The 266,904-nt window shown below is 45.9% G+C and overlaps 4 protein-coding genes across 7 annotated transcripts; 2 read left to right on the top strand and 2 right to left on the bottom strand.

Moving 5' to 3' along the window:
- The first annotated feature begins 7,498 nt into the window (after positions 1-7,498).
- LOC142764887 (uncharacterized) lies at positions 7,499-9,424 on the top strand. Its single transcript, XM_075865432.1, has 2 exons — positions 7,499-7,760; positions 9,163-9,424. The coding sequence occupies exons 1-2, from the start codon at positions 7,517-7,519 to the stop codon at positions 9,330-9,332; spliced, it is 414 nt and encodes a 137-aa protein (XP_075721547.1). The 5' UTR covers positions 7,499-7,516; the 3' UTR covers positions 9,333-9,424.
- Positions 9,425-102,935: 93,511 nt separating this feature from the next.
- On the bottom strand, positions 102,936-213,947 carry Cmtr1 (Cap methyltransferase 1). Of its 4 annotated transcripts, XM_037418877.2 has the most exons (27): positions 213,771-213,947; positions 210,861-210,932; positions 207,447-207,560; positions 196,061-196,150; positions 188,690-188,755; positions 188,236-188,340; positions 185,701-185,775; positions 184,261-184,292; positions 182,937-183,098; positions 181,840-181,932; positions 172,746-172,817; positions 170,794-170,888; positions 168,507-168,579; positions 167,029-167,221; positions 152,723-152,832; positions 147,232-147,328; positions 146,175-146,307; positions 144,628-144,813; positions 143,689-143,745; positions 142,954-143,011; positions 142,175-142,243; positions 141,648-141,797; positions 128,797-128,919; positions 121,580-121,671; positions 107,095-107,211; positions 103,992-104,122; positions 102,936-103,306 (listed from the first exon to the last, which is right to left on the bottom strand). In XM_037418877.2, the coding sequence occupies exons 1-27, from the start codon at positions 213,799-213,801 to the stop codon at positions 103,047-103,049; spliced, it is 2,856 nt and encodes a 951-aa protein (XP_037274774.2). In that variant the 5' UTR covers positions 213,802-213,947; the 3' UTR covers positions 102,936-103,046. The 4 variants fall into 4 exon arrangements, with proteins under 4 accessions (XP_037274774.2, XP_075722569.1, XP_075722568.1 ...); XM_075866454.1 differs by lacking the exon at positions 188,236-188,340; XM_075866453.1 differs by lacking the exon at positions 196,061-196,150.
- A 4,633-nt stretch (positions 213,948-218,580) lies between these two features.
- LOC142765989 (uncharacterized) lies at positions 218,581-225,189 on the bottom strand. The gene is made up of 7 exons (XM_075867796.1): positions 225,134-225,189; positions 224,504-224,591; positions 223,351-223,644; positions 221,463-221,496; positions 219,812-219,924; positions 219,460-219,570; positions 218,581-218,588 (listed from the first exon to the last, which is right to left on the bottom strand). The coding sequence occupies exons 3-7, from the start codon at positions 223,556-223,558 to the stop codon at positions 218,581-218,583; spliced, it is 474 nt and encodes a 157-aa protein (XP_075723911.1). The 5' UTR covers positions 223,559-223,644; positions 224,504-224,591; positions 225,134-225,189.
- A 5,096-nt stretch (positions 225,190-230,285) lies between these two features.
- On the top strand, positions 230,286-247,935 carry LOC142765988 (endothelin-converting enzyme 2-like). The gene is made up of 8 exons (XM_075867795.1): positions 230,286-230,616; positions 233,203-233,650; positions 234,543-234,882; positions 238,030-238,314; positions 240,840-241,001; positions 243,355-243,558; positions 244,716-245,027; positions 247,615-247,935. The coding sequence occupies exons 1-8, from the start codon at positions 230,286-230,288 to the stop codon at positions 247,933-247,935; spliced, it is 2,403 nt and encodes an 800-aa protein (XP_075723910.1).
- The last annotated feature ends 18,969 nt before the right edge of the window (positions 247,936-266,904 follow it).

Here is a 266,904-nt window from a genome sequence, read left to right as displayed (position 1 = left end):
ATAAACGAGCCGAAAAAGCATTTACACTCGACGTGCGGTCGAGCTTTGCGGGCAGTGGAGAATGTGAAGCGAGCGAGGAGTCTGTTGCGAGCAGGTGGAGGAGCAACATTACCTAGGTGTGTTGGGATGAGTCGGCAGCTGCGGCGGGTAAGAGAGAGAGAGAGATACGTCAACGTTTAGCTATGACTTGACTGTCTTGGCATCATTCTAAACTGTGTCGGGGAGGGGGACGCGGTGTGGCACACTGGCACGGAGACACGGATGTACAACGTTACACAAACTAGTCGAAGAGCTCCTTCGCATCCGAAAATCCCACCGTCTCCACGAAGTGAATGATATGATGAGTTGAGCGAAGCTGCAATGCTTAACGGTGACACCATGAAACATTCCCCACACAATACTCTAACATACACAATGTTTATTACTTATCCATCCACGTATACGCCATTTATTACATGAAAGATGTAATGGTTTACATATTTATGAATGGATGCATGAATAACTTTTTCATCGTCCTTCGGTGCATGCGTATAGCGCGCAGCAGGCCGCTTCCACGTCGGGACAAAGAGACCTTGTCTCTCCGCCACGTCGCGGTTTCGATGGACAGCCCACACATATTGATGAAATTATGAAAGAATTACATTACTTACTACAAATCTGTGGAATGATTTTTCCCTCTCAATATTGTTGTCGGTTAAGTACGTGAAAGGATGTCGCATGAGAGATTGTGGTTGAAAATTGAAGAAGGCAATATCGACATAGGTGATGGTGGTGGGACGCTTGTGGTCGTACGGGCTGCATCAGAGACCGTAACAGAAAGATCATGAGCGAGACTAGCCAGCAGTCGTCAACCGCTATGATGTCCACGTTGAAGACTCCGACGAGCACGAATAGATCGTCCTTGAATTCCCGCTCTGCTTCGGCTGCGTGAACCGTCGCCGCTGCCGCCGCCTCGGAGCGGTGCTGGTGCTGCTTTGCGATTGCTGCCGACGCTGGCGTCTTTCTTCTGTCTGGCAGGGTGTCACCGTGGGGTGTTGGTGGAGGGCCCGCATTGCAGCCGCGTTACGAGCCCTCGGTGCCGGTGCTTTCACTTCCGCGGGGTTCACAATGAGTAGCTGCGTGGAGATGTGCACTCACTGAGCTCCCAGCGATGAGAAAGGAGGCGTGCCAAGAGCGTTCGCACTCGCACTCGCCTCGAGAACAAGTGGACACGGCGTGCTGAAAAACTCTTCAGGCAAAAAGAGCTTCGCCCATAAAAATCGCTAGGTCTCCACGGCATACGCAGCACAGTCACAGCGAAGGCTGGAAGAGTTGCCTTTCTAAGGCCCGTTGCTGAACTTCATGGGGCAGCTATTACAAGTACATGTGCGAGTTACCCACCATGCCATAAGTTATCAAAACTTTCATGAAACAGGCCGGCGTCTACTGTGCCAATATTCGTCCATGTGCGCAGAAGCGTGGTAACCGCTATTCATCTGCGAGGTATGATGTGCACTTTGTGCTGTGGCTGACGACAGGAAGAATTATGGCTAAGCCTTTATCTAATGTGTTGGAAGCAAAAAACGACCTATCCGTTGTGCGCTTCACATTGCGTGGCACCTGGCTGTTAAATCAATCTACTGCGACGCAATACTATAGATATGTTAACACAATTTCTTGCCCGACAAGACACGTTGTGGACTGTTTTTGCGAATGAGTTTCAAGTACCAGCGCGGCTATCGGGTAGAATATCCGATTCAAATCCCGTCCTTCCCTAGAAGTGTTTTTTTTTTTTCTTTTTAACACAAAAGTGTTTTACGCTGGGGTCCACCGTGGCTCTGCTGACGTATTTCTGTCACGGATATGACGTTGTAAAATGCACACTAACAGATTGCGAAGAAAGAAACGAGACCGAAAAATTTCTGCCACGGGGCGTCGAAACATGCGACCTTTCGATCTGCAGTGCTGGGCGCTAACCATTATGCCACGAAACGTACGTTGTCAATCTTGCTAACGGCAAGCCACTCATATACACCATACACCGTTTGGTGGTCCTCGAGCTCCACAACATCAGCGTGCTTACGACATCAGTAGCGAGATGGCACAAAGGTTTCGCGCTTAAGGCGCTAGAAAGGTAGTCCCCTGAAGCTTTTCGATCGGCACTTCCTCCTCAAAGCACGGTCTCTCCTGGGCGGGCGCTTATCAGACTCGTCATTCCGGCGAGCATGATTGTCACTCGCTCGCTGCACCAGCCACGTTGACGAAAGTAGCACGCTGCTCACACACGAAGCAGCAAGAATTGCGGGTGTTCTTTGGGCCTTTCCTGTGTGTACTCGTTCGTCTGTTTTGTGCGTCTTTCCATTTGAATAGTACGCTTTAGGTGTAGAGCTGTGACAGATTTTAGTCTGCGCACCTCCTGTGTATGCCATTTTCGTGCTTGCTTTCTGCCTGGAGTGTGCGCTGCAAGTTTCGATCTGCGTGCCGTTCATCACGTAACTTCGCAATTTGTTGCTGTAGCATTCATTTCTTCGTCATTGTGGTGAAACAATGCACAATAAGCGCTCAACGACCTCTTTGCAGGCACGTTACATTTTCGTGTTATACCGATTTCTAGAAAGAGGCATAAACCACGTTTTTTTTCTTATTTCACGCGAAAGTGGTTACGGACACTGGTGACAGGGCACCGGTATCGGGCAGCTAAGGTGCCGAAATCGGCTCTTGTTGTAATCTCATAGCACCTTTCGCAATAACGTAGGGCGCAAACACCATCGCTGTTATCAGAACCATGGTCGTGAGCACAGAGTGACTGCTCACCAATGGCTAGCAAGGTGGGAGTTGAATAAAAAAAACGGCGCACCACCACTGGTGTCTATAGGGACCGAGGATAGCCGAAGTGCGAATGTGGCCTCGATGTGCATAAACCAGGCTATAGTATTCTGGGGCCACAACGGCGGCAGGTGAATCTACACCATGGCGATGCCTTCCATGCCAATCATCGGTCAACCGTTTGCAGTCTCGTCCATCACGCAGTGCTCGCCTTGCGGTACTCACGTCCGGGTCACCACATTTTATGGACGGAGGTTATGTCCTCTATAACCGTGTGTGTGGCGGCGAGCGACAAACCAAGCAACCCGTCCAGTGGACGGCAGGAGCAGAACTGAGCTTTATTTTGTTCTAACCGCGGAGCATGCCGCACGTGGGACAAAGCGCAGCGGCGTGCATATGCACCTGAGCGTGCATTAATAGGTGGCCAATGATGATGATGATGATGATGATGATGGCTGCTAGAGTGTCTCTCGCCCAGGTTGACGCCATGGACTCATGAGCTTGATAAGAGAGGTTAAGGGAACGGAACCTTAGCCGCTGCTAGAGGAGCTCATGCGTTATTGGTGATATTTTCAGTAATAGTGACCAACGTTCCTGGAATTTTCGCTTGTTATTTCGCGCGACAATGGTAACGGACACCTCCGACTACGAACAACTGCCCCACTGTTTCTGCCCTTGTGATCTCACAATAGCTGTCGCTGTAAAGTAGAAAGTGAGAAAGAGTGCGCGGAGGTTGGGTGGGACAATGCTTCTCTCGTTCGTCCCTCTTTCTCACTTCTTTTATTGTGTAAAGTGACCTTAGCTGTAAAGCCCGGTAATCAAGAAGCGCCACAAATTACGAAGGCAGGTGAGAACCACTGTTGTGCTGCTTGCTGAAACAAACGAACCACATTTAGTATCAGGATATACTCACAATATTTGTCAGGGGCCAGAAAAGCACCCGCTTAATCTCGGATCACTATAATGTTACACTGTTTCATGTCATATTTCATGTAATCCACGTCATTAGGTTAACTATGGCGAAGATTACGCTAAAGAGATGTTCTAAATTCATTTATGGAAATTATCCGGCTGTCACAGACCTTCTTTTATCGGTGACGCTCTTTAGTATCGAGCCATGTCCGCTGTCATCGCTCGATGACAATGGCACTTATGACGATTAGGAACAAGCACGTTTCCGACCACACATGCTTTTTCTGCCAGCACAGCACAGTACGTGCAAGGTAACCACTACACGTTATGACGACGACAATGAAGCACCAACTATGTGACCATGACATTCATCATTATACTGACAACTGAGGTACCTGCTACACATATTTAAAGCATTATGTGTACTTTGTGCTGTGGCTGATGACGATGAAGAATAAGCGCGTTCCAGACGATACACTCTCTTTTCTGCATGTTTGAGTGGGCAATTCACGGTGGATTCATGGTCAACCGTATAACTTCCTGGAGCTTGGGTCATTCATCAACGTTCACTCCGCGAATATTCTGTGACTTTTTTGGCCTTTCAGTAACGGGAACCACTTCGACGACCGAAGCGCAAGCCGGTGGTACTGCACCTCCCGTCACTGGGGGATGCGGCTAGGCGTCCGCATTCTTCAAGGAGGCTACTTGTGTGCTGGGCATCGTAGTGGCGCTGTGCTTCCTGCTCGTCGCGCTCGTCGCGCTCGTCTACCTTGACATGAGCCACAAAGCGGGCATGTGAACTTCGTATACGCTAATACACCCGCCGCCTGACCCATTGAAAATTGTGCAATAATATTGGCGAATAAATTTATGTATTACGAGCCAGTGCGTCTTCTAATGTGAACCAGACTCGCAATTCGATAGGGGAAGAGTCCCTTTATTTCAGCCACACATACATACATACATGCATACATACATACATACATACATACATACATACATACATACATACATACATACATACATACATACATACATACATACATACATACATACATACATACATTCATAGATACGTACATTCATAGATACGTACATACATACATACGTACATACATACATACATACATACATACATACCTACATACATACATACATACATACATACATACATTTATACATACACGCACGCACGCACACACACGCACGCACACACACACACACACACACACGTACGTACGTACGTACGCACGCACGTACATGCCTGGCTTGGTTCTTTGCTGTTTTCAACATCAGAAATGCGGCGGTTTGGGCTAGTTTGTATGACATCATGATTTTTATATTGCGGGATCAAAACGACGACGACAGGGACAAAAATAGACGAGCTCCATAGCGCCCTTTAATGTCGTTCTGACCTCGCACTATAACAATGATGATGTCCTAAACCACTTTATTACTCATATTAACGTTATTTCTTTCCCCGACATCAAACCTGCCTAAGGCCAGTTTACAACAGAGTTTCAAAGTACCGGCTCGGCTCTGTAGTATAATTATGAGCTGGAACCCAGAGGGCCCGGGCTCGAATTCCATTTCCTTTCTAAATGCAAAATGCAAAGCGTTTCTTAGCGAATATCGTTGACCTTGTCCGTATTTGTCTATCTATCTAGCCACCTACAACCTTTAGATCTTCTGGCCGTTTCGATAAGTGGGTCTATACCAAAATTGGTAAGGCATAACATGACTGTATGGCGAGCATAAGTGACTAGTCATAACATGAAAATTATGACGTGTATGTCTTCAATGTCATAATTAACATGTCATCGTCTTGATGCTCTTAAGTGGTTTCGTTAACGTGACATGTTGCAAAACTAGTATGCTATGACATGACTGCATGGTGGACACAAGGGACAAGCCCTATAACGTGGAAATCGTGACATGCATGTCATGTAAAACATGATTAAATGCTACGCTCATAGCACGCTCATGGCCGTTCGCTAGCTGACATATACCAAATTTGGTGTTACGTAACGTGAATATACGACAAAGTTAAGTTTAAAATGATAATCATGACATGTGTGTCATGTAAAACATGACTACATGCTGCGTCTATAGTGCGCTCGCGTCCGTTTCGCTAGCTCACATATACCAAATTTGGTGTTACATGGCGTGATTAGACGACAAAGGTGAATGACAAGTCCAAAAATGATTATCATGACCCACGTGTCTTGTAAAACGTGACTACACGCTACGCTCATAGCATGCTCGCGGCCGTTACGCTAGCTTCACGTGCACCAAATATGATATACGGGATGTGAATAGACGGGGAAGGTAAATGACAAGTCGACATATATTCATTATAAGCGTTATGTAAAACATGAGTACATTCTACTCTCAAGGTGCCCTCGTGGACGTTTCGCTAGCTTACATATTACAAATTTGGTATTACGTGACGTCAATAGACGATTAGAGTAAATGACAAGTTCAAACATGATGACCATGACATGCGTGTCATGTAAAACAAGACTGCATGCTACGCTCCTAGCACGCTTCCGATCATTTCGCTATAGCTTCACATATACTAAATTTCGTATTACCTGACGTGAATAGACGATGAACCCAAACGCCAGGCGCAAATATGATAATCATATGTAAGTGATGTACGGCATAACTTAAGTTCACCTTGTAACTCTGTGCTGACTTTAAAGTGACATATGAAACTTCCTCATTGGTGCTTCGCATATCATCGATTCCCACTGTGCACGTGGGTTCTGTGAATTTTTGTTTATTTTCTTATTTTGTGCGATATTGGTTATTGACACCGGTGGTGGTGATGGACAATTACGCTACACGTAACCCTTGTTATGATCTTATAGTAGCTATAGCTGTAAATTGGTATGCGGTCACTTGACCACCTTTTCGATGTTCCGGCGAAAAAAAAAAGTTTAGTTAAAAATGAATTATGTGCATTTGAGGTGCATCTTTCAAGAGCGTATCCACGTGGAATGCGAAGAGCAGCAGTGTTCACATTCAACTCCAGGCCGTCCAGAGGACCTACAACATCGCAACTGAACTTCGACTTCGGATCTTAACGTAGGTGAAGCCACCGACTTCATCTTGGGGGCTCTGATTCCCCTAAATATCTTGGGAGGGAGGAGGGGGGTCTGACTCTCCAGTCCCTCAGGACTCAAAGTCCTCGTCGTGTCCTTCAACCTTGAAACTGGGTACAACGACACATCTGTCCTCAAGGCCCTTATTGTCATTTTTTTTCATGTGACTTCACAAGTAAAACAATATATCATTTTCTGGACTAAATGTATATTGCCTGAATAACGGAGCAAAAAACATGAAAACTGAGACAATTTTTGTGAGAATGGTGGTGATGTTTCAGCAACAATATAATTTTAGCTTCTTTAACAATAGACATAGTTGTACTAAAATTGTTTTCCACCTATGTAAACGAACCCATTCTCAGAAGAATTGCTGTAAAGTAGACAAAACATTGTGGGTGGGTGGGGGGGGGGGGAAGTGGAGAGGTCGCTCGCCGAATTAATCAAGGTTCTCAGGATAAATATGGGCGGGCTCAATATATGCTCCAACCCTTTCTCTGTGATGTGGCAAGTTTTATTATAGTGTAAATTCTGCTTAAAGAGCAAAAGTAATTTCTGGATAACAATTTTTGACGAGTAATTTTTTCCGCTTTTACGAAAAACAATGCCAATGCACAATATCATCATTCTTGTGCCTCATTGCGCGTTCTGAACGTGCCACGTGGAGAAGAATACGCTCGAAAGCGGGCGCCATGTATCAAGGTAGGCCGGCCAGCCACATAGTGCCTACGCCTACTGAAAGAGGTTCTCTGGACCGCATCGACGGAGCTCACATTGAGACAAGGGAACCGGTGATGTCCAGCCACCTGGAGCCCTCCTCGTTGTTCCAAGACCATGGGCACGAAGACCTGGCTGAGCCGCTTCGTGATCCCGACGCTGGGCGCCGCTCACAGGCCTCGTCGGTGGCCAGCACGGCGGCAGCACCAGTGGTCCCAGGTGCGACCTATTGTTACTTCTAATTTACTATTAGAAAACTTGTGTCGAAATGGCACCCCCATTAAAAAGTTCTTAGTTCAGTGCTCCGCGACGTGAAAATTTCTCTTTAACACGACAGTGTTTTCTGCCGGGGTCTTTCTAGACTTCAGTGACGTATTTCCGTCACGTAAAGGACGTCGCAATTAACTCCTCCAACGCGTTCTGGCTACGTGTCCACCACATACAGCGTAATTATTTCGATGCCGTTAACAGTCCACCAGGTGGCGACCTTGGTCCAAGCCTCGGCCCCACTCTAGTATCGATCCATATCAAAATAGCTCTGGACACGCACCCGCCCCGCCCTGCGTTGACCGCTTACGGTCACCCCGAGAAAAAGTCGTGGCCGGGCTACAGCTGGACACGACGCGCGTTGTGTTTCTTAGTACGACCGTGGTGTTTGACAGCCCTTCAACATTCCGCGGGCTGACCGCACTTGCCATGGTGCAAGACATGTCAGCGACGCTTCTCTGGATTTCGCATCCCTTCCTCTGATTACGTTCCCACCGTTACCTACTGCAGCTATACAACAAATATTTGCTTAATTCTTGATCATAGACACTAGTCACCGAGATGGAGTTGTGCCACCAAGCACCGACGCTTGGTAGCTCATCTTCATCACGTGTGTCTATGCCTACTGTTGCTACAGCTACCAAACACCAACAGGCGTTGTGCAATCTTTCTTGGATCAGTGCACAGCGAACATTCAAATTCTTCGGAACAGATACGGTTTACGTTCGTGTTTAACTGATTCACTTATCGGAGGAGTAAAATGAACAAGAGAGTTTATTTTCATTGACTTCCATTGACGCCGCAGCAGGCTCACTGTATATGATGAACCCTAAGCTTTCCTTGGCTTCACTGTTTGTTGGCTTCATTACTCTTTCGATCAAATACGCCTTCGCCAGCAGGCATCTCAAGCCCTCGAACACTTTGTTATTGTCCCAGTACATGCATGACTGTCTTCTTACAATAACAAAAAGACCATTTGAGTATATGTGTTCATGAGCTCTACCGATTTCACTGTTCCCAGGCGTTTTTTCTCAACTTCTTGTGAAGCACGTCATGAAGTCACCTTGTGTTAAAACGAAATAAAAACCGTGTTTTGAAATCGGCGTTCTCCTATTAGTCACTCTGTAGATCAATATCGACACGTTTCTCGGATCTTGATGTCAAGTGCCCTTATTAATTGAGTTATACTTGAAATAAGGGAAGTTCCTTTTTTTCTAACGGTAACATTAGACATCATGGCGTGGCTAACGGTGGGCATAGTAGCAACGACAGATAATTTAGGTCAATAAAAATTTAGGCCGATTGACGTATAAGGGACACACGCATGATTTTCCCTTTCCCTCCTCACCAGCAGGCAATCCACCGACGACCGACGTTCGTGAAAGAGTTCCCGACGGAGGTGAATCCGGCTGGGCGTCCGCATTCTCCAAAGAAGCCATCTTTGTGCTTGGCATCGTGGTGGCACTGTGTTTTCTGCTCGTCGCCCTCATTTACCTCAACTTGAGCCACAGGGAGGGTTTGTGAACGTCGTCGCCAAGCACACCCCCGTGACGCCCTCAAGTGGCCTTTATTGGCATTTCGCACGTAGACCATTCGCCAGCGCATGTATACCTCTTCAAGACGTTCGGAGGTTTGCTAAATAAACTTTCAGATTGTTAATTTGTGCAGTTTGCACGCCTAATTGAGGCCGTAATTGATCGATCCAGAAGGTGTGTGTGTGTGTGTGTGTGTGTGTGTGTGTGTGTGTGTGTGTGTGTGTGCGTGCGTGCGTGCGTGTGTGTGTGTGTGTGTGTGTGTGTGTGTGTGTGTGAATGTGTGTGTGTGTGTGCGTGTGCGTGCGTGCGTGCGCGCGCGCGCGCATATTCTGCCTAGTTATCAAGCAATCTACCACAGAGCGACGCCAGGTATCAGAACTAATTTTCAATTGAACCCTATAATGTTCGGGCAAGCTCAATCGTAGTTGCAGGGCTGACTATCCAATTTTAGAAACATGCCATATTTACTCCTATGATACAGCCGAGCATCACGTCGGGTTATCGCCATTTGTATATTAGTGTCATGTGCTTAAGTCGATCTATGTAGAAGTGTCTAGGCCTACCATCCTCGCGAGCCCCAGTATTTTATATCAGCTGATCGCTTCAGGTGTTCAAATATTCATGTTCCTGGTTATATAACGTCTGCGATTGTTGAACATATGTTTCTGCGTGCAGCATTTGTAGGAATATTTAGCGTCACTTGATAATTTATCGATCAATAAACATAACACAACATGGTCACCTTCCTTCTGCAAGCTTGGCATAACGTTTATTCTCAAGGTACGCGCACTACCGAATATTTTTTTTAGTGTGATAGTGGTTACGGACACCGGTGGCGGTGACGGACGACTACGGCACACGAAATCCTCACTGTCACCTTTGTAAAGCAAGGCAACAGGACATTGTCGTCGCGTATTTTATTGCACCCTACAAATCTGCAGACCTTGAACCTTTCGACGACAATTACCTTTCAGAAATGCCAAGGTCTTCCAAAATGAGTGCTGCCAATCGAACGCTAGCGCTATCGGCTCCTGTAGTGACGTGGTCCACGTCGTTTCATGGCGAGCAGCTTCTTGTACGATAAGTAGGCGAGGGCAGCCAGTACCATCAGCAGTAACAACAGGGTCATCGCCAGGCAGAAAACCCAGTCGGTTGCGTTCGCGTTCGGGGCCACACCCCTGCGGCGTCGCCGACGCCCGACAGGCCGAGGTGGTCCGAAGTCTGCGCCCACGGCTTCTCCTAAGAGAGGGAGAGAGATGCAGTGTGGACGTCTCGTTATTTACCGTATGGTCACATCAAACTTCAGAAATCAACAAGAAACGATTCCTCTAGATCCCAAGCACTGTGGCAACTCATTTATTACAGAGTCGGTGAGTAGCTAGAGGCACATGCAAGATTTTGTTTTACATTGGGCCAAGTGTTGTTATGGGCATGTCGTCGGCTTGCAAGGCACATAGACTACACGTGCATGTATATTATTATTATTAATATTATTATTATTATTATTATTATTATTATTATTATTATTATTATTATTATTATTATTATTATTACAATCTGCACATTACACCAAGTACATCTGCGCCGTCTGGTCGGGCCTGTTAACTGGATAAAAATGGACAGCACACCATATTCTAAAACAGTGAAAAGTGTACAGCGTACAGTAGCAAGGTACAGTGTACAGTTTCCAGGTACAATGTATCCTACGTAAGAAGTGTCAAATAGCATATATTCATGGAACTGCTACAAATCCAGAAGGGCCAGAGCAAAAAAAAAAATCTATACTCGTAACCAATATGGCGTAAACCACGTTTGGAAAAGCTACCGGTATTTCGGTGCGAAATCAATGCGTTCACTCTTCTTGTTTCGACACTCTACTGCCGAGGAATAGAATCAAGGACACCTGCCCTCGCTTTTCAGCATTATGCCTTGGTGTATTTTGACATTAAAGAGGTGTCGTCATCTAAATTGTGGCTCGCGCGTTCTTTGTTTAAATTGTTTCATACTGCTAGCGTGATACCCATGCTGCAAGTTTTACGTATATACTCACCAAATAATTTATAATCGCCTTATCAGTAAGAAGGGTATTCTGTTTCGGTTTCTGGGTACATAGCTGGACAGCACGTCGCCGTGTAGGACGACCTTCACGTGGGCGTGCGGTGACGGACTCGGTGCTGCATGGTCTGCTGTCGCACACAAACGCGAGCAACTCACCAGATACTTTCGGAACGGTCCTATGAGGACAGACTGGCTTCGTTTCAATGATCAGTTGCAACGCTTTAGAAGTTAGCAAGAACCTTCGAATTAGATACGTAGGCACTGAGAAATAGTTCGATAACTTTACCACACGTAATATATTTCTTCTAAATGCGAAGCGTTTCTTGGCGAAGTTCGGTGACTTTGATCGTATCTATCTATCTATCTATCTATCTATCTATCTATCTATCTATCTATCTATCTATCTATCTATCTATCTATCTATCTATCTATCTATCTATCTATCTATCTATCTATCTATCTATCTATCTATCTATCTATCTATCTATCTATCTATCTATCTATCTATCTATCTATCTATCTATCTATCTATCTATCTATCTATCTATCTATCTATCTATCTATCTATCTATCTATCTATCTATCTATCGAACCGCCCACGACTTTAAGCTCTCCTGGCCGTTTCGATAACGGTATCAATACCAAACTTGGCATGGCATAACATGACTGTGTGAAAAACATATTTGACTAGTCATAACATGAATTCATGACATGTACTTTATGAATGTCATGATTCACATTTCATGGTCCTGCAGCTCTTGCGGTGGTTTCGTTCACATGGCAAGTTGCAAAACTGGTATGGTATGGCATGATTTCATGGCGAACTCAAGCGACACACGCTGACATAAAAATCATGGCACGTGTGTGTCATGTAACGGCATGACTACATGCCACACTCATGACGCGCTCACAGCCGTTTCGCTAGGATCACATATACCAAATTTGGTATCACATAACGTGAATGGATGACGGAGGTATGTGACTGGTGCAAACATGATAATGATGAGATGCGTGTCATGTTGAAACATGACTACATGCCACAGTCAAGGCGCCAATACATTTTGACGTGACGCGGTGCGCGTGCTCGGCGGCGTTCATTTCGTTGCGTCACGCCGGCGTTGCCACGCCAGGCGCCGGTCCTGCCATATCCTGCCAACGCGCCGCGCTGCGTTGGTTTGACGCAGGCGCGTTTCTGCGCATCCAGCGTCCCCCCGTCACGAAAAGAGGGAGACGCAGTGTTATCTGGGTAATGAATCGGTGCGAAATGCAGCATGTCGCATTTCGCGCCAGTTGCGCCTGGCGTCTGACTATATCGAGTGCTCGCGTCTTGCTCACGTAGCGTCGCTGTGCCTAGCGTGAGCGTGCGTCAATGCGATATTGGAGTATATTGGGCCCTTCATGATGCGCTCGCCGCCGTTTTGCTAGCTCCACTTATACCAAATTTGGTGTTACCTGACGTCAATGGATGACTATATATACGACTGGGCCAAACATGATAATCCTGACACGCGTGTCATGTAAAAACACGACAACAAACCACGCTAATAGTATGCTCGCGGCCATTTCGCTAGCTTCACATATGCTAAATTTAGTATCACGGGACGTGAACAGATGACGAAGGTAAACGACACATCCAAACATGATAATCCTGACAGGGAAGTTATGTACGGCATTATTTACCTCCACGCCTTAACGTTGTGCTGATTTTAAAGTGACATATCAACACTTCTCATTCGTGCTTCACATATCATCGATTCCCACTGTACGTAGGATCTGCCATTTTTTATTTAGACCACACTATAGACAGATTAAATGGACATGGGTCGGGCATGTAGCACGTAGGCAGCATACCCACTGGTCATTATGGGTAACTGACTGGATTTTCAGAGAAAGCAAACCCACAAAGGGCCGACAAAGTTAGGTTGGTCGATGAGATTCGCAGTTATAACGTGACCGCAGAAAGCACAAGACCGAGTCGATTGGCGGATCATGGAAGAGGTATTTGCCCTGCAGTGCGCGTAGTCGAGCTGATGATGATGATTTTGATATATAGACATGTCTTGTCTAGAAAATAAACAAATTCCGTTGTTTATATGGTTCTCAGCAGCTTGTGCTTAATCGCCGAGTGTGACTTTGTCTTCTTGTGGTCTTCGCGATCAGTTTTCGTAGCACGCAGCAGGAGCCCATCGCAGAGGCCACGTTTATACAACAATAAACTCCACGTGCGAGGGATGTGGACTTACAGGTTTTGCTGACAGGAGCTCACATATTTTTACACAGCTTTGCACTTGACAGCCAAGTTAGCCATACTTTGATGCAATCATTTGAACACGAGAAACTCACGACTAGCCCTACAGCTTCTGGATAGGGACTGTTACTTTTAATTTCTTCTAAACCTTGACAGGAAGAAAAGCAGTAGTAAGGGTGACATTTCTAATAATTTTTTGAACCGTCACATGGTACCTTGTGGCAAGTACCTTTGTCTCACGGCAGAAATCAATCGAAAAATTTCTAGTTCTCTCAGATTGAAAAATCGCTAAATTAATTCCCGTCCACAATTCAAGGATAAACAATAACTAAACATCTACATGCCTATCTCTCTAACATGTACTACAAGTGGTAAAATTGTCGAGCATATTTTAAAAAGTCTAACTCAATATGTCGAGGAAAATGAACTACTCTATCCTTCATTGCACGGCTTTAGAAACGTATCATAAGCTGTTACGCAGCTTATCGAATTTGTTTATCATCTTGCTAAGGGTTTCCACATCAGTCCCAATTTAATATATTCTTCCTCAATTTTTCTAAAGCATTCGATCGTGTATTGTACTGGAAACTAATCTACCGACTTGAACGTCAATTTGGTGGTGGACCTGTAACGAAATGGATTGCCCAATTATTGACTGGCCGCTACCTATTTGTCTAACTTGATGGACACACCGATGATGTGATTCCCGTACTATCCTGGGGTTCCCAAACATCCCGTGCTGCCACCCCATTTATTTTTACTCTTCATTAACGATACAGCAACCCGGTGGGAAGTTAAAATCAGAATGTTTGCAGATAACTGCGGGCTCTACCACGAGGCCGAACAGAATTCTCCCCAAATACAACTTGACAGAGCTCTTAACAGTGTATTTCAGTGCTGTCGCGATTGGGACATGACCATTAACGAAGAAGAGGCCTTCACATTTCAGTTACAAACAATACGCTCAAGATAACTTATGGTTCCGACAGAAATGCGCTGCGTTCTGTCAATGAATAGCGCGTATCGGGATATCAACATTAAGTCTCCTTTAAACTCGACTACGCAGGTTCAGCATATGTAGCAAGAAAAAAGCCATGAACAACATGTTCTTTCTAAAATGTGCCTTGAAAAATACGCCCTCCGAGATAAAGTTTCTGGCTTATGTTTCACTTGCGCAAATGTCCGATATTAGGGCGCGTTCACACTGAGTTTTCCGGCCACTTAAAGTGCGCCGAATCCGATCCGGCGGCGGCGAGATGCGCCGAAAGGTCGCTTTCCGCGCCAATCTCTCTCGGGACAATTTTTGCGGCGTCTGCAGTGCACGTAACTGAACATCGTAAACGGCTATTGAGCCAGCCCTGTGCCTACTTCAGGACCCTATTTCAAGAAAGAGGTGACTGACTGAGCTAGTCGCCGTCTCGCTGAGCAAGACGAACCCACAAACGCCGCGGACGTCGGCGGTTTTTTCTGCGCTTCTGGCATTACAAGATGGCGACTTGTTACCAAAGTAAGCACTACTACTTGTTCTTGTTTCCTGCGTAAGAGAATTATTGAAGTCTAGACCACCGGATAGTGTAGTGGCGTTTGCGAGCCGCAACAACGACCGGATGACAGCGCATCTGTCCCGCTTTCGCCCCGTAGTAGATGGCATATTCGGCGTCGTAGGGCGCTTGCCCCGCCGCGGTGGTCTAGTGGCTAAGGTACTCGGCCGCTGACCCGCAGTTCGCGGGTTCGATTCCCGGCTGCGGCGGCTGCATTTCCGATGGAGGCGGAAATGTTGTAGGCCCGTGTACTCAGATTTGGGTGCACGTTAAAGAACCCCAGGTGGTCAAAATTTCCGGAGCCCTCCACTACGGCGTCTCTCATAATCATATGGTGGTTTTGGGACGTTAAACCCCACAAATCAATCAATCAATCGTGGGGCGCGTCCAGCACGAATGACGCTGCGTATCGGTGGCGGCAGGGGCATTCCGGCCGCTGTAGAAAGTGGATACTTCAGTGTGAACTAGGGGTTAGAATATGCCAACATTGTGTGGTCACCTTACGTGTCTACCTGCGCATCAACATTTGAAACGTTGCAGCGTAAAGCAGTACGGTTCATCTGCAACCAACACCGGCGCACAGATTCATTTACTTAGTTACTGCAAAACACAGGGCTTGCTCCTCTATCCAGTACATCAAAGCTTCATCACTTAAAGTTTATCTACTTACTTTTGCACTAATCGTTTATATTTAGGACATCAGACTACATCAATATATGTCATTCTAGGAACACCCTAGAACAGCCGTAAAAAAATCTCATAACTTGATAAATTGTCCATTGTAACACTGAACTAAACGCTTCACATTTTCGCAATGGTTCCTAAATGAAGTAACTTTCTGCTTGTTTGATACTGTAACCTATCAACTGTAACGTTTTACGTAAGCTACGATGCTATAACCTATGTAAATATATCTGCAAGCGATATATATTTATGTGTTTCTATGTACATTAATATATATACTTGCTTATTTACGTCTAGGCACCTACGCACAAGTTCTACTGATGTATGTTGTTTCGTCATCACCTACAACTGCACTGTAACATTAGAGTGGCATCGCCTGCTTGTTTTTTTTTAAGTGGGCCCACCCCTGAAAAGCCCCTTCTTGGATTGACAGTATACTGTCAATACTAGAATAAAATACTAATTAATGAAGTGTTAATTACTAATTAATAAAATATGAAGTAAAAGGCACCCTCGAGCAGGATTGCATTGGGTTCATTTGAAAAGGTGCCAAAATGCAAGCTAAAGAAGTATCCGTGTCGTTTTTATATTATCACCAGAAATATGGCCCAATAGAAGTGGAGTGGTATTGTAAGCAGAGTTGCCACCATTGACGAATGAATGAAACTATTTTCAATAAATAAAACCAGAAGCCTAAAAGCACCAAGAAAAGAGCCATGGTGCCAACTGGAAATACTCGTCGACAAAGGGGTTTAAAAAATAGCCAATTTCGTGCAAAGTAGCCACAAACGGTAACCCTGCCCTCGATTGGAGCGCGTCAGCTGCAAATTTATGGCCTCCAAGGCAGTTGTATCTACAACGGTGTGTTTGTATCCGATGTTTTTTTGCGTGCGAAAAACCTTACATAACAGTGTAATGTTGAAGCCTTACCGGCGGCCACCGGCCCGGCCGGGAATTCCACCAGAGCGTCCGCAGAAGAAGTAAGAGACGGCTCCAGCACTGCTACACCGGTTGGAACCGCAGCGTTGAAGCCCTGATTTGCACCGACGTCCACAGCAGTGGCGGAGGCCTGTGAAGGCACCCGCGAAAGGTACCAAGCTGTACCGGCGGGGCATACGGACTGCCGATGGGCTGCACTGGTTCTGCTGGATACGCGGCCCCAATGGCAGCTGCCTGACCCAACTGTGGACGCTGTTCGACAAACTGCGGCTGCTGGGCGTACGGACTGCCAGGTGGGGGAACTGGCGGCCGCTGGCCAGGTAGGTTTCCAACAGTATTTGTTGGAAGAACTGTAGGAGGGGCTGGGGGAAAGCGCTGAAAGTACATGATTCTTCGACGGTGAACTCCACGAACCGTCTTTCGCTTGGCGGGCTTGTTCTTGTTTTTGTTACCCCACACTACAGGCTCATACCCACTGTGGGGTATTGACCAAAAATGATGTGGCTCCTTATTCTTGTTCACCCATTTCCCGTGGCACAAACCTACTGTGGTGGATTGGCAAAGAAATTAGTGGATTAGTGGTTTTATAAAGGATGATTATGATTCCCGTAATGATGGCACAACCCACCACAGAGGATTGTCCACGAGGCATGCGGCAGTAAAATTAGTGAAACAAAATGAATAAACACTAAAAAACAGAAAGAGACAGGAGGAAACTGGGGCGAGAATATGCGAAAGAGATACCTCAGCAGAAACAAAAATATTTGTGACAATTTCGGTGTTTTTATTGCAGTGCTACTTAAAGTTAAACATATACCCGTTGTTAGAGTTAAGGTCAGCGAATAGATGAAAGATTATGTTTTAGATGCAGTGATAGTATTACCATGGTGTTAAGTTTGATTATTTTAAATATATAAATACAGCATCATAAATGACCCTGTTGCAGTGACCTAGTGCCGATGCCCCCAGGGAGAGCAATGCTGATGTAAAAAGCTCAAAGCCTCTTTTTTTTTTTTTGAAAAGATGGTTTCAGAAATCTTTGCCTATATATAGGTTCTGATATTTTTGACACTGCATAAAGAAGGGTTCGATCGTTTCTGATTCTTCACAAGAGTTACGCTGGAGGGAAGAAACGAACCCACGCCTGTGCAAGTAAAAGTTTTATGACGTTATAGTTTGCATCGCAAATTTGTTAACGTTTATTCCAATTGTCTTGGCCTGCACCATGAGCTATTCCATGAATACCTAACGAGCTGGAAACTTGTGTCGTTCAGTACAGAAGATTTAGACTGTTCCTCGTGCAGACAAAGGTTCCTGAATCGCGCGAACGTTTTATTGCGGAATGGTTTTATAATATTTAGGGGAGGTTATTTCATAAACTAAGGTTTATAAAATAGTATGCAGTTTTAAAATAACTCTTCTTCTTTGTTCACTCCGATATTTCACTAGCAGCACGCGGTGCTTTTCTTGTTCTTTTCTTAGAAACATAGATCAAACCCACTTGAAGCGATTGGCCGGGTAATAGGTCAATTTTTCCAGTATTTTCTCTAGTGTATTATTCAAACTGTCAGTGGTGAGAATTCATTGTGATTTCGTGCAGTTATATGGTAAGCCTTGATAGGAGTAGTGCTTGAGGTTCGATTAATGTATTTCACTCTCAACCCAGATAGCCTTCCTAATAACGCATAGATATCTGATCGGTTGGTTGTTTCGGAAATGTATATTCAATTCACGACAGCACTCTCACACTGGTGCCTCGGTCGTGAATTTCGAGACAGTATAGTTCGTGAAAAAAGAAAGAAAATACTACAGAAATAATTGTTAGACATCATTACACAGAAAATATTACAGCGGTGATTGTGGTTTTCTCATTGAATGGTAATAAGAAGAATAGTTAAAACTCTGCTGTAAAACCTGCGGCAGAGTAAAAATTAAAATACTAACAATCATAAAAAATAAGTAGAGCATATATGAATTCAAGAATAACATTACAAAAAGCCTTAGAGTGCCTTGTTCATTTGCCTAAGAAGACTCGTAGGCGAAAACCCGAATGTCGCAGGATCGATGCGGACCGCGGCGGCCGCATTTCGCTGGAGGTGGAATGGTAGAGGCCCCTGCACTGGGCGACATGAGCGCACGTTAAACAACACCAGATGGTCGAAATTGCCGGAACCCTCCACTCTATGGCGTTCCTGATATTCATATCGTGGTTTGGGACGTTAAACCCCGAATACTTGAAGGCAAAATTCGTCTTCCTTTCCTTCTCAGTCGAAGCATTGATCCTCCCCTGCCTCCCAGCTACCTGCATCTCAGGTGGTTCTTCACTGACGATCGCAGGCACTGCGAGCTTTCTGGAACCCGCCTGGTTCTGCCCTGCTTCCGCGTGGGGCCCACCTGTGACAACGCGATGATGCCATGCAATGACGCCACCATGTGACATCTTGTTATGTGACCCAATCATGGTATCGTAATGACATCACATTTTCTCGCAAATGTAACTTTGAGAGACAGGAAGAGAGCAGAGTGGATCGGGGAACAAATGAGGGTTAAGTATATAGTAGTTGAAATCGAGATGAAATGGACATGGGCCGAGCACATAGCTCGTAATCGGGATAAACGCTGATCATCAAAGGTAACTGATTGTATTCCAAGAGAAGAGAGACGAGTGGTAGGGAGGCACAAATTTAGGTGGGCGGATGAGATTTACGAAGTTCGCAGGTATAACGTGGCAGCAGTAAGCGTAGGACCATGTTGATTGGCAGGACATGGGAGAGGCTTTTACCGTGCATTCGGAATAGTCAGGCGGATGATGATTCACGACAGTTTCACCCCGGTATTCAGAAATGCTCCTTGACTAGAACTTCACTGGCCACCGCATCAAGACGGAACGTTTGAAACGCGTTTGTGCTGCCTTGGCACAGCCTAAAGGCAGCGCGTCCGACACAGGTCTGTGCTGCATTGAAGGCGGTGACATATGAAATTCAAGCGAAAAATCATTTATGAATGCGGGGGTTAGTCCCGTTTAAGCTTTAAACAATATTGGCACTTTTTGTTGATTGCAATATGAAGCATTTGCAACACGCTTCCGAAAGCACGCTATGAAGCCCACAAGTTGTTTACAGGTTCAGAAATATAACCATGGAGATACCTCAAAACTAGTATCACTTCGAAGAAACGTTGAATATAAAATCAATATAAAGTTCAGGCAATATGCACTGGTCATACTGCTTTCTAGTCGCATCGATCCATCTTCTTCCAATCTCTAGAACATGTAGGTATGCACAATTTGCCCTCAAATCGGCTCCAAACAAGAGTGCCAGAACTGCAAGTTCGAAAGAGGGCACAGCCTTGATTGGAAGGGGGTATACACAGTCAAAGCTTCGTATAAGAAACTCCAGCGTCCCGACATTCCCGATAAAACGAAATATTTCATGCCCCACAACTTCATCTTCATAAAGCACCGCGTACTTTCGATTCCTCAGTAAAACAAAACTTGATATTAAGCGCTCTAGTTCAATAAGCTGTTTACGCGTTGCTTTTTTGACACTGGTTGTGCATCACACCATTCGAAACGAAACACTCATCCGTATAGCTTTTCAATGCTTATCTAGTGGTAATATATGGCTAAGCAATTCACGCTCTTGCCTTGCTCTTATGAGATCAGATTTATACTGCAACTACTTTGTTTTGGTGCCTTACAACACTTATCAACGTTGCGCGTACTTCGAACCGAGTGAAAGGCAAGAAATTCGGTACGTTTAACATGACAGCATCAGTGTCGCACTACTCCGAACAACTCAAGCTTTTGGGGACACGTCGTGACGACAGGACTGACATGACATTACCACTTATTCTATATAACTGGCCTTTTGAAGGTGCACTTTGCTTAACCCTGTAACGCCCAGGGACAGTCATGCGTTCAGAGAAAGTGCCAGAAAACGCTGACTGCGTTCACTCTTCTTAAACAGTTCATTTTAAAATAACACATGAATGATTTTTGTTTGTTGAGGCATAATTTGATTGGTACTAATTAGAAATATTTACAATCGTATAATATGTAAGTCACTGTACTTTTTTTATAACATGCCATATCTGCAATAGCTGCTTATCGTGACACCTGTAGTAGCTTTTAGTAGCGTCATTGAGGTATCATAATAAATGTATCAAATATGGCACAGTGGACATTATAGGGTATAGAATACTGAATGTAAATGTATTGAATCTTCAATATAATGAAGTAAAATGCCGATTTAATTCACATAGTAATGTATTGTATATAACTTCAGATATACAAAGTGTGAATAAAAATCGAGAGATAGGAATTTCGAGTTTCAACTTTCTTAACCTTCTCTTCGAGCGCTAATAGTTCAAAAGAATTAAAATGGCATAAATACATTCACATATTAAATGGACTAAGCCGAATAAAATACCTTTGTTTACCGAAATGTCCTTTTTCGTGCCCAGACGCAATATTTCATTTCTATAAAAGATCCGAAGCGATAGAAAGAATATAATCGTAACGACGCAATTTCACCACGCCTCGTCCGGTGGGAAGGTGGGCTTCGACATAGCTGTGGCCCTGGCCTTTTCCCAGCGAGCCATGTTGACCACGTAGCTGACGTACATCGTGACCATCAAGAATACGGCGACCACTACCATCACCAAGAATATCCAGGTCAAGTCCGGCGGCTCCTCCGCGGGTGTCATGGTATCCTCGACAGTAGGTGGCCTGTCCCATATCGTCAATCCTGCACTAATCGGCAGCGACTTCGTTGATTGCGGCGGCGCCGTCGGTCGGCCCCTCATGAGTCCCGGAGTCCAGCGATCAAGCTCGGAAGAGCTACCAGACTCGGAAATAAGACTCAGGTTTAACGTCGACGTCTCCGGCTTCTGAGGACGCGCGTAGCCGGAGCGCAGGAATCTCAGGACGCTACCAGTAGTGAAATCTGCGCCGAACACGCTGGCCATGAACGGCGTTCGCAGGACTCCGCCGAGAAGCCAGACTCCTGGACTGGTTCTAAGGTCCCGAATGACGGCGAGATCAATTCGGGATCGGCACCCGCAGGCGGCTTTGAAGTGGAATTGGGTTTTCGGGCTTCGTCCGCGTAGGCAACGCCACTTCCTCTGACAGCCTGCCGTTGGGATGCCGTGGGTCTCGCTCTGTGGCCGGGCCAATGATCGACGACCTTCACATCTCTCGGGACTTTGGCCGCGCGTGGTGTAGCCCTCGTACCTCGATAGGGGCGGCCGACGACGTCCTGAACCGGTTCTACCTTGACGGCGGCCTCACTCACGTCCTCGAAGGCGCCCACTAAAGGCTTGGGCACCAGAGACACCAGGAGCTCGTGCATCGGTTCGAGGATGGGAGCCGGGCGGGACGTGGTTTTTTGCAGATTCGCACGAGCGGTGTCCAGTGAACCAGGTACGTCTCGATCGAATTCGGAAACGATGAGATGCTTGTGCATGTTGGATACTGTGTGGTATCGGCAAATCCGGATTCACGGTTGTCGTTTCCTGGACGAATGACACAACTGGCATCACGGTATGGGCCTGAAATGATGATGATGATGATGGGGCCTCTACCATGGCTCATAATTACTCAACAGGGACTGGCCGAGAATTGTTCTTGCTCTTGCTCATTTTCTCTTGTGGCTCTTACCAACTGTGAAAATTCAATCAAGAATTGAGTGGTCTTATAAAATTTTATTGAATTTTAGAGTAATAGAGGTTACATAATAAAGATATTGCAAATTTCAAAATGAAATTTGGATGCTTACTCTAATGTACCAACTTTAAAGTCTTTTTATTAGCATAATAGATAATAAATTAAATCAACACACTAAAAAAAGTTTATAAGATAGAACTTATGCGTGTATTGACACAGACGGATATACTTTGTTAGCCTTTTGGTTTCGTTAAAGTAATTCTGCACAGCCACGCAAGCCTTCGCACTAGCAAACCGGGAAATACAGGCTCCAAAGGACCGAGTTACAGACACGGATATATTCATTCTAATGACTTTCTAACTTGGATCTTCGAGCTGTAGTAAACCACCTACATGTCAAAAAGAAATTATTTGCAGCTTGTAGCTCGCCACAGAAATTAAGCGCACATTGGAGAAAGAGCCTGACTAAACCTGTGTTGGTAGAAATTTGGTTCCAGCACCCGATAGCGCAGCCTCGTAATTGCCACTTCTAGTTTACGTGTTCTGCAAAATGATCAGTGCCATATATATTAAGGGATATGTTAAGGGGTATATTAAGTGCTGATTGATTGCTATGTGGGGTTTAACGTCCCAAAACAACCACGTGATTACGAGAGACGCCAAGGTGGAGAGCTACGGAAGTTTCGACCCTTTGGGGTTGTTCAACGTGAACGTAAATCTGAGCACATGGGCCTACAACGTTCCCGTGTTCATCGAAAATGCAGAGGGTCAACAGCCGACTACCTTAGCCACAAGACTACCACGGTGCGGCTATATCAAGTGCTGGTATTCTGTGGAATTTGTCGGTATACTGTAACTGCGAAGCTTTCTATGATGTTACATCTGTGAAGTCACGCAGCCGTCATATAAGTAAATGGCGGAAAACATGGTAAAATTGACCCACTTATTGATGACTTCAATAACGAATCGGCCATTTCGTTTAGGAGCAACTCTTTATGACCAGGTACCTATACTAATCAAACCTTTCTCAAATGTGGGGTTAATAATGCACGCAACGTCTTTATTATGAGTGAGTGAGCACCAACAAAAAGTGCAGCGCGAAGGGACAGCCAGAGCCCTGTTACAGCCGATGTATTTTTCTGTGTTTAACTTTCGCAAGGGGAGTACCACTGCCAGAAACTCTGCCACGAAAACAGGTATGAAATCCGGAAGCCGAAAGGAATACGCATAATTCACGTTCGGGCAAAATATACCCACACCTGACTTTCCATCACATTGTGTTGCGTCTGTATCAATAACAACAATTGTAGTATTGCGCAGGTGATATATTAAACCAGCTGGAGGGTCATTGGGGAGTAACTTTGCATTATTAGGAAAAATGTCAAATTGAATATCCAGATGGCGCTAGTTTTCGCTTGTCGGTGTTATCTCGCAGATAAGTACGTTAAGCGGGTTCATGTGAATGTTGCACAAATATAATTTGTGGTGTGTGAAGTCATGGCCATCTAACACCGAAAAATAATTCTGCAATGGATATAACTATACTGTCTCCGACTGCTGTAGTGGTGACTCGTAAATTCTTTAGAACATTTGAAAGGTTAAACAACGTAACCTCCACTAAAGAGAAGAAACTCTCGATTCTGGGTGTAAAACGCACTTAGAAACCTTTTCAGGAAGGTCAAGGCGTAATGCGTAGTGATTCTCTTCTTAAAAGAATTAGCCGCCGGATTTTGTAGGCCGGAGCGCCAGATAAAATAAAAGCAGGCGACAAAATTCTAAACACCGGACGAACGTACAGTCATGGCATGGTGATTCGGCCAGCGCTGCATTCGTGCGCGAGCAGCAACTGACCCACGCGCGTACACTTGAGGAGCATGTTATATAACCACATCACGAGTGACAGCAACGCACGCTGGCCCCAGTGTCGGGATTCCTGTTGGTTTCATCGTCGCTGCGGGAACTAGGCTGATATTCTGCACTAAACGTTGTGCGATTTCAACCTCTGAGGCTCCGTTGTTGATGATGAGGTTCTAGAAACCGTTTGACAGCCTACGTTGTTTGCTCTTTCCAAACGCCGTGGTACTGAGTGCGTTCACGTATATTCGATTAAGCGTACCAGGCTTACTCTTATTTTACGCTCATTCATGTGTCCACGAGATACTGTTATCCCTGCTGCTGCTACGTCGGAAGCACACACATATTTTTCGACGATCCAGCTAAGAGTATAGTGTTCCTAAGACAAAATAGAAATTAAAGCTATCTTTCAAGGAATTCAGATGAGTAGGTGCTGCAGGACGTTTACGCATATATATATATATATATATATATATATATATATATATATATATATATATATATATATATATATATATATATATATATATATATATATATATATTCTGCCACCATTGATGAACGAGCCGCTGTGGCTCATATTCGTTTTGGACTGCGAAGAAAAAGCGAACATTTTCGTTGTTCTGGTTCCGGTGAACTCCTGGCTATAAGTCTTGTTTTGCGCGTGACGCTACTGGTGGAGACGCTGGGTACGTGTACGTCGGTTGTGTCAGCCATCTTGGAGACGGCTAGATCTCCCAGAGCAAGAAGCAGCCGCCGCCTGCGTGAGTAACCCCCTGAATTTGGTCCCTTGGTATCGACAACCAGAAAGACGGCAACTCCGATGACAAGCTAGGCGGTCCAAACCAGCGATGCCCATGGTTCTCTTCTCGCACATGTTTTGCATGCGTCACAGACATAAACGCCATTCCATGGAGACCTCTTCGAGGATGTTGATGACTGGCTCGACCACTTTAATTGGGGGGCCAGTATCAACGATAGGGACGATGTTCGCAAGCTGCGCCTAGTTTATTTCTACTTAAAGGATTCTGCGAAGACGTGGTACGAGAACTACGAGGGCTCCTTTGCAACCTGGCAAGAATTTAGCCGACAGCTTCGTGACGCCTATTGCAACACCGAGAGGAAGGGGAGGGCTGAACAAGCCATATCCGGCAGAAACCAGCGTCCGAACGTACGAGTATCCATGTTTGTCGAGGACATGCTTCGGCTCTTCAAGCGGGCGGGTCCTGTCATGCCCGAGGAAAAGAGGGTGCGGCATTTGATGCGTGGAGTAAAAGAACAGCTTTTCGTTGGGCTCGTGCGCAATTCACCAACGACAGTCGCCCAGTACATCAGTGAGGCAACCATGATGGAACGTACACTGGAGCAGCGGTCGTCACAATACGAACGGCAGAACCTGGCCACAGCATCGGCTCTGACAGCGAGAGACATGCCCTTGCAGACTTCATTCGAAGTATCGCTTGGGACCAATTGCGACTGCTTCAGGCAGTGGGATCCTATCCACCTGTGTCGGCCCTCGCGGATGTAATCAGACAACACACCCGGCAGGCTGTCACATCCCTGGCCCCAATCGTACCACCGATTTCCGAGGCCCCAGTCCTAACATACGCAGCGGCATTGCGATCCCCTGCACCACCGGCTACAGACACTGCTATGCGGCCAAGGTACCAGGCTATGCAGCCATTCCACGACACTGCTTCGAGGCCGCCTCTCGGCTCAAGGTTTCCGAGCACACCCACGTATCGGCCACCTGCATCAAGACAAAGTGGTAGCAAGGCAAGCACGTGGCACACCTCGTATAACCATCCGCTCTGCTATCACTGCGGCGAAGCGGGTCACGTATACCAGAACTGTCAATACCGGCAACTGGGTCTTCGCGGCTTCCACCCTGATGCTCGATTCCCGCGCGACTTTGAGCGCCCCCGCGAAATCGAAGCCTATCTCACGGGCCAGCGAACACCTTCGACTGTTCAGCACCACCAGTCGAGATCACCATCGCCCCGCCGGTGCACTTCACCCAGTTTGCCCTCAATGTCTCCCACTTCTTTCAGGAGCCGGTCACCAAGTCCCAGCAGGGGAAGCTAGGAACGGCGACTTCTGGGGGTGAAGTCGCGGCCCGGCGAACTGTAAAAGACCCTCCTTCGACGACGTGACCGGACGAGGACCATTCCGGTTTTGCAGTGTTTTCCAACAACAGAAAGATTGTTTCCACCGAAATCGCCGTCTTCGTCGACAATCATGCTGTCAACGCCCTCATCGACACTGGTGCCGACTATTCTGTAATGAGTACTACACTGGCATCTGAACTGAGGAAGGTTACCACACCATGGGAAGGACTCCAGTTGCGCACGGCACGGCAGGTGGCCATCTGGTGAAGCCTGCAGGTATGTGCACGGCACGCATCCGAATAGGTACGTCGACATTTGCGGGCTCTTTTCTCGTATTGCGCGTGTGCTCTCCGCCATTCATTCTAGGAATAAACTTCCTTTTTGAATACGGCGCCGTCATCGACCTCCGTGAATTACCTGTGTCGTTCGAGGATCCTTTTTGCGCTGCAACTGACAGTACACAATTCCGGAAAAGAGCGCTCCGTGTTACCGATGATTCTCTGACTCTCCCACCTCGAAGTGGCCTCATTGTAAAAGTATAATTAAGACAGGACGTGTCTGACGCGGTAATTGCAGAGGTCAATTTGTCTCTCCTTATTTCACGACAAATATGTGTTGCCCGAGAAAACACTCAGCCTAGCAACAGGCATGTTCACCTGCTGGTCACGAACTTCAGCGACGAATATCGCTGGCTAGCAAGGTGGGAGTGGAATAAAAAAAACGGCGCACCACCACTGGTGTCTATAGGGACCGAGGATAGCCGAAGTGCGAATGTGGCCTCGATGTGCATAAACCAGGCTATAGTATTCTGGGGCCACAACGGCGGCAGGTGAATCTACACCATGGCGATGCCTTCCATGCCAATCATCGGTCAACCGTTTGCAGTCTCGTCCATCACGCAGTGCTCGCCTTGCGGTACTCACGTCCGGGTCACCACATTTTATGGACGGAGGTTATGTCCTCTATAACCATGTGTGTGGCGGCGAGCGACAAACCAAGCAACCCGTCCAGTGGACGGCAGGAGCAGAACTGAGCTTTATTTTGTTATAACCGCAGAGCATGCCGCACGTGGGACAAAGCGCAGCGGCGTGCATATGCACCTGAGCGTGCATTAATAGGTGGCCAATGATGATGATGATGATGATGGCTGCTAGAGTGTCTCTCGCCCAGGTTGACGCCATGGACTCATGAGCTTGATAAGAGAGGTTAAGGGAACGGAACCTTAGCCGCTGCTAGAGGAGCTCATGCGTTATTGGTGATATTTTCAGTAATAGTGACCAACGTTCCTGGAATTTTCGCTTGTTATTTCGCGCGACAATGGTAACGGACACCTCCGACTACGAACAACTGCCGCACTGTTTCTGCCCTTGTGATCTCACAATAGCTGTCGCTGTAAAGTAGAAAGTGAGAAAGAGTGCGCGGAGGTTGGGTGGGACAATGCTTCTCTCGTTCGTCCCTCTTTCTCACTTCTTTTATTGTGTAAAGTGACCTTAGCTGTAAAGCCCGGTAATCAAGAAGCGCCACAAATTACGAAGGCAGGTGAGAACCACTGTTGTGCTGCTTGCTGAAACAAACGAACCACATTTAGTATCAGGATATACTCACAATATTTGTCAGGGGCCAGAAAAGCACCCGCTTAATCTCGGATCACTATAATGTTACACTGTTTCATGTCATATTTCATGTAATCCACGTCATTAGGTTAACTATGGCGAAGATTACGCTAAAGAGATGTTCTAAATTCATTTATGGAAATTATCCGGCTGTCACAGACCTTCTTTTATCGGTGACGCTCTTTAGTATCGAGCCATGTCCGCTGTCATCGCTCGATGACAATGGCACTTATGACGATTAGGAACAAGCACGTTTCCGACCACACATGCTTTTTCTGCCAGCACAGCACAGTACGTGCAAGGTAACCACTACACGTTATGACGACGACAATGAAGCACCAACTATGTCACCATGACATTCATCATTATACTGACAACTGAGGTACCTGCTACACATATTTAAAGCATTATGTGTACTTTGTGCTGTGGCTGATGACGATGAAGAATAAGCGCGTTCCAGACGATACACTCTCTTTTCTGCATGTTTGAGTGGGCAATTCACGGTGGATTCATGGTCAACCGTATAACTTCCTGGAGCTTGGGTCATTCATCAACGTTCACTCTGCGAATATTCTGTGACTTTTTTTGCCTTTCAGTAACGGGAACCACTTCGACGACCGAAGTGCAAGCCGGTGGTACTGCACCTCCCGTCACTGGGGGATGCGGCTGGGCGTCCGCATTCTTCAAAGAGGCTACTTGTGTGCTGGGCATCGTAGTGGCGCTGTGCTTCCTGCTCGTCGCGCTCGTCGCGCTCGCCTACCTTAACATGAGCCACAAAGCGGGCATGTGAACTTCGTATACGCTAATACACCCGCCGCCTGACCCATTGAAAAATGTGCAATAATATTGGCGAATAAAATTATGTATCACGAGCCAGTGCGTCTTCTAATGTGAACCAGAGTCGCAATTCGATAGGGGAAGAGTCCCTTTATTTCAGCCACACATACATACATACATACATGCATGCATACATACATACATACATACATACATACATACATACATACATACATACATACATTCATACATACATACATACATACATACATACATACATACATACATACATACATACATACATACATACATACATACATACATACATACATACATACATACATACATACATACATACATAGATACATAGATACATACATAGATACATAGATACATACATAGATACATACATACATACATAGATACATACATACATACATACATACATACATACATACATACATACATTTATACATACACGCACGCACGCACGCACGCACACACACACACGCACACACACACACAGACACACGTACGTACATGCCTGGCTTGGTTCTTTGCTGTTTTAAACATCAGAAATGCGGCGGTTTGGGCTAGTTTGTATGACATCATAATTTTTATAGTGCGGGATCAAAACGACGACGACAGGGACAAAAATAGACGAGCTCCATAGCGCCCTTTAATGTCGTTCTGACCTCGCACTATAACAATGATGATGTCCTAAACCACTTTATTACTCATATTAACGTTATTTCTTTCCCCGACATCAAACCTGCCTAAGGCCAGTTTACAACAGAGTTTCAAAGTACCGGCTCGGCTCTGTAGTATAATTATGAGCTGGAACCCAGAGGGCCCGGGCTCGAATTCCATTTTCTTTCTAAATGCAAAATGCAAAGCGTTTCTTAGCGAATATCGTTGACCTTGTCCGTATTTGTCTATCTAGCCACCTACAACCTTTAGATCTTCTGGCCATTTCGATAAGCGGGTCTATACCAAAATTGGTAAGGCATAACATTACTGTATGGCGAGCATAAGTGACTAGTCATAACATGAAAATTATGACGTGTATGTCTTCAATGTCATAATTAACATGTCATCGTCTTGATGCTCATAAGTGGTTTCGTTAAGTGACATGTTGCAAAACTAGTATGCTATGACATGACTGCATGGTGGACACAAGGGACAAGCCCTATAACGTGGAAATCGTGACATGCATGTCATGTAAAGCATGATTAAATGCTACGCTCATAGCACGCTCATGGCCGTTCGCTAGCTGACATATACCAAATTTGGTGTTACGTAACGTGAATATACGACAAAGTTAAGAAGTTTAAAATGATAATCATGACATGTGTGTCATGTAAAACATGACTACATGCTGCATCTATAGTGCGCTCGCGTCCGTTTCGCTAGCTCACATATACCAAATTTGGTGTTACATGGCGTGAATAGACGACAAAGGTGAATGACAAGTCCAAAAATGATTATCATGACCCACGTGTCTTGTAAAACGTGACTACACGCTACGCTCATAGCATGCTCGCGGCCGTTACGCTAGCTTCACGTGCACCAAATATGATATACGGGATGTGAATAGACGGGGAAGGTAAATGACAAGTCGACATATATTCATTATAAGCGTTATGTAAAACATGAGTACATTCTACTCTCAAGGTGCCCTCGTGGACGTTTCGCTAGCTTACATATTACAAATTTGGTATTACGTGACGTCAATAGACGATTAGAGTAAATGACAAGTTCAAACATGATGACCATGACATGCGTGTCATGTAAAACAAGACTGCATGCTACGCTCCTAGCACGCTTCCGATCATTTCGCTATAGCTTCCCATATACTAAATTTCGTATTACCTGACGTGAATAGACGATGAACCCAAACGCCAGGCGCAAGTATGATAATCATATCTAAGTGATGTACGGCATAACTTAAGTTCACCTTGTAACTCTGTGCTGACTTTAAAGTGACATATCAAACGTCCTCATTGGTGCTTCGTATATCATCGATTCTCACTGTGCACGTGGGTTCTGTGAATTTTTGTTTATTTTCTTATTTTGTGCGATATTGGTTATTGACACCGGTGGTGGTGATGGACAATTACGCCACACGTAACCCTTGTTATGATCTTATAATAGCTATAGCTGTAAATTGTTATGCGGTCATTTGACCACCTTTTCGATGTTCCGGCGAAAAAAAAAAGTTTAGTTGGAATGAATTATGTGCATTTGAGGTGCATCTTTCAAGAGCGTATCCACGTGGAATGCGAAGAGCAGCAGTGTTCACATTCAACTCCAGGCCGTCCAGAGGACCTACAACATCGCAACTGAACTTCGACTTCGGATCTTAACGTAGGTGAAGCCACCGACTTCATCTTGGGGGCTCTGATTCCCCTAAATATCTTGGGAGGGAGGAGGGGGGTCTGACTCTCCAGTCCCTCAGGACTCAAAGTCCTCGTCGTGTCCTTCAACCTTGAAACTGGGTACAACGACACATCTGTTCTCAAGGCCCTTATTGTCATTTTTTTTTTCATGTGACTTCACAAGTAAAACAATATATCATTTTCTGGACTAAATGTATATTGCCTGAATAACGGAGCAAAAAACATGAAAATTGAGACAATTTTTGTGAGAATGGTGGTGATGTTTCAGCAACAATATAATTTTAGCTTCTTTAACAATAGACATAGTTGTACTAAAATTGTTTTCCACCTATGTACACGAACCCATTCTCAGAAGAGTTGCTGTAAAGTAGACAAAACATTGTGGGTGGGTGGGGGGGGGGGAAGTGGAGAGGTCGCTCGCCGAATTAATCAAGGTTCTCAGGATAAATATGGGCGGGCTCAATATATGCTCCAACCCTTTCTCTGTGATGTGGCAAGTTTTATTATAGTGTAAATTCTGCTTAAAGAGCAAAAGTAATTTCTGGATAACAATTTGTGACAAGTAATTTTTTCCGCTTTTACGAAAAACAATGCCAATGCACAATATCATCATTCTTGTGCCTCATTGCGCGTTCTGAACGTGCCACCTGGAGAAGAATACGCTCGAAAGCGGGCGCCATGTATCAAGGTAGGCCGGCCAGCCGCATAGTGCCTACGCCTACTGAAAGAGGTTCTCTGGACCGCATCGACGGAGCTCACATTGAGCCAAGGGAACCGGTGATGTCCAGCCACGTGGAGCCCTCCTCGTTGTTCCAAAACCATGGGCACGAAGACCTGGCCGAGCCACTTCGTGATCCCGACACTGGGCGCCGCTCACAGGCCTCGTCGGTGGCCAGCACGGCGGCAGCACCAGTGGCCCCAGGTGCGACCTATTATTACTTCTAATTTACTATTTGAAAACTTGTGTCGAAATGGCACCCCCATTAAAAAGTTCTTGGTTCAGTACTCCGCGACGTCAAAATTTCTCTTCTTTAACACGACAGTGTTTTCTGCCGGGGTCTTTCTAGACTTCAGTGACGTATTTCCGTCACGTAAAGGACGTCATGATTAACTCCTCCAACGCGTTCTGGCTACGTGCCCACCACATTCAGCGTAATTATATCGATGCCGTTAACAGTCCATCAGGCGGCGACCTTGGTCCAAGCCTCGGCCCAACTCTAGTATCGATCCATATCAAAATAGCTCTGGACACGCACCCGCCCCGCCCTGCGTTGACCGCTTACGGTCACCCCGAGAAAAAATCGTGGTCGGGCTAACAGCTCGACACGACGCGCGTTGCGTTTCTTAGTACGACCGTGGCGTTGACAACCCTTCAACATGCCTCGGGCTGACCGCACTTGCCATGGTGCAAGACATGTCAGCGACGCTTTTCTGGATTTTGCATTACTTCCTGTGATGACGTTCCCACCGTTAACTACTGCAGCTATCACAAATATTTGCTTAATTCTTGATCATAGACACTAGTCACCGAGGTGGAGTTGTGCCACCAAGCACCGACGCTTGGTAGCTCATCTTCATCACGTGTGTCTATGTCTACTGTTGCTCCAGCTACCAAACAGCAACAGGCATTGTGCAATCTTTCTTGGATCAGTGCACAGTGAACATTCAAATTCTTCAGAACAGACACGGTTTACGTTCGTGTTTAACTGATTCACTTATTGGAGGAGTAAAGTAAACAAGAGAGTTTATTTTCGTTGATTTCCATTGACGCCGCAACAGACTCACTGTGTATGATGAACCCTAAGCTTTCCTTGGCTTCACTATTTGTGGGCTTCATTACTCTTTCGATCAAATACGCCTTCGCCAGCAGGCATCTGAAGCCCTCGAACACTTTGTTATTGTCGCAGTATACGCATGACTGTCTTCTTACAATAACAAAAAAAACCATTTGAGTATATGTGTTCATGAGCTCTACTGATTTGGCTGTTCCCCGGCGTTTTTTCTCAACTTCTTGTGAAGCACGTCATGAAGTCACCTTGTGTTAAAACGAAATAAAAACCGTGTTTCGAAATCGGCGTTCTCCTATTAGTCACTCTGTAGATCAATATCGACACGTTTCTCGGATCTTGATGTCAAGTGCCCTTATTAATTGAGTTATACTTGAAATAAGGGAAGTTCCTTTTTTTCTAACGGTAACGTTAGACATCATGGCGTGGCTAACGATGGGCAAAGCAGCATAGACAGATAATTTAGGTCAATAAAAATTTAGGCCGATGGACGTATAAGGGACACACGCATGATTTTCTCTTTCCCTCCTCACCAGCAGGCAATCCACCGACCACCGACGCTCGGGAAAGAGTTCCCGACGGAGGTGAATCCGGCTGGGCGTCCGCATTCTCCAAGGAAGCCATCTTTGTGCTTGGCATCGTGGTGGCGCTGTGTTTCCTGCTCGTCGCCCTTATTTACCTTAACTTGAGCCACAGGGGGGGTTTCTGAACGTCGTCGCCAAGCACACCCCCGTGACGCCCTCAAGAGGCGTTTATTGGCATTTCGCACGTAGGCCATTCGCCAGCGCATGTATACCTTTTCAATACGTTAGGAGGTTTGCTAAATAAACTTTCAGATTGTTAATTTGTGCACTTTGCACGCTTAATTGAGGCCGTAATTGATAGACACCGAAGGGGTGTGTGCGTGCGTGCGTGCGTGTGTGTGTGTGTGTGTGCGCGTGTGCGTGCGTGTGTGTGTGTGTGTGTGTGCGTGTGTGTGTGTGTGTGTGCATATTCTGCTTAGTTATCAAGCATTCTACCACAGAGCGACGCCAGGTATCGGAACTACTTTTCAAATGGACCCTAAAGTTCGGGCAAGCTCAATTGTAGTTGCAGGGCTGACTATCCAATTTTAGAAACATGCCATATTTACTCCTATGATACAGCCGAGCATCACGTCGGGTTATCGCCATTTGTATAATAGTGTCATGTGCTTAAGTCGATCTATGTAGCAGCGTCCAGGCTACCATCCTCGCAAGCCCCAGTACTTTATATCAGCTGATCCCTTCTGGTGTTGCAAATATTCATGTTCCTGGTTATATAACATCTGCGACTGTTCCACATATGTTTCTGCGTGCAGCATTTGTAGGAATATTTAGCGTCACTTGGTAATGTATCGCTCAATAAACATATTACAACGTGGTCACCTTCCCTCTGCAACTTTGGCATTACGTTTATTCTCAAGGTACGCGCACTACCGAATATTTTTTTTAGTGTGATAGTGGTTACGGACACCGGTGGCGGTGATGGACGACTACGGCACACGAAATCCTCACTGTCACCTTTGTAAAGCAAGGCAACAGGACATTGTCGTCGCGTATTTTATTGCACCCTACAAATCTGCAGACCTTGAACCTTTCGACGACAATTACCTTTCAGAAATGCCAAGGTCTTCCAAAATGAGTGCTGCCAATCGAACGCTAGCGCTATCGGCTCCTGTAGTGACGTGGTCCACGTCGTTTCATGGCAAGCAGCTTCTTGTACGATAAGTAGGCGAGGGCAGCCAGTACCATCAGCAGTAACAACAGGGTCATCGCCAGGCAGAAAACCCAGTCGGTTGCGTTCGCGTTCGGGGCCACACCCCTGCGGCGTCGCCGACGCCCGACAGGCCGAGGTGGTCCGAAGTCTGCGCCCGCGGCTTCTCCTAAGAGAGGGAGAGAGATGCAGTGTGGACGTCTCGTTATTTAACGTATGGTCACATCAAACTTCAGAAATCAACAAGAAACGATTCCTCTAGATCCCAAGCACTGTGGCCATTCATTTATTACAGAGTCGGTGAGTAGCTAGAAGCACATGCAAGATATTGTTTTACTTTGGGCCAAGTGTTGTTATGGGCATGTCGTCGGCTTGCAAGGCACATAGACTACACGTGCATGTAAATTATTATTATTATTATTATTATTATTATTATTATTATTATTATTATTATTATTATTATTATTACAATCTGCACATTACACCAAGTACATCTGCGCCGTCTGGTCGGGCCTGTTAACTGGATAAAAATGGACAGCACACCATATTCTAAAACAGTGAAAAGTGTACAGCGTACAGTAGCAAGGTACAGTGTACAGTTTCCAGGTACAATGTATCCTACGTAAAAAGTGTCAAATAGCATATATTCATAGAACTGCTACAAATCCAGAAGGGCCAGAGCAAAAAAAAAATCTATACTCGTAACCAATATGGCGTAAACCACGTTTGGAAAAGCTACCGGTATTTCGGTGCGAAATTAATGCGTTCACCCTGCTTGTTTCGACACTCTACCGCCGAGGAATAGAATCAAGGACACCTGCCCTCGCTTTTCAGCATTATGCCTTGGTGTATTTTGACATTAAAGAGGTGTCGTCATCTAAATTGTGGCTCGCGCGTTCTTTGTTTAAATTGTTTCATACTGCTAGCGTGATACCCATGCTGCAAGTTTTACGTATATACTCACCAAATAATTTAAAATCGTTTTATCTATAAGAAGGGTATTCTGTTTCGGTTTCTGGGTACATAGCTGGACAGCACGTCGCCGTGTAGGACGACCTTCACGTGGGCGTGCGGTGACGGACTCGATGCTGCATGGTCTGCTGTCGCACACAAACGCGAGCAACTCGCCAGATACTTTCGGAACGGTCCTATGAGGACAGACTGGCTTCGTTTCAATGATCAGTTGCAACGCTTTAGAAGTTAGCAAGAACCTTCGCATTAGATACGTACGCACTGAGAAATAGTTCGATAACTTTACCACACGTAATATATTGTCACGAGGTTGTGATACACGCAGCACTTGAGAGGAAGCACGCAGGAGTCAGGGCGGTGTCAGGCGAACTGTTTATTGGGCGAACTTGTGCCCAGCAAAACAGGGCCAAACACAACTCACAGCAACAGCGGCGTGAACAGTCGTCGGCCGACGGAAAAAAAAAAGACCCCAGTGGCGCACTGCGCCGGCTTTTTATACACGCGTCGTAACGCGTTCCAAAGTGGCATACAAGATAAACGCGGCCTGCGTTGAGCTTAACAGAAAGTGATAGCGTCTTCCTTCGCAAACGAAAAGAACCGCACGTGTCAGTTTTTTATACACGCGTCGTAACGCGTTCCAGAGTGGCATACAAGATAAACGCGGCCTGCGTTGCGCTTAACAGAAAGTGATAGCGTCTTCCTTCGCAAACGAAAAGAACCGCACGTGTCAGTTTTTTATACACGCGTCGTAACGCGTTCCAGAGTGGCATACAAGATAAACGCGGCCTGCGTTGCGCTTAACAGAAAGTGATAGCGTCTTCCTTCGTAAAACACAACTCAGCTCCATATCAGTCTTCCCTCGGGACCGATCCGTGAGGCCAAGGAGATCCGCGTCCTTGGCCTCTTCATACACCACCAACGCAAGGCCGACACCACAATAGCCAAACTTCGCACGGTGGGAGACCAGGTGGGCCGTATGGTCCGCCGGGTCTCCAACAAGCGGGGCGGATTACGAAGCAGGGATGCAATGCGGCTTGCCCATGCTTTCGTAACGAGTAGAATACTCTACTCGACTCCCTACTTGCACCTACGCAAACACGAGGATGATCAACTCGAGGTCATCCACCGTAAAGTTATCAAGCGGGCTCTCGACCTCCCTATCACCACGTCCAACCAGAGACTTCTGGCCCTAGGCGTGGTGAATACCTACCGGGAACTTCGAGAAGCCCACCTCGTTAACCAATACACGCGCCTTGCACAGACCCATTCCGGTCGCCGCCTCTTGGACCGAATACACATCAAACACGATTACTATATTGAGGAAAGGGTGAGAGTGCCAGAACCTTGGAGACGTACCCTCCGGGTCCGACCCCTTCCCCGCAACATGTCCAAAGAAAACCACAGTGGTCGCCGCCAGGCGCGCGCGGAAGCGTTGCAGCGACACTTTGGTCAAGAGGAACACGTGTGCTACGTGGACGTTGCCGGCCCGCACCATGGGGGGTGGTATACTGCCGCAGTCATACACAACGCAAACACCGTAAACGGGCTCACTTTCAAAGCCTACAGCGCAACACACGCGGAGGAGGTTGCCATCGCTCTGGCTCTCACCTATCCCTCTTCTAAACATATCATCACCGACTCACGAGGGGCCTGTCGGAACTATCAGCTAGGGTGGGCTTCACCGCTTGCTCAGCGCATACTGGAACCTAGCTGCCGATACGTTAATCCAACTCCGCGAAATCTGGTTTGGGCACCCGGTCACCAAGGACTCAGGGGTAACGAACAGGCCGATCAGGCCGCCCGCGCACTCTCTTCCCGGGCTATCTCCCTGTCTTTGGAAGCCTACTCGCAATCAGACAATTCGGCCCTTTCATTCAAAGATATTACCAATTACTACAAGGAGGAGCACCGGCGCTATCCAGACCCTTGTAAGGGACTGCATCGCGCTGACGAGCGCCTCCTTTTAAAACTGTTTACCAATACTGTACTGTGCCCGGCGGTGCTAAAACATTTCAATTCATCCTTTGATGGCACGTGCCAGTTCTGTGGTGAGGTGGCTGACACCTTTCACATCGTCTGGGCGTGCCAGTCTAATCCATCTATCCCCCCCAACCCCAATCCCACGAGAGAGGACTGGGAGGCGGCCCTGCTCGGCTGTCAAGACCTGAAGGCCCAAGAGGCTCTGGTTCAACGTGCGCGGGCGGCGTTGCTTGCCAATGGAGCCCCGGAATAGGGGTTCCACCTAGTGCTGTGAGGGTAGGAGGCCATTAAGGCCCCAACCCAATCACCTCTCTGTAACCATTTAATGGTTATTAAATGTTTCACCACCACCACCACCACCTTCGTAAACCAAAAGAACCGCACGTGTCACTACCCCCCTCTGAAAAAGCATCGTCCCGATGCTAAAGACAGAACATAAGAGAGAGTACATGCATTAAATTACATTAACAATGCGTCACAGCTAATCAGCGCGCGTAATATGGTTTAAGTCGCACCACGTGTACGACTTCGGGTCGTGCACGGCGTCGTTGGGATGACGTTAAGCCATCGGGCACGACCTCATAGTCCAGTTCACCACGACGTCGGACTACCTTGTAGGGTCCAAAGCAGCGTCGCAGGAGCTTCTCAGACAATCCCCGTCGTCGTATCGGCGTCCAGACCCAGACAAGGTCACCTGGTTGGTATTCGGTGTGGTGTCGTCGAAGGTTGTAGTGGCACCTGTCGACCGTCTGTTGGCTCTTGATACGCAGGCGGGCTAGCTGTCGAGCTTCTTCAGCGCGATCCAGGTAGCTGGCGACGTCGAGGTCTTCTTCGTCGGTGCCGACCGGTAGCATGGCGTCAAGCGTCGTTGTTGGGCTCCGTCCGTAGACGAGCTTGTATGGAGCAAACTGCGTCGTTTCCTGCACGGCCGTGTTGTACGCGAAGGTTACATACGGGAGTATGGCGTCCCACGTCTTGTGCTCGACGTCCACGTACATGGCCAGCATGGCGGCGATGGTCTTATTTAGACGCTCGGTGAGGCCATTCGTCTGTGGGTGGTATGCGGTGGTTCGGCGGTGGCTTGTCTGACTGTACCTCAAGATCGCTTGCGTTAGGTCAGCCGTAAAGGCCGTACCTCTGTCGGTGATGAGGACCTCGGGGGCTCCGTGGCGGAGGACGATGTTCTCAATGAAGAACATGGCGACCTCGGCGGCAGTGCCCTTGGGCAAGGCCCTTGTTTCGGCATAGCGGGTGAGGTAGTCAGTCGCTACGACAATCCATTTGTTGCCAGAAGTTGACGTCGGGAACGGCCCCAGTAAGTCCATGCCGATTTGTTGGAATGGCCGTTGAGGTGGTTCGACGGGTTGCAGAAGTCCGGCTGGCCTAGTTGTCGGCGTCTTGCGTCGCTGACAGTCTCTGCATGTTTTTACGTAGTGGGCGACGTCGGCAGCGAGGCGAGGCCAATAGTACTTCTCTTGTATTCGTGACAGTGTGCGGGAAACACCAAGATGTCCGGCTGTCAGGTCGTCGTGTAATGCTTCCAGAACCTCTGGACGTAACGCTGAAGGTACCACGAGGAGGTGGTCGGCGCGGAGCGGCGAGAAGTTTTTCTTCAGGAGGACGTTGTTTCGCAGGAAAAACGAAGCCAGTCCTCGGCGGAATACTTTCGGCACGTCGGCGGTCTTGCCTTGCAGGTAGTCCATGAGGATCTTGAGCTCCGGGTCAGCTCGTTGGCGTTCCGCGTAGTCGTCGGTACTTATGGGTCCCAGGAAAGAGTCGTCGTCCTGGTCATCCTGGGGCGGCGGATCGACAGGGGCGCGAGACAAGCAGTCGGCGTCGGAGTGGTTTCGTTCGCTCTTGTAGACGACGGTGATGTCAAATTCTTGTAGTCTGAGACTCCACCGTGCGAGGCGCCCTGATGGATCCTTCAAGTTAGCTAGCCAACACAAGGCGTGGTGGTCACTCACGACTTTGAAAGGCCTGCCGTACAGGTAGGGGCGGAACTTTGATGTAGCCCAGATGATGGCAAGGCATTCCTTTTCTGTCGTGGAATAATTGGCTTCTGCCTTCGAAAGTGACCGGCTAGCGTAACTGATGACCCTTTCAAGTCCGTCGGTCCTCTGCACGATCACGGCGCCGAGCCCTGTGCTGCTTGCGTCCGTGTGAATTTCGGTGTCAGCTTCTTCGTCGAAGTGCGCCAGTATTGGCGGCGTTTGCAGGCGTCGCTTTAATTCTTGAAATGCCTCGACTTGCGGCGTTTCCCATTTGAAGTCGACGTCGGCCTTCGTGAGGTACGTCAGTGGCTCGGCGATCCGCGAAAAGTTCTTCACGAAGCGCCTGTAATAAGCGCCGAGGCCAAGAAATCAGCGTACTGCTTTCTTGTCGGTGGGTGCAGGAAAGTCGGCGATCGCAGCTGTTTTCTGTGGATCAGGGAGCACTCCCGACTTGCTGATAACCTGGCCAAGGAACAATAGTTCCTCGTAGGCGAAGCGGCACTTTTCTGGCTTCAGGGTAAGTCCCGAGGCTTTGATTACCCGAAGAACAGCTTCAAGGCGCCGGAGGTGCTCGTCGAAGTTGGAAGAAAATACGACTACGTCGTCCAAGTAGACGAGGCAAGTCTGCCACTTCAAGCCTGCGAGTACTGTGTCCATAACCCGTTGGAACGTCGCAGGCGCCGAGCAAAGACCAAAGGGCATGACCTTAAACTCGAATAGGCCGTCTGGTGTTATGAAGGCAGTCTTCTCTCGGTCTCTCTCGTCTACTTCGATTTGCCAGTAGCCGGTTTTGAGATCCATCGACGAAAAATACTTGGCGTTGTAGAGTCTGTCCAGAGCATCGTCTATCCGTGGGAGGGGATACACGTCTTTCTTCGTGATGTTGTTCAGGCGACGATAATCGACGCAAAAACGTAGGGTTCCGTCCTTCTTCACCAACACCACGGGTGATGCCCACGGACTCGTAGACGGCTGAATGATGTCGTCACGCAGCATTTCGTCGACTTGTTGCTTGATGGCCTCGCGTTCCCGTGCAGAAACTCGGTAGGGGCTCTGACGGAGCGGACGCGCATATTCGTCGGTTATGACGCGATGTTTCGCGAGAGGGGTCTGACGAAGCCTCGACGACGACGAGAAGCAGTCCTTGTATTGGTGGAGTAAGGCTTTGAGCTCCTTTTGTTGCTGCCTGGAAAGGCTTTGATTGACGTCGAAGGCGGGCGCGGACACTGCTGTCGACGTTGCGGCTCCCTGAGAATCAGCGAGGGCGAAGGCATTGCTCGCTTTCACAAATTCGCTTAGATGTGCTACCGTCGTGCCCCTATTTAAGTGCCTATATTCGTTGCTGAAGTTCGTCACCATTACCTTGGCTTCACCGTTATGAAGCTTGGCTATGCCTCTTGCGACGCACATCTGACGGTTTAGGAGCAGGTGCTGGTCGCCTTCGATGACACCTTGTAAGTTGGTAGACGCTTTGGTGCCGACGGAAATGATAACGCTCGACAGTGGCGGGATGGTTACCTGCTCTTCTGTCACATTCAAGGCATTGTGAGTGACGTTGCAGTCTGACGCCGTTGCATTATCCGTGGACAGCGTGATTGACCTGGATCTTAGGTCGATTACTGCGCCTTGCTGGTCCAGGAAATCCATGCCTAAAATGACGTCTCGCGAGCATTGCTGCAGGACCACAAAATTCACAGAATACGTCTGGCTGTGAATCGTGACTCTTGCCGTGCAGGTTCCAGTCGGTGTTATAAGGTGGCCCCCTGCTGTTCGGATATCCGGTCCTTCCCATGCAGTCTTTACCTTCTTGAGCTTAGCGGCGAAGAGACCACTGATGATAGAGTAGTCGGCGCCGGTATCGACTAGGGCGGTGACGCTGTGGCCGTCGATGATCACGTCGAAGTCGGTGGTTCGTCGTCTGGCGTTCCGGTTAGGTCGGGGCGTCGGATCACGGCTGCGTCGGCTTGGTCCGGTGCTGCTATGTCGCGTCGGCGGCGAGGCTTTGTCGTAAAGACTCTGCTCAGGCGGCGTACTGCGACTACGTCGGGAAAGTTTGTGCGTCGTGGTCGTCGTCATCGGCAGCGGCGGCGGCGGCGGAGGAGGATCTTCGGCATTGCGTCATGCAGCAACCGCACCTCCATCGGTTGCTGCCTTTAGTTTCCCGGGTAGGGGCTTGGGGATCGGCCCCGGTTAGGGCCGGTGTACTGGCGGCGATCCGGGGAGACGTAGCGGCCAGGCGAAGGTGAACGGGATGGTCGTCGTTGTTGCCACTGCGATCCGGCGATGTAGTCGGCGATGTCGCGAGGTCGCTCACCTGGGCGCGGACGCGGCGCGTTCACGTCGAAGCCACGCAGTCCCATCTCACGGTACTGGCAGTAGCGGTAGGTGTGCCCGGCTTCGCCGCAGTGGTAGCATAGTGGGCGGTGGTTCGGGGTGCGCCAAACGTCAGTTTTCCTCGGCGAGCGCTGGATTACTGGCGAGCGGGAAGGCGTCGGGGGTGGCGGCGGTGGCTGGCGACGAAACTGCGGAGACGTTGGGTCCTGGTGTTGGCGAGGAGCGGCGACAGGTCGTCGTGCAGTAGCGGCGTAGGTCATTGCCTCCGGTTGGGGCTGTGGCCGTTCAGGAACGCTCAGTGAGCGCTGTAGTTCCTCGCGGACTACCTCTTCGAGAGAGGCGACTTGGGGCTGAGACGATGGCAACATGCGGCGCAGTTCTTCACGAACAATAGCGCGTATGGTCTCCCGCAGGTCGTCGGGGCAGAGTCCTCGGACTTCTGCGACGTCTGGCGACATGCGCCGATCGTATTGGCTGGTCCGCATTTCAAGAGTCTTCTCGATGGTGGTAGCCTCGGAGAGGAACTCTTGTACCGTCTTTGGCGGGGTTCTGATCAGTCCGGCGAAGAGCTCCTGCTTCACTCCTCGCATAAGCAGGCGAACCTTCTTGTCCTCAGACATGTCGGCGTCGGCGTGGCGGAAAAGTCGCGTCATCTCCTCCGTGAAGATCGTTACGTTTTCGTTGGGGAGCTGGACTATGAGGTCGTGCCCGATGGCTTAACGTCATCCCAACGACGCCGTGCACGACCCGAAGTCGTACACGTGGTGCGACTTAAACCATATTACGCGCGCTGATTAGCTGTGACGCATTGTTAATGTAATTTAATGCATGTACTCTCTCTTATGTTCTGTCTTTAGCATCGGGACGATGCTTTTTCAGAGGGGGGTAGTGACACGTGCGAGAGGTACGGGGATCGATACCCCGCACCTCCACCAGATGTCACGAGGTTGTGATACACGCAGCACTTGAGAGGAAGCACGCAGAAGTCAGGGCGGTGTCAGGCGAACTGTTTATTGGGCGAACTTGTGCCCAGCAAAACAGGGCCAAACACAACTCACAGCAACAGCGGCGTGAACAGTCGTCGGCCGACGGAAAAAAAAAAAGACCCCAGTGGCGCACTGCGCCGGCTTTTTATACACGCGTTGTAACGCGTTCCAAAGTGGCATACAAGATAAACGCGGCCTGCGTTGAGCTTAACAGAAAGTGATAGCGTCTTCCTTCGCAAACGAAAAGAACCGCACGTGTCAGTTTTTTATACACGCGTCGTAACGCGTTCCAGAGTGGCATACAAGATAAACGCGGCCTGCGTTGCGCTTAACAGAAAGTGATAGCGTCTTCCTTCGTAAACCAAAAGAACCGCACGTGTCAATATTTCTTCTAAATGCGAAGCATTTCTTGGCGAAGTTCGGTGACTTTGATCGTATCTATCTATCTATCTATCTATCTATCTATCTATCTATCTATCTATCTATCTATCTATCTATCTATCTATCTATCTATCTATCTATCTATCTATCTATCTATCTATCTATCTATCTATCGAACCGCCCACGACTTTAAGCTCTCCTGGCCGTTTCAATAACGGTATCAATACCAAACTTGGCATGGCATAACATGACTGTGTGAAGAACATATTTGACTAGTCATAACATGAATTCATGACATGTACTTTATGAATGTCATGATTTACATTTCATGGTCCTGCAGCTCTTGCGGTGGTTTCGTTCACATGGCAAGTTGCAAAACTGGTATGGTATGGCATGATTTCATGGCGAACTCAAGCGACACACGCTGACATAAAAATCATGGCACGTGTGTGTCATGTAACGGCATGACTACATGCCACAGCCATGACGCGCTCGCAGCTGTTTCGCTAGGGTCATATATACCAAATTTGGTATCACATAACGTGAATGGATGACGGAGGTATGTGACTGGTGCAAACATGATAATGATGAGATGCGTGTCATGTTGAAACATGACTACATGCCACAGTCAAGGCGCCAATACAATTTGACGTGACGCGGTGCGCGTGCTCGGCGGCGTTCATTTCGTTGCGTCGCGCCGGCGTTGCCACGCCAGGCGCCGGTCCTGCCATATCCTGCCAACGCGCCGCGCTGCGTTGGTTTGACGCAGGCGCGTTTTTGCGCATCCAGCGTCCCTCCGTCACGAAAAGAGGGAGACGCAGTGTTATCTAGGTAATGCATCGGTGCGAAATGCAGCATGTCGCATTTCGCGCCGGTCGCGCCTGGCGTCCGACTATAGAGAGTGCTCGCGTCTTGCTCACGTAGCGTCGCTGTGCCTAGCGTGCGCGCGCGTCAATGCGATATTGGAGTACATTGGGCCCTTCATGATGCGCTCGCCGCCGTTTTGTTAGCTCCCCTTTTACCAAATTTGGTGTTATGTGACGTCAATGGATGACTATATATATATATATGACTGGGCCAAACATGATAATCCTGACACGCGTGTCATGTAAAAACACGACAACAAACCACGCTCATAGTGTGCTCGCGGTCATTTCGCTAGCTCCACGTATACTAAATTTAGTATCACGGGACGTGAATAGATGACGAAGGTAAACGACACATCCAAACATGATAATCCTGACAGGGAACTTATGTACGGCGTCATTTACCTCTACACCTTAACGTTGTGCTGATTTTAAAGTGACATATCAACACTTCTCATTCGTGCTTCACATATCATCGATTCCCACTGTACGTGAGATCTGCCATTTTTTATTTAGACCACACTATAGACAGATGAAATGGACATGGGTCGGGCATGTAGCACGTAGGCAGCATAAGCACTGGTCATTATGGGTAACTGACTGGATTTTCAGAGAAGGCAAACGCACGAAGGGCAGACAAAGTTAGGTTGGCCTATGAGATTCGCAGTTATAACGTGACAGCAGAAAGCACAAGACCGAGTCGATTGGCGGATCAAGGGAGAAGCATTTGCCCTGCAGTGCGCGTAGTCAAGCTGATGATGATGGTTTTGATAAATAGACATGTCTTGCCTCAAAAATAAACAAATTCCGTTGTTTATATGGTTCTCATCAGCTTGTGCTTAATCACCGAGCGTGACTTTGTCTTCTTGTGGTCTTCGCGATCAGTTTTCGTAGCACGCAGCCGGAGCCCATCGCAGAGGCCACGTTTATACAACAATAAACTCCACGTGCGAAGGATGCGGACTTAGAGGTTTTGCTGACAGAACCTCACATATTTTTCCGCAGCTTTGCACTTGACAGCCAAGTTAGCCATTCATTGATGCAATCATTTGAACACGAGAAACTCACGACTAGCCCTACAGCTTCTGGATAGGGACTGTTACTTTTAATTTCTTCTAAACCTTGACAGGAAGAAAAGCAGTAGTAAGGGTGACATTTCTAATAATTTTTTTGAAACGTCACGTAGTACCTTGTGGCAAGTACCTTTGTCTCACGGCAGAAATCAATCGAAAAATTTCTAGTTCTTTCAGATTGAAAAATTGCTAAATTAATTCCCGTCCACAATTTCAAGGATAAACAATACCTAAACATCTACATGCCTATCTCTCTAACATGTACTACAAGCGGTAAAATTGTCGAGCATATTTTAAAAAGTCTAACTCAATATGTCGAGGAAAATGAACTACTCTATCCTTCATAGCACGGCTTTAGAAACGGATAGTAAGCTGTTACGCAGCTTATCGAATTTGTTTATTATCTTGCTAAAGGTTTCCAAATCAGTCCCAATTCAATATATTCTTCCTCAATTTTTCTAAAGCATTCGATCGTGTATTGTACTGGAAACTAATCTACCGACTTGAACGTCAATTTGGTGGTGGACCTGTCACGAAATGGATTGCCCAATTATTGACTGACCGCTACCTATTTGTCTAACTTGATGGACACACGGATGATGTGATTCCCGTACTATCCTGGGGTTCCCAAAGATCCCGTGCTGGCACCCCATTTATTTTTACCTTTCATTATTGATACAGCAACCCGGTGGGAAGTTAAAATCACAATGTTTGCAGATAACTGCGGGCTCTACGACGAGGCCGAACAGAATTCTCCCCGAATACAACTTAACAGTGCTTTAACAGTGTATTTCAGCGCTGTCGCGATTGGGACATGACCATTAACGAAAAAGAAACCTTTACATTTCAGATACAAACAATGCGCTCAAAATAACTTATGGTTCCGACAGAATTGGACGGCGTTCTGACAATGAATAGCGCGTATCGGGGTATCAACATTAAGTCTCATTTAAACTCGACTACGCAGGTTCAGCATATGTAGCAAGAAAAAAAGCCATGAACAACATGTTATTTCTAAAATGCGCCTTTAAAAATACGCCCTCCGAGATAAAGTTTCTGGCTTATGTTTCACTTACGCAAATGTCCGATATTAGGGCGCGTTCACACTGAGCGTTCCGGTCGGTTAAAGTGCGCTGAATCCGATCCGGCGGCAGCGAGATGCGCCGAAAAATTCCTTTTCGCGCCAATCTCTCTCGGGCCAATTTTTGCGGCGTCTGCAGTGCACGTAACTGAACATCGTAAACGGAAATTTAGCCAGCCCTGTGCCTACTTCAGGTCCCTATTTCATGAAAAAGGTGACTGAGCTAGTTGCGGTCTCGCTGAGCAAGACGAACCCACCAACGCCGCGGACGTCGGCGGTTTTTTCTGCGCTTCACGCATTACAAGATGGCGACTTGTTAGCAAAGTAAGCACTACTGCTTGTTCTTGTTTCCTGCGTAAGAGAATTATCGAAGTCTAGACCACCGGATAGTGTAGTGGCGTTTGCGAGCCGCAACAACGACTGGGTAACAGCGCATCTGTCCCGCTTTCGCCCCGTAGTAGATGGCATATTCGGCGTCGTGGGGCGCGTGCCCCGCCGCGGTGGTCTAGTGGCTAAGGTACTCGGCTGCTGACCCGCAGTTCGCGGGTTCGATTCCCGGCTGCGGCGGCTGCATTTCCGATGGAGGCGGAAATGTTGTAGGCCCGTGTACTCAGATTTGGGTGCACGTTAAAGAACCCCAGGTGGCCAAAATTTCCGGAGCCCTCCACTACGGCGTCTCTCATAATCATATGGTGGTTTCGGGACGTTAAACCCGACAAATCAATCAATCAATCGTGGGGCGCGTCCAGCACGAATGACGCTGCGTATCGGCGGCGGCAGGGGCATTCCGGCCGCTGTAGAAAGTGGATACTTCAGTGTGAACTAGGGGTTAGAGTATGCCAACATTGTGTGGTCACCTTACGTGTCTACCTGCGCATCAACATTTGAAAGGTTGCAGCGTAAAGCAGTACGGTTCATCTGCAACCAACACCCGGCGCACAGATTCATTTCACTTAGTTACTGCAAAACACAGGGCTTGCTCCTCTATCCAGTACATCGAAGCTTCATCACTTAAAGTTTATCTACTTACTTTTGCACTATTCGTTTATAATTAGGACATCAGACTACATCAACATATGTCATTCTAGGATCACCCGACCCTAACACTCACTCACTTCCGATGAATTCATTTGCAACAACAACACTTTTCTATTCACTTTTTCCATTATCTGTGCGGGAGCGGAATGCTATAGACACTTCTACGGTGTTACAAACAGCCGTAAAAAATCTCATAACTTGATAAATTGTCCATTGTAACACTGAACTAAACGCTTCACATTGTCGCAATGGTTCCTAAATGAAGTAACTTTCTGCTTGTTTGATACTGTAACCTATCAACTGTAACGTTTTACGTAAGCTACGATGCTATAACCTATGTAAATATATCTGCAAGCGATATATATTTATGTGTTTCTATGTACATTAATATATATACTTGCTTATTTACGTCTAGGCACCTACGCACAAGTTCTACTGATGTATGTTGTTTCGTCTTCACCTACAACTGCACTGTAACATTAGAGTGGCATCGCCTGCTTGTTTTTTTTTAAGTGTGCCCACCCCTGAAAAGCCCCTTCTTGGGTTGACAGTATACTGTCAATACTAGAATAATATACTAATTAATAAAGTGTTAATTACTAATTAATAAAATAGGAAGTAAAAGGCACCCTCGAGCAGGATTGCATTGGGTTCATTTGAAAAGGTGCCAAAATGCAAGCTAAAGATAGCCAAAGTATCCGTGTCGTTTTTATATTATCACCAGAAATATGGCCCAATAGAAGTGGAGTGGTATTGTAAGCAGAGTTGCCACCATTGACGAATGAATGAAACTATTTTCAATAAATAAAACCAGAAGCCTAAAAGCAGAAAGAAAAGAGCCATGGTGCCAACTGGAAATACTCGTCAACAAAGGGGTTTAAAAAATACCCAATTTCGTGCAAAGTAGCCACAAACGGTAACCCTGCCCTCGATTGGAGCGCGTCGGCTGCAAATTTATGGCCTCCAAGGCAGTTGTATCTACAACGGTGTGTTTGTATCCGATGTTTCTTTGCGTGCGAAAAACCTTACATAACAGTGTAATGTTGAAGCCTTACCGGCGGCCACCGGCCCGGCCGGGAATTCCACCAGAGCGTCCGCAGAAGAAGTAAGAGACGGCTCCAGCACTGCTACACCGGTTGGAACCGCAGCGTTGAAGCCCTGATTTGCACCGACGTCCACAGCAGTGGCGGAGGCCTGTGAATGCACCCGCGGAAAGGTACTAGCGACAAGCTGTACCGGCGGGGCATACGGACTGCCGATGGGCTGCACTGGTTCTGCTGGATACGCGGCCCCAATGGCAGCTGCCTGACCCAACTGTGGACGCTGTTCGACAAACTGCGGCTGCTGGGCGTACGGACTGCCAGGTGGGGGAACTGGCGGCCGCTGGCCAGGTAGGTTTCCAACAGTACTTGTTGGAAGAACTGTAGGAGGGGCTGGGGGAAAGCGCTGAAAGTACATGATTCTTCGACGGTGAACTCCACGAACCGTCTTTCGCTTGGCGGGCTTGTTCTTGTTTTTGTTACCCTACACTACAGGCTTATACCCACTGTGGGGTATTGACCAAAAATTATGTGGCTCCTTATTCTTGTTCACCCATTGCCCGTGGCACAAACCCACTGTGGTGGATTGGCAAAGAAATTAGTGGATTAGTGGTTTTATAAAGGATGATTATGATTCCCGTAATGATGGCACAACCCACCACAGAGGATTGTCCACGAGGCATGCGGCAGTAAAATTAGTGAAACAAAATGAATAAACACTAAAAAACAGAAAGAGACAGGAGGAAACTGGGGCGAGAATATGCGAAAAAGATCATCTAAACAGAAACAAAAATATTTGTGACAATTTCGGTGTTATTAATGCAGTGCTACTTAAAGTTAAACATATACCCGTTGTTAGAGTTAAGGTCAGCAAACAGATGAAAGATTATATTTTAGATGCAGTGATAGTATTAACATGGCGTTAAGTTTGATTATTTTAAATATATAAATACAGCATCATAAATGACCCTGTTGCAGTGACCTAGTGCCGATGCCCCCAGGGAGAGCAATGCTGATGTAAAAAGCTCAAGGCCCGTTTTTTTTTTTTTTGAAAAGATGGTTTCAGAAATCTTTGCCTATATATAGGTTCTGATATTTTCGACACTGCATAAAGAAGGGTTTGATCGTTTCTGATTCTTCACAAGAGTTACGCTGGAGGGAAGAAACGAACCCACGCCTGTGCAAGTAAAAGTTTTATGACGTTATAGTTTGCATCGCAAATTTGTTAACGTTTATTCCAATTGTCTTGGCCTGCACCATGAGCTATTCCATGAATACCTAACGAGTTGGAAACTTGTGTCGTTCAGTACAGAAGATTTAGACTGTTCCTCGTGCAGACAAAGGTTCCTGAATCGCGCGAACGTTTTATTGCGGAATGGTTTTATAATATTTAGGGGAGGTTATTTCATAAACTAAGGTTTATAAAATAGTATGCAGTTTTAAAATAACTCTTCTTCTTTGTTCACTCCGATATTTCACTAGCAGCACGCGGTGTTTTTCTTGTTCTTTTCTTAGAAACATAGATCAAACCCACTTGAAGCGATTGGCCGGGTAATAGGTCAATTTTTCCAGTATTTTCTCTAGTGTATTATTCAAACTGTCAGTGGTGAGAATTCATTGTGATTTCGTGCAGTTATATGGTAAGCCTTGATAGGAGTAGTGCTTGAGGTTCGATTAATGTATTTCACTCTCAACCCAGATAGCCTTCCTAATAACGCATAGATATCTGATCGGTTGGTTGTTTCGGAAATGTATATTCAATTCACGACAGCACTCTCACACTGGTGCCTCGGTCGTGAATTTCGAGACAGTATAGTTCGTGAAAAAAGAAAGAAAATACTACAGAAATAATTTTTAGACATCATTACACAGAAAATATTACAGCGGTGATTGTGGTTTTCTCATTGAATGGTAATAAGAAGAATAGTTAAAACTCTGCTGTAAAACCTGCGGCAGAGTAAAAATTAAAATACTAACAATCATAAAAAATAAGTAGAGCATATATGAATTCAAGAATAACATTACAAAAAGCCTTAGAGTGCCTTGTTCATTTGTCTAAGAAGACTCGTAGGCGAAAACCCGAATGTCGCAGGTTCGATGCCGACCGCGGCGGCCGCATTTCGCTGGAGGTGGAATGGTAGAGGCCCCTGCACTGGGCGACATGAGCGCACGTTAAACAACACGAGATGGTCGAAATTTCCGGAACCCTCCACTCTATGGCGTTCCTGATATTCATATCGTGGTTTGGGACGTTAAACCCCGAATACTTGAAAGCAAAATTCGTCTTCCTTTCCTTCTCAGTCGAAGCATTGATCCTCCCCTGCCTCCCAGCTACCTGCATCTCACGTGGTTCTTCACTGACGATCGCAGGCACTGCGAGCTTTCTGGAACCCGCCTGGTTCTGCCCTGCTTCCGCGTGGGGCCCACCTGTGACAACGCGATGATGCCATGCAATGACGCCACCATGTGACATCTTGTTATGTGACCGAATCATGGTATCGTAATGACATCACATTTTCTCGCAAATGTAACTTTGAGAGACAGGAAGAGAGCAGAGTGGATCGGGGAACAAATGAGGGTTAAGTATATAGTAGTTGAAATCGAGATGAAATGGACATGGGCCGAGCACATAGCTCGTAATCGGGATAAACGCTGATCATCAAAGGTAACTGATTGGATTCCAAAAGAAGAGAGACGCGTGGTAGGGAGGCACAAATTTAGGTGGGCGGATGAGATTTACGAAGTTCGCAGGTATAACGTGGCAGCAGTAAGCGTTGGACCATGTTGATTGGCAGGACATGGGAGAAGCTTTTACCGTGCATTGGGAATAGTCAGGCGGATGATGATTCACGACAGTTTTACCCTGGTATTCAGAAATGCTCCTTGACCAGAACTTCACTGGCCACCACATCAAGACGGAACGTTTGAAACGCGTTTGTACTGCCTTGGCACAGCCTAAAGGCAGCGCGTCCGACACAGGTCTGTGCTGCATTGAAGGCGGTGACATATGAAATTCAAGCGAAAAATCATTTATGAATGCGGGGGTTAGTCCCGTTTAAGCTTTAAACATTATTGGCACTTTTTGTTGATTGCAATATGAAGCATTTGCAACACGCTTCCGAAAGCACGCTATGAAGCCCACAAGTTGTTTACAGGTTCAGAAATATAACCATGGAGATACCTCAAAACTAGTATCACTTCGAAGAAACCTTGAATATAAAATCAATATAAAGTTCAGGCAATATGCACTGGTCATACTGCTTTCTAGTCGCATCGATCCATCTTCGTCCAATCTCTAGAACATGTAGGTATGCACAATTTGCCCTCAAATCGGCTCCAAACAAGAGTGCCAGAACTGCAAGTTCGAAAGAGGGCACAGCCTTGATTGGAAGGGGGTATACACAGTCAAAGCTTCGTATAAGAAACTCCAGCGTCCAGACATTCCCGATAAAACGAAATATTTCTTGCCCCACAACTTCATCTTCATAAAGCACCGCGTACTTTCGATTCCTCAGTAAAACAAAACTTGATATTAAGCGCTGTAGTTCAATAAGCTGTTTACGCGTTGGTTTTTTGACATTGGTATGCATCACACCATTCGAAACGAAACACTCATCCGTATAGCTTTTCAATACTTATCTAGTGGTAATATATGGCTAAGCAGTTCACGCTCTTGCCTTGCTCTTATAAGATCAGATTTATACTGCAACGACTTTGTTTTGGTGCCTTACAACACTCATCAACGTTGCGCGTACATCGAACCGAGTGAAAGGCAAGAAAATCGGTTTGTTGAACACGACAGCATCGGTGTCGCACTACTCCGAACAACTCAAGCTTTTGGGGACACGTCGTGACGGCAGGACTGACATGACATTACCACTTATTCTATATAACTGACCTTTTGAAGGTGCACTTCGCTTAACCCTGTAACGCCCAGGGACAGTCATGAGTTCAGAGAAAGTGCAAGAAAACGCTGACTGCGTTCACTCTTCTTAAACAGTTCATTTTAAAATAACACATGAATGATTTTTGTTTGTTGAGGCATAATTTGATTGGTACTAATTAGAAATATTTACAATCGTATAATATGTAAGTCATTGTACTTTTTTCATAACATGCCATATCTGCAATAGCTGCTTATCGTGACACCTGTAGTAGCTTTTAGTAGCGTCATTGAGGCATCATAATAAATGTATCAAATATGGCACAGTGGACATTATAGGGTATAGAAGACTGAATGTAAATGTATTGAATCTTCAATATAATGAAGTAAAATGCCGATTTATTTCACATAGTAATGTATTGTATATAACTTCAGATATACAAAGTGTGAATAAAATCGAGAGAGAGGGATTTCAAGTTTCAACTTTCTTAACCTTCTCTTCGAGCGCTAATAGTTCAAAAGAATTAAAATGGCATAAACACATTCACATATTAAATGGACTAAGCCGAATAAAATACCTTTGCTTATCAAAATGTCCTTTTTCGTGCCCAGTTTCAATATTTCATTTCTAAAAAAGATCCGAAGCGATAGAAAGAATATAATCGTAACGACGCAATTTCACCACGCCTCGTCCGGTGGGAAGGTGGGCTTCGACATAGCTGTGGCCCTGGCCTTTTCCCAGCGAGCCATGTTGACCACGTAGCTGACGTACATCGTGACCATCAAGAATACGGCGACCACTACCATCACCAAGAATATCCAGGTCAAGTCCGGCGGCTCCTCCGCGGGTGTCATGGTATCCTCGACGGTAGGTGGCCTGTCCCATATCGTCAATCCTGCACTAATCGGCAGCGACTTCGTTGATTGCGGCGGCGCCGTCGGTCGGCCCCTCATGAGTCCCGGAGTCCAGCGATCAAGCTCGGAAGAGCTACCAGACTCGGAAATAAGACTTAGGTTTAACGTCGACGTCTCCGGCTTCTGAGGACGCGTGTAGCCGGAGCGCAGGAATCTCAGGACGCTACCAGTAGTGAAGTCTGCGCTGAACACGCTGGCCATGAACGGTGGTTCGCAGGACTCCGCCGAGAAGCCAGACTCCTGGACTGGTTCTAAGGTCCCGAATGACGGCGAGATCACTTCGGGATCGGCACCCGCAGGCGACTTTGAAGTGGAATTGGGTTTTCGGGCTTCGTCCGCGTAGGCAACGCCACTTCCTCTGACAGCCTGCCGTTGAGATGCCGTGGGTCTCGCTCTGTGGCCGGGCCAATGATCGACGACCTTCACATCTCTCGGGACTTTGGCCGCGCGTGGTGTAGCCCTCATACCTCGATAGGGGCGGCCGACGACGTCCTGAACCGGTTCTACCTTGACGGCGGCCTCACTCACGTCCTCGAAGGCGCCCACTAAAGGCTTGGGCACCAGAGACACCAGGAGCTCGTGCATCGGTTCGAGGATGGGAGCCGGGCGGGACGTGGTTTTTTGCAGATTCGCACGAGCGGTGTCCAGTGAACCAGGTACGTCTCGATCGAATTCGGAAACGATGAGATGCTTGTGCATGTTGGATACTGTGTGGTATCGGCAAATCCGGATTCACGGTTGTCGTTTCCTGGACGAATGGCACAACTGGCATCACGGTATGGGCCTGAAATGATGATGATGATGATGGGGCCTCTACCATGGCTCATAATTACTCAGCAGGGACTGGCCGAGAATTGTTCTTGCTCTTGCTCATTTTCTCTTGTGGCTCTTATCAACTGTGAAAATTCAATCAAGAATTGAGTGGTCTTATAAAATTTTATTGAATTTTAGAGTAATAGAGGTTACATAATAAAGATATTGCAAATTTCAAAATGAAATTTGGATGCTTACTCTAATGTACCAACTTTAAAGTCTTTTTATTAGCATAATAGATAATAAATTAAATCAACACCCTAAAAAAAGTTTATAAGATAGAACTTATGCGTGTATTGACACAGACGGATATACTTTGCTAGCCTTTTGGTTTCGTTAAAATAATTCTGCACAGCCACGCAAGCCTTCGCACTAGCAAACCCGGAAATACAGGCTCCAAAGGACCGAATTACAGACACGAATATATTCATTCTAATGACTTTCTAACTTGGATCTTCGAGCTGTAGTAAACCACCTACATGTCAAAAAGAAATTATTTGCAGCTTCTAGCTCGCCACAGAAATTAAGCGCACATTGGAGAAACAGCCTGACTAAACCTGTGTTGGTAGAAATTTAGTTCCAGCACCCGATAGCGCAGCCTCGTAATTGCCACTTCTAGTTTACGTGTTCTGCAAAATGATCAGTGCCATATATATTAAGGGATATGTTAAGGGGTATATTAAGTGCTGATTGATTGCTATGTGGGGTTTAACGTCCCGAAACAACCACGTGATTACGAGAGACGCCGAGGTGGAGAGCTACGGAAGTTTCGACCCTTTGGGGTTGTTCAACGTGAACGTAAATCTGAGCACATGGGCCTACAACGTTCCCGTGTTCATCGAAAATGCAGAGGGTCAACAGCCGACTACCTTAGCCACAAGACCACCACGTTGCGGCTATATCAAGTGCTGGTATTCTGTGGAATTTGTCGGTATACTGTAACTGCGAAGCTTTCTATGATGTTACGTCTGTGAAGTCACGCAGCCGTCACATAAGTAAATGGCGGCAAACATGGTAAAATTGACCCACTTATTGATGACTTCGATAACGAATCGGCCATTTCGTTTAGGAGCAACTCTTTATGACCAGGTACCTATACTAATCAAACCTTTCTCAAATGTGGGGTTAATAATGCACGCAACGTCTTTATTATGAGTGAGTGAGCACCAACAAAAAGTGCAGCGCGAAGGGACAGCCAGAGCCCTGTTACAGCCGATGTAATTTCTGTGTTTAACTTTCGCAAGGGGAGTACCACTGCCAGAAACTCAGCCACGAAAACAGGTATGAAATCCGGTAGCCGAAAGGAATACGCATAATTCACGTTCGGGCAAAATATACCCACACCTGACTTTCCATCACATTGTGTTGCGTCTGTATCAATAACAACAATTGTAGTATTGCGCAGGTGATGTATTAACCCAGCTGGAGGGTCATTGGGGAGTAACTTTGCATTATTAGGAAAAATGTCAAATTGAATATCCAGATGGCGCTAGTTATCGCTTGTCGGTGTTATCTCGCAGATAAGTACGTTAAGCGGGTTCATGTGAATGTTGCACAAATATAATTTGTGGTGTGTGAAGTCATGGCCATCTAACACCGAAAAATAATTCTGGAATGGATATAACTATGCTGTCTCCGACTGCTGTAGTGGTGACTCGTAAATTCTTTAGAACATTTGAAAGGTTAAACAACGTAACCTCCACTAAAGAGAAGAAACTCTCGATTCTGGGTATAAAACGCACTTAGAAACCTTTTCAGGAAGGTCAAGGCGTAATGCGTAGTGATTCTCTTCTTAAAAGAATTAGCCGCCGGATTTTGTAGGCCGGAGCGCCAGATAAAATAAAAGCAGGCGACAAAATTCTAAACACCGGACGAACGTACAGTCATGGCATGGTGATGCGGCCAGCGCTGCATTCGTGCGCGAGCAGCAACTGACCCACGCGCGTACACTTGAGGAGCATGTTATATAACCACATCACGAGTGACAGCAACGCAGGCTGGCCCCAGTGTCGGGATTCCTGTTGGTTTCATCGTCGCTGCGGGAACTAGGCTGATATTCTGCGCTAAACGTTGTGCGATTTCAACCTCTGAGGCTCCGTTGTTGATGATGAGGTTCTAGAAACCGTTTGACAGCCTACGTTGTTTGCTCTTTCCAAACGCCGCGGTACTGAGTGCGTTCACGTATATTCGATTAAGCGTACCAAGCTTACTCTTATTTTGCGCTCATTCATGTGTCCACGAGATACTGTTATCCCTGCTGCTGCTACGTCGGAAGCACACACATATTTTTCGACGAACCAGCTAAGAGTATAGTGTTCCTAAGACAAAATAGAAATTAAAGCTATCTTTCAAGGAATTCAGATGAGTAGGTGCTGCAGGACGTTTACGCATATATATATATATATATATATATATATATATATATATATATATATATATATATATATATATATATATATATATATATATACTGCCACCATTGATGAACGAGCCGCTGTGGCTCATACTCATTTTGGACTGCGAAGAAAAAGAGAACATTTTCGTTGTTCTGGTTCCGGTGAACTCCTGGCTATAAGTCTTGTTTTGCGCGTGACGCTACTGGTGGAGACGCTGGGTACGTGTACTTCGGTTGTGTCAGCCATCTTGGAGACGGCTAGATCTCCCAGAGCAAGAAGCAGCCGCTGCCTGCGTGAGTAACCCCCTGAATTTGGTCCCTTGGTATCGACAACCAGAAAGACGTCAACTCCGATGACAAGCTAGGCGGTCCAAACCAGCGATGCCCATGGTTCTCTTCTCGCACATGTTTTTCATGCGTCACAGACATAAACGCCATTCCATGGAGACCTCTTCGAGGATGTTGATGACTGGCTCGACCACTTTAATTGGGGGGCCAGTATCAACGATAGGGACGATGTTCGCAAGCTGCGCCTAGTTTATTTCTACTTAAAGGATTCTGTGAAGACGTGGTACGAGAACTACGAGGGCTCCTTTGCAACCTGGCAAGAATTTAGCCGACGGCTTCGTGACGCCTATTGCAACACCGAAAAGAAGGGGAGGGCTGAACAAGCCATATCCAGCAGAAACCAGCGTCCGAACGAACGAGTATCCATGTTTGTCGAGGACATGCTTCGGCTCTTCAAGCGGGCGGATCCTGTCATGCCCGAGGAAAAGAAGGTGCGGCATTTGATGCGTGGAGTAAAAGAACAGCTTTTCGTTGGGCTCGTGCGCAATTCACCAACGACAGTCGCCCAGTACATCAGTGAGGCAACCATGATGGAACGTACACTGGAGCAGCGGTCGTCACAATACGAACGGCAGATCCTGGCCACAGCATGCTCTATCGGCTCTGAAAGTGAGAGACATGCCCTTGCAGACTTCATTCGAAGTATCGCTTGGGACCAATTGCGACTGCTTCAGGCAGTGGGATCCCATCCACCTGTGTCGGCCCTCGCGGATGTAATCAGACAACACATCCGGCAGGCTGTCACATCCCTGGCCCCAATCGTACCACCGATTTCCGAGGCCCCAGTCCTAACATACGCAGCGACATTGCGATCCCCTGCACCACCGGCTACAGACACTGCTATGGGGCCAAGGTACCAGGCTATGCAGCCATTCCACGACACTGCTTCGAGGCCGCCTCTCGGCTCAAGGTTTCCGAGCACACCCACGTATCGGCCGCCTGCATCAAGACAAAGTGGTAGCAAGGCAAGCACGTGGCACACCTCGTATAACCATCCGCTCTGCTATCACTGCGGCGAAGCGGGTCACGTATACCAGAACTGTCAATACCGGCAACTGGGTCTTGGCGGCTTCCACCCTGATGCTTGATTCCCGCGCTACGATGAGCGCCCCCGCGAAATCGAAGCCTATCTCATGGGCCAGCGAACACCTTCGACTGCTCAGCACCACCAGTCGAGATCACCATCGCCTCGCCGGTGCACTTCACCCAGTTTGCCCTCAATGTCTCCCGCTTCTTTCAGGAGCCGGTCACCAAGTCCCAACAGGGGAAACTAGGAACGGCGACTTCTGGGGGTGAAGTCGCGGCCCGGCGAACTGTAAAAGACCCTCCTTCGACGACGTGACCGGACGAGGACCATTCCGGTTTTGCAGTGTTTTCCAACAACAGAAAGATTGTTTCCGCCGAAATCGCCGTCTTCGTCGACAATCATGCTGTCAACGCCCTCATCGACACTGGTGCCGACTATTCTGTAATGAGTACTACACTGGCATCTGATTTGAGGAAGGTTACCACACCATGGGAAGGACTCCAGTTGCGCACGGCACGGCAGGTGGCCATCTGGTGAAGCCTACAGGTATGTGCACGGCACGCATCCGAATAGGTACGTCGACATTTGCGAACTCTTTTCTCGTATTGCGCGTGTGCTCTCCGCCATTCATTCTAGGAATAAACTTCCTTTGTGAATACGGCGCCGTCATCGACCTCCGTGAATTACCTGTGTCGTTCGAGGATCCTTTTTGCGCTGCAACTGACAGTACACAATTCCGGAAAAGAGCGCTCCGTGTTACCGATGATTCTCTGACTCTCCCACCTCGAAGCGGCCTCATTGTCAAAGTATAATTTAGACAGGACGTGTCTGACGCGGTAATTGCAGAGGTCAATTTGTCTCTCCTTATTTCACGACAAATATGTGTTGCCCGAGAAAACACTCAGCCTAGCAACAGGCATGTTCACCTGCTGGTCACGAACTTCAGCGACGAATATCGCCACCTCACGAGACACACTTCCATTGCATATTGTGAAGATTTTGCCGATGCTGACGGTTCGTCCACGTTAGCTTCATTTTCATCGAATGACCACCCTGACAAGGCCTTCGCGAGCCCTCTCGACGTCAACGAGAGACTACCTTCGGCTCAACGAGAAAGCCTTTTGCGTATACTCGGCTCATTTTAAGACTGTTTTGCCAGTACGTCAAAAGGTAAACAGACACCACTTGCTCAGCATCGTATCATTACGGAACTCATCGTGAGACCCATCCGACAACATGCCTATAGGGTATCACAAAAAGAGCAAGACGCAATACATTACCAAGTCCAGCAGATGCTTCAGGACGACGTCATCCAGCCATCAACCAGTCCCTGGGCTTCGCCAGTTGTGCTAGTAAAGAAGAAGGACAGTACGTTGCGTTTTTGCGTTGATTACCGTAAACTGAACGAGGTCACCAAAAAAGACGTTAATCCTTTACCCCAGATATATGACTCGTCGGACCGTATACGCAACGCTAAATAATTTTTCTCGATGGATTTGCGCAACGGCTACTGGCAAATCGAGTGGATGAGCGCGACCGCGAAAAGACGGCGTTTATTACTCCCGACGGCCGGTACGAGATCAAAGTGTTGCCTTTTGGTCTATGCTCAGCGCCAGCGGAGATCCGGAGAGCAATCGACGCGATCGGACGCGTCTGCACCGAGCTCCGGAGTTTTCCGATGTTTCAGTAGGAAGACGTGCCATAGCTCAAGATTTCTTGTACGAATGGTTTCTGCAAATCATACCGGTCCCGAGGATACAACTTTCCGACAGATATTGGTCACAATTTTCAAGTAAGCTTTTCATCTTTTCACGCCACGCCGGCAAGATCCGCCACTGGACGCCTAAGCCTAGCGACGCTACACCGAACGCCGCTGTCGCGGCCGCTGGGACACTAGCCGACATGGAAATCGAGGTCGACGGCGTCGAAATCTCTCTCGAAGAATGGTCAGACGATTCCTGGACACCACCTCAAGGTTTCCGAGCCCAGGCGAAACGTCACCAGGCACTTAAGCAACAAGCCCAAATGAACGACGCGCAAGTAAGCAAAGCCCCCAAAACTCCACCAACCCCCCGGCCGCCGCCGGAACTGAAACGCCATCCCTTGCCAAGACTGCCGTCGCACACGTACCACATCGTGGGACGCCCCAAGACACCCATTGACCTCACGCGCACATCACCCGGAGACTTGCAGAGAGCACTGCTTAAAGCGGCATCTCTGTGTGACCTGGACCCAGCCAAGCGTGATCAACTACGCATACACCCAAGGAATAACACTTTCACCGTTAGTGTGGCAACCACCGACCGAGCAATCGCGTACCAACGCATCACATCAATCCTCCTCGGAGAAGACCGGCAGATTGAGCTACACATGTACGCCCCGCCACCAGACGACGCGATACGAGGCATTTCTTTCTACGCCCACACGTTCCCCACCGATGATGAGACGCTGAAGGACCTTCAAGACAGCAACCCTGACTACCAAATAGTAGGTGGCCGACGCATGGGAAAAACGAAGAATTTACTTATAACGCTGCTCGGGGACCACCTACCTAGATGGCTTCTACACCGTGGAGGTCTCATTCGAGTATACCCTTTCCATCCCAAAGTAGACGCATGCTTCAACTGCCGGAAGACCGGGCACCGCTCCGATGTGTGCCCTCAACCTAGGCGCCGACGCTGCCCGCGTTGCGGAGAAGACCACGAGCCACCGCCGCAAGGAACGCCACCAACATGCCAAGCACGCTGTATCGTCTGTCAAGGAGGACACATGACGAACAGCTCAAGATGCGAGTACCGCTTCGCCAAAAAGTCTGAACCACTTAACGCAGCACAAGCAGGAAAGACGCTACAAACCGAGTCACCAGCGACGCAGCAAACCTCAAATGACGATAGCCCGCCTGCCTTGGACGAGCGTAACTACCCCAGTTTCGGGACATCACAAACGCCGACGAAACGCGACAGCCGATCGAAGTCACGATCTCGCCAGGGTCAAGCAGCCTCCCACTCTAGGTCCAAATCAAGAACCCGATCATCAAGTCGCATCCCACATGCTGATATATCCAAAGCACCACCAAGCAACCCTAGTGTAGCATGGGCGCCAAGCGCAGCGTCTCCGCTGCCATCATCTCCCCCGCAGCCATCGAAACCGTGCGCCTCAACGCATGACCCGCTCGTCAAGGAACTTACGCAAACAATCAATGCGTTAAAATCCCAAATGGCGACGCAACAAGCTCAGATCGAAGTGCTCCTTGCGCAGAACCGCTCCCTAGAAAGTAAACTGGCAAAGGCCAGCCAGTCCGTGCATAATTCAACTCAACAGCCCCAACCACCCGCAGCAGCCAAACGCAAAGCAACGACTTCCACGGAAACGCTGCAATCCGAAGAGGACATGACGGCGCGAATTATTGAAATGGTCAACGCATCCGTTGCTGAAGCCCTCCGCACGACAGTCCAAACCACGGTCGTCAACGCCGTTCGTGCCGCCGTAACAGAAGCCTTCGCAACCGTAGACTCACGCCTAACGAACATAGAGACACGGTTCTCAAACATGGAAGCCACCGTAAACAACACCGTAGCCGGATTAGAAGCACTCAGAACTGCCACAGACACCAGTTTTGCAGTAATCAAGCAAAGCATGGCCAGAGCACCAGCTATCACACGCAACCGAGTGACCTCTCACTCTTCCACCCAGCACAGCGAACCCACGACGGCCTCAAGTAATGCTCCAGCTGCTGCATCATGGCCAGCACCCACTTGACTATATGGCAGTGGAACTGCAGGGGCTTTCGTAAAAAGAAAGCCCACCTGCAGCTACTCGTACAAGAAACACAACTGCCCAATTGCCAAACGCCTCCAGACGTCATCGCACTACAAGAAACAATGGCTTCTGTCTCACTCCCTGGTTACATCGCTTTCCAACAATTCACCGACTCGCACAACCAAGAAGCCCCAAGTACAGGCACGCTCGTCCACAAGAGCCTCACGGCGAAACAACACGACTTAGAATTCTCGGACATTCCACACACGGTCGTTGAAATTCTTCCGCGAAAACGCTCGCACCAATCAGTCTTCATCCTCAACGTATATTGCGCACCCCGGGCACGCGCCGACGACTTCAACCTGCTCTTCCAGAAAACCACATCGCTTTCTCGAGGCGCACAACTGCTTATACTGGGCGATTTCAACGCCAGGCACCCTGACTGGGGCTACCTGCAGGCGAACAAACGAGGCAAGAAGCTATGGCAACTCGGTCAGGACCTCCGGCTCACTCTACTAAATGACCTGCAGCAGTCACCAACCCGCATAGGAAACAGCGTGTGTAGGGACACGTCACCCGATCTCACATACTGCAAGAATATTGCGCAGGCCAGATGGGAGAACACCTGTCAACTCGCTGGTAGTGACCACTACATCATTGCCATCCAGGTACAGACGTCCGCTGGCAAGAGAGTACACAACGCCCTCGCTCAAATCACGGAGTGGCCAAAATTTAGAGACATCCGTGAAAGTGAAGCCCCAGAACGCATAACAAACCTCAAGGAATGGACAGCCTCCCTAAACGACCACGTGCGACGCACAACGCGCGAAAGTAAAGCAGCAGAGGAAACGCCTGCCACAGACTCTCGTCTTCTCCACATGTGGGACGCACACGCCAGCCTGCTGCGCAGATGGCAGAAGCAGCGCTACAATAAGAAATTGCGTCGCCGCATACAGGCCCTCTCTGAAGAAATTGAGCGACACAGTACCTACCTCGCCCGCCAACAATGGGGCCAGCTGTGCAGCGGACTCAACGGACAGCTAGGCAACAAGAAGACGTGGCACCTGTTACGCCACTTACTGGATCCCGACGACTCGAAAACAGCCGCACGGCACAGACTTAAGCGACTTGTCCACCAACACCCCGGATCAGATGAAGATCTACTAATTGAACTGGCGGACAAATACATCAACCAAGCCCATCAACCAGCGACACCGCTACCACCCTATGAAGGTAAACCAAATCCAACTCTTGATGCCGACATCACAGAAGCCGAAGTGTATGCAGCCATTCTAAAGCTTCGCACAACTTCGGCACCAGGTCCAGACGGCGTCTCGAACAAAACAATCCGCAACCTAGACGCAAGGTCAGTAACTGCCCTTACTGAATATTTCAATGACTGCTGGCATGCCGGAAATATACCAGAAGAATGGAAGCACGCGAAAATAGTGTTTATACCAAAGCCCGGAAAAAAGGCAGACTTATCAAATCTTCGCCCCATCTCGTTAACTTCATGCCTTGGCAAACTATTTGAGCACGTGGTCTTGGCTCGGCTAGAAACACTTGCAGAAGAGCAAGACCTTTTCCCTCCAACCATGCTCGGTTTTCGCGCCCACTTATCTACTCAAGACGCCCTCGTACAAATCTACCACGATTTGTTGAAAGACCCCGTACGTGCGGGCACGCGAGCAATGCTAGGCATAGACCTACGCAAGGCGTTCGATAATGTAACACATGAAGCGATAGCCCAGCACTTGGCTTCAACAAACCCTGGGGAACGTATTTACAACTACGTGTGCTCTTTCCTCCAAGGCCGTACTGTGGAACTTTCCCTGATTGACAGCAACGCCACGAAGAGACTTGCCCTATCCAACAAAGGCACGCCACAGGGAGCTGTTCTTTCACCTTTCCTCTTCAACCTTGTAATGAGCCAACTCCCACAGTTACTAGACTGCATACCCAATATCCGACACACCCTATACGCGGACGACGTGACGGTATGGACCACTACTGGCTCCGACGGACAGATCGAGGAGGCACTGCAACGTGCTGTGGACACAGTGGCCGGATACGTCGCGTGTGCAGGTCTCGAATGCTCAGTGGAGAAATCTGAACTCCTCCTTCTTCGTCCTCCTGACTACCGTAAGGTTAAACACCCGCCACTACCAACCATCACTCTCAGAATGGCCGGATCCGAAATACCGATAGTGCAGCACATGCGGGTACTCGGCCTTCACGTACAAGCCGGCAGGGGCAATACCGTCGCACTAGAGAGGCTTGCGGTCACCGTCACTCAGACTGCCCGTCTGTTAGGAAGAATCTCCGCGCGGAAACACGGCATGAAAGAAAAGGAACTTCTCCAGCTGTTAAACGCCTTCGTAACCACAAGAATAACTTATGCCTTACCGTACCTACGACTCCTCCAGGCTGAAAAAGAAAAAGTAGACAGACTTATTCGCACAGTCCACAAGATCGCTTTGGGCCTCTCCCGCACCACATCGACCATGCACCTCCTCAGCCTTGGAATTCACAATACAATAGATGAACTTATCGAGGCTCACCGAACTGCACAAATTGAACGATTGCGTGGTAGTAAAACCGGAAGATGGATACTTCAACGTATCGGAATTCCCTCGTCACCAAGCGGACAAGACTTGATCTCGCTACCGCCTCTCCTCAGACAGCGCTTCATTGTGCAGCCGCTGCCGAAAAACATGCTGGCCGGCATTCATGACGGTAGACGATCAGCCCGCGCCAGAAACCTTCACAATACCTATGGTACGAACACAAAAGTGGCTCACGTCGACGCGGCAAGCTACCCAACCCCCAAACAAGCCTTTGCAATCAACGTCTCGTCGAAACGTACCCCAGTCGATATAGAGCCTACCACGAGGTGCGCCGGCTCCATACGCACACAAGACCCAACCGAGGCCGAAGAAGCTGCCATAGCACTCGCCGCAATGGCCGGTTTTGAAACAATTATCAGTGACTCCAAATCTGCTATCATCCGATTTGCCCGGGGCACTGTTTCCCCAACCACGGCGCGCATCCTCCGTCCTCTGCCCCGAGCGGCACGCAACGCCTCAGGCGACACTACTGCCAGCAGCACCGACGATGACGATCCTCGTTTAATCCAACTCATCTGGGTCCCAGCGCACGCAGGAAACCCGGGCAACGAAGCCGCCCACAGACAAGCTCGAGGACTCGTATGCCGAGCGGTGGGCCAGACTTCGGACCACGATATCGAAGCAACTGAAGCACTCATCACCTTTCACGACATCACACAGTACTACAAGCTATCAAGGCAAACCAGACCACCCCCGCACCCGGAACTAAACAAAGCTCAACAAATCACTTGGCGGCGGCTTCAAACGAACTCATTCCCTTCCCCGTACATATACAGGCACATATACCCTGCCTTATTCACATCTACGTGCACCCTTTGCAAGACCCAGACCGCAACCTTGGATCACATCATCTGGGGATGCAGCAAGGACCCTCCCCCACCAAACCTCCTAGGACAGTCACCTTCAAGTGAGGCCTGGGAGAGAATCCTCACGACCACAAGCCTGGACACCCAGCTCCGGGCCATCAAACGCGCTGACGAGGTGGCGACCAGGCATGGCCTGACAGCCCTCGCCACTTAGGAAACCGTCAGCTGCCTTAATAAAGTTGTTTACTACTACTACTCAGCGCCAGCGACTTTCCAAAGAATGATGGATACGGTACTCACGGGGCTCAAACGGCAAGCATGTCTCTTATACCTTGATGACGTCATGGTCTTTGCAAACACGTTTGAACAACACGTCCAACGCCTTCAGGCTGTTCTTCAGGCAATCAGAACAGCGGGGCTTTCTTTCAAACCCGAGAAATGTCATTTTGCATAGGAAGAACTGAAGTTCCTTGGTCACATTGTGAGCCATGCCGGCATCCGCCCAGATCCGGAGAAAACCCGCACTGCTGCCGCCTTTCCCGTGCCCACAAATAAGCGCGACCTACGCCAATTTCCGGGGCTCTGTGCGTATACAGGTGCTTTGTCAAAAACTTTTCGAAGGTTTCTGAACTCCTCAACAAGCTTACAAAAGACGGTGTCTCGTTTGTTTGGGGTCCCGATCAGTGCCATGCATTCGACACCCTCCAAAACCTCGTCCAGGCTCCGCCTGTACTGGGTCATTTTGACAAAAGCGCCGACACGGAATTACACACTGACGCCAGCAACGTTGGACTAGGATCGGTATTAGTTCAGTGGCATAATGGCGTAGAGCGCGTGATCGCTTATGCGAGCAGAACGTTATCCCCAGCGGAGAAAAACTATTCTGCAACTGAAAAGGAATGCCTCACTGTTGTCTGGGCCATAACAATGTTCCGCGCATATTTGTACGGCCGCCCACTCAGGGTAGTTAGCGACCACCATTCCTTTATTGGCTCACAAATTTAAAAGATCCCTCAGGCCGTCTAGCACGATAGAGCCTTCGGCTACATGATTTCGATGTGACTATCGTCCACAAATCTGGACGGAAACGCACCGACCCCGACTGTCTCTCACGTGCACCGGTAGAAAATGCCAACACTGACCTTGAAGACGACGACACTTTTCTTTCTGTCGTATCAGTGACCCGCTTAGCTGAGCAACAGCGTCATGACTCGGAGCTCATCTCGCTTATTGACTACCTGGAAGGACGCGATTCTTACCCTCCTCGAAGCTTTGCACGCTCACTATCGTCATTTTGCTTCCACGATGGAGTGCTTTATAAAAAGAACTTTAATCCTACCAAGCTAAGTATCTGCTTGTTGCGCCAACTACGCTTCGTGGTGACATTTTACGCGCGTGTCATGATGAGCCATCGTCCGGACACCTCGGCTATACGCGCACGTTGCAACGGATTCAACGCTCCTACTACTGGCCACGACTCGCATAGACTGTGAAGCACTACGTTCGCTTATGTCGCGACTGTCAGCGACGTAAGATTCCACCTTTACGACCAGCGGGACTACTGCAACCAGTAGGCCCACCAAAGGCGCCCTTCCATCAGATTGGCATGGACTTGCTGGGGTCATTCCTCACGTCTTCGTCAGGAAACCGGTGGATTGTGGTCGCTACTGACTACTTAACACGCTAATGTGAAAACAAGGCACTTCCAAAAGCTACCGCAGCAGACGTCGCCCAATTTTTCGTTAACAGCATCGCCTTACGTCAGGGTGCGCCAGCTGTTGTCATAACTGATCGTGGGACAGGTTTCACCGCAGAGATGCTGCAGGAAGTCTTGCGATTAAGTGGCACAGAACATCGTAAAACAACGGCTTACCACCCGCAAGCAAACTAGCTGACTGAACGACTCAATAAGACAATTGCAGACGTGTTGTCAATGTATGTGGACATCAATCACAAGAACTGGGACGCCATACTTCCCTACGTAACTTTTGCGTATAACACTGTTGTTGAAGAAAGTAACGGTTTCACACCTTTTCGCTTTGTACACGGTCTCGAGGTCACGACAATGCTCGACGCCATGCTCCTGCCCGACAACTTGGGAATATACCACACAGATGCCGCCAAATTCGCGCAGTGCGCAGAAAAGGCCCGTCAACTTGCTCGTCACCGTATTGAACATCACCAAACCACAAACGCGCACCGCGACAATCTTCGCCACCGTGAAGTTAGTTTGAAGCCTGTTGATGAAGTCTGGGTGTAGACCCCTATCCGACAGCGTGGCCGTTCAGAAAAGCTTCTTCGCCGCTATTTCGCCCCCTACAAGGTCGTACGACGTGTCAGCGACGTCACTTACGAAGTTCTCCAAGAAGGCAGTTCGAGACGTTTTCGTTTCACCCCACAAACTGAAGTCATTCACGTTTCACGGCTAAAACCATACTTTTCGCGCTGTGAATCGCCAGTGAGTGACTGACTTTATGGGTAACTTCGCGTCTTTCTTTTTGTTTCGTGTTTTCCTTGCAATCTTTCCTATTTTTTTTATTTGTCATTTAACTCTAGACTCCAGAACCAACTACGTTGTTCCGTCTTACGCCATTAATTTTCTTGCATGGTAATTTTTGTCTCATTTTCTTTTTTTTTCCTTCATATACAGCATTGAGACGATGCTTCTTGGGAGAGGGGGTAATGCCACCATTGATGAACAAGCCACTGTGGCTCATACTCGTTTTGGGCTGGGAAGAAGAAGAGAACATTTCGTGGCTCTGGTTGGATGAACTCCTGACTGTAAGTCCTGTTTTACTCGTGACAATATATTACTGTGCAGGCCGTCATCGTTACCTTTTACATAAATTATATATTCAAGATTCGTGTGCAATCAGTTTTTGGTTGTATGCATTTGTAGCAAGCAAGCCATACCTTTGCCATTGTAGTTTGAATGTGGCTCACTTGTGGAGCCATAGAATAAAGCCGTGCCTTCAGTGGCTTAGTTGGCTGTATTCCTACACAGCACATAACGAATAAGTAAATATGTGTATGGAGAAAAAGTTTTTCGTTGGAACGTTTCGCTATCGGCATTGGTGTTTTCATTCCTTTTATGTCAGCGTATGTGTGTGTAGTACTTTAGTAATATTTACTGTAGTGTATTTAGCGTGTTTCGTGCAGAATTAGTCGAAATTGCATTCTTACCAGCACCGACGACTCTGAAACAAGACAACTTAATGCTCAGTATAACACGAACTTTTGTTGCTAATCTGAGAGTGCTGCACGTAGTGTATCTTCACGGCTGGTACTCATCACAGTAACTGAGAAAACAAGGTGTTGAATTGCGCTACTAAATTTAAGCACATGGGTTTAACTTCTGGTCAAAGGAGGGGGGCACATTACCATGCAGGTAAACAGTAGTGCCACCAATATACAGATCTCGCAATCGCCAAAGGGACATATCTTTAGTATGACGACTTTTATGGATCATGCGCTCGCTAAATTTATATAGCTGCTCAAGCTAACTTCAGCGACCTTTAAAGTGTTGTTTGTGTGGAAATTACTGACAACTGTAAACCTTGTGAACGAAAGTGCCTCTTAAGAGATTTTTTTACCAACTCTTAAATACTGAACGTAGATTTCGCATTGCGGTAACGGGGCTCCATGTGGTCGAAAGTATCTCATTTGCAGTTTTCTGCCCCATGTAGTGTGCTTTGTAATTATATCGTGACTATTTTATGGGAGACTCCTCAATTTGATGGAAGTTAGCAATGATGCGTGTGTCATTGCAGCTCTACACACTATGCTGCGCCAGGGCCCAGGAACACTATGCTCGGACCATGGAAAAACATCAAACTGATTTCCTGACACTTCTGAAGAATAATTGCCTTGGTGTTCTGGCAAGAAGTTATGTAGAATTGTTGAAAGAAACGGGGCTTGGCGAGGGTGGCAAGCATTTTACTATTACCACACGCCAGTTTTTTCGCACCGCACATTTTTAAGTTAATTGTGAAGGGTACTGGTATGCAAGCGTTGGCACTACTGCCACTGAGGGTGTTCTTCGCGACGAAACCGAAAGGTTACTGGCTGGGGAGACGGCGCTTATTTATAACTTCGGACTTCAGAAACATGAAGTTATACGCGTGTTTAGTGACAGGTCATGGCTGCAGCAAAAGAACGAGCAGTACAACACGCACAAACACTACAATTTTATGCTAGGGTTCGTGAACAGGACGTTTCGGGGAGGCACACGCCTGACTGTAAAGGCCAACGTAGGTCGATATTACTTTGCCGCTGCTTGTTGTTCGGTGGGCAGTTCTTCTCCGGTGCCTTCCTGCCGAAAGGTCTATTTATACTAAGTCCCGCTGTGTCCACCGTCATCACATGAGTCGTGTGGCAAAGGGGATCTTTAGCGGACACTAGGCAGTCTTTATATAGCCGTCGAAAGTCTTTTTTTTGCGTTTTCGTAGGGCGGTTTCTTCATATGCCACTGCGCTTCCATCCACTGTTTCTTGCCGGTTACTCCTGGTACCAAACGTGGCTCTTGCGGATGCAAGCGGAGCCACCTTAGATGCTTACTTCTATAGAGTTGTATCATCAGTGCCAGTGAGTATAGTGTCCATGCCGCGATGGATGTACGCGTAAGTTTTTGATATTCTTTAACTTTTGGGTATACACTTAAAACTTTCCTGTTACTATATCGTAGTTCCTGTCCCTGGGCTGTTCGCGTTCCATCCCTACGGTCACGCTTGGCCCCCCGTACAGTCTCCAAGCCTGGGCTTCAATTACGCTGACAGTGGGGGATATTGTGGATGGATCATCCATGGGCCTTGCGGCTAGAATTGGTTCGGACTGTGCGTAGACCGTTTTCAGCTTTTCTTTCACGAGTCCTTCTCATTTGCCTTACAGTTCCTGGTGGCCACACTTGTGTGCCGAACTCCAGGTGACTGCCATGCGTGCGTCCATACAAGTCACAAAGCTGGTAGTCAAGTGCTGTCGGAAAGTTCGTGTGACATCAGTAGATGCGTGTTAAACTTCATTGGCTGCTTAAAAACCTTTTTATAGGGAACCAAAACTGGAGTTTCCACGACCACCCTGGCGGTGAGCGCGCGCATTTCTCAGCTGCTCCCGCAGACGAGAGTGGTGGCTGGTAGAGTGACGGCGGTGCGTGCTCGCATCGCCGTGACAAAACCAAATGGCGCTGACGGCACTGCGGCGCATTCAAGTGCAATAATATATAAAAAGAGGGAGGACGTATAATGCAAAGCGAGGAAGTCGAAAGTGGAGGCGGCGTTGCATCCAAGCGGTCAGGCTAGCAAAATTCTGCTCCCGCTCTTCTGTCTAGTGCTGTCGGGCTTGTTTCTAAGCCGAATGGCACGTGTCTGCTATATTTATTCGATAGTGAAGACAGACTTTAGTGGAATACAGGGCCTTACAGTCGAGTTTAATCGGTGTCTACCCGGAAATAAAGTGAGCGTATTATGCAACATACGGCATATGCAAACTTTTTTTTATCTGGCCCACTGAGCGTTGAGTCGTGCACTTAAAGACAGTTTCCATGCGTCCATCTATCTGACCACCACCACTACCACCACCAAACTCCATATGATGCCACCGCTTGAAGTAAATAATACGATAGGCAGGTGGTCTTCAAAAAAAAAAAAAAAAACAGGTGCGTGTACACAAGGCTTGTGCGAGGCCACGTTCACCTACGCCTCTGAGCTCCTATCAAGTACTCTCGCGGTGAACACTCGATGCAGAGATGCGTCTGTTTAACTTAATTTGTGCAAAAGACGTTGTTATTGTTACGAACAAAGCAGCGGTCCACTCGAAGCTTAGCTTTCTGTAGTCAGCCGATGCGGTAAACGTTTTCTCACTGGCTGCCGTGGCTAAGTGACACTGGAATTCATGCCTTGCTAGAGAACTATAAAATGTCTTCGATTTTTACTTGTTTAGGTCGCCCAACACAGTTTCAGCTTTTGCGCTTGCCTGTGTCGGCATGAAATCGAGGTGTTTCTTCAACATCGATGACTTCTAGGCTTTCATATGCCAAACAAGATATCATTTAGAGGTACGCTGTAGTGTGCGAATCTATAATGTGACCGCCTGAGGTTCTCCAATGCGCACATATCTTGGCTCACGGGTGTCCTTTTTATATTTTACTCCCATCGAAGTGCGGCCGCCATGGTCACTAATCTATCCCGCGCCCTCAAGAATAGCAGCGTGACACCACACGACAATGCCACCATGGTGGTTTGTTTGATAAGTGTCCCCGTGCATACACAACACGGACAGGACGTACAAACGATGCCAAAAGAAATTGACGCAGCTACCACTTACGCTGCTTTTTTGTTTTGTTTTACTACAGATGTTGGCAGCGTGGTATCGTCGCAGCATGAATTTATTGATGGGGACATGTCAGCCAGCACTAGCATTAACCCAAAACTGAGCACGCAACCGCAAAATGAGGACGAGGAAGCTGCCATTACGGCACAGCACTGTCCCGTCGATACTATACACATAGACGCAGTCCGCCTTGCGGAGCTTTTCTCTACTTTTTAGTGCTCTTTAGGTGAGAGTAGCCTTTGAACAAAGTTATTCTTCTAAACCACAGTGCATTAATACTGGTGCAATGGCTTTTCGAGCTGTTTGGCCCAAAATGAAGCACGGCAGCGGCGCACCCGCGTGCTCTCAGAGCGCTACACTGCTGCTGGTCGTCTGGGCGCCAGCAGCTGAGTTGTGTCGCGACTCTCCAGCAGGTGCTCTTTTTCGGCGCGCCACCTATCCAGCGCTGCATGGTCTTCCATAAACCTGTTCTAGCAGAAGTGTTATCGAGAGCAGCACGAGTGGGAACACACTGGTATGGTAACACGAGTGCGTGGAAATCATCGATCCCGATATGCATCGGGATTCGGGGCGGCTACTGCCGGAAACTCACTGAAGGTGCTGCGCTTCCACTAACTGTCGGCACGCCCACCTCGTTATTGCAGAGATAGAAAAAACCAATTCCATATAGTCAGCCGCTCGCTTGTACAAGCAAAACATGGCAGTGGGCTACCTCTAGCTCTCCACAAAATGTCACGTTTAAGTATATTTTTGAGTGCGTGCGGGGGCGTGTAAGTGTATAGACAAAAAAAACGGGATACAGCAAAGTAACTTTCAAAAAGTCGCACTTCGCTGCGCATGAGTATGCACTCCACTGTCGGGCTCTCGCCTTGTTTCACACACCCCAAAAATGAACGTGTGGTTGGAGTGAAGATTCGCGAGTAAGCATCGCCATTCGCACCATTTTTTGACAGCGCTATTCGAATATGTCGGATTCGAGGCTATCCACCGCATGCTCTTGTGTTCCGTGTCGTAGTGTTCACGATATTACATTGCGAATACCTCAGACTGCCAACTGGCTTTTGTCATTACAGGGTCCTTCCTCAACCTGCGCAACATATTTCCTTCACTTGCACCAAGAGAGCCGACATATCAACTTGCATATTCCTTCTGGTACTGAACGGGTCTTCCTGGGTGACATCCTCTCAACATTGCCTCGCGAAGAGACTCTCGTACTTGGAGCAATACTGCGAATCACATTTAAAACGTGCTTTAGCAGATTGTAATGTTATGTGCACTGATGCAACGATTTAGGGCACATACTGCAAACAAGGAATGAGAATAGAAAACAGAATGCAAGGAGTCCTCTCCCATTGTCTCTCTCGTTCCTGCTCTGTTTGCACCACAAACTTTTAGGCTTGCGCAAACATTCAAGCGCTTAGAATAATCGTACATCCCGTATTCGAATTTCCTTAGATTTGAATTGATATTGTTGTAAATTTCAATATATTTGAGATAAACCAAGTGCCATCTGTGTATTAGTCTCAATGCAATGGAAGAAAATGAAAAAAAAACATTATTTCAGTCCTGCAGGACGCGCTTAGCGCGTAGCGGGCGTCTTTCCCGTAGGGACCGACAGAGAGTACCTGGCGGCCGCTTCGTGGGCCTGCTGAACGGCCCATTTGTGGTCTGCGGGAAGTGAGCTCCTGGGGACCTCTCCCACTTGTTTGAGGCAGAGTCGGGAGGAGTTGTTCTGCACTCCCAGAGCATGTGTGCGGGTGTCGCAGTGTATCCACACGATGGGCATGTGTCGCTGGGGTATGCATCAGGATGATAAACGTGAAGCGTGACAAGGTTTGGGTACGTGTGTGTCTGTAATAGGCGTAGGGTTAATGCCTGTGGTCTGTCAAGGTTCGGATGTGGGGGTAGAAAAATGCGGTGTTCAAGGTAAAAGTGCTTTGTTATGTCATTGAACATAATGGGTGCATCTCGGTTGGTCTCGAACTCGGCAAGATCCATGGGGTTGCCCTGTGGTGGTGTGGTCGGTAAGTGCGCGCGCTGCATCACGGGCGATCTCGTTGAAGTTGGGTATGGCACCCTGCACCTGGCCGAGATGGGCGGGGAACCAGACGACAGTGTGGTGTTTCAGGGCACTCTGGTCCGCTCTGCACAGGATACGTAACGCCTGGTTGGAGATGACTCCGCGTTCGAAGGCTTTTCAATCTCTGTCAATATTCTTACACTACGGCATGGGGGGGGGGGGGGAGGTGCTATATTGTGATTACATCTTTACAAAAAAAAAGGCCCGCGTGCCGCAAAGTCTCGCTTCACAATTAAAAGAACATAGTACCATGACTTCCATTCTTCCTTTGTGTTTTAAAGCTTCTTATGCAGGCTGATAAGCTCCGATTATAGTAAATTTTAAAATGTGACATACTGTGCAGGTTACCATTTGCATTCTCCCGAAATTAAATTTGTGCTGCCATTCAAGGTTGCTATTTCCTTCGAACCAAAAAGACATTTGCACAAGCCTTGTTTGAATATAAAAATGTTTTGCAGGTTACTTCGGTAACGACAAAGAGGCTTTTGTTTTTTGTTTTTCTTTTTGCATGTGATACCCACTATTCAAACTGGTTTCAACGAAAAAATTTACTATTCGCATAACTCTGTATACAAACCTTCCACTGGCCATGGCACCCAAATTTTCTTCACAATCCATGCTATGTGGGTTCACTTTTGTAGGTTCACAAACAAGCTGGCGAAATTTGTATTCTGTCGATATAAATGAAGATTTATAAACGCAAATGCAGAAGGGCAACATCGATGCACCCACGAGCTGTGATGTCTTTGCGAGCGTCTGCATTTTGGTCAGTTACGGTGAACTGTTTACAGTGAAAGCTGTGGCGAGATCACAACAAGAGTCGCTTGCGGCGCTGTAGCTGTCTGCCTTCACCGGTGCCCTTAACTGATATCGCAGGAAGTAAGCTAAATAAAAAACCCAACGCACAGCAGTTTTCGAACCCAGGTCCCCTGCCTGCCATTCCAGTATTCTGCCGCAGAGCCACACTGGTACTTGAAACTCAGTTGCAAACTGGCCTTAGGCAAACTTGATGCCAGGAAAATGGTCGTGTTAGCATGAGTAATAAAGCGTTTTAGCTCCCGCCGTGGTGGTCTAGTGGCTAAGGTACTCGCCTGCTGACCCGCAGGTCACGGGACCAAATCCCGGCTGCGGCGGCTGCATTTTCAACGAAGGTGAAAATGTTGTAGGCCTGTTGGCTCAGGTTTTGGGGCACGTTAAAGAACCCCCAGTGGTCGAAATTTCCGGAGCACTTCATTACGGTGTCTTTCATCATATGGTGGTTTTTGGACGTTACATCGCACATATAGATCAATAAAGCGTTTTAGGACAGCAAAGAAACAGCCAGGCGTCGAACGATGCTAATGCATAACGAGCGGGTCGTCGAAAGCTCCTACCTATTACAAAAGCTTGTTCTTGATCACATATTAACTGTGCCACATATCCACTTCAGGCATATGTGTTCTTCATCAGCCATTGAATAAAACATTTCAGCAAAGTTCATTGCGTATGTGCAGCGGATTTCACGTTTTTTTTTTAAAGTGATGAAGGATAGCGTAGTGAACCAGCCTACTACACAAAAATTGTCTATGGCGTAGTGGGTACACAGCCAGTGCGCTTGCAGCAGCTTCAGAGAGTTTAGAAAAAGCTCTCAAACGCCACCCCTCCAGTTCCACGCAGACCCGGCGGTTTTTTCAACAAGCTGTACATCCTATCGGTAAATTTTACTTTTCAGCTTGGCAGTAAAAGTAAACAATGCGCAGCTGCTCCAACTTTGTGGAAGGCGAAAGCTCCCGGCGCTTCATGCACCTAGCACTTGACTTCATCCATGATATGGCAAAGTGGCGGATGCTGGCGCTCATAGAGGTTAATGGCGGAACATCCAGGGTTTCTTTTGCACCAATACGTACTTTTACAACCATGGATATTCATATATGTACAAGCACAATAGATCCTCTACTTTAGTTTATTTTGCTGAAAACCACGAATTTGGTGCCGGTGTCATAGCCGCTTTCAGACAATGTGAAACTGGTTTTAAAGTTTCGTACAATCTTAGACTTGACTGAGCTGAAACGAACTGACTTTCACTGCGTTCGCAGCCAATCACATGGCAGCTACGGCGTTGTGCCAATCAGAGCTATACGACTAAAATCACCCACATGCATTTTGCTGGGATCCTAGTACCACCGTTCTCTACTTGACTTTACACACAAAAAAAAACTGCATATTATTTGTTTAATGAAGAAATTATTATTCCTCGGGGCCGATTTTTGAAATAAATATGTGCTGAAATCTCTGTAGACGTGGGCTTAGGTGCGCACTGCGAACTCCACTTCATCGAATAAAGAGCTCAGTCTAACGTGCGCGTCATCTTGCCTTGCTTTTGTAAAATAGAACCTTATATGTTCACTAGGGTTGAGAGCTTGGCCAGTTGGTGATATACACAGTAAAAAGTTTTACACCCAGAAGGGTGTAAATGAGCTTGTCCCATGGACGAAACCCTAAGGGTGTCAATTCAGCACCTTCCAAAAAGAATGCTTTTCCATGCACCATTAGAATAGGGTGTACATGTAAAAAAACTGTAGGGTGTTACAAAAACACCCTTAAAGAAGGGTGCCTTCAATTTCCTTCACTTTTTTAGCCCCTACTTAGGAGGGTGCGAGAAGGGTGCAGAAGGGTGTTGAGTGCCCATGGCCAGGGTGCCAGTATTCTTTTAGACTGCACTAATAGATATCAGCATGCACTAATTACACACTACTTGAAGAAAGTGGTCCTGATTATCAATGGTGCGCCACCTGTCGAGCTCCATTCATTGCGTGTGGGCAAAAATATAAAGACGTACAATTGTGTATGAACTTCTGCTGGATCTATATATACTTCACAGTATATGCATAATGCGCATTACAGAAAACTAAGTCTTTCTGCCCTTGCTTATTGCATTTTTTCAATGGGCAATCGAAACGTATAAACTTTTCTTCTGCCACACAACTTTGTCACAAGATGTCCAGCATGTTCACGTTTACGTACACTACACACGCAACACCTCAAATGTTTATTATATTTTTTCAGTTTCACTTTATTGACAATTCTTTGAAACATACAACCACACTGGTTTCAGTTTAGTATACTGCTTCCAGTACATAGAGACTACAAATAAAATACACGCTAATATATCCCTATACTTCTTTCAAGTATCTACAATCCCAGTGGTTTCCAGTTTAATACTCCTCCATGTACACAATCGGTTAATAGGAATGAAATACAGGCAAATATATAATTATCATTCCTTCAAATATATGCAATCATCATGATATCACTATATATGCCTTTATGTACACAATCGTTCCGAAGAAGTGATGCACACGAAAATATATACTGATAGTGTTTTCAAATGTATACAGTCACAGTGGTTTAGGCTTTGTATTCCGGGATATATAACAATTGATTATGAGGAATGATGTACATGCAAACATATATGGGTTTTCGCGCATATAAATTTAGCGAATACTTTAGAAACCAATACAACGATCAGAAACAGAATAAGCTAAAAACGAACACAAAACTGAGTCAGGACACACAAAAACAAAAGGGGTAATGCATAATTATGGCTAATGACACAGCTAGGTCATTTTATGCCAAATGTCCCAGCCATTTTGGCAACCATATCAAATGTATTCGAAAAACTTGTGCTGCATTGAAAAAAGTGAACTTCTGGAATATTTAGGAGAGGAAAAATAGATGGTCAGGTGGCTGCTTTCTGAACTTCCTTGAATGCTGTCTAGGTGTTGTATGTGAAAAATTTTATTTTAAAAGCACCGCTCCTTCTTTCTATACGAAACTCGGTCTACGTGTTACGTAACAAGAGTTTAATTTGGGCGAGTTGGTTCATCGTGGTTGTGTGCTAGTCACAGCGCGACAACTTCAGGAAAAGACAGAAAGGACAGGAAAGAACACCGACTGTCAACTGAATTTAATGAATGTGCTACGAGCGCTTTTATATGGAGTACAAGAACAGTGCTCATGCGCGACGAAACGTGTGACCACTACGAAATAATCTTAATTGAGAAAAGAATACTCCCTCTCGGAAAGGATAAGTGAACGTGAATGATGCACTGATGATTGGTCTTCCTGATAAAAAAATACTTCTACAAACGTTCAATTGGCATTAAGTAAACCTATCCTCGTGACGAATGGTGCAAGATTGACTATTCCTGTTGCTGTTTAGTAAACATTGGAGAGCTTGCAAGGGGTGGAAAACAACACGTTAATATCATAGCTGCTGGCTATTTTTTTAATTGTAAGACACGTTATGTGGTATAACATGCAAAGGTTTTGGTCATTGATTTTTGTTGTTCCTGTCTTCTTTAACTTTACTTTATGCAGGAGGGTTTCGCAAACGGGTGTGACGATTCTGTTGGGATATCCTGCATCTTTTAGTCTTTTAGTCTGGTTTTTAAGCCTGACCTCACCCTAGTGCTAACACGACTTCTGAAGGGTGGCCTGAATACATGTGGTGTCAATTCCTCTTTTTAATAATTTTGAATGCCCACTATCAAAAGGCAGAACATTCTTAGCACTCCTGGGCTGATAGCACCAGACAATACCCCAACAGCATCAACACACTCGTTTGCAAAACCCTCCTGCGGAATGTAAAGTTAAAGGAAACAGGACCAAAAGGAAAACAGAATGACCAATGACCTTTGCATGTTACTTGGTACAACGTACATAAGGTGTCTCACAATTTTAGGAAGAGAGCCAGCAGATATGACATTGTTGTTTTTCACCCCTTGCAAGCTTTCAAAAGTGCATGTACTTACAGCAACAGGAATAATCAATCTTTCACCATTCGTCACTAGAATAGGTTTACTGAATGTCAATCTAATGTGTGTGAGATACCGCTAACACATGGAAAAGTAAACATAGGACAAACTGGGCAATGCTTCAATGATCAAGCAAGACAGCATGCTTTAAATGTTAAGAAGGGCTATAGTAGTCTCATGGCCGAACACCGTAAAGAATGTATGCGCAGTCCTAGGTCTCATAAAACACGGTTTTTGGAAAAAAAGCAAGCAGAAAAAATGAGATATTTGAGAACTTTTCATCAAAAAGGCCAAGGATCAATGCATCAGTACACCTTCACTTATCTTTTCTGAAAGAGAGTATTCTTTTCTGGGTTAAAATTATTTTGTCATGGTCACACATGTGCTGTTGCAGATGAGCCCTGTTCTTGTGCTCAGTATAAAAACGCTCGTAGCACGTTCAATGAAATTCAGTTGAAAGCTCTTTCCTGTCCTTTTTGTGATAAGATTTTTATTATAGAAAGAATTTTATTTTCTTACAATATAGGTATAATGATGAGTTTTCATCGTATCACAACATGAAGTAAATTGCATCTCAATACGGACAAAAATCACGAATTTGTGAAATCGGTGATATTTTCTCGTGTATTTCAGAAGCTTGAGAGGTCTAAAGATAATTTTTTCTCAAAACATACTTTCTGTGGAGTAAGTATTCACTGCTCAGATATTCATACAAAGTGCAATATTGCAATAAAAATGCAAACATAACACATTTTGGCTTAATTCTTCGAAGCGAATGCGGCAAAAAAATTGCACTAATATTATTGAACTTCAAATACCTTACATAAGCACATTTACTTAACATGTGGATTGAATTTGCTTTAGAAAAAATAAGCGGTGGTTTTAAAATGAAATTTTCCACAAACAGCACACAGGCGGCATTATGCCAGGAAGTTCAGAAGCTAGCCACATGAACAAAACTTTTTTCTCGCTGAAATATTCTAGCAGTTCACTGTTTTCAATGCAGTAAGTCAGCAGATTTTTTTTTTTCAAATACACTTCAGATGGTCGCCAAAGTGGCTGGGACGTTTGGCATGGAATGGTCTATCTATATTTAAGCAAAATAACTTACACAAATAACAATACTTGTTCATCTACCATGACCACACTAGAAAAGGTTGTTCAGGCATTGTGACACTGAAATTTTCAGCGTCGTACTGCCTGAACAACTTGTTTTATAAACTTCACACTCACGCCGAGAAAAAGCCGCTCTATCACGGTGGTTGTTAAAGGCCTTGCGGCCGTAGACAATGTTGAACAAACAACTCATAAGTGCGGTCACTTCTTCTTCGTCATTACTGACACGGAAGATTTTTCGGTCATCCATGTGGAGGTTCAGGAACTACGCTTGCTCTAGGCTGTGGCCGGGGTAGACTATGCAGGGCGTCAGCGGCACCCTCTCGTCCTGTAATAAGAGCAAATATGACTTCTCATAAAATGATGTTCGTGCTGTTTCGGCAGCACCATATATGAAGAATGTGTAGTGTGTATCCTTTAAAATTGCGTGTAATTGACATTACACTGAACACGAAGCATACAACCCATACATTCCAATAATTTCGTATGATAAAGATAAGATAGTTTTCCACCATACAGCGAATTCCCGAATTGAGGTGAAGTGTAAGACTACAGCTTAAAATTGGCACTTACGAAAGCCTAAACTCACCTAAGAATCAAATTTCTTATAAGGTAGTGAGCTAGTGTGAAGAACAATTCTTAAAATACAACATTCAGAACATGTAGCATTATTCAAAATGCACAAAAAACTTACTTCTTCATGTACAAACAGTGAAGAAGTCTCTGCTTTCTCTTTTACATGAGAACAAATGATTTGGGTGTGGCACTAGCGAAGAGGTCTGCAAAAATGTAAAAGATTTACTGACTTTAATCACACCTTTAACATTTTGAGGAATTGTTACAATTCAGCAATCAGTGCGATTCTGACTGCCTCTATAAGGGCATCAAAAATGAACAATTTTCTCGTTCTTTCTACCCTCACAAGAAGCTCCGTCCATGGCATCTAATCCAACTTTGACGCTGTGCTTCCTATTTGCCTGCTTTCTAGATGTAGGGCTGCGAACATGTATTTTGTGCACCTAATCTAGCACAGAAATTGGTCATTTATAATTCAATCATCTTAATTCATTGTAACTGGATAAAAGATGTGATAGCTCGTCCTGTTTTTTAAGAGTTGCGGGCCTGCAATAGGCACTGCCTAGCACGTGTGAAAGAATTTTTTTTTTATTTCTTCAAAGCTTGCTATCAGAAAAAGCGTCTGGCATATTTCGACAACCAAGCCCATCCTCTGATGACAATCAAGGGCACGCTATTAGCGATAATTGATCACGGGTTTTACAAACGTAACCCGTGCCTAAATACTCAAACACAATCAAGCAAGTAGGATCGCTCGAACGACACCAGCGCGTGCGGACGCCGTCTATGTTGCAGCAGCCATGGCTTATGCTAGAGCTACCGCACATCGCTCCCACAGTCACGTATACTCTCTCGATTCTGTTATAACGCCGAACGTTATCACAGATGAAAGCAAAGCACGAAAACAGCAAACCGAAACGAGGGAAAACAACGCACGGCGATGGCCACAACAACGCGCCCTTGGAAGTCTACTAGATCTTTCTCTGTTGCTGGTGACGCGTGTCCTAAATATTTTAAAAGACCGACGCGCACGTGCAGGGAGCATCGCGGCATATCAGCACCTCAAGCTATACCGTCTTTAAGCAAAAAAAAAAAGCCATTTCGTACAGTGCGCCTCTGTACATAATTTTTTTCTTTCTTTTTTTTTTACGCTTACGCCTACAGAAGCACGTTGCACATTTAAGTATTATTAGAAACTTTATTACGATGTAGCCTAAAGCGCATCTTGGAACAATATCAATCACTTTGAGCAGTGTAGAGACTATGTGCGATCAGCAACTAATCGCGCCCTTGTTAAGTGATTACATCACTCACTGTATGAGTGATACAGGCACGTACACAACATCTCGCATAGCAGTGTGAACTCGTTAAGTCACACATTTAATTGGACATCTGCAACAGGCCCGCGAACGCATGCTGTTGTAAATGGCTGGCAGCCTACTTCGGCAGAGCTGCTGCAGGCGCCCAGCTAGCGCTGTATAATTACCACCTACGAAAACAGTACACTCACCGTTAACAGGCCCACGTTGTCCGTGCCCGACGCTTCATGAATATTCCTTAATCCGAGCGTCACTTCGAACACGGTGTCATGCGTGACCACCATTGAAGATGCTGTTCGTTAGAACTCACACTGCGACCAAGGCCCCAGACCAACGCAACGCATTTGAAAGACGGATGAGACAGAGAGAGCAACGTTGAGAGAAAGAAGGAGGAGGCTCTACCGTCGGCGCCGCAGCTGTCGACGCAGGTGTTCTGTGACGCAACTATTCGCTTATCTACACCGCCCTTCCGGGGGCAAGGCTGGCCCGGGTGAGCGGGGTGAGCGGGAAGCCCGCCAAGAGGGCGCCGAAAGGCAAACGCTATGGCGCATACGGCGGGCGGCGGTTCGACACGGAAGGCAATCGAATTGCGCTTCAAGAATGACTCCTTGTAAATGGCAACTCTCATTCCACCCAGCGGCACAGCGGCGCAGGTTATTTACCAGCCTCGGGTTCTTTGAGTATTTTCACGGAATGCGACTGCAGTGGGCGAAAAATAGTGAAGCAAAGCTTGCGGAATCTAAAGTACACCCTGGAATGGCCAGAAACAATAATTATTTCGTCCTCGGTGGCATTAACGGTAGAGCATCGCTACACCTTTTTTCAGAAAAATTTCTTTTCGCATTGTCCATGTCTGGCGATTCCGCGTATGGTGCCGCAAACACTGCATGCGTGGTCGAAGCTGGAACAAATTATTCCATAGTTGCGGATGTTTAGAAGGCTTGTCACGCACAACGTAACGTGCCGAGGTTGTTTTAACAAACTTTTTGCTGACCACATAATCAGCACATAATTCCTTAGGGTTGCCCAATGAGCTAGCTAAGCAACTGTAGCAAAGGCCGGGCACGTTCTTGTTAAATGTTGTTAATATAAACGATGGTTGTGCATAAGTGCAGTGACAGCTTTCCGTGTGAATTGGTCATAACTTACGTTTTCAAGCGTAGAAACGCCTCAGCGTACCTAATCAGCTACCACAGCAGGTTCGTAAGCAACGATGACGTACGAGAATGTGCAGCTGTTTTCCATGTACTGAATAGTCCGTGTACAGCGCGTTGACCACCGCCATTTCTTAAGCCACCTCCCATATAGACTCCCAGTCTGAACAGGTGTGGGACCTTAAAGACTAAGAAGCAGTGCCCCCCCCCCGCACACACACACACATGAAATTCGAGGGCGCACGGGCTGATACACACGCATGCTTATTCACAGGCGCACACACATACACGTATACACACATACGGCCACACACACGCGCGACCGTAAACGCAAGCATGCATGGGCGTACACGTGTGCACAGGCACGCTTGACAGAAGCACGGACTCGCACATACACGCGCACGTACACACGCATGGGTGTACACACAATCGCGCTTACACGCGAACACATGCGCAGTCTCACCCTCACACACCCATACTCGGGCGAACATTATGTTCCTGTATATAATCCATAGCAAACATGTAGCTTATAACCAACGCTAAGGAAAGCTTGCGTAACATGGATTGCAGTTAATTGCCATTATATATGAAATGCGATTTGCTTCTGCTGGCATTCTGCTGTATTCGTAGAGCACCTTCACACATTCTAAGTCATTTAGGCCGTCATTTACTGCACGGTCCACATATTCGTGCAGCAGCTACGCTGCTTGGCCGCCATTCCGAATGTAGCGGGTTCGATGCCGGCTGTGGCAGTAGAATTAAGATGCAGGAGGTGAAAAGGTAGAAAGAAGCCTGTGCACTGTGCGATATCAGCGCTCATTAAAGAACACCAAATAGTCAAAATCTCTGGAGCTTTCCACTACGACGACCCTCATAATCATATCAAGGTTTTCGAGACGTAAAATCCGAAATATTTTAATTATGTGTTCTTCTTTTCCTGCATATTCCATCTGATGAATCGTCACCTACACCCTTCTCAGGCACAAAAGCACCCTTAGAACCTAACTTAGGGTGCTATCGAGGCAAGCACCAAAACAAAGGGGTATTTTTTTTTCAATCGACCATTTATGGGTGTTAAAGGGTGTTGCAAAGGGTGCTTTCTTTTAAAAGCACCTTTTTTACACTATTTTGAGTATAATTTTTTTTTACTGTGTACCATTTTAATCTACGGTGTCGTAGAGCAAATTCAAAGGGAACACAGAGGACAAGAAAACGCGTCACTTGCTACGTTCGCAACGAATTTTATTTCAAAAGCAGCACTTCATATATATGTTTTATGTGGTAAACTTTATTTGTTGAATATTTGCACTCGGTAATGACGAGACACGTCGATGCAGCTTTGCAAAGTGTCCACAACACCAAGACTGCAAAGCTGGAAAGCACTGACAATGGCACAACCAGTGATCCGTGAACGCTCACTGAACCAGCCGTTATTGCTGCTAGCTTCGGTAGCATCGCAAACTTGCCAGGTGAGCCCACGATAAGGTAGCTAGGCACGTTCATCGTATTGCCATGCACCGTAGTTTCCTAGTAATGCCAAGCATGAATTTGCATATACTTAACACGTTATCCCATGCTTCCAGTCCTCGTTTAGTGAAGTCGCTTCTATTCATTTTCGGTTTACTAATGTACAAAGGGCACCATTTGATTCCGCTTTAAGAGACGCATTATGGACTGTTTATGAATGCACGAAATTTACGTAACAAAAAGTTTCCTAAGTCCAAACCTAATGCAAGTGGAGTCAAAATTATCGTTTTTACAGCAATTATTTGTAATTGCAATGTAAATAAATATATTTACTGTACATTCAGTAACTATATTTTTGTAGACTGAAATAAACAACCGCCCAAGTTACATAGAATAGGTTGGTGGCAGAGCGCATTTTTATATAGGTAAAAAAAATTGACTCCTGTGAAACAGGCGTATCAAAGCTTTTGTTAGTCTTGTATATGCAGCAAAATATCTTACACATAAATGCTATATAGGAACTTTAGGCTCCAGAAATGCTTGCTTCATGGTTCGCTGAAAGTTTTGGTAGTTTCCCTGCGAACAGTGCCCAGAAAAGTAGTCTCGAAATGAGGAAGATGTGCAGAAAAGGGTTAGGGGCAGCATAAAAACACCTTGAGTACACTGTGTATATTGGTAAAATAAGTGCGTGAAGTCTCGCCAGCTTTAACTTGCGGCTCTGCAACTGGTGCATGCAATAGACGATCCCGGAGCTTCATGTATTTCGTCCAGCCATTGCTCCTCTGAAGACGTTCCCAGTAGACCATCCCTCGGGAGACAGTGTTTCTGCCTGACGAAGCCAGGCAGAAAGGCTGTCCGTCAACCACTGCCATACGTCAACCACTGCCATCTGTCAACCAGTGCCATTTTTCTCTATGGCACCCTGCGTGAGTAAATACACATTGAGTAATTATATATGCAAGGAATGTAAAGAAACAGATGCTCAAGTTTGTTTATTCGTGAAAAGTACACACACAGGTTAATAGAGCGAACAAGCAAGATGTTGCTAAAACTCGTAAGCAGTGACTAAAAAGAATAGAGCGAGACAATGCCTACTTTATTTAAAAAAGTGCAAGACCAGCAGCTAGCACCCCAAAATGAAATATTTTATTATTATTTCACAAAGACGATGGACGAAAAGACACACGCAGGGCGCCTCCCTCTTTTTGTCTAAATTTTATTTTGTCGTCTTCACTGCACCTATTATTTCGAACCATTCTCGGTGCTGCTTTCCTACCGCGAAGTATGAACAACCTACCCATTGACGTGCGCGGGGCTCCCCTTCAGGGGCCGAATGATCACTCTCACATTGGTAATAAATTTCGAAAGCATGTGCGTTTTTCAGAAGAAATATGTCTATGTGCTTGCATATATGGGCCCACTGTCCCATGTATATCTACCTGGTATGCCCTTCAGATAATGCGAGTGAGTCTGGTGTAAAAGTCCTTGATCAGATCGGCACGTATCAATATTAATTCCTAAATGGTTTCGTTGGGCAACGGTACACGGTTGCGTGTGCTTTCCTACCAAAAAAGGCTCCATTGAGTCGGCTGCCGTAACTGATCGCAGAGTGACAGCCCACGAAATGGCGGGAAAAATATTGAAACTGACCTTTCAGACTTGAGATTCAGAAAAATGCCTGTCAAGATCGCATATCTGATGAATTCTTTATATATCGGCTAGATTCAACGACGCTCCTGCCTTTCAACATGCCGGTGTTCGACACCTCATTGCATTAACGGCACCTCACTTTCGGAGAGCCCTTGTAACGCACGTAATCGCATCGACAGTGGCTCATCGGCGCCCAGGAGACTAATTTGAAGCATTTTACTGTGTTCTGATCAGATCTAATCAATTCATCATTTATTTTACGGACTGTTTTTCTACACCTGCACAAACTAGTTTAGTACATTGGTCTGCTCCAGCTAGTATACTGCTGTGTACATGTGATCAAGTCACGTGCTAATACATGCTTTTTTCCCCTGCAGATCAGATCCCAAAGACTGCATGTGCTAGCAACTATCATTGCACTTAGTGCTTCATGGGTTCATCTTCTCATTGAAATAGATTCAACTGGCATTTTAACCGCCGAACTACATATGTCATCCAAGTTGCGCCCACTGGTGCACCTGGAGACATGCTTACAGGATATGGACTCTGACGCATAACTGTATTTAAACTGTTGAATTGTTTAAGTTGAGAGCCTCCAAAGGCTAAAAAAATAGTTACTGTTGCTGAAGACATTTTGCTTTCAGTAGTCTCCGCTGTGAAATTGCTTTATGCGTACCTTACCAAATAAATTAACAGACAACTAAGGAAAGGAAAGCACATAGGCGAACTTATTTGCCATACCGCAGGGTGATAATTTCAAAATAAAGGAATAAAAGTGAACGAAGAAGCACCCTTTCCATCTTCGGAATCTGACCCCAAAGCTTTGAAAGTACACGTCTAACGCTGTACCAATCGAACTTAGATGAGTGTCCCCGCCGACTTGGGTGTCTGTGCACGTAATCTCTGGATGGATTGATGGATTGATATGACTGTACCCTTTAGATCGGGCAGTGGCTCACGCCACTAAGCCGTAATACTTAGTGAACCAAAAACTAGATTTATCTTTTTTTCCCTTTAAATAGGGAAGTTGAGGTCTGGTACTTTGCAGTGAAGGGTTTAGTTTTCACTCATAACTTGACTTTAGCCACCAATCAATCCTTCTAGTTAATTTTACCCGCTTAAAGTCTATTTTGCTCTCCCTGTCCCTAAACCCCAGTGCTTTAAAAAACTCTGCGCCATCATCCTGAACTATAGGGTGAAGCCCTTTACAGAACATTATCAAGTGTTCGGCAGTTTCTTCTTCCTCTCCACACGCACTGCATACTGTGTCTACACTTCGGCCCGATAAGTCTTGATTCGCAGTACACCCGTCCTGGCCTCAAATAGTAGAGAACTACCCCAAGTATTATCAAGGTCCTTTCCTTGGCAATTTCCTGCCTAAAAGTTCGATAGATCTCAAGTGCGGACTTCTTGATCATGCCCAATTTTCACTTGTCAGTCTCCGTTTCCTTCACTTTCTTCTTAACCGATAGTTCTTTTTGGTTTGGCCACCTGCTGTTTTCTAAGTATTTACCAGTCAACGTCCTGGTTCACTTCCTCCATTTTGTATCGACATTCTTCATGTACAAGTAGCTGAAAACCTTCCTAGCCCAACGCTCCTCCCTCATTTCTCTCAATCGCTTCTCAAATTTTATCTTGCTGCTAGCTTCCCTGCCCTCAAATGATGTCCATCCCATATCGCCTTGTACTCCCTGATTTGGTGTATTCCCGTGAGCTCCTAAAGCAAGCCTACCTATTCCACGTTGCTTAATTTCTAATCTTGCTTGAACTTCTGATCTCATCCACAAGACCGCATTGCCGAACGTCGGCCCAGGAACCATGACCTCTTTCCATATTCCTCTCACAACATCATACCTATTGTAATTCCACAGTGCCCTATTTTTCATCACTGCTGCATTCCTGTCACCTTTAGTCGTCACGTATATTTCGTGTTCCCTCAGGTACTCGGTCCCATTGCTTATTCATACGCCCAGATATTTGTATTTATCTATTATCTCTAGCGTGACCTCCTGTATCCTAAGCTCACTACCTTTGTTGTCATTGAAAATCATGACTGCTGATTTTTTTTACTGAATCTGAAATTTAAACTATCTCCCTCATTACCTCAGATGCCCATCAATCTCTGCAAATATTCCATTAGCACTATATCATCTGCGTACATCAATGCTGGTAGTGTCTGTTCAATGAGTTTTCCTTGTTTGACGAGAGGTTGAAGCCAAGTACACTTCCCTCTAATTTGGCCTCTAATTCTTGTAGCTATATCATGAATAACAAGGGTGTCAGAGGACACCCCTGCCTAAGCTCTGGTTTTACCTCTGTGGGCTTGGATGCTTGTTTTTTTTTCACTTTATAACAACCTTGTTATCTTTATAGATATCCTTTAAAAGAGTAGTGACTCCATCTTCCACACCTAGTGTGTCTGGTATTCCCCACAAATCCTCTTGGATCACGCTACCGTACGCTCCCTTTATATCCAAAAATGCTAGCCACAGGGGTCTGGGTTTATTTCTGCTATTTCGATGCACTGCGTCAGTGAGAACGGATTGCCTTCCAACCTCCTGTGTTTCCGAAACCCATTCTTCAGTTCCCCCAGTGCCCCCTCATCCTCTATGCCTGCAGTCTTTCCTTTTTAATCTGCATCGCCAGCCTGTGGACCACTGATGTCACTGGACGGTAGTTGTTTATGTCAGCTTCGTCCCCCTTTTCTTTATAGATCATACTCATCCTTCTAAGTTTACATCCATCATCGATTACCATTTTGTTCACTGGTTCTCTCAAAGTCTCCTTGAGTTCGGACCCTATGTCTTTAATAGCACAATTGAAATGTCACCTGGGCCTGTTGATGTACTACTAGGGGCCCTCTTCTCAGCCCTTTCTCACTCTCCTTGTGCAATTGAAACCATTGCGTTTCTTTATTCATCCTTGACGGCGGTACATAGGTCACTTCTTTGTTGAAATTTTTCTGTCACCCTTGTTTTTATATATCCAATAGCTTCGTCCCCTTCTAGCCTAGCATCTTGAGCTGTAGTTATAGACCTCTACTCTAGGCTCGTCTCATTTCTTAGGGAGTTTAGATGGTTCCAAAATTTCGCAGCTGGCTTTCTATCCTTTTTATATACTTCTTTCAGTCACTGAACCCCCTTTTTTCTAATGTTTAATTTATCAGAAGGGATGCTTCCCTTCTACAGCATAGAAAGATGTCCCATTTTCTTTCAACATCATCTGTCAGTTCACCCCACTGCTTAGTATGCCTGCGTTCCCTAGAGGCTTCCTGACGTTTTGCTATGGCTCTCTTAACTTTCTCATCCCACCAACTCTTGGGTTTGTGTCTTATTTTCGGGGGTGACTTGTCACGTGCCTTAGCAAGCTCTAGCTGAAACAGTCTAATTAAATTTGTGTATGTCCACACTTTTTTTTTACTTTCTCAATTTTTTTAGTAGCTATTTCTATTTGCCTTTCTGAATAAAAATTTTCCTGTAGTTGCTCATCTTGTCTCCTTCCCACTTTCACTGCTTTTCCAAAACTTACCTTTATACGTTTCTGATCACTACCGTGACTTCTGGAGTCGCATTCATCTATGTGCATTCCCCTGAGCCTATCATACATTCTATGTGACATCAGTGCGTAATCTATCGTCGACTGCAGCCTTTCTCCCTCCCATGTTATTTCCCCTTCACGCTTCTCGGTACTGTTGCAAATGATCAAATCATGCCTTTTACACATATCCATGATCAATTTGCCTGTTGGGTCGGTATAACCATCTGTATCTTCCATGTGCGCATTCATATCTCCAAGTATAATAATCTCGCACACTCCTCCTAATTTCTCAATGTCTTTTGATATACACTCCACCATTGCCTGGTTTTCCTCTCTGGCCTTTGCTCCCGTCCACAAGTACACGAAACCAAGGAGTGTCATTTGCCCTGCCACTTTCTCTTTTAGCCATAAATGTTCCTTGCACTTCTGCTTAGCCCTTTGCCTGTCTGTACTTTTATGAATGAATGCCCCAATATCACCCTCTTCCTGCAGCCTTCTGTTCTATTACAATATTCCCACGCGTAGTCCGAATTGTTAGGAGGTTGTTCCATATTTCTAAGATGTGTTGCTACAAAGCCGTACACCATCGGCCTCTCCTCCCTTAGCTGTTTTTCTATCTCTTCTCAGTTCAGGCTGTTCCTGCCACCCTGCATGCTAATATCCCCTACGCCTGAATTGTCTCGGCCCTCGTTGCTACATCTATTTGTGCCCCGGACTCTATACCTGTCTTATATATTAGTGCTACTTTGGAATCGTATCTGTCCATACTACCTGTCAAAGAGCCTCCCTAGTAGTTTTCCTCGTTACAAGCTATCCTGCATTCCGAAGGGCCCACGTGCCCCCCCCCCCCCCAAAAAAAAACTACTGCACGTCCTGCAATTCGCCAACCCCCCTCATGACCTATCCGCCCATCGAAGTGAATTTATTTTGTCTCGTTTAAAACCACCCCACCTATGCACCTCTCTGTTCATTTCCACCAGCTGAAAGCCTTTGTCTCGACTAATCCGCCATATCTCTTGGTTTGCGTTGACAACCGCTCTTTGCAGGTGGCCATCACTCACCGGTACCTCCGGTATCGTGCATATCACTACCTCAGTACCTGAGGAAAAGTGGTGTGCATGTCATCGACCCTTTCGCCAGTGTGGTCACTAGTCCTGCCGTATCTTCATTTAAGACATCGTTTAAACCACCTGAAATTATAACGGGTTTCCTCCATCAGCTGTAGTTTTGAGTTTTGCGCTCGCTTGCCTCATGACTGCTTCCAGCTTGCGTCCTCGGAACATCCCTACTGCAACCCTCTTGTCACCTCTTACCCTCTTTTTGATTGTTTCTCCGCATCGATTTAAATTCGAGTCCCCGGCGATTATCAGGTGCTATGACTTTTCAGCTGGAGCATCCTGCGCCTGAGGGTTACTTGCACCTGTAACGCCGGCTGCTGTGTCACCTGCCAGCCCCACCTCTACTTCGCTGAAGCTGGGTCTTGCGACCATTGAACCAGCTGAACCTGTTTTTTCCAAACTTGTTTGCTCTTTCTTCTCCGCTGTTCTGGTTGCCGAAGCCCTACTGTTCTCTCCGTGGGCAGCTCCTTTGTTCACCTTCACTAGTGCCTCCTCGGCGGACTTCAGCCTTTCTCCTATAGCCCTCGTTTTTTCTTGCTCTGTCGCCAACGCAGTCTCCAGCTCGGTGATTCTCATCAGCAGTTCACTCTGGGCAACCATCATTTTCTCCATCTTTTCCTCTACCTCACATTGCCTACACTTGGCGTCAGCCTCCTTTCCATTCGGTTCTGTACTTGGGTCCATTTTCAAACCCACCCCTCATCCATGGCCTCCCTTCGATCTAGAAGTGATAGCCAGCGCCACTTGTGGGCAAGGTCACGTGTGTTGGATATTTTCACCTGATGGCACGCGACTTAGGCTTGAGACAGTTGATTACTAATAAAACCTCTTGTTCTAACCTAGGCCGATAACTCTACCACATGGTGAGCTTCCCGCTTCGAATGAACAAAAGGGGAGTTGTTTTCATAGGCTCAATTCTTTGTTTGACGCAACCAAATGAATTGATCAATCAGCCTAAGAAGAGCATACAAGACATTTTAGTCTTCATCTTTATTTGTAACAATCAATTGGAAAGGAGTAGCGGTCATCAAGTAATGGTGACAACTCCTTCGTTTATTTTCTATTTCAATAAGAAAAAGATGCCAATCAGAGTATGCAAAATGTCCCTTTCTGTTCATGGTATTCGAACCTCACATCACGTCCGATGCTCTACCACTTGCAGATTAAAAGGCACTTTCTTCATTCATTCCTGGACAGCTGGCAGGCTAGGCAAGCAGAAACTCATTGTCTGAAATATTGTGTTACCCGTGATCTGGCTTTACCATGCGCACATTGTACAACACACAAACAAGAATTCTTAGCGTCTTTACAGCTTCTTTACAGCTTCTTGTGGATTGTCTGTACAAACCTGTGGTCATGCCATCCCTTCATCCACAACGAGTTGTCTTCGGGTCCTACCTCTTGATTGCCTTCTGGGGAATGTGCCATGCAGCACAGCCCATCGATGTGGCCTGCCCGTCTGCCTTCACTTCGTTAAGGGACCCCCTTCTGTGTTGCTACTCATCACTGCGCTGTGAATAATGTCGGATGAAGAGTGGGCGACAGACTGTATCACACCTTGCCCCTGCGAGACATGCCAGAAATCTCCGGATCCACCCTGGGGCCCGTGAAATGCCGTGAAATATCCTCACGTCAGTGTACGTCAGTGTTATCGTACGGTACTGTTCCAAAGATAACCTCAAGCTTGCAGATCATGTCGCATCTATAAATGTTACGCTGGGCGGCCGCTATACAGTGTAACTAGTGTTTTTAGTGGTAGTCATAATGTTGGACCCACATTGTTAAGTTGTACAAGCGTAACGTTTGGTGCATCTTTTTGCCACGCTTGTATTTTGCCACCACTTACACCTGCAGTGAAATTGGTCAAAGTATTTGCATGTTTTCTTACCTATGATAGATGCATCATTTCACATTGTGCTATGTAGTGGCATATTGATGCTCTTTTGCTTTAAACTGCATGGAAAGCAGGGCAACTTGGCTAAATCCATCTAAGCAATTTTGTTACCGGGAGGCTTCCGGAAGTTTGCTTGCCAAAAGTCGGTTTAAGCTCAATATTTTTTTTTCTATGTACCCCCTTGTGTGCATATGTCTGTTTGTTCACCTGTTATTCAAAGTACTAATTATACATGTTTAGTGGGTGAGCTTACAACTTAACATGCAGATGCCAATTCACCATTTTTTACATCTCTACCGTGATATGAGGTCTGGTATCCACCAATGACTGCTTGTAAAGCAGTAAAGAAAACATGTTTTTGGAGGGCGTACCTGAACACTAAGATGTTGCGGACCATGTTCAATGTCACGCAGCTCTTTTATACCTGCCGAAATTATCAAACTGAGCACCCTAATTATAAGAGCCATGTTCATGTTGGTTCAGATATACGTAAGAATACAACGTTAATGGTGTGTACAGTAGTTGAGAAGCAGTTAAGGGGCTGGAAGTGATGCTTCGTGGGCTGAAATGCCCCAGAATATTTTTATGCCGTTGTCGAACGCCCCGGAAAAACCCTTGCAAAGGTAAGCTTCGCCTCTCAATCATACTGGATGTTACCAATCAGGGGTGCCGCCATCGAAGAAGTAGCTGCCCCCTAATTTCACTGCCTGCCTCCCCTTGCCCCCCACCCCCCCAAAAAAAATCACAGCATATCCACGGAGGAAATGATGATTTGTGGGGCGAAGCACCACTAAACCATGAACCATCCGCCAATATCACTCACTACATCATCAAAGACGTGACAAACACTGTATTTATTTATACAAGAATTTATTTGTAGGTGGTAGCTATACGCCGCTTTCTTTCCCCTTTCATTATGGGGCATAGGGGGATATATGCAAGGACGAAGTAGTGGGCAGTTGCAAACGTGTAACTATAGGCGGTCACGTACAAACAAGGGATGGACACAGTCAGACTATCTATGGTTCATTATCGAGCACCTGGATATAAGTACATGACCATCTTGGATTTCATATTGGCTACTTCTCAACAGTACTTGCTTTATAGTCGGTGAATTGATGGATAGGTGATGGGGCGTAGTGGGATGTTTTCAAGGTTGAAGCAGTGAGCAGTAAAGGTGGCACTATAGATGGTCACGTACATACATATATGTACGCACATACGTACGTACATACATACGTACGTACATACGTCGATACATACATACGTGCATACATATAAGGGATGGTACACCTTTAGGAGCTTCACCCCTAAAATGCTCAAAACACAGAATAAGTTCCCCAACCTCCTGTCTCCACTCCCTCCCCCCTCTCCCGAATTCACTGGCGCAAATGTTGATCTTATCCTCCAAGAGTTGTCATCTTTTTGCGTTGAATTTTTGTGCACAATGCGTAACCGCAATGTTAATGATAACTGGATCTGTGTCAAAAACAAACTAGTCGAACTGAAGCATAAGCACATCCCCAAGGTCGAAATCGTTTCATCAGCTCAAAGCGCATGGTTCACGTCACACGTAAAAAGGGCAATAAATAAGAAGAAACGCTCGTACTCAAAAGCCAAGTCCTCTAACTCGGATGGTGATTGGGAACGCTATCGCGAAGCATAAAAAAACTGCAAATCTTTATTTCAACATTCCAAAGAAAAATTCTATAATAATGATATTGTCAGCATGTTAAAAAATAATACAAAAAATTCTGGAATATAATCAATACCAAACGGAACTCACAAGTGAGTATAGATATAGTCAAAGAAGGCGAATTACTTTCACCATCCGAGGTTGCGACCGAACTTAACTCTTTCTTTAGCTCTGTTTTCAGCGATGAAAGCCAACTACCACTTGAACTTCAACCAGCTTATGTTTTGACTTTTATGAGTGGCATTACCATCACACCGGAAGGAATCGAATGTGCCATTGATCGACTTTCGAATAATTCCGCCCCAGGACCCAATGGCATTTGTCCAAAACTGCTCAAAATTACTAAACCAATTATAGCTTGTATCTTAGCCGCCATTTTTCAACAGTCACTCGACACCGGTATCATACCGGATGACTGGAAAATCGCACGCGTCGTTCCCGTATTTAAATCCGGCGACCGATCAGAACTTTCAAATTATAGACCGATCTCCTTAACAAGCATACCATGCAAAATTCTAGAACATATCACATCATCAGCCGTTATGACGTATCTTACAAAGCACAACTTTTTTTATATTCATCAGCATGAATTTCTTCGAGGGCGTTCGTGTGAAACCCAATTATTTGAGCTTGTAACCAACCTACATCAGGCCGTTCATGACTCATCCCAAATTGATGCCATATTTATCGACTTTGCAAAAGCATTTGATAAAGTACTCCATAAACGCCTAATGATGAAACTTGCCCGGCTTAACATAAACAGCAGCGTACTCAATTGGATTGCAGCATTTTTAACCAAGCGCTATCAATACGTTTCCGTAAATGACCACCATTCCCCCTTAACCGAAGTCAAATCAGGAGTGCCTCAGGGCTCTGTACTGGGACCAATTTTATTCTTGGTTTACATTAATGACGTAGGCAATAACTTAAGTTCTAACGTTCGGTTATTCACCGACGATTGCGTAATTTACAGAAAAATTAACAGCTCTGAAGATTCTAATACTTTACAGACCGACCTGGATAATATTGTTAACTGGTGCGAGGATTGGCGAATGCAAATGAATGCTTTCAAAACAAAAGCTATGACATTTACTAGGTCTACTAACATGCACCTAAATTCGTATTCTATTAATAACACAGCTATCGAAAACGTTTCTACGCTAAAATATATGGTTGTTTATTTGTCGTCCAACCTTACGTGGAATGAACACATTGATGCTATAATTTCCAAGGCAAGTAAAACACTCGGTTTCATCAGACGAAATTTGTATTTAGCTAGTCAGTCAACTGAACTTTTAGCTTATACTTCATTAGTTCGATCCAAACTCGACTACGCGTCTATTATTTGGAACCCAAACCAGGCATACTTAACAAACAGACTGGAGGCCTTGCAAAATAAAGCAGCACGGCTTATTACTAAGAACTATTCCCGCACATCTAACATAACTGCCATTAAAGAATCTCTACAGCTGCCCTCCCTGGAAAAATGAAGAATACTAGCATTACTATGTCACTTCCACTGGCTCTATCATAGTGCGTCGTCATTTGCTGCATCGCATATCAAACCTGCCCATCGCATTTTTCCGCGTCTAGATCACCCTTTCAAAGTCCTCCCCTTGTTTGCCCGTACTAATCTTCTTCGTCCATCCCCGTTGTTCTTGGCCATCTTTCATTGGAATCGATTACCAGAAGATATTGCCACAATTCATAATCACGATTTGTTTGTAAGCCACTTGAAGCGATTTTTGTTATCAGAGCCATGAACCATGTAATATGCGCGCTTGCTTTGTATTTCTTTTCCATTTATTTTTGTTTGTTTGTTTGCTTTTCTACCATTTTCTGTTACATGCCCGCTCTTGACTGTGTTTGCTCTTGAATTGAAATGTACTCAACGCATTGTTCTCCCCCATCCCCCTATGTAATGCCCTTTGGGGCCTTTAGGGTATCCGAATAAAAAAAAAAACTCGCTTTAAGTGGGTTCTCCACCTACCCAATACAAAATATCCTCTTGTCGCCCCTTTAACCGTAATTTTTCCTTCACGGAACATCACATGACAAGAATTTTAGTGTAGGCCTGAGCAAATTAGCCCCCCACCTTCTTAAGTCTGTGAGGCCACCCGCGAGGAAACCGGAAAAAGAAGTTCCGTCTGCATGCAGTCGAGTGTAAACAAAAAAAAAAAAGAATGATGGTTCACTTTGTCGTACATATGTGATGTACTCTTGCAACTCACAAACTTCTGAAGTGTAAGTATTTACACTGAAATTCATTTGTGCTACTTTCAAGTGTCACTGTTAGCAAGGTGCAGTCTAGCACATATGCAGTTAATCTTTTCCATTGTCCGGGAGGCACAGGCGAATCTTTTTTTATAGCCTAGCGGTCTTACGCTCTAATCACACGTATAGGCGTTACAACGCTTCAGCCTGTGTGGCTTGTCAATTTGGCGTGGCGTCGAGTTTATGTATGAAAGGACAGGGTACACATGAGAAGTGTGCACGCCTTACACGCGCGGGAGCAGTAGAGTCGGCAATGGAGAGATAGAAACATGGGAGCGATAGCGAGATAGAAACAGAGAGATCCTGCACTTCCGAATACTCTAAGGAATGCAGCCGAGCCAGAACATCTAGAAATGGAGAGTGTGCCAAGAACGAGTAACACTAGAACACATGATAGGGGTGTGTAACTTCAGCCAAAATCGTCTGCCCCTGCTCCTTTCTCCGCCCCACCCCTAACATGCTCCCCCACCCTGTCCCGCCTCCTGGAAAGCGGTGGAAGATCTTGCTTTGCAGCTCCGCCCTTCAAGACCAGCTGCTGCTCGTTACGAGAAGCCAGGCGGCGAGAAACACATTTGCATTCCCGTTAAGAGACCACTTCCTTCCGGCGCATTCGCTGCAGAGCTCGGTAATCAAGATTTTCAATCCTTCATTTAAATCTATAGCAGCGTATTTAGGACATCACACGAGCTCGCTAGACACCCTATAGACGCCACCGTGCCAATGACGCTGTGTTGCGTGATAGGCTCCGGAAACCAAGTTCACGAAGCCGAGGCAACACGGTAAGAAAGCGTTCATGGTACTACTGAGTGCACCAAGAGTCGCTGCAAGGATTGCCACAAGGGGATCATCACGCATGGACAGCTTCGGTGTATGGCCATTTTCACGCTTGGAATGGGATATCGACTCTCTCCCTCTGCAAATCTCTCTTTCGAGTCATGAGCAAAGGTGCAGCACGGTTAAGCTATAGCACGTCTACTGCAATTAAAAACAGTTTCAGAAACCACGCTGCATCCTGGCTGGCCCACTGATGTCACCCGTACAGTAACACACGACGCACAAAGACGCCCTAGGAAGTATTATATGTAACATTATTATTATTAGTAGTATTATTATTACAATAACTTATTGATAATAGCATAACAGTTATTATATTAATTTTAATATTATTATTTCTATCACAGGTACAGCGGAGTTACCTGGCTTACTACGTTCGCGCTCTGTATATACCAGCGTATGGCTTAACGCTTAAGACGCTTGCTTTTTGAGCGGAGGAGCTCAGTTCGACTTTTTTTTATTAAACAATAAACAGTAAGTTTCATAGCTTTTATAGTTTATGTTCGTTATAGGCGACATAAACATGGCCAGACACATAATTTTAGTCGTTGATTGCTTTGGATGTTGACTCTCTACACATCATCGCTGCAGAGCCATACACCATTCCACAATTTTATTAGCGCAGCGAAAGAATGCGACAATGCGCTCAGTTCGTTTGATCATGTCCCATTGCTTAGGGTCTTCGGGGCAATGGTATTCAATGAGAGAAACATGAGGCAAGGGTTCCCCTGATGCGCTGGCTTCTCCGCAATAGATGGTCGAAAGAAGTGAAAAAAGTTGATGCTCATATCACCCCTGATAAGGCTCAACTTTCGTCTGACATGACAACTTCTCACGTTGGCGTACGGTACGTTTGTTCCCAGCTAAAGGTTCTTTTTGGAAGTTGGCTTCTCCGCAATGCGTGGTCAATACCAGCGAAAAAAGCTGAGGCCCTTAGCACCCCTGAAAAGGCTGAAATTTTGTGTGACGTCACACCTTGTCACTGTACGTTTGTTTCGAGCAACAGGTTGCTCTGAGAAGTTGGCTTCCCTGCAATGCATGGTCAAAACCAGCGAAAAGTTTGTAGGCCTTTATCGCCCTGGATAAGCTTCAACTTTTGTCTGGTGTCACACCTTGTCGCGTGGGCGTACTGTACGTTTGTTTCGAGCTAAAGGTTCCCCTGAGAAGTTGGCTTCCCTGCATTAGATGGTCGAAACTGGTAAAAACATTGAGGTTTTTATCATCCCCTGATAAGGCTCAACTTTTGTGTGACATGAAAACTTCTCACGTGGGCATACTGTACGTTTGTTCCCAGCTAAAGTGTGCCCTGAGAAGTTGGCTTTTCCGCATTGCATGGTCAAAACCTGCGAAAAGTTTTAAGGCCCTTATCACCCTTGATAAGCTTCAACTTTTTTCTGACATTACGCCTTGTCACGTAGGTGCACTGTACGTTTATTTGAGCTAAAGGTTCCCATATGAAGATGGCTTCCCCGCAATGCACGATCAAAAGCAGCTAAAATGTTGAGGCCCTTATCTCTCATGATAAAGCTCCACTTCATTCTGACGTCACACCCTGCCGTGATCGGCACCCACATGAGAAGACGTGACGTCAAACAAAAGCTGAGCCTTATCAGGGTGATGAGGGCCTCAACTTTTTTCGCTGGTTTTGACCTTGCTTCGCGGGGAAGCCAACTTCTCAAAATCTTTAGCTCAAAATAAACTTTCATTACGCCCACGTGCCAAGGCGTCACGTCAGACAACAGTTTAGTCTTATCAGGGGTGATAAGAGCCTCAACCTTATTCAATGGTTTTGACCATGAATTGCGGGGAAGCCGACTTCTCAAGGGTACCTTTAGTTTGAAACAAAGGTACAGTACGACCACGTAACAAGGCGTGACGTCAAAAATTGAGCGTTATCAGTAGTAATAAAAGCCTCAAATTTTTTCGCTGGTTTCACCGTAGATTGCGAGAAAGCCAACTTCTCAGGGGATACTTTAGCTTGGTACGCCCACGTGAGTTGTGACGTCAGACAAAAGTTGAGCCTTATCAGGGGTGATAAGAGCCTCAACTTTTTTTTGCTACTTTCGACCACCTATCGCGGGGAAGCCGCGATAGGTGGTCGACAAGACCCTATGCAATGGCACAAGGTCGGATGTTTGCTTGATTAAATTAAATGAACTGAGCGCATTTTCACTTTCTTTCGCTACGCTAATAAACTTGTGGAATGGTCTACAGTTCTGAAGCGATGATGTGTAGAGCGTCAACATGCAACGCAATCAACAACTAAAATTATGTGTCTGTTCGTGTTTATGTCGCCTAGAACGGATATAAGCAATAAAGAACTATTAAACTTACTGTTTATTGTTTAACAGAAAAATACTCTCATACAGTGTTGGGAGTCGAACCTAGCTCCTCCGCTCAAAAAGCAGCTGTCTTAAGCGTTAAGCTATATGCTGGTATATGCAGAGCGCAAACGCCAGTAAGCCAGGTAACTCCACTGTACCAGTGATAGAAATCATAATAATAATAATAATACAACTATTACAACAATTTTATTACTATTATCAATAAGTTATTATAACAGTAATACTGCTACTAATACTACCAATATTATTATTATAATACTTTATGCGGCATTTTTGTGCGTCGTGTGTTATGTACGGGTGACGTCAATGAACCGGCAGGGATGCAGCGTGGTTTCTGAAACTGTTTTTAATTGCAGTAGACGTGCTATAGCTTAACCGTGCTGCACTTTTGCTCATGACTCGAAAGAGAGATTTACAGAGGGAGAGAGTCAATATTCCATTCCAAGCGTGAAAATGGCCATACACCGAAGCTGTCCATGTGTGATGATCCCCTTGTGGCATTCCTTGGAGCAACTCTTGGTGCCCTCAGTAGTACCATGAACCCTTTCTTACCGTGTTGCCTCGGCTTCGTGAACTTGCATTTTGGAGCCTCCGCTTCACGCAACACAGCGTCGTCGGCACGGTGGCGTCTTTAGGGTGTCCAGCGAGCTCGTGTGATGTCCTGAATATGCTGCTATAGATTTAAATGAAGGATTAAAAAACTTTAATAATGAGCTCTCCAGCTATTGTGCTGGAAGGAAGTGGTCTCCTTTTAACAGGAATGCAAATGCGTTTCTCGCCGCCTGGCCCCTCGTAACGAGCAGCAGCTGGTCTTTAAGGGCAGAACTGCAAAGCAAGATCTTCCGCTTTCCAAGAGGCGGGACAGGGTGGGGGAGCATGTTAGGGGTGGGGCAAGAAAGGAGCAGGGGCAGGCGATTTTGGCTGAAGTTACATACCCCTATCACGTGTTCTAGTGTCCCTCGTTCTTGGCGCACTCTCCAATTCTAGATGTTCTGGCTCGGCTGCATTCTTTAATGTATTCGGAAGTGCAGGATCTCTCTGTTTCTATCTCGCTATTGCTCCCTTGTTTCTATCTCTCTATTGCCAACTCTCCTGCTCCGGCTTAAGCGCGTGTACAGCGTGCGCACTTCCCTTGTGAACCCTGTCCCTTCATATATAAACGCGATGCGACGCCAAATCGACAAGCTGACGTGTTGTAACGCCTTTGTGTGATTAGGGCTTAAGACCCCTAGGCTATAAAAAAGATTTGCTTGTGCCTCCCGGACAACAGAAGAGAATAACTGCAAATGTGCTAGACTGCACCTTGCTAACAGTGATACTTGAATGTAGCATAAATGAATTTCAGTGTAAATACACTTCTCAAGTTTGTGAGGTGCAAGAGTACAGCAGATATGTAAGACTTATATGTACACATGCATGCATTTTGACAAACGATGTTTTTCCATAGCTTCCACAGCATTCAATGCTATGTGTTTCATGCAGTACTACAGCTATCAAGATTGCTGCCTAATCCTGTCTTCTACTCACTGGGTATAGGTAGTAATGTCAGGTTTGGGACAGGAGTCATCTTGGTTTAAAGTGCAATGCAAACAATACGATGCTGCAACCGTGACAACTGGCGAGTTAGTGGATCGATCTGGCGTGATAACAACTTGAAAGCCTTAGTGAGTACGCAGAGGAAGTTGGGAGACATTTCGAAGTACTAGCAAGCCCAGCTAAACACCACGACAAACCAGTACGTTCGAAGACACTGACACGTGTGGGACGCTGAACATATCTATTCACTTCTTCACCCTTCTTTCTCCTACAGCAGACTCTACGAAACTCTCTTAAATGAAATTGCTGCTTAAATGAAACAACTATACGTAATATGTTTGGTTTCATACTTCAATATTACACCCCTGTTTATCTCTCAATAAACAAAACTCCTCTTGAAAGAAACACATTTTTCTGGTCCCTTCCGGTTTCATTTACAAGGAGTCTACTGTACTTCTCAAGGCCAAAGCCTTAGATGCCCCATGAAATGTGAATTTAGACCGTCGACGTTTGGCAGCATCAGCGTCTTGTGGCGTCAGGAATAAATAATGCAAAAAATTATTATGTGCTGACGTCACCACATGACGTCATGATGGTGTCACAGGTTGCCACAATTTGGGAAATCATTCTGGCGTCATTACATTACAGTGCAGTTTGGTCAGAAGTGGTCAGATCACTGATCTTGAAGGAACTGCAAAGTCGTCTTAGATGCACGATGTGTTCGAAAGGTGGCGAGGCAGGATCAATACATCTACCCAGAAGAAAAATAAGATTGCTTATGCCTTCGGGTCGTTTTAAGTGAATGTATAAGAGACCCTGTGAGTTTTCTCCATTTATTTTTTTATGCCCTTTTTCCTTTCGCCTCTCATGAGACACTTAATATCTCTATGTAAAATATGACACAGCTGAAGTATCTGTGACTACTCTTCTAATCTTTCTTTTCCTTAACAGTAAAAACTATTTCTTTTGTCAAGTGCCATGATACTTATTCTTTATCACCTCTGTAAATTGAGGCTGTGTGCTACACTGATGTTATCCAGTGCTATTGCACTTAGATAACGTAGTAACTATAGGACAGCAGACACAGACGCACGTGATCACAACACAGGCAAAGCAGTCAATGACGTACCGTATTTACACGATTGTAAGGCGACTCGAATGTAAGACGACCCCCCCAAAATCGCATCTCAAAAAAAAAAAAAAAAAAAAAAAGAACGCGCGCATTTTACACAAGGGAAATTTATTCACGTGGTTGCGGAGGATTATTCATCATCGCTGGAGTCCTCGCTGGTGCTGCTGCCGTCATAGCGTAGACACGGGCTTGCTGCGTGACCATTTCGCAGGTGACCAACAACGATCGATCGGGTAGGTCAGTCAAGTAGGCCGCAAGCTTCGCCTCTAGTTCCGAAAAGCGGCCAGACTTCGGCCCGCGAAAGCTACGGCGCTTGGAGTCGCACGAGAAAATTTCCTCGCGCTGAAGCCGCCACTTCCGCACCACACATTCACCGATTCCGAACTTCCGTCCTGCTGCACAGTTGTTGGTTTCCTCCGCATGAAGAATAGCAGCCCGCTTAAACGCTGCCGTAAACGAGCGCCGAGTGTTCTTCGAGCCTACGGCACTCATGTCAGACAGAAGTGACTCGAGAGAGCCGGTCGTGGACACAAGCGACAGGAGCACGCGGCGACGCGCCCGCTTAGAAAATTGTATCCTAAAGAGGAGCTCTCCCGTCAACTACCAATACCCCCCTACGGCGGCTCTTCCATCGATTACCGGTGCTCCCTCAAGAGCCGTGCGCTCGTCATAAAGGCACTCCTATTGCGTGCAGTAGATGCTAAAAAAAGAAAAGCTTTTGTATAAGCACGCGGAAAACTATGCGCTTTGGGTTGAGGGGGAAACTATTCGAGATGACAATACATGGTTCGATTTCGATTCTAAGGTACATGGTTCGATTTCGATTCTAAGACGGCCCCCAAACATTGGATTGTCAAATTTGAAAAAAAGGGTCGTCTTACCATCGTGTAAATACGGTACTATGCCTGCTGAACCACCCCTGCACTCTTCCCACAGTGCACCAGACCATTCCAATTTTTCTTAAGGTCCCCGAGAATTGATTTCCACACATTGCATACACACAAAAATGTACAAACAAAAAGAAAATAGAGGGGTGGATCACAACACATGCCACCCTTTCATTTATCAGTACTCGAGCTTCGAGCACACGGAGTCAATGTACATTCTCCAGGGGTGTCCATTCACTGGTTTCACTTTCCTAATCTCTTCCTGACAAAGTTGACGAGCGTCGTTCGATGAACCTTGCCGTCGTTGGGACACTCCTCGGACTGCATTCGGGTCGGCATTATCTGCACGTTGGAAGTCCACGACCAAAGCGTGGCAATCTGGAAGCAGTCCCTGAAGGTAGCAGCGCACCCGTACTTGGGCATCTCGAAGTCGCTCTTCCTCGTCATGGTGTTGTAGTAGTAGCGGCGCTGCGAACTCGTGCTGTACTCTTCATGCCAGGGCTCTGCAAAAAGTGACAAGAAGAAAGGAATACCGTAACTTCTTGCATTGATTTATTGATTGATTGATTGATATGTGGGGTTTAACGTCACAAAACCATTATATGATTATGAGAGACGCCGTAGTGGAGGGCTCCGGAAATTTAGACCACCTGGGGTTCTTTAACGTGCACCCAAATCTGAGCACACGGGCCTACAACAGTTCCGCCTCAACTTCTTGCATATAACCCATCCCTGCTTATCACCTGTGTTTTCAACTACAGGTCGGCAGGAAATGTGTAACTTACTTGAACTCACTCGTGAAATATACTTTGCCCTCAGGGCTCACCTGGACTCAGACTCGCCAAAATTTTCCTCAACCGGGCTCAAACTTGCCTAAATATTACGCACTTGGACTCTGACTCACAGCAAGATCAGAGTCTGGGTGAGTCCGTTAGTATATATAGTTAGCTTTTTCAACCATAGCGCCAATGCTTTTAAACAATTCGCTTATTCGGTGGTCTAATTGGCACCTGCAAGTGCTGCGGATGCTCTACAAGTGCTCCTGGATTTCGCCTGCCCTGAAATGCACTCACTGCCTCTCGCAATCCAACTCATGCTCAGAGAAAGAACAACAAGGTCCCTGCCAACACCACATCTCGGATCCAGACAGTGACTACTCCTGCGAGGGTGAAAGCGAACCTTCCTTACCTTTGGTGGTCCGGTAGAAGAGCACACCAGACGCTGAGAAGTGCCTCTCTTCCCGATCCCTTTGTTCCTGGGGCACTGTACAGCTCAGCCTCATGTTCCTGGAGGCCCCCTTTTCCTGCTTCCAAGAGATCCTGGTGCCCAGATCAAAGCGTATCAGCATGACCGAGGGTAAACCGTACAGAGAAATGACTATCAGATAGATACACGCTCTCCTATGCTGGCAACAAGGTTGCACATGTGTGAATAAAAGACATAAAAGACCAGTGTAGTCTGCATTTTTTTCCCGCAACAGGTGCAGTGCACCACCAAGCACCCAATGCACTGCTCGAAGCAAGTCGAGAACATCAAATAGTTGATAACGGATACTTATAAAAAACCACTGTAAAACACACAAAACAAGGAGACCAGAACAATGGGAAAAGATGTCTTTTTCTACTCCTTGCTTTCAGTGCTTTACACCATTTTATTTTTATCCGTACTGACTAAGCACCATTTAGCCTAGTTCAGTGCCTCATTAATATATAATTATTTGCAAATACGTAATCATAGATTCTGTAATAGTGAAGAATGACATTCAGGGACTACTATGCCATCAGTTCAGTACTAAAATATGTCACTAGTGGTGTAGACAGTGTCCCACATTTTCACGATTACTAAAGCCCTGTTGTAGATAATATTGACACTTTGGACATAATCAAGAACTTACCTGTCACTCCAACATAAGCTCTTGTTTGAGTATAACATCCCCTTATACTGACAGCAAGGTTGTCTATTCATTAGCAGAAGCGGCAAGACTTTCAGCATGACTACTTCTGAAAGCATGTCACTTAATTCATTGCCCTGAGTGGAGTTAGCAAGCATTATGTTAAACATCTCCATCGTGTGCTCAAACGTAGTGACAACAGCCTTCACGTATGTAAACATGAGTCCAACATGGCCCTGCATGCAAATTATATTTTCTTACAAAAAGAAATCCAACTGTTGTGCCTGCCGACAAAGCGAAATGTGTACAAAAAGTAAAGACATAATTTGTTTGGGACATTACAGTGGAACTTGGATCATGCGTCCCCCAGATACGCGACGACCTGTGTTGTACAACGGATCGGTTTGATACCGGCCAAATACCCATAAAAAAAATATATTAAATACCTTGGTTATACGGCACAGTTTTACACCGACCCCGCATCTTGCGTCGACATTGTGATTCCGTTCAAACTAAAAACCACCTTTATTCTCATTGAACGTTGACAAATGCAAAATATGAACTTGCGTTCCCCTTGATTTATGATAAAAAAAGTAAAGATAGAGACAGAATGTCTTCCTAAAATAGAAAATGTATTCTCTTAATAGTTCACGCACTTCTGCATATGCCTCGATTGTGTGTGCACGACATGTTGTCACCGAGAGAAGCTATGTCCAGAGTAGATTCAGCTGACCGAAGAGGTAATTTCCGAGATCGTGCGTTTTCATGTTTTTGATCTGTGGAAACCTTCCCTGGTCGACATACCGCCAATCTGCCTTGGCTTGTGGCACTCACTATCACACAAGCTTGAGCCCGCGAAAGGGCACGATGCAGCTATTTTCACAATGCAAAATAACTTTCACTTGACATCAATGTTCATTATATAACAGTGTGACATCACCATTTGTACTTCATCGGGCAATACCGCATTTACTCGCGTAATCCTCGCACTTGCAGAATTCTCGCAACCCCTACATCGCCCAACAAAAATGCGATTTCTTTTTTTCCTCGAGTAATTATGGCACCCTCAAAACTGCCGCAATAATGTCCTCTGCTCGTTCCAGCCACTGATGATGATAGCGTACGCTATCTGGCGTTACCTTTTAAGCATCAAGCATACTATTATTGCACGGAGATTCAATCCAATCTAAGCCAAGACGAAGTGGCAAGTGCGCGTTGCGGCGTGTTTTCTATGTTGTGTCGGTAATCTTGTCACGTTATGGGGCAATACTGAGGCTACACGGCTGCTTTCAAGTTGAAAGTGACAGATCATGCACTGAACAATGGCAACAGGGCCACCGGTAGGCCCTCCGGAGTCTACGAGCTTTGTGTTCACTACTGGTGACGGCAGCTGAAAGCCACCAAGACGCATTGGGCCTGCTGTGTGCCTAAAACTGGCATTGATGGTAAACTTTATTTCTTCAGAAGGAAACTGTGGACAATTCTGTTAAATAGCCATCAGCCCAATACTAACGCCCCACGCTTACCTTTTCAGGGCTCCTGTTGGGAGACGAACGCTACCGCTATGCCCGCGACGCCCACAAGCTTTGCATATGGTATTCTAATTCTCGACTACTTGCTTGCACTTTTTGTGTCTCAAATAAATCTTGCCTTGTGTTGATCCAGTGCTTTTATTGTTGAGGTAAGTTTCAATTGGTACTTCTTAAAGCTTGCTGTTAGTTGCTTGAGTGAGAATCCCGATTCGCAGCCACTTTGTTTTCTTTTTCGCTCCGTACGTTATCGTGGAAAGTTTTCCCCGCGTAATTCTGACACCCCCCAACTTTGCATCAGTTTTCCAACAAAAAAGTGTGAGGATTGTGCGAGTAAATATAATAAATCACAATGGCTCAATCGCGCATGAAGGCATTTCTACGCAATCTCTCATATGGTCCGTCGCCATTATGAGATGGTGATCATACTCTGTCTAAAACTCCTGGCAGGAAGCTGCAGGCAACGTGGTTTCGTTTTCGTTCTCACGTGCAGGCAGCTTTTCGACTCAATTGATCGGAAAACTTATGTTGGACTTGATTTTTAAAGCTGAGAATAAAATTTATCTCGCACCTACCTGAGCTAAGTAATGCTGCTATTGGCAAGAATAATTTAATCTGCCTTTTGTGGAGAAGCACACTGACATGTTGTGGGCTTATTAAGGCGGTCTGTACCCGTTTTTTAAGCAAAACCGAGTGCCGCTGCATGTATTTTTAGTTTCTTTGATTAAACTATGCCTGGATTATACGACGGTTCTGTCTGGTCCCCTCAAAGTCTTACAATCAAGTTTCCACTGTATAAACAATCTCTACTTGACAAATGGGCGAGTAACTTTTCTTTGGCCGAACTGACAAACATCAGCGGTGTCGTTACCTTTCAAACAGCGACTCCACTTCTGGAAGCTTGAAAACCTCTTTGGCTCGCAGAGGGGTCAAGTCGTTCCGACTTGGCTTTGATAAGGCCTTGACAAACTTTTGAACCCACTTCATCCTGGGAAATTCGGTCAGTTGAGGATCATTATTTGCATGACAGGAAACACAATTTCTAGTACATGTATCTTAGAAACTCCAAACGAAAAATTTTAATGCTAATTCGAACAGTGCTGCTGGTTTATTTCCCGATTGATATATGCTGTGGAAATAAAATTTGGGACAGAGAACAAGGATTCGGAATGTGCAGCACTTAAGGGGGGAGGCTACCTTCGAAGGGCAACTTTTTTGTTTGTTGAGATATCTTAATGAAATTTTCAGGGTACACTAATAGCAAAGCCATTTGAATAACCACAAAGTTTCATGCAGTTATGTTCACTGGTTCCCAAGTTACAGCCATTTATCAAGGTAGTCCACATGGGTCCCTTAGTCAGGGTCTGGAGAATTTGAAAAATGTGCTAGCACTGTGAAATTCACTATGATGATTCCTGGATAGGTGCTTTAGGGCAAGACAGAGCCCTTTTTTTAAATTTCCTTGCCAAAAAATGTTAGCAGAGCACTGAATTTAGTGTTCACAATTTGGCTCTCATCAATGAAGTTTTAGTTAATTATTACAAATTACAGACACAATAAATTGAAAAAGCGGGCTTGTCTTGCCCGGGGCAATTTATTAAGGTGCATAATAAAAAAAACCTGATAGAAATCAGACCAGCAGTTCCAGAGAGATCACCTGACTAAGCAGCCTCACTGGCCAAAAAAGTCATTCTGAGAAAATTGACTTCGAAAGTTTCAAACATTTATTATGGTCTAAAATGACCTTGCAGAGTAGCTAGATGTGTCCTTAGGCTCTCTTTTTCTTTGCCGCTTTTCCTGCTTCTCATTCATCTGTTTCTGAGCCTTTCTCAGACGCAGAGAGTCTTTCTCTGCAGCTCGTTGAATGGTTAGGTGGCCAGGTGTGAGTCCCACTGATGACGACAACTCTTGGGTGGCCCTGTAGCAGCGGGCATTATACCGCAAAACTGCGTCATGCAGTGCTGTCTCGACAGCAATCAATGATGCATGTTGCTCCTTGGACATCAAGGACCATAGGACAGAATGGAATGACTCCGATGCATTTTGCGTCTTTGCTCCCAGGCAGCGTTGCAGTAGAGAAGCCTGCGAAAGGGGCTGGTAGACTGGCAGCAGCGCTTCTGCAACGTAGCCCGGAAGATTGTATTTGTGCTTTGGAGGTGGCACGCCATTCCCCTTGCAGGCATTATGACGGCACCACGAGTCTGCACCTTCCAGGCACAAGTCATGGTAAGGATCTTCGTCATTTGAGGTGACGTGATAATATGACGCCATCACTGCACGCTGCATTGCAGCCACATTGTTTGAATTGTTCCGCAGTGCCCAGCCATAATAGTCTGTGAGTTTATCAATAAGGGCTTTTGTCAATCTGCCCTTCCCTCCCAGAGCCTGTTCGCTTTTCTGCACAAGATTACGTAGGGCTGTGCCCATCCTCTTCCGGACATGGTTCAAGCATTCTTCTTTCACAATAGGGACTAGCCCATAAACATTGTCTTGTTGAAGGGCAGAGAATGTGGCGCTGTCCCCATCAGATACAATGGTTGTATACCGGAGGTTATGCTTGGACAGTGAACGTGAGAACAGAGTTACAGCTGCTTCAACCTCCATCCTCCCAGACTTGGCATCAGTGTTTTTTTGGCACACATGGTGCTTCAACCAGCTTGCATAGCCCTCGTCTTCAGGCTTCGGTCCTACCTGGCAGCCGAGACACTGATTCGATAAAACTACAGCATCCAAGATGAGGCCTGTGTGATACTCGATGATTGCACCAACTCCAATGTGAGATGTATGTCCGCGCTTATGCCACGTGCCATCATAGTTCACTGTATTGTCCTTGCAGAAAGATGGGTCCATCTCCTTGTACACCTTTTTCACAGCAGAAGCCGATTCTTCATAAAATTTATCCAGGGTCTGTTGCTGTGGTTCTCTGAATTGCTTCAGGTGCCTCTGGAAAGTTCTGTGGTGCAGGCCATGGTGGGAAACATTCATAGTTGCCCAAAAGTCGTTGAGGGCTGTCTGTCCTTTCCCTATTTGTTTCATGGCCGTAATGGCTCTTATATTCACGTCGAAGGCCCTTGACTCGTTCTGACGAGCAGAGCTCCACGAACTTGAAACTATTCCACAATGTGGACATACCAGCTCAAGCTTCGTGGCAAGTCCAAGCTGGGTGCCTCCTTGAACTTTCATCCCGGTCGCGAGGCAGCGCGGGCACGGGGTCTTGGACAGCATGTCGCTAAGGGCATCCCCTTGCACGAGGAAATATCTCTCGCCTTCGGTCGTAGCGGTGGCAGCTTCGGGTTCAGGCATCATCGCTTAAAACTTCCTCTCGGTCGCTGGCATAGCGCCAAGCTTTCGTTGCACAGCAGCACGTTCTCTCTCCGCCGTCGCCAACTCCTCGCACGTCCGAAAACGTGTTTGGATGTGCACAGTCGACGACGCGGTCTCACTGTTCGGGGCCGGAATCAATGCGGTTGGCGAGCGCGACACACCAGGCGCACTTGAGCACGAAACACCAGCCTCACTCGTCACGACGGATCCTTGTGCCGATGGTGTAGAAGTCTCGTCGATAGAAGCATCGACGCAACTGTCGCCGCGCGTGGGCGTGCAGGTGAGCTTCGCCATGCGTACGAGCTTCAGCTGACGCTTTCTTGAACCGAACGCGTGCCGAGTCTTGAACTTCGAAATGCCCATCGTGACCGTCAGCGCAACAATCCGCGTCCCGTGAACACGGCGGAAGATCGTCTTGTGAGGACGGTAGTGATCGTCTCGTGAAGACGGTAGAAGATCGTCTCGTGAAGACGGTGAAAGATAGAGGAGCACGTGTGACGACCGATCGGAATGATAGCAAACGGGGCACACAAAGAACGCCGGCATTGCAAGCGCCGGTGCAGACGACGAGCCGGCGCATGCCGGAGAAGCAGCTACGTCATCGCGCGCAGCAGCCAATAGGAGCCGCGCGTTCCCCCATTCCCCCGAGAGGCGCGCGTTTTGTCCAATCGCGGCTTCGCATCCAGGCAGCGGGACATTCAAAAGCTTCCGCGAGCCCCCCAATCGTGAGCGACTCCCGCCTCGGAGCGCCACCGCCCCTGCCGCGGGTGGCGAAAAAAAAAAAAAGTGCAAGAATTCATGAGCAAAACAACATCAAGATGGCGGCGATCGGCCGAGTGGTTGGGAAATGGCGAGCGCGCGAAGTTGGGGTATTTTTGGCGCTCGCTCGCCGCTTGCCGGCTGCCGCGGCATGTTATAAAATTTATTTGACGTACTTTCGCGATGAATTAGACATTGATATTTACAGTAGAGGCAGTTTATGAGTCATACTGCCGGAGTATGTGGTTTTCAAAAAATTGACTTTTTCGCGATTTTTCGGTTTTTAAAGGGCGCGTCCCCCCTTAAGTGCGTGTGTGTCATCCTCCTCTGTGCTTCTAGAAGTGCTGAGAACTGGACTTGTTGGTTGTACATGCTTAGAAAACAGCATGAAAAAGACACAAAAAATATTGTTGAGTCAGTGACGTGTGCATTCTCTTTCTGAGTGTCCTGTCCTTCCCACCCTATTTTCTAAGCTGCCTTTCCAGTCTTGCCACACATTTCGATCATGAATCTTGATAAGACACAAAGCTAGCACTCGTACAAACTCTAAGAGATGCATATAATAGTAATACAAAACAATAAAAGTATTGTTTCCGTCAAGAACGATGCTTCGGTAAAAGGTTCAACAATGTACATAAGTCTGGGAGATCGGCCAGAATGCGCTGAAAATGTGGTACCGGCGTATCCCACGACATCTTTCACCACGAAACTTTGCGAACAAAGCATCTTGCTTGAAACAACGAATCAAACGTGGAATCAAAGTACAGATAATTTGCCTCAGATAACAAATACTACCTCATCACTCAAGTTCCTTGAAGAATGAAGAAGTAGTGCCCCCGCCCATGCAAACTCCCACGCATGTTTGATATTCTGAGAAGTTTTATGGTCATCTTCATATTTATTATTATTTAGTATCAATGGCGTTCTGCTGGCATTATGTCCAGGTTACCATGATGTTGCCTTTATAATTCCCCATAGAAAGCTCGTGATAACTAGAAACAAGAAAACAAGAACACAGGTAGTGCTGGCTTTCAACTACGTAGTACAGCCGAATCTCATTAATTCGAACACGCTTAATCCGAACTCACGATGAAATCCTGTCAAAGCTATGTGTATTCCGATGGGCGAAAATGCCCGGTAATTTGGTAATTCTAATGGTGCATAAAGGCAGCCAAGTTTACGTGTCACATTTCAACAACGCGCGCGAAGATAGCAAAAAAAAAAGAAAGCTGCCGTGGAGTGTTGCTTTTTGTCAAATGCCGATCTGCTTCTCTCCCCGTGGAGACTCTCCTCCTTTCTCGTCACATGCTGGCCGCGCTGCGGCTTTAGTGCAGAGGGAAGTAGCGGAGATGCGGTCGTCGTTTTCAGAGAGTGTCGGCGCTGGACATAGCCGCACGCATCTTCTCTGGCCAGAATAATACTGAAGCCGAAGTAGATATACTTTGCAAGCTTCGTGCGAAATGATTGACTCGCTGCAAGGCAAACGAGTGCAGATGCACATCACTTATTATTTCAATTATTGACGGATGTCCTGTGAATAAATGTACCGTAAGTACCCGTGTATAATACAAACACGAATATAATATGAGGCCAAATTTTAGAGGCGCAAAATGAAAAGAAAGTTTTGTACCCGCGCATAAGACGACGTAAGAAAGGTAACCGAAAACACATTTATTCAGCACACATTCGCAATATCAATCGCTGTCGTCTTCAACTGCCCTTTCCTCGGACATTTCCTTGTTGGGCAAATTGTCAAATAGGTGCTCGTCTTCTGTGCCATCGAGGGCATTAGAGATGCCGCACTTTTTAAAGGAACGACGCACAAGGTCCTCTGGGATGCTTGCCCAAGCGTCCACTATCTATTTGCATAGCGTGGCATTTGATCGGCGTTGCCGATTTGTCCCAGCTGCAAGTTCTGCGAGCGGCGCAATGTAATCACATGGCATTGAAATAATATAAGGAGCTCTTCAAAGGCTTCAGGAAGCTTCTGAGAAATGAAGGTTCGCCGGCGCAGGGAAAATCCGGCTCGGCACATGTAGATCCAGTGCTTGCTGGCTTTGAAGTCCGAGCTCAACATCCCCTTTTCTCTTGCCAGCTCCCTCGCTTTCATCTGCATCAGCTCCATGTTGACTGGCAAGTGCGCCGCCCGCTGTTGTCGAACAAACTCGACAGTGCGAGTTCAATCTCTGGGAAGGCCCCCTTCTATGAACTGCGAAAGCTTTAGCTTTTTCGCTTTCCGCTGCACGCGAAAAGCGCTTCTTTCTGTCGTCGCCATCCACGGACATTTCCCTCGGTGACTCCGAACTGTCTTCCGGCCGCACTGTTGCAGATTTCCTCGGCACCTGCGATGACCTTGCTTTTGAATGCAGCCGAGTACTGGTTTCGGTGCCCTGGCATGTTGCACCTTTGCGAAGTGAGACACAGAACACACACAGAACACCTATACACTAGCGAGGTTCACACGTCCGCCCATCCGCTGACCAAGCGCCCAAAAAACTCAACAACAGAGAAATAGCGCTCGCGCTCACTTTTGACACGCGAGGGCGCAAAGATAAAAAGCCAAGCCGTAGCCACTTGTAAACAAAACAAAGCCGTAGCCAAGCGGCAGTTACAAAACCTTAACTTCAAGCAAAATTTCGTTTTTCAAGCAAGTTTTCGTTCGGATCTGCATATAGTACGAAGCAGAAATTTGGAATGCTAATATTTGGAAAAAAAAAAAAAACTTAAGTTATACACGGCTATTTACGGTAACTCTTCTGAAACTTCTCCCTCGTTTGTAGGCTCAATGCACAAACGATATTGGATGGGGAACCCTCCGTTTACTTGGCTTTTATTAATCAACTTCTTTTAATTCAACAAATTTTCGGGCCCCCTCGAGTTCGCATTATCGAGATTCGTCTGTACTTTTATTCAATATAAATGCATGGTCAACGCATTCAAACAATGTGTTATCAAACACTGCAATTTCTTGTCTAATGGTGCATAAAGATAGCCAAGTTTAGGTGTCACATGTGCTTCAATAGTCTCTTGAGAGTAGGCCTGTGCGAATACGAAATATTAAGTTCGAAGCAAATAGTAGTTTGGTTTGAATATGATCAAATCAAATTTAAATAGTACATAACACACATAAAAAAATGAGAATATTTGTCACTATCCAACTAACTGGCAAACTATATTTTAAAAATTGAAACATAGCCAGTGAATATGCCGGTCTTCCTGGCTCAAAAGAAGTGACAGAAAAGTTTGAATAGTAGCAGAATGTGACTTTCGGTAGAATGCCAGTGACGATTTGCACAATATGTCACATTGTAAAGTTCACTATAGTTAGAGCATATAAGCCGGTCTAATGAGCTTTTAAAGTTACAAAATGATGAATCGATACGAGGGTAATGTGTTCATTTAACCTTAAAGTGGGGCTTTGCGGCAATGTGCATTTCTCCTGAGTAGAAGATATTAGCTTATTTCAGATAGGTGTCGTGGGCGCACTGCAGCTTTCCGCGTTTCTAGAGGCTTACACGTGTTGATTTACCAAATCGGACAATGAAACCAGCTCGGGCGATGCGCTTGGTCTGATATTTTCGCGGCTTAGCACCTCTCTACTGCAGTGAAACCACCTTCACAGGGGTGACATGCAGAGCAATATACATTTATCTGTTCATTCCGAATACTTCGAAATTTCAACAATTGAAATATAAATTGAAGAGAATTTGAATACTGTACTATTCGTTCGAATATTGCCACGTTCTATTTCCCAAGTTTTGTTATCATCCCAAAACACTACACAATTCTCAGCGCAAACCGCGCCTGCAGATTTCGAGAAGCTTCCGGACTGTAGTAGATCATTTCGATAAGATCACGCCTACTCTGCGAACTGTACAGATTATTCTGGAACCTACGCCACCGCCAGTGATAATGCTAGAACATTCGACGGCAAGAGTAAAAATGCCGACGCGCTTCGCCGCTTGTCAGTAGTCGATCGACGGCCGACACTCCGTTCGCCGCTATCAGTCCAAGATTGCTACTGTAATCGGACTTTTCGTTTACCGGGCACAGGTTCACCGAAATAAACAGTTAAATTCCAACGCAAAGTCTCCTGTCTTCAGCCACGTCACGACCGAGTGACATCTGGTGGAGATGCTGCTTCTTTGATGTTCCGGACGCCCCCTTCAAGCCGCGACCCCAGCCCAAGCAGCAAAGAAGACACGGACGCTAACCCTGAACAGCGAACAAGCCGCAGGCAGAGGGGACTACAACCAGAGTACAGGCCCCTTCCTGAAGCAGCCAGGCAGACCCGGATCTCGACATCAACTACTGCAACCATGACTTTCCGCGGTTCGCCACTGGAAGACCCGGAAAGCTGGATCGAAAGGTTCGACCGCGTCGCCGCCTTCAATGACTGGACAGACGATGACAATCTCCGGCAAGTGTATTTCGCCTTGGAAGATGCTGCTCGAACCTAGTTCGAGAATCAAGAGCAAAGCCTGACAACATGGGACGTCTTTCGCGCCAGGTTCCTCACTACTTTCGCAAGTGTGGTGCGCAAGGAGAAGGCCGCAGCTCTTCTCGAAACCCGCATGCAGATGCCAAACGAAAACGTGGTGCTATTCACGGAAGATATGATTAAACTTTTCCGCCACGCTGACTCCGACATGTCCGAGGAGAAGAAGGTCCGACTGCTCATGCGAGGAGTAAAGTAGGAACTCTTCGCCGGGCTGATCGGAAACCCGCCAAAGACGGTCGCCGAATTCATTAGAGAAGCATCTAGGATAGAGAAGACACTCGAAATGTGCATGCGGCAATATAACCGTAACTTCTCATCTACAAGCTACGCCGGCATTCAAGCGCTTGGAACCACTGACTTGCGTGAGACAATCCGAGCGATCGTGCAAGAAGAGCTGCGAAAATTACTTCCTTCAGCGCAGCCTCACGTGGAATCCATCGCAGACGTCGTACCCCAGGAGATCCAGCAATCGCTGGGCGTTTCTCAGCCTCAAGATCCTCAGCTGCAAGCCATGAACTATGCTGCTGCAGCCCGCCGCCACGCCCCTCCTCCACACGCACGCCAAAACACCGCCCCATCGCACTTCCGTTGCCAAACGCCACTGCCGCCACCACTCCCACAGACGTCCTACCGTTCGCCAGCGGCCCAGCGCAGTGCGCCGAGGAAGACCGACGTCTGGCACACTCTTGACCACTGACCCCTCTGCTACCACTGCGGCGAGGCCGGACACACATACTGCGGTTGCCAGTACTGACAGATGGGACTGCGTGGCTTCGCCGTCAATGCACCGCGTCCACAGCCAGGGGAACGGACACGTGACATCGAGGACTACCTGACAGAAACTCAGTGGACACCACGAAGCCCTTCCCATTCGCCGTCCCCCAGCCGCCGCACGTCACCGCACCACCGGCAGTACTCTGGCCCAACGCGGGGCCTGTCTCTTAGCCCGTATCCGGGAAACTAAGGGCAGCAACCGATGGAGGTGCGGTTGCTGTGCGACGAACTACCGAAGATCCTCCGACGACGACGCCGTCGCGACGGAGCTTTCCGAACACAACGCCAACCAGGCAAACCCCTGACGGCGAAACCTCACTTACCGAAGGTAACCTGACGACGCAACATGGAAGCAGCGGAACAAGCCGATGCAGCCGTGACCGGACGCCATGCCCTAACTGTAATGCGAGACGACGAACTAGCGACCTCGGCATTATTATCGACGGCCACAGTGTAATTGCTCTCGTCGATACTGGAGCCGACTACTCTATCGTCAGTAGGTCGTTCACCGCGAAGTTAAAGTTAGGACAGCTTGGGAAGGCCCTGGAATCCGCGCAGCCGGAGGTCATCTCGTAGCGCCTGCAGGAATCTGTACAGCGAGAGTCACCATTAACGGCCGTATTTATCCTACAGACTTCGTAGTCCTAGAGCGTTGCTCGAGAGATGTCTTCCTTAGCATAAACTTCTTATGCCTCCATGGTGCTGTCATCAACCTAAAAACAAAGTCAACAACGTTATCCACAGAAGAAGCACTATCGCCGCGCACGCCATCAGGAAACCACGCCTCGAATGTGCTGGAAGAACAAGTCACCATTCTGCCTCGCTCAAGCGTCATTATTTCAGTCGGCGCTCCTAAATCACCTGACTTGGAAGGCGTCATTGAAGGCAGTCAGCATCTGTTGGTCACACGAAATATTTTTGGTTACATGAAATATTTGCGTCGCAAGAAGAATTGCGGAGCTGCGGGGAGGCAAAGCAACGGTTATGCTCACGAATTTCAGCAATGAGTACAAACATGTGAACAAAGGAACAATGGTCGCATACATCGAAGAAATTGTCGAAGCCACCAGTGCTTTTGCCCTTGCCGATTCTGCGGAACCTGCTCAGAGAAACCAAGCCCCTCCCATAGCTTTCGATGTCAATCCCAGACTTCCGAACCATAAGCAAGAACAGCTCAAGGCCCAGCTCCTGCAATACGAAGATTGCTTTTCATCGTCATCGAAAATTTGGCAGATTCCAATCACGAAACATCGCATCATAACCGAAGAAAATGCCAGACCACTCCGTCAGAGTCCGTACAGGGTTTCGACGCGAGAACGTGAGGCCATGAGGAGACAAGTTGATGAAATGCTGCGGGATGACATTATCCAGCTGTCCAAGAGTCCATGGGCATCCCTCATGGTGTTAGTGAAGAAAAAGAATGGGACCCTACGTTTCTGCGTCGATTATCACCGCCTGAACAAAATCACAAGAAAGGATGTGTATCCTCTCCCACGAATAGACGACGCACTTGATCGGCTCCATAACGGCAAGTACTATTCGTCAATGGACCCCAAGACTGGCTATTGGCAAATCGAAGTCGATGAACTAGACCGAGAGAAGACGGCATTTATAACACCGGACGGCCTCTTCGAGTTGAAGGTGATGTCCTTTGGTCTTTGCTCAGCGCCTGCAACTTTTCAACGCGTTATGGATACAGTACTGGCAGGAATGAAGTGGCAGACTTGCCTTGTGTACTTGGACGACGTCGTCGTGTTTTCCTCGAGTTTCAACGAGCATCTTCGGCGCCTTAAAGCTGTATTTCAAGCCATCAAGACGTCGGGACTCACACTGAAGCCAGAAAAGTGCAGATTTGAGTACGAGGAGCTCTTGTTTATGGGGCACGTTATTAGCAAGTCTTGAGTTTGTCCCGATCCACGGAGAACAGCCGCCATCGCCGACTTCCCACTGCCCACTGACAAGAAGGCGGTGCGCCAATTTCTGGGCTTGTGAGCCTATTATAGGCAGTTCGTGAAAAACTTCGCCCGCATCGCCAATCCTCTCACTAACCTTACCAAGGCCGACGTGGAGTTCAAGTGGGAAACGCCGCAGGCACACGCTTTCCAGGAGCTTAAACATCGCCTACAGACGCCTCCGTTGCTTGCGCATTTCGACGAATTCGCAGAGACAGAAACACACACTCACGCAGTTCTTGTGCAGAGGGCTGACGGACTTGAATGGGTAACTAGTTACGCCAGCCGATCGCTATCTAAAGCAGAAGCAAATTATTCCACAACAGAAAAGGAGTGCCTCGCCATCATCTGGGCTACGTCGAAATTTCTCCCCTACTTCTACGGCAGGCCCTTCAAAGTTGTGAGCGACCACCACGCCTTGTGTTGGCTAGCCACCTTGAAAGACCCTTCAGGTCGCCTCGCACGATGGAGCCCGAGACTTCAAGAATATGACATTACTGTCATTTACAAGTCCGGCAAGAAACACTCTGACGCCGACTGTCTCTCTCATGCGCCTGTCGACCAAGCACCACCCGACGACTTGGATGACAACCACTTCTCGGGAACGATAACTACCGACGACTTCGCTGAACGACAGCAGGCCGACCCGGAACTTAAGGCCCTAATAGAATACCTTGAAGGCAGAACCGAAGTCCTGAAGGTATTCAAGCGCGCACTTGCGTCGTTCTTCCTGCGAAACGGTCTTCGACAAAAGAAAAACTTTTCACCGCTCCGAGCTAAGTACTTCCTTGTGGTGCCTTCAGCTCTGCGACCAGAACTCCTGCAGACCCTGCACGACGATACGACGGCAGGGCACTTCGGTGTTTCTCGCACGCTCGCGAGGATACAAGAAAGGTACTACTGGCCACTTCTTACCACCGACGTCACTCGTTATGTGAGGACATGCAGGGACTGTCAGCGACGCAAGACACCGCCGACAAGGCCAGCGGGTTTTCTGCAGCCAATTGAACCACCTTGCCGACCTTTCCAGCAGATTGGTATTGACCTACTGGGGCCATTCCCGACGTCGGCTTTCGGAAACAAGTGGACCGTGGTAGCTACCGACTACCTAACCTGCTACGCCGAGACAAAAGCCCTTCCCAAAGGCAGTGCATCCGAGGTAGCTAAGTTCTTTGTCGAAAATATCGTCCTACGTCACGGCGCCCCGGAGGTCCTTATCACCGACAGAGGAACGGCATTTACTGCCGACTTAACTCAAGCGATCTTGGCATACCACCCACAGACCAACGGCCTCACCGAGCGGCTTAACAAGACGATTGCCGACATGCTGGCAATGTACGTCGATGTCGAACACAAGACGTGGGACGCCATTCTTCTGTACGTGACCTTCGCATACAACACGGCGGTGCAGGAGACGACACAGATATCTCCATACAAATTGGTCTACGGAAGGAGCCCGGCAACGACGCTCGATGCCATGTTACCCAACGTCACCGACGAAGAAAACCTCGATGTGAGTGAGTACCTTCAACGCGCCGAAGAAGCCCGACAACTCGCGCGTCTCCGTATCAAGAATCAACAGATGACCGACAGCTGCCGTTACAATCTTCGACGACGCTTCGTGGAATACCAGCCCGGTGAACGTGTTTGGGTGTGGACGCCGATACGCCGACGTGGACTAAGTGAAAAGTTTCTGCGACGGTACTTCGGACTGTAGAAGGTGGTTCGACGTCTCGGCCAACTTGATTACGGGGTTGTCCCCGACGGCATCACGAACTCTCAACGACGCCGATCGCGACCTGAAGTCGTCCATGTCGCGCGCCTCAAGCCGTTTCATGCGCGTTAACAAACTGAAACGGTGTTCTTTGTATTATTATTGTATCGTAATTTATTCATTGTACTTTCTTGCATTATTGTTGTACCTTCACCTTTAGTTAAAGCATCGGGACGATGCCTTTTTCAGAGGAGGGCAGTGCCACGTTCCATTTCCCAAGTTTTGTTATCGTCCCAAAATACTACACAATTCTCGGCACAAACCGTGCCTGCTGTTTTCGAGAAGCTTCCGGGCTGTAGTAGATCATTTCGATAAGATCACGCCTACTCTGCGAACTGTACAGATTATTCTGGAATCTACGCCCCCACCAGCGATAATGCTAGAACATTCGACGACAAGAGTATAAATGCCGACGCGCTTCACCGCTTGTCAGTAGTTGATCGACGGCCGACGCTCCGTTAGTCGCTATCAGTCTAAGACTGCTACTGTAATCGGACTTTCCATTTGCCGGGCACAGGTTCGCCCAAATAAACAGTTAAATTCAATTCCAACACAAAGTCTCCTGTCTTCGGCCACATCACGACCACGTGACAATATTCACACAAGCCTACTTGGAAGTTTTCTTTCATGGGTCCTATTTGAGAATATGTATGCACTGCCAGTGGTTGCATATCCTAATGCATAATTCAACAAAGTTTACCTGTTCACAACTTACGTCAATACTTACGACATAGTATTTGAATACTTACGGCACATCCAAGTTCTGATCATGCAGAAAAGAGAACTGATCGCCAACACACAGGAGAAAAAATAATTTAAACCTTTTAATTGCAACTGGAAAGGTTAGCTTATTACCCACACTACTCATAACCGAAAACATTTCGCGCACTGTAGTGGACTATGCAAACACACGCAAGCGCTTATCCACTGATATTCCTGAAGGCTATGCAGCATGTATTGCACTTTGTGAGCTTACACGTCAGCTCTCAGGCTCTCTCGTGCTCACCAACACTAATGCTTGTTTGCAGTGACGACTATTCAAACTTTCCAGCACCCATTGGCACTTGCACCCGTGTGTGCTTCTGCCGACTGGTGCTCACGCACATCCACACTCACTTCCACTCACTCTAGCCAAAAGCCACTCCTGTTGAGACTCAGCTGCCTTCAAAATCAAGATCACTGTCTTTCACTATATGGTAGCACAAATCCTTTCACAGACGCATGTACACACACACACACACACACACACACACACACACACACACACGCGCGCACACACACGCGCACACACACACACACACACACACACACACACACACACACACACACACACATGCACGCACACAAAGAACAATACACACCCGTATTTCTCTTCTATGCGAGTATGTGTCTTTACACTCTCATAGAGTGAACAGTAATACCAACCAGCCCAGTTATTCTCTCTCCTGCAGGCCATGCCCTTTTTTAACCCTTTCAGACGCCACCTATGAAGAACTGTGTGTAAATGTGTCAAATCACTATAGCGTTACTTCCAGCACTCAGTATTTCGTTGCCCGAAGAATAATGAGATAACTGTTGAACTTATGTACGTTATAGTAACTCATCCTAATTAGGTCAAAAATAAATATATCTTAATCCTGAAGCCACTGATGCTTACTTTTGCTTAAACAGAAAAATCTCAGGCTAGTAGTATAGTGCAAATTCATTTTTGGTTATGTCAATCTTGAGCAAACACAAATTCTGCTTTTCACATCGCTTGCAGGAGACGTCACGTCGCATGACTCATGGAACGTGGTACTAGTGCCTTCAGAAAAGTGGTCATATGTATCAGTACGTTATCAGTCATATGTATCAGAACAAGAAAATAGGAAGATGGCCTTCGTGTTCGAGTCATCTAAGCTGAATGCATGACGAACGCAGTGAGTTTACTTTTTTTTTTTTGTGCCGGCATCAACTGCGACAACATATTCGTGCTCACAATCCTGTTCGTCGCAAGTTTTGCCACCGACTAACGCTATCTCATGTAATCAATGTGAAGAAAGTATAAATGAGCAAGTACTCGCAGCAAGTCGAGTGCTGAAAATGACATTTCCAGTCCTAGGCATGACAGAAAGACTTGCAACTCGATAGGCCCCTACAGTGATGTTGCAGGCAGTAGAGAATGACCAAAACGTTTCTGTCAATGATTTAGTTACCGACTGTAAAATAATCAGCAATGACTACAGAAATGTCAAAGAATGCGAAAAAAATGGGTTCAGAAACTTCGAGTCACCTCTCTTCGTAGTGCTTGTCTTTGACTGGTACCTTGCCCAAGACGAGAGCATCAATGATGTGGATGGTGTTGAATCGTTTCTGTTGTCGACCCTAGAATAGAAAAAAAAAAAGATGACGAAAGTAACTGTAATGCGAATAGTTTTCATTTTTCAGAACTGCCTCTGTCTGCTACCCTTTTATCTCTTTCGTACGAGTGGCAGCAAGCAATATCAAACTGATGACACACATCACATGGTACAGAAAAACATGCCTGCAGAACAACACTTTCCCTATGTGAAGAACCATCTAAAATTAACTCAGGCATCCTGTTTTTTTTTTTATTTACGGCTGTATCACTTCGTGCTTGTGATGCTGATCTACTGCTTGACCGAACTACAGTGGAACTTCGATTATACGTCCCCTGGTTTCGCAACCCGCTTTTTTGCAACGGATCGGTTTGGTCCCGGCAAAATCCCCATAGGGATAATGTATTGAAGACCTTATTTTAATGCCGCAGTTTTACGCCAACCCCACATGTCATGATGACTTTCCGAATCCGTCAAAAATAAGAAACACACCTTTGCTTGCATGGAACGCTGACAAAATACTCACAAGGCCAAAACATGAACTTGTGTTGCCCTAGGTTGATGATTACCAAAGTATAGATTAAGACAGGATGTCTTCTTAGAAAGGAAAATTTATTCTCCTGTCAGTTCACGCACGTCTGCATACGTCTCGATAGCGTGCAGGGTCGTTACCCAGAGAAGCTCCCTCTAGAGTAGCTTAAGCTGGCCAAAAACCTCATTTCTGAGATCCTGATAATTTCTTGTTTTTGGGGTGTGGAAACTTTTCCTGCTCAACGTACAGTTCATCTTCTGCCTTGGTTTGTGGCACTTGCAGTCACAAGCTCGAGCATGCAAAAGGGCTTGATGCTGCTATTTTCACTAAGCAAAATAACTTTCACTTGATGTCAACGTTCATTATAACAGTGCGAAATCACTAGTTGCACTTCACAAGGCAAGAAATTACAATGCGCACAGCTCAGTCAAGCACGAAGGCATTCTATGCAAACTTGTGCTCTACCCTCATTATGTGATGGCGATGGCACCTTGTCCGACTCGTCTGACTGGAAGTCTCCGTTTTTATTTCACGCGCATGCAATTTTCGGACTTAACTTATTGGGAAAAAGAAGCGCGTTGGATTCGATTGTTTGAAGTTGAGAATGAAGATCCGCTCGCACGTGCTTCAACTTAGTAATGCTGCCATTGGCGAGAATAATTTGATCTACCTTTCGCGAAGAACCACAAGGTTATGTCAATGGCTTATTCATGAGGTCTGTACCTGTTTTTTGCACAAGGCAGATTGTCACGGCCAGTATTCTTAGTTTTTGGATTATACGATGCCCGGATTATACGACGATTTTGTGTGGTTCCCTGAAAGCTGTATATTTGAGGTTCCGCTGTAATATGAATCTACGAAAAAATTACTCAGCTCGAACTGAAGCAAATGCACTGAATTTCGGCACGTCTGCTTTATTTTATAGGCATGTATATGAATAGGTAACAACCACCACACTAAGCAGTGAAATAAATTGTCTGACAGTAACTACTTAGTAACTACAAATAAGTATGAAATGAAATTCATATTTGAAATGTAAGCATCTTGTTCTAGCACCATGCATGCCATAAATAAAACAGCATTTCAGTAGCTACATACAGTCCAACCTTATTAACGTGTAGTTGGCTGGGAACGATGTTTTGGTACGCACTAAGCGATGTACGAATTAACAGTCAGTTCCAGTTCAGTGGCCACTTACCGGTCAGAAAAGAACGCCACGATTCTCACGAACACGCACGCCCACACGCAGGCGCGCAAGCACGCAAGCTTTATTTAGGGACAGGCAGCAAAAAAATCTGTGATCTTCACTTGCCGCCGTGGTGGCCTTGCCGCGACGACGGCATCTTCAAAGTCGGGGAGGCCGCGAGCCGGCCGGTCCATTAGGCCTTGCTTCCCGGTGAAGGCTTGCATCACAGTTACAGCATGTGCAGCTTTGGATAACGAGCTGTCGTCGTCCACTTTGACACCGCTCTCCTCCTCACTTTCGCTTCAGGACGAGGTGCGACGGCGGCAACAATGCCGGTGTCGGAAAAATCCGGAGATGTAACGACGTCTCCGTACACATCTCGGAAAGTGCTAAAATTCAACTTTCTGATTCCCTCTCCTTGCCGCTCGAGCACCTCAACAAGGAGGCTCTCGAAGTCTTCGGTGTCCTATCCATCCTCGCTGTCATCGTTGCCTTCTTCTGGCATCTTTAATTGTGCTCGCGCGAAACAGAAGCAGTTCTGTATCGTTGCTGGCTGTACCTGCATCCATGAGTGTGCAAGCAGATGTATAGTACGTTTTGTCGCTCTCGATGACGAGCAACATCCTCCGCAACAGCTTTTTGCAGTAAATTTGCTTGACAGAGTGGATGATGCTCTGATCGAGGGGCTGGGCGAGCGCTGTCGTGTTGGGCGGCAAAAACAACAGCTTAATAGCAGACAGGTTACTCACATCGACATGCGTCGACGCATTGTTGAGTACCATCAGTATGCTCCTTTTCTTGGCCGCAAAACGGCGGTCCAGCTGACGCACATACTCCTCGAACAGCTGGGCTGTCTTCCAGGTTTTTTTTTTTTTTGTGCTTGTAAACAAAGCCGAATGGCAGCCGAGCACTTTTCAAGCACCGTGGGTTTCTATACTTGCCAATGACCATCAGTGGCAGCTTCTTACTACCGGTCATATTTACACCAAAAGCGACCGATATGCGATTTTTGGCATGTTTCGCACCGGTGCACTTCTCGTTCATAAATGCCAATGTCCTGTTTGGAAGCAGGCAATAGAAAAGTGAAAGTGCCGACTCATCAAAATTAAAAATGTTGGCGGCATCGTAGGCTGTCAAGGGTTCCTGCAAAACGGTGTCCTGCCATTCAACAGCACCTTGTTTGTCTTCTGCAGCAGCCTCACCACAAACAGCCTTCCCCACGATGCCATAGCGGGCTTTAAACCATGACAGCCAGCCATTGCTGCAGGCAAAACCAGGGAAGTTCAGCTGATCTGCGAAATTTTGTGCTTTTTCGGTCAAAAGGGGTCCGCTAAGGTTCATGTTCCGCACCTTTTTCAGCCAAAGAAGCAGGGCCTTTTCCACTTCGGGATAAGTAGAGTCTCTGATGCGGCACCTCTTCAAATTGCTGCCTGTGCCGATCGTCAACTTTTCACAAGTGTTTCAAATTCCGCACACAGTCGTCAGCGGCAAGTTCTTTTCGTGGGCTACCGCAAATTTCTTGGTCCCATTTTCAATGGTGCAAATGATTTCAAGTTTTTTTTTTCTTTTTTTTTTTAACACTGAAGACGTCGTACTTCAGCATAATATGAAGCTTTAGTGGGAGAATTCAATCCCACCCCTCACGCACAAGGCAACAAGAATTTTTTTTTAAAAATCAGGACACGCCGCACAAGAAGCACGTAGGTAAGGCAACACGACCACACCACTGCCACGATCAACACTGCCGAAAAGTGAGGAATAAAGACCGAATAAAGAAACGTATTCAGCTTGGCTCAGCGCTGTTGAGCTATTTAGAATACCTACTTGGCTTGGATTGGAAAGAAACAGCGAATTTGCACCCCCCAGGGGCAGCAGCGACTGAGAGATCGTGAAGAATTGTGAATTATTCAAGCACATATAAAGTCGTTGACCATTTCTTGCAGTTGGGTTGATGCGGAAAGATGCTATTGAAAGCCGTGCTGATTGTGAAAAAGTCACCTTGTGCCACGAGAATAAGTGTACATAGGTTTGAATGTCTGCTAAACGCTTAATGGATCTGTATATAAAAGAAACTGAATGGTAGCTCTCAGCCTTTTGTCCTCTTCTGATTTGAGGGTCGGCACAACTTTTGCCACGATTCAGTTGTCTAATGCTCATTTCTGTTCAAGCAAATGCTCAAAAGAGAGATGCTACTTGAACAAAAATTTTTCTGCATTTTGTAGCCTAGGGAGAAAAAATTTGTGCAGTTTACATAGATTTTTATGCTAATTTTAATTGAGTAGCGAGTTTTATAGTAAGTTATAGATTTAGTTTTTAATCATGACAATGTGTAGAAACTGGAAAAAGTAGCTCTCCTTGGATTCACTTCGGCCACTAAACTCGTACACTCATGAGCAACTTATGTTTCTCCTGAGAGGAATATATGAGCAATTAGTTGTGGAACTGTAGAATGTAAAAGCTTACTTGAAGGTGTGTATAAAACATTTTATTGAACATAGAAAAGGAGAATCTGAGAAGTCTTAACATCTTAATAATAATTGCTTCATAGGTATGTATGTCAGAGACATTAAGTTTTAGAGGAGCTAACAACACCCTTCACATGTTAAGAAAACTGAGTGAGAGTTTTCGTCCACATCTGGCCAACTAAAGTACCAGAACCATTATTTCAAAACTCTGGTAGTTGACGAAAATTGCGCCTGAAAAAAAAAAAACACAGTTTAAAGGCAAAACTTAAAGCTCCTTGATGACAACTCAGAAATTATGGTTATATTGAGCCAAATTTTTTCCTTAACTCCTCATGAGAAATGCAACGGCAAGCAGCCACGTGACGTTTTCCGGGGGACTCTAAAACAGGTGAGCATTTTCACGTTTTTAGCAGGCACCTTGAGCTCCTAAAGGTGTTACAGTAGAACTCCGCTACGACGAACGCAGCTTCAACAAAATCTCCGCTACAACAAAAAATTCACGATTCCTCGTCAGCAGTCCATAGGAGTCAATGCACAAACATTGTCGCCACAACAAACACGTTTTCTTTGCTCGTCCCGCTTCAACGAAATTTTACAATGCAATCCCAGGCTCAAATACTTACTGCTATGCAGTAAACCCAATCTTTAACATTTCAATGCATTTTCAGAGCCTGAAAATGCGTCAACGAAGTCTAAAACATGCATTGGAACTACCAGAAACCGCCGCTATATTGCCGCTGTTCAGAAAGCATGGACGCCGCCATTTCTAGATAGCGATAGCAATGAGACTGCCTTGCTGGCTTGCTTTTATGCCGCAGACACTCCGAAGCGGAAGCTCAGTCGCTCAGTTCATGATTTTCTTCTTGCAGCTTCTGGGTGCAACCGCGATTGACTTTTCCGATTCCGATGCTTATCATTATGTTCGGGCTTGTCCAGTGTGATAACTAATGGTAACTACTCAGCGCGGCTGTTCGTCCGCATTATCAATAAAATCAGCTAGCTGCAAGGGATGGATGATAAGAATGGCATAGAATAATGCAAAAGTCGCCGCTCTCTGATACCCTGCCTCCATCTTGGCGTTGTCGGACACTTTTGATGGTGGACAGCTGCTGGTGTTAACGTGTTGACGCAACGGTTTGGTCTGTTCACGAAAGCGGTTTTAGGCGTTGTTTCTGCGTGCTTTTCACCGTGGCCTCGCTATGCATGGCTGAGAATCACATAATGATGCTCATGAAAAAGAATAGGAAGCAACGAACATTTTTTGAATTTTAAAAATAAACGTTCCTTTGTTTTGCTAGCCCAGGTCATTTATGTTTTTTTCAGTTTCACTACAACGTAATTTTCTCTTCAACGAAATATTTTCGGCACCCTGTCAGTTTCGTTGTAGCGGGGTTCAACTGTATTAACTCATTTACAGTTTAAATAGTACAACTATAGCTTTTTTTTACTTTTCATAAAAGTAGAAAAACTCAACTTGACAAAAAGAAGTAGAAAACATTGGCGAAGCTAACACTGAGCTTTGAAAGCCTTGAAACACTGACACTGGATGGTTACAAAGGCTAATTTGGTTGCTTCTAGGTCGTTGCTATGCTTTAGCTAGGTGATGCGAGGTTGTTTGTTTCTATGTTTATTCTCAGCACAAAGAGGGTTCGAGTTAATACAGTTGAACCCCCATAGGAGTTAGGCCGCAGACAGTGAGACATGACACAGGCACGTAATCCCTGCTGTAAGCCTTCAGTCTCTTCGGGGTCTCCTCGCAGCCGTTGTTGCCTTCACAGCCATCTGTTGGGCTATTTGTGCCTTCATCATTATGAGTGGACCGGTGGCGAGGGGTAGGATTAACTCAATAATATGGTGCACAACCGTTAACGATGAAGATGGATTACCGATACAAGATGTACAAGGAATGGTTTGCTAAACAGCTACGCCATTAAAATGAAAAATAATGCAACTTCTGACAAAACTACCTTTTCCTCTAACAGCGTCTCATTTTGAATATCATGAGGAAACTGCAGATTACTCGTTTTGCCAGTCTCCAAAATTCTTAAATATGCCATCACGTATAATAGCCCCCTTATTCACTGATATTATCTTGTTAAAAAGTAAGGAGATAATTCCTTTACAAATTACCTGACTCTCAGGCATGACCAATCAATGCAAAAAGAGGACACGTGTAAATCGATGTTATTAGGACAACCATTAATTGCTCACTGAAAAAATTTGCTATGCACAGTGCTGAAAGACTGAAACACGACATTAAAACATAAGCATAAGTCAGAGTGCATCAGAATGGAAAAGACAACATGGACAGAGAGTAAAGCTCGTGCAAGAAGGGGATGTGTAATCATGCCATCGCTTGCATTGACCAAAGATGAGATAAGGCTTTTATATTAAGACTTGTCAGTATCACCTAGCGCTTTCGTTGCCGACTGTTTTTTCCTTTGGCTAAATTTTATTTCTTTACCTGCTGGCTCTGTGCACGTGTTTACACTTTGTATCGTTGCGGAAATAAAACAGTTGGAAATCAGCACTCTTTACTCTCTGTTCGCGTCGTCCTTTCTAGTTTTACGCGCTTTAACAAACGTTAAAATGAACCAACTAGCCCAGAAAGCAACCATCCAGGACATAAAAGCTTCTGGCAAATCAACTGCTATGTGGCATTGCTTGAGATGACAGCATCATGACACTATGACTTTGGCGCCTAAAAGTTATGTTGGCTTTTATGTAAGTGATTCGAAATTGTGCTGACAAGAGACAGAGTAAAGGCAGTGGAAACAGAATCATGCGCGTTACTGAGCTCCAAACTGTTGCGTTTCAGTCATTAAGCACTGTAAATCAGCAATGGTAAAGCAGAGTCAGTCCCCAACTCATCCCTGAATGGAAGTGAACACGCTGGTCTACAATAGGACGTGCTGGAATGTCAAAGGATCTGACGTGTGCCGATATGCCAGATGCAAAGCTACTGACCTCTCCTGCAAACTCCTGCACCATTTCACCGTAGAACAGAGTGTCCGGGGGGAGTTCCAGGCCCTCGGTGACCTTCTTCCACTGGTCTGCTGACGAGCCTGTCCACTGGTAGACTTGCTTGCGCTGCAAATAGCAAGACGGTAACGTATGATTCTCACATTTTAAAATGCATGAAACCGACTTTCTTCAGCAGACTTGCTTACAAGGAATCTCCTAATAACTACTAAGCATAGCTGAAACTAGAGAATAACGAGACTTGACAAAGCATGTCCGATGCAAGATATTCTATGATAACTCAACTATTTGGCTCTTTCTTAAGGATTCACTGGCTGCACAACTGCAATGGCCAGTGCATTCAGTGAATCGTGCGAAGAGTGGCTGCAAAGTGAAGTCTGTGACAGTGATGTAGCGGTTATGGTGCACAACTGCTGACCTGAAGTTCGCGGGTTCAATCCTAGCTGCAGTGGTCGCGATTTTATGGATGTGAAATGCTAAAGGGCCATGTAGTGTGCGATGTCATTATACGTTGTAGAACGCTACATGGTTGAAATTTTTTAGGAGCCTTGGTTATGGCACATAATTATAGGTTTGGCACATAAGACCCCAGATATTATTATATTATTATTATTGACTGCCCATCGAATGAAGCATTATGACCACTTTGTGAACATGAGAATATGTGGGCAAGCCACGCTAATGGAATTGACACTGAGCTTGCACCAAGACTGCAGTGCTTAGGACCTGTATTTTTTTTCTTTTGGCTTTCAATGTGAAATATGGCCAGTAACATTAACAATAAACGTGGTCCCTACCATTCCAGTTCATCAAAATCAATTTTTACCCAATATTTGTTTTATTGCTCGGTAAGTATTGAGGCATTTACTGCTGCACCTTTCAGGTCAAAAAAAACAAGCATCAGACAGTGATTGTACTTTGTATAAATGGTCAAACTTAGTGCTTCGACGTTCCAATTTTACAACATCGAGGTTAAATTTCATCTCTGCAAATGTTCGACAGGCCCCCACAGATGGGTTGGCATACGCGGACCGACTCTGACCCAGATGGAAGTGAAAGTCTGACCAAGACCAGGTGAACAACATTCTGACGAGTTTGAGCCCTAGTGAGTCCAGCTGAGTGAAATATTGGCGAGCTTTAGCTCAAGCGAACCCTAAGCGCAATATATATTTTTTGAGAGAGTCTGAGTGAGCTCCACCTTTTATTTTCAACCTATTGTCCTATATACCTACCTATCAGCCTTATATTGGCTTACGTTTGTATCTTAAGGGGGGACACTGTACTTGAGAGGAAGTGTCAGATATTTTCATGTGTTTATAAAGAAAATGCACAGTGTGATTGAGTTTTTGATGCTGATTTCAAAAATGTAACTACTTTTTCTCTAAACCAATTAGTTTCTGAGATATCCTAAAATTAATTACCTATTGTTTGCCGGTATAATGACACAACAAAATTTATTGCAAACCTACCATTGGCATATTCCTTTATACTAATGAACATAAGCCACACAACGGTAGGAGCGCTTTTTTTATTTGATAACCTTAACAAGGTTTGTCGCACTTTGCATTTCAGTGTTGCAGACACACCCACATTATGCTCCAATTTCATATAAAAAATAAAATTTTTGAAGATATCAATAAAAAATTCACTTTTACCATTGTGTAAACAAAGGATACAGCTACATGTCACAACAAAAATGACAGTCCTAGCTGCTCTGAAGGCAGAGATATCTTTTGGACAAGTTTGAAACTGCAGCAAAATTTGAATCCTGAGAAATCATGCAAAAACAAAACAAGACGATTTTGACAAGACAGTAGCATGGAAAAGCTGTTTATTTACAGTGATTTCCAAATTTAACTTTCTCAATATGGACCAGGCATATAGTCTTTCCATTTTGCGTCACCTAAATGACGTTTTTTCAATGCCCGCTACGTGTTTTCCGCAGAGGCACACTTGCGAGCAGATGCGGTCAATCTGCGGCGGTCTTTTTCTGCCATGCGTTTTTTTTTGCTGAGAGTCCAGGATTGACGTGCAGCTCCTTCATGATTGCTGCTAGGGCTGCTTCATTTCCAGTGTTGAATTTCAACATAGCTTCAGCCACAACAGCTTGGACAGAAAACAGTGACGCAGGGCTCTCTTTAGCTAAGTGTGCCCAAACAACGGAATGGAGGCTCTCGTTGCTGGTCTGCGTTTTCCCCCGCTGGCACCGTTCAAGAAGCCTTTCATCCGACAAACGTTCATAGATGGGCAAAAGGGCCTTGCAGGCATGAGGTGGCAAGTTGTAGCGATACTTGGGGATGGGCTCGCCTTTTGCTGTGGCTGCATTTTGGCGGCACCAGGAATCTTTGCCTTTTGGGCCCAAACTGTGGTCAGACACTTCGTCATTGGAGGTGACAAGGTGATAGATTGCCATGACAGCTCTTTGCATGGCCTTCACGTCACCTTTATTGCTCTTCAGCGCCCAGCCATAGGAGGAAGTGAGCTTGGTAATCAGGTCGCCAGTCAGTTTTCCCCGACCACCAAGGCTCTCAGTTCCAGCCCCCTTTTGCTTAGCAATGAGGTTTCGCAATGCTGTGCCCATTCTCTTTTCAACGTGGTTGACACAGTCTTCCTTGTTGATTGGTATATAGCCATACACTTCGGCTTCCTGCAGTGCAAGGAAAGTGCGGCTGTCACCGTCTGAAAGTATTGTGGTGTACCTGAGATTGTGTTTTTCCAGTGATCTCTGAAAAAGCATCAATCCAGCTTTCACTTCAATTTCACCAGATTTTTTGCTGGAGTTCTTTTGGCATATATAACTTACTTTCCGCGACTGGTAATCTGGATCTCCTCTTTCGGTCCCCATTCGCACGCTGCACAAAAATTACTTAGCACCACATAGTCAAGCACTAAACCCGTGAAAAGTTCTATAAGAGCGCCAACACAGATATAGGATGAGTGTCCACGCGTCATCCATGAACCATCATAGGAAATGGCAATGTTTCCTGAGTCACCGAGCTTCAGTTCGCTATAAAGATTACGAACAGCGAGCACGCTTTCTGATATGCATTTATCAGCAGCTGCAGTTGCGGCGGGCGTCATCTTAAACTTCAGATGTGCCTGCCATGTTTTGGTATGCATGCCGCGGGAAGACACATTCATTGTCGCGAAAATGTCATTCAAGGCAGTTTGCTGATTGCCAGTGCTTTTCATAGCACGCGCGGCAAGAATGTTCACGACGAAGGGGTTGCACAATTTTCCGTCGTTCACGCGCGGCGAACTCTACACGGGCGCGTTATCACCGCAAATCTCGCACCATGTAACAATCTTTATGGCGAGGCCGTACTCCCGCTCACCTAGGCGTACTGAAACATCGCAGCCGCACCTTTTGCACTTCACGTTCGACTTCATAGCGTTTAGAGCGTCGAGGCTCACCAAAGCGAAGCGCGTATCTATCACTTGTGAGCCAGCCGCAGTGTCATCCGTGGTGGCAGTGTCGTTTGCACAAGCGAGCAGATCTGATTTTCGCTTGGTAGCTGGCGTTGATGCAAGGTTCCGTAACTTTCTTCGGCATTCTCTTTAATCATCAATAATTCAGCCAGCTTTAATGTAATGGTGTCGCGTCGAAACATCGGTCGAACATCGTTGCTGTCACGGACGCTTTGACACGCTAGGCCTAACCCTCACTCTGCGTTATCGGCAGCTTCTTCGTGGCCACTTGGCACGGGAGGCGAGTCGACATCTTTTGAAGGTGGTCGGCCCTTATTTTGAAAGTTGTACACTTTCCGTTTCTTCGTGCGTCCACTGAATTGGTGCTTTGTAGTGAACTTCAGCGTAGACTTCGGCATGGTTGCACGTTGCAGCCGCGTTGTCCGATGCGCACAGCCGCAGCCCGAGCAGACGACTGCGCGAATGCGCCAATGGCGTGCGCACCGACTGTCACGTGCATTAGAAGACCAATAGGACCACGCATCAGGTCAAACATTTTGCTGGATTTTTCTGAGTGGCCGCTAGGCGTGTGCAGTAGCAGTGGCGCAAAAAATGAAAATGAAACACGGCTCTTTCGAACGTGACCAAGATGGCTGCAATCAGACACGTAAAAGGGCAGCTGCGCGTCTCGGAAAAAAACCCATTTTTGCGCGTCCATCGAGGAATATTTTCATCACACGCATGTTTATAAACGCTACTGCGGCTAAAATATCAATCCAGGACGCGAGAAAATTTGCCAGATTATGCATCAGTCACTCCAGAACCCAAAAAAAATATTTAAAAAAAAATGATTTTTTTTGCGATTTTTCGGTCTCCAAGACCCGTGTCTCCCCTTGAGTCTATTTACTCATATCTGAATGCACTAGCATTCATTTACCACCTCAATGTTTATTGGTCAGAGGAGCGAGCTAAGAGGGTTGTTTAAAAGCTTCTCCGCACGAGCTTTTTCACAAGAAATTCCAGATACAAATATTTTCCACGAGTCTCATACCGTATTTACTCACATAATTTGTGCCCTCACATAATTTGCACACCCCTAATGTTTGGCCAGCTTTAATTTAAAACAAAATTTACTTACATATTTTTCACTCCCCGACCTGACTGAGCCAGCTCGCCAGCGCATATGCAAAGAAACTTTGCACCTTTGGTTGGCTTGTACAGGCGCACCCTTTGCCGAGTGGGCGACTGCAGCCATACCTTAATTCAAGCCATACCTCTTACCTCGAACAGCCATACCTCATACCTCAAACGGGCTGCTAGAGTGAAGTCCTCTCTAGCAAAGATTTCCCTCAAACTACGGTTCTTATAACACCATACCCGAACGCTCAAACCTGTTGACAGGTTGTCGGAACTGCTTGAGCATTTCCCTCCCTGTGTCTCCCCATCTCTTCCACTGTGAGAATGCATGCCTGCAACACTGCTTTAACATGGCACAAACTATTTTCTGCATCACAGGCAGGAGAGGTGTTCCCGTCGTCCTATGCGTCAACACTGCAACAGATGCCTAATTAATTTTGGAAGTTCGTTAGTCGCACAATGTTTTTACTGTTCCCTTGCGATGGGCTACAATGATTATATATATATATTGTTATGGCGTTTATTAGCCGGCACACAGCGAGTCTACACAATGGCGACAGTAACGGCCAAAACACGGGGGCTCCGCGCGAGCGGCGTTCTCTTTGGGCAGACCCACTAGAAAGCACATAAGAGTTCGACCCACTTCAGTGTTCGGCGGCTTCTGTACAATTACCCCGGGGTCAAAGAGGGAGCCGCCTGGCGACCTAACAGCTTGTCACTACGAGCGGGTCATAGTAAGCCTTCAGACGCTCCACGTTGACTATGTCGCGCCCGCGGCGGCGCATGTCCGAAGATTGTTCAATTGGCTCGATAAGATAGTTGACCGGAGATGTGCGCTCGATCACACGGTAGGGACCTTCATATTTTGGGAGTAGTTTGGAAGAAAGGCCAGCACCAGAGGTCGGGATTGAGAGCCATACAAGGGAACCAGGAAGGAAGGTGGGCTCAGAAGTGGTGGAGCCATCACGAATACTCTTCTGCCGCTCTTGCTCATGCGTCGTAAAAGTTTTGGCAAGCTCGCGACACTCTTCAGCAAGCCTGGCGGTCTCGGAAATAGGTGTACACTCAGATGGATCCGGCGAGTACGGGAGTATCGTGTCGATAGTGTGTGATGGGTGCCTTCCGTACAGCAAAAAGAAAGGTGAAAAACCAGTCGTGCTCTGAGGGGCGGTGTTGTAGGCGTAAGTGACGAAGGGCAGTATGGTATCCCAATTCGTGTGGTTGGCGGCGACGTACATCGACAGCATGTCGCCGAGGGTGCGGTTAAAGCGTTCGGTCAGACCATTCGTCTGCGGGTGGTAAGCAGTAGTTTTGCGATGGACAGAATGGCACTCAGTGAGAATGGCATCGACGACTTCTGACAAGAAGACACGGCCTCGATCGCTGAGAAGCTCCTGGGGTGGACCGTGGCGCAAAATAAATCGATGTAGTAGGAAGGACGCAACATCACGCGCAGTAGCCGCAGGGAGAGCGGCGGTTTCAGCGTATCGCGTTAAATGATCTACGGCGACGATGGCCCAGCGGTTGCCAGTGGACGTCAGAGGAAGTGGTCCGTACAAATCGATACCTATGCGCCCAAACGGACGGTCAGGGCAAGGTAGCGGTTGCAGACCGGCTGGTGACATGTGTGCGGACGGTTTGCGGCGTTGGCAAGCGAGACAGGAGCGAACGAACTGCTGGACGTAGCAGTACATCCCGCGCCAGAAGTAGCGTTGTCTAATGCGATGGTAGGTTTTGAATACCCCAGAGTGCGCGCACTGTGGATCAGAATGGAAGGATTCACATATCTCCGACCGCAGACTGCGGGGTATCACGAGTAGCCACTGCCGGCCATCGGCGTCGTAATTGCGTCGGTGTAGGAGGCCGTCACGAATGGCGAAATGGTGAGCTCGACGACGCAAGGCACGCGTGGATGGCGTTGCGGACGGATCAGAGAGCAAGTCGATCAGTTGGGCGATCCAATTATCCTTTCGCTGTTCGGTAGCGATGATGTCAACATCAATGGCAGAAACAACAACCGAGGATACTGAGCAGAGCACGTTAGCTTCAGGCAGAGGGGAGCGCGAGAGGGTGTCGGCGTCAGCATGCTGGCGTCCGTTGCGGTAGAGGACGCGGATGTCGTAGTCTTGTAAGCGAAGAGCCCAACGGGCGAGGCGGCCTGAGGGATCCTTCAATGATGACAGCCAGCATAGTGCATGATGGTCAGTGACGACATCGAATGGGCGACCATACAAATAAGGTCGAAACTTTGTAAGAGCCCAGACGATCGCCAGGCACTCTTTTTCCGTGACGGTGTAGTTTGTCTCGGCTCTTGTGAGCGTACGGCTTGCATATGCCACAACATAATCAGGGAACCCGGGTTTGCGCTGCGCCAGGACAGCGCCGAGGCCTACACCACTGGCGTCCGTGTGCACTTCTGTTGGGGCCGTAGGGTCATAGTGGCGGAGAATGGGAGGAGACGTCAACAAGTGGCGGAGCTTCAAGAACGCGTTGTCGCACTCTGACGACCACGAATTGAGGGGCCCGTTACTTCCGAGGAGCTTCGTCAGCAGTGATATAATCGTGGCGAAGTTTCGTATAAAGCGTCGGAAGTATGAGCACAGGCCCACGAAACTACGCAGTTCTTTGACGGACGCAGGTTTTGGGAATTCGGCCACGGCCCGAAGCTTGGCTGGGTCAGGAAGAATGCTATCCTTGGACACGACGTACCCTAGGATGGTGAGTTGGCGTGCTGCAAAGCGGCACTTCTTCAGATTTAGTTGCAAGCCGGCATTGCTCACACGTGCGAAAACTTCTTTTAGACGTTGGAGATGGGTGGAGAAATCTGGAGCGAAGACAACAACGTCATCGAGGTAACACAAGCACGTGTGCCATTTCAAGTTGCGCAGTACGGTGTCCATCATGCGCTCAAATGTCGCAGGTGCATTACACAGACCAAACGGCATGACGTTGAATTCGTACAAGCCGTCGGGTGTGATGAAGGCAGTCTTCGGTCGAGCGTCATCAGCCAGGGGTACTTGCCAGTACCCCGAGCGCAGATCGAGAGAAGAAAAAAATTGGGCTCCGTGAAGGCTGTCAATTGCGTCGTCGATGCGCGGCAGTGGGTAGACATCCTTGCGAGTGATCTTATTGAGCCGTCTGTAGTCCACACAGAACCGCACAGAACCATCTTTCTTCGCAACAAGAACAACAGGAGACGCCCATGGACTGTCCGAGGGCCGAATGACGTCGCGTCGGAGCATATCGTCAACCTGCTCGTTAATTTGCCGGCGTTCAGCAGGCGACACGCGGTATGGACGTTGCCGTAATGGTGGATGGGCACCAGTGTCAATACGATGCGTAACAGTGGACGCGCGACCGAGAGAACTTCGCCCGTCATCGAAAGAAGAACGGTATTTTTGCAACAGGTCTAGAAGCTGGGAACGCTGCACTGACGTAAGGTTGTCATCAATGAATGGGCCAAATACATCAGGAGATGATGGGTCAGAAGTAGAAACAGCACTGATGGTACGTGAATCGGGACAACGCGAGTCTTCGGGTACGTCCAGGACTTGTGCGTCGTCGACTGCTTCCACTCTGCCGAGACATTCCCCTTGAACCAAGGTAACAGTGTACGGGGATGGGTTGGTCACAAAAATAGCGGCGTTGCCTTGGGTGATTTGCACGGTCGCGAAAGGTACTAGCAACCCTTTCCTCCTGGAAGCACGGTAGGATGGCGAAACAAGTGCAATTGTGTCGGAGAGACCGTTGCAGTAGACCGATACGCCCATCGTTGAGCTTGGAGGCACTATAGTATCGTCTTTCACGAGAAGCTTGTTCAGTGTCGAGGGACCGTCTTCTGGCGTCAAATGCGAGAAGGGCGAGAGTTCAATTTCGGCGGCGGCACAATGAATGACGGCGTCGTTGCGGGAGAGAAAATCCCATCCCAAGATGACGTCATGAGAGCATGCAGGAATGATGATGAATTGGGCGACATACAGAACGTCCTGAACGACAACGCGGCTGTGCAGCCTGCTGTAGGATTAATACGATGTGAGCTAGCGGTACGAAGGGACAGTCCAGAAATCGGCGTCGTCACTTTTCGAAGCAAGCGGCAAAGGTTTTCGCTCATAACTGATACCGCAGATCCAGTGTCAATAAGAGCAGATGCATGAACACCGTCCACAAGCACGTCAATGACATTAGATGGGCGGCTCTGAGGGCTTTCACAATGCGATAGCGTCGCAGTCCTTGCCTCTGGGACTACGACGACTAGTTTTCCCGCTCATGAGCAGAAGAACTTGGCCGCATGGGGGACAGAGACCGACGTCGTGGAGACGGCGACCTTCGAGCAGACGGACCTGGGCGAGACGACAGTGGCACAGACGGCAGTTCCTCGTTATACGAACGGCTAAGGTGGCCAGCAACAGGAGAAGTGGGAGCCGGCTGTAGTCGAGAGCAATAACGGGCTACGTGACCGGCGTAACCGCAAGCAAAGCAGATGGGCCGGTTGTCGGGTGTGCGCCATCGGTTTGCCGGGGTGGGTCTCGCCCGGAACGGTGTCTGGAAAGGCTGCATGTTGGGCTGAAAATGAGGCTGAGGGGTTGCGCCAACATATGCAGCCGGCATACCCGCTGCAAAGGACGGAGGTCGTGCGGCAGCTTCGGCGTAAGTCACTGGTGCAGGCGCTTGAACGACTGGAGGCGGCCTTGCGACCACTTGGGCGTAACTTGGGGGTGCAGGGGCCGGAAGTTGTTGTGGGTGGTACGCAGGCATGACCTCCGCTATTTCCTGCTCAATCGCTCGGCGGATGGGTGGAAGAATGGTAGGGGCCGATTGTTGAGCAGCCGGTGGGTGGGCAAAGGGCAGGAGAGAGAACTGTCGCGCGATTTCCTCACGTATGAAGGACTTGAGATTTGCCAGCAGTGCCACCTGATCACAGCTCGCTTCCAAGCCTGCAAGCCCTACATCTCGTGATGTGGAGCGACGGGTCATCGAACGCTGCCGGCGGAGCTCCTCGTAGCTCTGGCACAGCGTGATGACCTCAGCTACTGTGCCTGGGTTTTTGGCAAGCAGCATCGTGAAGGCATCATCGTCAATGCCCTTCATGACGTTCCGGATCTTGTCTGATTCGGACATGCTGTCGTTCGACTTCTTGCACAAGTCCAGGACATCTTCAATGTAACTGGTGAATGACTCACCGGCCTGCTGAGCGCGTTCGCGTAAGCGCTGCTCGGCTTGCAGCTTGCGAACGGCAGGGCGGCCAAAAACGTTGGTGATAGCAGTCTTGAAACCGGACCAGGTTGCAAACTCGGACGCGTGGTTGGTGTACCACAAACTTGCAACGCCCGCAAGGTAGAACACCAAGTTTGTCAACTTGCCGTCCTCGTCCCATTTGTTGGGGACGCTCACGCGCTCGTAAATGGCGAGCCAGTCCTCCACGTCAGTGCCATCGGCGCCCGTGAAGATGGGTGGATCGCGGATCCTGGGGACACCGGGACATGGGGGTGGCATGGGAGGAGGCGTTTGCTGAGAGGCGTCGTGGGACATGGTAGATTGCAGCGTACGTGAGCGTAGTTCCAAGGGCATCGAAGGGGATCGTAGCACTCTCCACCAATTTGTTATGGCGTTTATTAGCCGGCACACAGCGAGTCTACACAATGGCGACAGTAACGGCCAAAACACGGGGGCTCCGCGCGAGCGGCGTTCTCTTTGGGCAGACCCACTAGAAAGCACATAAGAGTTCGACCCACTTCAGTGTTCGGCGGCTTCTGTACAATATATATATATATATATATATATATATATATATATATATATATATAGATATATATATATACATGGCAAAATTCAAGCTAGCTATTATAACGTTCACAGAAGAAAACGGGAACCATGCTTTCACCAAGCACTTCAGCTCAAAGTTCTTCGACATGTGACATTCAGTACGGGAGAAAGCAGAAGAGCGCGCGTGCCAATACAAGTTTCCTGCCATTGAAGACGACCTTTTGAATTATGTGGGAAAGCTTGGGTCCTCCAGTATCGCCCTGTTGTGGGACCTGGTTTCTTTTAGAGAAGAGCTTCAAGAAACCGGACATTCAAACCCGCTTTACAGAGCCGAAGACGACTCGCTTTGGGAGGGTGGTGACCCAAAACGCAAGACCAAGCACCGATTTTTTTGTCCTTTTACTTAGGCATAACTGACCCTTAACAGATCGCAGATTGGCAGCCTTCGTTCTTAAATCAGTATGTTGATATTCACGGTGTGCCGATGTTTGAGTCTAAAGTTATTGAACTTGGGACAGGTCCCCGGTATAAAAGTCTGCTGTAAAGAAGTCCTGACCAGCTTAGTGGCCTCGCATTTTAGTCAATTATTTCCGAAAGTCCGTTGCACCAAAATTCATAGTAAGCAAAGCTCTATCAATAGAACAAATACAGTAGTTGGCATAACGACGTAAGAATATACCGTATTTACTCACGTAATACACACAACTTTTCCTCAAAAGGTTAGAGCAAAGTAGAGAGGTGCATTTATTAGGCGGGGCCAATTTTATGAAATTTGTTTCGGAAGAAGAGAAAAATGGGGTAATGCAAAAAAAAAAGTCAAGTCGCTTAGCCCTTTGCAATTCGCGTACGCGTACACTGTTTGGAAATAGCTTCTTTGTTGCACTTTATTCATCTTCGGTGGTTGATGGCGCTGTCTTCTGCAAGCTGTCCTGGGCCGCAGGCTCTTCCACGCCATAAAAAACGCTTTGAGACTATCTTTTCTCCTAATCCTCTAACAGGGGTATATGCTTGTGATCTGGAGGGGCGCCCTAAAGTGTACACTCATGGGGGAACAGGGAATGAAGAAATAGTTAGAGTGAAAAAAAAAAAGAAATTAGGCTAAAACGGAAAGGGAGGGCTGTGGCCCACAGATAAGACCAAAGACATGTGTGCCGAGCACAGATAGCAAGAAAAGCAATAGGCACGCTGCAATGGGCGAAGGGGGGGGAGGGAGCAAACTGAGGGGTGTCGGCAAAGTAATAAAAGCGGAAAAGAGACAACGGGTGAGGAGGCGCCAGGTGTCGGACAGTGGGACTGCAGCGGATGAATGTAGGGGATGCATTTATCACGCAGGTAAAAAAAATTTCAAATTTCGATTAGTGAAGTTGGGGGTGCATTTATTATGTGAAGTGCGTTCATTACGCGAGTAAATACGGTATGTTGTATCCAAAAGACTGTCGTAAGTAAAATTGTTTTAATGAGGTGACACTGAATATGAGTAAAAAACAGTATTTAAAATAATGCCCCTTACTGAATTGCGGCAACTCATAACTCGTACTAGAAGGCATAAGATAAAAAGGTGCGTCATAGAGCATAGATTATGTGAGATGTTGACATTCAAGAGCAATTACGTTTAAGCCAGCAGACTCGCGAGTCGACTCGCTAAGGCTCACCCGGGCTCGGGTAGTGCCGTGTGTCAGTGTCCGAGAAAGTCCGCCTGGGTAATATGTTGGTGAGATCGAGTCCGAGCGAGTTCGATTGAGTGAGTGAGTGAGTGAAACAACTTTATTGACGATCCGGCATAAAGGGGGAAGGGGTAGGGGGATTCAAGCGAGACACTAGCGTGCTCGGACGTCCCAGAGCAGTAACCTACCCGCGTCAAACCCGTGGGGGCGCCGCTTTCGGCCACTGGCATTCCAGGATGCTAAGCACGTGCCTAGAGCCAGGCAACCAAAGAGACGTGGTCCAAGTTCGATTGAGAAAATGTTTGGTGTGTCTCGTCTACGCGAGTTCTGTTGAGAAAACTTTCAGTTAGTCCGAGTCTCAGAGCAAAATGCCTTTCTTCAGCGATTACGAGTGAGTTTTAATTTTTTTTGCCGACCTATGCTTCCACATAACTCAATGAAACTGCACAATTACAGTAACCAGAGCAGAACACACTTAACACTGTCGGCAAAGTTTGAATTTACAGGTACAGGCTAATTTATGCCCCAAAAGAACAAAATCGGTCCCATATAAATGTACGGCACGATGACACAAACGTTTAATCAAGATCGCCAGGTCAAGAAGACTTTTGGATGAACACGGGCACCAGTGATTACGCTGGGTTTTACCGTGACTGTTTTATAAACAGTTACTGATATATCAGGTGCGCATATCAAGAAAAAAATTGCAGGTTGCACCACATTATGACACGTCCTTTGTTTTGCTGTACACAATTCGTTCACTTGAGAGCTTGTACTCCAACTCTGGCTTAGGGTTGCTGTACGCACCTGCGTCCCAACAATGACACGATATCGAAAGAAATGAGGGAAGACAAAAACACCCACCCCAGCACTGAGGAAGAGAAATTTGTTGTCCCGTACGCCGGGCTTCCACTCGCCGCACACGATACACCGGTAGTCGTGGAGGCTCTTGATGCCTTCAAGAAACTTGGGCGTCAGTTCTTCGGGACGTCTTTCAAAGTACGAGACTTCATTCTGAAGTTTCAAAAATGAGTGAAAGGAAGTAAATCAAAGAAACGAAGTAACAAATACGTGTCTACGACAGAGTATTTCCTCCTAATCTGGCATCAATTTGACACTGTGCCGAGATAAAGTTTTAATAGAAAAGCCCAACTAGACAGCTCGTTATAGGGCCTTGCAGAGCTTGACTTTCACTCAAGCTTCCTTACAAAAATAAGTTTGTTATAACCGAAAATTTGTTATAAAGGTATATTTTTACACTATAAATCTATTGCAAGACTATTCTTCATTTACTTGGTTATAACCAGTATTTCTTTATGTTCAGGTTCCCTATATCAATGAGTGTACACAATGAAAATGTAGACGAAATAAAAGGGGTCTGAAATTTCAACCTTTGTAAGTTCTTTGAACTTCGACTCTGGTGGCGGCCGTTTTGGGTCTAGACGCGCCAGGTCTGGAACCTGCGTGGTTAAACAGAGGGTAATCATTACAAGAAATGCCTGGGTGTAACTGATTTTCAGTTTACATGAAGCAATGCTGCACTTACTGTACACAAAGAAAAAAGATTCACCTGTCACAAATACTGAAAAAGAAAACCGTTTATAACACGAACATCTTTCCACAAGATATCTTTTTTTTTCTGGCGATGATGAAGTCGGCGATACAATTGCGCCGACTGCACTCAAGCCTCACTTATCAGAAAGTTTAATTTTACGTATTTTGAAAATTTCTTACAATGATATATTTCTAACACTACACTTTTTGCAAACTTATTGCAAAACTACTGTTTCCATACTTTTTATAACCAATATTTCATTATATCTGGGTTCGTTATATCGAGACTTAAGTGCCTTCACACAAGCAGAAAAAACACATTTTTTATATATACATTTTGTTTTACGGTTACGGTTCAACACTTGGTGAGCACGTGGGGTGCATCCCAAAAAAAGATGCTTTCAACCAGTCACACTTGAGCACCTCACGAACATATATGCCGATATTCAAACATGTGCGGCAGAGATGTGCGAGCCATAGGCCACAAGCAAGAGGTTCGCGGGCCGTGTGTTTCAGGCGCCTGACCTATATGTATACATAAATAAACTCTGTGCACACAAAAGGCATCCTAAGCACAAGAGGAAATTGATGAATCAAAAAAAAAAGAGGTGCGTACCTTCCACTCTTTGAGACACTCTTTGCGTAGGCTGCTCTGCCTTTCCTCATACAACTCACTGTACAGGGCAAAATGAAAGCAAAGTCATTACATGCAAGCAAACCTGCCTACACCACAGGTTATGACGTGTACGCAGCGAGGCACGTAAAGCATGTGAAATGTGCAGTAAGGTGACGGTGACAGTAGCTTAGAAATTTTATTCTACACAGTGACCAATGTAAAAAAATGTAAAAGAGAATTATGAGCGGGCAATGATTGTGACTGACGACTTTGGTGCTTATTAACAGTGGCTAAACCGGAAATGAACGTCCTTTTCTTTGTATTAGTTTTCTTGAAATCAATTTGTGCAGCACCACTATCAATACATTTAACGAATGCGCAAATGAGAATGGTGGCTTTAAATGTGTTCGAAAGTGCCTCTGGGCCTCAAGGAGCAGTCTGCAAATGGTGCACTGTGGGGGTTACTTATTTATTCGTCTTTTCTGCTAATTAAGATCACTAGCTTTTCTTTTCACTTTACAATGACAGTTTTCATGTGGCCTAGTAAAAGTATAACAAATAAGCATAGTTTTAACAAACAATACTTTTAAAAAAGCAATGTGGCTATAATTTAAGACAAGCCGCACAAGAAATATGTGCACTGCTCCTTACAAGAGTGCATTTTTACTTGTGACCAGCAAGTAATTCAATCATTCTTGCGCTACCAGGAGGGCTCTAAAACCTAACAGAACTCACCTGTTTTGGGCAAAGGCCCTGATCTTCGTGAGATGTGTGATTTGGGCACGCCCTAGCCTGGACACACAAGTTGGAAGGAGCAAGCGAATGAGACAAAAAAAAAAAAAAAAGCAGAATGAAACATCACTAAGCTTTATTCCCTAGTGACAAATGTGGCTATATACTATGTATTTCCAAATATTTCAGAGCAACTACAATATGCTTCACGTCAATGTGTGCCAAAAGATGAATACTTCATACCTGTAGTAATTACACATAATGTGACAAGAAACATCTCTGGAGCCAACCATAATGTTGCGAGGTTGCGGCTATCTCTATGCGGGGCTATCTCTATTGGCAACAGTATCGCATCCCACCAAGCCTCCTTTTTCTCTTCAGCATCTTTCCAGTTGATTTTGGTGTCACGTAAATGTTCGAGGTTTAAATGTAATCCATCAGGGATAGAGTTTCCAAAAACTAACTAGAGGGGACTCCGGTGCTGCAATCATTCAGCCACCCTGGAAACAATGGGTAGTAAACGAATTTGTCTAGTTTTCGTGAGTGCAGGCTTCGAATGCACTTGCGACTTTGTTTATTGTTGAGGTTTTGTTTAGAATATAAAAACGGATTGTTTTGAATTTCATGACCCAACTAAAATGCGCCAGTCTAAAAAGGTCAAAGTGGTGAAGTGTAAATGCTGAACCTCTGCTGATTGTCGTCTCGTGACAAAGCAACTGAACACCATGCAGAGTCAAACAGAGTCGAAAGTACACAGATTAGACAAATTTTTGTACTACCCATCATTCCCATGCTCGCTAAAGCGCCATGAACTGTAGCTCCCGTAGACACTAGCGCCAGAGTTCTTTCTAGTATATTTGTAGGACACTCTATGCCATCAAGGTACACTATAACCATGGTCTGCTGCCATCAACTTGTCAGACGTTTATCCCATTTACATACCTGTCATTGGACTCACGGATGTACTTCGCAAAAACAGCATCGTCATTGAGGACTTCCAGGGGCACAACCTCAACTATGTCATCTTGACTCGTAACGCTGGAGATCTCCTTGAAGCGGCAGCACAGCTCGTACATGTAGTCCTCAATGTCCTTCGTGTCTGGCCGACGCCACTTGCACACTATATACCTGCAAGTTCCCGAAAATATACCTGGTTGTTTACACCAAAAGGAATGCCTTACTTCAATCTTTCTGGTGTATGAAATACAGTAGACTCAGTAAATGGAAATCTCTTAAATGTAATTGAATTGAATTGAGTTTATTTGCGACGACGTTGCGAGGACGACCAGGCAAAAAAAGCTGCATTGAGCAGTTTGAGCGGGACCACGCCCTCTCATGCGCTAGGCAGTTTCACAGCGGTCGAACAGAAGTATGCCATATAGTACATAATGCACAAACTAACAAAACAGTAAAAACAGTAAACAACCACGGTAACAATTAATGAGCAAGGTTAAGTGGAAACACTTAAAATAACATAAAAAAAATATGCCAGGTTTGCATGGAAGGCGCATCACAGTAAAAGTGAAAGCTAGAAGAGCAGATTTGATAGCCTTTTTTAAACACTCATTGAGTAACTGATGCAAGCACACTTGCTTGATTCCACCTACAGCATTATTAATAAACAAACATTTTGGGGTAGTAGGCCGGCATTCCCTATGCTATTTTTCGTCATTCTTTTGAGAAGCGTGGTATCCGCTAAACTATTGCAGGGAATTAAGTGCCGGTTGTTCATGCAGCGGCTGATGACGATGATAAATTATGCTTGAAGTGGGTATGCGCCACAGTTATTAGCTGAACAAAAACAAGCTTTCGTAATTGGTTGGAGCATTGGATGACCACTCGTTACGCTATTTGTGCAGTGACTGCTAGTTCTTCCCCTATTTGAAAGCACTTTATAAGTCAAATTAATGTGGTTGCTTTCCCGACATCAAGCCTGCCTAAGGCAAGTTTGCCAACAAGTCCCATGCACCGGCGTGGATTTGGGTTCGAGCTCTACAGTGTCATTGGTACCAGGTTTTTTTTTCCTAATTTTGCGCGTTGTGATTACAGACACTGGCAGTGGCGGCAGACAACTACAGCACACTGCGCGAGACCCGAGTTGTGATCTTATAACAGCTTTCACTGTCAAAATAGCCGTAGTGATGAAAACAGGAAAAAAAAAATAAAAGATCAGCCCATGGCAGCACAAGCAATGACATAAATGTGTCGCATAGCCTTTTACTACCCCTAATCTAATTGGCTTTGTAGTTGAATTCAGCATCTTTGTTCACCTCTCAGTAAAATACACTCCTCTGTTAAGTTTATTTAAAAGCCTCTCTAGGTACCAGGAAATACGAAAACTCAGCATAAAGTTGGAATGCGAGTTTATATGCAAGTTTCACTATAGCTTGCACTGTCTTCAAGTGAATTTCAATTATAGCACAGTCATAGAAGTCATACTGATTACAAGGCAAAAAGCTGCGTGCATGTTAAATAGAAAACAAACTCGCCTTTCGGAGTTTGCTGGTCTGCTGGTGTTGGGCTTGAAGATGGATACATGCCTGAATGCCCGGTACATCAAGTAGACCAGACCGACGCTGTACACGGTGAAGATGTCGAAGAGCTTGCACACAAAGTGGCCACCTAAACAGAGGTCCCCGACGGGCACATACTATTTGAAAAGCCCTGCTGGAAACACTTTCCCGAATTTGAAACTTCCAGATTTTACTCCTTTTCTTATCCTTTTCAGATGGCCCATACGAAGAACCGTGTGCAAGTGCATCAAAATTACACAATACTAAACAGTAGAACCTCGGCGATACAGTCATAGCTTGTCAATTTCAAAATGGTACCAATTTTTTCAGGGTGGTCGGAAAGGACCAAGGCCCATTAGCCTGAGATATAATGAAGTACAGTTGTTGCAAACCATTTTTCACTCCGTGACTTTAGCCGATTTAATCTCCAACATCAAAAAACTTCACTGACAATCATTCAGAGCTGTTCATGATGTTGCTGTGGCTCTGACAAACAACCACTGAAAACGTACACCAGTTTTCCTTTTTCGCATACTGATTTTCCATGTTTTCTGGTGATGAAAATTTTGGATGATATGAATATTTCTCGTTACCCCACATGGTTCGTATCACTAAGGCTTTACTGTATCAAGGCCCTCGATATTCCATTTTAAAAAAAATGTCCTAAGACGCTGATTTATACAGTTTATAGTAATTAGTCTTAACTATATGATCATTAAATACTTATTTTATCTGAAGGTAGTGAGGCTGTGTTTTTGCATATATAGAACTTTTTTATTCATCAGTTGAACTTGCAAGGTGCCATCTGGGAAGCGCCCTATTTATAGAAAGTTCGCACACTTGTTTGTTACGTCTTCGAGCAGCAGTGGCTACGTTCCGTGCCGTTTTGTATCAATAAGCCATCCAACATTTGCGCAAATCAATACATTACACAAAAATTTTTTTTTTAAATGAAAGACGGTGCAGAAGAGGCAAACATGAACTGAAGGCAAAGAACAGGAAAAATAGTGTTAATAGACAAAACAGTTCTAACCTGTTCTTAAAACAGACAGTGCAGCGTAGAATTGGCACAGGTAAAGTTGTTTAGACAATATCTCTTGAATGTTTTCTTGGCCCTCGACTGAGAAGCCCTGCAATAAAGAAAAAGTAAAGTCAGTGTAAAAGGAGCAAGTATTCCTCACTTGCTCTTTTTACAAAAAGAAAAAAAACTCATCGACGATCATCGCACTGTTAACATGTATTATGAGCGTAGCTTCGTGTTGGTGAAAGGCCAACTGTGTTTGAAATTTTGGCTATCCGCAAGGTAGCTATTACGCTAGGGAGCATTATTTTTGTGAGGAAGGACAGCAGCCACTACACCATTATTCGTCTTTCTGCGGATAAGCGAGGCATCCGGTACACATCTACGGTTTACTGATATGTGGGGTTTAATGTTCCAAAACCACCATATTGTTATGAAAGACGCCGTAGTGGAAGGCTTTGAAAATTTCGACCACCTCAGGTTCTTTAATGTGCACCCAAATCTGAGCACTTGGGCCTACAACATTTTACACATTTACAGTATAGACTGCTTATAAAATAAGCCACAGGAGTCGGGAATATCCGCACTATAACCAAAACAACATTTTTCAAGGGCTGCACTTTCGCAAAACGTGTTGAACATGCAGCTTCATCTGTCAGAGAATTGAAGCATGCGATGCATGGTGCTTACAACCGTTTAAATTTCCAAATATTAAAGAAAAAAAACATCCTAAGGACGTGTTGCCAACGAAACAAACACAGAAGGGTGGGGGGTCTTACAAAAGAAAGCACCATCGCAAAAATGCGCCAACTACTTGTAAGACCGCCTCGAATATGCCTTTTACACAGATACTCCTATTACACAGATACTATGTCAAGCCATGTCCGAAATTTCATGTGCTGAAAGATGCCCATCATTCGATTTCCAGGTGCGCACACGATTTCGAGACATCGTAATCAAATCGCGAGCCACCATTAAAGCTTAAAGCGCCAAACGGCAACCCTCATTTTCGTGAAGAGGGAACTAGGGACCCGATAGTGAAATATATTAGTATTAGGCCTAGAGACATGATTTTTTCAGGGAATATTCAGTTTTGTACATTGATTTAAAACATGTAATGACATTTTCTTTACATCAATCCAAAAAAAAGTTATAACAATTCTTATTTTATGAATTCGGGATGTGACTTGCATAAAAAGTAATGCATCAAAAGAGCTATAATTGAATTTGTCTATTGCTGAATACTCAAATAGTGCAAATATGCGATTTCATGCTAGTATCTAAATTTTATTAAAAGTTATGAAGTTTTTATGTCGCAGTCTTTTAGCTCTGAATTTTCACTGGTGATTTCTGGAAAAGTTCAAAAACTTCTGGTGATTTCTGTAAAAGTCCTTCAACATTTTATCAAGGTTATCTTGCACACTTCAATACCCTAGCATTCAAACAAAAAAAAGATCAAGAAAATTGAATCAGTATTAGCGACACAGTGCTCATCTCAAAATGCAAAACATGCAAAAATCTGTATTTGAGAAAAACGCAAAAAACTGAAAAAGTTGTGAAAATGAAAATTTCATGCATGAAAGCCACAACACTTGTATTCACAATCACTCAGAAAGCCCCTACGGAGTAGTCTGAAGAAGGCTTTTGCTTGTGCTTCTTTTTTGCGGCTGCCTGGAACGCCGCTGAAGATGCACGTTTTCTCTCCGAGCCGACGGCACGGCGATAGTCTTTCTCAACCGCCCGCTGGTTACCTGTGCACCTTTGATCTAACTGCAGTTCACGCAAAACAAGTGAACTAGATTCCTTGTTTCCCAAGTTGAAACGCATAACAGCATCTGCCATGGGAGTCTCAACGGCAAACAATGACGCGTTCTTGTCCTTCGGTGAGAGGCTCCAAATGACCGAATGCAAGGCCTCATTCGCATTCTGCATTTTCCCTCTGGTGCATCTCTGCAGGAGCGTCTTGTCGGACAAGCGTTCATAAACAGGACGCAGTGCATTGCTCGCAGCCTCTGGCAAATTGTACTTGCTTTTTGGGATAAGCTCATTCCTTGCCATGGCTGCATTATGCTTGCACCAAGGCTCGGGGCCGTGTGGAGAGAAGCTGTGCTTTGGTTTCTCGTCAGTAGATGTCACATAACGATACGTAGCCCACACAGCCTTGTGCAGCTCATCCACATTCCCAGAACGGGATTTTAAAGCCCAGCCATAATAACTCGTCAATTTTGTGATGAGGTCACCTGTGAGGCGGCCCTTGCCAATGATGCGCTCACAGCTGTCCCTTTTGTGCTTCTGCACAAGGTTCCGAAGCGCAGTCCCCATGCGCTTCTGCACATGGTTCGAGCAGTCTTATTTTTCAACATTTATGAAGCTGTACACCTTAGCTTTTTTGACAGCACTGTACGACCGGCTGTCACCACCACAAAGCAAGTTGGTGTACCTGAGGCCATAAAGCGAAAGGGAGTGCTGAAATAAAATCATTGCTGCCTCCACTTGCATTTGGCCAGCCTTGCATGAGGTATTTTTCCGGCACGAATGTTTATCTTTCCATTCAGAGTATTCTGGGCTTTCGGATTTTGGACCACATTCACAGCCGAGGCAAAAATTAGAAAGCACAACATAGTCTACCACATAACCTGAAAAAACTTCTATCACAGTGGTTATTCTGATGTGAGAGGTGTGCCCTCTTGTGTGCCAGCTTCCATCAAAAGAGACGGCAATATTTCTGGGGTTGCCGAAATTGAGGTCCTTGTAGAGGCAATTTACCACTGTGGTACACACACTTAGTAAAATGTTCGGCACAAGCTCTCATAGCTGCTGGCTAAAGCTTCCCTTTCAAGTACTCTTGGTACGTTTTCGTGTGAAAGCCCCGATGTGAAATGCTGATAGGGGCAAAGATGTCATTCAGAGCTATCTGACCATTCGCAGTGCTCTGAACCGCACGCACCATGCGAACGTTGATTTCGAACGGGTAGCAGTTACTGCTGCCACCAATCTGTCACGAGCTCCATTTCGAACCAACTTCTCCGCAGGTGCTACAGTGAAGCTTCAGCTTAACGGCTACGCCGTACTCACGCGCATCGCGTTCGATGGTCAACTGACCACGGCACACTCGGCAAGCAGAATGTTCGTTTAGTAAACTGTTCACCATGTCAAGGTCAACCATGGTATACGTCGGGGCCGACGAACTTTCAGTGCTGCATTGACTCGCGAGAACACTCATTTTGCAATCGGTTGCCGAGACCGAGGAAAGTTCCGCTGCATTTTGCCGGGCGCGACCCTCGATGAGTTCTTGGTTAGCCAATGTTAAAAATGTCGCGTCTATTCTCGTAGCTCGATCGCGTATACTTGAAGTACTGCAGGCAGCCGTCGCAGTCGCTGCCACGCTTTCTCCGGCTGCGAGATCTGCTGCAGCAGCATTCTCTGCTGTCTTAATCACAAGCGACGGCATTGTTTCCTGGCGCCTTGTTGAAGTATCACTGCAATCAGCGTGATTGTGAGGGCACCGTGGTCGCAGTCGCGATCCCTTGTGTAGCAATGCCGCTTCATCACGGAATCTGTTGCACTCTTTCCCCGAGATTTGCAGATATTTTCGTCAGCAGTTGTGATGATTTATTGAACTCTGAGCGCGTGTCGCCACTGGTAGAAGTTGTAGCGATAGAAGGCTGCCTTTGTGTCGGGCTGCTGCATCCCGGCGGCTGCCGGTCTCCTGTCTTGCACAGCTCTGCCGAGGTAGCCTGTGCTGGCTGCGATGACTCCTTGGGCAGCACAGCACATTTTTTCCGTCCCTTGCGGAATTTGTGAAGTGTGCGGAACTTTCGAGCACGGTTCAGCATCTCTATTTGGATCGCAAAACTACAAAACTTCCGAAGTGGCAGTGACAACACGTGTGTTTGCGGCCACGCGCGCGTGATCACCAGTGTTGTAAGTTCCCACGCTCCAATCACAAGCCGCTGTTCACTCACGTGACTGCTATGGACCGATGACACCACATGGTTTTGTCGCTTGTTTTTGCCTGGTAGTGCAGACTGGCTGCAGCATTGAAGGTTCGTTCCTGGCGGGAAAGCGAGCTTAACAGAAGCTCTTTCGAACGAGACTAGATAGCCGCGATCCGATGAGTGGTTAGCGCGATCCGAGCAACGAAAACGGGGGCTGTTTTCGGCGATTTCGCAAACGAAACCAAGTGCTGGGATGAATAAACACGATAATTTTTGGCTCAACGACGCGTCATTTCAAGTTCATTTTTTGCTGGAAGATGCGTGATAATATGAAGATAACGAAAATCACTAAACTGAAAAATCGATTTTTGTTTTTTTTTTATGTTTTGTCGTCGCCAAGACCCGTGTCCCACCTTAACAATATGTATTCTTTGTCGTCAAGTGAAGCCATCACAAAGAGTTTCATTCCTTCCACGTACCAAACTGCAACTTAGCACGCGATCGCTACCGAAATGCGCTACCGACCGCTATCGAAAAGGCCTAATCAGCTAGAATGCCGATTAGGCCTAAGGTGCCGCTTGGTATGTTATCGCGGGAAGTTTGTCCAAGACATAAAGATCCAGCCGTACAAGGTTTTTAAACTTGCGGACGAGGCAGCAAACGCGGTTTAAGTAGCAAGCTTGCTAACAACGACACTTTACCAGACAGGAAACTTTAAGGCGCAGCTGATAAGCATGGAATCGCACATGCCATATTGAGCAGCGCTCAGCCAGAGCCACGCTAGCAATGCTAGTACCCAGCGGCGTCAGTGCCTGGCCAAAGACTTATCCGTTGCCAAGGCAACCCCCCCTTTTTTTATTGTGTTCTTCTACCACGCTATATTTCATAGTTTAACGTGATTGCTTGCCCGACAAGACGCCTGAGTAGGGTCTATCTTTTCGAAAAATGAGTTATGAGCACCAGCGCGGCTCTGTGGTCGAATACTTGATTGCCATGCGGAGGACTCTGTTTCAAATCCCATTCAATCCTGGGTATCTTCTTCTCGTTTTATGTTTTCGTGTCAATGGGCTACGCTCACTGATGGCAAGGAAGATGGCTATGCTACTCAATGCAGGTGCGAACACCTAACAGCTGTGCTCTAAAAAAAAAAGGCCCATATAAACCTCAGCCAACTATTTAGTTGCTGTGCTCTGTCCAATCCAATGCAGGACATTACCGGGGTACTACCCAGCAGTGTCCCGCCGGGCAGTACCACACCCCGCCAGGTGAGACACCGCGGCATGCTTTTTGCCAGTGTGCACGTACACAGTCGTGATGGTTGCTCCTCGACGCGGTAGCAGCTTTGTTACCGGACCCCTTACTGCCAGCCTTAACAACTTCACTGTTGAAAATCAACCTTCGGCTGTATTCTCACCTCCCTCTGCAGGTGTCGAGAACGGTGTGATGCATAACACAAAAGAATTCGTAGTAAAAAACACAGCGCAAGAACGGCAGGAAATAAAAGGAGGAGACAGAACAGAGTGCTGTAACCTTAACGAAAGAATTGCAAAGCTGTGTTCACTTACACCATCCGCCATGACAAAGTGGACGCCCTGGTTGTCCGTGCCTAGTTTGACTGCTTTGGAGAAATACCGAATGTTGTCGGGTATGAAGATGTCGCCATCACCCGTGACACCTGCACATACGATACAAAAGGCAGTAGTAGTAAAACAGAGAACATACTGTGTGACACACTAGAGTTTTCCCGTGCTTCCTGTTTTACAGAAAACAATGTACATAGTACTGTATTTCCTTGATTGTAATGTGGCCATGATCACAACTTGAGGGGCGGCCTTTCACTGTGTCAAGGAAAAAAAACAAAACAAAAAATAAAGAAACTGTGTGCATCATAGCACATTTCAGACATGAATTTCGGTGTTTGAATATAATGTGAGGGGCAAGTTTAGCTGGCGAAAATCTAGAAAGACTTGCGTTAAATTTGCGTGAGCACAGTATTATGCACTCAGCTGGTTTAAATATCCCTTTTTTGTTCAAGGCACAATTAAAGCAAATATAATTTATTTAGCTTCAAATAATCTTAAAATGAATTCAAAAAGAGTTGCAGGCTGCAAATTATATGCAATCAATTTAATACGTTTGAGCTTTTTTACATTGTTGGCCTATATAGGCCCGTGTAACATGCTTTTAAACTTTATAAAGAAAAAAGAAATCAATCTGGATGCAGGCAATATGCTCCCTTCACCTTAAGGTGTGGCTTCATGGCAAGGTTTATTCTCTCTTTATGTGCAGTTTCACGGCAAAGCGGCCGCGCTATGCAGTGAAACTACGTTTTCAGGCGGATTGCGTGCAGTACAGGCCTGACCACATGTGCGCGTTCCAGCTCGTCGGCGCTTGACTTTTTGATGCGGCACCACGTTCTTTCCTTGTGGAGGAAGAGGAAAGCGCAGCTTTGAACAGCTGCACGCCCTCTCTCTTAATAAGGAGAGGGCGCAGCATCGCATCAAAAAGCCAAGTGCTAACGGGCTGGAAAGTGCACGTGTGGTCAGGCCTTTAAGCAGGGGTTGGCAACCTGCAGCCCGCTGGTTGCACGGAGCTCGCAGGGCAGTGTTACACTCAAACCTCGATATAGCAAACATGGGTACCAGAAAATATCGCTTTTAATGAAGTAAATGAAAAATAATCTTTCAATAGGTACAGTGTTGGGAATAAACCTTGAACAACAAATTTTCAGATTTCGTGTAAGATGCAACATTGTCATTATAAAGTTTGAGCGTATGCAGTGCCCAGCATGACGTCAGAAACCCCTCCCTTACAACGTTGCTTTTTACCGGAAAACCAACATGAAAGTTTCGACCCCTATAGGCCTTTTCGTTTGTAACCTATGTTTGTTTTTTGCAATATTGCGACATGCGTGCTTAAAATAAACGTAATTTTTTTTTCCCTTTTCACATAACCTTGAATATATACTTAGCCCATTTTTTTTTTTCCTTTGCCTGCAAAGACCCTCCATCCCTCCAGTGGGCAGTGCTGCCCCCTACATGTCGTCTTTAAGCAACTCGGCCCTCTCCTTCAAAAGTTGCCGACCCCTGTAGTGAGGCATGGCTATTCATTCACTTCAAATGCTTTAAAATTTCCAAAATTCTTAATTCTTGCCGAAGTGAATTCTAATACTGCAACATTCATTAAAATAATCAAGGTGCAGGACTACTGACACAAGCTTACTATGCATACAGTCGAAACCCGCAATAATGAAATCGCCGGGGAAACCCAAAAATTTCGTTTTCGCGAGAATTTTATTGCCGCGAGTATGAGACATAAAAACAGTGATACGGACAGCAGAACGAAAATTTATTGCCAGAAGTCGGTCGACCTACTTTGCCAACCCTTGCCATGCAACAACTTCAAAGCTCTCCCTTCGCACTGGAAAAAGTGGTTCATTGCTACGTCGTCATCATGTGCGCCGAAGAAGGAGCGAAGGGTGTCCAGCGCATCTAAAACAACCCGCGGGTTGTTTTGGATGCGCTAGCATGTCGTTCCTGCCTGCAGTTTCGCTGTCAGCGGAGTTAGAGCTAAAGCCAACTCCGATGACGCGCCGCGCTCATAGTAACCTGATCACGCATCCGCCTACTGCTCCTAACTAAAGCGTAATTATATCATAAGTGATCATCAAGCCGTCAACACGTTACGAAGTAGCAATTTTCGAGAGCCATGTCCTCGCGACGCACAAGGAGCAGACGACAGTCTCCCGGAGCGAGCATCGGGCCAATGAGAAGGCGAGCTGAGGCAACATGGCGGCCACAGCCAATCAAAGGCCTCGAAACGACCTTCAAGCATTTGCTTTTTGTGCACTTGTTTTTAAAGGAAGGAGCCAGCTGAGGCGGGGAAGTTAAACTCAGAAAAATACTCTTTCCGATGAGCCCAAGAATCGCTGTTTTCTCGCGATTTCCAGAAAAAGTTCCCCTACCTAGATGGGTGAAATGAATTTTTCGAAGCATTTCTGTGTGGTTTTCAGTGTAGATATTTCATCAGATAGAAAAGGGGTTCCAGAAACTGAAAACTTGATAATAAAAAAAAATTAATTTTTTGCCATTTTTCGGGATCTCAAAGCCGCGTCTCCCCTGAAGTAAACAAAAATGGCGGTACCCACATTTGCGCGGCAAAAGCAGATGTTTATAAATTTTTAGAGCGCATAACACGCATACGAGCATATTTTCGACAGTTAACCTTTGGTGGTAGGTTAAATAAGGCCCGCACTGTGGTAGAAAATTCGTTAATGCGGGATCGCTGTCTAAAAACACTTCTTTGCCGCGAGATACAAATACCGTATTTACACGATTGTAAGACGACTCGAATGTAAGACGAGCCCCCCCAAAATCGCATCTCAAAAAAAAAGAAAAAAGAACGCGCGCATTTTACACAAGGGAAATTTATTCACGTGGTTGCGGAGGATTATTCATCGTCGCTGGAGTCGTCCTCGCTGGTGCTGCTGCCGTCATTGCTGCTGCAGTCTCACAGCACGTCGTCGTCAAGTGTGAGTAGGCCGCAAGCTTCGCCTCTAGTTCCGAAAAGCGGCCAGACTTCGCCCCGCGAAAGCCACGGCGCTTGGAGTCGCACGAGAAAATTTCCTCGCGCTGAAGCCGCCACTTCCGCACCACACATTCACCGATTCCGAACTTCCGTCCTGCTGCACAGTTGTTGGTTTCCTCCGCATGAAGAATAGCAGCCCGCTTAAACGCTGCCGTAAACGAGCGCCGAGTGTTTTTCGAGCCTACGGCACTCATGTCAGACAGAAGTGACTCGAGAGAGCCGGTCGTGGACACAAGCGACAGGAGCACGCGGCGACGCGCCCGCTTAGAAAATTGTATCACAAAGAGGAGCTCTTCCGTCAACTACCAATACCCCCCTACGGCGGCTCTTCCATCGATTACCGGTGCTCCCTCAAGAGCCGTGCGCTCGTCATAAAGGCACTCGTAATGCGCGCAGTAGATGCTAAAAAAAGAAAAGCTTTTGTATAAGCACGCGGAAAACTATGCGCTTTGGGTTGAGCGGGAAACTATTCGAGATGACAATACATAGTTCGATTTCGATTCTAAGGTACATGGTTCGATTTCGATTCTAAGACGACCCCCCAACATTGGATTGTCAAATTTGAAAAAAAGGGTCGTCTTACAATCGTGTAAATACGGTACATGGGCTTCTATGAACGTTTGCCGGGGATTCGGAAATATTTCGTTGCCCCGGGGACTTCGTACTCGCGGGATTTCGTTATTGCGAGTTTCGACAGTATATAATGTCCATTCAACTAACAAATGCACCTTCCGCCTTCAAAAGGTAACGCAGATTTGAGGGCGTGATCCCACAGGGTAAAACTTTCAGATGACGCATTCTAGGCGTTAAGAAGTCAGACAGATGGCAGGTCTGAATGTTTACGAAGTCTATGCCGCAACTACAACAAAACAGTCGGGCTGAACAAGGCCTGCTTTTGTAATAAATGCACACGTTCCTGACACACTGCATCAACTTCTCCTAAAAAGCCTGCCAAGTATGCTAGGAATTGCAGAGGTTCAGAAATATTTTGGGAAATCACTTGTTTTGTCCCCTTGAACGCATATATTCTACGCAGAGTCTTAACTGACATGCACTAAACCCAATAGTCAATGCGAATGACGAAGCCTCGGTCAAGGACAATACGCCGAACTACTATAACCAGGACCAGCTTAGCTTACACTGTGGTTGCTATGGTGATGTCTATGCGTCAGTGTACTAACCCTTGCAAGACTGTGTTAAAAAAAATGGGATTTTATGTGACCACAAAGACCACTGCATCACAGAGATAACCGAGACATAGAGATTGCTCATGCGCGAGGAGGACGTGTCGGCATGCCATTGCGTGCATTCACCAAAGATGAGCTAAGGTTTTCAGAAAGCTAGTGATTGTGACCTCACTGAAATAACCCTGTGCATTTCGTGCTAGTCATTATTGTGGTAGAAACTAGCGAACACTTTTGGAGTGGTTTCCCTTTGCTGTGACGTACCGCATATTCTTGTACAGTAGACTCTCAGTAAACGGAAATCTGTTAAACGGAACTACTGTTAAAACAAAACTCCTGTGAAATGAAACATATTTTTCCGGTTCCTCCAAGTTTCATTTACTGAGAGTCTACTGTATATACATAAAACCCACAAGTAAAATGATTCATAAGAAAAACTTTCCAAGAGCGGGAGTGGGGACTCAAACCCGTGAGCCCTCGCTGCACAGCACTCTGCTTTAAACAATAACACCCTGTGCCATTTGTCCTCCAGAATAATGACAACAAAACACCAATTAACGCTGTGTTGCATGAAACGCACCGGATGCCACACGCGGCCTAATCAGAATTATGCAAGACGTGGCCGTGCTGCATTCTTCCCGCAATTTCTGTTGGCATAACATCTCTGGAGACCTGCGCAAGTTTTCGAATTTTGGGTACGAGCGCCACATCACTCGTGGCCAGTCATTCAGGAAAAGAGGAGTGCACCCCAACACTCATGGTGCCACGAGCTGTGGGAACGCTTCGACTCATGCAAGTTTATACTACAGAAGGGAAGAAGCGAAATGGTTGAACCAGAATATATCTTACATTGGGACCAGAATCGAGGCCAAGAGAGAACGCGAGCAGTGGCTTGACATGCCACTGCCAAGTGCTATTTTTGTCATCTTATGAGATCACGTCTTTTCCAATTTTGTTCACCGCCCAGAGGAGGACGCTACAGGTTTTTGGGACAGCACGATCGCAAATGTCCGACAGTGGCTTGTGTTCTCTGCACGTGTCCTGGTCGCTCGCAAATTTCTTGGTTCCGTTAGCTTCCTGGGTCCCAATCCTAAAAATCTCTAGTATTTCACAACAGTTGGGATGTTGCTGTCGCATTCATAGCTTTGCCCTTGCGGCAAAACTGTGAGTTTTTTACATTTTGCCTCAGATTTTCTTTATTTTATTTGCTGGCATGTCATGCGTACGTAACAGTAATAAACAGCTGCAAGTTGGCATTCTTTAGAATGACTATGTTGTTATATTCTCCAGTTTTGCATGTTGTTACACGAAGAGCAAAATGAGCGAGGGCTGCCTTTGGATTAACACCCACATGTAACTTTGGTACTTACAGCACCATTTGTAAAAATTATCACGGCAAGGTTTCTAGCAGAAACTTGTAAAAATTCAACAACACAACTTAATTTCTACCTATTGACGGTCTAGGGGCCCTTTAAGGGGGGACGCAGGTCTTAGAATGATGAAAAATGGCCAAAAAGGCGATTTTGAGAAAATGCGATATTTGAAATTTTTAGACCTATAAGCACGAGTCCTCAAACTGTGAACGCTGAATTCGATCAGAAAATGAATTAAAATTGATTATGAAGTCGCCACGGGAGCCGCAAAACAACCCACGGCAGGTCAAATTTGTTCAAACTTCCCGCGCGCGCCACCGGCAAGGCAGTCGGCCGATCGCCGCCATCTTGGGCTTGTTTTGAAGCTGATTCCATTGTGCGCATTTTGCCACCCTTCAAAATGGCGTAGCTTTAACAGAACGACTGTGCCCAAAGCGGTGCACTCTCCTGTGCCTTGCAGCAGCACCTCATCGGATTGTGTCGTCGTCGGATCGTCATCTTGCACTTCCAGCAGCATCCTTAACTGCATTGACACAGCGTTTTATTCGGCGGACGAGTTTGCTGAGTGCGCGAGAAATGCAGCGGGCTTGAAGGCATCACTCGCATCGCAGTGTGCGACGGAACGTAAGTTCGAGTTACTAGATATTGATCTGGAGGATGGTGGCAAAGAAAACGGGACAGAATTTGTTATTGTTGATCTGGCGGCGATACACTCGTTATTTGGACTTGCGTGCCCAGAATGCGGTGAAAGAAGCGTCACTATTTCAAAGGCCAAGAAAGAGTACGGGCTGTGTTCGAAGCTCATAGTCACGTGCAGGAGTTGCGACTTTCCCGAAGAGCGTTTTTCGTTCCCACATATAGCCGTCGATACCGACGCCAAAATAAGGCCGTTTGAAGTTAATATGCGTGCCATGAAGGCCATCAACAGTATCGGCAAGGGGGCAACGGCTCTGTCGGACTTCTTCGCCGAGATGAATATTTTGCATCGAGGGCTTCACCACAAGAGTTACCAAAGCCACATGAATATTGTCACGATCAGTCACAAGTACTGGGGGATTTATTAAACCACCAGGTAGCTAGCACTAGGACGATGCGTCCGTCGTGGCTGGCTCTCGAGCAAAGAAGAACGCGATCTTCTTTTTTCCTCCAGATTTAGAGCCGCTCTTGCTGTCAACCAACTACGTGCTGGCGGCATTATCCCCCCTTCCGAAAAGAAAAAAAAAAACAAGTACCAAAAAGAGGAAAGGAAAGTACATAGCAGCACCGCGATGCTACTACATAGGCACGTAAAAAAAAAATGGAAATTCGGATGAAGTGAAAGTAAAAAATTGAAGAGCGTGCCAACATAGGAAACGTCAGTGAACGAGAAAGTAAGTTCACAAAATAAACAAAAAAAAACACAAAGAACGCTGTACGGTAAAGGAAAAGTTACGAACAACGCGCAATAAATGGCTTCATGCGCAACACATGAACGACGTCCGGCCTCAGCCGTGTCCTGCTGCGTGCATGGGGTGTTGAGTCCGGAACCACTTCGTAGTTCACGTCACTGACGCGGCGTAACACTTTATATGGGCCAAAGTACCGGCTCAGCAACTTTTCACTAAGGCCACGGCGGCGGACGGGCGTCCACACCCAAACTTGATCTCCGGGGCTGTAAAACACTTCTCTGTGGCGGGTATTATAGCGTCGTGCGTCTGCCTGCTGTTGCTGGCCGATGTGCAGTCGCGCGAGCTGCCGGGCTTCCTCGGCACGCTCTGCGAATTCTTCGGCGTCTGTTGCCAACTCGTATTTGTCCTGACACGGTAGCATTGAGTCTAGCATGGTCTGCACTTCGCGGCCGTAGAGAAGCCGAAATGGCGTGAAGCGCGTGGTCTCTTGCACGGCGGTATTATACGCGAAGGTCACGTAAGGCAAGATCCGGTCCCATGTTTTGTGCTGTACGTCGATGTACATTGAGATCATGTCTGCGAGGGTCTTATTCAGTCGTTCAGTAAGTCCGTTGGTTTGCGGGTGGTACGCAGTTGTCCTTCGGTGTCTGGTGTTGCTCAGTTTGAAAACTTCGTCCGTAAGCTGCGCCGTGAATGCCGTCCCTCTGTCCGTTATTACACTGGAAGGAGCACCGTGTCGTAACACGATATGGCGCATGAAAAATTGTGCTACCTCAGAAGCCGTGGCTCGTGGGATCGCCTGGGTTTCAGCGTAGCGTGTCAAATAGTCGGTCGCGACGATCACCCATTTGTTGCTGTCCGCAGACATAGGAAATGGCCCGAGAATGTCCATGCCGACTTGGTCGAACGGCGTGCAGGGTGCTTCAATGGGCTGAAGTAAACCAGCTGGCTTAACAGATGGTTGCTTTCGGCGCTGACATTCCCGACAGCTCTTTACGTACTTCTTTACGCTTGCTGAAAGTCCTGGCCAATAGTACCTCTCGCTCACTCTGGCAAGTGTCCTTGAGTAGCCCAGATGACCGGATGTGGGTTCGTCATGGCAAGCGAAGAGGACGTCGTCTCGCATGTCTCGAGGAACCACCAGGAGGTAAGCACGATTGTTCGAACGAGCGTTCTTCTTGTACAGCACACCGTGTCGTAGGCAGAACGACGTCAACGAGCGGGATAAATGACGTGGTATAATTGCGCCCTGGCCCTCTAAATGATCAATGATTGGACGAATCTCTGCATCATCTCGCTGTCGTTTGCCCAAGTCTGATGCACTAACAGCGCCCAGAAAGCCTTCGTCTTCCTCTGCTTCCTGACTGACGACATGAAGGGGTGCGCGTGACAGTGTGCCAGCGTCCTCATGCTTACGGCCGGACTTATGGACGATGGTGACATCAAATTCCTGCAGCCGCAAACTCCACCGTGCTAGCCGACCAGAAGGGTCACGCAGGCTTGCCAACCAACAGAGCGCGTGATGGTCCGTCACTATCTTGAAGGGACGACCATAAAGGTACGGGCGGAACTTGGTGATTGCCCACACGACTGCGAGGCACTCTTTCTCCGTAGTGGAATAATTCGCCTCGGCACGGGATAGAGAGCGGCTGGCGTAGGCTATCACTCTTTCGATGTCCTCTTGACGCTGAACGAGCACTGCACCGAGCCCAATGTTACTAGCGTCGGTATGGACCTCCGTGTCAGCATCATCGTCAAAATGAGCGAGAACGGGCGCTGATTGCATGCGCTGTCGCAGCTCATCAAAAGCTGCTTGTTGCTCGTTTTCCCAGACAAACGGCGTGTCGTCCCTTGTGAGACGAGTCAGAGGTTCTGCTATCTGTGAAAAGCCATGAATGAATCGGCGATAGTAGGCGCACAAACCAAGGAAGCGCCGGACGGCTTTCTTATCGACAGGAGCTGGTAATTCAGCAACAGCGGCAAGCTTGTCCGGATCGGGACGGATTCCTTCGGCGCTAACTACATGTCCAAGAAATTTTAGTTCTTTATAGCCGAAGTGGCACTTCTGTGGCTTTAGTGTGAGGTCCGCCGATCGGATAGCCTCCAGCACGCTGCGCAGGCGGTGAAGGTGCTGCTCAAACGTGGTAGAGAAGACCACCACATCATCAAGGTAGACAAGACAAGTCTGCCACTTGAGCCCTGTGAGGACAGTGTCCATCATTCGCTGGAAAGTTGCCGGTGCAGAACACAAGCCAAAAGGGAGCACTCGAAATTGGTATAGGCCGTCTGGAGTCACAAAGGCTGTTTTCTCACGGTCTCGCTGATCTACTTCGATTTGCCAATACCCGCTTTTGAGATCGAGAGAAGTGAAATAATGGGCACGACGAAGTCTATCCAGCGAATCGTCGATACGTGGCAGCGGATACAGATCCTTTTTCGTCACGTTGTTAAGCTTTCGGTAGTCGACGCAGAAGCGTAGCGACCCGTCCTTCTTTTTGACAAGTACGACTGGAGATGACCACGGGCTGTTCGATGGTTCAATAACGCCATCGTCAAGCATCTCGGTGACTTGCGTACGTATTGCTTCACGTTCTTTGGCCGAAACGCGGTATGGGTTCTGGTGTATCGGACGTGCGTCTTCGTACGTGATGATCCTGTGTTGAGTGATGGACGTCTGGCGGATCTTTGAGCAAGTTGCGAAGCAAGACCTGAACTCGAACAAAAGCGCTCGTAGTGCAGTCTGGTTAACGGTGGGCAGATCAAGATTGATGTCAATATTACTCATTGACGTGTCGGCGGTATCCACTATTTCGGACGTGAAACAGTTGGTGACGTTTGCTACTTCGTGGGCAAACGCTATCGAAGTGCCACGGAAAAGATGTCGATGCTCGTTGCTAAAGTTGGTTACGAGCAATTCAGATCGACCATCACGAAGGTGTATTACACTTCTAGCTACACAAATGCCTTGCTGCAGGAGGTGTTCTAAATTTGTCTCAGCCACCACATCGCCATCGCCCAAACCACAGCATGTTACGTCGACTAGAACACTTGTTCGTGGAGGAAGCGTCACACTCTGTTCAGAAATACGGAGTACGTCGACACGCCTTCCACCATCTTGCACGTTGATTGCTCGCTGGGCTGAGAAAGTGACGCGGCGCTCTTGTAGATCAATGATAGCTCCATTTTCTTGTAGAAAGTCAATTCCCAGAATGACGTCACGGGAACATTCGCGTAGAACAAGGCAGCTTGCTACGAATGTGTACCCTTGAATCTGTACTCTAGTTGTGCAGGCACCCAGTGGAGTAACGACGTGGCCACCAGCTGTCCGAATCTGCGAGTTATGCCACGGCGTGATGACTTTCTTCAGCTGCGTTGTCAGTTTCCCGCTCAGTATGGAATAGTCTGCGCCGGTGTCCACTAACGCATTAACTGCACAACCATCAATTGTCACTGCTATGTCGAGTGAAAGTCGGCCATCCTTTGCAGCAGTATGTGATGTCGGACCGGTTTCCGTACTGTTCTGCGTCAATGGGAGGTCTTCAGCGCTTCGACGTTCAGCGACCCCGCCCCCAGAGGTCGCTTGGTCTAGTTTTCCCGACGGGGGCTGGGAGACCGTGTGGTAGAATACCGCTGGGGCGTTGATGAAAATCGCCTCGGTGATGGCGAGCGCGACTGGCGCCCGGCAGATGGTGGTGCATGCTGCTGGGAGAGGTAGTTTTCGATGTCGCGCGGTCTCTGGCCGTAACGGGGTGGCGGTGAGTACGCAGAGAAGCCGCGAAGCCCAAGACGGCGATATGGGCACTGGCGGTACAAGTGATCAGCTTCTCCACAGTGAAAGCACAGAGGCCGGCGATCAGGTGTGCGCCAAACATGAGACTTTCGAGGAGACGTGCGCCAATCGTCGATGTACTGAATTGGTTGCACTGAACGATGGGCGACAGAAGCACCAGGGACAAAGGCCAACGGTGGTGGCGTGTACGTGCCTTCGTAGTACGGCATGTGCTGCGCTGACTGTAGTGAAACAGCAGGAACAGGATGGACGAATAATGGCGGCGATGCAGCAGGGCGTTTCAAAGCTTCTGCGTAGGTTGTCTCACGGCGGTATTCAGCAGGAGCTGGCACAGTTGTATCGTGAGGCAAGGCGTCCCGGAGGGCCTGGTGCAGCTCATCCTTGATCACAGTTGTAATAGAGTTTACTGTAGGATGAGGTGTTACACCAGCCTTTTGTAACTCTTCACGTATTATACCACGGATGAGTTCACGTAGATAGTCGTTGTTGGTTCTAGTGGCGGTGAAAATGTCGGCAGTAGACATGCCATTGACTTGTTTGTTGTATTGGTTGGATCGCTGCTGCAGCATTTTTTCCATTGTCACGGCCTCGGACAAGAACTCCGCGACCGTCTTCGGAGGGCTGCGCACGAGGCCGGCAAAAAGCTGGTCCTTGACACCGCGCATCAAGTGACGCAACTTCTTGTCCTCCGTCATTCTTGAATCGGCCCGTCGGAAGAGGCGCGTCATGTCTTCGACGAACGTGGTCACAGTTTCGTTTGGCAGCTGGACGCGGGCCAGAATAGCTCGTTCAGCTCGTTCTTGGCGATCAGCACTGGCATACGTCTGCAGAAGTCTACGAGAGAATTCGGGCCACGTCGTCAGCAGTTCCTCTCGGTTTTGATACCACGTACGTGCCCCGTCTTCGAGATAGAAGTAGACACGACCCAGTTTCGCCGCGTCGTCCCACTGATTCAAGGCGGCTACGCGCTCGAAATCCGCCAACCAGTCCTCAACGTCTTCGTGCTCCGAGCCATGGAACGTCGCCGGTGCGCGTGGGCTTTCCAACGTGTAGCGGTTCGACGTCGTACTTCCCGTGCCGGTCGCCGAGGTTTGCACCGAAGCGCTGGTCATGTTTGTCGACGTGGTGGGAGCAGTATCGTCGGCTTCCGGAGGCAATCCCCTGATTCGGCGGCTGGTCCGATGCACGGGAGTATTGACTGGCACTGGACTCGTATCGCGGCTTCCCGGGGGGGTCTGGAGCATCCGTGAGACTACCCAGCACTTCCACCAGTTGTCACGATGAGTCACAAGTACTGGGGGATTTATTAAACCACCAGGTAGCTAGCACTAGGACGATGCGTCCGTCGTGGCTGGCTCTCGAGCAAAGAAGAACGCGATCTTCTTTTTTCCTCCAGATTTAGAGCCGCTCTTGCTGTCAACCCACTACGTGCTGGCGGCAATATAATGAAAGAAGCCTGCTGTGCGACTGCTGCCGAATGCGAAGCGGCGAGCGTGGCTCGCGTCAAGGAGTTCTATGCGGAGTTCGGCAACACGCCCGGAAACGTTGACGTCATTTATGACGGCACCTGGCTTACACGTGGACATAGCTCGCATATATGTGCTGGCTGCATTGTTGAGATGTATAGTGGCCTCGTGATAGACCATATCGTGCTATCAAACTTTTGCCTGGCTTGCACCACAGGACCCAAGGAAGGAGAAGCAGGACATTCTGCCTGGCTCATTCAGCACGCCCCTCTGTGCCAAAAGAATGTTGACTGTAATGCTGGCCAAATAGAAGTGGAGGCAGCACTACGCTTGTTTGAGCGGTCACTTGAAAAGCACAAGCTTCGTTATACGACAATGCTGTCGGACGGCAAGAGCAGGACATTTCATGCACTCACAGAAAAGGAGGTGTACGGCTTCATAAATGTGGCCAAAAAGGACTGCATAAATCATGTACACAAGCGTATGGGAGCTGCCTCACGTACCCTTGTAGAGAAAAAAAAAGCACAAGGTGGCTCACTTAGTGGAAAGGACAGACTTACGCAACAAAAGATAAAGAAGATCACCTCATACTATGGCTACACATTAAGAAGCCACAGGAACGATGTTCCAGGTATGCAGAAGGCTGTTCTAGCAACTTTGAACCACATGTCTTCAACTGACGAGGCACCAAAGCATGACCTTTGCCCTGAAGGCCCTGAATCCTGGTGCAAATTTCAGAGAGCTCTTGCGAAAAATGAGAAGCCGCCACCACACAAGGACAGCCTGCCTGATTTCGTAACTGAGGCAATGGAGCCTGTGTTTAGGCGGCTGAGCGACAATGCCCTCTTGGAGGTGCAGCGATGGGATCACCCAGAACCCAAGTGAGAGCCTGCACGCTATGATTTGGCAGCAGGCTCCCAAAACTCAGCATGTATCCTTGTGGAGCATTGAAAGAGCAGTTACCGAAGCCATCAGCCGCTTCAAGTAAGGCACAACCAAGAGCAACGTGGAAATTGCCGAGAAGCTGGGCTACAGCGCTGGCAATAACTTGGTGCGTCGCATCCTTGAGAAAGACAAGGGCAGGCTACAAAAATCGCGAAGAGAGCATCTCGACAGTAGTTCAATAAAGGAAAGACTTTCAAAGCGTCACAAGCCAGCAGGGGACTCTGCTTACAGCCTTGGTCTGCCGTAAACAGTCATGACGGCAAATAGTGAGAATTTTCGCAGAAATAAATATTCTTGGTTTTAGACCTAAACATTGTGTAAATCTATTGTCTATCCAAGGACAACATTATTGCATGATTTTTTTTGTGTTCCTTTCACTTGCAAGGCACTGGAACGACCACAAAGTGAAAAAATAATAATTCTCATGCTGAGTCAATGACTATTTTATAGTTCTAGAACAAGCTGTGAGCAGTATTCTGGGTGGGTACAGTGAAATTTAGCATGGCCATTTATCCTATATTATAGAGCTACAGAATGATGTCATTAATATCGCTGTAGCTTCACTTTAGCAAAAGTGAAACTTCAAACACGTTTTTCTGAGTTCGATGTTTTTGAACTTTGCACTCGGCCTTACGGTGGTTCTTCCTATGTTAAACTTGAGTGAATGCGACAAAGTTGGTATCATTTAATTCGTCTTGACATGATCTAAGGGGGTGATGCTATTTCTATTTCTCTAGCATCACTTCAAAAATTACCTTTGAAGATTTTAGTGAGAGAAATTTATTGTAATATAGTGACCATAAGTGTTCGTCCGTTTTCTTGCTTATAAAATGCCTTCAAATGGATAAAAATAGCATCACTTCCTACAGCAAGTCTCCAGCATCGGATTATGCATTCACTTTTTGGATTAGCAAGAATAAATTGCCAAGAAGTCCCGTAAGAAGTACGCAATTAATTAAGATTCAGACCTCCATATTTTCTATACCACTTGAAATATTAGGAAACAATTTAGAGATTTGAAATTTGAAATCAGCATGAAAAACTAGTTAGATAGTGAAGTTTGGTTAAGATTGAGCAAAAGATTTAAAAAAAAATTTTAGAACCCACGTCCCCCCTTAAAGCACCTCGGTGGCCTCACCGTAGAGAGGCTCAAAGGTATCTGGAGATCCGGCGAAGAAGTCCTCAAGCTTGAAGTCATTGGGACCCTTGAGGGTAAAGCCAAAGCCCTTGGCCTGCCAGCCCTTGCGCCACAGAACGTACTCCGAGAAACCGCCAGGCCCAGCACAGACATCGGCAAAGTACAGCAGGTCATCAGGGCCCACCATCGAAACCTGATGTCAAGATTATGACATTTAGTCAATCGGAGCCTACTTCCGTTGCAGGGTCCATGTTTGTGGGCGCAAACCCTCTTGCACTGATTTCGTCTAGCTACTAAGCAACGACAAACCGCAGTCACCAGGTCATGCATGGGTGGTCTCGTTTCTTTTACTTACCATCTGCTTTTTCAAGCATTGTTGCTTACGCTTTACTCAGCTGAAAGCCTGCATGACATTTCCAAATGTTATGTTTCAGGGAGTCTCCTTTGAAAGAACATTTAAGATTAGCACCCTTAACAACTACTATATTCAGTCATTTGGAAATGCGTGAAAATGCTCAAGGCTATGCACCAATATGAGAGCTTCAAATAATTGAAGCTTTTCTTCTTTCACAGTTCTTCAAGGTGCACAATCAGCACTTATATATTGCCACACGAAAAACTAGAGGATGAAACTGATGCGTTTCATTTTTAGGGCAAGCTTTCAAAATTTACGAAAGATAGTTTTTTAAAGTCCATCTATTCCTCTTTTTCCAGCTATATATTCCCATTTAGGCACTAATTACCATCAGCTGTCTCTAAAGGACCCAATTTACACACAAATTTATTGCATGGTGCTTAATATTCTACTTCGAGAAAGAGAAGTTTGCAATATGCCTGTTTGTACCTTCCTCAGTAATTAATCCTTTTGCTGCCATGAAGAAAAGAAAAAATTGTGCTGAATTTACCAAAACTTTTTATTTTGTCAATTTGTAGAGCTTTTTGTTTTATGAACATAACAATATAATTCTTTCAATGCAATGACATACCTTTATTGACTGATTGTGTAAAAAAAAAACGTCGTGATAGGACGCGACATGTTTATGCACGCGCGCACGATTGCACTGAAAAGTTGTACATTCAAAGAAAATAAAAAAAAATTTAAAAAATCCTCCAGGCAGCGAGGCATGCATTAAGTATTTTCTTTCCCTGTGCCATTCCTCTCTGCTTGGCTTCCAGAGTTTTCATCAGGACGAGAAATGAGAGAATGCAATTGCAGCATGCAATGAAACTTTATAGTTTGGTGCGTACTGGACGGATTCTAAACATTTTTGTGGCAGTCAATCAGTAAGGCAATAAGCTCCTTCAGTGAATCCTTTCCACGGCTATCTGAAAGAGTGCTGCAGGGCCCCTTTAATGAAATGTCTGTCAACCCCGAAGCAAGTCATCCTCTATTTTATAGTATACAAATAATTAACTCGGAATTTCCAAAAACGCTTTTTTGAGTAAAGTAGTACAGACGAATGATAGAATCCACTCACCCCATTTTCATCCACGGGAGAAGTGAACATGAAATCAAAAGCAGAATCCATGTTGGCCATTTTCATGGCTGCCCTGCGGAGGAACAACAAGCGATCTGGTCGCCATGACGATGTAGCCTACTGGCCAGCCAAAAATAAGCATGAAAGAATTGCACAACTAATACACGATTATGTCTACATTGCCCACTTCTTATTGTTTATTACATTTGCCTTTATTCGGTCTGTGTAAAATTGCGAAATGATTTTATAGCCACAAAGCGGTTAGAACTACTTGTTTTTACATGACAATACAGTGGTGTACATAAAAATTCGAAAGCAAAATAAGAAAGAACAAAAACGAAACTGCAGGAACCAATATCAGTAACTGGCAATCAAATTGAATAGCTAAATGTTTTCAGAGAGGCAGTATTTGTTTCCTGTTTTTTAAAGAAATTATTTGCTTGAAGCAGACATATCCAATGGGGTCATGCATCAAACACACAGCACATGCATGGGTGTGTGCGTGTGTGAGTGATCGTGTCAAGTTTTCGCGCTCTAATTAACTTTTCGAAATGATCTACCAACTAGCCCAACAACAAGTTCTCTTAGAGCTTGAGCGACATAGAACGAAGTAGCAAGCAGCGCGGCGGAAACCGTTAAGCACATGCAGCGTCAATTAACACCGCTGATGAACTAGTCTCATGCAGGCACAGAACAGGCCCCTAAAGTACCAAACCCACGACCGATTATGGCCAGCCTAGTAATGGGTACCAAACAAGTGCCAAGTGCTTCCAGTTGTTGACTGTCGAGCAACAAAAGCTGTCAAATTCAATGATGCAGTGCACCAGAACCATCGACTTCAGTCGCAATGCATCCTGTTAAATTCAATGATGCAGTGCACCAGAACCATCGACTTCAGTCGCAATGCATCCTTGGTGTCCCCTTGCGCACGATTTACACACAAAAAAATCACAGCATATCTTTGGAGTGAATGATGATGAGTGGGGCGAAGCGTTCATCAGCCCGTCCGTGCTTCCGTCTGTCTGTTCGTTGTTGCTTCCGTCCGTCCCCGCGACCATCCATGTGTCCGTGGGTCTGTCCGTGAGTCCATCTATCCATCCGCACGTCCGCGCGTCCGTCCATCTGTCCGTCCGCCTTCTAGTCTGTCTGTCTGTCCGTCCATCCATGCGTTCATCTAGTGAACACTCTAAGTACCGTCATCTTGCATCCCCTGTGGCACATACCCGCTCCACGCGTCTGTCCATCCATCTGTCTGTCTATTAGTCTGTCCGTTCGTAGGTCCATCCATCCCTACGTCCCCTTGTCCGTCAGTCCATGCGTCCATCTAGTGAACATTTTAAGTATCGCCATCTCGCATCCCCTGTGGCACAAACCCGCTCCACGCGTCCGTCCATCCATCTGCTAGTCTGTCTGTAAGTCCGTCCATGCGTCCATCTGTGCGTCCATCTAGTGAACACCCCAAGTACCACCATCTCCTATCTTGCATTTCCTGTGGCACATACCTAGAGCGGTTATGTGCCACCGGTAGCTACATACACCAATGGAGGATGGACAGACTTACATCCTAAGGAGCTTCGCCCATAAAAGCAGATGGCAGTATGTGAAATCACTTACATCCATCTAGTGAACACTCCAAGTACCACCATCTCCCATCCCCTGAGGCACATACTCACCCTAGAGTACGTATGTGCCACCGGTGGCTACATACACCAGCGGAGGATGGACAGACCCACACCCTAAGGAGCTTCCACCCCTAAAATTTTTCCTGGCAATACCAAAAAACCGCAATCTTTTCTATGCCGAAAAATAGGCAGAATACCACGGGTTTGTGCCATAGTGTTCAATCGGGTGCGCTCCGGGAAAGTTTTAGTGCTCTAAAGAGTGTCAAAATGTGCCATGCGGCTTTAGACAAACGGTCCAAATGCGTGCTAGAGTCACGAAATTTTGTTCCTGGACATTTGACAATGACGTCAACGCGACGGCGCATGAATACCAACACCTGAACTATAGATTTCATGGAGCCCCTAAGAGAGCTCCACCAAATCTCTAGTTCTGCAAAGCCCTATTTGAGAACCATTAGTTTGGACAATAGCTAGGTATGAACTGGTTTGATATACGCACAACTAACTGTACCTTAAGAAAAATAATCAAAAGGAGACAATGCAATTTCAAAGATTAGAGAATGCTGCACCACTCTCACAAGTACAACCCCCAATTTTTTTTTCTACATTAAAAAAAAAAAAAAAGTGTTCCATCAACGCTTACAGAAACAACGACAATCATGCACCTGTTCAGAAAGATTCCACCGCGAATAGTTTCAAAGGGATTCGACCGCGTTCTGGCTCGACGCATTTCTTCTGGTTCCAGCCTGTCAAAGACACTCTGAAATGAAAACAGAGCATGGCAAAACACACTTCAAGTACAAGTACAAAAATGATTTTGCGTACTGCACCCACTGTTAGAAACAAATGTCATGAAATTGTGGAGATGCAAATAGTAACTTTTAGATTCAAAGCAAATAGTGATTAGGTCCAAAAATTTTGAATTAAATAGTTCAAATAGCATGTGTCACATGTTATAAGTGAATCTTAGCACATTTGACATGACCTAAATTACATGCACAATATCTTTTTCCAATAGACTGAGTCATGTGCGAATGTCATTTCTTCTGTTTAAGGTGAAGGGGAAACAACTTTGAATAGTTGCAGAATTTTAATTTCAGTAGGATGCGAATGATAAATGATAAAATATGCTATGTTATGTGATAAAAAAGCCTACATAGCCAGCTTTTAAACTAAAGAATTTATAATTGATGTGAAGGTAGCATGTTGATTTAACCTTAAAATGGGATTTACCAGCAGCTCTGCTTTTTTTTTTTTTGTACAAGTGTTTTCGCAGCATAGTGCTCCTCTGCTGCAGTGAAAACACCTTCACAAAAGATTTATGCGTGGTTAAATACACTCATTCTGATAATAACGAACCCAGTAATAATGAAACATTGGTTATAACAAGTATATTAAGAATGGTCTTGCAATAAGTATAGTGTTAAGAACATATCTTTAGAACAAAATTTTGGTTATAACAAACTTATTTTTGTATAAGATTCAACTTTGTTAAAAGGAGGTTTGAGTGTGTCTTCATTTCGAACAACTTAAAAATTTTGGACAATTTAAATTCATGTCAAAGCAAACTTGAATACTCTAATGTTCCTTCGAATATCCGAAGTGTTCAAACATTTGCATGGGAATTATGTGCGCAGGCTGCTCAAAAAGTTATGGGTTTAGTCGATGCGTCCACTCAAGGTCAAGCGATTATGTGGGCAATGTAAGCGTGTGAGCGACAGCTCTTGCACAAACAAGCTCGCACCATCTCTTTGGGCTTGGTTAGAGGTTTATAACGGTCCATCTACATTATCAACAGGATCATCAGCAGGCCGTGAGTTGTGACTGACAAGGCAAGCACCAAATAAGACACAGGGGATCGCTACAAATTATCAGCCCAGGCGACCGGCACGGCCAATATTGGTGTCTGATACCCATGTATGTCAGTTAGACATGTGTGTTCTTCTCAAGAGCATGAGCGTCGGCACGAAAGGAGGGTACTGCCACCTACCAACATAAGAGAACAACACTCCGAGAGCTATGATACACAGTTATTGATCGCACACCCAGCAACTTGGTCGTGTGAGGGCATATGCACCTTACGTCAAGCCATACGACGATAAACACTGTATACCACTATAAAGATGAGCAAATAAACTACAAGGAAAAAACCAAAATGTTCTACCAAATGTGTTAACGTACCAACTTGCCAAACTTGCCGTTGTAAACCTAAACAAGAGGCTCACTTTTAAATACTTGAATCGTCTGTAATGAACAGAGATGATTCCATAGAGTGACAAAACTTGGCGAGTTGGTAAATTATCGTTCTAACATCAAGGGCGAGTGGACAAGGACGGAGCCGAAAAAGAACGCATCTCTGCTCATTTCAACATAAAGCATAGAAATAAACAGAGACGCTATTAGGCAGGGTTCAATGGATGCCATATTCTGGATTCACGTTGTCTGCCAGCACGAAATTTGACAAAACAGAGAGAAAAAAAAAACATCCAGTAGAATAAGTCACTGTTTGTGGTGTCTGCATATTCTCTTTCTTGCAGGACGTTTATTTTGCACTAGAAACGAGAATCAAACCCTCAAGAGGAGCAGAACGGCCGTAAGTCAGCGAATCGCGCCATACCTTGCAGTCGATGATTTGCTTGAGCACCTTCTCGTCGCAGAAACAGGTCTCGTCATCAATGGTGAGCTTTTTCTGTCATCCGAAGAGAAGCGCATAAAATGGGAATAAAGGTAACCGCTTCCGCCAACACAGACACACATGACCTTCAAACTTTGGGCACAATATGGCACATGACCCACCGAGACATGTTCCACTCAGCACGCAGCTCAGTTGCATAACATCACAGTAGCCAAGTTACCACAGTGGTTTTGCGCTGTAATCTGGACGAGTGGGGCGCCACGGAAATGTTTTTATTTTCTCTTTTTTGAGGGAGTTTTATCTATCACACTTGGCGACGGCATTTCTTGACAGCACTGTGGAACCTACAGAACCAGAGCGCATACCTGCTACCGCGCCAAGAAAAAGTATTAAAGTTTATGGATAATTTTCTTATTCGCCTAGCTGAAATAACTGCCGATTTATTTTTATGAGACTGAAACAATTGCAGCTAGTCATAGCTGAGATCCAATTATTCTACATTTTGAAAGAATGCCTTCTTTTTTCCCCTCTTTCTTAGCATAGCTTTTTCAGTAGGCCTGTTGTACAAAATAAAGATGGCTGGTGTGACATAGCAGGTCTGTTTGCGCTCGCAAGCACGCAGTTTAGCTCTCAAGGAAAAGTATACTCGTAATTGGACACTAAAATATACTTTAAAACATCAAAATGTTTCTCCCATCCACATTTTTGTTTATGTGTCTTTTAAAAGCCTAAGCGATGTGAGCGTGCAAAACCGAAATCAGCCTGAAGCTATCGTAACACTCGCGGAGCAGCGCGACTCGGCCAAAGCCCTGCTCTTATAAGTTGGCTTCGCTCCATTGTCAAAATAGGTTGTCTGTGAGCGCAAAAGAATGTTCTCAAGGCCATATGTTCTACTGTACAACTCTGCTGATAAATTTCTCACGAAAGCATACCATATTTATTCGCATATTGAAGGCACTTCTTCTCTTGAAAAATCGGAGCAGTTGGGGGTGCATTTGTTATGTGGAGAAATTTTATGAAAACATTTAGGGGCGAAGCTCCTTATGGCGTGGCTTGTGCGTTCCTCGTAGTACGCAACCACCAGTGGCACATACCCGAAATAGTGGTCCTTACGATTTCGACCTCCAATGTGGTTCCGGTGAGAGATTTCTTCTGTGCTTAGTTGAACAATAAAAGATAGTGCTCAATGCACATGTTAATAGCTGCTAAGGGGGAATGAGAGACAGGAGCATTCGGCCTTTAGGTAACGCGCACGCTGCGATCCCCATTAGCAGCTATTGGCATGTACATTGAGCACGATCTGACAAGAAAGGGTTGCTACGTTATACTCGCTGGGTGTAACCTCCTTGGTTTTAGAAAGGTTTAGCGAGCGTTGGGCCGCATAGCCATGAATACAGTGAACTAGTATATACCATGAACTCGAGGTGGTTAAAGGTGGTGGGAAGTAAACCCGAAGCGCAAGCCATAAGAAAGTGTGCATGTGCCACCTCCCGTTTAGTCCTTGAAATGTCCGCTGGATGGCGGTGCTTATATATGGAGAATATATGATGAAAAGCTGCGAGATGGTGGCACTTAGAGCGCTGAATAGATGGACGAACGGCCACACAGACACATGCAAGGATGGACGCATGAACGGACGCAAGCGCGGATGCATGGACGAACGCAGGGACGCACGCACGAACAGACGCACGCATGGACAGGTGGATGGACGCATGGACAGTTACACAGACGTACGCAGGAACGGACGGAAGCAAGAACGAATGGACGAACGAATGCTTCGCCCCACTCCCCATCATTCACTCTGTGGATATGCTGCCATTTTTTTAGGCCAAGCGAAAAATGTGGTAATGCAAAAAAAAAGGTTAGGTTACTTAGCCGTTCACAATTACCATACGCGTACACTGTTTGGAAACAGCAAGATCTTCTACAAGCTGTCCCTGCGCTGCCTGTGCATCGCATAAAAACGTTTCACATCCTTTTTTTCTCGCAAACATTCAGCCGCAACAGTCGTATCAGCTGTTATCTCGAGGTGCGTCCAGATGCGTGCACTATGATGCTACAATTCACTTTGCCAACTTCGTGCAAAAACGCACGACGACCGCGATGGCACTGTTGAAATTGCAGCAAGTAACCAACATTCCAGTAAGCAAACACCAAAGCATCAAAACAAATCGTCGATAACAAGATTAACGATAAAATACAGTCACCACCTCACTATCCCTATGAGAAGCGACTGCAGAAAAGGTAGCTATGTTTCTAACATTCCTTGAAGTACGCGCAGATAACAAGCATGATGAGTAAGTTGCAACCGAAGCGACTGTGAGGGTGGCCGAGAGAGGGCGTTACGTGACGGCGTCATCATCATCGGGACTTGGCCGAGAGAGGGCACTACGTGACGGCGTCATCATCATCATCGGGACTGGAGTGGTGGGGGTTGCGTGTGTGGGGAAGGGGGAGTTCGGGCTGGTTGGAAGGAGTGGCGAGACGTAGCGACGTGTGGTGTGCGATTTAGGGTTAGCGCGTGACAAGTGGGGGCCCGTCCGGGATGGCTTCAGGCCCGACAACAGCAGCGGACGACATGCCTAGGCTCCAAGGTCTCATTGAAGAGCTGTTGCTGGACACCAACGGCTCCGCCATGGAGCGCGAACGAATCGCGGCGATCGTGCGCGATCGAGTGATGGCAACGCCTCTGCCCACGGCTCCGCACGTGGGGGCATGGACTGGGATCGCTAACACTGGCGCGGTCTCTCGGGCCACCGACGACTCTGCGCCTCGGCTCGCCGCTGTGCACCTCCCCCACTACTCCGGTGCTAGAGACTTGCAGTCACCGGAAGTGTTTCTTGAACGTTTGAAAAACTTCTGCCTCGTGACGGGGGTCGCCGCCGATAAGCGACTGACACACGTGGTACCGGCTGCCCTCGAGGGTGGCACGAAGTTGTGGTGGCGGTTCGTGCGCGGGTTCGACTTGTGGAAGCAATTCACTGCCGCCTTCCGCTCCGAGTTCTCGTCGATTGACGCGAAGCGTCGCCTGAAGGCGGAGCTCGAACAGCGCACGCAGCACCCGGAAGAAAATTTGAAAGATTTTATATATGCGATCGCTACGTTTTACGACCGCATCGGGGAAGAGGTCTCCGAAGCCGAGAAGGTGCAGCGCGTACTGAGGCAGATGCACCCTCAGTTGCAAGATTTGGCGGAGGGGCATGCCTACAACGACCTCGCCGAGTTGGTGAAGGCAGCCGACGGCCTAATGGAGCGGGCTTGGCGTCGGCTCCAGTACAGATCACCGCCACTTCCGAGCAACCAAGTAGCTAGAGATCTGGCGTTCCGCCCTAGCCAGGCCCCCGACCATCGCTCACTGCCGCAGCCGAACACTATGGCGACGGCGTCGTTCGCTTCGTTTGCTGCTGCCCCACCAGCACTGCCGACTTATCACTGGCCACTGCATCCAGCTGCGCTAGACTCGTCGTACTGCCAGGACCGGCAGTACTCGTGCGACTCAGCGCCTCCGTTCTCACCCTACGGGCCGGGACCGGTGCCGCGACAGGAGCCCGCGAGTGCATCAATGCGTGTGCAGTGCCATCGCTGTGGTAGATTCGGCCACATATCTCGTAACTGTGCCACGGGTCAACGAATGGGGCCACCCGTTTGCTTCCGGTGCCAGCGATCGGGTCACCTGCAAGCACAGTGCCCGGGAAACCAGTGGCGGTAGGTGCTGCCCCGGCGGGCACCTACGGCAGTGCGCACCAAGTAGCGACCACAGCCGGTGGCAAAGAGCCCCTTAAGGACGTCCGTATCGGGTCGTCGACGTTCAAGGCCCTGCTAGATACAGGCTCAAGTGTAAGCTTCTTCGGACCGCATGCCGCGGCGGCGGCCCAAGCTTCTGGAGCCAAACCCAAGGCAGACGTACGCATGCTGCGTTTGGCATCAGGCTGGTCGCAGTCAACCATGTCTCTGAAGTGCCAGATCGAGTGGGCTGCCGGTTGCCGCAGACAGCAGTTTTTGTGCATTCCTGACCTGTGCCGTAACGTTGCCCTTGGTAGGGATTTCCTGACAGTGAGTGGCATCTCTCAGCACGTGTCACTTGGTGGGTGGACTGTCGGTACAGAACCACAAAGAATTGTGCCCTTTGTCAAGGCCGTTGAGGAACAGCCAGAAGCAGTGGATGATTTTGGAGACAGTCTGCGCTGCATTTTTGCTGAGGGCGATGCCCGTGTGTGTGCCAGTGTGCCGGAGGCGACTGCAGCCTGCAATGTGATCATTCCCGGCCACTCGTCGGACCTAGACCCACGCATGAAACACATTTTAGAAGAGTTTAGCGAAATCTTCACCACAACTCCGGGCTGCACAACCCTGGCAGAGCATCGCATAGACACGGGAGACAACCCACTTGTTCGATGCAAACTGTGACCAGTGAATGCCAAGAAGCAGGCCATCATGGACAACTGCATTCAAAACCTGCTGGCACAGAACCTCATCCGCCCTAGCCAAAGTCAGCATGCCAGTGCTCCAGTCCTGGTTGAGAAGAAGTCTGGTGGCTACCGCATGGCTGTGGATTACCGCCAGCTGAATGCACGCACTAAGGTGCCAGTCTACCCCATGCCAGGGACTGATTGGTTGCTGGCACAGCTGGGACGAGCCAGGTGGTTCTCAAGTTTTGATCTTTCACAGGGTTTTTTTCAAATCCCTGTTCAAGAGCAGGATATTCCAAAGACAGCGTTCATTTGCCATCGGGGAACCTTCGAGTTCATGAGAATACCCTTTGAAGTTGCCGGAGGTCCTGCCACGTTTCAGACCCTGATGGACCGACTACTGGAGGGAATTAATCACCAGTTTGCCATGGAATTTCTCGATGATGTCCTGGTGTATTCGGAGACCCTAGAGGATCATCTTGAGCATGTTCGGGAGGTGTTGAAGCGGATAAGTTCGGCACAGCTGACCATTAACCCAGAGAAGGTGCACGTGTGCTGTCAATACCTGAAGTTCCTTGGCCATGAAATATCGCCCGGGCAGTGTAGGCTGGACAATGAAAAAGTGCGAGCGGTGCTGGACTATCCTCAACCAACAACACTCAAACAGCTGCAGGCCTTCCTGGGACTAGCAGGCTATTACAGAGGGTTCATACCTCAGTTTTCTATCACTGCACGTCCACTCACAGAACTCCTTAAGAAAAACCAACGTTGGCGGTGGGAGCTGCAGCAAGAGGAAGCCTTTGGAGCACTTAAGCTGTCCCTGGCCGACGATGTTGTTGTAAACTTGCCGGACCTCAACAGACCATTCGTGGTGGAAACAGACGCCAGTGGAGTCGGCATTGCAGCGGTGCTTCTGCAGGCAGCCGAGAGTGATGCTCAACTGCGTCCAATAAGCTTCATTAGCAGGGTCCTCACTGAGGCAGAGCAGCGCTACACAGTGCAAGAATGGGAGTGTCTGGCTGTGGTGTGGGCAGTGGACAAGTTCCGACCATACCTTGAGTACACCAAGTTTGAGGTACACTGTGATCACTCCTCACTGTCCTGGATGTTCACCACAGACCAGGCCTCACCACGTGTAAAGCGTTGGGTTTTGCGGCTGCAAGGTTTCAACTGCAGAATCAAACACAGGCGGGGTCTTGCAAATGTGCCAGCCGACGCCTTGAGCAGAGCTCCTCTTCAACACCAGGAAGTTCCAAGCCCGATTCTACACGAGACGCTGTTCCCTATGGCTGTTCCAGAGCCCAGCCCACAAATCAGCTTTGAGGCAGCTGCTGTAGCATCTCAAGTGGACGACACTACTGTCTTGAATGATGCAGGGCTCCTCGCCCAGGAACAAGAGCAGGAACCCATACTGTCAAAACTACGAACTGTGATGAAAGGAGGGAAGCTTCCGCCCACTGACAGTGATCAACCTTTGATCAAAGACCTGGCGGAGACGACCGAGATGGAAGATAGTGGGTTGCTTGTACAGCACCGAGGGAACAGGAAAGTACCTTGGCTACCAAACCATCTTTGCAACTTGGTCCTGTGACTGTCCCATGACCACCCGATTAGCGGCCACTCCGGCTTATTTAAGACCCTCAAACGCATTTCTCAGAATTTCGTGTGGCTGGGTATGCGCTCGGACATATCCAAGTATGTGCGATGCTGCCAGGTTTGTCAGCGCACCAAAGCCCACCGGCAGAAGCCAGAAGGGCTGATGAGCAGTCAATGGGCCACTGCCCCTATGGAACAGCTCAGCGTGGACATAATTGGGCCCTTGCCTATGACGCCTCGATGCCACAAGTACCTTCTCGTGGTGATTGACAAGTTCACCAAGTTCATTGAACTTTTCCCATTACGGGCAGCAAACAGCAAGAGTGTGGTGGCCTGCATGATTCAGGTTTTTTGCAGACATGGCACACCTGTCTCCATTTCAAGTGATAATGGAAAGCCGTTTGTAAGCAGGTTGTGGAAGGGCCTCCTTGAGCATTGGAGCATACAAGACCGACACACTGTTCCGTACCGCCCTGCCGGGCAAATGGTGGAGCGTCACAATGGCATTATCAAGCAGTGCCTTAGGGCTTATTGTTCCAACCACAAAGACTGGGACCAGCACATCCCTGAAATTGCCCTGGCCATGCGCACGGCTGAAAGCGTTGTCACGGGCTACACGCCTGCCTTCCTCTGTTATGACCGGGAGCTGAGAACCCCATGGACACAGGCTGAGGCCAAAGACGACGCGGAGCCTCCTGCGACAGCATACCGTGCATTTGCTACTGAGGTCTCCAAGTGTCTGCAGGAGGTGCTTGACTTCTCCAGGACACACCAAAACCACAAGTGGCGCGCCCAGAAGACTCGCTACGACCAGCACAGGTGGCCACTGACAATACAGGAGGGTGATCTTGTTCTGCTCGAAAGCCACTCCCTCAGCGATGCCACCAAGGGCTTCTCCTCGAAGCTTGCACCCCGGCGTTCCGGTCCCTTTCGGGCAGTGAGACGTGTAGGACAGAATGACTTTGTTCTAGTGGACCCCTAAACGGGTCATCGCCACGGTGTGAGACACGCAGATCAGCTGACACTGTACCATGACGCTGCAGGCGATGTGTAGTGGTGGCTTCACATTTTGAGGGGGGGAGATCTGTGAGGGTGGCCGAGAGAGGGCGTTACGTGACAGCGTCATCATCATCGGGACTTGGCCGAGAGAGGGCACTACGTGACGGCATCATCATCATCATCATCGGGACTGGAGTGGTGGGGGTTGCGTGTGTGGGGAAGGGGAGTTCGGGCTGGTTGGAAGGAGTGGCGAGACGTAGCGATGTGAGGTGTGCGATTTAGGGTTAGCGCGTGACACGACAATCAGGGGTGCTACCACATTGAGGAAATCGTCTCAATTTTTTCTGGGCAACAAGCGATTTTTTCTCCTTTTCCAGGAACCTACAACGCGATGACGACAAACGGCCCTTCCCAACAGCCTCACTCGATAATCAGGTGCATGTGATTGGGCTCTGAAGTTTCCTATTTGTAGAAACCGACCATTGATTGGTGCGGGCAGTTTCATGACCTTCGCTCGATGTGTGCATACCAGCCACGATGCTTCTACACTCGCACTGTTCCTGAACCCGACTGTGGCGCAAAGATGCAGCAAAAAGACAGGCAACGTGCCGCACACAGACAGAAAGAAAAACAATACAATGCGCTAAAACAAGCGAAGATAAGCAGAGGTGACCGAGGGGGGGTTGGCATAATAATAAAGAATAAAAGAGATCTAACGGGCCAGCAGGCCCCAGGTGTCGGTCAGCGGGACTGCAGCGGATGAATGTAAGAGGTGTGTTTATTACACGGGAGAAAAAAAACAATTTTTACGACTGAAGTAGATAAGTTTATTATGCAAGTTTGTTCATTACGCGAGTAAATACGGTACCCTGGGACATCGCAGCACCCGTCCTTTACAAACAGACCCCCGTTTAGCATGTTTTAAGATTTAGTGGACAGTTCTTCTCACTTAGTTTAGCATGCCTGCATCATTAAAGTGACGAATTTCTTCTTTAACAAACTTGGCTTTAAAGGACTAACAATGGACAAATTTGGGGGCAAACATTGTTCAGATGATATACGTGCATTGTCGTTCTCAGACAGAACACATGGTTGTTGACCATAAATGCAAACTCCCGTGAATGAAAATTCAATGCCAGCCATGCTCTTAGCGCATCCCCTCACATCTGCATCTTTCTACATACGTACCTATGTACATTCAAGCCTCATTATAATGAACTTGCACATCTAATAGGAAAAGTTTGTTAATCCGAAAATTCGTTACAAAGGTATATTTTTAACATGACGTCTAGTCCAAGACTGTTCTTCATTTACTTTGTTATAACCTAAAGTTTGTTATATCAGAGTTTGTTATGTTGAGGCTTGAGTACTTGAATGTAACGCGAACTCTTTTTTTCCAGTATTCTGCTACCTGAAGCGAAGGCTCACATTACAATTGAATACTGAAATTCAAGCTGCCTAAAAAAGTACGCTGATGCACCCAATTCTAGGTGGCAACCTTTTTTTTTTTTAGCCATCTTTCAATTTATGTTGGCAACCTGAGCCAGGCAAGTGACATTTGGATTCACTACTAACCAATGACAGTTCAAAAAGCAAGCAATATCGCGAGGCAGATGGGTATTTCACGAATAAAGTTCAATACATCATCTTAGTAGGTGCAAAATACCACGTCTCGCGACAAGTGCATGAAAAATAAACTTCCTTTTTCATGCCTCCGCTGGCCTCTCGTTAGGTTTTCAGTCTCCTTTTCCTGCTGGGTGCGACAAAAACTTGCCCCTCACATCCACCACAGTGGTGCCTTGTGCCTTGGTTGCGATGTTAGGCCGCTCACCCAAAGATTGCGGGTTCGATCCCAGTCACGACAGTTGCATTTCGATGGAGGCGAAATGCCAGAAGAATGTGTACTGTGCGACATCAGTGCACACTAACCACCAGATGGTCAGAATTTCTGGAGCCCTCCACTACGGCATCTCTCACCATCAAGTCATGGTTCTAGAACCAGAATCCCCAAAAATTCTTAAAAGTAGGGTGTCAATTGGGCGCCATGGCCCCTTTAAGTACATTCCCCTCACCTTTCCTTCCGCGACCCATTCCCTCAGAGTTTTGATGTTCGGTGGCTCTTCTTCACACTCGGGAATCCAATCCACGCGCTCCTTCACGTCGACCTGTGCAGTGGGCAGGAAACACATACGCAGGACAAAGAAAGAGGTCCGCGAATATAATATTTGCAAGAGGAGAGTCACTGAGAGTAAAAGTCGGACAAAAACGAGTACATTCAAACCTCACTATAAGAATCTTGCTTCTAGCACGAAAATAACTGCATTATATCCAAAAATTTGTTATAAAGGTTTATTAATAACATTATATCTGCTGAAGTCTATTTTTATTTACTTTATTAAAACTAATATATTGTTATATTTAGGTTCATTATATGAAAATTTGAGTGCATTCCAATAAAGTTAAAGGTTTGAGATAAATCTCTTCAAGAAGAGACATCATAAAAAAAACAAAGGAATCAATGCCCACCAAAACGGAAAGGTATGAAATATCAAAAAACAACGTTACAGCTTCCATAGGAAGGCCTTCTTTACATAAAAGTGAGCATAAAAGTACCCATGAAAGTGATTATGGCAACGTCCCAGCAGCATACGCCAGGTGTCTCGGCCATGTACTAAAACAAATATAAGCCCTCTTTTCTTTATGGGCCACTTTTATGTGAACAAGGCTTCTGCACAGAAGCCGAACCATTGTATTCTCGTTTTTTAAACTTTTTCATTTTTGTCGGCATGCATTTTTTTTAACAAGCATTTTAGAAAGTTCTGAGAACACTGAAACCTCATTATAACAAAGTTGCATGTTACATGAAAATAAGTTTGTTATATCCACAAAGTATTTATAAAAATTCCTAACATATATATATTCCTAACAATATATCTATTGCAAGACTATTCTTCACCTACTTCGTTATAACCGATATTTTGTTACAATTGGGTTCGTTATATCAAGGTTTGAGTGTAGATAGCTAATATTTTCACCGTGAACTAACACACCCAATCCTTAAACAACAGTGCAAATATGCTACTGTACTCTACTGTACAGCAGCCATTAAACAAAAAACAAGAAAATCAAAAGACGCGAGCGGAATATTGCACTGCATTTTTTTCCTCACCTCCTCCTTCTCAAAGTCCCACTTGACATCTGCGCTGGGTTCGAGGCCCTCCAGAGAGAGGCCCAGACCTCTTCGACCGCGCTGCTTGGACGTCGGGATGATGTCCGCAATTCCCTGGTTGTTCTTGCCGAGACCAGCACCAGCCTTGTAGCCCATGCTTAACTGGGGAAAACCGACAACTAGTTAAACGAGACCTCTAGATGCAGCCTTCATGATGCAGGTAGCTGAATAAATGAAGTAGACTCCCTTCGTTACAAGCTTAACGAAAGCACACTGCATCGATCCTAGACAAAGTTGCAAAAATGTGCGAACGAAATGTACCAAGAATTTTATCGAAGAACACCACTTTCCGCACACTCCATCTCGGATATCAAATGCAATGCATTGAAAACTACGCAAGAAGTTCAGTCAGCAAGATGTAAAAGCCTGTGCGTCTTGCGCTTGCCTTACGTCGTCGTAAACACCACTGTGAGTTGAGCAAAAGTGCCCATGTGAGGCGTCGGGACAGGCTGCAGATCAACCATCCATAAGTTCGAAAAAAGAAACACTAAGTAATCTAGAACAACATATTGCCACAGGCATGGAACAAGGTTTAGCCATGCCAATGCGAGTATGTGCCATGGTGTGAAAAAAGAAGAGGACTGTTGGTGTGCTCGTGCTCTAACGCTCGGTTCGGCTCGACGTCCTGCGCTGCTTCTGTGAACAGACGTTGTGGTCGTTCTGTAATCACGTGACAATATTGACAACTGCATAAGAATAGCTTTGTTTGTTTTCCACGGCACAAAATATCTTCATGTACTACTCAGCCCCCCCCCCCCCCCAAAAAAAATTATGTTACAGTTGGCGACATCATTAAAATTTTTTGGTGCAGAGTGCATCTACTGAAAGATGTCTTGGTGGCCTACACAGCATTGCATCTGACGTAGGAAATAAAGCATAAGCTGAAAACTTTATAGGCTGGACGAGACGCACGGTTGAGATCAGCTAAGAGACATACCAAAAAAGAGCAAGATAAGACGGCAAACATGGCCCCATGTTGACCAAACATTGCCTCTTGCACTGAAGTCGAGCATGTATTTTCACCCAGTTACCCCATTCACTGTTCTTCTCGACATACACTGTTGTTCCCTTTGGGAACGTTAGACAACCCTTTCGTCAGCTCAACATCGGCATTTATGGCAGCAGGTGAAATGTCACACTTACAAAAATAGAACACAAACAGAACAAGCTACATGACTCTTCCGCAACACTTTTCGAATCGCAGCTTCTGCACAACACGTTACAACAAAGATCATTCGGTTGCCAGAGAACTTGGGATCCTTACCATGAGCTTCTGTGAGATGTTGCTATAATTGCCTGCAAAGAAAGCAAAAAATATTTTTTAATTGATTTGCGAAAATTGCATTAAAGTGTACTAGCTGGCTGAGAGAAAGTTTTGTCTGTATTAAGACATCCCCACCACCAATATCGTCTCTACTAATTCACAACAATCTTGCTCTTTGTTACAATGATCAGACATAGCTGAATGAATTCAACAGACACACAGGACCGGGAAAGAATTGGGGGCATCAATGTCTTCATATAAGTGTAGCCTAGTAATAATATTGTAAAATGAAATCAGTCAAGGTGGAAAAAAAAAGTCACCCGTCAAAGGTTTTGGGTTCAAATCCTGCCGACAAAAACGGTGGTTAACTGTCCACTTTCATTCATTTCAACTGATGTCGTCATTCCCACAACACAGTTAAAGACCACATTTAATTTACCCTATGTTTTCCCCAGCCTATTTGCCAACAGGATTCATTCGTTTGGGTCAAAGAAACGAACCCCTAAAAAAAAATTCCCTTCCTTTTGTTCAATTGCCACACTTGTGAAAAGTCTCACCAAATGTAGCCACTGGTTACTCCTGGCTTAGAAAACTAGTTTCAAATTAATTGATTTATAGGTGAAAATTTACTCATCTTTACACAATACTCAATCCTGCCCCTCTGTGAACAGATAGTACACGCAAACCTCAATATAATGAACTGGGATATTATAACGAAATATCGGTTGTAACGAAGTAAAGGAAAAATAGTCTCACAAAAGATTCAACGTTAAGAATAAACCTTTATATCCAATTTCAGAATATAACAAACTAATTTTTGTGTAAGATGCAAGTTTGTTATGTGAGGTTCGAGTGTATCTCCACCGATTCTGTTCGGACGTCACTTTTGCATTCTGCACACACTATGGCCTACTTTATTTCCTCCATGTTGACTAGAGTGCTACAAGTTATTGTCTTTTTTTCTGCAAAAACTTGCTTTTTTTCTCATATCCTTTAAGCAAAGCATCCTTTGCCTCTTCCAATCAGCTAATAGGAACAGGCAGTCATTAAAAATAGAAGGTAGCAGCACCGACTGTTTGGTACATCTCCGTCACTTACCAATCACACCTACTGAGTATGCGCCACTGTTTTCTGTATTCTGCAGCTACCGCAGTACCGTCGGGACAACTAGGATCAAATCCGTAAAGTTTCGCCTAGACGCAAAACACCGTACCCAGTGGGATTACAGATGTCACTGTGATACTAATCATCAGCTAAGCTGTGCTTGGGAATTTCATCAACTGCAACATCCATTTCGTAGCTGTTATAACTTTCCACAACTGTAATATGCCACTAACCAAGGCTTGCTTTTGTTAATTTTTTTTGCTAGAAGATGAGGAGGAAAATATTGCGCAAGACAAAAACATGGAAGAGCTCGGCAAGCAAGACCAACATACTCACCCATTGAAACGCCCGAGCTACTTTCAGCAGGCTCGTCATCATTGGATAAGCTGGTAGAGTACTTCATGCGTTTACCTGTAAGAATACACAACATGAGCAACACGCTTGAAGTGCACTACGTCAATGCAAAAGTCAGGGTTGCCTCAGGGCTGCTGACTAATGTGGTTGATTCATGTGGTGATCTCAACTTGACATGATTAACCATGTCGCACAATGACTCCGTTACAAAAGATACAAACTCGCTCACGTGACCCACTCTCTTGTTTGTCCCGTTTTAAAACCTCGGATAGTGTTTTGCACATCTCAACATGGTTTACCCACATTTTTCTTTTTTTTTTCCCGTTCATTTGCTACCAAAGTAGCCACCAGCCACTTACAGAAATGGTGGTTTACTAATCGTACATAACTACAAGCAGTTTGGGTGGTGTGGTTAATATTTAGACACCATGTATCATTTCAGATATTATTCATCATTAAGTTTTATGGGTGGTATCAAAACTGATCCAGCGCACGCAAAATGTGACTGCTGAGTTACATCAGACCAAATTACGCTTGAAAGGGATGGGACGAAACTTTAATGAAATGACAGGAGCCTTACATTCATTAGATCTTTACATTAAATATATACTGTTTAAAAAAAAACTTATCCCAGTTCCACCATAGCGTGACATCTGCAGAAACAGTGTAACCGCCATTCACTTGCATTTCCCCTTGCGATTATTGCGATTTTCTGTTATTCTGTGTGGATGCTTGCGACTACGTTATTTGTAGAGTAGAGAAGCATGACAAAGAACGTGTTGCAGCCGATGCCACAACCACCAATCCTAAGTTTCTTTAGGCCCTATCCACGCACGAGCCGCGCTTTGCAGCTTCACTGTCTGGCTACCACTTTGTGCGCAGACGAGGAACTTGCACCATCTGTGGGTGTATCTATATGGGAACCTTTTTTTTTTTTTTTTTTTCAGGACAGCTTGAGATCCCATTTACACCCGAGCCAAGCTTTTCAGTAAGGGACTGCCAATTGGTGGCCAACAGAGGCAGTGATGCCAACTGCAGGTAATTCTAGGAACTGGTTCATGCAAGACCACTCAAGGCCTTATTCACGCTCGAGTCACCCTTCTCAGTTTCATTGCACGGCTACAGCGTCATCCATGACTGAGGCAGTTATGCTATCTATGACTGTGTTTGGGGATCGAATTTCGCAGGACGACTTTAAGCCTTATTCTGCTTGAGCTGCACTACTCAGTATCAATGTGCAATTATCCTTTTGTTGGCAACCAAGGCCGTTACACCCTCTATGGGCACATTTGCGAGCCAGTTTTTACAGGACAGCTTAAGGTCCTGTTCATGCTCAAGCTGGACTTCCAGATTTTTACTGTACGATTAACACTTCCTCCGCAATGGACACAATCACACCATGTGAAGGTTATTCTGGGAACCGGTCCTTGCAAGATGACCTTAAACCCACACATGTTCAAGCTGCTTTTCCTGGTATCACTGTGGAGCTATCGCTTCATTCACGACCAATGCAGTTACAATATCTATCAGTGTATCTGAGCATCTGTTTTTGCAGCATGAGTTAAACACCTATTCAAGCCCCAGCTGTGATTCCCGGTTTCGCTGTGTAGTTACTGCCTGATCCACGACTGAAACAGTTACGCCGTATAGGCGTTTCAGAGAACCGGTTCTCGCAAGACGACTTCAGGCCCAATAAATACACAATTGAACTTCCCCATTTCATCATGCGGCCATTCCTTCATCCGCAACCGACAGATTCGTCATCTATAAGTGTATCTGGAAATCTAAGCACGATGATCATAAACATAAATCTGTGATCTCGTCCCCCCATAGTACAACTCCTCTGTGGATTGCTGGCGCATTTGTCGATACATGCCAATATAGTGCAGAAGGCTTGTAGTACTATTTGCCCAATCGTTTGTTCTTGCGCAAGACAATGCACGTTGTAATTTAATAGAAACGTAGGACAGTAGTGAACAAGTTTTCAGAATCTCTACTGAACCATACTGACTAAAACCTTAGAAAGTATGTGAAAAGCAGAGATGCCCAGCTAATATAACAGACACTGGGAATCTGCTGTAACTTGAAAATAACTTGTCGAATCCTATTTCTTCAATTAATTAACCTCTTACCCAGATATCGACAAAAATAGAGGCATAACAAAATACTTATTCAGTCTATTTTGATATAGCATTTCTTTTTTGTGTTCTCTTACATCTTAGTGAATCATGAAGTCTTTGTACAGCACACCTTGATTAAAATGCAAAAATTTAGGGCTAAGTAATGCACATATTTTAATTTCTGTATTGACAGTTCATGTCATATTGACATAATTTTGAAACCCTTACATCAGAGCCAGCATTACCTTTGGTGGCAAGATTTGCCATGACATGACACACTTATCGCAAGCAACTGTTCCAAGCAGTCATTACATAAAAAATTGGTGTCATGTTTTACTCTCATAAGTACATAAAGCACAGGTCTAAGCTTGGGCCGGTCCAAGAAAAGATCACTCACTTTCAGAGCCCCCTTGTGCAAAATTGTTGCGTTTTTTGCCCAGGCTACCTTCGGCAGGTTCATCGTCATCGTTAGAGAAACTGCTGGAGAGCCTCATGTGTTTACCTGCAAGGGTGTGCAACAACATCAGCAACTTGCCTGAATTGCACTTCATCGATGCAGAGGTCAGGTTTTGCTCAGGTGAATGGCTCAAGGTGGTTGTCCCAGATGACAATCTCCATTGTGCACGATTAAACATCAAGCACAGTGTCCTAGCTTTTCGCTCATATGACTACTCGCTCATATGACTACTCGCTCAGATAACTCGCTCATATGACTCTCTCATTCAACCTGTTTCGAAACCTCAGTTGTCTTTTTTTTTTTTTTTTGATGAGGTGATGTCGCACTTCAATCTATGAGAATCAATAATCAAGCACAGGTCCAAACTCAAACTGGTCAAGAAGACATCACTCACTTTCAGCACCGCCTTGCGCAAAATCCTTGCGCTTCTTGCTTGCCGCCCCAGGGACCTTCCGGCTTCCTGCATCAAAGAATCGCGGCTTTGCTACAAAACAAGGAAACTGCAGATGTTTATCCCTAAAACTGCCACTTGCTAACAAACTACCAGTTAAGGTTGAACTAATAGAAGCCGCTATAGCTTACAAATATATCTGCAGGTTTGACCAGTCGCTCTTAAAAAGGCACTAAAGGCAATTGTTGACAGAAGCCAAAACAAAGCATTGAAATATGGTCAAGTGTGTAAACTTTCTTTACAGCAGGAGCTTTAAAAATGCAAGACAAAGGATTGGATGACACTATCACCACTCTACGTGCGGTTTATTGAACATGACAGGAAATAAATCCCTGCTGAAACCTATGTGTCATTCCAATAAGTCCATATGTTTCCTGTGGATTTTATAGAGTATATGAAGATTATATATAAATTCCATTACTTTTGCATAACAATATTGGGGGCCTGATATGGAACATTTGAAAATCATACAGAATTCAACAGGAATATACAGAAGAGTGGGTAAAAGAGGGAAAGGGCTGCATTTCAACTGTGTTTGTGTCCCACAGACTGCTTCGAACTGCAGATTTTTAAAGAATATTTACAGAGACACTGTAAAACTACAATACTTTAGCCCCCAAAGAAATAATAAAACTGCCTAGTCATTGCGTCTGCAGCTCCAAAAGCTTTTGTATCTTTGTTTATTCTTGTGTTATGGCTTTTGTTTCATACTCAAGAATGGCTAGTTGTGACCCTTGTGAGCTTATTTAGATTGGTGAGCCTAAAAGGATCAAGGTGATCAAGTGGGACAGCAGAACTTATTCATTATTTCCCAGTTTTAAGCATCAAGACTACATATTAAGTCGAAACAATGTAGCTTAAGCTAATCTGTGCACTACATAACCGTAATTCTATCATTTTAAGAAGTGCCATGCGTTGCGGCTCTCATAGACACTAGCACCAGATTTCCCTCCAGTGCATTGCTATGAAATGCTATGGGTAGAACAGCCTCCTTCCCTTCTCCCCAGAACTGTCATTACTTTGTGAGTGTTTAGGTGATAAATTTATTTACAGCTAGGTCTTCTCGGTACTGAAAGTTTTCTAGAACGGCAAACTAACACACCCCACATTTTCTCTCATATAACTCTCACAAAATATATACAAAAGTTCGGAGCTAAAGTCAAGGTGGATTCGCAACAATGCATCATAGCAATGCAATAATAAAGGTGGCTTCACAGTGATACATGGGTATATCACATTTAAACTTTGTTCTACTGATTGTAGTTAAGGGCACGAGAAAATTCCTGTGAGTCAACCTTTGCCTTTAGTGTTTTTTTAAGGAAGCCAAAACGAACAAATTTCCTAATACTATTTGCATAGCATCACCCACTGCCAGAGCGTTCACACTATTCTTCATAGTGACAGCACCAAAACGTCTCAATATGTACAGCCTGTTTTACACTTAGGGAAAATTTCAGAGCACGTGACACCACAATGTGGCCAGTGCTGCAGCAGTGCGCCGGCAGCAGCCGGTCCGTGCGCAGATGCTTGAGGGGCGTGGTATTGAATCGCATCGTCTGCGATGGCGGTGCGCGTTGGTCACATCCTGCTGATTTAATCATTGCTGCGAAAACTAGGCCGATATTTTGTACAAAACATTGTGCGATGCCAACCTGGATGCCAACCTATTGCCTTCATTGGCGATGGGGTTCCAAAAACAGTATTTGACAGCATACGTTGTTTGCTGTTTCGTAACGCCATGGTTCTGAGTGCGTTCACGAACATTTGTTCTTTGTGTGTTCACCGCAGTATGACGCGACGTGGAACGCTATAATGAGCACGTAAGATGTGTGATATTTATTTTGTGCTAAAAAAAGCGAAGCGCTTTACAGCGACTGCCGTGCATGCGAGTTCAACACCACAAAACAAACGAGAACGAGTTCAGGAATGCTGTAGGTTAAGGCAACGTCCTGAATGTGCTTCTTCTCGATGACATTTCATTACTTGAGGCAGCACTCTCGCACCAGCGCTAAAATGCCCACGTGAAGCTTCCGTCTTCACTTAAAACCTCGTCATGCTCCAAGCTGCAGCGATCACAGCACTAATTTTGGACGGCAGTGAGGCGTACAGCAACGCGATAAGCAATATCGGCCCAGTTCCTGCAGCAACAATGAAATTCGCCTGCTGCCTGGCAGTGTGGCAGCGGGCTCCGTCGTAGCCGAAGACGCGGTTCAACTGTTCAACACTACACCTCTCAAGCGTTTGAGAATGCGCGAGTTGCTGCCGGCGCATGACTGCTTCGCTGGCCACATCGTGCTCCCATCAAGAAGCCACACGCTACGAGACTTCCCTTAAATGTCCAACAGACTGTACATCAGACAGTTACACACTAAACTAAAACCACACAGTCCATATTTTGATGAAAACAGAGCTGTTTTTAAATGGGGTAAAATTACCATGAAGGTAATACGTGAAGCCACAGCAAGAAAAAAATGTGCCAAGAACATTAAATGTGAAAGTCAATAACTGAAGAACATTGCTTGTGGAATGCCAAAATGCTTCTCAGAGAGAAACGGTACTGTACCATCAATGTTCCAGTTTTTTGGCAAAAGAAATCTACAAGTAAACAACACACAATCATCTAGACTTTGGAACCTTCAAAGGGCACCAAAGACAGTTACACGATTAACAGCGTACTAATGCAAAACATAGAATGAACAGACATTTGGACATCTTCTGAAGCTATATATAGGCACCCGGCAATGCAGTTTACAAGATTCGATGGTAGCACCAGAACACAGCCTTGCGAGCAGACGCAGCAAAACCAGACCCGTCATTACGTATCCTAGCGCATAGGCAGCAAACCGGACATGCCAGGGCACATTTCCTTTTCCTTTTTAGTTTTTGGCAGGGGTTCACGGATCATTATGAAAGCACCCAGGAAGTCTTCTTTGAAAATGTGCCAAAAAGGGCACTGACACTTCATCATGTTGATGTGTTCAGCGAGAGTTTCATTTCCTTGTTATCCCTGGCAGTTGGTACTATCAATGCTAAGGCGGACCAGTAGAGCTCCGTCGCACCCTCTGTCAATGTCGGGTGCCTATATAGATTTCAGTAGAGGCTGCCGGCGCCGCGTTTCATTCTGAATACTGTATTTAATATTTTTTTTTTTATTTGAATATACTGCAGGCCCTTCACGGCCCAAGCAGGAGTGGGTACACAGATACATCGAAATACATACATTGCCAGAGAAAAAAAAAGAGAAAAAAAAAAAAGAACAAACAAAAAAAGAAAAAAAAATCATGGTGCAAATTCAATACACTGTATGCGGTTGATGAAAGAGTCAATCGTACTACAACAAACAATGTCGTTGGGTAGGCTGTTCCAGAGGGAGATAGCTGACGGAAAAAGTGAATGTTTGTGAGCGTTTACACGACTTAAAGGTTGGCGTATTGTTTTAGAATGATTTAGTCGGAATGATTGTTTAAGTGGATCTTGCAGATAATGAGAGCGTGATATGTGGAAATGACCATGATATAATTGGTAAAGGAATTTTAATCGTGACATTATTCTGCGTTGAAAAAGTTGTTTTAAGTTTGCCCTTGCGAGTAAATCTGCGGTACTGGACTGCCTCGCGAATTCTGAATATACGAACCTTACTGCCAATTTTTGTATTCGTTCTATTTTACTAATCAAGTACTTTTGATGTGGACTCCAGATGAGATCGGCGTACTCTAAACATGGTCTAATTAGTGTTTTGTAGGCATTTATTTTAATATGTGGTGGTGCATTGCGCAGTTTTCTTCTTAAGAAAGATAATTTCTTTTCCGCTTTCTGACACATGGCCAAGATGTGTGGTTCCCAGTTAAGATTCGGCATGAGTGTAATGCCTAGGTATTTTACTTGATTGCATTTTTCGATAATTGAGTTTCCAATCCTATATGTATAGTTAAGGGGGGATTTCTTATTTGTAAAAGAAATGCAATGCGTTTTTGATGTGTTTAATTTCATGCCCCAAGTATTGCACCAGGAATGAATTGCCTGAAGTGAATTGTTAAGTTTAGTTTGGTCGTCTGAATTGCGCACGACTGTGTACACGACACAGTCGTCGGCAAACAGACGCATCTGAATAGGGTTCTCAACGGAAAAGTGGATGTCGTTAATAAACATTAAAAATAGCAGAGGTGCAAGAACCGATCCCTGAGGTACACCAGAATAAACATCAAGTGGTTCTGATAGCTGATTGTCAATTTTAACGCTTTGTTTCCGTTTAGTTAAGAAGTTGTTGATCCAGGATATTATTTTGATATCAATACCAAAAGCCGTTAGTTTTTTGACTAAATCCAGATGTGGGACAACGTCGAACGCCTTAGAAAAGTCTAAAAATATAGCATCTAATTGGACGTTATCGTTGATTGCGTTGGCTATGTCATGAGTTAATTCAGCTAATTGGGTTATAGTTGAGAGGCCTGATCTGAAACCATGCTGTTGTTTGTAGAGAAGTTCGTTTGTTTCTAGGTGGGTTATTATGGCCTTGAAAATTACATGTTCCATTATTTTGCAGCACGAACTCGTAAGTGACACTGGGCGGTAGTTGCTTATTTCTAGTTTGGGGCCTGATTTATGTATAGGAACTACTACAGCATTGCACCAGTCGTCTGGTATCTGTGAAGTTTGAAGAGATAACGTGTATATTTTAAAGAGATACTTAGATGTCCAATTAGCGTATCGGCTTAAAAATGAGTTAGTGATTTGATCGGGGCCCGTAGATTTCTTTTGATCAAGCTTTTGTAATAGAGAAAGTATGCCCTCCTCATTTACGATTAATTCTTCCATGGGTATTTTCACAGTATAAGGAGGTAGTAGCGCATTACTGGTATGTTTTGTGAAAACTGACTGAAAAAACTTGTTCATCTCATTAGCAATGTGTTCGGGATATTTAATGATTTGTTCCGAATTTTTAATTTGTGAGATTGAGTCTCGTTCATCTGATAAGTATCGCCAGAATTTTTTGGGACAGTGCGCCATAAACGAAGCTAACGTAGTGTTAAAGAAGCGGGTTTTTGCTTCTGACATTTTATGCTTTAATGTCCCGATAAGATCACGTACGTTGTTTTTGGTTCCCTTTTTCTGCCGTCGTTTTATTTTTCTTTTCAGTTGAATTATCTCACGCGTTATCCAAGGGTATTCTCGGTTGATGCGTTTCTTTTTATTCGGAATGAATGTGTCTTCGCAATATTTAACAGTGCTTTTAAAATGCGCCCAAAGTTCTTTTACGTCTGTAAGCTCAATGAATTCATGAAATTGTGTTTCCAGGAAACGTAGCACAGCAGGGTCATTTGCACGTGCGTAATCTTTAAAGTAAGTAGGTAGTGGCTTTTTGTATTTCTTCGCGCATGAAATAGGGCAGGTTAAGGTAATCGATTTGTGATCGGAAATGCCATTCTCGATGGACGCAGAAGAACCTTCTAATGTACTACTTACAAACGCTAGGTCAAGTAAAGACGATGACGTCGCAGTGATCCGAGTGTTATCAGTTACTAGTTGATTCAATGAAAACGCGAACGCTACGTCCAGTAGTAATTCTGAACTAGCAACGTCACGACCATCATGTGAACCATTGTTCCAGTTTATTCCGGGAAGATTAAAATCCCCAGCAAGGATAATTTTTGACCTAGAGTTAGTATGCTTTGAAAGATAATCATGAATCACTTCAATGTAGTCAGGTGCCGCATTTGGAGGCCGATATACCCCTCCTACAATTATACTTTTATCATAATATGTTATTTTGCACCAGACGCTTTCGTGGTCGGGAATGCCATCGAGTTCAAAGGTTTTGATATTTTTTTTTTTAATTGCTACCGCTACGCCCCCGCCTCTTGACCCTCTATCTTTACGGAGCAGTCTGTATGAGGGAGGGACGACTTCCGAGTCACGTACTCCGGAGTGAAGCCAAGTCTCTGTTATTATTAGAACGTGAGGTTGGTAGGACGAAATTATGTTCTCTAGTTCATCAAACTTGTTTAGCACACTTCTGGCATTGAGGGAAACGATTCTAAGTGTTTTAGTACTGTGCTGTCAGTTCGAGTTTTTCTTATTTGTAGAAGTTTTATGCTTAGATGAAGTTGGTCGGTTGTTTCGTGGTGGACCCGCTTTCTTCGATATATCTGTTCTAGCATTTTTTACTGGGTCCCAAGTATAAACTTTATCATTGACTTTCAGTTTATCGAACGACAGTTTGACTTTTGCTCCTTTGGCCCTTTCGTTTGCCGCAGAGTGCCATAAGTGCGCGCGCATATCCCTTACTCTTTTGGAAAAATCTTCGGAGACGGATAAGGGCGTACCCTTGAGTTTATAACAGCAAGATAAGATTTTGTTTTTTTCACTGTAGTCGAAGAGACGTAGGATGATTGGCCTTCCCTGGCTGGTTCTATGGTTGCCTATTCTATGAATCCTTTCGATGGTCTTTACTTCGATACCGAGTGTTTGTTTCAGAATGTCATCTTTTACTTTCTTTTCCAGTAAGATAGCATCTTCGTCAGACTCTTCCGTTACACCATAGATAATCAAGTTATTACGTCGGCTTCTGTTTTCTAAATCATCCAGTTTAAGTGCAAGACTTCCAATTTCATCTTTCATGGTGGCGTGCTTACTTTCATACTCGGCCAATTTTTCTTCGCAGTGTTTAAGTCGTTCCATATCAATTTCGATTTTAGTGAGCCTGGTTTCCAATATGGTGCAATATATTTAATACAAGTATTCAATGGTGCCCCTTGAATTAAACAGACATGTCTAGAAAGTGAAAATGAACCTATGCTACAAAACTAAATAAAACACACAATTCAGCATGGGGGGGGGGGGTAAAACTGAGAAAACAAATGCCACCCTCAAGAAACACTGCTAATAGCAAAAACAAACTATGACTAATTAATAGGCAATCTTCCATGACACACCTTTCACATGGCAGGTCACAGACCATGTAGGAAAAAAAAAAACAGAGGACGTGGCACCACAACAGGTTAAGACACACCACAGAAATAGGTTGAACATCGTCAGGATTTCCACCACCAGGTTAATAAACAGAAGAAGATGAACAATACCCCAGCAGCGCTTCACACAATGAGCAGATCGCCGCACACATTCATGTGGGGGAGGTGGTAAGAGGGCGGGCAGAAGGCAAAAAATGCACATATATGGCAAAACAATGCAATACACCGACAGCCGCTGCAGTAGCATAGACAGAGCACTGCCCAGCCATTTCACAAGCCCCAAAAAACACGCACACAGAATCAGCCCCACTCACTCAATTCAGGCCACCGCAAACACCGTCCTTACCGCTCTGGCTCCATGTGTTTATGACGTTGCCCGCATCGCTGTCATCGCTCTCACTGTCTTCTCCACTGCAGGGAGCCCTTTTTGATTTACCTGTGGCCACACACACATACACACACAAGTCTAGCATGTGACCAAGGAAATGTCTGCACACAGTCATACATGATAAAATGTGGTGTAAATTATTACAGTAGACTCCCTTTAAACGAAACTTTCTTAAATAAATTGCTGCTTAAATGGAACAGCTGCCACTAATATGTTTGGTTTCCCACTTGGATATTGTACCCCCATTTATTTCTCAGTAAATGAAACTCCTCTTAAAGGCAACACATCTTCCTGGTTTCGGGTTTCGTTTAAAAGGCGCCTACTGTAGGTGCAAAGCAGCTCTTTGTCTAGCCTGTGTAACGCTGTCTTTCATTACGAACGTGCCGCACGCCACAGGTGTTGGTGCGGTTCCAAGTAGGTGACACCGCTGCCGCGTTTTACGTCACGCTCCCCTTGCAGTGCAGGCTGACGTCATTCTCTCCCTCGCCTGCCGGGCATTTGCCGCGTATCCCGCAGCTGCCACCTCGTCTGTTCGCCCACAACATCTGCCGTGACTGTTGCTCGCTACACCACTGACTCGTCGGTTCACGTGCAATAAACCCGACGCACACTTAACGTTCCTGTTAAAACATGTCTGTACGTGTCACCTACAAGACCTATGCCAGTCATCGCTTCGGACGAATCTTCGAGCACCGCAGCACCCACGCTAGTGCTGTTCAACCCGAGACATCCCCCGTGCGCCACGCTGCTGCTTCGCATCTGATCAGTATTCTTCTCGGGGAAATGGTCCAAGCTTTTTTTTTCATTACATCGGTAATTTCATGTGCAATGGACTCCTGGTAGTACTAGTATGCCCCACTTAGCGACAGGCGATTCTTTCCACTACGAGTATACTTCACTGCACGAAACAGCTGTGAGGCAGCGAAAGTCACCAAAAATTGCCCGCCTACCTGTCTGTGTGTTTCACTGCAAAGGGCGTCGAAATACGAAAGTCTTTTGTCTGCAGGCGCTGCGATAGAAAGCCTCGATGTCCTCCTCCCCTACAAAGAGGTAGGCGAGGAGAACATCGAAGCACTCCCGTCCACATAGAGGCGGGTGAGGAGAGCATTGAGGCCCTCTACGCTGCGCGAGATATGGGCGCTGTATTTTAGAATGCAGAGCAATTGGCAGCAAAATGTCATATCAACACAGCGTAGGAAACACTCACTTTTTCACTCATAGTGTCGCATTGTTAGCGTAGTGTAATAAACACTACGGTCTTCAAAATTAAGTATCACGCATTTTCAAAATAAGGACACACATTACACAATACTCACATATTGTTGTTGCACCTCAAATATGCGTAATATTCGTTGTCTATTGACAATGTTCCCAAGTATGAACACAACCACCAGGACAAGATGGGTGGGCATTGAGCAAGGGGTTAAACTTTTGCCGGGTGGGTCAATCAATTTACAGACCCAAACCGAAATTTCTGCACTGAAGTATCTCAAGAAAGACTATCATCTTTAAAAAACGCAAATCTTCCAAAGCAGAAGAAGAATGAGACCCTGGTTGCACGGACTGTCTATTTTTTCAGCAGAGTTGCCGGATGCTGCCGACACTAAAAAAGCAGCACTACTTTTGCAAAGGGGTAGAAATTTAATATGTTTCCTCAACTCTGGAAATACTTTCTATTATAAAAATGTTGCTGGAATATAAGGGGAAGGTAATGTTTAATTATATAGCAAAGCAAAAAACACTTCAGCACTCTCAATGTCATCTTGTCCTGCCACAGTTTCCTTTTAGAACGCCAGCAGTGTTATACATTCAAAACACCATAGTACACCAATACACCCAAACTGCTACTCTTTGAACACTAGAAAATATGCACAACTATGAACAAAGGTACACATTCACTTTCAAATATAGGCACTCTCAAGGGTAGTGTCTACCTCATTCAGAGCACAGTTGCCAGCGCATAAATTAGGCTACTTCTCGACTACCTCCCCCCCATAAGTTCGTTTTCAGTGCTCAAGTACTAAAGCCAGCAACGAACACGCCCTCAGCCAATGTAATAGGCACTAAAACACAGTAAAAGCTTAATGATCTGACTCCTATCAATTGAAAAAAAATCAGATGCTTTGAATGTGCCCTCTGGTCCCAGCAACTGTTGCATTATTTAATGGCACAAAACTCTCGTTCATTCGGCACATCTTTGGAGCGCACGAAGCCCCAAGCACTAAAATGCATGAGGCCAAGGAGCAAAAACAGCGTATGCGAACTATCAAAACAGCCACTCGCCTTCAGGAACTCAAGTTCATCATCGATAATCTTACCATGATTTGATCACTGGAGACAAGGCTTCAGCAGCTGTGGCAAATTTGCTTTGTTTTTTATTTTACTTGGCGTAAGCGGACTGCGCGGGTGTTGTGGTCATGTCAACAACGACAGGCGTGAAAGTGTCGAAGCCGTTGACAAGCAGTAGTACTGCTTTCACTATGCAACCTCGAAACTGTGTAGTAATTATTCATGGCTGTACATTAGTGTGCCAGGTTTTTTGAGCAGCAGATGTGGTGCTCGGCAGTTTCATTTTGACTCTGGACGCTGACCGTGCTGGCCGTGCCTTCACATTTGCATCGATGCTCTAATCTCATCTCTAGCGACTGCAGTTTCGTTCCATAGCATATGCGACACTCAGTATCTTTATTCCGACTCAGGCCAATGCATGCACAAGGTCACAAACTTCAGACATGGTGGAAGACGTTGAAGATGAAGAGTTTCAGCGGCAGCCTGCATGCTGACAAAACTCACTTGCATTATTCTCAAACATCATTATAACAAAATTGCATTTTACACAAAGATAGCTTTTTTATATCTAAAAATTTGTTAGAAACTTCATTTTTAACACCCTATCTATCGTAAGACCATTCATCATTCAATTCATTGTAACCGATACTTCATTACAACCGTGTTCATTATGTTAAGATTATAGTTTATTGTCATAAATGAACAATTAGTTGCCAGCCATTCTTGCAGAGAAGACATAACGGTAATGTCCGTGTGAAATCGGTGATGGTGTTATGTAATAAGTATTTGGTTCAGAGCACATTTCGGCTAAAGACACATTTCCCAGCTGTCAGCACATTTCGGCCAGCTGTGATCACATTGTGAACAAAATGACGAATGATGCAACTTTTACACTGCTTTTATGCAAAATACTGAATTTACATACTCATAATAAATACAAAAATACTGTCACAGGTAAATGGGTATGAGCATCAACTGTAGCATGAAATCACTTGGAAGTGGAGAAAGAATTTGGCTTCCTGGTCTGGGTGTGGGCAAGACGTCGAATCCTGACTGTGTCTGTTATTTCGCTCGTGGCACTGGTGGAGGTGCTGAGTAAATGCGCCTCGGCTCCAGATTTTCAGCCAACACACCGAGCCACTTGGAGACTGCTACAGCTCCCACGGCAAGAAGCAGTCGCCACCTGCGAGGACTATCTCTGGAATGCGGTCCTTTCTCTCTCAAGACGAGATGGCAACCTCGACTACCAACCAGGCGAGTCAAATTAACGACGCCTATTCTTTTCTTCCTCATGTTTTTTATGCGCCGCAAACACAACGCTTATTTCCTAGAGACATTTATAACAATGTTGATGACTGGCTTGACCACTTCGATTGAGTTGCCAGCATCAACAAATGGAATGAAGCTTGCAAGCGGCGGAGGGCTTACTTTGCGTTGGAAGACTCTGCCAAAACGTGGTATGAGAATCACGAGAGTTCCTTTGCGACGTGGCAAGAGTTCAGCTGACAGTTTCGCGAAGCTACCGCAGCACCGAAAAGAAGGAGAGAGCAGAGCAGGCCATCTCGTCTCGGCACCAACGACCTAACGAGAGAGTTTCAATGTTTGTGGAGGACATGTTTAGACCCTGCAATGTCGGAGGAAAAGAAGGTGCGGCATTTAATGCGTGAGGTAAAAGAGCAGCTCTTCGCCGGACTTGTGCATAATCCATCGACTACTGTGGCTGAGTTCATAAATGAGGCAACCACAATGGAGCGTACTCTCTAGCATCGGTCGTCACAGTATGAACGCTACAACGTCACCGCGGCTGCATGCTTTATCGGGGCTGACAGCGAGAGACATGCCCTCGCAGAGTTCATAAAAAGCGTCATGCAGGACGAGCTGCGCCAACTCCAAGCAGCAGGACCCCAATCACCTGTAAATGCTCTCGCATACTTCATCCAAAATGAGATCAGACAGGTGGTCACCCCACTCGCACCAACAAGACCTGAGGCCCCTGTGTTGACTTATGCGGCGGCCTTGCGATCTGCTGCACCACATGCTCCTGATCCCACTATGCGGACAATGGATCACACTAGCCATCGATTCCAGGGCACCTCTTCGACTCTGCCACTTGCCTCAAGGTTTCCGAGTGCGCCCACTTATCATCCGTCTAGATCGCGACAGAGCGCCACAAAGGCCAGCGTGTGGCATACGTCGGATAACCGTCCACTCTGCTACCACTGTGGTGAAGCGGGTCACGTCTACTACAATTGCCAGTACCGCCAACTTGGTCTCCGTGGCTTCCACCCTGATGCTCGTTGCCCGCGTTACGGTGAGCGTCCCTGCGACATTGAAGTGTACCTTACCGGCCAGCAAGCTCCTCGCCTTGGCCAACGCCACCAAACACAATCAACATCGCCTCGCCACTCCACATCACCTAGCTTTCCCTCGTCATCTTATGCTTCTTTCAGAGGCCGGTCACCGAGTCCCCACAGGGGTAACTAGAAATCGCGGCTCCTAGGGTTAAAGCCGCGTTCTGACAAACTGTCAAAGAGCCTCCCTCGACAAAATGTCAAAGAGCCTCCCTCGACGCAAAGACCCGACGAAGACCGTTCTGATATTTCAGTCGTTTCCGAAAGTCATAAGACTGTTTCCACCGACATCAACGTACACGTCGATAATCACGTCGCCACTGCCCTCGTCGACACCAGCACCGATTATTTGGTTATGAGCAGCGCCCTGGTATCAAAACTGAAGACAGTAACTACCCCTTGGCAAAAACCCCCATTGCGCACAGCAGGGGCCACCTTGCACGCTGACTGAAATGTGCACAGCCCATGTTCGAGCTGTGCTTCAAATTTCACAGGGTCTTTCCTCGTATTATCTGTGTGCTCATGTCCACTCATTCTGGGACTAAACTTTCTTCGCAAATACGGCGCAATTATTGACCTATGAGGCTTGCAGGTGTTGTTGGAGGACCCGTTTGATCCTGAACCTGAGAACATCCACTTATCGAAGGCTGCCCTACGTGTATCCTCCGAATCTGTTACTCTGCCTCCCCGCAGCAGCCTTTTTGTCAGTTGTTTTTGTCAGTGTTTAATGTGACCAAGACGTCCCTGATGCTGTAACTGCAGAAGGAAATTTGTCCCAACTTTTTGCACAACAAATCTGCGTTGCCCGAGGTATTGTTCAGCCCAGGAGGAAGCAGGCTTGCCTATTAGTCACGAATTTCAGCGAGGTGTATCGGCATCTTACCAAACACACTGCGATCGCATACCTTGAGGATATTGCTGACGTCCCTGGTCCCTCAACATTATCTGCCCTTCGTCGTGCGACTGTTCCGCCATGACATTTGCAAGCACTCTCGACATAAATCAGGGTTTACCGTCCGCACAACGAGAATGTCTTTTGAAGATACTCGACTCATTTCGAGACTGCTTCGCTACGACTTCGAAAGTGAACCAAACACCGCTTGCCAAGCATCGTATCATCACCGAGCCTACCGAAAGACCCCTTTGACAACACGCCTACAGAGTCTCGCAAAAAGAACAAGACGCTATACGCCAACAGGTCTAGCAGATGCTCAAGAACGATGTCATCCAGCCATCGACCAGTCCCTGGGCGCCCCCTGTTGTGTTAGTAAAGAAAAAAGATGGTACCATGCGATTTTGCGTCGACTACCAAAAGTCGAATAAGATCACGAAGAAAGACATGTATCCTTTACCACAAATACATGACTCGCCGAACCGCATTTGGAACGCACATTACTTTTCTTCCATGGACCTACGCAGTGGCTATTGGCTGTTGATGAGCGCGACCTCGAAAAGACCGCCTTCATTACTCCTCACGGACTCTACGGGTACAAGGTCCTTCCCTTCGGCTTATGCTCGGCGCCAGCTCCTCTTCAAAGAATGATAGACACGGTTCTTTCTAGGCTAAAATGGCAATCGTGTCTTGTCTACCTCGGCGATGTGGTCATCATCTCAGACACGTTTGAGCAGCACATCCCACGCTTACAAACAGTTCTTCGGGTGATTCGAACAGCTGGACTTTCTCTCAAACCTGAGAAATGCCACTTTGCTTTCGAGGAACTGACGTTTCTTGGTCACGTTGTCAATCACACCGGTATACACCCACACCCTGAGATAATGAGTGCTGTTGCTGCATTTCCTGTCTCAACGAACGAGCGTGATCTCCGCCGCTTTCTGGGACTGTGCACATATTACAGACGGTTTATCAAAGGCTTTTCTAAAATCATTGACCTTCTAAACGAACTTACAAAAGACGGCGTACCATTTGTTTGGGGTCAGAATCAGCGTCACGCCTTTGACACGCTACGAAACCATCTCCAAGCCCCACCTGTACTCGGTCACTTTGACGACAACGCTGCCACAGAGCTACACACGGATGCCAGCAACGTTGGACTTGTAGCTGTACTGGTTGAATGGCGAAATGGCGTAGAGCGCGTTATTTTCCATGTAAGTCCAACATTACCATCCGCAGAGTAAAACTACTCTGCAACAGAAAAAGAATGCTTAGCTGTTTTTTGGGCTATAACAAAGTTTCGCCCTTATTTATACAGTCGACCATTCAGGGTAGTTAGCGATAACCATTTTTTATGCTGGCTTGCCACCCTCAAAGATCCTTCCGGTCGTCTAGCATGCTGGAGCCTTCAGCTACAAGAATTTGACATTACAATCATTCCCAAGTCAGGACACAAACACACCGATGCTGACTGTCTCTCACGTGCGCCAAATGGAAGTACAAACGCGGACGTTGAAGAGGATGATACATTCCTTTCCTCTGTATCAGCAACCGACTTGGCTCAACAACGCGATGACATGGAGCTAAGCTCGCTGATTGACTACCTCGAAGGCCAAAAAGCAGTCTACCTCGAAACTTCGCACACTCGCTGGCCTCATTCTGCATCAGGGATGGAGTCCTCTATAAGAAGAATTTCGACCATACCCCAGCTACTTACCTACTCATAGCGCCGACCTCGTTTAGTGACAATATTTTACATGTTTGTCACGACGAACCATCAAACAGACACCTTGGCTACACGCGCACCTCAAAAAGAATTCGCCGCTCTTACTACTGGCCCCGCCTCGCGAGGACAGTCAAGCAGTACGTTTGCACATGCCGTGACTGCCAACGCCGTAAGACTCTGCCCGTCCGACCTGCAGGACTACTACAGCCTACTGCCACACCGAAAACACCATTCCGTCGAATTGTCACCGACTTTCTCGGATCGTTTCCCACGTCTTCGCCTGGAAATCAATGAATTGTGGTTGCCACCGATTATTTAACACGTTACAGCTAAACAAAGGCCCTGCCCAAAGCTACCACAGCCAAAATCGCCCAGTTTTTTGTCACCAGCATCGTCCTTCGTCACAGAGTGCCTGCCAGCTGTGATAATTACTTATCATGGGACAGCTTTCACCACAGAGATGCTTCAAGAAGTGCTGAGACTAAGTGGTACAGAACATCAGAAAATCACGGGTTATCACCCCCCAAACAAACGGACTCACTGAATGGTTCAACAAGACCATTGCAGATGTGCTGTCAACGTATATGGCCGTTGATCACAAGAACTGGGACGATATACTCCCTTAGGTAACTTTTGCTTACAATACAGCAGTCGAGGAGAGTATCGATTTCACCCCATTTCGCTTAGTTCATGGTCGAGAGGTCACTACAATGCTCGACGCAATGCTCCTTCCCAACAACCTGGGCATGTTCAACGTGGACGCTGCCTTGTTCGCTCAACGCGCCGAGTAGGCTCGTCAACTCGCCAAAACACCATATTCAGACTCGCCAAACTGCCGACACACGCCGCTACAACTTTACACACCAAGAGGTTACCTTCCAACCAGGCGATGAAGTTTGAGTGCAGACCCCCATCCGACAGCGTGGTCACTCTGAAAACTTGCTGCGGTGCTACTTCGGCCTGTGTAAAGTTCTACGCCGATTCAGCGACGTTACATACGAAGTTCTCCCTGAGGGACCCTCAAGGCGTTCCCGTCGGTTTCCACAAAGTGATGTGGTGCATGTGTCAAGGCTCAAGCCATATTTCTCGCGTCCTCAATCGTACGTGGACTGACTTATCATACAATGACTACTTATTTCACTTTGTCACTTTTGCTACATTTTGATGTGTCTTGAGTCCTAACTCCTTTTTTATTGATTACGTCTGTGCACCAGCCCATTTTTGTTTTTAGGTTCCGACACAGTTGTTAGATTCCATAGTAACGTCTTTTCTTTATCATTTTTTTTTCAACGCTCATCACCAGCACCGAGACGATGCTTTTCGAGGAGAGGGAATAACGTCACAGGTAAATGGATATGAGCCATCAACTGTAGCGTGAAATCTCTTGGAAGTGGAGAAAGAAGAGAACTTTACTTCTTGGTCTGGGTGCGGGCAAGACGTCAACTCCTGGCTGTCTGTTATTTCGATCATGAAAATACATTGATGTAATAGACACCTCTTTAGTATATTTTTGTTACTTCTGATAATTTGGCATTCCGTTGTTTGGGACATTTTTTTTTTTTTGGTCAGCTGAAATTAGGCGCTATGTTATGTACTAATTCCACTCAATATGACTCGCAATGCTACCGAGCATAGATAATAAGCCTGAAAATTGCACATGATTGCCAGCCCCTTGCCCTTCTTTCCACAACTAAATGCTTCTCCCTAATTTGTTGCAAACAAGACAGCAGCATTTAGTGTTGAAATAGTAAGCTCCATATCAATGACGCCAGAACGTTCAACATCATTCAGCAGGATAGTAGAGGTGCAGTTAAACATAGCTATAATAAAGGTGCATATGATGCACAAATATTGTCATTGTTGTCTGTGATAATCATCTTCAAATTTTAATTTTCGATGATGCAATATTGAAAAATTCAGTTACATTGCTATATCCAATTTCCAATGTAAGCATATAGTGCTTGCGCGATTATAAAATAAATCATATTTTGTTTACATGTCCGAAGGTCACAGATTTTGTCCCTGCCAGTGGCCAGCTGTCTTTTCGTTCTCTTTACTTCCTTCACGTCTACCTCACAATTAATACAATGATCCTACAACAGTGCAATTACTTTACATGGCTTTATTATCCACAGGTTTTCCTTAACAATGTTAAAAAGGTGTATAAGTAAAGGCTTCATGCACAAAAACCATGATATTGCCACAATAAATAAATAGTGAGGCACGGAGTACTGGAGAACTTCAGTACAATTATAACTACCTGGGGTGCTTTAAAGTGCTCCTAAATCTGCGTAATCAGATATTCCTGCATGTCACCTCTGTCGGAATGCAGCTACTGTGGCTGGGCATCAAACTCACATCTAGCTAGCTACATAACAACATGGGCTACACCATGTAATGACGAAAGGGGAACTGATCAAGGGGTAATTTTTCTTATGTAAAACATAAAGGTCCTGTTACAATTACTCCAACACACATACACTACACCAAGCTTTACCTGTATACCAAGGCAAGGGTACTAAAGCAAAGCGAGAAAATGAAAGCAGTGCGGTTCTACAATCAAACCTCGACATAACAAACCCAGATATAGCGAATTATCGGTTGTAACGAAGTGAATGAAATATAGTCTTGCATAGTAATGTTGAAAATATACCTTCATAACAAATTTTTGGGTATAATGAACTCATTTTCATGTAAGATGCAACTTTGTTATAATGAGGTTTGAGTACTCTATACAGTGAAACATCTTGTTAACCCCTTGCTGCCCTGGCAGGCGGTCAGCTGGGCCAAGCAGATCCCTTTGTCAGCACAGCCCCTGGCTCAGCAGCAGCCCAAGAGTGACTCGCTCGTGTATGCAACCGCTGCCATGCAGGGCCAATGCCATGCAGCGTCCGCAATGAATAGGCAATAAAAATCATGGCAGTTGACAGAAACTTCAAGCACAGTTACATTCAAGGTGTAAGACGCGTGGAGTCTTCCTCGGCTTGCTTGCAAGGTGTCTTCAACCAGATAAGGTAGCAAAGATGCGCGTGAATCTATCTGGAGATGGCAGTGGACATACACATCAGTGGTACAAGGCAGCTTCAATAAAAAAAATTCAAAAATAAAAAATTCATGATCCCTTACTTTGTCGAGAAAATGAGGGCAAGCAAAGCTGTACTGGGACATGAATAACGTCGTGCTTTCCTTTCTTTTTCGTGCTTTTTTTATTTATTTATTGGTCGTGGCCATCCTTGAAATGCGGTTCTCAGACTGAAACAGCATGGCATCTTTCATGTTCCTTCCAGCATTACTCAACCTCGAAAACTGCCTAACGCAAGGACCATCATGCAAGCATGTCAACGAGCATTAGATATTCAATTTTCTAAAGGTCAGAATTTTTCTGAAGTCTCGAATGACCTGACGGAGACCTCACACGTAGTCCAGCAATGGGTTTCAGTCTGCCAGCATGAACTATTTAGATGAAGTGTCCATAGAAAGTGCACTGCCTCCCGCCAACAAACTGCTAGTGGGCTCGTTGTGAACCAGCGCACGCAGCCGTCCTTTGCGTGAGAATTTTTAGAAGACACAACCATCAAAAATTATTCCATCCTCAAAAGGGGTGACAAGAAGGTACAATCCTCTCACTACAAAGTTTTTGGGAGGAATTGCCTCACAGACTATTTGCATCTAATAGCCGCATCTAGCCGCAAAACGCTTTTTTTGTGAATTACTTGTGAACCTTAACATTTTCACAAGTAAGTTACTTCAAGTTTCACTTGAAAATGCATGCTGGTTGCTACGGTAACAGGCATATTTGGTGACAACGCTAGCGTTCATAATGCATCGTATTTCTTACTAAGTGAAAAATGTGCCAAGCAGTTGCAAGAGCTAGAGTCATTCATAGAGAAATGCCTTTATCTTTCTTTGCGTCAGGTCATCCCGCCGGTAGACATCCACAGCCGTCACCGATACGATGGGTGCAGCTATTTCCTATTTCACATGGTCGAGCGCACCTCACAAGTATCCTTGCCTCAATCATATCTTACATAGTGCTTAATCTCCAGCCTCTGGTCTCTTATTACTGGGCAAGAGGGCTCAGCTCACCTGTCTCCTCGCTCCCACTTCTGCCGTCCCAGTCGTCGGTGCTACCGCCATCCTCCTCATCTTCGTCATCCCCCCCCAACTTTGGCATGGAGTAGGCTGCGGGCTTCCTGGGAACTACGAAGAGTACATTGAGCAACACGTGAGCCTCACAGCGTTACCGAAGCGAAATAAGAGTTTTATTTCTTTTTTTTTTTCATTACTCTTTCGCGACATCGAAAGCAACTAACATGCTTGTTGGGAGAAGACGTTCTGTAAATGAGAGAATTAGCGAAAAGAAAATGCAGGTGGTGAAGCCACCTTAAAGAAGTCCCGCAACACTCTTTGAGCATGATCTGAAAGCGTTGCCGATCAGCAGCAAAGGCTACCAAGAACACGCGAGCCAAACTTTATAGCGTAGCAGGCGGCCTGGAATTCACAATAATTTCTAAAACATGCTTTCTCTTCTCTCTACAAGTGTCACTACAAGCTCAAAAATCACTAGTCACAGCCTTTGTATCAATCACTGGCTGATTTTAGCATGGTGCGCTCGATCATTACTAGAGCAGCCGCAGAGTGTCGCAATTTGTCCACACGTGCATGCGCGATCGCACTGAAAACCCGCACATTCGAAGAAAAAAGGAGAAAAAGTGCACAAGGTCACGGCGCACATGCGACGTATTTTCTTACCCCATGCCATCCCTCCTTGCTTAGCTTCCAGCGCCTCTGTCAAGACGACAGAAGAGAGAATGCAATCGCAGCGTGCAAGAAATCTTGGTAACTCCGCTCGTACTAGATGGATTCTAAAAATTTTTGCTGGCTGCGGGAAATTCTCCAGGCCACAATCTCCCCCAGTGAATCTATTCCATGGCTACTTGCCCAAGTGTTTCAGGGCCCCTTTAAGGTTCTGCCCCAATCGCCATGACGTTGAAGAGGGGAAGTGTTTATGTTTAGAAGAAGGAAAAGAAAAGTGAGCCCCGCAACTGTCTGCATCAGGGTGCAACACCTCAGCAGTAGCTCACAAGGGATGGGGTGAGGAGGGATTAAAAGGATAGGAATAAAGGTGTATAGAGAGAGAGAAAGAGAGATGAGGAAAGCCAGAGAGAGCGACGACAAATCGAGAGGATAGAAGAGATAGGAAAGACGGAAACGCGGTCACAGGAGTCCGCGGACGGGACACCACTTGCGAGAGCTCTTGTCGACGTCAGGAGATGGCGTAGAGCAAGTCCAGCCGGTCAGAGCTACACTGTCGTCAGAGGTCGGCGCCAGGAGATGACGCAGGGCGAGCCCAGCCGGCCAGAGGTACGCTGACGCCAGAGATCGCGATGGTACAACCGGTTGGCACGGAATCCAGCGAGCGAGAATCAACGACATTGTAGATTTTTACTGTGTCTAATGAGGCCGACGCAGTTCCTAATTGGTAAAAATGAAGTACACTGTCTTCAAGGGGAGCCTGAGGCTATGAATACCAAGCTTTCAGGAAATTTCGTCCAGCCAGTGTGGAAAAAAACACTAAGAAACACTTTGAAATACGTGATATCACCATAGGAGATTTCGGCAAAAATTCAGAAGTGAACCTCTTGACACCGATTTTCACATTAGTCATTTATTAATAAACCTATAGTAGTAACATTAATGACTCCGGCATCATCAGAGTATACTTTATCAACCTAAACAAAGTTATTGTTTGCCTTTATTGTTCCTTTAAGACCCGAAATCTTCGTACGTTAGAATGTCTTGTTCCTGGACAATATTTGATAAAGCGAGTGCAGTGCAAAATTTCAGCAAATGTGAATAAGGAACAAAGTACTGGAAATCCTGTTCGTGATAAACTCGAAACATCTTTATTTGGCCTGGGAAAATATAGACAGAACATTTCCAACAAAGAGCACAGCTTCAAGACATGCACTGTCACTGTTTTTAAATTTCTCTGTGGTTAGCAAACTTAGCAATCACCAATGCCAATGTCTAATGACAAAGGAGTCAAGTTTCACGTTCTCTCTCAAAATAGAGAAATGCAAGAGAGGCTTTGAACACAATACCCAAAGGCAACACAAAATCCAAATTCCTGCTGCCGCAATGCTTGCCTGTCACAACTTTTTTTTATTTCCACACATTTGTGCGGTTACATTGCACACTGCATTAAAATTTCATGATGCAAATGGATGATGGGCTTTGCAATAGCACGAAAACCAACAGCTACATTCGTTTGAGCTAATGTGGTGTTGTAGAGTTTTGAGAATACCCTGCACTACAAAGAGTGGAAATAGTCATGGAAAAAATTATTTGTGAATGTTCACTCAAAACAAAAGTACTGAAACTCACACAAATTTTCAAATTTGGTGATACTGTGAGGTGCACTAGATCAAAAAAAAACAAAATTTTATGTTAGCTAATTAAGTAGAAGGCAGGAGAGCAGGTTGCCCATGCCCGAGATACTGATATGGTATCTAAGGACCACTGGGAAACCTTTTTCAAAATTCTTAATCAAGTTTTATTAAACATCCCGAGTTCACATAAATTAAAAAACTCATTTCCAGTATGCAGTTCTTTATCTAGACATTATGTACATTTTTAAGATATCAGCTATCTCCTATGCTTTTTGAAAGCGAAATCTCTTTCCTAAGTAAGAAAGTCACAAAAAGGCATATCAATAATCTGGATTAGAAGTTACATGCAATGAAACGAGGCTGGATGTTTTCATGCAACCTTTTTACACAGAAATTGATGCTTATTTCGGTCATGGTTGAATTGAACTACTGCCGATTTCGGTTTCTTGTGAGCATTGCTATTTGAGTGCCAGTTGTTTTGGTTTTCTGTTTGTACGTACTATCTTACCCCCTCCCTATTATGACCTTCAAGCGAGAGTTGACAGTATTAAAACAATAATAAATAAATTTGAACTAATATTCTGTTATGTTGAACGTTGATGAATGAGTTAATGTCAAATTGGGATTTTGCTAAGACAAGTACAGCATACGATAACTTTTGTTGAAATTGGTGTAAAACAATGATTCTTATTCCATTGCACACATTTTTGATTTCAAACTGTGACAGTTCAATTTACTTTGTGATACTCCTAGCTTATGAAAAAATCTTGCCCTTAATAAGGCATATAAAAGGTTTCATATTTTGAAAACTAAATATTGCACTGAAAATATAATTGCGTAATTGAAATCCACACCTAAATATGCACAAACTCCCCAAATTTCATATAACTCGAACAAAAACTTTTCTTAATGTTTTTAGAAGCAGTGTCCCACTAGATTAACCTATATTAAATCAATCTCGATGTCATTCATACACTCATGGCATCATCAGGAGGAGACAGCACACCTAGTTAGACACAGTATTAACGAGAACTAACAGCATTCTCATTAATAGTGTGTCTAACAAAGAAAAAACTAGCCCTTAAAGTCGCACTTCTTTCCAGCATACCTTGAGCGGCACGAAAACTCGGTGCCTTCTTGGGCATGTCATGGTCGTTGTCCGTATCATCCTCACTTGTATCTGGCAAAAGTAAAAATCCATGTTCCAGCAACTTGGGCAGTACACGAAGTGTGGTACACAAAATTATCTCGTAGTGACAGTTGCGTTGAAATCTTTCACACTTCCACGCGCCATGCCCTCACGCCACGCACATTGCCATAGCACCGATTACTGACATCAGTATTCGATTCCAGCAAGCACCTGAATCGAAAACTTATTTTCGATGTAAGCCATTGCCACAACTAATTACACATTGAGACCTAGGAACCTCGTTGAAGCAAAAACACGAACCGACTAAGAAAACCAATTACTCCAGCAGCTCATTCCCAATTTCCTGAAGATGAAAATGTGTTATCCAATATTATGAAACATTCCCTAACTAGGTCAACATTTAGAAAAAAATGAAAACAACACTTTCCTGGAAAACAATTGGCTCAATTCGAGTGCTACATCATGTTAACATTTATTTGTGATTGTACTACCGAAGTATCTAGCTCCAATTTTTGAAAAAGCGGGTATCTAAAATATTTTTTATGTTGCACTTTTGGTTTATTTATGTCTATTATGCTATACTGGACTAGTACAATTTAATTGTCATTTATGCATTAGCCCGAACATGTAAATAGGTCTTTGTATGTATGTTTTTTTTTTTCTTGCAATTGTCCGCTGTTTTCTGCTGTACTTGTGATGCAGGAGCCTAGTCGGGTTTGTATAAACGCGCCTCTTACTCCAGCACCATGACAATGCATGTCTTGTGTATTATGGTCAGAACTGCAAACTTCAAACTTGCACTGTGCCTAACGCAATCCAAGTCCAACTGAATTTGAATTACGTGATTGGCCCTTCCACAACCACTACTTGCACAACTTTATCGTCTGATGATGGTGTCACACAGTCCCTTTCAACAAGCGTGGGCCTGATCTGGATCAAATTTCTCGATTGTGACTGGCTCCTTCGTGCAAGCTGCTGAAAGGAACCAATCAGAGTTTGCCAATGGCATCCCAATCAAGCTTACCCACTATCAGTAGTGCACCGCATGACACTGGTATTAATCTGAGGAGGTTCTACATGGATACCATAAAGATTGTTTTGGGAGGTCAAACCCCAGAAAATGATATTATTATTATTATTATTATTATTATTATTATTATTATTATTATTATTATTATTATTATTATTATTATTATTATTATGCATGATATGTTTATATTAAATAGAGAAATTCCAAGCAATACAATGTGCTGTAGTGGCTTCAAACCTGGTTCTCTTGCAATAAAGTGCAGATGAGAATAGCAAGAGTAAACTAATCAAACTGTTTAGTTTACTTTTCTTCTAGACAAAGAAAACAGGAAATATTTGATATAGCTTTATTCTTGTAAAGGTGTTTGTTCAGTTGCAGCATGAAACCCTAAAATTTCAAGGGAACGAGGCAGATTAGTTACGAAATTTAGTTTCTGCAATTTATTGAAAGCAGGCCACCGTATGCAAACACAGCAAAACATGACGAAACAAGATGGATGAGCCTCGCTGCAAGAAATATAACCACTGCACTACTATCAGTACTTCGATCGAACATTCGCAAGCAGGCGAAACTTCGTCTGAATTTATAATTTATTTTAGATATTCAGCTTAGTGTGCAGTGTAATATAACAATGAAATTCAAAACAAGCAGGCCACCCTGCCACGCTACAGCTTCTGGGACGCAAATAGAAACAAACGGAAAGGCTGTGAGGACACTGAGAGAGTTTGTTTGGACAGCTGAAACCCCAAAAGAATTTATTTTTGGTGCTGTATTAGAGAAAGCCGGAGCTTTGTGAGAACTCATACAAGTGTTCTCTCCTCTAACGCAGTGTCACACGGTTTCGAGGTGATTATTCCCAATTGGGTCCATATTTCTTAACAGTGATTAGCTCCCTCCGGAGCTTTCGTAAAGAAACCAACCCCGATCGAGTTTGATCTGGACCAGGCCCAATCCCGATCAGAAGTGACCACGTGACAACGGTATAAAGCGCTACAACAACATAAACAATCATGTTTTTTTCCTTGCTGGACAATAATTGCGAGGCGACAAATACACTTCACGGGTTGTTGTTTTTTTGCTTTTTAAGGACGCGTGACCACAGCTTTTTTTTTTCTTTTCAAATTAGAAATCAGCTGCTCTCCAACGTTTCTGACATTCAATTGTTTAAAGATAGCGCCGACGACACAAGCGATCGGTATTATCGAGAACAATTTCGCTTGACAATTGCCCGGCGTAACAAAATTATCTAAGCGTTGTTTGCTTGTTCAAGTAGCTTAGAAAACATGGCAGTAGAGTGGCCAACAATTCATCGTACGAACGGTGCCTTCGATTATTTAAAAATCACGCAGGGAAAACGTTTATTGTCGCACACGAAGAAAAAAATACCAACATGTGTTTGACGCCACCAGATGAGTTGGCGGCACATCGCGTTTCCGTTATTCGCAATATTAAACAAGCATGTCATCCGTTGCAGTGACAACAGCTTGATTGACGCTCTATCGATCTGTTTATGAAAGACCGGTGCTAAAAGTTACAAGCTACGCAAATTACCGAAAATACGGCGCCAACACAGCTTTCGTGCGGAGGGCATTGCCGTGCGGAGTACCGGTCCTGCCATCCGAACTAGCGAAATAATCAAAGCATCGCGAATGCCGTCAATGCTTAGGAATTGTTTCATTGGCAAGCACAGATGAAGCGTAAGTACGGCAAAGCAAGCGGATACTATAGGCCTTATCTATGTCGATACCTTGGGCTAGGCTCTTGCGTTCGCTTATCGATGCGAGGACACATCCTATACTGACACGCAAACAGCGTCTCCGTTTTGAGCAAGCTCTTACCTGACAACATCTTCGGCTTGAACATACTCATCGCGAGCGACGGGGCTGGTAGGTGTTCTGTGGCCCGGTCCAGAACTCGCCGGAGATGCTGCAAGTGTGCTTATAAGGCTAAAATTCTCAAAGAAACCGGCAATCGCAGATTACAGCGCAAGAGCAGTCGATGCTAAAATAAGGGCGCTGCCATGTTTTCTTACAGCACGTCCGAGGCGCCACTAGTGGTATCAAATTGAAAAGACCAATATTTTTATCTTATCATCACTTTCTTCTACTTCAAGCGCAACGCGTACTTATGTGTTTTAATAAATATTTTAAAATATATTTTATGTAGTTGTGATGCGCAAAAGCTAAAAATGCGTAGAGGCGGGAAATACGAACCAGTGCTTGGAAACATCAAATTTCGTAGAAGCCTAGTTCGATCCGCTTTTACGCATGCTTAAAGAATCATCGTTTACGATTATTAACGGAGAGTTTAGTGCGTGGACTGACCTTGTTTCCACGAACCAATTGTTTGCGTAGCAGCGAAATTCCCCTCTTCTTCATATTCAGATGTATAGTGCCCCGATGCGTGCAGAGGCGAACGAGCGCATGGAGGCACTCTATTCGGATGGGTAGTGGCGCGCTTCTGTAGCCTCTCGCTTCTGTGATCGTCTGTACAACACGACGAGGCAGAAAATGCTAAAATTAACTAAAAAACGGAAGGGCACTTTCCTTAATTTTTGAAATGCCATTCAACGCATGCTTTCCGGCATAGAGTTATATATGTACACACACTAGAAGGAACTCTGGCGCTAGTGCCTGTGCGAGCTCCAGCGCATGACTGTGCATGGTACTTCAGCGAGCATGGAATATATCGGTAGTACACGTATTTGCCTAGTATTCGTACTTTACGTTCCTTTTGGCTTATCGTAGCTTGAAGCTGCTTTGGCACGAATCAACAATCGGCAAATTTTCAGCAGTTGCGCTTCACCACTTTATTCTTTTAAGCTTACCGTTTCAAATCGTGCCACGAAGTTCCAAAGGGTTCGTTCTTTCCTTCGAAAAAAAGGCAATTAACTAAACCAGAAGTGTGATTAGCCACCCGCAAGTACGCAGACTAGGCAAATCCGTGTGCTACTTATCATTCCCATGGTCGCTGAATGATCGCAGCGCCAGAGTTCCCTCTAGTTAATTTTAGCAAATGCTATGCTTTCTGCTATCTATCTATCTATCTATCTATCTATCTATCTATCTATCTATCTATCTATCTATCTATCTATCTATCTATCTATCTATCTATCTATCTATCTATCTATCCGTCTGTCTTTCTCTTTGTCAAACCTCGGTCTCTGGTGAAACATCGAGAGTCCGAATTCGGACGCATCGGACGTAGCTAACAGTGTTCAAATGTAACCGTCAAACTTCATTCAGCGTGTATGCAAATCATGCGTGGTTGTGTGCCACTCGCATGTACTTACATCAACATGTGCCCCATGCACGAATTTTGTGGCCCAATGACACATTGAGGGGCGGGGACTGATTACTGAGATGCATCGAGTAGAAATGCAAGTGACACAGACGTTTACTGTACAGTAGAGAATTGAAGAGATGAGAATAACGGATGTCGCCAAAGAGTCGGCGAACAGGGGTGTAGCCAGAGATTTTTTTTAGGAAGAGGGAGAGGGGAAGCTTCAACCATACCCTATGCGTGCTCATGCGTGCGTTTAAATGATTGCGTGTATATATATACGCAGGCAAAATTTAAAAATTCCGGTGTGGGTGGGTGAACCTCCCCTTTCCCTTTTGGCTACGTCCCTGACGAAGAAAACGAGTTGCTGTGTTGAACCATAGGTTTCAATGACATTCCCTGTTTGAGAAAAGGAAATTGAAATTTAAGGGTTCGTTTTTCTTTGTGGCACACAATATTAATGAAAAGTAACAAAGAATGATGACAACGAAAGTATAGGGGATGTTATTACTAGTAACTGCAATGTAAATATGACGGGGAAAAAAATTGACGCAAAGATAACTTGCCAGTGGCAGGTACCAAACCTGCCACTGGCAAATCAAAACGTGGAAATTCCACGTGCGACGCAGGATGTTCGCTCCTAAACAGTTTAATAGTAGGTAGGTTTTCGCCGTCTACGTTATTTGTGTTCCGTGTCCGCACACCTGCATTACCTCATTCCCTGGTTTTAAGGAAAGTGCCATAGACAACAGCGCAGCTTCAATGCGCCTCACGCATGACGCTTTCCGAGCTGTGACGTAATACGGTGCGCCGGTATATCGCTACGCCGATCACATTGAGATCAACATTCGTTTTCCTTGTCCATAAACAATTTCAATTATCGAAATTAAACGCATGTCCCACTAACCAGTGCCCTAATTTAAAGAATGAACGACATGATAAACAATACTATTTCACATAAACTTCATAGACGCCAAATCAACTTACGAAAGTGCTGAAAAAAAAAGAAAATAAAGACGACAGTGCAATGTTAATGCACAAGAATAATGATCAGCGTATACTTACCAGAGGGAGTAGATGTTCAGTTAATGAAGCAGTTCGCCATGTTCAACTTACCATCAGTTCTGTGAGAGAAACCTTTACAGAGCGCATAATCGTACTCATAACGGAAAAGAGATTCTGATATCACATTGCATATTGGAATGATTAACAAGCACCGATGATGAACAGCCCAAATATCCCAAATAGCACGCATCGATTCATAATTTTGAAAACAACTTATTACCTACCAACGTTGTCTCAACCATCACATACGCTATTTCAAGCAAGCATCATGCTGCCGCATTCAGAAGCAACACTGAGGCAGTGTTTTGGCGATAGTAACTTTCAATAAGCCATTCCTCGAACCCCGCGAAAATCTGTAGAGTGAAGGAATTTTAATTCCGTCTCATGGGCAGCTTGTTCTGAATAAAAGGAAATCTGGAAACAATCTTTTCCCCTATCTTGACTCATTGTGGCCAATGCTTCACAACGAGTCTTCAAAATAAGGTTGCAACTAGGCAACTAGTCGGCATGCGTGTACAAGTTGATAGGTGGCTCGTATAGCATCTGTTATGCCAAAAGGTAAGATGGTATGTTCATAATGTAATCGAAAACTTAATAGCACAAAATCCAATATCATATATATATATATATATATATATATATATATCGCAAGACGAATTTTATGTTTGTGTTCATGAGATTTTCTTCGTTATTTGTAATTGTATACGAAAGTTTTCTATACTGTATGTAAAACTGTGCACATTCTTTCGCAGTTTCCTCTATATAAAACGGTGTTTTGTAAATATTGATAGTATTCACTGTTCATGTTTTTGTTTCTGCAGGCTCTGAGGGCGTGCATGTAACCGAAGTCTCGTCAGGCAGAGCAGATTATTTTTTTCTTTTGCTATTGTATTTCAAACTTATTTGCGTGAAATGAATTAATGGTGAAACAAATGGCAAAATTAATGAAAGAATGAATGCCTAGTAACGTAAAACAATACAGTATCTCATAAACCTTGGTTCCGTAGTTTAGCAGGTTAACTCCGTGTATTTATCAAAATCTTGGTGCACAATATAAGCATCCGTGGTGTACTGTTGTCTTCGTGTTTATGCTTGCATTTGAAATAAATCGACGCAGTACAACACAGATTCATCAAACTTTGTTTTTATTCACGAAATGCTCTCGCGTGCTATTCTGTGCGCTATGGGTTATCAGTAAAGTACACAGAACACAAGCGCTGAAACACACCAAGGCGTGGCGATGAAGGCACGCTATATACACCTTAGTAGCTCGCCGAAATCTCCCTAGCTGTCTTCCCCAGTTTTTCATTATAGCAATTTGATAGCGGAGAGTCACACAATACTAGTTGTACAGATAGGCTTAATTAGCGCGTGTTTTGATTAAGAGAGTCTTTACTTATTGTTAAACGGAACACCTTCTACTTTCGTTAGCAGAAAGCAAGAGAACATAAACAAAAAAAACGCTGTCGCGTCAGCGTTCATTGCTTGAAGTGCACACGAATATAAAATATATCTTACCGGAAATATTTACCCCTACGTTTGCTTCTGACTCTTTTTTTACGTGTTGACGATACTCGTGCTGCACTAAAAAACATTTGTTAGTGATGTTTTGTAGCCACTGAAGGGATGTAATAGGCAAAAACGGGGCACATTTGGATAAAACCGCAGAAATGAGAATTTCGAGACACGCACGCTTATTTCTATACGGCCCCGTAATACCGGAATACTATATTTATAATAAACACAATTGAATTGATTTTGCTGCTCGGTTGTTCAATGAGCCGGAAATAAAAGCTGCAATTAGTAGCTTGTAGAGATCCCGTTCACCTGATACACAGGACAGCTACATAGCGGATAATTAATAAACTACAGCACTTTGGAATAATGTAAATGAAGTTTTATGTGAGAACAGCAAACAAATTTACAAACAAGGTTCAGTACAAACATAATTTTCCCTAATTTTTCCTTTTTTATTCATTTCCGCTGGCTTTAAGAAGCCACGTCGGAATGCGTGGTAGTATACATTATAAACAAAAATGGCGTTACGTTACAATTGTTCAAGTTAAGCAGTTGAGTGACCACACTCCGTTACTGTTTAAGAAACAAACGCAAGCTCTGCCCACATAAACGTGGCGCACCTGCCTTGCACCTCCAACAGGCAGTAATTCTAGCTGCAGCTCTAACCGTAAGCATTATTTCTCGGCATATAAACAGAACGAAAAGAATTTTATTGAAAAAAAAAAGATTGTGAACAAGAGACCCGTACGGGTCCCGAAACGTCACTGTTTCGTTTGACATTGGTCAGTGACCTGTTTTTTCAACAATAAACAGAACGAGCGTCAAAAGATAAAGGTTCATCGGTGCTACCTGAAACATCATGTTTTGTCGAGCGGCGAGGTCATATGTATACTCTCTTACAAAATTTACTAGGACGATGAAGTTTCAGACCCCAAACCAGCGGCACGCATGTGTGTCTGAATGAGAAAGTCCTCTATCTAATACATTCGTGAAGAACTTGACGTCACAAAAATTAGTAAGTGCTATTGGATGGGTTGTTTATTCAAGTTCTTAGTAGGAAGGACAATGCCGACTGGGGGCAGAGCTATTCTGACATACTAGTTGCGAAACTGCGTTCCAAAGCCCGGACACGCAATAGGGTCAACTTTGCGGGAGCTAGCAGACTGTCGCGTCTTCTGGGAATAATAATGCAATAAAACAAAATGCGTTGTATAGTTTGTGCATTGATCAAAAGTTGGCGTGACAATCTTCACACTCCCAACGTCTGGGCTAATTGCGTATCTGGATTTTAGTACACGGAGCCTATTAGAAGTTTCGCAACACGTATGATTGAATAACTTTGGCTGGTGGAGGAGACAACATTCCATTATTATTATTATTATTATTATTATTATTATTATTATTATTATTATTATTATTATTATTATTATTATTATTATTATTATTATTATTATTATTATTATTATTACGGACGGGTCTCTTTCTAACCCTTATAATGGTGCGTTCCTGTATCTTTGTTGCTTTTATTTGCTTTTTGGTGTCATTCCGGAATTATGAAGCATAAGGGAGCATACGGTAACAGTCAGTCCATTGTTGTGGATGAAAACAAGAAAAGCACGTATACATGCATTTGAAATTTTAAAATTGGAAACGTGACATCACCTGTTGTTCGACGAGGAGCTGTTGGAGCCAAGTGGCCCGTGGATGGTTTCGGCCTCGTGTCGTCCTTGTCAAGCGGAACCTCAGACAAGGTCCCGCTTACGAACGATTCCTCTGCAAGCGCCACCGCAGGATTACAAGTATGGCAATGTGAAACTGCCCATCTCGTAGTCTTCGACTTATTATAATGAGATGAGGATATTATCACTCGATTTTTTCTTTCTTTCCAAACATTACTTTTTCTTTTTCTGCTTTTCTTTGATCGACCCTGAACAAATCTGACGCCTACAGTCTCTGTATCATGCGCTCGGAGTTCTTAAACAGCAATAAAACAAACAATCGTTCGAAATCTCACCGATGGGAGTGAACATGATGTAGACCAGCAGCAGAGCCACGACCGCCGACACGAGCAGCAACAGGACCATGGTGGTCACGGTCAGCTTCCTCACAGTGGCCTCGTCCATAGCGCTACAGATCAGCATTGATTGTGGGAACGAGAGGCGAGTCGTGAATGCATGTAGCTAAGACCCAATTTAAAATGCAGCGGAAAGCTAGCTTTGAAAATCGGCTCACAAATATTGAAACAGCACGAGCTTGGAGAGGAAAAAGAGTGGTTTGAGAAGTTGGCAGTACTCTCCCTAAATCAAAGCGATGTCGTAGAATTATTAACAATATACCATAGCTATGGCATCAACTATGAATGACAGAGGGGGGGGGGGAGGGGCGTGAATAACCGAATGACGCAAAATGAAATAGAGCTGCTTGGATATATGAGACACTTTTCACGGTAAATATACCGCATGTAACTTTCATGCATTTCGAGTTCTAAATGAATTATCCCCTGGAATCTACCACCTTGAATCAACCAGCTGCCATCCAAGGTGAAGCTAAAATGGTAGTTTTAAAACAGCTTCGAAAGATCATTACACCTTAATTTGATGTACAGGCCAATATGAACGTCTCTTGACACGGAGTCATGGAATAGGACCGAAGCCCGGAGAACACATGAGGATGGCGCTATTATGAATACAGACTAACGCAATCACCAGGTAGTCAATCCCGAGTTTTTCTTCTTTCTGACAAAGCCGTACACTGTGCTTTGGTTGCACATTCGCACTTTACGCCAAGGCACCAAAGCAGCCGGAGTCGACACCAGATGGGTTTGATGCGTTTAGGTAGCAAGCGACATTTAAGAATTGATCAGCTGCGAACTAAAATTAACTCACAAGGCCCCTTATGCGCTCATATAAGAGGACACGTGGTATTGCACTGCATCCAAGGCCGGTGGAACCTCAACTATAGTTATGTATTGCCTGCATGATCCGACTACCTTTCATGAAGCTATGGCTATAGATCTGATGACGGGCCAAAATTTGGCAATCTGTGGCATCAGCGTGACGTAATATGATGATGTCATCACGTGACGATGGTTTTTCGCATCCCCCGCTGCCGACACCGTGGAACGCTAGCCGTTACATTTCGCGTCTGCTGAGGCATCTGAAGGCCTGACAACACGTATACCCATCGCAGCGCATCAGCGCCGAGCTTTCTGGCGTGGCAATTTTGTTGATGGCAACTTGGTTTTTCGTACGCATTTATTTCCCTTCATCCTTAAATGAATATATGTTCCAAGTGCCAACTGCATTTGAAAAACGGCCCCTGTGTATCACTTGGGTTCAGGCTTTGATGTAATGAAATTGCAGTATTTGAATCACTTTTTGCAGTAAAGGGGGATGAAAGGAATAGCTTTCGTGGGCCGATACTTTTTTAAAGCATGACAACCCGAGTCCCTGTTGTGCTCCGCTCTTAATAAGGAGAAAAAAAAGGAGGTCACTCATTTCCGCCCTTCAATCACGCTTGGCACAATTTGTGCTAAGCTGCCATGACTTCTTCTTCTTGATTCCAGACTGCTTACTTCTCGCTGATAGCCAATTCTGCCACGCAGCCAAGGGCAGTGTATTCAGTATCACAGCAGCTAATTAGTGAAAATGAATTTGTTTGCTTACTTGGTGCTCTGCTTCCATGGACCTGTAGGCATGCCTGAAGAAAAATATGCAGAAAGAACGCATTAGAGAGGTGATGAAGAAAGAGCACTTTCACAGGAGTAGAGATGTAGGACGTTAATATCACATAGTGCTATTTTCTCATTTATAACGACACTTGTCGGACAGTAAAAGTTGCAGCTCGCTGTTGATCGAATGCAGCAATTAAGCAAAACATGCAATGATTCCACCACCATAATATGCAGGTTTAAATACTGACTACAGTTTAAGTTTTATCAAATATAGGGGGCTGCTGAACACTTTCCGTACATAAAAAATAATAATAAACGTTTGAAATACAGCTGGATGTGTCAAATAAAGCTAGAAAAAGTAGACGGTTTTCAAGGTCACGTTGGATAACACAGCCATCACAGATCATTTGCCGTAAGTTATGCAAGACCGAGAAGATTGAGAGTTGAGCTTGTATTCTCCCCTCGACCGGCCGTACTGGCCAGCAACTGGCCAGCACACAGAAAAAAAGACATATACGCCACCTCATTATGTAGACATTGCTGGTAAATTTATAAGTTATTAAAGGCTACTGATGAGAAAAATTAGTTATACTTTGTCAGGTAAACAGGTTCTTGAATGTAGCTTGAATAGAGCAAGTGGTGAGAGTCGAGCAAGCAGGTAATTGATTTTTTTATCTGGTTGTTCCAGAGACAGTACGCTTACACTTTATTCACCTCTTGTTTATCAGCCCTACCTATTGGCTGGCCAAAAACAAAAAATCATGACTCTTAGCTTTCCTCCTCTGTAAGTTGTACGTAAGACGGGGCTTTTTTTCGAAAGACTATGAACCAACTATTTCCAGCTAACTACAAAAGTTAGCAGTCTTACGCATGAAAAATCATTCACGGACAACTTTAAAGTGTTTCCCATACTTTGCTACAGTTTTCGGCTCTCATAAAGTGCATTTCACCAATAAAATCCGCATAGTGTCCCAGGTCACAAATTAGCTTCGATTTCATCGGTGAAACAGTTAACCACCACCTGAAGACTTGTTCCTGCCGCGAACATGCAGAATGCCCCATTACATCTAAAGACGCCTTTTACGGTGACCCCAACGCCGACGGCGAAAATGCTCGAGGAGTGTCCATACATTTGTTGTCACAATGAGAGAAAGATTCCCTATCTGTTATTTTTTACTCACCTGCAATATATACGTACTCACCTGCAATATATACGTATAACTCTCTTTATAGATACATTTCAACTCTATTTCAAAAGAGTTGCAACACCCACAATTCTCCAAAGGGGCGTACATTGCTCTCTAGAAGAGAATTAAAGGGTACATTTGAATGCAGTTATTCATGTGGTAAGTATGGGCTCACAAAGAGGAATAACACGTAATTTTTTCAAAGTAAAGTGTTCCCGATCCCCCGAAACGATGGACTGAAGTATCATTCGTATTGTAGTAAAAACAACCCAGACGACGAGAACATTATGTTGAGTGCTCTTCTGTCACCATCTCTAATCGTGAGTTCAGCTCTGCAGTGTACGTTATACGCCTTAACTTTTGGTCGGTGTTGGCTTTTATTGTGAAGTGTTGCCAATGCATGACACTAGAATGCTTAACGTATACGCGACAGATCCCCTGATGCAATAGCGGCGCTGTTCTTTTTTTCAGCACCTGGCTATAATGTATTCCGGGACAACTTTGGTGTACCTAGTACAGGGGGGTAACAAGAAATGTTTTTCGCTGAGGGGTGGGTTGTCGAGCGTGTGTTGGTATGTTTTCGTGTATATATACGCATGCAACTTTAAACATTTTCGGTGAATTCACCCCCCACCCTTCACTCCTTCCCACTAAATACATCAAATATGACTTCTGGACAGACGAGGCACTCACCTGCTTCGGGTGGGGGCGCAGCCTCTTCCAGCGGTGGTTCATAGCCGTAACCCACCAACGGCGCCTGGTACAGTTCGACTGGAGCATCCTGTGCCTGAAATGGGGTGAACTGGACAGGCGGTGCCTGGAAGGGGGCGGCCGGGCCAGGCGGCGCCTGGAAGGGGGTGCCCGGGGCGCCCGGTGTTGCTGGGATTTCCTTTGCAATCATCGACTGGCCACCCGGGATCACCGGAAGTAGTATGCATACATCCGGTGTTAGTCCCGATCCGACCAGATCAAGGAGTGCAACAGCATCTGCATGGCGTGGGCAACAGCAACAATTGAAATGGCCACTCAGAAAAGTATGGCACCCCGAAAACCCATGGCAGCCGCACTCTTCTGCATTGCGGCTATAGGGTTTTCCGTTGACATTGGTCATAATTCATATTTCTGCTAAAATTGCCAGCGTCCTCTTCTTGTAATTCTTCAGGCTGGAGCGGGCTCTATTCAGAAAGAGCTCCGATTTTCGCCTATTAACCGACCGCTTCTCAATGTATAAAGAGATGGCTTAGTTTCTTTTCTAACGACTGTTTACTGATGTCACCAGCCATCTTAATACTTCTGCTGGTACAAAAATACAAATATGAATGCAGTGAGCTCTTATTGTCTTTCCCTTCTTTTTGAAGACTTTCAATTACATTTCACGAGAGAACCTCTATAGCAGGAATCGGCAACCAGTCGGCCGCACGGGCAGCGTTAAGCGACCCCTGAAGACCAATAAATACATCCAGACTAAACATGAAACACCTCCACGACTTTGCGCGTTTGTTGGTGAAAAACCTTAGGGCATTCGCGAGTTGGCTAAGAATCAGTACCAACAGCTACATTGGAGGATTTTATTTTTGTGCTTCTAACATAGGAAGACAAATGGCAACCTTGTCACCTGCGTGCTCGAAACAAACACGATTTATATTCCTATTTTGTATATCATCAATGTCAATTCAGTGAATTTTTCTCTGTGTCGGTAAATCCCCTTTCACTCTATTCGTCGTGTGGCCCCCGCAGTGTAGGCTTCATGTAACTTGATTCTGTGCCTCAAAATGTTTACGAATCCTTCTCCATAACACTACAGCGTCATGGGTATTCATGACAAGCACAAAAATACAAACGATACCTTGATATTTAGCGCATTGAACCACGTTGCAGGACAACTGATACTAAGGCGAGTGCTCTCGGGTCCATATATTGGCGCCTGTGGAGCGCTGCAAGGCGAAGACAAAGCATCATCTTTAGTGCTACACCTCAAATCTGTTTCGCACAAAATGATTGCTCTTAGCACAACTTGAGGGCAACGCGTATTCGACAGCTAAAACGAATCTTGCTCGACATAATCGAGAGCAAAGTTGGAGAGGCGTTCTTAGAAGGTCCGCATACGAATAGCATGCAAAACTGCCAAGCGAGGGGTTGACTAGGCTCAAAGGGTGAAACATGTCATGCAATGTGTCCCGCAGAAAACACCGGTGAGAACAGTGGCAAGGGTTCCACGCAACAGACCGTGTTTTAAGCTATGTGTAGGCTGTTTCTGTCGCCCAAGTTCATGCGAGTACTTTATCTCTCTGCAAGATACTTCTGTAACCGAGAGACTTGATCTTTCTGTTCCGATGTGGGAGCGGCCCACAAGGGAAGAGCCGGTTGACTTGCTCGCTTGACTAATCCACCCTTTACATGGGACTCGTACGTTCCGAAGAACTGAATAGAGTTCATCTATCCTAAAGTTCATTCATTTGTAAAGCAAACATCGTACCTGAGGTGACAGGTGTCTTTTATTCTTCTACTGCGATGATGATGATGACGACGACGACGACGATGATGATGATGATGGTGGTGATGATGATGATGATGACCTAAACAATTGGCTCACATTCACTCTGGGGGATTGGCCATGAAACGGTTATTTAGATTTAGATAGTGGATGACATATTAGTTTTAAAGCTAATGAATTTTAAAATCGTTAGAAGAAATCAAATTTTAGTAATTGAGAGATTTGCAATCAAAACCGCCTTTATTCGATTAAGAATCTTTGTACAGCAGAACAGATATCCAAGTGAAATGACCTAACGAGGAGGCTTCCAAGGAGAGAATATTAGAAATAATGAAATCCAATCTAATTCGATTAAAAGCCGATTTAAGAATGTTTTTTTTCAGTGACTTGAAGCGAGTACACGATCAAAAATAATGCCATTCTTGTTACAGAATGAGCAAAGAGGGGAAGGAGCCAGACCAGCTCTATGCATGTCGTAATTTAGTTTTGGAACTGTGCAGCGTAACTTTCGTAAAAATAACTTCTCCTTTGCGTGTTGACCGGAACTTCCTACGGCAAGGGAACAAAAGGTGTCGATATTCGTTTAGGTGACTGATTAAAGCTTTACCAAAGTCTTCACTTGAGGCACGCCTTCAAAATCTGTCATGTATTATGAGCGCTGGTGTAGGAATACTTGAAAGTACCGGACCACTGAGAGGGGCTTTCGCCAGAACGTCCGCCATTTCATTGATTTTTATTTCCTTGTGTCCCGGAACCCAGATAAATCGGATAAAAAGTTATATTAGTTAAGACCAAAAAATGAAATGTGCGTGATAAATACGAGTCACTATAAAATTCTCCGGATCGGTTCGACTAAATGATGATGATTATGAATGCATGTAAAATGAAATTAAGACTCCGCGAGTAATAAGCCAAGAATATAACATGATGAAGATGGTGACTTTGGGCATTAGAGTTCACGCATCAAAAGAGATTGACACAAATATCAAAAAACGACGACAGAAACGCGTTCTTTTTGATCTCGTCGAGAAAAAAAAAAGCAATGTGTGGTTGAACTTAACGTCGTCAAGACAAATGGGCAGTGGAGCTGTGGGTTCAGCTATGCTGACTTGTACACTGTGTGCATTGAACGCAAGAGGGATCGTGTGCATCTGATGGATGCGTGAAAGGAAATATGGGGAGGGAAAGGTGCAGCTGTAGAGAAGGCGTTATGATAATTTATGCAGATTGCACAGGGATCGGTGGGGTGTGGGATATAGCTGGCGTACAGCGTGGTATGGTTGGGTCATTCCCTTGAACGAATGAGCTCCCATTCGAACACGAACCTCTGTTCAATTCTCAATCCAGTCAACGATCGCTTTGTGTGTGCTAGTAGTATAGTACTACTTTCCTTCGTTTTGCTTACGAAGTCTCAGAGTCGGAGCACTCAGCCCGCGGTCTCCTTTGTTACTGCTATCGGCTTCGAGATCATTCTCTTCGCTGGTCATACAAGGTTGTACTAAAAAGAGCAACAACCCACTGGAACTGGGCGAGGAAGGGAACGCATATTTTGGGTAAGCCTCGTGATTTGGGGCCTCACGTGGAGGGGTACAAGCTGAGGTGTTCTCCACAGGAAGGGAATTTGTCAGGATACTGTGTTGGGTAAAAAGTGTGTGGAGGAGTGTGAGGTTGGAAAACGTAATCAGTTTGAAGCATGCATCAAGCAGTGGCATCCATGTCCAGTTGAACTTTTTCGAACCTAATAGGCACGGTGCGCTCCAGCAATAAGCTAACATCATCATTGAAAGTATAGGTCAGCTCATGTCGTCTCGTAGGCGCGTGCCACGTGCCGTTGCAAGAAGCAAAGAAGAAGTGGCAAGTCGCCAGCCGGAGTCCCGTCGCTCTGTCGTTGAGGGCACAAGAAGAAGCACATCTCCAAGAGGGAAGAAGTCGAGAAACCCTCTTGGCACTTCGCGCAGCCCTCCTCGACACTTCGCCGATCCCGGAGTCCCCTGCGCTTCCCTGGCCTCGGCATCTCTGTGTTGGCAAGAAAGCCCAAAGACCACTGGTGAGTGATGCTGATGCCACAGTGAAGTGTTTTTCCATGGCAAGCTTTTACAGTGGATAGCTCGATTCTTATCTTGCTGAAATGAAAAATGGTTAGCATAAATTTTAATATTGCAAAGAAAGAAATCAGTCCAATTAATATGGTAAATCTGTCCAGGCAGCGGAAAGAGAAGTTTCTTTTGCATGATTACGTGTTAGAATAGCCAGCAGCACTGAATTTCGTCGTTGCACCCACCCAATGGCCCCAGTGAGTGAATGTTGACGCAAACTTGAACAATGCATAAAAGCACAAGCCTTCTTTTTCAACGAGTGATTCTCCTTCTCTCCCAACCACTTCCGGTGGAGCGCATACTTGTGGTCTTATGAATGTTCAGAAAAAAAAGTGTTGTAAAAAATAAAGCCAGTACGAAATTGATTGCCTTGGTTAAAGTAAAAGCTATATGATGATAGATTACACATATCGTTGTGACATCGTGATATGCCTATTCACTTTTAGTACCTGTTTGCCACGTGTAATATTGTACTAAAATGTTTTTATTGCAAGCTGTAATTATTATATGTTGTTTTATTTTCCAGAAAGTTTAAAGCGTCATTATTCACAGAAATGTTAGTATCCACATTGAATTTTGTGTGTAAACCACCCTGCATTAATGTTACTATGACGTTGCAGGTACTCTGTAAATAAATATATAAATAAATAAAGATATGATATCAGAGCAAGTTAAGGGAAGCACCGATTGACTGCAATGATAGTGACTGAAAATTAATCGATTGGGATTAAGGCCGTTGTGGAACCTGGTAGGGCAGACCTCAACCTCGATATTTTTTCTACGTGGAGTCCGAGATCCACTTCGGTAGTGCGACGAAACACAAAGTTGACCCAAACAGTACATCATGGTACACTAACGCAGAGGCTCGCAAGTGCCCTGGTGTACTACTTGGTTTAACTTGGTGTTTTGTCGCACTGCTGGAGTGGATCTCAGCCTCCGTGTAGAAAAAAAAAACGTCGGTATCATCACCAGGGGGCATCATATTGACGTGACAGAGAGCAGATCGCGGTTTCACTATGACGTCATTGTGACGTTGCCTTATGACGGTTATCATATGCCGTCGCAGGATGACGTTATCACATCTGGGCGTTTGTTCTGCTTTATACAAATATTTTCTTTCCACTCAAGTCGCTGCTCGACGAGATATTTTTGGACCTGTAGCTTCATATTGATTACCACTAACTCGCACAAGTCTGTCTTCTACCGTGTGGTATACGTCTAACCACCTGACACCTGATTTTTTTTATTTTTCCCCCTCCATGCAGAGAGGAAGCAATCCAGGATTTACAAGGAGCCTCCAGTGAAGAAGTCGCAAGTCCAGAAAAAGGTTTGGAGACTGAACATACGCCACCACAAGTACCCAGACAGACTTCTATCATTCAGACACGTTTTCTCTTTTCACAACCCTGTACTTGTTACCATGGAGGAACGACAAAATTTTATTCTGCAGAGATTAACGACATGCACCCTTTATGGAGCGTTCATTACTCAAGGTGTCGTATGACCGTTATTCCATATGTCTCGCTGTATACAAAAGCAACTGTGTGGCTTAAATTTTTGCTTAAAGTGAGGCCGCGCTGAAATCTTGGTTATAGCAAATCTAATGCGTGGGGAAGCTTTTGTAAGCGTTTTTTTCGATTGAGGGCGTCGCAAATATTTACGAATCTTCCTTCTACCATTCTTTCTAGGCGTTATATGTACAAAACTTGTAATCGATAAAAAACCTTCACATCGAGCTCCGTCCTATCTTGCAAGAACAACACGTTATCGGTCGAAAGTTCAATGCATAAAAGGTTCAGACAAATGTCCCCGTGCACTATTAAATGCTAACAGCAGTCATGTAGTGACGTTTGGTTTCGTCTGCCTAGCCACAAATACGACGATGTTTTAGAACAGCAGTAAGGCCAACACTGTGTTGTAAAGAAACGTTCTGTGTTGATGGGCGGCAATTTTGCACACTCAATTCTGATCAAAAGAGGCCCTAGTTGCAGGAAAACGTGGAAAGGAGAGCAAAAGCTAAGCTATGGTGGGAGCGAAGCAGTTTGTTTGTAGCGGAGGACCGCTTGATAACCGTTCTGTGATCCTTGGAAAGGGTCGCGCACTCGTTCTAGAATGTTCTATAATGGCCCAGCTAAAACTGATCCCACCAGCGCCGCTGTTTAGTCAACCTTAGCTACTTTAGAGGGCCCCTAAATCGCAGTCGTGGAGTTGCAGTTGTGCATGAGTCTACAATGAAAATGTGGGCGTGAGAATTTTGCGATAACGTGCCGTAATAGCAGAGTTACACGCATTTGATAAAAAAAATCAGGTTCTCGCTTGTTTCACACGTTCCTTCACCATGTTTCGTTTGTCGACTCGTATGTCCTCCTGGCGGGACGCAAGTTCCCACCATGGCAGAAGGAATTAGGAGCGGCGAGCGCACGTACCAACGCACTCAGATTTGGGTGCACTTTAAAGAACCCCAGGTGGTCAAAATTTCCGGAGCCTTCTACTACGGCGTCTCTCATAATCATATGGTGGTTTTGGGACGGTAAACCCCACAAATCAATCAACGAACAAAAGTGCAAAGAGGTTATTTTTGTGGATTACGTCAGCGGAAGACAACGTTGACGTCACGTGAACGCAGAGGAGCTGAGGATTTCCTAAATATTGGGCAAGGAGAAAGGTTTGCTATTTGGAGTATGTGGGGCGCCGCTGACTCGTAGCACTATCGCCTTTGGCAATGTTGGTGATGACAGCCTACTGAAGGCGATGCACGCCGTGAATTAAAGTGTTAATTATATCGCAGGTGATTTAGGGGCCCTTCAAGTCGGTTGAGGCTCCGCATAATTTTGTATTCATCGCTCTCTGTGTTTAGAAGGCTCCACCTGTAAGTAAAAGAAAGGCTCACTTAGAGAGATCACCTGGGAGTCGTCAGGCACCAATCGATCACTTAGACGAAGCCATGCTAACCGATGCAGCCCGACTGAGAGGCCGCGTCACTCGTGGTCAGTCCCGCAGCGCCAATGCAGCGCAAGGCCAGCCAGACGATGAGGTCCATGGCGACCGCTCGACAAGAAGGGGCACCGCGTCGAGCCAGCCGCACCTCCACAACGACCACAGCGACCAGTCGCGCCGTACCAGGGACGCATCGATCTAGCATCGCTGTGCCCAAAGCGACCGGCCAACAAGACCCGGTACCGCGTCGAGACAGCCGCGCTGCCCCCGCGACCAAAGCGACCAATCCTAAAGTTCCGCAGACGCATCGCCCCAGCGTCGCTGTGCCCAAAATGACCAGCCGCGAACGTGACAAGGAAATGACCAGAATGACTGAAGACATGAACGACAACAAGGCCACCACCGCCCAGAAAAAAGCATCAGCCCTCAAAGGTATGACATCCGACATTATTACTGAAATAATCCCATCAACGCCTCAGTAGGCATTTAAGCGGCAGGTTAAGCTAAATCAAAGAATCCTTGTAACAGTGTGGGTACCAAGAAAGGGGAAGCGCACTCACGAACGGCAGATCACTCGGGATGAGATATCGTAGAACGTGATTTTTTTCTAATGGAGCCACATTTTCTTTAACTAAACTTGTCTACCATCATGGTTCTAGCAGAAATGGAACCTTAGCATACTGCGTGGTAATCAAGTATTCTACCATAGAGCAGCGCCAAGTCTCGGAACTGCTTTTCGAGTAGACCATAATGTTCGTGAAACGTCAACTGTGGTTGCAGTGCTGGTTATTAATTCTTATTAACAGTATATATGAACTCCTATAATACAGCCGTCACATCGGGTTAACGACAACTGTAGTGAAGCGTCATCTACTGAAGCTCAATTATCCAGCAGTGTGCAGGACTGCCATCCTCGCTGGCCCAAGCGCCACATATTAGCTTGCCGAGTCTGGCGTTGCTAATACCCATGTTGATTTTGGCATTGTTATGCAACAGTAAACATGTGAATGTTTAACATGTGTCTATGCGTACGACTTCTGTACATGTCTTTAGGGTTATTTCGTAACGTTTCGCTCAATAAAAAGTATTACAACAGAGTCACCTTCTCTTTGCATGTTTCGCGCACCATCGATCTCAAGGTACGTGGGATCTGCCAATTTTTTTTCTCTAGCTAGACTTGTCTTCGTCAAACCTGATGAAGACAAGTTCCGTCTTTTGTTAAAGGACCGGCTGGTGAAGACAAGTCCCAAAAACAGTGTCTTCGCCAGGGATACCGCAGAAAATGTTTATTGTCGAAACATTGGCTGCTGTGACGTACTTCGCTTAACGCCATCCCATCACTCCAAGCGTTCAAGCTCTACTGAAGTTCCGTTTCGAGAGGCTAAGAAGGTGTTGCGAAATTGCGAGTTTCGCACCAGTCTTTAAGAGTAATTCACCAACGGCAGTTGTGACCATTGATACCGTTCTGTATTTATGATAAATACAATAATAATTACAATTCGCGAACGCTAATCTTTTGAAATAATTTTAGAGCTCGCGAGCAGAGCAGTCAACTCAATGAGTTAGACTCGCAGTTTAACAAAATAAGTATTGCCTGAGCCGAATTTCGCCCCAGCGCTCTCCATCGGAATCACCAATCGAGGATATCTAAGAGGAAAATTCAACATAGATACGAACATTAAAATGAAGCCAAGTCAGACCTCCCACATCTGTTTACCTTTGCTTCCCAGCATTCCGGTGGCAAAGATAAAAAGTAACCTGTTATAAGAATCTAACATTATAGGGATCCTCTGCTGCCATCGCTGCCATTATCACCATCAACTTGCATGGTCGAAACCCTGCACGCTATAGTATAAGCGATGACGAGTCAGATATGACAGAGTGAAGATGTGGATGACGCATATTTACCGCATGCTTATGTCATAAGAAGAAAGTGATCTGTTACGACAAAGTGACGTCGTAGATAGCTAAAATTTGTAACATGATCAGTCGTATAATCTATAAGGTAAATCGATGCCGCAGGTCGTGCAACACCACGTGATGTGTACCAAAAGCTGCGGTGGTAGAGGGGAGCTACAATAGAATCGACTAAAGAGGTCAGGGTAATATAATGCATGCTCCGCTTGATGCGGGTCGTCATGTCTAACAAAAAGCCTAGTCCCCGAGTGCATAATTCTTACTGCAATTGCACCGTCTGCAGCAGCTTTCATAGTCATGTTTTACAGAGACTCTAACTTGCATTGAAGAAGAACGGCTATTTGGGCTAGTTGGTTGCAATTCATGGTAATAAGGGCTGCAGCGCGAGCACGAAGGTGGTCTAGGTTTCTTCTAGCTTCTTCGTGCTCATGCTGCAGCCCTTATTACCATAAATTCTAACTTGCAGCCGAACTTATTCTTTTTCTCTGCCGAGCAGAACTCCAGAAGAGGGGTAACCCTAACGTCCGGCAAGAAAATGTTGGGAAGTGAGTGCTTTGTCCTCGTGTACGTTGACTAACTTCGCGCGTTCGTTTACGTTCGCGATCCTACCACCTAATCATGCAAAACCAGCTTCACCACTATAGCACCTTACTTAGTCGTGATGGACATGAGAGGGAGCTTCAAAGTCGGGTTTAATCAACGATTATTCTAAATGTATTGATATGACGTTGAGATACCATTCCGCTTGAGAATGGGGTGTCATGAACACTTCTGGGCTTGCCAACTGCTTTTAGCTGATATGAATTTTCGAAAGTCCTAATGTTCCCTGCTATACTGATTACGACTGCACGGTACATGTTAGTGGTTTTGGGACGTTAAACCCCACATGTCAATCAATGCACAGTACATGTTAACATACGCCGTGCAAACAAGAACACAAGAGAGAACTGAAGACACCACATAAGTGACAGTAGTTGCGGTATCTTCATTTCTTTTTTGTGTCTATGCTTGCAAGCCCAGCTTTTAACATGAGTATGTACCGACTATATCTCAGCTATAAGTTATTCTGTGCAGTAGATACATGTTTGGCGTGTTTCGCAGAACAACCGTACTCGGACAAGACGTCCCCGCCGAAGAAAGACGGGGACGCCCACGGCAGCCGCTATGCCACGAAGGCCGTGTACAGGTTCTACACGTACGCAACAGTGGCTGCGGCGAGTGCGGTCATCTTCGCGCTCGTCTACGCCGCCTTCTGGATGCTACGCGGGAGAGTGACCAACGATGGCGTGCAGTGCCGCACGAAGGAATGCAAGGAGGCCGCCGAGTACCTGAAAAATCTGACGGTCGCCGCGTACACGCCGTGTTCCGACTTCTACGACCGCGTGTGTGGCACGTGGACCGCGCCTGGTGCGGGATTCCAAGTGGACTTACTGAAAGACCTGCTGCGCACGCTCAACGCCAGCATGTTCGAGACGCGTGTGCCCCAGGACGCCGAGAGCCAGCGACTTGGCATGCACGTCCTTTTGCCCCTCTACCGGGGCTGCTACAGGTGAGCCCGGCGAGACCTCGTGCTATTGAGTGCACGTTCTCTGGTTAAAGAGGATACCAAAAAGAAAAAAAATGTATTTATTATGAAATGAAGCTTGCCGGTGCTGCCGAAGTGCGTCACGTGGTCGCGTTCTCGGTGCTGAGCAGGAGTAGCCGCAGCAGAATCAGCAAGCAACATAGCAAGTAATTTTAAGAGGCAACTGAAGCAAAAGTTGAAACAACAGCAACAGGAGTGGAAGTAGTAGCGGAAGATAAAATTGGAGTACGTTCGTGCTTCGTTTTCATGAGTAGAGTGCGATATAGCATGATCAGACCGTGTTCGTGTCACGTTCCCAATCGGTGGACACCTAAACCGATCTGCAAGGATGTCCGAAATGTGGACGCCCTTTGGCTCCTGTATCTATGCATGCGGCGCGATGGAACACAGCCCCGGAAAGAAAGTGCACGTGCCTCCTTCGCGTAATTTCGCCGGTCATAGTTAACTATGTCGAAGTACATCGCAGATGAGCATATTACAACGTTAAATGTTGTGTTTAAATAGTTCGCTGTTAGAGTGCTCAAGAAATCGTTTCACTGTTCGGCCACACGTGGTGGCCGAACAGTGAAACGCCTCGTGCCATGGAGCGAGGGGCCGCAGGTATCAATTCCCGCTCTCCAACCAAACTGGAAATTATTTCTTTGTCTTAGTCTGTTTTGAATTTTCACCTTTTGACAATAATTTTTCGCCAACAACCTACAACACAGATGCCTACGCGGACAGCGAAATTCCTGCGAAGCGAGTTATTTAACTCTATCGCGGTAGTATTTAGAATCATCCGAGAAGTAAATGTCATTTTATTCAAAAGAGTAAACGACCATGTGACAGCTCCATCTCTTCTGCGGGGCCCCAACAGATACATGCAGCACGTGAGTAACATACGGGACGAGGTCGCAAACACCGAGGCTGCGGTGAACGTCAACGAAGTGCGTCGTGCGACCTCCTTCTCGGACATTGTGCGCTTCGTGGTGCGCACGTCGCTTCAACTCGGCTTCTACACCATCTTCGACGTGCGCTTCGTACACGAGGGCGACCGGGACATGCTCGAACTGCGACGCGGTTACTCGCTGCAAGCCAAGGTGGGCAGCCAGGGCGCTTCCGACGCCAAGTTTCGCATCTCCAAGCTTGTCAGTAGCTGGCTGGGCATCGACAATGCGACCAAGGAGACTGAACTACTCTTCCGGATTGACGCTAAGGTAAGCTGCTGTTCGCTCTCAACTCTTAATCAAAATATATTATGAGAATACTTCGGCAAATGACAATATTATTCAAGGCGCAGTGTAGGGCTCCAGAAATTTCGATCAACTTGTGGTCTTCAACACGCACTAACATCGCACAATACGTGGGCCTCTACCATAACGTTTTCAGTAGCACTGATAGCTAGGTGAGTTGGTGGAGGTTCATGATTATGAAACGGCGCAACCAAAGGACGATAAACATAACCGATGAATTGATAAACATAACCTATGAAATTGATGAAGTGAGAGAGAGAGAAGTGCGTTGCGAGTGAGCGCAGGTGCGTTGGGAGGAGTCGACAGCAGCTGCGGGTGAGAGAGAGTGACGTCAACCCGGAGCTGCAACTTGACCTACTTGGCATCGCTCCAACAGATGTGGTGGGGGAACGCGGTGCGGCGCGTTGGCACGGAGACACAGACGCACAGCATTCCACAAGCTAGTCAAGGAGCTGCTTCGCGACGATTATTTATTTTAGATATGCAGCTGAACACCCAGAAAACATATGAAAGCCTGCGGGATACTCGTCAATGCTTTAACCCCACAAGCTGCTATGCTTCGCTGGTGTACAAAACTGAAAGCCAACCGGAGTCTGTGCTTATAAAGAACGTAAGAGCCTTAGCTTGTGGGAGCAGTCACCACTTCGCTACTGCTGAAGATGAACACGGTGCACACTGGCATCTCAGAGACGAGCAATAACAACCATTACGATAAAAGCAAATTATTCAATACCAAAACTCGCTGAAGCGGGGAACAGGTACAAAAAGAGATGGGTGGTTTTTCATGCCGGAAGGCGCGAACTGCCAAGAAAACATTAACGCTCCTACTTCATGAGCAAAATTTTCCCAACGTGGAACGAAAGGAGGATGATACACGGTAGGTGGGCGGTGGGAAAAGCAGTATATCTATAGATACGTGCACAGCACATAGCCAGTGTACCTAGCCCAAACCTTGTACTGTCACTTCCATAAGAAAAAGAAAAAGAACGAGCTGGGATTAGCCAGCAGTTCAGCTGGGACAGCTATCCTTTCCCCAATTCCTTATTTATTCCCGTTGCAAGACCTCCTCGGCGGTACACTGGTTATGGTCTTTGGCTGCAGTCCCGATAGTCGCAAGTTGGACACCAACCCCGATGGTCGCATTTCGATGGAGGCGTAATGCTAGAGGCCAGTGATCTGTGCTATGCCGACACGCGTTAAAAGACACTTCATGGTCGAAATTTCTGCAGCCTTCCAATTTAATGCGCCTCATGAATACATCGTGGTTTGGCGCGTATAGCCAAACGCATTTACTGTTGTTAATATTTTGAGGGGAAAGCCATAGATGCGCCATGGAATGCTTAAATAGACCGTTGGCCTCCCGAGTTGGTGGTGTGGACACTATGCAAAAAGCTTACGATCACGTGATAACGTCACTATATGACATCATTATAACGTTACTAGCGAAATTCATGACTTGATTACATGATAGTGTAGCGTGGTCAAAGATGAACCAATCGCGGAGGTAGTCCGACTACGTTAGGGCGCAGAGCTTGCAATATCTCCCATATTACAGGTAGTGTGAAACTAGGTTAAGGGAGGAGATTCTTAGAAAGGGGGGAGCGGAGAGGGTCCATACATGAACTGAGACGAAACATATTCACGAATTGCACGCTGATGACGGGGCGAAGCAGTGTGCATGGGATCAGGAATCATGGCCTTCTATTTCGTTTTGGCTAAGAGCCTTTATATTTTGTTTTTGCTGTCGTTTTGTTCTGTCAAATGCTTTCATTTACGGGTGGTTAAATGTAAAAGTTTTCACATTGTTGTGGTCCTTTATATTGTTTGTTCTGGTTAACAGCCTTTTGATGTTGTTCACAGATGTTTCGGTTTGTTCACATGCACGTACCTGCGCTATATCCACTGTAGACACCAGACGATGGAGTATACATCATGTGGCGTTACGGGGCATCGTGTGGTGTTACGGAGCTTCGCCCCTATTAGAAGATGGACTTCGCTTTCGAGTTGTCTCAGGCGAATGCAAAAGGGACCCTTTGAGTTTTTTTCTTATACCCCTGTCACACGGGCACTTAAATGTCTTTTAAGTAAGCGGTCTTTTTCTTAAAAGGAGTTCCTGACCGCATACACACGGCACAGAGCGAACTCCTTATCAGAAGCGGTCTTTTTCGTAAGCGGAGTTCGTCGATCTCTTTTACGGCTCCGAATGAGTAGCCTCGAAACCAGTGGGCGCCAGCAATTTTCGAGTGGTGGGAAAAAAAGAGTGAACGCTTATTTTTCTGTCACCAAAACTCTTTGTAAAAACGAATTTCATATCCTGCAGAAGGTGTAATGAACTCTTTTAATGGTTGTTTCCTTTTCTACTCTCGTAAGCAGCTACAACGCATGGGCAACATCACGTGGTGATGCTCGGTCTCGCGCCGCGTCATTTTGCACAAGCGAAAAAAGCGTGGCAGTCGTGGGTTTGGCCGTCATTCATGTGGTCCGAGTCCGAGCGTCTATGGCCAACTACGCAGATCAAGCAGCCGGCGCCCCACGGAAAATGCAGCGTCTGCAATGGTCGGAAGCAGACACGTTATCCTCTCCTTGGCGGCTTTTGCAGCGTCTGCCTCGCTTTCCAGAGCGAGAAGGCAGGCCGTGAGGCTTGCGATCCTCGCTTCTTCTCCCGTACGGTCGCCCATAACGTGTCGAGAGCAGTCGAGAGCAGCAAAAAACAAATACGGAAAATAAAAGCCCAGTGGTGCCAGACGAACTTGTGCACGTCGCTAGTTATGGGAATGCTTCCTTAACTGGTGCAACAAATTTTCACATTGGTGTTTCTTCATCTCTTATTCTTAAATTTATTTAAAGAAACGAGCAGTGCAACAAGTCTTTAATTTTGTACATCGTGATACATCGTTTAATTTTCATTGCTTCTCTTTTAACTGCTAGCGCCACGCTTTCGCTAGCGTCTTCGAACGAAAACACTAAAAGGACATCGTTGCTGCTGTGTGTCATTGCCGCAAACACCTCTTTGTTAAAAGTCTTTCAACTTCCTAAAAGACCGCTTACTTAAAAGACTTTTTGCGCGCCCGTGTGACACAGGTATTATTCACGTTCCATCTCTGACTGCAGGTGCAGACCGCGTTCGCTCAACACTTACCAGAGTCGCGGTCGACCCTTCGCGATGTCACCGAGGGCTTGCTGACGCTGTCGGCCGACGAGTGGGTGAAGGCCATCAACGACGCCCACAACGTGACCGCGCTCAAAATCCAAGCGTCCGACTCCGTTATTGACACGAACATGGCGTCGGTGCGCCGGGTGGGCGAGTACCTGCCAGCCGAGGGGGTCAACGCTACTGCTTTTTACATCGCGACCAACCTTGTGGCGGACGTCATATTCGTCGTCTACACGAAGCTGGCACGTGTCATTTACGTCATCACATTTTTCTTCTCTCCGGGTCCTTTTGTTTCATGAGCCTTTGTCGCAAACGTCCGCTTGATCACTCAGTTTCAAAAGCGACCAGTGACGTGATGAGTGTTTTCGTGTCTGGCCTTACTTCGCGGGGCTGCATTCTCACTTGAGACTATAGATAGTACGACCCCAGCAACCGGCTGGAGGAAATGAATAACTGTGAAGGATAGAATTCGTAGTTACACCAAACATTCTTAAAGGAATACAGCCACAGTTGCGTGTAGCTCAGAAAACTGAAACAAACAAACAAACCAAGAATCAAACAAACAAAGTTCACTATAGCCGTGTAAAGCGCTAGGAACAAGCGAGGGTGGTTCATCTTAAGGGCCTTACATGGCCTTCTTGGCTGGTCGTCTTTCCTTGGCGTTAGCAGAGTAGAACCACAGCTTGTCACAGACTTTGCAAGAATGACCAAGTCCCCGTCATGCAACTACGTGAACTCACGAATGCATAGCGCAGTGGGGTCATGCGGGGAGCCTGCAACGTACGTGTCTGAATCCCTTGGTTAAATTAAGTTTTTTTCTCTTCCTTCACACCCCTACGCTAGAAACTAAGATACAAACCTGCCTTTGGCCCTAGGGTTGAAACACTGGCCTTTAGTTGTTCGGACCCAGCCCGCACCTCAACGACGGGCAAACTCGGCGCGGTGGCTGAACGGTTAGTCTATCTCATTGGACTTGGCTTGGCGATGGCTGCTCCTCGGGGGCGTGCTTGGCTAGGTGAAGCAGACGAATGCAAAGTTAGCACGGCTTTTTGGTGATGGCGGACGTTTTTTGTCGAGCTTTAAAGCCACTTTCTAAAAAACTATGGTATGTTCAGTGTTTTCTTTTTACAAATAAAGCAACAGACTAGGCCCGTGTGAAACGAGGTGGTTACTTCAGCATATAGTGATACACAGTGCGTGCAAACTGAGTGGCAGTGCGATCACGCCATTTCAGTGCCTCCGAAAACAGTAAGGTTTAATAGGTTTGACTTTATCTTTACACAACTACTCTATTTTGGCCGATACATCAACTGTAGTGGCGTGGGAAAGCATTTTTGCTCCTTTTAGTGTACGCCACGCAGTGAACGTTTCGACAACTGTCAGTGCAGTTATAGTAAAAACAAGTGCACGAACACAACTCATGACGAATGAAATATATATTTTTTTTACTTTTTACCTCATAGCTCTTATTCTGGCACAGCAGGTATTGCTGCCAAATCATGCTTCCGTGGTAGAATAATTGTATGTTCAGTAACATTCTCAGTCACTTAGTGTCAACCCAACCACATTTTTTCTCACACAAAAATACAGGTGATCGAATGTTCATTTATATATCCATGGTAGGTAGCGTATCTCTGTATGTGCTACTCTTCACTGAAGAGGCCATCATGAGTTGATAACTATACAACGTGAACCGACTCTTACAGGCACGTTCAAACTTAAATTGAACCGGGGCTACGTGAGTCCGAGCAAGTATGGCTTACTAAAATCATTATAATCATCACTGTCGTTATCATCATCATCTCATCATCATCAGTCTTTCTACGCCCACCACTAAGCAAATACTTCTCCCATGTTCCGCCAATCAACGCGGTCTTTTGCTTGATGCCACGCTGTAGCCGCAACATTTTTAATCTCATCTGCCCGCCTAACTTTGTCTGCTTAATAAACACGTTAATCGGGCTATTCGGTAGAAATGTATGTTCGTCGGAAGCGCAAAACTAAGCTACACCGCACTTGTCTCGTTCGCGCTTGCCTCGTTTCTTCTTTTTTTCTTTCACTGAGTAGTTTAGGTTAATTTATCGCTCCTTGCGAACGTTTTTCTCTCCCCCTCGCGCGTTAGCCATCTCTTAGAATGCGGGGATACCCTTAATGACTAGCGCCTATCCTGCTTAACGTGCTCCGTGCCTTACCCACGTCCATTTCTTCATGATTTCAACTATGGTGTCCATGTGTCCCCTGAGCAACTTTTTGCTTGGGGTATATATAGTGGTAACGTGCCATTCATATTTTAATGATGCTTGCCAAGTGGGCTCCATCCTATCCTTATTCTTTTAGGTTCCCTTAGTTTTATGGTTCGACTCTGCGGTTACTACTTGTCTTATATAGACGTATTCATTTACAACTTACAGTGCCTTGCCACCTATAAGAAAGCACTGCTCCTTTGCGAGGTTGTTTCGCATTACGCAAGTTTTCTGCATATTAACTTTCAGATGTACTCTTCTGCTTTTCCTGTCCAGTTCAGTAATGACGAAGTGTAACTCCTCCTTTGAGTTACTCATCAGGGCAATGTCATCACCGAATCGCGGCTTCCCTGTAGGTTCACTTTATTGAAGACGCAACATTGAAGACGCAACAAGACGCGCCGGCTGAACAGAATAGTGCTGCGCTGTAACAGTGCTGTGCTGAGCAGGTGTTACTTGTAACACAACACGCACTGCCGGATGACTTCTTTGTATCGACCGCAATTTTTTTGTTGTTCGAGCAGGACTCAAGTACGAGCCCGCTGCACCGGGTTTCCTTCTGCGTTTACCTAGTGCGGACGTGCTTCGCAGCCACGTGGCCCCTCTTAGCCTCCAAGGTGTTGGGGGACAAGACCAGCATGCCCGCGCTGGAGCGCATCTTCACCGGACTGCAGCAAGCCGCGAAGGTATTCGCAAGTTTCGTCACCTATAGGGGGCGCAGTGCATGGGTGATTCGATATGGTGCCAACAGAGAGTACCAGAGTGCGTCTTTCACAAAGAGTTACGTGTTTCTCTCGGTTTCACCAACAGTTACGTCTTTGCACTCAGCGTCTTTCACAAGACGCTGAGTGCGTCTTTCACAGTCACGTCTTTCCAAAGCATATGGGAAGGTAAAAGCTGCTTATCCCCACTGCGCTGTCTACAACTGTGCAGCTCGACCTAGTCATGGCCTACTGGGTGCAGCCCAAGATGTAAACATACGCGTTTCTCACGAGGCCAGTGGTCGCAGCGACAATAAACTGGGGCTTGACGCAAGCAAAAATAGGACGTTCTCATTTTCTTATCTATGTTGCTGCAATAGTAGTGATTGATTGATTTGTGGGGTTTAACGTCCCAAAACCACGGTAAGATTATGAGAGACGCCGTAGTAGAGGGCTCCGAAAATTTCGACCACCTGTGGTTCATTAACGTGCACTCAAATCTGAGCACCCGCGGGCCTACAACATTTCTGCCTCCATCGCTGCAGACGTTGTCAGTGCAGATTAAGTGCGCGCTGCACACTTTCATCAGTGATGTGACCGACTTACGAATTCTCAACTTCACTATCCATTCCTTTTTCCTCGCTTCATCTCTTGGCAAGGAATCGAGGCTGACTGTCGTCGATGCTATGTTTGTACGCTGCGGCACGCAGAACATGCGATTCCTTTTGAAGCTCTTAAATTTAAGTATTTCGTGGCCGCGATGACGACTCGAACAACACAAAGCAAAAGCACCCAGGAGCGCCACCGCCCCACCGACCGATACTCTGAAAAAATTCCGCCGGTGGCCGCGGGGCTGCGTGACGCTCTACGAAACTTGCGAATACGCATGTGAAATCGTTTTATATTTTCAACCACAGCTGTTAGGCGCTTGATTCTGCGTTACGTAACCGATAGGACGAAGGAAGACGAAATATAGCGAACGCGGAGTGTGACAACACCAGGAGTCACTGGCCTCTACTCTAGCTCTCTTCATCTGTCACGTGCGCTGGCCTCTCGTGCGCATGCAGCGCTGGGACGTGCACCTACGGCTGGCTTCTCTTGTCACATACCGGTGGCTGGCGGGTGCGGTAAACATTTATTAAACTGTTCGCTTGATGTGCGCTCGAACGTTGCGAGTGCCGGAGAGGGTGAAGCGAGTGAGATGACACGCGGCTAGCTGCGATAGGCTAGAGAGAGAGTGACGTCGACGCGCGTGCACTGCGAGAGAAGGCGTGATCTACTTGGCGCCGCCCTAACAACTGCGTCCAGGGAAGCGCGGTGCGGACGGAGGGACAACGTTGCATAGGCTAGCCAAAGAGCTGCTTTACATATAAAACAGTGAGGCTGCAAGGGAAACCAGCCTCTAGTAGTTCAGCTTTCTTATACAGTATCAGCTGGAGTCCCTTGTAGGGGAGGCGTTTCGCGACGCCGGCAGTGCACATTTCTTCGTAGCGTCCAAGCGCTGGCAGTTAGTGGCAATATGTAAGCAATCTCACGCTTCTACAACAACTGACGGCGAAAATTTCACGCACACTTGTGTTGCCACATTATGGAGATGCGCTGGGAATTTACATTAGGCAGGATCGTGATCTTCAGTGCTGCAATTTTTCAGTTGATTTCGTTCTTAGCCGACTATAGTAGTGACTGCAGAGATGCTAAACAGTAGGCTACGCTTCATTTTGCTTCGTTAACTTCATAAGGGTGAAAATGAAAGCACTACATGGGGTGATAACATTCGTATATAAATTTTTTTGGAAGGTAAATACTAATAAAAGCTTGTGCATTTTAACTGTCCGATGCGGCAAACAAGCGAACCATGGCTGATCAGTCACTGCAAGTGCATTGAATCAAAACGAATAAAATTGTGCACTGTACGAGGTGATAATATTGCTGTGTTTCAATAGCATAGACTACCTAAAACTCGTTTGCGTAAACTGTCTTATTTGCCAAAGAAGCGCGCAGCGCCTATACGTGGCACAGAACTTACTCGTGTACTGAATGGCAACAAATAAAACTTCATTGTTTATTTTGTTATTCACAGAAGGATGAATGCACTTACATTACACAGAATGCCTTTACTGCATTGGCGCATTGGAAACGGTACTTGGTAACAATGCTTAAGAGACGCTGCAGAAGCTATAGAACCGGCTCCGTGGCTGGTTTTATCCAAGTATCTGTCGGTTCGTCCATTCATCCTTTCACCAACCTCGGGAAATCTCGGCTCTGTACTAGTCTATACAGAAATCTTGATCAAACTACTTCACCTGTTTGTCCCCTTGTGACCCGTTTGTACTCACAGACACCTCAAGCGCTTACCTGGATGGATGACAAGGAACGTGAAGTTGCCTCCGCAATCGTAAGCAACACGTCACTGCTGGTGGTGTCATCAACGATGCCAACGGTCAGCAAGCCCGATTACACGGGACCCGCAGGGTCATTATTCCAAGATGATCCAGACGCGTTCCTCCTGACGTACGCCCGCGCCAGGCGTCACCACTATAACGTAAGACGATTCGAAATGGCAGACCATACGGGCCACATTTTCTACCTATTTACCGGAGTGGCCGCTGTCGTGCGTTCATCTGGCCGCTTGCGCAGAAGCTAACGTGTTACCTGGTTGAGTTCGATGGCGCTGCAGTTTCTATTTCCGACAACAGCTGCTATATTCCAAGGGTTGGCTACAAAAAAAAGTTGAAGGACACTGCAAATTTTAAAGTGTGTTCGGCGAAAACCTGTGGCCATTAGACTTACAATGTCATATATTTATTTGGTTTTCTTCTGTTTTTCTGCTCTTTTACACCTTCTGCAATAGCGGGATTGCTGAGAGAGCGTAGGGCGGAGAGGCCACAGCTGGCATCGTACCAGGGCCCGGATGAAGTAATGGTCGTACACTGCGAGTATAGTAGTCAATAAAGGCTTCCGTCTTTTAAAAATAAACACTGGCAAACATATTTAGTTACGGCTTCAGCAACCCCAGCGTGCCGCTGAAAACTTGCAGGACACTTGATCTTCGCCTTTGAAAGTGCAACGACAGCGTCATTGGCGCTTTTCTCATCTTTTTCTCTATGCTTGCCCGGTTTCGCTTTTCGGTGAACGCATAAAGCTTGCCACAAGAAAACGAACGTCTATGCATATAAAATTGGCCATTTCAAACTAGTCTATCATGTAGCTAAAATGGTTGTTTTGGCAACCATTTTACAGGCTATTCACATAGTGATAGTCTATCGTGCCTACCGCAAGTGTAGTGGCGGGAGGGGGGGGGGGGCATCAGACCCGCTGCGAAATAAGGGTGGAGGGGGGCGCCCTAGGGCTCCCCCTTTCAAACTAGGATGGAAAGGGGGTAATTTAGAGAGCACAAATATTAAAAATAGGTAGTTTTAAAGGTCATAATAAACAAGCGTGGCAATATACATCCCTTAGCATCATATGCGTTTTTTTTTACTTTTGTCGGGTTGTTGTACAGCTGCAGTGCTATACAAGAGAGCCTTGGATGATAGCAAAGGATGTCACTCGGTGCCCGTGCAAGTGAAAGAAAGTTTATGCGTAGTGACCGCAGGGAACTGAATCAGTGACGATGTTTTACGCCGAACGTTGCTGGATGAAACGGTCACTGAATGCATGCCTATAGTCTATAATGACCACTCATTCCGGTCGTCGTAGGTGATGCTGCACAGCCCACCAGCTCGGACAGATTTGCTAATGTCTGACATGGAGCAGGGAGGCCAGATTGCGTACCTCCCTCTGTTGAAATCGCTCTTCGTACCCACGCTGCCGCAGAGGGCCCCGTTCTTGTACGCGGTTGGCGTACCGGATCGCTACAACTACGGCACGGTGGGTGGCCTGCTGGCGACAAAGCTGATCGACGTTATAGTGAAGAACGAGCGCACCTGGAACGAAGTCTCCAAGACCAAGCAGGCCAAAGTGATGGCGTGCCTCTTCGGAAAACACAACCACCTAGGTTTCGGGGAAAAGGTGAAGCCAGATGAACTTTCATTACGCGTTGCCAGTAAACCAGGAGTGTTAATTAGTTATTCGTGTCGTATCATCTAAAAGAGCGTGCAGTAAAGGGAAGAGCCAGGAAAGGCGACTGGTGCTAACATTTCACCAGGCGCTTGGAAGCTTGCCTAGACTCTTTTGAAGCTTATATCCACTGACGCTCTCTGTCAACTTTGGCGTCATTTCATTATGGCCTAACACGTTCTCTTGGTAGGGCCGTTATTACAATGAAGGAACGATGATGATTGGAAACACTTATTCCAGAACAAAACAAAGGTGCAGCCCTTGAAATGCTCCGCAATGGGTGGAGTTGCTACTCTGGGACCGCGTTGGTAACAGCCGCTAGGTTAGCTCTCTGGACCAAGGCGTTTCGGATCTTGAAGGTTCGAGCAACTGAGCAGGGCCACCTCTTATTCCTCTCGGGTTGGGCTAGAGTTGAGGGGGGGGGAGATGAGAAGCATGGCAACTAGTCACAGTCGGCCAGCGCCCGTGGCATGCACCGATAGCGTGGTGGCAAGGGCGTCACGGGTCATGGGTGAGGAGAGTAGGTTGATGCTCGTGTTTTGGAGCTGTAACGTTCGGAGCTTTCTACCTCTGCTGATGTGTCCTCTCTGAAGCTTCAGCAGCTGGCTTCTGCCTCTTGGGCCATGACAATGAGCAGTGTGAAGTACGTCTGATACTAAGTAAAATACTGTGTAAAACACTGTTATCGCTAAAGTTTAGACTTTACTCTTGTGCCTTAGCCCGCCTCAAGAGGAAGAAGTCACAGGTTATCTGGTCAGGGCTGCGTTGAGGCCATTTTGGCGTTCAATGCATGGTCCAAGGAAATGGTCGCCAAGACACGCTTGTACTTGAATCACGAATGTATTACCCCAAGAATATACAAAAACCTCAAGAATTATAAATTGTAGACGCCATATTTGTCGACATTGTTACCAGCTGACCCTAGTTTCTAGGGAAATGAAAATAAAAAACGGGTATTAACCTTTCGATCACAATCTATGTGCTGGCCATTTTAAACATCTTCCTGACCACATATGCACTATATACACCCATCTAACAATACACACTTGACCCGCTAGATTGACGGAATGTATTATAAATCTGTTCACCAAATCAGGAGATAGTAAAATCTTCGTGGCAATATTTGGCTTGCGCGTCCTGGGGTCACACATTATTTTATCATCACCATCAAATTAGATTGTAATTACCCCTGCTTGAATTCACGCTCACCGATAGTGCTCCACTCCATTCTTATTCCTCTAGTTACTTCAATCTCGTGTTCGGCTCCACGGTTACTGCCTGTCCTAAGTAAACATAGTTTTTTACAACTTCAAGTGTGCTATACTACCTATCTCGAAGCGCTGTTCTCTTCCGAGGTTGTATAATAATTCCGTTTTCTGCAGATTAATTTTAAGACCAACCTTTCTGCTCTCCTTTTCTAATTCAGTAATCATGAGTTACAATTCGTCCCCTGAGTTACTCAGCAATGATTATGTCATCGGCGAATCGCGGGTTACTTAGGTACTTTACGTTAACTGTTATCGCTAACTGTTCCCATTCCATAGGCCCCCGAAAACCTCCTGTAAGATACGGAGCGGTAAACACCATTGGGGAGATCGTTTCGCCTTGCCCCGCCGCGACGGTCTAGTGGCTATGGTACTCAGCTACGGACCCGTAGGTCACTTGATCGTATCCCGGCTGCGGCGGCTGAATTTTCAATGGAGGTGAAAATGCTATATGCACGCGTGCTCAAATTTGGGTACATGGTAAAGAACCCTAGGTGGTCAAAATTTCTCGAGCCTTCCACTACGGCATCTCTCAGAATAAAATGGTGGTTTTGGGACGTTAAACCCCAATCATCAATCAATCTAGATTGTCTCCACTTGTCTTACACCCTTCTTGAATGGTATTCTGTCACTTTCTTCATGGAGCACTATGGTGGCAGTTGATCCTCTGTAGCTTTCTTCCAGGATGTTTATATATGCTTTGTCATTCGGCAAGCACTTTCAATTCTTGACTGGTAGATCGCTACTATCCCTCAAGAGGAAGATTTATAACAGCTGCATCTTGACGGTGCTTAACTATGGAGCAGAAACCTGGAGACCTGCATCTTGCCTGTACTTAACTATGAATCAGAAATCTGGAGACTTACAAAGATGGTTGAGCTTAAATTGAGGACGACACAGTGAGCTATGGAAAGGAAAATGACAAGTGTAATCTTAAGAGACAAGAATAGAGCTGAGTGGATGAGGGAGCAAACCAGGGTTAAAGATATCATTGTTTAAATCAAGAAGAGTAAATGGACATGGGCCGGGCATTTAGCGTGTCGGCAGGATAACCACTGATAATTAAGGGTAACTGACTGGATTTCCAGAGAAGGAAAGCGAGTTAGGGGGCGACAGAAAGTTAGTTGGGCAGACGAGATTAAGAGTTTTGCGGGTATAAAGCGGTAGTAGCAAGCACAGGATCGAGTTGACTGACAGCCCATGAGAGAGGTATTTGTCCTGCAGTGGACGTAGTCAGGCTCATAATGATGATGATGTATCCACGCCTATTGCAGGCCAGAGGAGACATCGCCGCGCAGCAAGCCATGATGCTGTCGCTGTCGGCAGGGGCGCGGCTCGCGTACGCCGCAATGGAGGCCGACTTCCGGGAGCGCGTCGGGGGCAACGAGGAGCTCGCCCAGAAGTGGTGGCCCGACGTCCAGGAGACGTTCTTCATGCGCTTCTGCCTGACCTGGTGCAGCTCCATCCGGGCGCCTGTCCCGCTCACTTACGAAGAGATGTGCCTGCTACCCCTTTACAACATGAAGGAGTTCGGCGCTCGTTACGGCTGCAAGTCGAACTCCACTTACTCTGCGGGCCCGATGTGCGACGTCTAGGCTCCTCCTGCGCACACTTGGAGGACTTTTACCTTTAGTTACATTCTTCAAGGCTTTAGACCAACTCCACGTTGCGAACACGTCCATAGTCGAGACTATTACTGCTTCATCATTTTTGTGAACATGACTGTACGTTTAAACGTTTTACTTATATCGAACTCGACGCACATTATGGCAGACGTGGGCTGTGACGTCAGAGATTCTATGCGAGGATTTCGTCTCTTAATGAAGAAGTACGTTTTTCAGCCGTGTGTTCAGCAGTCATTTTTGTTTTATAGTTCTCAGAAGTCATTGTATGTTCTGCCTATACGCCGTAAAGCAAGTGCTAGTGTGGCAAGGCGCGTAACCAATATTCCTAATATTTATCCTGTGAACAATAAATAAGTTTGACGGTTGCAAGTTGTGTCTTGGAAACGTATGTGGCAAATAGTTTTTTTGTCGTTATGAATGTCGTAAAACGTAAGCACTTGACTATTTTTTCGGCCTAACAGTTATTTGCGCTATGATAAACTTCAATATGGCTTGGTACAAAATGTAACGCCGGCAATATTTTTTGGTGTGGGTACGCATTTTTCACTAAGGTACTCTTGTTCCCATAGTAACAAAATAGTTTTCATTTGCCCATTAACCAATTTAACGTTGATGTGAAATCACACTCGCCATGCTATCTCTGCCCATATGATTCATCAGGCGCATTACACTTCCAAGCCTTTAAACTTTTAGTCTAAGATGAGCACTGAAAGTACACGTATAAATTCGAAGGCCGCTTGAGCTTTACCATCCAGAGTACAACGTCAGTGCGTAATCTGGCCAAGTGCCCATCACCTGCAATCGCGTCACAAGGTGAACGTTAATAGATCGGGTTTAACACCGCAAAACTGCGATGAGACCAACGCCGTATTGGAGGTCTCTGGAAATTTCGACCACTAGGTGTTCCTTAACGGTGAAAGGGGCGTGAAGTGAACAGGTTGGGCAAAATAACTCTAGTCATGACCTATCAACCAGTGCATGCTGGCTCTCTATTATATCAGTTAATTAACTAATTGCCTATATGTCAACTAGTTTGTCACCTTAAGGCTCCTTGTGTTCCAATCTTGTACACACTTCTTTTTAATGTTGTTGATATTGAAAAAACTCGAACTTGAACACCTAAAAGGAAGTCTGAAGGGCGTCCCATTTTTTTAAAAATGACATTCTTTTAACAAAATTGCATAATGTTAACGTTACCATTACAGATACGCCCTTTTAGTGAAATTTCACAATGTTAACGTTACCGTTCGAGCAGATAAAAGCAAGTGAAAAGCGAATTATCTCCGGCATCCACGCTACGCCGCAGATATGTCGTGTCAAAAATGAGTAATTCAAATGCATTACGGCGATGTCGACTTCAGGCAGCGATGCCGGCAACGTTGGGTAAACCTCGTCGTCGGCCAGGCACGAACGGGGAACGTGCCCTGCGGTGGAACACGGGGAAGTCATACTAGTCGCCATACTGTTCATTGACCGTCGTCGTCCTGGTAGGGCAACGTGCTTGGATCCTCTTGTGCATAGAGACACGCAGATCAGCACCAGTGTGACGACCGGGAGCATTACAGGGACCACGCAGAGGCAGAGGACGTATTCGTGCTTCTGTGCTGCCGGGGCCATCACGCGTCAGCCCTTGAGCCTGTGCTTGCTTCTTCTCGGAGGCTTCGAAATCCTTGGAGGCTTCCTTGGTTCCGGAAGGTTGGGTCCCGGAGCAATCTCGAGACCCGGTGCCTTCTGAATTTCTGCTCATCGCCCGAGCTCCGCCTGGTGGGGTCCAGCCGTCGGTGCAGCAGGGGCATTGCTGAGAGTACTGCGCTGAATTCGAAATCCTGCTTTTGGAAATCCTGCTTTGAATTCAAACCAGCATTTCGATAAGCCGGAAACAACCTTTTTCATAGCTTAGGAAAGTGCTTTGATGGTCATGCTGTTTCATGACTTCAGAAGGGAGGACTCGTGACGGCGGTCAAGTGGTTATAGCGCTTCTCTGCTGACCCGACCGTCGCAGTATTTCTACCCTGCCATGGAAATCGCATTACGATGCAAGCGAGAACTCATCGTTAAAGAACCCCAGTAAGCCAGTAAAAACTTCGTTGGTAATTTCAGATGGTATTTAGTGGGGTGGGGCTCTAAGTACCCTAGCCTATGGGTGACGGCCTTAAGTCCTTAGACACGGGCGGCTTCGTGTGCGTGCTGGATAGCCCACAGTTCATCGACGAGGTCTTGCCTGAGCAAAGCCACCTCGCAAATTGAGGCTCACGTCTACCAGATTCGTAGGGGACGGCTGCTTGCTACTGGTACACTCCCACAACACGAGAACATGAGGCTGGCCCTGCGTCTTCTGTTCGCCTCCCGTTTTCTTCGTTTTGCGCTGGAATTTTTATTCTCAACTCTTAATAAAAAAAAGCCAGGTTCTTCTGCAGAAGAAATTGTAATGGCTCTGAATTGCAAAAAGAAGATTACATATTGAAGCACTTTCATCCGCGTTTCGACCCAAAACTTCAATAAATGGGGCTGCTGAGTATACTGAGTGGGATCGAATCCCGGCTGTGGCAGCTCCATTTACGATGGAGGCGGAAATGTTGTAGGCCCGTGTGCTCAGATTTGGGTCCACCTTAAAGAACCCCAGGTGGTCGAAAATTCCAGAGCCCTTCACGACGACGTCTCTCGTAATCATATGGTGGTTTTGGGACGTTAAACCCCACATATCAATGTGTATAAAGAATGAGTAAAAGAAAGAATGCGTAAAGTACCACAGGCTGAAGACTTTTTGGATAAAAACTGGCACAAAGAAGAAACGAAGACTGGAAAGAAAAGGTGTAGGGACCAAAAGGTAGGATACCCGACATTTTGCTTTCTACTTTTCTTTCTCGAGTCATCACGTCTTGTTTGCACTAACATCTGTGAACTCGATGTCGACCAACTCGCTCAGCAACAAGTCCTACCTACCGCTTTATTTTAACTTTTATTATATTCGACAATAGTATTAGTTATTTTCTCGAAACAATAATCGACAAGCAACCAATTTCGTGTTTTGTTTAGGTGTACTTTATATAAAGGGAATAAGCCGCGCAAATGTTTGATATTCTGAACCACAGCACATAAGATCAAGCCGAGCATAATGTCCAAGCGTTATGGCCCAAAGTATACAACACTTTAAGTGGCACAACTGTATAGCTAGAAGTAAGTATTCACAAGGACCCCGTATGTTAAGCGTCCTACATTCTTTCCTGCGCTACATCGTGACATGTGCCTCATTGAAAATCAAAGCGGTATGTCGTATTCCGAATAATTTTTATCCCACAAATACCTTCACCATGCACCTAACTACAATGCATTTTTTCTTCTTGGAAAATCGGTCTGGGATGCCAAGAACTTAACTCTACAACTCGTGTTGCGCCAATAAGCTTGCTTTTGTGCCGGGAACAAGTGACGGTGACACGTGTGCGTTTCGGTGTCGCGTTTTGTTCGAGCGCTGTTGGCCGTTAAAAGTGCTTTCATGCATGCTCCCAGCTTTATGAAAGGCATAATTCACAACCACCCGTTTGTAGCAGGAAACCATAAAGAAATCTACATAAATTTGTCAGAAAGGAACGACTCTAGTTTCAGAGAAACCCGTGCTGGTCCCAGCTAGGATCAAAGGCGGGACCAATGCCCTTCCAGGATGTTCACTCTCTATAGCAATAGAGCTAACCAAGATGTGGCAGTGTGAGGGTGAAATAGTCTACCACTCAAAGCTAATCTTGAGGGGTTTCGCAGAGCTTATTTTTACTCGTAGTTAAATAATTGTTGCGATGAAAGGTCTGAGAACCACTATATGATTATCAAAGACTCCGTAGGGTTCAGGGAATATCGACTCCCTGCAGGGGTTCTTTAATGTGCACCCAAATGTACTTTGGCCACAACCATTTTCGCCTGCTTCGCGACGTTAACGTGCTGCCTCGACCTCTCGTTCCCGTACGGAAGGATCTTGCCGACGGTGACGTGCCGCTGCAGCTTCTTGTTCACGTACGGCGGGATCTTGCCGACGCTGCCTTGTTGATGTGGCTTCTTGTTCCCGTACAGCAGGATCTTGCCGACGCTGACGTGCTGCTGCAGCTTCTTGTTCACGTACGGCGGGATCTTGTCGACGCTGCCTTGCTGATATGGCTTCTTGTTCCCGTACAGCAGGATCTTGCCGACACTGACATGCTGCTGCAGCTTCTGGTTCACGTACGGCGGGATCTTGCCGACGCTGCCTTGTTGATGTGGCTTCTTGTTCCCGTACAGCAGGATCTTGCCGACGCTGACGTGCTGCTGCAGCTTCTTGTTCACGTATGGCGGGATCTTGCCGACGCTGCCTTGTTGATGTGGCTTCTTGTTCCCGTACAGCAGGATCTTGCCGACACTGACGTGCTGCTGCAGCTTCTTGTTCACGTATGGCGGGATCTTGTCGACGCTGCCTTGCTGATGTGGCTTCTTGTTCCCGTACAGCAGGATCTTGCCGACGCTGACATGCTGCTGCAGCTTCTTGTTCACGTATGGCGGGATCTTGCCGACGCTGCCTTGCTGATGTGGCTTCTTGTTCCCGTACAGCAGGATCTTGCCGACACTGACATGCTGCTGCAGCTTCTTGTTCACGTACGGCGGGATCTTGCCGACGCTGCCTTGTTGATGTGGCTTCTTGTTCCCGTACAGCAGGATCTTGCCGACGCTGACGTGCTGCTGCAGCTTCTTGTTCACGTATGGCGGGATCTTGCCGACGCTGCCTTGTTGATGTGGCTTCTTGTTCCCGTACAGCAGGATCTTGCCGACACTGACGTGCTGCTGCAGCTTCTTGTTCACGTACGGCGGGATCTTGCCGACGCTGCCTTGTTGATGTGGCTTCTTGTTCCCGTACAGCAGGATCTTGCCGACGCTGACGTGCTGCTGCAGCTTCTTGTTCACGTATGGCGGGATCTTGTCGACGCTGCCTTGCTGATGTGGCTTCTTGTTCCCGTACGGCAGGATCTTGCCGACGCTGACGGGCTGCTGCAGCTTCTTGTTCACGTATGGCGGGATCTTGCCGACGCTGCCTTGTTGATGTGGCTTCTTGTTCCCGTACAGCAGGATCTTGCCGACACTGACATGCTGCTGCAGCTTCTTGTTCACGTATGGCGGGATCTTGCCGACGCTGCCTTGCTGATGTGGCTTCTTGTTCCCGTACAGCAGGATCTTGCCGACACTGACATGCTGCTGCAGCTTCTTGTTCACGTACGGCGGGATCTTGCCGACGCTGCCTTGTTGATGTGTCTTCTTGTTCCCGTACAGCAGGATCTTGCCGACGCTGACGTGCTGCTGCAGCTTCTTGTTCACGTATGGCGGGATCTTGCCGACGCTGCCTTGTTTATGTGGCTTCTTGTTCCCGTACAGCAGGATCTTGCCGACACTGACGTGCTGCTGCAGCTTCTTGTTCACGTATGGCGGGATCTTGTCGACGCTGCCTTGCTGATGTGGCTTCTTGTTCCCGTACAGCAGGATCTTGCCGACGCTGACGTGCCGCTGCAGCTTCTTGTTCACGTACGGCGGGATCTTGCCGACGCTGCCTTGTTGATGTGGCTTCTTGTTCCCGTACAGCAGGATCTTGCCGACACTGACATGCTGCTGCAGCTTCTTGTTCACGTATGGCGGGATCTTGCCGACGCTGCCTTGTTGATGTGGCTTCTTGTTCCCGTACAGCAGGATCTTGCCGACGCTGACGTGCTGCTGCAGCTTCTTGTTCACGTACGGCGGGATCTTGTCGACGCTGCCTTGCTGATGTGGCTTCTTGTTCCCGTACAGCAGGATCTTGCCGACACTGACATGCTGCTGCAGCTTCTTGTTCACGTACGGCGGGATCTTGCCGACGCTGCCTTGTTGATGTGGCTTCTTGTTCCCGTACAGCAGGATCTTGCCGACGCTGACGTGCTGCTGCAGCTTCTTGTTCACGTATGGCGGGATCTTGCCGACGCTGCCTTGTTGATGTGGCTTCTTGTTCCCGTACAGCAGGATCTTGCCGACACTGACGTGCCGCTGCAGCTTCTTGTTCACGTACGGCGGGATGTTGCCGATGCTGCCTTGCTGATGTGACTTCTTGTTCCCGTATAGAACGATCTTGGCGGTGGCGTCGTGCAGCTTTCCGGCGCTTTTCTGCCTCGCGTGCTCTCACTTCAGGCTCCTGTCTGCGAGCGCGTGCCGCCGCTGCCTTGCGCGCCCGCATTTCGGCATCCTTTATCCATACGAGCGCACACCGACGGCAACGAGAATCAGCAACTACAAACCTGTATCGATATGGTTTTGATTGTAAAACCATTGCTTTAGAAAATACCTGGAGTCTTTCGTTAAGCAGCTGGTGTCTTCTTTTTGTTTTGCTTTAGAAACATCTAGCTTATTTTCGTTTTGCTTTTAGAGAACATCTGGCGTTTTTCGTTGGTTTATTTCATCAATCAATGGCCTTTTGAGCAAAATTTTTTTATTGTTTATTCACGCACAGGAGAAATCTCACCAGGCACTACCTTGGAGGTAAACAACGGCTGCTACTGGGAATGAGAGACAGCATAAGTCGGCTTTTAACACTTCTACTTCTACTAACGTTTCCTACTGGAACATGCCAATGGCTGCTAATGGGGAATGAGAGACAGAAGAATTCGGGTTTTAGTTAACGCGCACGCTGCGATTTTTTTTTATTGTTCAACAACGCACAGGAGAAATCTCCCACCGGCACCACCTTGGAGGTCAAAGCGTAAGACTGGTTACACACTATGACTACGAGGGACGAACAAGTGCCGCTATAAGGAAGTTCACCAAGATAGAACGGTGGGCATGGTCGTATTCCATGTTTAAGAAGGGTAAGAGCGCACTCCATACGAATACACAAAAAAAGGACACACACACATAGCGCTACTTTCAACAGTTTATTTTTGTGCCCTATAAGTAGTGTTGAGATCACAAAAATAAACTGTTGAAAGTAGCGCTATGTGTGTGTGTGTCCTTTCTTTGTGTATTCGTATACAGTGCGCTCTTACCCTTCTTAAACGCAATAAGGAGCTTCGCCCTTAAAATACGGCTGCCGTGGCTGCCGCAGCCAGGATTCATTCGGCCACGTTCGGGTCACCAGTTGTTCACCATAACCACTTTAGACCACCACGGCGTGTGCACTCGTAGCCTTGTCGGTGATTCTACACTCATGGACATTTTTACAGCGAAAGATGTTATAAGATCACAAACTCGGGTCACGGGGGGCGCCGTAATTGTCCGCCGCCACCGGTGTCCATAATCGCTATCGTGAAATAAGAAACCTAGCACCAAAACACAGTGGGGCTCGAACCGGAGTCCGCTACATGGCAGCTCAGTATTCTACCACTGAGCCACGCCGGGGCTTGGGACTCGTTCGTAAACTTGCCTTAGGCAGGCTTGATGTCGGGGAAGGAATCGCGTTAACATGAGTAATAAAGAGTTTTAGAACAGCAAAAGAACAACGATGCGTCACACAATGCGAATAGCGTAACGAGTGGGTCGTCCAATGCTCCAATCTAGTGTCAAACCTTCTTTTTGATCACCCATTAACTGTGGCGCTTACCCACGACCGGCATAATTGCTCACCGTCATCGGCCACTGCATGAACGATTGGCACAAAATTTCTTGCAAATTGTTCAACAGATAATGGTAACTGCACACCACTTTGTTCCTCATTCACATGCTTGAGTGGTCAATGTCATGGATAATTTACGATAATACCCAACGGTGCCACTGTTTCACCCACTCATCATCATTCACTTCATGGATATACCGTGTTTTCTTTGGTGTTACCCCTCCGCTCTCGACGACACCCGGCGAGTCGCTGTAGCCAGAGGGATCCTATTTCAGGGGATTCACCTACAGTCACTAGCGAGCCTAATTGATATTAACGCAGCTTCTCTGTTTCTCTCTTTCCTGTGAACAAGTGGCCCACATAGCACAAGGAGGGAGACCACCATGAATGGAATGATCATGACGATCATCATGATAATAATTATGTTGATGACGATGATGATATCTTTTTCTGATGGCACTTACCTGCAAATAAATAATTGATTTCACAAAGAGAAACTTGTAGATTAATGGGCGCACATACCATCACGCACAGTCGAAATTTCGCACCTTGTTCCGGACAAAATATGAACTAGTGTCAGTGAACCTTGCACCTAAATAATTACGGGGAATGTGAAAACCACGCATAATCTTTCGATTTAGGTGGTTCCTGAAGATGCCCAATAATATTTCTCAGATTACCTTTGTTTTACTATTTCCCAGGATTCACCCGTTTGGTCAATTCGATGTTGTGGGTTTATGCCAGTGTTTGGATGGAGTAACTGTCGTCCGCTCGCGGGCTATTAGAAGAAAAGAATAAAATACTTGGCATCTCAGGTAGGACCTTCGTGTTTTCAAGTACGAGCGAAGTGATTATTTCTGCGATGACGTTTTCAGGCTGCAAATTTTGTCACGAGCATACCCAGAGAAGTAGGTGGCCAGCTAGAGCACGTAGTGATGCGTTGTGCAAACACGACAGAAAGAGATCTGTACGAACCTACTTGTCATAAAAAAAAAGCTTTCCTACACTATCTGCTCAAGCTGTGGTGCTTCGGGTACTCTTCTTCCTAGCTGAGAGCTTTCGCCCAGAGGTTTCTATGTTAGGTTAGCTGGAAGAGCCCAGTAAAACTACCGTTCGAGAACTTTGTATTTGGCGTGATTGTAGATTTACACTTGTGCCTAAGGTTCAAGAGTCTTACGGTTAAATTGTTACAGGTTTTTCAAAGAAACAGATTGAACACCATGGACAAGTTTTGTTACATTGGGTTGTTTTCATTTTTCAGCACGCGACATTATCGAGTAGAATGAAAAGCACAGCTGATAGCTGATGGCTAATCGATAGAAGGATCGGTGATTGATAAGTGGTGTTTAACGTCCCAAAATCACCATAGGATTATGATAAACGCTGTAGTGGAGGGATCCGGAAATTTTGACCACGTGGGGTTCTTTAACGTGCACCCAAGGTTGAGCACATGGGCCTACAGCATTTTCGCCTACATCGAAAATGCATCAGCCGCCGCCGCCAGGATTCGATCCCGCGACCTGTTGGTCAGAAGCCGAGTACCTTAGCCACTAGACCACCATGATGAGGCTCTATAGAGGTGTCGTAGTAAATTGCGGAAACCTATAGACCTGCCTAAGTTGTAGCAATTTAAACGTGGGCAGATTGCACACTGCAGTTTGTATAAGAAACTTGAAACAAGATATGAAACTTGTTCGCATATTATCAGTTCACGTACGTTAAAGAAAATGCAAGTGGTTTTTAAATTTCGCGCTTTTACAGGTGAATCACTGATACGTCTGGGATAGCTGTGACCACCACCGCCCCCCTCCCATTCAAAAAACAATCTCTGTATACTATGTAACAAAACTAATGCCGAAAACTCGAGCTGAGTTTTGTGTGAAGAGGGCTAGAAAAAAGTATGAGCACCATTACAGTTTCTAATAATAGAAATTCAAACTGCTTACTTCGGAGTGTTCCGGCAACATCAGGAATGTCACGTAGAACATCATTCACTTATGATTTACAAGACCTGACCATAGTTATAGCACGAGAACAGAACGACGACACAGAGACAAGAAGGACACAAAGGACACGAGCACGCTCGTGTCCCGGCTGTGGCGGGATCAAATCCTGGCTGTGGCGACTGCATTTCTGATGGAGGCGGAAATGTGGTAGGTCCATCTATTCAGATTTGGGTGCACGTTAAAGAACCCCAGGTGGTCGAAATTTCCGGAGCCCTCCACTACGGCGTCTCATAATCATATAGTAGTTTAGGGACGTTAAACACCACAAATCAATCATCAGCACTCATGACTGCCAGTGTAATATGATTGTAATAATTGATACGTGCATTTATGAACTGCATTTTGATGTATTTGCGTTTGAGCCTCCCTCCTCCTGCACACGAGCACACGCACCAAATCTGTTATCAACACTCGGCGAAAACCACGCCACCATGCTATGGTGGCTGACGAGCAGTGCTTGGCAAGCTTCGTGATTATTTGTAATCAGTCTGTTAAGGTAACGTGCATGATACGAACAGTGAAGTGTATTCATAAGTTTACTCGAGCACCAGTGATAACGCTGAAAAGTTTGATGACTGCTTTGTAAAAAACGACGCTTTTGAATTGTGATCCTGGTTACCGACGGCCGATGCTCTGTTCGCCGCAATCGCTATACAGCGTGTATTGCTTGCAGTTGGGCTTTGCCTTTCACGAACATAATTTCGCCCAAATAAAGTGTTTCATTTTGAACCAAACGACGGCTGGGTTCTTCAGCATCACGACCGCGTCATGAAATTCCACTAGTGGTTTCCTTGAATTATGCAGAGTCCCTATATTTTTTTCTTTGCAATGAATAAAATAAAAGGGGCCATCAACAGTGCGCATTGGGAGCTTTAAGCAGAGGGGCCAATTTGTGCGGCAAGGCAGTACTTAATACGATATGGTACTCATTTTGTACAGGCTGGGAACTAAATACTTCTTTAGCAGCTCATTTGAAATCTGTGAACCAAGGAAGGCTTTGACCCTAAGCGTAAAGATGAAAGACCGAATTGAGCGGGTTTTTCTTACTCGTAACTACGGTAGAAAGACGACGATGTTCTAGCGTCATAATGTCTGCGCTCCTCTTGCTGTTCTAACTTTATTGAACAAGCAAGCTTCCATTTGACTAAACTTACGCAGAACATGACATCTTTAGTTGCGCCAACTCTATCTCGTCTTCTCTCATGAAAAAATATATTGTTTTAACTTGTCGTGGCTGAACAACGCGAAAGCTTGTCATGACGCTCTGGTATTGGTAGGTGCAGGTTTTAATATTGATTTCTTGTCTTTGACTTTTGCGTACTTATGTTTATCGCGCAACAAGATTCCGAATCCGGATCCCGTATAGTACGGTGGAGATACGCAACTTATATCAATCAATTAATGTAGTGCCCCTAACCGAATTAGTTGGTACATGATTAATTGAAGAACAAATAGCGCTTGATGCGGAACCGTAACAGCATGACCAACAAAGACACTGAACTAAAAATGCCCCGTCCGTCGTTCTTTCGCCGTACCGGATCCAATGCTGCTTGTTGCAGTCTTATATAATCCAAACCTAATTAACATATCTCTTTAAAAATTCTCTAGCGTATACATCTGGTAGTCGTCATTTCTGTTTCTCGCCGCGCCAGTTTCTGTAGCACTGCTCGCTGCCGCAGGAGTGGGCAGAATTCCCCTCGTCAGCCAACCACTTAGGTGACACCGAGAGGCCACTCAATGTATCCGCCAACGGCCGCAGCGACCCCGTACGAAGCGCCGGGCTACCCTTACGGCAATGATGGAGTCTACTACAACCAACCCGGTGAGAGCCTCGCTAACTCTGTGGGTATACATCGGGGGTCGCCAATAACGTTAGCCAACGCTCAACATATTCGCTGCCTGCGTCCACGTTGTAATCATGACTTCGTAAGCAAATTTCCCAACGGCAGACTGCTCAGTGTCACTGAAAAAAATCCGCTCTTTGTCTCCAAGTAGAGAGGGATACATTTCTTGAGCACGATATTCATGGAGCTGATGTTCAGCGAGTAAGAGTCCACCGTTAACCAGGCGGCCAGGAGACCAAAGGTCTTCTGGCCGCCTGGCTCACGGAGCCGGTGTAGGTCATGGGGTGGCCTCTGCCCGCTCCGCGACCCACACTTGCGTTTCGCGGTCGCAGCTTGGTAGCGTGGCCTGCCACTGCGGTAGGGTGCGCAACCTGAGAATTGTTAGGTTGCTGCATTTTAGGGCAGCCCCAAAGGATACTCCCTTCAGCGGCGGCCACGCATATTTCATACATCAACTTCGAAGTCGCGTCACACCGCGCGTTACTTAAAGTGGCTTGAAAGGTGCAGGGCACATTCATGAAGGCTTCCTGTGTGGACAACTAACAGTCATTTCACGTCATTGGGCAGCGTAGTGCTGCAGAGGATCGCTTTTCTAGAGACACTATCGTATTAGACAACTTTTCGACGCGCCGCGTTCCAGGACTAACTTCAGGAACATTTTTCTTTTTTTTTGTTCCTTTAAAACAGTACAATCAAGAAACAAACTATGTAGAAAGTCATCTTCAATATCTGTATTTAAAAAGGACCCCTTTTATGCACAGATTGAAATTGATTGATTGCAACTGCTTATATATATTATTAAACAATAATTACCATTCGCAACTGAAACTCACTCAGCACAGCACATTCCTTAATTTTCTTTTTTGGAGTGTAATACCGAGTGCCTTGGCATCCCGCTATTTGAATTTGACGGATTTGCGGACAGTTTAGCACAATTCACTCTTCAGGAGGACATGGTGGAGATTTTCGTCCTCTCTTTCACAGAATTTACGGCAGCGGGAGTAAACGGAGGAGTTATTGTGCGGTAAAATAAGAGGCATTGAAAAGGTATTTGTTTGTGGTTGCCTCCAGATTTTTCCCCTGACGTTTCTTTATTATGTCCTGTTCCCCTACCCAAGAGTGAGCAGCAGGAGGTAACATTAGTGTCTGGTGTGCAAAAAAAAAAAAAACGGCGTAGGGCAGATCGCGCAGAGTTTGGCTACTTGAGCCTAACTGCTTCGCAAAAATATTTTGTTTGCCTATTCAGTAGTTGGTGATGATGATATGTGGGGTTTAACGTCCCAAAACCACCATATGATTTCAAGAGACACCGTATTGAAAGGCTCCGGAAATTTCGACAACCTGGGCTTCTTTAACGTGCACCCGAATCTGAGCAAACGGGCCTACAGCATTTGCACCTTCATCCAAAATACAGCCGCCGCAGCCGGGATTAGATCCCGTGGCATGCGGGCCAGCAGCCGAGTACCTTAGCCGCTAGCCGCTAAAGTACCTTAGCCGCTAAAGTGCTCTCAACATGGAATCGAGAAAAAAATTTCTGATTTAACCCAGCGCATAGAATGGGTTGAAGCACAGTTATCTGCTTTAGCTACCCTGACAAGTTAAGTACAAGGTATCGAGATTGCTATGTCAAAACGAGATGAACAGATGTGTATGCTTGTATTGAAAGTTGACGATCTCGAAAACAGATCCCGCAGAAATAACTTAATTATATATGGAATAGAAGAACCTGCTAGAGAATCTAACGAGGAACTACTGAATGAAGTAACAGAATTTTTTCAGAAAAACCTTGAGGTAACGACATCCGTCATTGAAAGATGCTATAGGCTTGGCCGTAAGGTTGGAAATAAGCCACGTCCAGTAATCATAAAATTTCTAGATTATCGGGAAAAGACTTCTGTATTAACGAACGCATTTAAGCTAAAGGGAACTACGATGTCTATTTCTGAGGGCTTCTCTAGCAGGGTACGGGAAGTACGAAGAAATTTGTGGAAGAGCGCGGCTGAAGAAAAGAGAAATGGCGCAAAGGTTAAGCTAATATACGACAAATTGAGCATTGATGACACCCTGTATGGTTGGAATGAAACCGAAAAATTGCGCTTTAAACTTCAAAAGAAGAAGGGAAACTGACGTCGTGATCCTGTATCTGAACCATTAAGAATCCTAAATGTAAATTGCCGAAGTGTGGTAAACAAAGCAACTGAATTAGAATTATTGCTTCTTACTCATGATCCAGACTTAATAACACTTACAGAAACATGGTTGCATAGTACAATATTTGATAGTGAAATAATTCCACCTGGTTATAGTATGCTAAGAAAAGATCACGAAAGTAAGGGAGGAAGCGTTGCAGTTGTATTTAAGAAATGTCTCAAAGTAATTAGGATGCCAGATATTCCTCAAGTGGAAGGCTTATTCTGCAAAATGTACCACAATAATATTCAATATATTGTAGCTTCCATATACAGACCCCCGACCTCGTTCATTGAAGTCATCAATGAATTAAAAAAAATATCTGTGCACTCATGCAAAGTCAGGAGCTCGGATAATTTTATCAGGAGATTTCAACCTACCAGATATGGATTGGACCTCTCTTTCAACTACTAAGCATAACGATATCATAGGAGAAGCAATGCTCGACGTTGCTTTTACTTTTGATTTGTTACAAGTTGTTCACAATTTCACTAGAGTGCAGGGAAGTTCGAAGTCAGTACTTGATCTCTTTTTTGTTAGTGGATGTATTAAGTCTTCGGCCACCTGTGAAGTGGTTCCTGGTATTTCCGACCACAGTGCTGTACTGTTGACCCTGGCAAATGGCTCTATTGCACGGAAACAAAAAACGTCATGTTTTCGAAATTTTTCGCGAGCTAACGATACATCAATTATAGATCTCCTCACCCTCAACTTCGACTCGTTTTTAAACAGTACTGCTGATGTGCAAGGCCACTGGGACTCATTTAAAGATTTGGTGAATGAATGTATTGATCGCTTCATTCCATGTGTTGTTAAAAAGAAGAAAGAAAGGAACCCCTGGATTTCTCGGGACACGGTGCATCTCAAAAAGAAGTTAAAACAATTGAAAAAGCGTCGTCGTCTTGGGAATATCGCTGGTATAAACGAAGAGATTTCAGAAATTGCAACTAAACTAAAACACCAAATCCATATTGACAAACAGCTGTATTATGGTGAATCATTACCAAACTTCAATAAAACGTGTTCTGAGAGATTTTGGCGGAGCATTAAGCCTACATCTACTGAATGTAATATTTTTGTAGTTGATGGAGTTGATGTGCATGATAGCAAGGCTATTTTGAATGCCTTAATTCAACAATTCAAATCGGTTTTCACCATTGACAATAATGTTCTTCCCTCATTTGATGCAGATTATCCACCTATACCTGACGTTGTTATCAGTGAGCACGGCATTATAAATGTGCTACTTAAACTCAATGTTAAAAAGACACCCGGACCGGATAGCATTCCAAACGCATTTTTAAAGCGTTATGCCAAGTAGATCGCCAAATATCTGTATGTTTTATTTTCAAAATCGCTACACGAAGGTCGAGTACCAGATGATTGGAGGGCCGCCAGAGTCAAGCCTCTTTATAAGTCGGGTAAAAAGCAACTTATCTCGAATTATCGTCCTATTTCATTAACGTCAACTACCTCTAAGCTTATAGAACACATAATACATACGCATATCTCTGAGTTTCTTAGTAAGCATAATATCTTAACAAAACACCAGCACGGATTCAGAAAAGGCTATTCAACCTGTACTCAACTTGTCGAAACAGTTCACGATTTCGCAACTTCAATTAACAATGGGACACAAACTGACGCCATCTTTATGGACTTTTCAAAAGCGTTTGACAAAGTCTCACACAAGAAATTACTTTCTAAATTAGAGAAAACACTTAAAAATCCGCGCCTAATAAAATGGATAGCAGACTACCTTATAAACCGTAAACAATTTGTTGTTTTTAACGAATGCTGTTCAGAAGAGGCAACCGTTGACTCTGGCGTCCCACAGGGTACGGTTCTTGGACCCCTTTTGTTTTTAATTTTTATCAATGATATTGTGAGTGAAATTCCTGTAAAAATCAAGTTGTATGCAGATGATTGTGTCATATATTCAGAACTATCTATTGTAACCAATCAAATTATTCTGAATAGTGCCTTTTATAAGATTGTGAAGTAGTGTGATTTATGGCAGATGTCAATTAACTTCGATAAAACAGTATTTATACGAATAACCCACAAGAAAAAACCCCTACTATTTAATTATTCCACCGCAAGTTTCATCCATTCTGAGTTAACTAACATTAAGTATCTTGGCCTTTGGATTACCAATGACCTTAGCTGGACTAAACATATTGACTCCGTAATTACAAACGCTAACCGAAAACTATTCTTCCTTCGAAGAGCTCTAAAACATTCTAATTCCACGGTGCGTACTCTAGCGTACACGACTATCATTCGCCCAGTGTTAGAATATGGAGTGATTGTTTGGGACCCCTTCACTAAAGCTAACATAACTAAATTGGGAAACGTGCAGAAAAAGGCAGTCCACTTTATCTTTAATAGCTTTGGACGCACCTCTATAACTGAACTCCTACATCGTGCCAATGAGCCTTCAGTTACCGAAAGAAATCGTTTAGTACGACTACAATTTCTTTACCAAATAATTAAAGGGCATTACAAGCTTGATGTTTCCAATACCATTTTCTTTTCTTCTGGGTACGCCACTCGCCAAAGGTATCAACTTACAATAACCCCTTTCCGGTCCCGAAATAACTGCTTCAAATATTCCTTTTTCTCTCGTACAGTAACTCAGTGGAATGGACTAACTAATAACCAAGTGATGGAGCCGTCCTTAAAGTTGTTTGCAGCAAATTTGGCTTGATTGTTCACATCATGCCGTTCTACTTTTTTGTTTGTTTGTTTGGTTTATGCATTCTTGAGAGCCAACATTGTGAAAATTAAATCTGTAACACCCTGCTAAAATCTCTGTAATAGGGATTGCAGTATGAATAAATAAAATAAATAGACAACCGCGGCGAGGCGCCTACTGCGTAGTCTGAGCAATACTTGAGTTAGGAGCGAAGAGTAGTTGTGAATTGATGCAGTTGAAAGAAACTGCGTATCCCGCCAGGCAAATGGTGTGGTAGCGTCATCGTCTGCGGTATCATATTATACCCGGCGTGCGCACGGGCCGGGGGTTGCAGAAATGGCCGCCGTCCCTTGTAGTCAACAAGTAGGAGAGATTAAAATCTTACCTATACGATTACTTAGCAAGGAGGGGTGCGGTCTGCGATCATCATTCGCCTATACAAATTTAGTGGCATCATACCCATATACTGTCACCATAATACCATTTCCTCTTCCCCTGAACTTCTGCTGTTCGAGGCTTCTTATCATAATTTGCATATCACACGTACACTTCTGCGGGATCTTGTGCACGCAACAAAAATAAAAGCAACTGATTACAGTTGCACATACCTCAATATTTCAGCCACGTTTTCACCAATGTACAATGGATGCATTGCACTCCACTGTCTGGGCACTCTCAGCGTTGTCACAGTCACACTGGCACTGAGAGGCATCGAGAGTTCACAGGGACCAAACTTATCGCGCTTGTGACAAACGTGAGCCAGCTGCAGTCATAGGTAGGCGAAAAATGTGGAGCGCACTGGGACTGACTCATGGAGTATACATTTTGGCCTTGGAGCTCAACCGGGCTCAGTCTTACTCAAATTTTCTTCAACTGTACTCACTCAGACTCAGTCTCAACATATTTATTTCTCAGCCGGCCTCCCTAAGAATTTCACTCTCCGATTGATTATTCGCGCAGACTCAGACTCGCTGCTCGATTTGAGGGAGTCAGAGTGAGTCTACTCGTCAGTACAATCACGTATAATTCAGAAGAATGCTAAGTTGGGCGAGCTGGTAACGATCCATATTCTAACTGTGCTTATTCACAAGAAATCTGAGTCTTGTGCCAGTGTTCCCTCTGTGGCCATACATGATAAAGAGATAATATGTTGGTTTTGTATGACGGGTGTGCTATGTTTGATGTGACCTAGGTTTTTGGTGATTCGGTCCCTCGTGATTTTTGTTTTTATCCGTTCCCTTTGTCCCCACTAGCTTTTTATTCTGTACATTATGTATTGCCTTGTTCTTGACAATAAAGCTTCAGTTGATAGTCTGCGCTTGTCTGTCCTTTTCTCTTCTTTCATGGTTCAGCCCGTTTTTTTAGTATTTACATGATGGCACGTATAAATGACTTTTTACACCATAGTGTCAGTGCACCATAGCACAATTATTTCGAGTTATCGGGGCTCTGCTGGGCGCTTTCTGATCTCATACCTTCATATATGTCATACAGCTGGCTACAATTGAGTGAGGTCATTTTTATTGATTGAGATGACTAACACGTGACATTTTCATAAAGAAATTTTTTCCGCGGAAAAAAGTTTGCGGAAGGGGAGAGGGGGGCTAGAGGTTGTTGCGTTTCTTTTCTCTCTTTCGTAATCCACGCATAAGATCAATAAACACTGCGCACGCATAAACGGTAGTCCGTTGAATTATGAGCGAGTAGTCGTGAGTATAAACGTCAACCGACATAAGGCTGATATGTTATGCTGATGTTTCATAATGAGTACCATATGTCGGCAAGAAAAGAAATGACGACATATCCATAACGTGAATGGTCAAGATTGGGTCGAAGCTTTTGATATTAAAGGTACCTCGCCCCACACCTCAAATGAAACTTGTGAGTGAAATGTCATTGCACCAACCGATGTTTGTTCGAGCCCGATACGTCGATGTTGAAGTCGCCGACAAGCAGGAACGGTCTTTATCTGTCGTATTTACGCATGTCCTGGTCGATGAACCTTTTGGCGTCTTCGATTGGAAAATTGGGCGCCAGGTACAGCTTCTCGTGTGGCCTGGCGCCGCTGCCGCGCCGCTTCGGCCTCCCGCGCTCGTACATCTGGATCTTGTTGGCGCCGCGGCGCGGCTTCACGGCACGCTTCTGCTTCGCGCGCCCGCACATAGGGGTTCCTTCTTCGTGCGCAAGCCGCCGCCGCCCTGCGCGCACGCCGCTCAGCAGCCTTGTCCACCCGACGACCACCTGAACGCGCGCGCGCCGATACGGCCCATTTATTTTACTATAGAGCGCCATCTGGCGTACGGCGCCGTCGAAGAACACGTAGTCGTCGTCGGGTGGTTGTCTCTTTCATTCCATACGTGTGACGTCATTCCTGTTGTCATGAAACTCTCCTTTTAGTATTTATAATACTACAATTAGCGCCCTCTTGTGTCGTACCATTTGCATTTTTCCGTGTTCATGCATATAATTTTATGTACAAGTACCACTCTGTACAGCCGGTTCAAGAACTAACGGGAGGTGGCTACATACGATGGGACGCTGAGCCCACGCCTTAAAGGGTTCCTGAATTGTTTTTTTTTTCACATTCCGTTTTTGATTAGACCACTACTGGAGCTATTA

The sequence above is a fragment of the Rhipicephalus microplus genome, chromosome 6 (genome assembly GCF_043290135.1).
Source record: "Rhipicephalus microplus isolate Deutch F79 chromosome 6, USDA_Rmic, whole genome shotgun sequence".
In the NCBI taxonomy this organism is placed as follows: domain Eukaryota; kingdom Metazoa; phylum Arthropoda; class Arachnida; order Ixodida; family Ixodidae; genus Rhipicephalus; species Rhipicephalus microplus.
The sequence above is the reverse complement of the archived record's forward strand: the minus strand, read 5'-3'. Positions and strand labels throughout refer to the sequence as shown.

What these genes read in the sequence shown, in the direction of transcription:
- LOC142764887 (XM_075865432.1), top strand. Translation starts at nt 7,517, where the DNA reads ATGTATCAAGGTAGGCCGGCCAGCCACATAGTGCCTACGCCTACTGAA. An exon ending in GGCAGCACCAGTGGTCCCAG is followed by an intron (nt 7,761 to 9,162) that starts GTGCGACCTATT and finishes CCTCACCAGCAG; the next exon opens with GCAATCCACCGACGACCGAC.
- Cmtr1 (XM_037418877.2), bottom strand. Translation starts at nt 213,801, where the DNA reads ATGAGTATGTTCAAGCCGAAGATGTTGTCAG. An exon ending in AGCAAATCATCGACTGCAAG is followed by an intron (nt 170,889 to 172,745) that starts GTATGGCGCGAT and finishes TTTTCATTTCAG; the next exon opens with AGTGTCTTTGACAGGCTGGA. An exon ending in TACCTTTGAGCCTCTCTACG is followed by an intron (nt 152,833 to 167,028) that starts GTGAGGCCACCG and finishes TCGTATGTGCAG; the next exon opens with GTGTCACGGGTGATGGCGAC.
- LOC142765989 (XM_075867796.1), bottom strand. Translation starts at nt 223,558, where the DNA reads ATGATTGCAAAGGAAATCCCAGCAACACCGGGCGCCCCGGGCACCCCC. An exon ending in CCATGGAAGCAGAGCACCAA is followed by an intron (nt 219,925 to 221,462) that starts GTAAGCAAACAA and finishes GCTGATCTGTAG; the next exon opens with CGCTATGGACGAGGCCACTG. An exon ending in CATCATGTTCACTCCCATCG is followed by an intron (nt 219,571 to 219,811) that starts GTGAGATTTCGA and finishes TGGCGCTTGCAG; the next exon opens with AGGAATCGTTCGTAAGCGGG.
- LOC142765988 (XM_075867795.1), top strand. Translation starts at nt 230,286, where the DNA reads ATGGCGACCGCTCGACAAGAAGGGGCACCGCGTCGAGCCAGCCGCACC. An exon ending in AAAAGCATCAGCCCTCAAAG is followed by an intron (nt 230,617 to 233,202) that starts GTATGACATCCG and finishes CGTGTTTCGCAG; the next exon opens with AACAACCGTACTCGGACAAG. An exon ending in TCTTCCGGATTGACGCTAAG is followed by an intron (nt 234,883 to 238,029) that starts GTAAGCTGCTGT and finishes CTCTGACTGCAG; the next exon opens with GTGCAGACCGCGTTCGCTCA.